The 239,970-nt window shown below is 39.6% G+C and overlaps 1 protein-coding gene and 2 long non-coding RNA genes across 4 annotated transcripts; 2 read left to right on the top strand and 1 right to left on the bottom strand.

Annotated features, from left to right (window-relative positions):
• Nucleotides 1–35,618: 35,618 nt before the first annotated feature.
• LOC141923921 (uncharacterized) lies at nucleotides 35,619–162,790 on the bottom strand. Of its 2 annotated transcripts, XM_074825632.1 has the most exons (10): nucleotides 162,241–162,790; nucleotides 159,835–159,869; nucleotides 158,053–158,200; nucleotides 116,591–116,780; nucleotides 92,275–92,380; nucleotides 76,287–76,399; nucleotides 55,212–55,353; nucleotides 53,059–53,136; nucleotides 40,528–40,738; nucleotides 35,619–35,839 (listed from the first exon to the last, which is right to left on the bottom strand). In XM_074825632.1, the coding sequence occupies exons 1-5, from the start codon at nucleotides 162,245–162,247 to the stop codon at nucleotides 92,356–92,358; spliced, it is 405 nt and encodes a 134-aa protein (XP_074681733.1). In that variant the 5' UTR covers nucleotides 162,248–162,790; the 3' UTR covers nucleotides 35,619–35,839; nucleotides 40,528–40,738; nucleotides 53,059–53,136; nucleotides 55,212–55,353; nucleotides 76,287–76,399; nucleotides 92,275–92,355. The 2 variants fall into 2 exon arrangements, with proteins under 2 accessions (XP_074681733.1, XP_074681732.1); XM_074825631.1 differs by lacking the exons at nucleotides 35,619–35,839; nucleotides 40,528–40,738; nucleotides 53,059–53,136; ... (1 more) ...; nucleotides 76,287–76,399; nucleotides 92,275–92,380 and adding an exon at nucleotides 107,421–107,497 and having other exon boundaries at nucleotides 162,375–162,790.
• On the top strand, nucleotides 139,082–140,767 carry LOC141923923 (uncharacterized). Its single transcript, XR_012623429.1, has 2 exons — nucleotides 139,082–140,214; nucleotides 140,628–140,767. It is a non-coding gene; the product is annotated as an uncharacterized LOC141923923 (long non-coding RNA).
• On the top strand, nucleotides 150,891–153,657 carry LOC141923922 (uncharacterized). Its single transcript, XR_012623428.1, has 2 exons — nucleotides 150,891–151,778; nucleotides 153,007–153,657. It is a non-coding gene; the product is annotated as an uncharacterized LOC141923922 (long non-coding RNA).
• Nucleotides 162,791–239,970: the final 77,180 nt, after the last annotated feature.

Below are 239,970 nucleotides of genomic sequence, written 5' to 3'. Positions count from 1 at the left end.
CTTGTTACTTGCTAGAAATTGAGGGAAGGCTCATCACATGCCAGTAGCAGAAATGCCAGTTTTCTGATTCTGTGGCCTCAAAACATCCCAACACCCAGTTCCACCCTTTTGTCCTCGTGCAATACTACACCACTCCTCAATTTTCCCAACTCCAGCTCTTTGCAGGGCTGTGCTGTGAACCAGATCAGGAGACCTGTTTCACTGAAAGATAATAACAAAAGAGCAGCAGGAAATAAAAATGATTTCCTGATCTAATTCACGGCACAACCCCCACGTCCTGGAGAGGTGGCGTGCTGTGATGAAGGAGCGCTGGGCTGAATTCCTTCCATCTGCATTACCTCTGAAATCAGCCTGGCATCAAACCACAGTCAAACCTGACCAAAGAAACAGAGAAGATGACAGTAGCGAGTGATCTGAGCGATAAGGAAAGGGAGTAAAGGGCTTATTTTAGTTAAAAGGCGGCTATACAGAATTGTGGAAAAGGAGGTGATTTTCAACTGGATCATGAGGAGCAAAGTCCCGGTTGTTTGGACATGAGGAATGTAAGCAGCAGCAGGAGCCGTAACACTGAAAGCTGCTTGAGCTTGGAGAACTGGGGAAGGACGTCGTTTCAGCAACACAAAAGCATCAACTACTAACACTGTATTTATCCAAACCGTAAAGACTAATTTTAAATAAGAAGAGGTTTCGGAGCTGTGTTTAGCTGAAAGATCTGTGTGGGAGAGGGGTGGATACCTTTGGACTTTGTTGATAATTAAGCGGAGGAGTGTGTTAAAGCCTATGGAATGGGTAGCATGGTAGTTAAAAATACCATGACTCACTGAAGTTGGAGGTTAGCAAACAGGCAGAAGTAAACAAAATCACAGATCCTTGTGCAGCTAGACCTGTCTCTCTTTAGTGAAACCATGCCTGAAATGCTCCATCCACTTCTGGAAACCTCACGGAAATAATTTGATACTGAACCCACAAGAAATAAAAATTGTTGTGTTCAGAGCTGGATGCAAATTCCAGCATGTTTTTCAAAACTTTCCTATAATATCTGCAATATTCAGTGTATTTTCCAAACTTTTTTTTTTCCCCATAATAATCCCTGAGCTAACGTCTTGCCAGTTAAAAAAAAAATACACAAAGAAACCTTCTTTTCTCAGATCATTTCACTCACTCCAAATGCAGCGAGAGCCAGAATAAAAATCTGGATATACGGTTTAAAAAAGGCAACAGCAAGGGCTTCTATAAGCAGCAGGCCTTTGAAGTCTGCTTTTCTGCATACTAGTGTCACCAGATGTTTAGTTTTTAATGGAGTTATTTTAAAGGGCTTCCCCCATTTAAAAAAAAATGTTACTAACTCTTGCATATATGAATATAATTCTCTTCCTTTCTCTCTTTTTACCCCCTGTTTATGGCTTGAGGTACATTTGTCTCTAGAAATCGGCAGACAAAATTCATAATGTTTGAACATAAAGCAGCAAATACTCAAAAGCCGGTCCCTGGCCAGCTGCCGACCCCTCAGGGTTCACATGCACTTGTTGTCTGGGTTCCCTGTTTCGACAGCCACAGCTGGAGACCCCAAAGGTTCCCAAGCCGCTGGGAAGCACCGATGACAGGACAGGCAAACACACCAGGTGGATCACCAGTGCCGTTCCAGAAGAATCTGACTACAAGAAGCATTGTACAAGAGTGTTTAGTTAGAGCTGTATCAGAGAGTTTTGCATCCATTTTGAGTCATGCTACCCGATTCCAGTTTCTTTGATTACCTAACTCATCTGTGTGTAACTCTGCAAATATTTGCTAAAGAACACAAAATATTTGCTGTTTATCCTGGGGTCAGCATTACAAATGATTGTTTAATGTCCAGACTGGGATTTTCAAATGTATCTGGTAGCTCAGTGTATCTCCAATTTATTTCTATTTAATCTAGAAAGAAAAAAAATCTTGTCTGTATACCTACCCTATATATCTCATCTTGAAATATTTACATTCTGGGAGTTTACCTGTTGAAGCTACGTAGAAGAAAAGTGCCCTGTCACTCTCCCGCGTGTCAGCAGGTTTGTCATCACACACACACACACACACACACACACACACAAAAAGCTTTTAATGCAACATACACAGAGTGAACTACCTGTGCCACTGAAAAAATGGGGTGAAGGCAAGGCACTGTTATGTTATTATAGGGTAAATGAGGCTAGATTAACCAAGGGTGTGAGTGTGCTGACATCACCTAATTACCTGGTGGTAGAATTACAAGTGCTGTCTCTCCACTTCAGATTTTACAGTTAGATTAACTATTACATATTACTGTGCTCGAAGACAAGCGCTTTGGTGTAAGTAAAACCAAACCTAAGCCGCCTTCTTTGACCCAGTAAATCTCTAATTACAACACAAAGTGAAAATGCGTCTTTTTCCTTATTAAGGGTAATGCCATAGGTTAATTTTAGGACTGGAAGCTGAGTCAGTTAGAAATCCTCAAACCAAGGTGTTGCAGGCTACAGAGCTGTATTTTATGGTGTTCTGGCAGCAGAGTGGTCTTTTGGGATAATGTCCACGTAGCTGCTCAGCATCGCTGAAAACAGAAAATCCCATTCCCTCCTCCTACCCCCGCCTTCAGGCACAGCCTCCACCATTTATCTTCTCGGGGCTTTGGTATTTTTCAGACCTCTTAGTGAGTCAAAATTTCACTCGCTAACCTAAGACTGGATAGTTTTCTGTAGGTTAGTGGGTTGAGCTGAGCTGACTCAGTCGGGAGCCACTGAACACCATAGCAGGCACAAGGGCGAGGAGACGACCTCAGAAGAGGGCAGGAGGAAGTGAGATCCTCCCCCTTGCAACTCTAAGGTATTACATCAGTTCAGTTGTTTGTTAAACCACACCTTGGAAGAAGGTGGTAAAGGCCACTCACTATGGATATGTAAAAGTATATCAAGGAGTGGCTGAAATCACTATTGGATCATTTGGTTTCCCATAGCACCAATATTAGTTTTATTCCTCTTTTCTTCTCCCCTATCTTCAAAATCCTTGACTGGGGCAATGATCCTCTTCACAAGCACCCACTGTCTCTTCCTGTCATTGTTGTATCAGTCCTTAAAGCCCTATTTGTTTTGCAAACCTTTTTTTTTTTTCTTTTTTAAAATTAGTCAACTCTTCATTGACTGCTATCAAATAATTATACTAGAATTGTTGCTCCTGTTTACCCGAGTATTCAGTTCTCTGGGCCCAAATCTTATAATTTCACTTAATTTTGTAGAGTCCTCTTTGCCTATACATAGCTAAAGATCCTAAGACAGTTTAATGACTTTCTTTTGCTCTTAGAGAAAAGACAAAGACTAGAATCGGTCATTATCCCACTCTCAATCCCATGAACTATATATACAGGAAAACATGTATTATTAAGTAAATAAAGGTGAACTATACATCTAAAAAAATCAGAGTGGAATACTGGATTCATAATGTACTTAATCCAAACCCAATCAATCTCTGATTAAAATATTTTCACAATGTTGATTTTTTTAAAAAAGTCTGTAATTCCTAGGAGAGCCCAGTTGGAAGAACTAACCCTTTTCCATTATTTTTTCTGTTTCTAGCTCTTACATTGTTTTTTTCACTCCAGAAACAGAAAATTTACAGCTGGTATATATATTACACTAATGATGCTTTACTTTAGAAATATACCTACAGATGTTAAATTAATCTAGTTAGATTTTAGTTACCTTTGAGACCTAACTACAGTGTTTTCTTCTGGAAGGTATTCACATTTTATTTGTCCCCATGGTTCTTGAAAGTCAGGCTGTCTTTGGATAAATTATAGTTGATTTCATGTTTTTCTTAGATATCCACTCGTATCCATAAATTTGAAAGGTGTGTATTGTACTACTGGAGAATGTACTTTGAAATCAGTTTTAGATTTGGTTGCTAATCTGGTGACCCTGCTTTTCTCTTCTGTAAACAATGTTAAATAGTGTGCAATGGGCCCGAGTCCAGCAAGGCTGTTCACTAAATAGCCTCCAGGTAGAGTTACTCGGCAGTGAAGGACAAACCCTGCAATAAAAGAGGAGTTTGATAATACAAACGTATGAAAATCTATACTGAATGCTTCTAGCAATATACATCTGTTTGCAGCTTTCTGAACTGGGATATCTGAACTGGATACCATTCCAGTGAGAAACAGGCTGTACTCAGAGCAGCCTGTACCTGATACGAGGTTTCTGATAAGCTCCTGGATACCAAAAAGATTATTGAGCAAATATGTTTGATACAGTAGTCTACTATTTTATATTGTTTTTCCATTCCTGATCACCAGTCATCATAGGGCTCACAAAATTTAGGTGATTCAATTCTAAGGCTTTGTCGCTCCAGCAGAATTAAAAACTTACTTTTAAAAAACGTTCATGTGCCTTAGGGAAAAAACACCATCTTTATTCGCTGGATTAATCACTTGGAGCAATGTGCTAAATACACTGAGCCGTTCTTTTTGTGGATCAAGCCTTCGTTCTTGGCAGCCACATCCTTCATGCCGTGCATACTGTAACCCACCGTTGTTATTTTTTTATTTATCATGGGAAAGCAGAGTGCTTTACAGCAAATAAAGGGATAGCTTCTCCCAGAGGGGCTTATGCTACAGCCAGAGATACACCCAGAAAGAGCGGGGAAACACAGGGATCACAATAAAGGTCACGATGAAAGCTTGACATGGCTCATATGTTTTGTTAACGCCACTTTGGATTTAGCGTGCTTCATCAATTTTTATGGGTGGTATTCAGATTGAGGCTGGGGAGTGGGGAGCTGGTATAAGAAAAAGGAAATTAATGTACTGCTGAGATGTACCAGATGCAGAGGCGTTGTGGAGGAAAGAAACGGAGACCTTCAAATTGCACATTGTTGACAGTGAAGAACTTTCAGTGGAGCCTACAGGCAGGGTGGCTATCGACACTTCTGCCCTTTAGTCTCTCTTCGTGCAACCTGTCCATCCCATACCCTGTGAGCACTTGAGCAAAGGGACTAGGTTTTATCTCTTTCTCCAGGGCTTCTGTGAGATAAAAGTGTTGTGATTTTTTTTTGCCTTTCCAAATTCACCAGTGTAGAATAGAGACAAAACCAGAGAGTTACTTAAAAAACCTGCAACAAACAGCAAAATTACATTCTTGTTTTCCTTCCATTTCATTAGCAAAGCGTATCAGTGGTCAGCACAGCAAAACTAAAGCCTATAAGACAGCTGATGGGAGGTCAGTTCTCATGCAGACCCGTAACAAAGACAAAGTTATAATCCCTGTCTCAGGGGTAACATGTATGGATGCATATATTTCTTGTATATATTCAGCTTTTACCAACATACCTCCAAAAAACTGTGCCAGAACTTACAGAGAGACGGAGGCAGAAGCAGAAAACACATTGCTTTATCCTAACCTTTCCAGCATCAAGTGGATTAAAAAAGCATTGCTTTTCAGAAAAGAAGAATAATAGTAACTATCTGCAGTGGCTTAGCTTTACAAAGTGCAATCATCTAGTGTTAACAAAGTTATTCTCCCTATTTGCCAGCACGCACAGAAACCTTGCACTGCTCGCACTCCAAAGTGTATTGTCAGTGTGTAGTCATCATCATAAAATTGTTTTCAAGAATTCAGCCCTGCAGAAAACAGCAGAGCTCACCGAAAACCCTGACAGGTCGCACTCAGGAGTTGTTCAAGCCATCCCTCTAAACATTACTCAAAGTGAATTTAGCTACTGCAGGTTTTACAAGGACTGTATGTATGGAATAAAAACACTGTTTGTGTTCACCTCGGGCAAAGCACATCCTCAGACCCCACATGAGACAGTGCACCCCGAAACCCGGATGGATCCATAAGCACATTCGGCCCTACAACACGACTGGAAATGACACCAAACGCACCAAAAAACCTGTATTGTAACATACTGCAGTAAGCACATTGCCGTACCCTCCACAACACCTAGCAGCTGCCCAAAACAGGAGCTACAAATGCTCTATTAATTAGGATATATAGCTTCTCTTTACCTGGTATTCACCTTCTGCTGCTTTTCAGAAACTCACAGCTTTGCCTCTTTACAGTTGAATTTCTCGTGCTTACCTATCGCATGAACTGGGTTTCACTGCAGTGTAACAACTGCATTTTTTTCATATTCCTCTCTGTGTTATTACTATTTTCCTTGTCTTGGCACCATAAATGAGGTAGCTTTTTGCCAAGATCATACTACAGAAACAACAGTGACTCTCTCTTACTGCTCTTCTGCTTGGATAAAAGATGTTGTTACTGTTAAGAAACAAACAGGAAAGTTGTCCATGAGGATAAGCCTTTCTTGCTGTAACAGTTCAGGATATACCAAGGTGCTTCTGAAGCTAGGAAAATTTATCATTTAAAAAAAAAATCTGTAAAGCCCATGCACAGTATGTTTTGTAGAGATGTCAGGCCCGATGACAAACTAGTGGGAGTTTGATGCAACAGGTGATATTTTAGAATGACTTTTTAACATTCAACATGCTTACATGACTTTTCCACAAGCACCACCTGCATGAAATAAAGATGAGTGCCTACCTACTGAAATTATATTCAGATTTGCTGGAAAGCACACCATGACTTTTAGATTTAATAGAACCCATTTTTCTCATTTAAAAATATTTCTCCTTGGATTTGTCTTACAGCATTACAAGAACACAAATAGAAGATTTCCCTTAAACTAATATTTTTTTATTCCTAATAAAATGTTGTCTCTACAAATAACAAATACTCCCCCTGGAAATTATTCAAACCTAAAAAAGAAACATTTTCTGTTTAAACTACTCTTTGATAGGATCAAAACAATGTAGTCCCTCTTCTGAGGACATTCTCAGAAGCAGACAAAGCTTTATGGCACAGACAGCAGAATCTGAGCAATTTAGCCATCAAAACCACTAATGTAAATGCTAAATCCAGTTTTAGCAAACCATAAAGTAGTATCCTACAGTACTCTGTGAATAGTTTTGTATTACCAGCAGCTGACTTAAAATAGTAACAGGACAATTATGCCATCTTTTAAAATAATGATTCTATCATAACAAAAATATTTGCATGAAGTAAACGGACATTGAGTAAGTGTGGACTTTTGTACTGGTGATTACGTTGCATCAAGCCATGTTGAAAACAAGGTGGAGAGACTAGAAAAAAACCTGGACATTAAAGAGCTTCCACCCTTTTTCTATTCCTCTGCTTGCAAGAATATCCATGTGTCCTTTGAACAAGGATGAAAAGACTTACTTCTGCTACGAAAAAAATCCCCCAAACCCAACCCTCCAAAAATCCAAATAAACACAGTTCTTCCCTATTCCTTAATCCATCTGACTGATACTTCAAGCTTTGTGATTTCTATTCTTTCTGCTGAAATCATCAAAGAGACTTTTGTAGCAGAAAAAGCAACAACCCGTCTCTGATGTTGTTTGCAGTTTTTCATAGTGGGCCAGATCCTGAAAGATGTTCTGATGTTCTATGGTGCACCTTCCTCAATCATAACCCCCAGAAGAAAATATTTACCATACCTGTCTCTAGAAAAAAGGGTAGACTAATATGCTCCAACACAAAGAAATTTAGGATACAGTCTCACCATGTTTAGACCCTGAAGTTGGAGCCATGTGAATTTGATGTGTTGATTCAGTTTCTGCAATTTAAAAATCACTCTTACATTCCTTTCTGGGACTGTACGTCCAGGAAATTGCCATCTCCAGGTGGCTTTTTTTTTTTTTTTTTTTCTTTTTAAATGAAAAAGGCTTAAAATCTCTAACAAAATTCACAATTCACCTGTGAATATGGTGGATTTTACAGCTGTCTCTAAAGGTCACTGATTGCAGACATTTGCTGATTATCAAGGCTCTCTGAATAGTCACTATGTTGTTTCTTTTAAGAGTGCAGTTCCATTTAAAGTTCAAAAAGAAAAGCCAGACTTCCTTATAGAAGCAGTATTGAATCAATTAAGCATGGTGGACCCTATCTCTTTGTAGAGCCATGCTCTTACAATGCTTTTTTCCTCAGTGTAAAACACTAATGAATTTTCAAGAATCCTTTTACCGAGTGAAAAGCATGTTTTAAAATATAATCAGGTAACTCAGAAGAGACTTAAGCCATCGAGGGAATTGGACTCCTGCTTCTGTATGTTCCCTTGTGCCATGGTGGCTAACAGCACGATTACAGGTTTACCTTTTAACTACTAGTAACCTGAATGATGTATCACAGAGCTCCCCTGAGGTCTAGAGCAGCCCTGAGGTTAGTCAGGTGCTGGGATGAAGATTTAAAAAAACCAAACCAAAACAAAAAAGAGATAATGGGTTTACAAATAGATTCTGAAGTGGCCTGCATTTCTGAGATGAAAAATGCGATTTTTGGAATTATGGTCTTCAAAATGATAAAGGTTTGTTTTAATTTCTGGCCTATGAATTTCCATAGTAATTTCAGTATGTCTCTCACTGTTCTGGAGCTTGATTCTCTATTAATCAAAGTGAACACAAATCAGGAGAAAGTCTAGGAAAGAGGGTTACTGCCTTGAGAAGAGAGTAAGGCTCTTTAAAAGGTGGCTGTTTAATCAATTATTGTGTTTATCTAATTGATAATAAAGTTGAATCTCTTCAAAATTCGGAATTGGCACGCTTTGAGTTTTTAGAACCTGTCAGGGTTCTAAAACATTGGACTGAGGGTCCCCTGCAATTTTTTATGGAGGTACAGAGTGCATCACAAATTCAAATTATGTATTTCAAACACACCTGGAAAATATTTTTAAAACGTAGTGATGACAATGAATAAAAGACTGCGCTCTGGGACATATATAATGATTGCTGTTCCCATCACAGAAATCTTCGTAAGAGAATTTATGCATTCTGAAAGAGGTAGTGAAGGAAAGAGTAAGCTTTGAAGACTGTCTCTGTGCAGTTTACACAAGATATTCTGCATATCAGGTGGAATACCTTTTAAAGGGATGCTGGATTCTCTCCAGATTTTCCTGGGGAAACGTGTCTCCAGTGAAAAACCAGCAAAACCAGAAGTTTAAAGTGCTGAAATGGCAGCGATGCTTGGGGCTGATGAGCACACATCCAAAGGGCTGCATCCAGATAGCCTAGAGCTCTTCTTTTTACTACTGAATGGTTTCTGACAAAATATTGAACCCAACTGTTTTATTTAACAAAGAAAGGACAGCAAAGATTTTTTTTTTATCTCTTCTATAAAAAGCAAAAAAACCGACCTTCTCTTGCTTAGACCTGTGGAACAGGGGCATGTCATGAGAATAGCTTTGTGAAAGAGCAGGCTGTGGGGAGTTTCTTTCCTTCTGCTGAGCTGTTTTGGTCCTTTAAGAAACACCATTAAACAGCTGGATGTAGCCTGCATGTGTTTTCAAGTGACTGTAAGGCTGCCTACTAAATACCTGTTGTACAGGCTATCGATGGCACAACCATAAGATGGTTTAATGAGTATTCCTGTGGAGATGTGGTGTTGGGAGTGCAACAGCATAGGTGGAGTTCTGCAGAGCTAGATACAATTGCAGTGATGTCACTGCCTTGTGCTGTTTTAGTTAATCGATCTAAATAACAACTTATTTTATTGAAATTCTTGATTTTTCTTAGGCACTTCTGAGCAAATCATTATATTATGATCCTTATGATATAAGTATTCGTGATTTGTGAAACGATTATATATGTGGGCCTGGAATGATTGTTCTATTCGTGTTAGTCTGAATGAATATTCACTGCGTTCATTGGAAAACACCAAACCCAATAAACTTTTTACATTCTTCATATTTTTACACAAGGTAGTATTACCGATTGTCTAGTTAATAAAGTGCCTGTGAACAAGCTGAAAAAATGAAGGACTTACTTTAGTGGAACTATTTCTATACATACACACATTGTAGGTGTGCTGGAAAATGAACAAAGCCTGATTTCCCACACATTTTGTGTGATGGGAACACCAGCTGGTCGCCTCCTCTCCCCCAATTCCTTTAGCTCTGTGGCCTTTGTTTTCAGCCCTACATTGAACAGTAACTCTCCAGCAACCCTCATCTGAGGGCAAAGCAGCTGGTTTGTGCTCTGTTGGTGGTGCCTGCCCAGCTGGCTACTCACTTTTGCAGTGGTAGGAGACCACATCACTAGGCAAACACTAATCTGTGTTGCTTATGACTATTCAATTTCCAATTTCTACGTCATTTGTGGGGACTTGATTTCTTTGAAAGTAATATCCCTCTGGCGATTTTGGTTTAAGTCAGACTGTGGGGTCTACGTTGCTGGGTCCACATCACAGAATCACAGAATCATCTGGGTTGGAAAAGCCCTTGAAGATCCTCCAATCCAACCATTAACCTCACACTGACCGTTCTCAACTCCACCAGATCCCTCAGCGCTGGGTCAACCCGACTCTTCAACCCCTCCAGGGATGGGGACTCCCCCCCTGCCCTGGGCAGCCCATTCCAACACCCAACAACCCCTTCTGGAAAGAAATCCTTCCTAAGAGCCAGTCTGACCCTGCCCTGGTGCAGCTTGAGGCCATTCCCTCTTGTCCTGGCGCTTGTTCCTTGGCTCAAGAGACTCATCCCCCCTCTCTGCACCCTCCTTTCAGGGAGTTGTAGAGGGCCATGAGGTCTCCCCTCAGCCTCCTCTTCTCCAGACTAAACCCCCCCAGTTCCCTCAGCCGCTCCCCATCAGACCTGTGCTCCAGACCCTGCACCAGCTCCGTTGCCCTTCTCTGGACACGCTCGAGTCATTCAATGGCCTTTTTGGAGTGAGGGGCCCAAAACTGAACCCAGTCATCGAGGGGCGGCCTCACCAGTGCCGAGTCCAGGGGTAAGATCCCTTCCCTGTCCCTGCTGGCCACGCTAGTGCTGACACAAGCCAGGTTACCATACATCATCTCACTGTTCACCTACCAGAACCCAGTCTAAATGCAAGGGACAGGAGTATCCATCATCAAATGAGAAGCATATTCATCTACTTTGGGCTGGTACAAATTACTGTAAAAAACTGCTGCACATGATTCAAAAAGTGCAAGTACTGCATCTAAGAATTATTTTCATCACCGTTACTAATGCGCAAGCTATAGCTTCTCTATTATTTTTGGTACAGCAATAACTCAAATCAATGAATGTTTCTTTGTGCGTTGGGAAATTTCATCTCTGTACATAGCACACTAAAAACTACAAATTCTTTACACGGAATTCTAACTGAATTTTAAGTGTTCTGATTTTTAAAGAGCACATAAGCTCGGTGTGAATTCATAACTCATCTTTGCTCTGATTTCTAAGTTGTATTTATATCTACGTATAAATAAGTAAAGAGAATAATTTTAGGCAGTTTGCAGTGCTGTGATTTTTAAACTGCACAGCACGAATGGTTATTAATGACACTAAAGAGAATGATAAACATCTGACCTCTAGCGGCAGCTATCTCACAAGTAACTAAAGCATCCATTCCATGTGGGAGAAGTGAGGGAGGTGGAAAGGGCGAAAAAAAGTGGTTATAGAGTAAGCTGGAATTGTGGAGTGAAGCCTGAGCTTTCATTAGTTGCTTTGTTAGGTTTTGTTTAATTATCTTTTCCATCGAGATCCCAGTCCAGAATCCAGGATCGTTTTGTTTCTGAAACTTTTATTCATGAACCTTCAGTGTTTATTACTATGTTTAAGAAGTGTGTGCATGGTCTTCCAAAAGGAGGTTTTCCAAAAGAAATACAGCAAGATTCTAACGGGTTTTATAGCTTCACATAGGAAGATTTTGGTAAGTTTGTCGCTTTGGTTGTTTCCCCTCCATGCACACACAGTTATTCAACAAGCACGTCTGGATCCTCATTAGACTCCATTCCTTCTCCTCAACTGACACAGAACATTTCCCCAGTGAAAAGACATACTTCACTATCAGCACTCTGTACATCAAAGCTTTCATTCCTATTGGGCTAAAAATACAGAAGCTATTCCATAAACAAAGGTCACAACCTTTCTAATCAAATGGTTAATCCAAATATTAAATCCCCTCCATGAGAAACAACAGTCTTGTTTTTAACCCCGGTAGGATTAAATTTCAAAGTGCTGGTTTACACAAACTTTCTCCTAAGCCAAAAACATTATCTGCAAGCAAGCTAAGGTTAAACCTACTTTTCATTACAGCTTTGTGAAGCCTTCAGACCACTGATAGAGTCTTTTTAACATGATGGTGGCAAATCTGCAGGAGGACTGAAGCAATATCAGTTTCAAAGGGTCATTATTTTTTGAGTTGGAGTTAGAATAAGTTACGCTTATTTCCTGAAGCCAGAATGAAAGTGAAATTACATACATCTCAAAGAATTCTGTACATTAAAAACAAGTCGATACAGCTATATGAAGATATGATTTCTGCAACAACATCTGTGATAGCAAATATTTTAGCCCATTGAAATGATCAGATTAATTGGGACATAATAAGGGTAAATTTGTGTTTTCCTCATGGCTGACAAGTGCTGATTTGAGAAGGGCACAGACCAAGTACTACATCATTTAATGTTTCTCATAAAACCCGCTTAAATTATCATAGTTATATTTAAACATCCTTTTATATTTGAGCCATTTGTTTTCTATTTAACAGAAAAATTTCTGTAATATTTTTCATCTAAAAGCCTCTGAGAATCACATCTTTCTCCTGTCTGTTGAGACTAGTTCAAAATCTCCTCCCTTATCTTCAAGGTGCTTTGGCACAAGCCCAAGATACCCATCGTGTCCTACACAAGGTGTCAAAGTGAGTTAACAAAAAAAGATGTGAATTTAGAGTGAATATAACTCGAGCATATATAATTTCTCTATGGACACTCATTTAGGAGTCAGCTGGCCATAATTACCTTAATTTAATTCACACTCAAAGGGAATTAAACTGAAGTGAACTAATGGTTTGTCAACATGGAGAGACACTGTACAATAAGCTCGGTGTAAATTCACAACTCATCAGCTACCTTGCTCTCACTTCCCTTGTGGAAATACAGCGTGCCCTCAAGGTGCCTTTGTATGAGGTAACTTAAGTTTTTTTGGGAAAAAAAAAGCTATATATGGAAGTGTAGGCTGATTGATAGCAGGTGCAGAAGTGATTGTATTTCAGTGGTGCTACGTGTAGAAAGAAGGTCAGCGTATATCATTCGTGCAGTTGAAGTTTCTCTACTGTTTTGTGACCATGATGCCACTTTCTATGCTACAGGGTCTACTTTGAACTGGAGAAAGCCAAATGGCATTTTTGGTGTTTCTGTAGCAGGGGAACAGGCAGCACATTAGTACTGAGTACCCGGTGTACCATCATTTCATATTTTTATTGAGTAACTTCACCATGTAGGAGTGTAGAGAAGCCTTAACTATTTCTGAATGAAAACATCCAAAAGCAGTTACATATTCTAAATTTACACTGTTACGCATCTTGGTTTAACTTTACCGAGTATCTCAGTATTAATTTTCCACTAACTGATTTCCCACATTTCTTTATTCATTAGATTTAACAGCATTTTCTGTTAGCATAAACAAAGCAATGCAATAAGAAGTACGGCGAAATATCCCTACTTGCAATACTCCCTTTAAATTTAATCAGCACGGTCAGGCAGAGTCTGACATTATTATCCAGTTATGAAAACATCCCCAGCTCTATTCATTCAGCCATTTCTGCTCATTTTTCCAGGCACAGAAAGTTTGCGCTGTAGCGTGCCTTGTCAGATTTGGAGCCCTTCCAGTACCTGATGAGCATATTAACAGTGCTCCCATTCATAGACGAGAGCCTGCCAGTTCTATCTAATTTTAGTGAAGTTGCTATTTATAGTTAGATCACTGCGTTTTCTCTTGTGAAAGCCTCGCAACTGCTAGGCGCGGAGGGAATATATTTTTGTGCTGTTTTAGTTGGCACACAAAAAGTTCGCGGTTGTAATTTACCTAAGTCCAAAATACTCTGCAGTCCTCCCAAAGTAACAGCAACGCCCCGCGTAACAATTTACAACCAAAAATATTGTGGCACCGTTGGCTATTTGTTCCCGAGTCCACTGAGATGCCTACTGTGTCAAGAGTATAGGCGACCCAGAAATCAGATGATAGTACAAAATCATAGTCTTTGCTAAATATTACTCTACGCAGAAAGGTTTCAAGGTCCAAAGGATGGGGGATAGGGGGAGAATTTTGGGTCGGATCTCTCTATGCCTTAACACCTGTACTACAGGTCAATTGAACTGAATTCTTTCTGCCTTGTTTCACCATAGAAGAAAAAGCATATTAATAGCAGTAGTAATAATACCTTCCTTTTCACCACAGTATTTTTTGAATATTTATTCCCCAACTTTGCAAGTAGTGTTAAATGTCAAGAAATGTTATGGGGAAAAGGTTCTCTGCTGTAGACTTGGTGGTTAAATTTACATATATAGGTTGTTACAACTGAGACATTTCATTAATGTACCAAGAATTTATGCTCCACTATGTATATATGTACATGTGTGTGTATATATATAATCTATATGGGAAATTAAGAGACAGCTGAGAGGAAATCAACATTACAGTTCATTTTATCTTGCAGCAAAACATACACATGAAAAGCGAGCACTCTGAAACAATTTCATTTAGAAATGCAGTTTTTGAATCATATATATTCTAGTGCTGCAAAGTTGTATAATGATCCTTGGGCAAACACAAGCTGGCATCTTCCAGTTAGAAAAACACTTTGTTACATGTTTTAGTAATTGATAATTTGTTCCCAGTTTTGTTGACATGACTGGATGGTGGTTGAAAAATTAAATTTCTTTTTTGTAAGTTGAAGTTGGAGTTCATCTCATCTTGGAATTTCAAAACGAATTCTGACCTCAGTAGAGGGAGGTTCGAGTCACAGAGTTTCAGTCCAGATTGGGTTGTTTTGGCTTCAAAACACCCGAAGTTGGTAGTGTCTAGTCTTGTTTTGTCTCTGTATAGGCCTCTGATATTGGTAATGTGCATCTCCCATATATGTAAGTGGTGCTTGCAGGGGTTCTTTAGTGTCTTTCTGATGTCGTATCTTGCTTGCATAGAATACATATTCTGATCATCCCTCAGTCTTACTCCAGCAGCCATGAAGACAGAGGTTGGAACAAATACAACCATGAGAATCACGAAAAGTCAGAAAATAATCTTTGTACTCATCAATCTTAATTTCATTCTGATTTCTAGATATTATGTGTATCACAACAAGAAAGGGCATTGAACCAGCAGAGATTTTCTTTCAACTGAAATTTATATCCAGCCTGGCTGGGTTTATGCCGAGGCAGAGTTGAACTGGAACTGAATCAGAAAAGTAGCTGAAGAACAAAAAAATGGTGTAAGTCTGTGGATAATGTGGTTCACAGGACAAAACCCATTTTTTTCTCTATTAATTTGTAGCTGACTGCTCCACGTGATAAAGTCCATACCCACTAATCACAGGCTGGCAGAGGACTCTCATTTCTCTAACTTTCAGAGGCAGAAACATGCTTTAGCTGCATGGTTCTGTCAGTAAGACTGTATGTCTCCCTCCCACCTCCTCCAGCTGAACAGAGATGTTCCAGAAAAACGACTGGTTTAGATGTTATTGCAGTGTTGCCTAATCAGAATTACAGGTAAAGCTGTAACACAGCTTTAAAAGGGCCCTAGATTACCAAATATTTATATTAGCTTGAGCATGATTTATGGCGGATGAGGATGCTCCTTGTGTGTTACTGGCAGGGTAACACTGAGAAACCCTTGCAGCTGCAGGCATATTTGGTTCTATTTTTTTAGGGGATGTAGAAAGAGAGGCGACGCAGCACGCAGAGGTGACAGCCGTCGGCTGAGGGCTGGGAGTCCAGAGGGTTTCAAGCTCTTGTGTCACCGGCAGACCCAGACATCTGCATGGCGGGTAGAGCACATACACGTGTGCTTGGCCAGCCTGTGGTTGGCATCATACTGACATCCTCAAAATCTTAAATAGGACCAAGCGCCTCTGCCAGGTGCCCACACCACAGGTTTTCCCTGGCAAAACACCCATCCCCTCACACCTCGGCCAGACCATGGCCACGGGTCCTCTGGCAGAACCCCTCCCCTCCTCGCAGCCTGCATGCTCTTCTGAATGCTGATTCCTGGGCACATACGTTGCTTTTCCCCTGCTCTACCTCATTGCAATAGATTACTAACCCTGTTCTATAAACATAAAGCAAGATATTTTTTTAACACACTTATTTCCTAATGCTTCGATTTAGCCACTTCTGAAAATGTCCTTCAAGCATAGTTTTTCACAACAAAAACCACAGTTTGAAAGATTCATTCTTACTTCACAGGCTGTCAAATCTCCCTCCTTGCACCACGTCAGGCTATCTTGTTTGCTTAGCTTGTCTTGCTTTGTGGTGTCTATTAAGCAAATGAATTACACTGTCCTTGTTTTCATTACTGTATTTTATGAGCTTTTGCAGCCTTCCCAGAACAACCTGACACGTTATTTGCTGCTCCCACAAATTGTGCTTTCTTCCATGTTTTCTTGCAACCTATGGAGACATTATGCACTTTTTCACTGTTAGATTTAGGCCCAATGTGATTTCTCTTCAGAAATGCCTCTAAAGAAACCTACTACATCATCACCTGTTGCTCTACACCCTGTAAGAGAGAGTAAAAAGCTTGTACATGGTGACCAGCCACAGAAGCTTCTCCTGCCACCACCTGGTGGGTTGGGGCTGGGTTTTGCAAGCACAGAAATGCAGTATCTCCATCCTTCTTGGATTTTATCTGGCGCTGGTACTCCTGCTCATCCCAGGCATTTAGAGCATTGATGGGCTTAATTACAGTGGCTTTATGGAACGATTTTGAAATAAACACCCGATATAAAATTGGTGATGGTTTTCATATGCCTGTGGTACTCGAACTGCTGGTGAGTTTTGCTTTATGGAGAAGATCTGGCTGATAGCGAGGCAGCGATTATAACTTCAGGGAAGCTTTTTACTTATGTGCTGAAATAAGACATTTTCCTCTACAGTTAATATTTGCCTTTTCTAGTTACTTAAGGTAAAGCAATCCCAGAATCATCTAGGTTGGAAAAGACCTTGAAGATCATCCAGTCCAACCATTAACCTCACACTAACAGTTCCCAATCGCTTCCATCCTTCCTATCCCCACCTCAACTCTTTATGTTTTAGGTCTGTTCTAGTTTATTGTTCCCAAACCAAGAGCAGCAGAATCATTCTACAGAGACTGATGCTGTGTCCCTAGGAAATTTAGACTTACAGTAATAACCTTCCACTCTCTCTTATAGCACTCATTTTTGGGTTTATAAATGCTCGCATCTGTATCCAAAGTCAGTGAAAATTTGAAATACTGGAAGGACCCATGGCTCCGTGTCAAGGAATCTTGACAGCTTTTGATTTCTTGACAATCATTTAATTTCCTTTTGCAAGATCTTTGCTGCTGCAGTTTCTCTCTGCTATTATGAGCCAAAGCAGTGGAGTTTTTCTGTTGTTCCATACTTTTTAGGACATTTTCTATCACTTGCAGCCAGCTGGCTGGTGGCTTTATCTATCCATCTTGTTTTCTGAACTGGCAGCATTGCAGCTGGGCTTCCTAATTTGCCCAGACACTGTTTACTTGCCCCAAAGGTTTTATCTCCTCAGTTCTATGTCACCTGTAAACTCATCTTGGGAAGCTACCTGCTGTTACTTTAAATATTTTTAGAAAACATCCAGCTCATTTAAGATTATTTTGCTCTTTTTGATTTTTGTGAGACTGTCTTTAGCCCCAGAATTCTCTTTAGCCCCAGAAGTTAATCAGCTTTCAAAATCTTGCATTTTATTTCCATTGAGAAGACCAACTGATAAATATATAACCTGTATTATTTTTTTTTTTAATATATAATCCTATTTATTTACAAAGAATGTACTCAAAGTCCTGGTTTCCAAAAAAACCCACCTTTCTGCTTGCATTTCTGCTTCTGGCTTTTATCTTGGACACACTCACCTCCACCAAAACAAGGACCTGGCTCCCACATCTGCTTTCAGAGCCAGGAGGTCTGGTTTTGAGGCTTCAGCTCACAACCTACCCCAGTATTGCCATGCTGATTTGCAGCTGTCATGGTAGCATCTGCCACTTCAGCTTTCACTAAAACAAATGGATGAAAAGAGCTCTGATGTCTACAAGTTTCAGTGAGGTTTGTGGCTTCCTAAGGATCAAAGACGCGCTACTTGTAGGAGCTACCCAGCCTCAAGCATAACAATTTATTACTGCCCTAAAATATGATGCACACTGTTGGTACTAAACAAATGACCACAGAGAGGTAAAAGATATGAAAAAAATTAACTGTAATGCTTACAAGGTATTCAGTATCGTGCTACTGTGCAGAGCATTGCTAAAGCCAAAAGCAAGGCGGCCGGTTCAGCAGACTACGCTCTGGATGTTCTATTTTGGAAATCAGGAATTTTTGTTCTCCCAATGCAGCATTTCTCACCCCAGTCTGCACATGTAGTTCACCTAACGAGGCACATCAACAGCCCCTTCCTTGTCGGTATCCAAGCCTGTCTTTTCCATCTTGCCCACTCTCCCTCCATGAAAGCATGTTGTCTTTTTAGACGAGGAGAACATCAGTTCTTTAACATTTTTCCCAACCAAACTTGTTATGCATTTTTTTCCATGAGCATCTAACTACAGCTTTCAAGATTTCATGCTGTGTAATTCATTTGTGAATAAACTCTTCCCCTGACAAGTTAAAATTAAACCACGCAGCTCACTGCTTACATCAAAGCCAATACAAATAGGCCTGCACCGGGGACTGAAGGAAGCAGCTTTGCAACTCAGATCTTGGGGGGAAAGGAGCACAAAGTTGAAACAGAAATATTTAGAAGTGCCAAAAGGGAAAGTAACTCTTCTTTCAAAGAGCAGCTTTCTATTAAGTCAGTAACAGTTGCTGCAAGAAAGTTGAAACTTTGTATAAAGGCACTATTGTACATGGAAAACATGTTAAATAAGTAGGAAGCAAGGAAGGGAGATGTTAAGACAGATTCATATTGGGGGTTTGTAAGCCATAACTAAAGTTTCAGTGCTTTTCTTTCTAATTTCTACCGCTTTTTAATGCATTTTCTTAAATAAAATTTCCTTGTATTTTCAGGTGTCTCAGCTTCTGTCTTTTGCCAGGGAGCTTCACGTGCATCTCCCAGAACCTCAGACGAGTCTGGCAGCTGAGGCTCTAACCCAGAATCACAGTGTTTGGAAGTTGAAGTCCTCGTTGGTATTTCTAATGCATCTGTAGATAGAATACTTCCACATCCCTGCTGCGATCACTGGTGCCCCACTCTGATCTTTCTCCAGCCTCTCTTCAGATCCAGTTTATTTCAACTTGATGTGTTATATTAACCCAGCATTTCATTTTTTATTCTTGCCATTTTTAATACATGTCCCGACAATTTTGACAGTGTTGAAACATTATCTTTCGCGGCAGCTTCCGTGTTTCTCTCCGTGTCCTCTCTGCCAGTTCCCTGTACTTACGTCAGTCCTCAGTGGACATTTACACCTGCAAGTCAATAACAGTGCTTCAGAAATCTCTTGTCCCCTGACTCTTTTTTCCATGACTCCCTCTTGCACATTAGGAACTTAAAAGCTGCAACAGCTGCTGAATATTGAATTGCAGGAGATCCTTCTGGCTCTTGCTTGGCTTGCAGAATCTCACACACTCGAGAGTTCAGATATTGAGACAAACTCAGTTTGAAGACCAATTCAAATGGAGTTATTCTGAGGTAGTGTATGCTCTGTTCACTAGATGATGGCCTGTTGAGTGGGATAAATTTGCATTTTGAAAAACTCAAATCAGATTGATCAGACTCAGCTTTAGACTCTCTCCAGCGTCAGATTTCTATCTACTGGCTAAGCCAACTTCCTCCACTACAGGTTCATTTTGCCATCTTCCCAGCTCAACTAATTATTTTTCCAACCTGATCATGTTGCACATATGCAATTGCAGTTGGATTTTCGTCACCTGCTGAGTCACTCCCTACGTCCTCCCTTCCTCCTGCTTCTAATTTTCCATTTTCGGGATTCCCTCCTCCTTTAGGAGAAAATGGACAAGTATTGTCACCATGGCTTTCAGCCTTATCTTGGCTTGCAGTACTTTTAGTCCACTAAACATTTGATTTAGCATCAGGCTGGACACATTTCAGGGCATTAATTACAAACACCAATCCATTAGTGCATATCCAGACCTTATTCTGCTTTTCATTCCTGTTATGTAGTTAGTCTATGTTAGATAATACAAACTTAAAAATAAATAAGTAAAAGACTTTAGTATATTGACTCTCTTGTTCAGTCAGAAGGAATGTAAGAAGAGACAGGTAGAATTTTCTCCCCAAAATTTCCATTAACTTTTGCATTTTACAGCATATTACTAAGCTTTGAATATTGGGAATTCTTATTATATGATTTGAATTAATTTCCCCCTGCTTTACTCTCCCTGTGAGCCTGCTCATAGCAGGACAACTGCCACAAATAAGATGAAATAGGCAAAATAAGTAAGATGAAAAAGGCAAAATTTGCTTTAAGGCCTATGTTTTGATGAAGTAACTGCTATTCAGGTTTTTTGTTTTGTTTTGGGTTTTTTGAGGTCTCATCTTTTTATTAGTATCTTGCAACAATATTGAGTTAATCTACAATTCTGAACTTGGTTTGATACAGAAATAAATTCATTCTATATTTCCAAGCTGAGTTTTAGGTGCTTTAAGATGAAGTCCTTTATACTTTTATTCCACACATTTGAAATTTTACTATTCCATATGAAGACAAACTTGAGGCACAGGTAAAGATCAATCTTTTAACTGTGGGCTGTATCTTTGGTTGCTTTGATTTGTGTGATCGTTACTGCGGTAAACGATCCTCAGTTAATGAACAGATATTCTAGTGGTTTTGTTTTGTGGTGGCTTTTTTAATTTTTGTTTTAAAAACCTCCCCTTAATACAAAATGCAGTTATCTCTTTTGGCTTAATAATAGCTGATTAGGATATCCCTAATTCAATAATCTTCTGGAGGTCTCCTAATACATCTATGAATATAAGACTTATTTTTTTTTGATCTAGCCAGCTGCACACTGGCTACAGATACATTACTGTGGTTCCTCAAGAAAGCAAGAAAAGTTTTGGCTATGAAGACTCCATAGTTCACTCTCATTCAGCAATGCATCACTAGATTGCATAATAGCCAAAACACCACGTGGATGTAAATCAACAAAGACCACTATAAATAAAATGAGGTTAATAGATTAATTTTTGCTCGAAGATAAGGCATTGTGATTTGGTCCCACATATACATGACCTCTAATTTTTGAAAGCTAGTTAGAACCGTTTACTTCATATTGTGTCAGAAGCTGTTTTGCCTCTCAAATATGACTTTAATATATGTTATGCCAGAACTCGTTAGTGCCACATACACTTTTTACATATTTTTATTTTCTGAGGAAAAAGTATTTTTATTTATATGAAAGCAAAACCAACTATGCCTTGTATTATTCCCAAGTCCCATAACAGTCATCATCCTCCTCTTTTTCCAGGTTCAGAAAAATCAGCATCAAAATGTTGTTGGTCCAAAGTCACACAAAGTGCCAGTGTCTGCGTGAACATACTAATTAGGCCAGCCAGTGTATATGCAACTCTATTCAGGACTTGTTAGGCTACACTTGGAATTTAATGTTCACTTTTGGCCCCTGAGCTCAAGACACTGAAAGACACTGAAAAACTGGAGAGGGTCCACTGGAGGGCCACCAAGATGATTAGAGGGTTGGAGAACCTGGTATATGAAGAAAGGCTAAAGGAAGTGGATTTGTTCAGTCTAGAGAAGAAAAGGCTCAGGATGGGTCTAGTCAGTGTCTCTAACACCCAGAGAAGGTAGTTGTGGAGAAGATAGAGATACTCTCTTCAAACGGATTCCCGGTGCCAGGACAAGAGGCTGTGGGCACAAGATGCTGTAGGGGAAACTCCTTCTGGATATAAGAAAAAATTAATCCTTCAGCCAGAGAACAACTGAGCATTGCAATAGGCTTCCCAGAGGAGTACTGGGTGGGACCTTTCTTGATGGAAATATTCAAGACTTTGCTTGACAATGCCCTGGATAACCTAATCTAAGGTGCTGGTTTCAACAGCAGTTTGGACGAGATGATCTCCAGAGGTACTATCTAACCCAGACTTTCCTGTGAATCAATGACGGGGCTTACAGCATCGTGTCCAGCAAACAGCTACAGTGCACAGAGGTACAGAGGGAGAAGGGGTGAGTTCAGGCTGAAGTGTGTAGTGCTAGGATAGACTTAGGACACAAATCAACAAGAAACTGCGTTTCATTAAATGTTTATAGAACAGCTTGTCAAACGTTGCTAACATGAGCAGAGCTTGTCTGGTGCTAAAGCATCAGCGAGACAGTTCCTCAAAGTTGCCAAATTTACTTAAAGCCAAATTATAATCTATTGCACTAGTGCTGTCATACCCATTAACTGCCAGATGTAGTTCCTCCTAAAAGTTCAGCGATGACTGGCTATTTAGAGCACAGGAAAATGTTGCTGAAACTCTTAAATTAGGCAAATAACAGCTGATACACTAGGCATCTAAAGCCATGGGAGATCAATGCATGTGTTAACAGAAAGTCTTTATGCAGTGTGCGCACAGACACTCGCTGGATAGTATTAGTTGAGAGGCTTCTTAAGTGAAATTGAAGTCTAAATCATCCAGTGTCTCCAAGAAGAAGCCTATATATATTTCAGATGCAAGAGTGAGAGACTGCGTCAGCAGATTTATATATATCAGTTTGCTTTTAATTAAACTTTCTGCTTGGCTCTAGAGTCTGCAGCATTTATTGCAGCTAGGGAATTGTGGTTTACTACAGCCCCTGGTTGAGATTAAGTATGCTGTAGAGCCAGAAGAGTGTTTACAGGCCTTCATTATTGATTCATGGGTATTTTCTGCTTGTAGCTATGAAGTAGAAAACTAAAGCTGTTTTAAATAGTTTTTGTTTTTTCCACATATGGAAGCTGGATCTAGATTTGCCACCAAAAGAATGAACGCTTGCAAAGTTTAGAACTGATCAGTAATTTCTCTTATTACTTTTTCAGCAACTCGGTCTGGTTTTGAGTCTTCGGTTGTGTGGGAAACAAGAGGCCGTGTTCACCTGAAACTGTTAAGTGTAAAGCAACAGCAAGTGTAAAAGGTTCAGGCCCCTCAGCTACCGTTTGACAGTTAACCAGTATCTGACAGTTGTTACAACATATCCCAGCCACACCAAATAAAAACTTTAGGTTTTGTGCTCTTAAACTTGCAGTAAGTCTTGATATATAAGCATTATCCCTGTTCTACAGATAAAGACATCATGTGTCTCTTTCTATGGTGGTGCAGTAATTTGACCTTTCTTTATTTAAATATGCATAACACAGCCCAGCAAGAAGTACTATACAGTTTAAGCTATGACTTTATACTTTCATTCTATCATAAAATCCGAGTTATGTGTCCCACCGGAATGGTTATAATTGAGCTCACAAATCAAGCGCAAGGGCAAGAGGCTCCTGACAGGAAGAACAGAATCTGAGGAACATCTTCATGACTCTCACATTGACCAAGTACATTATATTATAAAAGTAGTGAAACATAATGCAAAAATGACTAATTAGCAGGCTAACTAATTACCCCTAGCAAAGTCTGCTACCAACTCAAGAGTGCTTTCAGCTGGAAGTCTATCCCTGGCCAAGTGGGGGACTCACACAAATACAGCAGCTTTGAGATTTATCTTCACTGTGTTTATCTCCACAATATTCTTTTCAAGCCAAGTCACTACTGCAAAGCAAGCAGAGCAAAGAGAAAACCATCTAAATGAACGCAAGTTTAGTACTGTGGCAGCTGCCTGCTGAAACTCTTTCAAGCCAGTGCTCCTACTGCAAGAAAAGCCTTTTGCAACTTTAAACTTAAGTGAAAAAGTCCCTTCGTAAAATTAAGACTCTGTCCTTCCAAGGATCCATCCTTTGCTGAGACAGGAGTGCTACATCTGCTGTGCTCATCCACATATGCCTCTCACTCTTACTGCTCTTTGAGCTGCCAAGGGCACCATGGTACACTCAACAGAAAAGATCTCCACTGTTTAACCGAAACAGCTTGGGAAAAAGCATCACTTTTTGATCATTTGGAATCTGCCATTCCCTAGGTCTCTTACTGCATGAGGCAGGATGCAGTTGTTCCCTGCTCACCTTCTCCACATCATCAATAATCAAAGACTAAGCTGACGACAACCACTTAGCAAATACATGGGATCTTCTGATGAGGTAAGTCATCAAAACAGGATTGAAAAAAAAATGGAAGTAGCATGTTCATACTGTACGAGGTCTTGCTCTATGTCATTACTGATACAGCAAAATACACAAGGACTGATTTAGATATTACACTGAAACACATACTGTACTGTTTCAAAAAGAGATTGGTTTTGATGTCATCACAAACAGCACATACTGTGAGGAAACAAGCACGAGAAATTTGGTAATCGGTTGGAAAACAGAGAGCTGGGGAACACGAGGATCTCAAGGTTAGTGGGTGAGCACACATCTCCCCTTCCAGCAAAGTTACGTCACTCACCCTTCTTTGGATGCCATTTCGGAGGAGACCATGTATCTCAGGAGAAGATCCACAGCTGCAACCTTCTAGGGCAAAGCCCCAGGCTTTGAGGCACTACACCTGGGGAAGAAACAGCAGCGGCAGTGGGTAACTGAGCAGCATGACAAACCTCATGCAAATTATTTCTGATAACTGGTTTATTTACTTGTCTTTAGAGACATTCTGTGCTGAAAACTAGAGGTGCTGCTAACTTTATAAACTTGAATCACCTCTGGACTCAGGTCAACAAATTTGTTTGCCGAAGAACCCAGGGAGGCAGTTTTGTGATGAACATCAGTTCTGATGTCTATCTTCCAAAGAAAAGGTGCTTCAGATGTGGACTAGTGGCCAGTGAAATTACCAAAGAGTAATTCAAGGCACGACCTGTTTTAACTTTCTTTGCTTTAGAAAGGGCTTGCAGCGTGATGAGCATTAAGCAGCTGGAGAATTGGCGAGTGTGTTGCTCTAGAAGCTTAGAAGAGCAGGCAGACTATTATTTGGACTGTTGGGTGCCTTTCAAGAAAAAGAAACCAAAAAAAAACCCCAGCTAAAAACACATGCCATGAGAGCCCTGCCATAGCTCTAGGCTGTAACCAGAAGGGAGACAAATGTCTTTCCTCAGATAGAGAAATAATGATAATAAATCTGAGTGAAAGGGAGCCCACTGGAGCTTGTCTTATTAATGAAGGGAATGATACTGTAGCTGGAGGGGATTACAGCACTCACCTAGGAGGGAAAAAGTTCCTGTTCCTGACTTCTGTTTCAAGACCAGGGCCTTAGCAGTAGGTGTTGGCTCAGGAGTCATTTGTTGGCTGTAATTACAGCTTTCCTCCCTCTTGCCAGCTGTTTTGCTTTGCATCTTGACGCAGTGTTTAACGCAGGCTGTGGTGCTGCAGGTGACTCCGTGCAGCTCTGCCCTTGTGCTCAGGTCATCCTGCATGTGCTGCAAGGTCTCACATTACCCAGCTGCAGAGTAAGGGCAGAGCCTGTATTTTTCCTATGTGCTACAGTTTTGGAATAATCACAGAATCCCAGAATCATCTCGGTTGGAAAAGCCCTTGAAGATCATCCAGTCCAACCATTAACCTCACACTGACCGTTCCCAACTCCACCAGATCCCTCAGCGCTGGCTCAACCCGACTCTTCAACCCCTCCAGGGATGGGGACTCCCCCCCCGCCCTGGGCAGCCCATTCCAACGCCCAACAACCCCTTCTGCAAAGAAATACTTCCTAAGAGCCAGTCTGACCCTGCCCTGGCACAGCTTGAGGCCATTCCCTCTTGTCCTGGTGCTGGTTCCTTGGTTCAAGACACTCATCCCCCCTCTCTGCACCCTCCTTTCAACCTCCTATAATCGATGAATATATGTAAATAATGCTATAAAGTAGAATGAATTACAGCATTTCTTTCCTCATCACACCATCATATCACTGAAATCAGGCATTTTTTTGCTCCTCTTCCCTATGAAAGGCTATCACAAATTATTCTCCTCCAGCACCAGAAGCAGAGGGCTCTGCAGGACATCATTAACCCAGACAAGCACAGGTCGGGGCCACAGTGTGAGATGGCACGAGATGGAAAGCCTGTTCAGATGAACGTGGGATTCCTACCTACCCTGATGCTATGCATCTTTCCGGCACTCTATGTCTGAAATGAATTTAATTCACCAGTGGTATTTTGGGATTTCCTACGTGTGCCGAATTGTAATAAAAGACATCCGCTGATGGCGAAGTGTCTCAGCTCAGTGGATCACTGACTCCTCCCCAGCCCCTGGGTAGGGCCGCCTGAGACAGACGAAATCCACTTGAGATTGAAAAGGTGTGAGCAGTAAATAAAAGGAAATCCTGGTATAGTCTTCAGCTCCCACACTTTGACCTCCTTTGGTCCCTTCTATATTTTGTTAAGATTATATTTCTTTATGTGCTGCCTGGCTTAAAAGCCGTCATAAATCTGTGGCGTGCAGTAAGAATAACAGAGAAGGCACCGTGTAATACAAGGGGCTATAACTCTATCCCAGGCACTCAGAGAGAGTCGTAAATCAGCTGGGTGAAGCTTTAGCCAGGAGAAGCGGGGGCTGAGGCGGGGAGGGCGGCAGCAGCCTGGCCCCTGCCCGCCGCACGGCAGCCGCCGGACCTCGGCCTCCCTCGGGCTGAGGCGAGGAACCCACCTGCCTCGGAGCTTCTGCTGCCTCCGTGGATTAAAAGCATGGTCTTCAATTAACTCAAAGCACACAAAAACCCCCCCAAACTAGAGTTCCTAAGGTTTTCCAGGCTTGGACAGTGATAAAAAGGCTTTAAATATTTTTACCTTACTACCTTTGGGGGAAATAACCTGCTGAATGCGACACACAGCTGCAGGTTTGTGCCTCAGCAGGTTGAAGCAAACCCCGGACGCTGCTCCCGTGGTGTGTGCCCGGGTGTTTACCTCCTCTTGGCATCCCCTGTAGGAACGAAGTCACGGCGTGTTTCGGCTCACATCTGGCCAAACCACACCTCGTCTTCCAGCTGCAGACGCTGAGCGTGGCTCAAGGAGCTGGAGGCGGGAACACGCCATCATCTGCTGAGGGCCGTTTCCTTCTGTAGCTGTTCCAGCTTTATGTGAGCAACAACCATTTATTATTGTGTGTTCACATACTTACCCAAACTAATGTAGATGTAGCTCCTCCGTTAGAAATTTGGAAATAGCCTGAGTTACAAATATACTACCATATACTGGATAATACAAATCTTTTTCTTTGCTCTAGTGTGAAAAATCTTTCAAGTGAGGAAACCTTCTGAGAGAGATTTTCCTAATTCTCATTTTGCTCAGATTTTAATAAAAATTGGGGATGATTACTTTTTCTTTTTTCCGTCAGCTAGCACAATATGATGAATGTCTGAAATGTAAGGTATTTATAAGGTTTCTTTTTGCTATGGCTAAGGTTTTAAAACTTCTTAAGCTTTGGAAAATCTGCTGAATTGCAAAAAGGAATGAAATGGAAACTAATTTGTCCATTCAAACTCCCAAGGCAACTCTTGAGTTTTGATAAGATGGGGAAATAAATGGTAAATCATTCAATCCTGGACCATCGATCATTTTATTTTACTCATGGTAAATAGCAGAAAAGGGAGAGAAAAAGAAAATATAACCAAAGTTTTGGACATGTTGGAAGTTTAGGAGAAAAAAAAAAGTTTTTATATTGTAACCACGGGTATCATATGCCTAACCTCAGCGGAGGTCACTGGAAGGAGCCAGCAAGCTAAGCCTAAATAAAAACAGGACCTATCGGATTCCCCATCTGATTTTCAAATAGTCACTGCTGCCACACCATTTGTCAAGCTCGCAGGGTAGCTTTTAACAAATGTAGGAGAGACAGTACCAAATTCAGGTTAAACCCAGAGAGAAGAGCCTGTACGTGTCCACATGGGAATCATCTGCTCAGGAAGGACTGTAAAGACTGAGATTAGGTTGAAACCTCCCAGACCTTGCAGTGCTGCACACTGTGTTTTACCAGTTCCATGAAAAGTGAGATGTTTTCATCACCAAAAGTGAGATGTTCGAAAGACCTGTCTTGCTGTAAAGGAAGGATTAAGCTGCCATTTTTCACAAAAGGTAAATGACAGTTTACCTTATCAGGAATGATTTTATTTTCAGCTTAGATGTTTACATTGAGAAACACGTAAGAAAGGCACTTTTATTTGTGTTAGTTCTAAGTGCATCAAGTGTTTCTAGCTCTCTTCCAAGTGTTAATTAAAACCACATACTAATATGTAAACTACTGCACACTTTCAGCTGATTGAGAGACCTTTCTAACACACTAATGCCTTTGTTTGCATTATAAAATCTCACTTGGGCTCCTCAAGGATGGAAATATTATTGTTTACATTTGCATATGCAAGCTGGACAGGGAAAACCTCCAGTGAGAGCCTCAGGCCCTGGCTGGAATACAAACATAAGCCACATCAGGGAAACTTAGTTAGAACTTGGTTGTCTCTTAACCTGGTTACTCATATGGTTTTGATTTGTGTTGGAGACTAGGCATGAACTGTATTCCACAACCAGACAAAAGCCTTTATACCATCAAATGCTTAGCATGACTGGTAATCATTACTGTTAATTGTAAAACAATTAAAAGTGCCAAAGTGACTTTAGGAACACAGATCTATTTGAAAATCAGTGGGTATTTTGGCCTAGGTTTTTTGATGTCTTTGTCTCACTCTCTTAAGCAGTGCTGGCACTGATTTTTATGGTGAGATCTGGGCATCCAAGTCACTGAATCCCAGATCCTCACAGACATCTTCAAAGGCTCCCAGCTCCCATAGTTTTTGTAACAGAAGTTAATACCTGGATAATTTAATGGATGGTTTTGAGCCACACACATCAGAGCCACGCCAATATAGCTTTAAAATGTTTTGTTAATACTCCTGTCATTCAAGCCTGGTGTGCTCCTCTTAGAACTGGGCTAAGTTTTACTCTTTCCCCACCGATTCCACTTCTTGCATCTGTATTGCAGCAACAAAGATGTCTGCAGCTCTCCCAGTTCTGCAAAGCCCACCATGCTGGAGGCTTTCTAGCAGGAGCCCAGATTTGCTTCCTTGATGTTGCCCCAGTGAAACTCCAGCGAGGCACAAGGAGAATAAGCCAGGCAGACACGACCATGTGCTGCTGCGGGCGGGTATATAATAAAGGAGCTGGGCTGTGCTACAGCCCAAACCCGAGTACAACTTTGGGTTCAAGCACTATGGAAGACAGAATCACAGAATCATCTAAGTTGGAAAAGCCCTTGAAGCTCCTCCAATCCAACCATTAACCTCACACTGACCATTCCCAACTCCACCAGATCCCTCAGCGCTGGCTCAACCCGACTCTTCAACCCCTCCAGGGATGGGGACTCCCCCCCTGCCCTGGGCAGCCCATTCCAACGCCCAACAACCCCTTCTGCAAAGAAATCCTTCCTAAGAGCCAGTCTGACCCTGCCCTGGCGCAGCTTGAGGCCATTCCCGCTTGTCCTGGCGCTTGTTCCTTGGTTCAAGAGACTCATCCCCCCTCTCTGCACCCTCCTTTCAGGGAGTTGGAGAGGGCCATGAGGTCTCCCCTCAGCTGATGTTGTATTTAATCAGGTCTAAAGGCTGTGCTTGAAGACCCTGAAGCATATCCTGGCTGTTCCTAGGGGAAATCCCTCTCTGCCAAGGAGAGAAATGCCCACCTAGATGTCAGTGTGACTGTACCAAAGGCCTGGCTGGGCTGGGAGCTCTACGAGAAGGGTTATGAGCAGATACGCTCCTCCTCTCACCTGTAGTTCAACAGGTTTTCAGTGCAGCCTACATCCCCCTGCTGTGTAAAGTCAATGGCACCAGCAGGATCTCCCGGGTGCAACCAGGTAGGTTGTTGCATTCTTAAAGCTAACATCCTTGTGAAGTCTCTGAATCTCAAGAGCGCATTGTTTGGGTTTTTTCCTAGTAAATTTTTGTATAGTGCCATTCTTCTTGCTTCAAAAGTTTTCCAAACGCTATCAGCAAGTGGGGCACAACTTGGTGCATCCTCTTAACAACTGGCCCCTGTACGCACCTTGGTGGGCTTCTGCTCTCGCGCTTCAAGTGTATTAATTCATGTAGTAACTCAGGCCAACGCAGAGAGCTACAGGGGAAAAGCCAAGCAGAGCAAACACCTCGTGCTCAGAGACAGACTTGGACACAAACACTTCTCGCTGTGACTCCCGCAGCGCTCTGACGTCGCTCCGCTCCGCCTGCAGCAACGCTACGTCCCACGCTCCCGCCACGCTGAAGCTCTTGGTGGACCCACAGCTGGAGTGCTCCTTCCCACCCGCCCGCCTGGTGGAAAAGTCAATTCAGCGCAACAGGCAGCACCTTCCTGCTTGCATGAGCGTTTGCTCGTATTCCTTTTTTATTTTTTTTCTAAACATATGTAGTTTAACCGTGGAGCTCTGGTCAAATTCCAGTTTGTATAACCACCACCCTGCTTTTCCTGGTCCCTTTTGCAGTTTTAATCCAATTCTGTACCCTCCCTCCCTTCTCACCTTCAATTCGCTGTTGTATTTCATGACAGAAATGACTTTATTTCATCAATAATCCTGGCAACCGTTATTCCCGGAACTGATACGCATTCGTACTGTGAGAACTGCGTAGTGTTAGTTACAAAAACCCCTCCAAGCCCCAGGAGGTTTCAGCCAGCCATCGTCAGGTAACTGCTGTGCACAAACACATTCATGGCAATTAGCAACATGCTCAGACCTCGATTCTCTGAACGGTGCACGTTGTTTTACCACAGATGACATGTGCTAATGTTTTATTTTGTTCTCATTTAATATTTGTCTCCCAGTACAAAACACAACCCTGGGACCAGGCCCTGTGTGGGGAGCCTTTCCGAGCACAAGGGTGGGCAGGCATTTTTTTCTTTCCTGAGGAGCACCAGCTCTCTCTCTGCACCCACAAGCACCACTCCTGTTTAGCAAGATGCGGTGTGTCATGTTGAATCTGTACCAGCACGGACTGGCGTGCCAGCTACAGTCTTGCTGCATTTTTTGGATTCTCTCCCAGTATAATCCCGCTTTGTAATTTGCGCTTCCAGTGGCGCGCCCGGGAACTACTTCTGTGTTCAAGGTCTTTGCCCTCTCAAGAGCAGCCACGGAGGAACAGCCCCACGGTACCTACACACAGTCGCAGTGCTGGATTTTCACAAGTGGGGCTGGTAGCACAGCCTGTTACTAGGATTGTCTAAAAACATTTACCTTTGCTTTAGCATTTTGCCAAACGAAGTAAAAATTTTCACTGGGGGCATCTAGTTTTAGAGAATATGGAGGTTAGCTCACATTAAAAAAACCCCAACAGGAACATAACAGGATCACGGAAGAAGAGGTATAACGCTTCACACATCCATGCAGCTGAGATCTAAAATTCAGCAACAGTGGTTTTAATGTCAGGGATCTGCTCACCTTTTTTTTTCATACCTTGTCTCAAAACACCACATATTTTCTCCAGGGCACAGACGGGAAACTAACAACTGAAATCTGGCCTCACAGAAAGTCCTTCACCCACCAATTTTCATCTGGTCTGTTAGACACAAACACACAGGCTTTGTTCCAGCAAGATGTATTAAGCTTCTGCACACCGATCAATACGGCTGTTACACTAAAAAAAGAAAGATGTTTAAGCAGACACAGATTTGAGTGTGTTATGATATACACTTATCACATATTATGCACGCTCATGATGATGCTTTTTCCTCACACCTAATGCGAGCACCACCACAGCGCATGACCTCAAGAAGAAGTAATGTTGACTTGAGCTTTAAAAAACTAGCTTGTTTTTCACCAAGATTCCAGCAGCTCAAGCTACTACTTACAATTTTCATACAAACATTTTGAGTATACAGTGCTGGAAAATATTTGGTACCACAGAGTTGTGCTTTAAAGTTTCTATTGGAGTTCCCATTAGCTGTAATGACACCTACTGCTAAGGACAGACCTGATTAACTGCAGGCTTGCACACTGCTAAATATAGGCACATGTTTTTGCATTTACTGTAGATCCTAGCGAAGAGAACGCTATGGATTTCTTTGGCCCTTTGTTTTAATGGGATTGCCAGAATGACTAGAATCTGAAAACTCACAGCTCATTACCAAGAACAAAATGCTGACCCAGGCAGAGCCAAAAGATTTTAAAACTACTTCAGAGACGAGATCTAACAGGCTGCTGTAGAACGTGGAGAGCATTTTCCCTCTGTTCACCCCTTTCTCCCATGCAGAACATTTGCTATAAATTTACTGAATGTAAGGCTAAGCTAGAAATTTCCAGCCAATTTTGCATCCTGGAGAGGAGCGGGATGTTTTAAGCTACACACAATGCAATCACTACTCACACTCATCTAAGATGTTTACACTGCAGCTGTGAGTCTGCATTTTCAGCAGAAGAAAGAGAGTTCAGAATCTGCAATGCATGTCCCGCAGCCCTTGAACATGGCCAGCATGGTAAGTATCCTTACAGCAGTTTTAAATTAAGAGATCCTCTTTAAACAGCAAGAAGAAAAGAGAAGATTAAAACCAGCCACAGTATCGCCTATTCCCCTATGTTTTTCAGACACACAGCAATTTTTCCTCTTGTACCAACGGCCTTTATCCCTCTCTATGAACAGAGTCAAATAACATTTCTAACCTTTCATTAAAGGTATTAACAAAAGACCCTGTTTTGAGGTGTTGAATGACCTCAAATACCACCCGAGTTCAGACACGTGATATTTCTGGACCAGAGAAGCAATAAAATACCCAGTTTTGCTGTCGAACATAACATCAGTTTTTTCATTTGCTCTCACCGTGGATGTCACAGCTTGCCTAGCTACAGAGATGAGGGTAATGCTTTTTAGGTGAACAAGGCTTTCTTTTGTGTAGCATGTGAGATAGGAATAGAGGATTATGACTAACTTAAATTTCCAGTTCAGTCTACAGTAATGAGATGCTGTATAATCAAAACAGATACAAATGGTTATACAAAACCAGTCTGATACCTCTGCTCTGAAGGTACCTTAAGGCTTACAGGATTTCTATTTCCTGGCGTATTTTGCATGTGGGAGAACGATTTCTATGTCTACAACCAAAACCAGCACCTTGTTGTTTTATTCCCCTTCTTTCAAAGTTTTTTGGTGTGAGCCTCTATAGTTTGTATTCTCAAAATGTCTATAAGGGACCTAAGATCTTCCCTCCATGGTTTTCCAGATGCAATTTGTGCCTTTTTGATAGCAGCAAATTCTCTTTTGGGGGCACTTAAATGTCATGAAATGAGCCTGCTTATGGGAAACTGAGGGACCAAATCAATGTCTGGTTTTGTTTTTTTTAAATCTGGTCCTTCATTTTCATTGTTACAGCTTTTTATCTGTAATATAAAGCTGACCTGCTGAAGAACATTGCGTGACTTAATCTGGTATTATCTGTAAAACACCGGAAGATTCCTGAGGGGGAGGTAAGGTTGAACAAAATCAGTGCATTGCCAGTAAAATTTGTTGCACTCAAACTTAGATGTCAAGGAAGTAAGAACATCTTGAATGCAAGTTCACAGCACTTTTGGAATAATTTCCCACGATAACTTCGTTCCACTCAGATGAACCAGAAACAAAACAGATCAAGAGCAGACAAACTTCAAAATAAACAAAACTTCTTTAATTCAAATTTTCACGATAAAGATTTTTAAAAATATAATTGTTTTGCAGGCAGTTATTAAAAATAAGGCGAGACACTAAATTTAGAGCTATTAGGGACAGGATGACAACAACTCTATCCAAACTTACTTTGCTGGTCTCAGAAGTATGTTTTAGCTCTTGTTTTTCTGTGAATTAAGACACTGATGTTGTTATGCTGCTTATCAGGGAAGGCAGTAGGTTGTATAGTTATCTCCTGATTGGGGCAAAATCACTACCCTGAAACCACACAACCTACTACCTCATCCTGTTAGAGCATCAAGCGCATCTTCTGAAGGAAACTAACATTTCACCATTTGCAAGCAAGATTTCCTTAGCACTTTCTAGCCCACACATTTCTTAGCCTTAAAAAGACCATAATTACGTCCTGTCGGCCCCTCCCCACAGTTCTACCTGGAAGTCAGTCAGAATTGGTGGGGTGACTCCAGAGACATACGAACCACAGCGGCAGTACACTGTCTCTCCAAATTAGCATTATGTAATAAAAGAACAAGTTAAATCAGCGTACAAAAACTGACTAAAGAAACCTCTTTACCTAGGGCTCAAGCATTTACCAGTTCCAGGGCAGAACATGAGCGACTGGAAGATGCCCTCTTTGTTTTCTGTCCAACTCATCACTTCATAGTTTCTCAAACAGCCTGTGCACAGTGGATTTAAATAGCTGCTGAATCAAAAGTGGGATTTTCTATTGAATATGAACACAAATGCCACAAAGTAATAGAGAAATGAGTTGGCTGTTTCCAAATGGCCACTGAGCATGAGCACGCCCTGCTGCAGACTGGGTTGTACCTCCGTGCCCTGTGACTTACACCCCGTTTTCTCTGAGAAAATGACAAAAAGGAAATTGCTTTTGAACCTGAATGGGAATACAGGAATCTAAACACTAGAAGGACATTTGTGTTCTTTCATAACCCTTCTACAAGAATCAAATCCAACATGTGGACAGAGCCAGAGAATGCTAATGTTTAAAGATATTTGCTTTGTCTTTTGAAGACATATCCAGCGATGATATCACAGCCACTTCAGGAAAGACAGTAGATTGTATAGTTATCTGACAGGCAGGGCATAACCCTAAAACTATACAACCTACTACCTCACCCCAAAGGACAGTCAGACTCTGATCAGATGAAATGCAAGTTGTATTCCCAGACAGCTGGATTGCTTGGCGACAACCTAGAAGAGAAAAAAAAATCTGGAGACAAATATTAACAGTCTTGACTCTGAAATGGTTTGCTATATACCGGTCGACATTTTGCTTAATGAGCTCTAGTTTCACGTTTGAAACGTTTAATAGATTTGCAACTTGTGAAGTCATGTCACTGACAAGATACACGAGGGGAAAGAGGATACAGCATTCATTTTTAATAAATGCACTTTTGTACTTCCAGTTCTGACATGACTGCGTCTTATCAAACCAGTTTTGTCGCTTCAGGAAAGGCTTCGCTACAATTTAGAGTGGATGCTGACTTTGAGGGACTGTTTAACATGCTTCTAGATATTCCTCTATTAATCTGGTGGGTAAGAGCTGAGTTTCTCTAACTGAATTTCCCAAGGTCTGCATGGGTAAATCCATAAGACTGAACAAAGAATTTGTCAAGACTGTGAGGAAATGCTGTGGCCTGCTTAAACAATACGCTACTCCTCAAGGAACAGTAACCCAGCTCTGAATCAATGGCCAAACCAAACATACCCTACCATACTACCCAGACTTTGGTTAATATGACTAGCAGAATTGCCACTATAGTATAATCTACTCCAACCTCACACTTATGTTACAGTTTGTTATGCCCTATCACCTGGTTTGATGGACCACAGCACTTCTCATTCAGGGCAGATATAAAGAAGTGGAAATCACTGAGATACTAGTCCATACTGGTAATATAAATATTGCTTTAATAAATAAGCTTAATCAGCTAACTTGCTTTTTGTTAACAGTTAACTAAAGAAAACAATAAATGATACACACATCAGCCACACACAGATAAACTAAAGCCATGTTTCACTATAAAGCAGATCTCACCCCAAAGGCAGAAGGTCCCATACTCGGAACTGAAGCGATCTGCCACCGCTTTCAGAATAATTGATATGGGGATCTAAAAAGAGAGGAGCAAGAGAAAACACATACATATCAATTTCATTTCACTGCATACTGAAACAATTATGAGGTGAGTGAGAGCACGTGTGAAAACAGAGAACAGCTTCTCTGAACATCATTTCCTCAAGGAGAACCATGCACAGCACCAGCTTTCTCGTTCAGTAGTTACTACCACAATTATACCACGGTCTGTGGGGACACCCAATTTGAAACAGAGGGGCAAGAGACAAAGTACAGTTGAAAAACAGAAAAGGTATTTTTTTAGATCTGACTTAAATGTTAAGAGCATTGCAGAGACAGGCAGACAGAGGTATCAGCTACTTCACCTTCAAGGAACAAACACTTTGAAACAAAGCAGAGAAGGAAGGAGAATGCAGAATTAGGTATCAATGTGTTAATCCATAGAAGGCAATGTTATACCCTCAACTTCAAAGATCTTTTCACTGTAGTGGACTGAGACCACGTGTAGAAAGAAGTTAGTGGTTGCTGTGAGCTGTACGTGGTGCCTATTTGTTGCACAAAACAGAAATGGTGCAACTGTGTCCGTTCTGAGACCACTGTACTGGAGGGAATACTGTACAACCCCAGATTTCACCTCTTGTCACATCAGTGCCCTTGTAGGCCAAGAAGGATATACATTAAAATATTCTTTGTATACTATGCAGAAGGAATAGCCTGAGAGATTTCAACATCTCATTAACGTACACTGGTGAAAACTGGTTGCAGAAGCCGCTCTCTAACCACTATCAAAGAAACTCATTTGGAAAGCTCTGCAGCAGAGAGCATGACAATTTTCTCTAAGTAAATGTTAAATATCTGCATTTTCTGACCAGCTTTTTGGCAAGGTCAATTGCTCTCTGCATAATCCTCTGAAAAAACCCTACCCTGTACCTCTGTTTTTTACATAAAATATTTTAAAACAAACGTCTTCGTCATGCGTGTGGTCAGAGATCTCAGTATTTTTCCTAAGAGCCAAGAATTTGCATTGGAGCTTTGGCTCAAATGCCGGGCAGACGTCAGTCAGTTTTAGGAACACTGGGTGGGTACCTGTGTATTTGTGCAGTCACCTCACAGAAAGTGCCTTCAGCATAAAATAAACCCTACGTTATATAAATATAACAGCGTAACATAACATAATTGGAGGAAAGCTGTGTATTGTGTGATTGACTTCAAAGCGAGACTTTTGTATAAGCATCAGCTTTATAGTGGCAGAATAAAAACAACGTAACCTTTCAGCGTAGCAACTCTTTATGCTGGATGGGCCAGCCAGTGAAACCAGTTCAAAGGACCCATCTGGAATTGAAAGGACGCTTTCGCAGTAGTGAAAAGCCCAAACTACCCCACAGGCCCAAACACCTCCTACAACTGGAAATTTTGGATGAAGAAGCTACGCTTAACAGCTGATTCCAGTGACTCTAAGAAACAGAACTGAAAATACAGATTCAAACAATGGCAACATTTTGGAAAGCCTGAATATGTTCTAGGGATTTACATTGCCTGCCTATCTTTAATGTATCTTGAGCCTATCTTTAATATATCTTGACTTCACTTTCACTCTTAGGTGCAATGCTAGATAGGAGACTGGAAAATGTTCAGCTTTCTTGAAAAAATGGTGAGCTTTTATTAACCATTTCAAAAGGATTCTCTTATTTTTTACAATGATAATGATGCTAAATATTCTTTTCTTTATGCGCAGTTCTGATATAATGTTGCCTTAATGTATATTTTTCCCACAAAAATAGGAGTAGTTTCAAAGACATGGAGATAATTATTTGTAGAGTACCATAAACTTTGTGTAATACTATTTTCTGTAAGATCTGCTATTATGGGCATTAGTAGTACTCATTAGCAGACAAAAATGGAAGAGAATGTGCTTTATCCAACATCTAAAATTAACGAGTCTTCTGCTCTCACAAGCTGCTCATAAACTTCTTTTAATTGACTAGATCACCAAACAAGGATGAACTTTAAAATACTTAATGAAAGAAAAATGCATGTTCATTTCCTTTCTATGAAGAAGACATGCATACAAAATAACTATCTGGCAAGAGTGATGTTTCTAGTTTAACAACTGTTTAATACCAGCAAAAATATGACATTTCCATATTCCAACTCTCACTGCTCACCGAAAAATGTCTGGGAACTGATGTTAATAAATACCTCAGCAGTCACTTTTTAGAAGGCACAGGGCCAAGTCTGCCATTTCTATGATGTAATAGGAAAGAGTTTTAAAGTAGGGTTGCTATATAATTAACAGCCTTACTAATTAACAGACTCTGGGACAACACAGAAGAGGCATTTTGCAATTTCAGAGCACCTTCCACCCAAAATGTCAGGATGATTTAAAAACACAGAACGTCACTGGGCTCCCAGGAGGAAAGTACATGCCCTGGGTGTGTGCTCCAGGTAGTCCACTGTGATTATACCAGGGAAAAAGATGGCTTGGAGGCTAGTGACAAGGTAGGGATACTCCTCAGCAAGGCTGAGGGTCTGGATGCAGGCCAGATCAGTGGTTTCCAACATCTCTCCATATAATGATTATCTCCTGGCTTCCAAAGCACTGTACAGTCACCACTCTGCTCCTACAGACTATCCATTCACTATTAAAAATGTCACAAACATTTGCTGGCAAGAGCGGTTGTGGGGTAAATGGCTGAGGATCTGCTACGGTGGATGCTGCAGCCAAGGGAATCTTTCTGACCGGATTCAACAGGACCTGGATCAGTATATTTTTAACTAAATATAACAAAAATGACACAACGCCTCCATACAGCTTGCATCCTTCAAGAAGTAAAAAGTATTCTACCGACACAGATTTTGTGACTCCTATGAAGTACAACATACATCATGATCTTACTCATTACTTGAAGACAGCTGCTTCTAAAATGGCAAACGACAGCTCTTTCCCCAGTTGTGAAACTTTACTGTAATTTAATAATACAGGACAGATTCTGCCAGAACTGCGGGCAGGCACAATGGGAAATACTCGCAGGACTGAGCCTCCATAGCCGCCTCCTACTTCACTGGAGAGGCATAAGTTTTTCTAAAATTGGATTCAGTTAGGCTCCTGCTCTAGACACTTCTCTGCACAAGTGTCTATCTTCCTCAGCTGGCTGCAGAAGAACATTGGCCTGCGTGCACTAACCTTTTAATATCTTTAACTAGGCATTAGTATAGCCAGGCTGTAAGTAGATCAAACTTATCAGCCTCTACCTTTGTGCTGACGTCCAAATGGGTGATGAACTTTGGTTGTGATGTTTGCTCATCAGTGAGGTGACTTGGTGCTGTAACATTCAGGTGTGCTGTTCTGGTTTTACAAACCCTATTCACAGTTTTGCATGGAAACATTTTCCTCAAAGTCATTCAGGAGACTTCTTTTAAGAAGGGGAGCAATTCACATGCTATTGAAACCAACAGTAAACCTTCACTTGGCCTCAGTGGCTTTGAAGAAGGTGCTGATGATCCAATACAGCAAAAATTATGAGAGACAGAAGTTAAATGCAACACTTCTGTATCATTAGCAAGCTTACATATCAGAAAAGAATTTAGGCGCCAATGACTATTTGCATTTAGCAGTGATTCTATTAAAATCAGTTATACAATTTTTGTTCACCTTTGTCTACTTTCTTTATTACATAGAACAGCATAGCTACCGTGACATGGTACTATTTAATAAATAATTCTATGTATTCCCTGAAACCATTGTCATTATCTAACTGTTTGCAAATATCTGGGAAAGACGAGCACCTGTGAAATGAGTCAGAACTCTGGCTAAATGTCTCTGAGCTCTGCAATATTTATGTATGTTCCTAAAATCTGAACATTTTATGTATGGGAAAAAAAAAAAGGCAACAGAATGCAAAAACATACCAATACATTAGCTTAAATAATTCAGTCTCACATACTGTAGCCTGACTACCAGCCCAGACCTGCACAGGAGCTTCCTTATCCTCATGTGGACCCATGCTGAGTTCAAGGAAATGCCTCCATAGAAATGACCACTCATGTAGCATGTTTCAGAAAAGGTTTACAATGGTATCAAAAAATGGGACATGCTTAATGATAGCTGCTTTAACCTACTGAATGGGTATATAGAGATCTGACTAGCAGTAAAGACAAGGAGCTTGGGCTGGGTATACATCAAAGGCGTTTGTATATGTATAGAACCTTCACAAACATGTTCTATACATGTATGTTAGGCAGTTCATAGCCTTGCTGCTATAAAACGCCTTGAAAGTTAAACAGATGCTTCAAAATGACAGTTTTCCATCAAAACACCACCTCATTTTTCTTGGATGTGGGATCATGTCTTCCGCTTATGCAAACTGCAATACCTACACTGACAAAATTTTTATTTTTCTGTTGCATTTATTTCTGAGCTTTGCTTATGTAATACTCTGAACACTAAAAAGCCCTAAAAGCTAGTATTCAAGAGAATGATGAAAACACTCAGAATCTCTCAAAGCTTCCACAAAAGGGGAAATTAAACCAGGGGTATCACTGGCTGCTCTGTACGTTGCACTTGTATTCTTAAGCAAATAAATATTTAAGGAGATACATTTTTTTTAAAAAAAATAAACTCCAAAAGGAACGCAGAACTGTTCAATGCATTACGAGCTATTTGTTTTGCAGGACTTAAATATTTATCTTCCGTGTTTTCCTAGCATAATCTTTCCGTCTACTTACTTCCCAGGCGAGTTGTTGTGTTCACCCCGATGGGCTTTCTGCCCAGGTCTAAGATGACTGCCAGGCGTGACACGGACGGCTGAGAAAGCAGCAGCAGCAGCAAGGGACTCATGCTGGGCTGCCTTTCGGAGCTCTCCATGGCAGAAATGACGATTACCAGATCCTAATGCCCAGAAATCAGGGTGAGGCCAGCGTCCAGGGGAGATGAAACCTGTGTGGAAATGGCAAATCCACCGGGGGCAAGTGAGGGACGTCTTACGAAAAGCAAATGTTACAGGTACTCTTGATATCTTACCATGCCTGAAAGCAAAAAAGCAAGGCTGGATTATCTGGGAGATGAGTGTCTGCAGTAAGAGGAGATGAAGCTGTGACAAATTAGGGATTGTTTCTTGTTAAGAAAAGAGCTAAGAAAATGTGTCAGTTTTATTTTCTCTTGTCAGAGGTAGCTAAGAATAAAAGAGGCATATAACACCCTTCTTACAGTAAGCATTTCCTAAATATTCATAATTTATCTCCACGCTCTAATGCAGACTGTATTCATGCAGATGACACAAAAATGAAATATTAATGACACCCCCCCAAATATTGCCTTATTTTACAATGTTGAACATCAGACCTTATTTTTGGAAGAGCTGAACTCACGTAACTCAGCTGACATTACCTGGATTTGCTTAACATCTCTGAACACAATATTGGACATTTAAATTGAGCACTCTTATCTTTGATTTGATACACGATGTCTAACTCTCAAAACTGTGTCTTTCTTGCTTCCCCTCGAGCCCCGTGAAAATAAAAAATGCAACTCAGCACACTCATTGATGCAGAGAACAGTCAGGATCAGAGTCTTCCAGCCTCTCTAGCTAAGTACTCAGCCATCCCACAAGAACTTATTTGCGTAATGTTTTTAAGCATTTTTGGATGGAAAAATCTCTTACTACACAGAGAATCTTAAATAAGCCACTTGACTTTTAAGTCATCCAGATTTGGCTTTTTTGTAGCTGCAATTCATACAGCGTCACACCCAACCTATGTGATAACACTGATAGGAAGTGTTATTTATTTCAGTTCCTTATGTAAGCTAGGAAAATAACATTAACCAGAGTCACAAGATTGTGAAAACAGTATTCATCTGACATCATCTTAAAAACCGCCATCTCCAATCTCAACCCACAAATTCCTTTTTTGGAAAACTGAATTTTCACTCTGAAATGGATTTAAATCTTTGCAAATTGTTTTTTCTTTTAAAAAGAAATGCAATAAACCAGTATGTGCAGGTCCTAACTTAATTAAGCACCAAGAGGGAATGTCTGTCAGGGTATGTTCTAAGTTTCAACAAGAAACTAAAATTCATTTTGCAGAAATGCAGCTGTGCCAATAATTCTAGTTGGTAGAAAAATGTCTTCTGCCCTTTGCCCCATAAGGCTTCCATTTAAAATTTTAGCCTTTAGTGAGACCAAGCAGCTGACAAGTAAGAGTGAGGAAATTAGCAGTCTGGGACCCAGAGTTAGATCAAGGGTCTGAATAACCCAGTGTTACATGGATTGAGCCTAAAATTCTGTATTTACATCAATGAACACTTACATTTGCCAACACCACAAACAGGATAAAGTTACTCGAGTGCTAAGGAAGAATAAGCTTTGTATTATGGCAGACGAGCAAAACCCATCCTTTAGAAACTGTTACATTTGTCATGTTCGCTTTCGATCCGTAGCATCTGAAATTGTTCATAGCATTATATGAAAAGCTGGCATAAAATCACCAGTCTATGTAGGATGCTCATTTTAAAATAGTGTTAAGAGCTTAAAATTCATTTCTATTTTAGAACGATGTTCTGAGGTCTGGACTGTATTTTGGCTCAAGCCACTGGGCTTGGTTCAACCTGACAGTCAAGAAGCAAAAGCCTGGAAGTTCACATACATTAACACAGGGAAAATACTGCTACAGGCCTTGCAAACCAAAACTGCAGCGGGCTGTTTACTTCTGGCTACTTTTTTGTGGAGGGGAGGGTAGAGACCTGCTCAAAAATCCCTTTTGCAAGAGCAAGTATTCTCATTGACCCTGTTAGACATTTTCACGTCCACGTTAGGGCATGGCTTTCCCATGGCACGCCCGATGACAGTGAGAGATCTGGGGCCACCCGGCAGGGAAGGCCCCTGCCATGCCTCCTGCCTTGCGTCCCCTTCCTCTGCCATCCTTCTGGAGCCTGAGCCAGGCCCTGCCTCGTGCACGCCTCTAACTCTCAGGGACCTCCACGAATTTGCTGCTAACACCACTGCTAATTATCGAGTTCCCTTTCTCCTTTTAGTTACTGTTTTTCTTTGGTAACCAGCAGATGATCTCTGTGTACACTAACAGCCCTTTGATATTCTCTCAAGTTGTGTTATGATTAAAAAAATACACACGTGCTTTTGTCACGATTACTTTGCTCCGCGCTGGTCGGTTATTTTCCATTCGGAGTATTCCACGCTGCGGGCGCAACAAAGAGACCGAAATGAAGGCTTACACACACGCTCGCTGCGCCAGCTAATGAGATTACCAGCCTCATTAGCCATCCAACGCAAAGCCCAGTCTGAGACCCAGACCAGGTTTACGCAGCGCAAGTATTAAAAAGAGAGGGGAGAACCACCAAAAATTGCTGGTTTTACCGCAAGGGTCCGATTTGACCATTTGCACCCACGTTTTGAGGGGGGCGAAGGCTTTGGGAGTGCTGGGGGTGACCAGGGCAGTGCCAGCGATACGGCGCTCGCTGGCACAGGGAGCCCTCTGTGAATCACAGGTGAGGAGCTCGGGTGGCCGGACACACAGCTGCCTGTTTCAGCTCCCTCTGTACAACCTTTGGTTTTCTCAGGTGACCGGCGCTCTCCATAGATTTACTCTAGTGTAAGTCTTTTTACCTGACACGAAAGCTTTCACTGGTTAAACATTCATTAACGGCTTTAAAGCAGGGCTTCAGGTGGTAGAGAGCGAGCAGCTCTTTGCCAGAGCTCGGCGGTGTGTTAGACTCTTTGTGTCCATTATTCATGATGCTGTTGCTACAGGCCCTAATTTTACATAAATGAAAGTCACAAGAGAACTGTTAGGATGAGCAACTAGGAAGAGCACAGGAAAAGAGCGCCTCGTCAGTCGGTATTAAAGACACAGTTTAGTATTACATTTTCTGATTTTGAAGCCTCTTGGGAGTGGAAATATGCAACACATTTTCTCTGAAGAGTGACAAGCTGAAACCTAAAATGTTGAAGACGGTCTTTAAAATCAATTTCTTCATGTCCTCTGCACAACTCCATTCCAATTCCCCGCATATGAAAAATACATAACCTCTTATCTCCAAATTCATGCGCCTTACAGTTCCTTTTACCTCCTATTTAAAAACTACTAAAATCTTATCTTAGCTATCATGTAAGCTATTGTTCTGCGCCTGCTCTGGGATGCCGGAAGATTTCAGAATTTGAAATCTGTTGGGCAAGGAGCATATTATACTTTCTCTGAAGATAGAAACGTGCACACTAATAGTTACCAAGCCAGCAATACAGGAAGCAGACTTGATGCAACTGAAATAATTAATTCCCCTCCCTTTAACAACATAAAAAATAGTCATATAAAAATAGCTACTTTTCTGTCTCACAGCATTTATAGCAAACATACTGGACGGTATTTCAACATTTTCCTGCGGGACAAATGGCTTTGAAATAAGCTTCAGGCACAGAATCCATGACATGTAAATTAAGATACACTTCACAAGATATATCTTAGTTGTGAAAGTAGGTCATGCATTTAAGGCATTTCTAGACTCTTGTTTCTTGATGTAAATATTTTGAAAACATTTTTCGTGTATAGAATAATATTTTAATTATTTATCAGATTTCATTCTTTAAGAACACTAAAGGAACGGCTATTTCTAAACGCCCTCATAGGGTAATAAGTATAACTACTTCCTTGCAACCTTTTATAACTTTATGTAGTGTTTATTCAAACCCTAAGGGAACTGCATCTTTGAAACACACCACAGAAAAGTTGATACAGTAGAAAAAATTAATGTGTGAAGATCACACGCTGTAGGGATCCTGACTAAACAGCATCACGAAATTTTCAAACGTTTACTACCTTGTATTATTTTGGGACTCTTGGAATTTCCTCAAGACTGGTTTTGGGTATTTGTTCACCTGGCTATGAGCAAGTTATTCCATGAGCAAAGTTAAGGAGGAAAAAAAAAGGAGAGAGAGAAAGTAAGAAAGCAAGAGAGTCTATGTGTTTGTAACGTGAATTGAGTTTCGAGGCCAGAATGTCTATCAAGAGAATCTAAAAAAACCAAGGAAATTCAAATCGGCACTACTATCAATTTATCCACTAGGTGTCACAAAATAATCATACAACCAGATGAAAAGCAATTACACGTAAAATGTGTCAGTGTACTACATCACTGAAGTGCTGCTTTGAAACGAAATCTGTTATAAGAGCAGATGCAGGAAAATGTCATGAATCTCATGAATATACATACTGTCAGGAGTGTATGAGAACCTGAGCCATGATACACAAAAGCTGTTGCTAACCACGGTGTATGTCATGTAATGGATTCACATACAAGCATATAAATGTTCCATTAAAAAAAAAAATCTTCCTAAATCCTAGAAGTGGTATTACCAGTTCTCTGAATCACAAGTCTTATGTTTCTTGCTTTTTAATGCTCAGCTACTGGACTAATGTAAAAATCCCTCATGACTATAGGGTAAATGCCACAAAGAAAACAAGTTCTGAAGGCTAAAATGTATGAGGAGAAGAAACAAAAATACATTATTAATATTACTATAAAATCAAAACAAATGCCAAGCATTGGAATTGGCAGTAACATGCTGACAGACACTCCTTAGATCTAGACTGTGCTTATGTAAGGGTATATTATGAAGGTCAGGGCAGAAATTACTGAATTGTTCTGTGGCCATTATTCATGAGAAATTAACCTCTATATTGGAGGTGGTTTTGTTCTTCAATGTTCCTGGGCCATTCTAAATTCCTAATTACATGTACACCTGCACTCGTCCAAAACACTGACTGCATTAAAGGATCAAGGCTCTGCTGTTGAAACAGGCACTCTGGTTTCCAAAATGGTTCTTTAACAACAGTAACTTTTCCTCAGAGTTGCATAAAATTTTTACGGGCCAAGCAGACTCCAGTGTGAATTTATCATTATCTGTACTCACACATAATCCACACAATTAAAAATGTTGTAATCAACAGTATATGCAGCGTTATAAAGTAGAACAGGCCAGTTAGAAAAGAGAAGGAAACATACCCTGGACATTTTTTATCACATAAATGTAACAGTAACAGGGCTATATACACTCTGCTGACAAGTGCCATTTCATAAAGCCAGCCTAAGCAATGTTAAAAACCCTTCCCCCATTTCAGAAATGCAGTGAAGGAACATATGACCTAATACTGCACTATATGTTTATACTGCATTTTATATGTTTTATCACAGTTGTAAAAAGCAAGCGTTTTCAGGGCGTAATTAAGCTCACATAATAAGATTTGGACTTTTTACATAGTCTTTCTTTTTAAGATGTGCTTTCTAAATGTCAGAGCTGGCCAACAGTTTCCAAAGCTTTGAAATACTTTCTAGCTTGGAGATCACAGGAAGGAAGCTTTTTTCCCCTCCAATTTTCCCTCTTTTTTTGAGCAACAAAATTAAATACTTGTGCTTACAGGAACAGCGTACAAATCTGAGAGAGTTATTACTGGGCTTTTGTTTCCAATACTAGCATAACTTTATCCATATATGCTAAAGGAATCTGGTGGTTGTGAAATATACTTTCAGAAAAACTGAAAACTACTCTCTGAAGTTCTCCCCACGTTAAAACCATTATCTGACTTTAAAGAACCCTCCTATGATCTCCATTTAAGCTGAGAGAATTCAGAGCCTCGTGAAATCAATGAGAAGTTTGTTATCTGACTTCAATGAAGCTGTGATTTCACTTTAGGCAGAATCATACAGAAGAAATGCTGAGGTAACTATTCATTACATAAACCCCTGACTCTTTTGATGCCAGGTGTATTGATCTGATGTACAATATTATTAATTCCAACCTGATTTTCAGCAAGTTGTTCCTATTTGATCTTCCCGTGGTCCAAGTCTGCAATATTGTCCTTGTTTTAGTCCTTGTTATGACAGAATCAAACAACCACAGAATAATTCAGGTTGGAAGGGACCTCTGGAAGCATCTAGTCCAACCTCCTGCTCAAAGCAGGTCTAATTAGATCAGGTTGCTCAGGCATGTATCCAGTTGAGTCTTGGACACCTCCAAGGATGGAGAACCCACAACCTCTCTGGGCACCTGTCCCAGTGCTTGACTGTTCTTTGGTAAAAAGATTTTCCTTATATCACACTGGAATTTCTCATGCTTCAACTTGTGGCTGTTGGCTCTCGTTCTATTGCTGTGCACCTCTCAGAGGAGTTGGGCTCCATCTTCTCCTTACCCTGCGATCAGGTAGTTGCAGACAGCAATAAGGTCTCCCCTTTGCCTTTCTTTTTCCAGCCTGGACAGACCCAGCTCTCTCAGCTTCTCCTTGGTTACCATGGGCTCCAGCCCTGATGAGATTGGTGGCCCTCCACTGCGCTCATGCCAGCATGGCAGTGTCTTTCTTGTACTAGGGTGCCCAAAACTGGACACAATACTCTAAACGCAGTCTCACAAGTATTATAAGGAGGGGAGGAGCAGTTGGCTGTAGTTTTGCTAATGCAGCCCTGGATGCAGTTGGCTAGTTGGCTCTTCACCAGAAAGGCACATGGCTGGCTGACATCAACTTGTACACCAGGACCTCCAGATCCTTTTCTACAGAGCTGCTTCCTACACAGCTGCCCCCCAGCCTGTTTCATTATCATCTCACTGATGGCAGTATATACACCATTTCTCAATTTATCAATATTAAAACTTTTCTTTTTTTTTTTTTTTTTTAAATTTGAAAGCTCATCTATCCTAGGCCTCACATGGCCTTGAAGCGCCATGAGTAAAACAGCTTAGGAATGTCAATGTACAGCAAATGTACTTCCTATTAGCTCTTAATGCCATAAATCTAAAATCCTTGATACTACTGCTAGAGCAGTGCTTCCACTCAAATCTTAAAGAAGCTTTAGACAAGATAGAAAGTCTCAACAGCAGCATACAAGACACTTACTTTTGCGTAGGAGCGACTTGTAAATGCATGTAGTTCAGAGGTCCTGCCCTTGCTCATCAGTACTTCACTTACAATGGAATAATTTTAAATTACATTAAGAACTATAATCATATTCTACTATCATTTGCTTTTTCATATCCTCTGCCACTAGAAATAAGCTTGAAGAAAGACATCCAGCCCCAAGTGCACTATTCTGGGAAAGTTTAGATTTAGATGAGAACATTTATGTTCATAACTACATGATTTTTTTTAAGCCTAATTCAACATGAATAACTGGTTCAACTTGGTTTCTGCTCATTAGTGAGCAGTTGGAAGGAACTGGTTAATCATTGTTTGCCATCTGCTTTGGAGAATCAACACTGTACAGACCCTTTTCTGCAGCCAGTGTAAAACCACAATGCACAAAGAGCACTAAAGGAAAATCCTGTTTTCAGCTATGGGTTGGTTTTTTTTTTTTTCAGTGCACACTAAAATGGTAAATATTTTGTGGTTAACCCCCTCTCACTTTCCTCTGGACAGTGGTCTCTGTGGTACATACCACATCATTTAGCAGTCCCTATAAAGGTAGAGCAATAGTGCTGTGGAGAAGCGTTAGTGGTCTGCTCAGTAACAACTTACTCATGGAGAGCCAACCTATCCAGCCACAAGGGCACCTTTCAGAAGAAGGTCAGAAGGCTTCCGGCCACGTACAAGATGCCACCTGTGGACTTTGCTGTAATTTACTTTGGTAGAACACAAATGTAGAGAAATATTAGTGACATTATTAGCTTCAGCTTCCCCCCTGCCCCATCTTTCTTCACGTATGAACAGTAAACTTCTCCTATGCACTCCCCATCGAATTTCCTGGCCAAAAACGAAGGCAGCCCCTTTCAGATATTTGCAGTTCTCTCAGGAAGGCTCTGAATTCTCTGAAACTCTCCAGGCTGTTTTATTAAAACCAACTCTAAGTTCTTCTAAACATACATGTCAGGATTGACTCAAAAAAAGCGTTTACCTCCTCACACAAAAAGTGAAAATGAAAGAATAAAATTGGTTGACTATCCATGCTACTTTCTGGCTCATCTTCCCCATCTGGTGGGACTGACAAGAGCTGTGTCATAATTAAGAGAGGGAAGGAAGTTTCCATTTTTAGATTAGTTTCGGAATCCAGAATCTTCCTCAAAAAATGAGGAAAAACGTATGTGAATGATGTAAAAACATTCCACTTAAATATAGAAAGATTGCTGGGAAAAGGCACTTCATGAACTGAGGTTTTATTAAAATATACATTGTTAAGTGGCAAAAATATTGGAAGAAATGCTGAGCACGAGAAAATCAATACTGCTAGGCTCACTCTCCTATCAAAGATCTAGCACTGGGGGCCATAATTCAGGTTATTAAAGTCTTTTTTCAGGATTGATTAAAGTTCATTTTAGTAACATCAGCAGGGAACCCTGGCTCCAATGATCTTAATATTGAGAGTGCTAAAGACTGCAGTCTTCCAGCAGAAAATAAAAGTGTGTTCCTCTAGGCCTTCTTGCAAATACAGAACTCACAGTGTATTCAATCATTACAAAGGCCTGTCAGTGAAAAATATTTTTCCTTTAAAAAACCTCATAAAAAGAACACTGGGAAATGTTCCCTCTGACTTCTTCTTGCTCAAGCCATAAACTTTAATCATCCTCCTTTTCTTTGCAGATTTCCTGGGATATATAACAACTGGGGAGACCTACTCTTTCAGATTTCTGAAACCTGCCAGTGGTTTGTAATTTGAGATAACTGGTACCAACAGAGGTCTTAGAAGGAGATCATCCAGTAAGCCTTTGGAGACTTTAGGGTTCAGGACCCACCACTGTCTAATGTGCACTCCGGGACTTTGTGAGAGTACTGCAGGGAGTCCCCTCTCTTACAGCTTGCAGCAAGAGAAAGAAAGATTTAATGAGAACAGTTCACAGAAGAGCTGCACTGTCTTCCAAAAACTCAGCAAAAGAAGTCTTTGGAACAGAGAAGAGAGTAAGCTGGATTCATTTCACAACTGTACCATGTATTTCCATCATGACCTTGGGCAAATACTTGGGTCAGGTTTTCAGAAAAACAAGTTCATTTCTGCTGGCTTCTTCAGATGCTAAAATAACTAGTCAGACTCTCAAAGGCAAACTGCAACCCAGCTGTTGGTCTCCCTGAAAAATTTTCGAGATGAGTTGACCTACGCCAAATGCTTATAAATATCTGGCTTCAACTGTTGAGGCATCTAAAGTATTCACATCTGTGCTTCACTTCCACCTGTAAAATATTATGTTCCTACCTCTATAAGATGAGGAGAACAAACTTGTAATGTCCATGGACCAGCTTTGAGAATCTTCAGTGATAAGATCATTTAAGTATCTAGACTGATACAGGGAACCTGTTTCCTGGGAACCCATCTCCTACTTCTGGCTTTGACAAGAAGGGAACTGTGATTCTGCAAACCCCGAACTCATGATCGTGAGATGCCACAGGTCCAGGGTAGGTTGCTCTACACTCTGCGGAGAGTCTGACCTTCAGGTCAACCATGGGAACGAGGAGGGCACTTTTCACTCCTTTCTTTAACTGAGACAAGTGCCCCCTCCAACGTGTCTGTGTTGAGTTCAAATGTTGGCTGTGCAGGTTATTATTATACAGTATCTCATTATAAAGCAGAGATATTTAGATCAAGATTTGACTTCCCTTCCTAAACTCAGCAATGTTCTTTGACAGGAACAGGATACTTAATCAAACAATTCAGATCCTGGTTTTGAGAGATTAAGACTATGTCAATACGGACATCTTACTCTATCTTCAAATTCCTAAAGGTGTCTTTAAATATGCTGCATCTACCATAAAGATCACTAGCTTGCTTAAAATTTAACTGAAACATTTGGACTTGGACATGTCAGGATTAATGGACCCACTCTCAAGACCAAACCCCTGGCTTCCAGATCACCCTTGCAGCATTCCCTCAGAAGGAACACAGTGTTTCTTGAACTTATTTTTCCAGAACAATTTAGAAGCACTTTAATTCACTGCTCAATAGGGTGAGATTGACACAGGTAATGAGATGAAATAGCGGCAAAAGTTCTCTCTTTCATCCCTCAGCTGGGTCTGGCGGAAGCCGCAAGCCAAAGGCCTTGGTAGCAGGAATTTCACACCAATTGACTCCGCATTCTGCAGTCATTTTTTCTAAGAAATTGTTACATTTGGTAAGTTAGATTTAAAAGACCCATCGGGAAGGTATATCAATAGTTTTCTGCAGACATGCAAGAGTAGAGGGAAAGCAGATTATTAATGCTAGAGTATCATCCTTAAGCTGGGCAGGAATCAGGCACAATAAAACATAAGGTGTGGGCAAGGACCTTCAGTCTTTATCTATGCCAAGACACAGCTATAGAGGCCTGTGCTCTGGTAGACAATACCCAAGGCAGACATAAGAAGTCTATATTCTGATTTTTTCCTATGGATATAACCACATGAATGTCTTTGCTTGAGGATCATGTATGTTTTACATCTATATACATACTCCATAAAAATCACCAGCCTTTCACTAGCATTCAACTCATTATCTACACTCCCCACATTACCACATCAACGTTTTATTTGAAGTATCAGTGATAGCATCCCATCAAAATTTAACAGCCACTTTCTATAATTGAAGCGTATTAACTCTTGGTTTCACCTATGCTAAGGTTTATCCTTCTCCTTCTTTTAAAATTCTAATGATATTAAAAATAAAATACCTTTCTACAGCATGACTCAGAAATGCATAATACTCCTTTCTTCAACTCATGGTAAAGGAAACAGATACAAGCAAAAGAATTCTCTATTCCAGTCTTATAGCTTTATACTGAATCTTGAGTGTCAAACGAACAGGGCTTTTAAGGAAAATGTCAACAACTGTAACAGTTACGTAAGATATAGTTAGAAAAATATTTTGCAAGGAAAAATGACAGTTTCTGTCACTTGAGAAGATGATTTGTACTTCAGTTTTAGAACGCAAGCAGCCAACATGTGACCTGACATTTACTAAAGGAAATCAAAGAGATGTTCAGCAAGGTTACAAAGGAAAAGCACTAATCGTCCTACACCAGCAGTTCCTCTCTGTACTACAGAAAGGTCTGCATAGTCTTCCTCTCAACATTATGCCGAAAAACAGAAAGAGAGGTCACAATAACAGATCTCCCTTTTGGCATTTTGTGCTAACTCGCTCAATTTACGAAGGCCATCTGGTGCTGTTTACGCTGGCCTTTTTGCATTGTGTCTCATGTTGTTCTTGTGGACGAGCATGATTCACGGCTCACATTAACTATGTGCTTCAAGTTACTTTGCAAGAGAATCTGATGGTTAAAACTGCGCCTAAAGAATGTATAGCTGTTGATGTACACATTCCACACATGACAGAACATAGTGAGAAGGATACCAAAGGCAGGGATGTTCAAATAGGAAGGGTGGCAGGTCAGGTGAGCTGGCTTTCAGTGCTGGGTCTATTATATACTTCCTGTATGACTTGAAATGATTACATGAGCCCTTTGGGGCTCAGTTTTATCACTTGTTAAATGGAGATCATAATTCCCTATCTCACAGTGATACTGTGAGGCTTATTCATTAATGAGTTCAATGCTGGGCAGATGGTCAATACAAATTTTATGCATCGCTGAAGTAACATTTAACCTCAGAGCTTAAGTGGCATATAGCCTTGTGCCAGCCTCTTAGCAGTCACTGTATAAATATTGTACATCCACATTACAGAAAACATCTGAGAGATCTGACTTGCTAGTAGAGCTGATTTTGCATTCCTCAAGTTCCAAATCTACAGGATGACAGACGTAAAAGAATGTAAAAAAAAATGTAAAAACAAACAAACAAAAAATATTCTTTAAATGCAGTGCAAAACAGGTACTAGCACATCTCCTTGTAATGGTTATAAATGACCAAAAAAAAGAGAAAATGGTACAACTCGTGCACGGAGTATACAGCGATTTAAGTGAATCCATGAAACTATTATTTTAAAGTCTCAAGAATGACCATTGATAGCATCTGGAGGGATTTCAGTTTAGTGGTGGGAGAAGGGTTGTTTTTACTGGCCTCTGACAAAAAAACAATTCATGAATGTGACTGCCATTTACCTGTAGAAATACAGCTACAATTCAGCATAGTAACGAGTTTAAAGGTATGTTTTAAGGATATTTATAAAGATATAAATACTTACTTTACTTACTCTGGCAATCAAACAGAAGAAGAAAGTTCTTTTCAAAACACCTTTTTCAAGGTTTCTGAGGACTATTTTTAAACTTTATTGCCAGAAGTAATCTACCATGAAGACCTAAGCACCAGCAAGAAATGAATCTCCAGTGTGGTTGCTATGCATACCTTGTCATTTCCTCTGCACAGATGACCAATCTTCACTTCTTTCATCTTCTAACTTGGTTCCCCAGTAAGTCATTCTTTCTGTTTCAAAAAAGAAAGAAAAAAAAAATAATGAAATGTACATGTTATCATTATGAGGGGAAAAAATGAGGAACAGACATACAGATACTAAATGCAGGCCTTCCAGTCTTTTCTGCAGGTGAGGAATATGCTTCAGTAGAAGGCCAGTGTCCCACTTCAAACTTATATTGAAAGCCTTAATTGAGGTTAAGTGGGGCCAAGCAATTTTTAAGAAAAGTTAACAGATAAAAATATTTAAAACCTTTACTCCTGAATATCAGCCTTGTTTTCAGTCCTTCAAAATTACTCTACCGATTGGTAGTAGAAAGATTAACTGTGTTCAGACTAATCAGCCAAGTGTGGACATCGATACATCTGGTATAAATTATTCATAAAATGTAGTATTCAGCAGTTTAGTCTCAGTAGCCAGTGATACTAACATTTTTTGATAATGTATTTGTGTCAGTCATACCTTTGCATACGCTTTGTGATCATAGCCAAATACAGAAAGCACAGTTTTTGTTTTCTTGTATTGTGCCAGTGGTAGAACCATGGGGAACGTGAAACAACACTCTAGAAAAATTACTCTGGGTCATCCCCAAGAAGTGATGCTATGACTGTTCTTTGTGTACTCATCAGACCGCATGCTAAATCTATTCACTTCTTATTGCTTCTAGTTTTCTCCAGTTAATTCTGCTGCTTTTTCTTGAAGAAAGGTTACTTTTCTCCACAACATCCTTAAAATTTGTATATATGCAACAGCCCATCGAATCTCCTTGGAATACTGTTTTCCTCCAACAAAATTCACTTCCCATTTTGGCATTCTCAATCTGTGACCACCATAATATGCAAGTGCTTCACAACTCCTGTTGAATGCTACCCTCACAGCAGAAAAATTATTGCCTTCATTTATAGAATAGGAAGATAAAGAGACACAGAGAGGATACAGCTCTCTTTGTCTAAATTAAGATGAGAGAACCATATATAGTGCCAGTAGATAAAGGGTTCTTCAGAGAGAAATCTGCAGTACATATCTAACATAGGTACACTGCACCAACCCCTTAGGGGCTTCTCTCTTCTTCTCTCTCTATAGTAGCACCTTAGAAATAACAATTACATATACATGCACCTAAATTAAAGTACAAGTGAATATTCTCTTCACTGCCAAGTCTAAGATCAAAGCCCTATAAAGCATCCTAAAAATTAGGTTTGGGTTACCCACTGTGAGATACCTGGCCTTGGAATGAAATACAGTAAGGCATCAGAGTTCCCCATACAATCTACAAGGAGAACTAAAGGCTTCAGACTGGTATTCCCATGCCTGGATATCAGACAGGTCTTCATACCAATGCCTATCCACTCCTCGTGCCAATTCTCTCTTTCTGTGAAGACATCAATTATGTTAATGTTATGGTTTTTATAAGTTGGTTCCCCTGCCCCCCCTGCCCTTTGTTTGCTTTATGTCCCAAACTGATTTTCTATTTTTTCCCACCTGTTTCAGTATTGCATTTTCACTCCACAGTATACCTTTACACTTTTCCCACTTTTTTCCTTTGGTAGCATTTTTCTCTCTTGTTGCTGCTTCCATAGTTCACCCAAGTACTAGAATAGTCTGGCTTATTTTTCTCAAAGCCACCGTCTTAGCACTGCTTTATTTTGCTTTAGTGGTCAGAGACCAGCTCCTCTTCTTCTGCTCCTTTGGTGACATAATATTTTGTTCTCTATTTAACTTCGAAATGTGCCAGTACATCTGTGTACCATTCTGAACAGCTGAGAGAATTTATTTTAAACTGTCACTCAGTTTATTAATAAAGAAGAAAAATGCATGTGTATATTTTTCCTTAAAATGGAATATAGGTACTGTACAAAAATGTACACGAAAATAATCTTCAGCCTCAGTCAGACATGTGGCTAATGGGAACCCACAGGCAGAAAAAAGCCCAGACACAAGATGGGATAGAAATGCTACAGATAAAGAAACTCTTCAAACTTGACTGCCTTAAAGCTGTGTAAAGAGTATGTGTTGATACAGTGCCATATTGAGATTTTATAGACATGGTTTTCAGACTATTCCATTATTACAGTAGGCTACAAACCTGCAGATGTTTAGACATGAAGAACTTTACTCAGTCGTGTCAGTGTTTTCATGACTGGGTCTTAAATTCCTTCTCCTGAGAGCTAGTAAGAAAACCCTCACTCTTAGATGTATCATAGAAGAGCAGCAGTTGCCAGATATTTCTGTTGAAACATGAGAATGAGAAACAAGAAACACCATATTAAACCTGTGTCTGTTTTCTGAACTGCACCGTGCCCATGCTTCAAGGACTTACTTAAATATGGAATTCAAATTAAAGATGTGTTTATGTATTGCTCTGAATTGGGACATTATTGAACATCAGATATATTGTTCCCCAATATGACCTTCTTCAGCAAGAACTGTATTTTAATACTGTGAGTAAATGCAAAGAGAGAAGGCAAACAGCAGGACTGTGTTAACTACAGCAGTTGAGACAGCAAAGTGATACAGTCTGAGAGCCAGAGAACTAACAATAATGCATCTCTGGAACAGAGAGTAAAGTTGTCCTTTGTATTTAATATCTACACACTGAAACAGTTAAGCAACTCTACATCTAGCTTTAGCCGAAGTCACAGAGCTGGTGGTTCCTCACTAATCCAACGCACCAAAAAAGAGTGCTAAAGATAACCTCAAGGATTAATGGCTGACAGTGGAAATCAGTGTACCTGTTTTAGCTTAACCTGAGTATATATTTTTGAAGGCCTATGGGATAAACCACCCTTTTACCGTGGCAGGTTTCAATACAACAGGATTGTTGTTTTAACTCACGCTTTTAAAAATGTAATTCCTATACATAATTCTTATGCATAATGACAGTAGTGCAATGCAAAATGCCAAACACTGTACAACTGACACGTAATGTCCACTAAAATGGAAAAGCCACAGTTCGTTGGATAGCAATGCAAGATGTTTACTTTATGGAAAGAAAGGAGAAATTATCCTTCTGATTGATTAAAAACCCCCAAAACAACATGACTGACTGGAACCCCATTGCTGGGTTTTTTTTGACTACTTGAACAATAGCATGCAAGTAAATTTTTGAGCGCTTGTCACCAAGAGCAGTAGGTTTGAACCTACATTACCTCTTAGCTGACTTCCAGAAAGTGGAACTCCATTGCCCCACTTCTACATGAATTATTCCTTCATGCAGCAAAATATTAGTGAGCTGTAATTTACAGTGAGCCTTAACTAGACTGCTGTGCTAATTTTCACAACTTTTACGGATTCTCCTTCCCTCCTCCTCCTCCGTGATTGCTGACTAATCTTTCTTGAGGAGTTTTAACATTTTTCCTCTCCGATATTCAAAGATCCCTGTGTACGCCACCTGATTCATGGACTGAAAATATTTGCTTTGCTTAATTCAATAATCTGAGATCTGAAACTAGCAGAAAATTCCTATGAAGAATTAAAAGCACTTGCTCCGAGTGGCTCTCTTTAGGGAAATACTTCCTTTCAAAATCATACTCACAATACTAACCCAGCTTATAGCAACTAGGTTTCAATAATCTATCACATGACACTTTCAAAAAATCACTTTTTTGTTGTCTTCCCATAGAAATAGTCTTGCTCCAACTAACTACTACTAAGAATACTAAAAGAAGTTCCTGAACTTACCCAACTAAGAGCATTCATGTACAAAAAATCAAATGCTCATTTCTGTTTCACATGGACTAAAGCATTTGTTCACTGAGACATGCTCTTAAAAAGCAACCTAACCATTCTTGAAGTAGGAATCCGAGGTAACAAAAACTGATTTGAGCTCTAAATGGTCCTTGAACAACCTAGTGTCCTCAGTGGTAGCTTGTTGGGTTTGATACTTTTTTTAACTTTATGGAACTTTATTCAACTTTCAAGAAAATAAGTGAGTATCTCCTAAATATATCTTGGAAAACTAACTCATTTCTGCTGCACCTGTTCAAAGATAATCTTGGTGGAAGTAAGAGAACATATGAAAAGCATAAAATAGCATTTGTGGTCAAACGCAGTTACATGACTGACACGTCAGAGATGAACCCCACTAAAATGCAATGGATAAGGTGTTTATCCTCACAGTAGGATCTCCACGAAGTGACACCACTAATTCCATTTTAGGAAAATGTTGGCTATGAATCCTTTTTGGAACAATTTCTTATTTGCCAAAAGACATCCTAGGTGTGGTAACTACAGCTGTTTCCTATGCCCATAAGCTCCACAGCCTGACTGTGCAACTTCACTAAAACACTTCTGTGCAAAATGCAAATTTTTGTGGCACGATGACACTTCAACCAACAATAGAAAATTGCTTCTACAGTCAAAGTCTTCAAAACACCTGCAAAGACCAAAATAATAGGATTTATGCTGAAGTAATACGGAAACAATCAAGGCAAATCAAAACCATTATGTAAAGAAGCAGGTTACTAAAAATAATTAAGACTGAGTTAGTTATTGATTGCATTTGAACAACCTTGTGTTTACTGTCACTGACGATGAATGCTCGTACAATCAGATCACTTGCAAACAGCTGGAATACATGGACTTAACCCCAGACTTGTCTGGTGTTTGACACGATGCACTGTGCAGGCCCATATGCTAAAATATGTTATTGTGAATCCAATCATACAAATTGCAGGTTTTAGTGTAAGAATGCTCCAGCCTACAGCAACTGTAGTCCAGAGTGATTTCCCACCTGCAGTATAACTAACTTGAATAACCACAGCACTTCTGCCTATTTATTCCATACACATACCACTTGTATTTTTTTCATAACTACAGTCTACTAATCACTTCTGGAAACAAGACAGTAGGACAGACAGACCCTTGGTCTGGTTCAGACTGTTAATTCTTAAATTCTTAGGATTTCTAACTGAGGAGACTGTGTTTCTCAAAGTTTTGTTTAATATACATGCATATTGAAATTGCCACGACTTCTCAGGCTGTAATAATTCACAATCAAATTCTGTAACATCGTATAAGCAGGAAGAACATCCCTGAAGATGGAGAAGTGGTGAAACAGAAGAACAGCTAATTCAGTTCCTCCAGTGTCTGATTCACTGCAGCACGTTTCACAGCAGAACTAGGCTACCTCAGCCATCAATATCTAGTGCTCAGATTCATACCTTACTGAAAATTTCCATGAAAAAAGCCTTGGAAACAAAAATAAGACAAAGACATTATCAACTGTGTATTGTGAAAACAATTCTGAAAATTGTGAATGTGACAGCAGATGTGCCTGCTTACAGATTATTTCGTTCCACGCGTGATGTACCAGGAGTCACACAACTCCCGGCCCGGTGTCTCACAGGACTGACCGCCGAGCCTCAGAACATCACCACTTCAGAGCATCTTTGGGTCTGCTTGGGGGAACAGTGTACTTTCCTCGACAGCTATGTGAAGCAAACTTACTGCTCTTTTATGCAAAATAGGGCAAGGGCCTAGAAGAAGTTCTGACACACATGATTCCCAACACGTTGGTCAGGAAAACCAAGCTAGGTAGCCAGAAAGTACAGGTCCCTGCAGGTATGCTAAGGTGATGCTCCTGTGCTGAAGCAGAAGTTGTATCTGATACTGCTTTTGATCCTTTTTTTGTCTTTAGCAAAGAAGATACGTCACTTTTGAGGTAAACCCATATTCTGGAATGTGCTGAACAAATCACAGAATCACAGAATCCTCTAGGTTGGAAAAGACCTTGAAGATCCTCCAGTCCAACCATTAACCTCACACTGACCATTCTCAACTCCACCAGATCCCTCAGCGCTGGGTCAACCCGACTCTTCAACCCCTCCAGGGATGGGGACTCCCCCCCTGCCCTGGGCAGCCCATTCCAACGCCCAACAACCCCTTCTGCAAAGAAATACTTCCTAAGAGCCAGTCTGACCCTGCCCTGGCGCAGCTTGAGGCCATTCCTTCTTGTCCTGGCGCTTGTTCCTTGGTTCAAGAGACTCATCCCCATCTTTATTTCATAATATTTCATAACAGGGGGAAAGTTTGTCTTAAGAGTCATTTTGCTGTTAAATGATTTATTATAACTCGGAGCCAAGGCAGGTAAAAGCACTAAGGAAGTGCTGTATCTTCCAAATAATTCAACTCCAAGTGGAGTTAAACTCTATACGTGAACAGGAGGGTTGAAGTTTGGGAGGAAGGTGAGGAGCAGAGTTTTGCCAATCAAAAAAATATTTCCCACACATACGTCAATGCAGTTCTCTGCACCACTACCTGAAAAATGAGCAGGCGTTAAAGAAATGCACACTTAAAGAGACTACTAATGAGGTTACTTCTGCTATCACAAAGTCTGGATTAGCCAATGAATCTTTCAAAGTATCTAACTTGAAAAATAGTGTTTGGCAAAGTCCACTGACATCTGCCACAACTTTATTTAGCCTTCTACATTCCCTGGAGGTACTGCATAGGAGCTGCTCTGCAGTACCACACTAGAGCAACTGCAGACAGAAGGGAATGTAGACAGACATGCAAAGTGTTTAAAATAGGAAACACAGCCTCTGTGCTGGGGGCTAGTATAACAGGTGTATATATATTGGGAGCTTATATTAATGAGGCTTCTGTTACACATGTACGAGGCTGCCGGCAGCCTTTTCAGTAGTAGATGGGTATTTTGGTTAAAGTCAGACAGAGTAACCTCATAGTAACCTCTAGTCTGGCTCACAGCCACTAGGGAGAACTCTGAAGGACTGTCCCTTGGTGCTGCATTGATTAGATTTCTTCCCATAATACATGCAGTGTTTTTGCTCAGTAAACCTTACTAACAATTGAATCAAGAATAAAGAGTGAGAGGGGAAATAAAAGCTGATCTCCATGTGAAAATGGGCCATAAAATTAACAAGGTTCTCAACATCAAGTAATTCTGTCTGCTCTACTGTGGCCAGAAAATCAGAGCCTGTAAAATACGTAAGCAAGCAAGGAGAAAAAAAACAAACAAAAATTTTTCCAGAATTTATACAACATCAAAGTTGAATATTTAAACACACAACACCTAAGAAATCTAAAAGCTTAACTTTCCCTACTAACATTTAAATATTTCCTTGTCCATATATTGTACATGCATCATTTTTGGACACTAGTTATGTTGGCAAATGCACATTTTCCACAATCTTTTATGGTGCTGTGGAAATGTTAATATACAAGTTTCCTAATTTCCATGTCTTGCAGCATCAACAATGCATAGAAAGCACCTTTATAAAAAACAAACAAAAAAGCCACATGCTCTTAAATAAAATGTGGATGATATACTGGGATGTAACAACTCTTCAGTGGAGTAATTCTGCTTCTAAGAACTTTAGCATCAATGCACCGGGGTACTATAATCCCGGAACACACTCTAATCTAGTTGCTGGATACTGGAAGTGCACTGTTGTCAATTAGACTGTGTGGCTGATTTATTATTTCAGTGAAGGCAGACTGAGCCTGTCCAGTAGGAGACATTCTGAATGTACAATACTTTAATTACAGTTGTAAACAAACTTTCACGGAAAATTTTCATGTGAATGAGAATTTGCAAATGCAAAGATTTAGCACAAAAGTCTCTCAGACTTGCTGAATTCTTTAATGAAATTTCAGTCCTTTGCCTTTTGCAGCATGCTAATCTGCCTCCTCCAAAGATAGCTGGTATTTGCAGCATGCTAATCTGCTTCCTCCAAAGATAGCCCAACAAAAGGTTGGCCTGGTAGAAAACCAGGTATCTGCAAGGTTTGGTGGTAATTACCAATATTTTTTTTGCTAGAATGATCCTCAGTTGCTAAAGAAGAAATCAAACCCCAAATCATGTCATTGGAAAGACAACTGCAACACTGAACGTTCCAGATAAACAGCCCATTCATTTAAGAAAGGAACACCATTTTCTATCAATAATGAATCACCTAAGTTCTGAATATCAATTATAACACTCACCTACCTGGTAATTCATGTAAGAAAAACTATGATCTTTCTAATGTAAACATAACCTATTACCAAGTATTAAAGTAGAAAGGATGAATAGGATTGTCATGACTTCAACTATCCACACCGCATGAAAAATGATAAAGTAAGTAAACTAAGTATTTTGCAATATCCAGAGTAAGATGGGAACATAATACACAGGATTGCCTTAATAAAGCATATGAGAATATACAAATAATTTATTTATATCTTCCCTAACAACACAAGTGCTCTCAGAATGGTCTGTTATCCAAAAATGATCAATATGGATAGGAAGACTGGTATAGCATGCAATGGAATTTTTAAAGGTTTATAGCTGTATCTGGATACCAGACTAGATCTTAAGCTACACATGTTATCATAACTGGGACCTGACAAAGTAGAAGCAAAAAAAGCTTCTTGCTACATGAAAACAGGTGTCTAATATCAAAGGGAAACAATGGTAATGACCTTTAAATACTGGCATTTGTTTGAGGTCTTCTCCCCGAGATCTTTTAAATGAGCGACTGGTAAAGCAATGTCAAGAAGCAATAATCAGACAAAAAATACCCAAGTAAAAAGTCATCACTACAAGAAGCTGATGCTGAATATTAACAACCCTTTTCACTTCTGGAAACACGGGCACTGTAATTTTTACAATTTTGTTTAAAAAAACCAATCTGATCATTTCTGACCCTTTGATATTAACTATGGGAAATGAATGAAAACTGGCCATTCACCTGGCACTAGCCTACATTCCTAGCCACTGCTGATCTCTAAAGTCCTTCTGAGTGTCCAAACACTAATGCAAACTAATTGTTGGCAAACTACTTGCAAGAACATGCAATCTAAATTCAGAGGAGAAAGATCTTACTTAAAAATTAAAAAAATAATAATTACAAAATAAGCCAAAGCATCTTCATGAAAGAAAATGAGATTTTTCATAGATGTTCTTTATGTGTTTTGGAGCTTAAACCGTGTGGTAAATGCATGATATATTTTGCACAAATGGCACTTTAAATATTCAAATACGACTTAAGTTTTTGAGTGTCATGCCCTTCCTATGTCCAACATCTCCTTTTCAGAAAAAGCTCAGAAAAGAATCAGATGCTTGATATACTCCACCATGATAGTCTGTCCTCTACCATTCAAACAAGTAACACACTGACCTGTAGGGTGAATTACAAAACACACAGAAACAACACACCCTATTAAGAGGCCTATTAAGTCTTTCATTTATGCCACAGGTACTAAGTATGATGAACTAAACCCATATATGCATAAGTATTAAAACCAAGCTGCTTCCGCAAACCTCCAAGAAAGGCAGTTTTGTACAGAAATGGAGACCGCAAAATTTTGCAGGGAGCCTACACAGTTTTTCACGCTCTCCACTGCCCCAGCGTTCAGGGAAACTCGAGGCCTTTCCATGGCATTGGGCAGAACAAGTCAACAGCCCTTCTTGGAATTACTGGAAAGCTGCAGACCTCATCTGAGAGATCCCAAAAGAGAGTTATTAATCTATTCGGTTGTAGGATGCATTGTTCATATGTCTGCTCCGCTGCTGGAGTACATCATGTCTACTACCTGGAGTATTCTGGCCAGCACTGTCCTCCAAAGTTCACTGTATGCTCCCATGTGCCATGAGGATAACAGAAAGGACAGTGCAAGCCCCACTTTCAGTTTCTGTCAACTCTGAATACAGTCTGTGACATTATACTAATGAGACAGAGGCAGGACATGAAAGATACACACAGATAACTCACCCCCAAGTACTTTAACTACCACACAGAGAAGTCTTCCTTTCTTCTTGGAGCGTCTGTCTACAAGGCACACTCTTGTGGCTCACGCACTGTAATGTGATGTAGAAGAGTTCAACTAAAAAAGGATGGCAATAAAGTTCTGACAAAAGAGATGTCTGCTCTGGATCATTCCACCAGCAAATGGTGTTTCCAAAAACTATGTGTGAAACCCCATATAGCTGTTTTCCAGATGTCAGCAATGCAGATGCATCTCAAGGAAGCAGCAGAACATGCCTGCTGCCTGTTAAAATCAAGTATGTAATGGGAAAGGACCTAGCAGAGCAGACAAACACAAAATACAAGCCCTCGTTATTGCTACTTTAAAAAAAATCCTTTGAGATATTGCCTAAGATAGGGCTTATCAAATAGGGTGGTAAACATTTTAAAGTTGTCTCGGCATGAACGTTTGTATTCTGCTTGCTGAGGCAGCTGTCCCTAGGAAGGATGTATTTATACGTAAAAATCACAAAAATATGCTATTACAGTTATGAATGCATAAGGCTAGGGAGTACTATCATAAGCTGCCTTGTAGTTCCAAGGTGGTTATTTTGAATTAATGGAAAAACACTTATTAATCCCCCAAGGAACCTAGATTTCAGACACTGAGTAAAAAACGCTCTTCTGTAAGAGGAAAGCAAACCTTATTAACTCCTCGTTACACCTTCAGAGAATTGACTGGAAATCCAGGTGTCTTATCTCTGTAACCTATGATCTGAGTCCAGATCATTTGCGTCTTTGTCTCCAATTGCACCTCCACTAAACTTGCTCTGCACTGAGTTATTTTGTGTTACATACTAAATAATTTGTGGAGGCTACTGTTCAACTGAAACTGAAAATCTCTTTCAGAACTTCCCCCTTTATTTATTGTTGGGGCAACAAGAATGTTTGAAATTAATTCATAACTCATGTCAGATGATTTGGGGCATTCTTGGTCCAATGCGATGGTCCTACCAGTTTGATGACTGAAAACATCACTGTTTCTTGCTGATCCTTTAATAAAAGCAAAGCCTTTGATCAATACAATGGGTGAGGGTCAGTCTCAGAAAATGAGTGACCCAAGAAAAAGCTCACTCATGAGAAAATCCACGTGGAGGTGAAAATATAGGTAATATAGAGGTATGCTCTCACTGTAGTCAGTTATTTGCTGGAATAAGGTGCTGATACTTTTATACTCAAGATGTGTTAAAAATCCTCCCAGTTAATACACCGTTAACAGGACTGAGTCATGTAGTTCACATTTTTATCACTAACAACAGTGATAGATATATTTGCAGCATATTGGAGGAACTTCGAAGTAATTTATAAGCACTAATGATAAGGAAGCATTAATCCTTATTTTGCAGGTGAAGAACATATGTACAAGACACCTCTGTGCTTTTGTGTGAATCACTGCAGCAGAGGCAGAAACTGAACTTGAATTACCTACAACCTCTATTACATCTATATGAACAGCTTTCTGAAAGACTGTGGTAGACATAGGAAGATGTCCTGAGAAGAAAACAGAAAGAAGCAATTTTCAGTGTAATCCTCTCAAAAGAAAGTCTAGCATCGGTATGGAGCTCCCACCTCAAAAGCCAAAACCAAAACCCAACAAAACCCAAGAACAAAACAGCCCATGCTGTATTTCTACAGAGAACTTTAGTCAAGTGTGGCAATTTCTGTGTCCCTCCTCACTCGGTCCGTAACAGCCATCCCCACCTGGCAATCAGTCTTGTTTGGAGGACTTACTCCCTGACATGTAATTCCAGATTTTTCTTGCAGCTTTGAGATATTGCTGTACATGTACGGGTGAGAAAGAAAGGAAGAATGACTCTACAGAAGGAGTTTCAGATGCTTTATTTTTACTGCTGTACACACCGTTTTCTGAGGTGTTTGGCACTAAGGGCGCAATGTATTAAAATGATTGACTGATTGCATTTTAAAAATAGAAGTACTGTTCTGATACTGGGATTAACTATTATCATTAAGATATGGCAGAATTTTAAACAGCTTTGAAGCTGCACCCTACTGTGAATGTAAAGCGTCCTTCCCCATCCCCCCTTGCCCACGTTATACACACAAAACAGAGTTTTTCATAAAGGAAGCGAGTAAAAGCCACTAACTTCGCTCCTCACACAGTGAGTACTGTATCCATAGGACCACAGTAACAACTCCACAGTGTCCTTTCAATTCCCATCGTGCATTTTTCATTTGCTTTCAGCAAACTTGTGGCCTCCCCCCCTTTTTTTTCTTAACGTTATGTGTTGCTGTATGGGAGAAGCTTAATCATCGCTATTTTGAAGGTTCTTATTTTTAAATATCCTATATATTCTGGATCAAATCTTGGTTATCGAAGGGGCTGCAAATAATATTTGGAATACATGGTGTAATCTGGTGGCCTATTACAGTGTAAGCAGGTTCTGATTCAGAGCTGGGTGAGCGACTGCAGCTACAGGGAGACCCTGCCAGCAGCACATTCGTGCCAATAGAAAAGAACAGTTGATGGCATCTACCCAAGGTCAGCTCCTCAAATTCGGGAGCTGGTTTTCTTCCAGACACTGTAAAGTCGCTTGTTTAAATGCAGCCAGTCGGCAACAATTAAGCGTCTAAATAAAACATGCAGATTTTGTACTCCTTTTGAAATCTCCTCCATGCCATGCTGTTTATTTTCTATTTCTCACAGTCTTCATTATCCAACAATCAGGCTACAAAATGGCGGTCAGAGTGAGGCAGACATTTTGTAACTGTCTCATTAGAAGCCTAACAGAACAATGAAAATGCACCGAATGAAAAGCAGCAATCTGAGGAGCCAAAAGGAGCACTACGACGACCGAGCTTTTAAGCAAACCCTTTATCTTATTTTCTAGCAAAGTTAAAACAAAGCCACGCTGAGAAGCAACCTGACAGTATTTTACCCCCATGCAGGCAAAATATAGTCTAGGGTGGCCCTTTTCAAACACTTTCACTTCAGCGAGTGCAGCTCGTCACCTATGTGAGCAAAGACTCTTCTGTGCCCCTGTCTACTGTGTGCCATATGGACTCAAGACCACCCATTGACAGTGACTCAGTCGCTATAATCTTAACCACATTCTTCCCTTGAAAGTCCAGACACTAATGTTTTCTATTACAGCTCCAGGAGCTTTACAGTCTTCAGCACAGCTTTTAAAGCACTTGCAACAAAATCAGCAAACGAACATTTAAAGAATGGAGCCTACCTCCATCTCTGCAAATAGCTTTTCATTCAGACTTAACTATCTAATGTGTAATAAGCTAGGGACAGCAAAAGCAGAACAAAGTAATACCATATCTGATAAAAGCAAAAAGCCCCAAGAATTAATAAGCACGTTCCTTTTTTTAAATTGTGTGCCCACCAAACTGCTCGTAGAAGTAGTAGCAACTGATGTATCCTCAGAAGCAAATATGCAAATCTTTAGGAAAAAACTGCAAAGCACATGCTACTCATTAAAGATTCAGGTACCTGCCAACTTCAGGTTCAGAAATTCAGACATTTTTAGACTGTTCCCTGAGAAAAAAACAAAAACAAAACCACCAACCTACAACAACTTTGAACACAGAAAAACTATGTTTTTGTCACCCTCCTATAAATAAAAAATGGCTGAGGGGATTTTGCTTACATTTTTTAATGATATAAAATGAGAAAAGCGGCCGGGCTGATGTTATATTTGAAAAGGGGGATACAGGTTTAAAAAAACCACTCTGAAATTATATAATGAAAAATATAATCATTATAAATTTTAATGCAGCTTTGATTTTGAGGGACTTGAAATATAGAACTTAACAAAACAGGTAAGGAATAATTACATAGGCATGCTGAAAACACAGGCATTAGACAGCTACACTGGCATTAGAAGAGATTAGGCTAAAGCAGTGCGTCTCTGTTCCCTCTTTTCTTACAAAGATTCACACTCCAGTGTGGTGCTGCTACCTGATAGCCAATGAACCACGTCATGAAACAGGCAACTGAACGGGAAGAAACGGCTGGCCCTCGAAAGCCAAAGTTAGGGAACCCTTCCTGGGGTGCAGGTCGCAGAGTGAACCCGCTACCTGGAAAATCAGCCTGGAGAAGCTTAGTTTGAAACTCTATCTCTTGGTGGTAAATGGAAGAAAGCTGGCGTGCCCGACTGTGTTGAGAGAAAGCCCCCAGAGAGAACAGGGTAAAATGTTCTTAGAAAAGGGAAAGATTTAGCCTATAGTTTACATACGACTATGACACATTTGCCATGTGAGAAGTTTCCAGGCTACACACTGACCCTTCCCTTACAAGCAAGTAAGAGATAACAGCAAGTGAAAGGTGATTTTTTGGGGGCCACCTAGACTTGTAGTATATATAAAAGGAGAGGAGGATAATTATTACCACAGCTCGTACCCTCGGCAGAGCCTGAGCTGCCCGGGACAGGCACATGTGTGATGCTCTCAACATATGGTGGAGGTCCCACTCCAGACTGTGCTACGGCGAGCCCTGAGAGAGACGTGTCTGAAGAGTCCAGCTGCTGAACGACCCCCTCCAGCGCTCGCGTGAGGCTGTCTCTCACAATACAATATAGCCCTCTGTGGTTTAGGGGAGATGTTATTTCTCCGAGACATATTTTGCAGTGTCCCGTATCTTTGTGGTGGGGCTAGCAATCTGCCGCACTGCTGTGACAACAGGTGGGATGGCTCTTTCAAAACTTGAACAAACCTGCCCAAATCCGGATGTCTGCCAAGCTTACCACACAGACGCTACGTTCAAAGGTTACGACCCATCTCTAAAACCACCGATTTAAAAGCGCCAATTGTAGATGTCCTTTGCTTTTGTTACAAAACCCCCAAATCTGGAAAGAATTCTGAGTTTTGTTACAAACTTGAAAACAGGCCAAATTTCATGAAGAAGTTCCCTAAGGGTCGTGATCCTTCAGAGTTAGGCTAACTCCAATCTGAGCTGGGAGAAAAAAGCTCTGAGTTAACGCAAGGTTTCACACGGGAAGTGTGGGAAACTCGTGGTTTGACAAGATTTCCCTGCAAAGCCAGGTGAAGTTCAGTGGTTTCTGTGATATTTCACGAAGAGTGTCTGGGTGCCTTTGAACTTGAAACTCAAAGCAGAATCCAGCAGCTGCAAACTTAAACACAGCAAGACGAAGATTAAGAAAAAAATGTTTGCATCAGCTCCTGGGAAGAATATATTGTGTTTCACCTGCTGACATTTGAAAAAGCAAAGTCTACACACCCTACTGTTCAATTTAAATAAGAACATTAGGGAGGTACAGTAGAGGCACAGATGCTTAGACTTAAGTAGACTTTAGACTTAAGTAAGGTACCTGTGGGTGGACTGCAGAGTCCCTGTCTACATTGCTGCCCACTGCTGTTCTTGCAACTACTCACATTGATTTCTAGAAATTATACGATGCCATCCCCACAGGCTGTATCACAGCCTCTTTTCTAGAACCACCAAAGCTACCAAGGCTTCCTTTCAACAATCAGGAGGAAACAAAAGAGAAGTTGGTTCTAGCCCTTAAATTCGGAGAATTGGAATTAAAAAGACAAAAGGACCACATGGGTTTAAGGTTTGAAGCAGTATTTTTCTTCAAACAGCACTATTCAGACATCTCCTCTACAACTGCAAGCTTTCAAGGCTGATGAAACAAACAGCTTGGAGTTTATATTATATATGGTGTATGTATGTTATATATATAATAAATATATATGTTATATCATATATATTATATATGATATATATTATGGTATTATATTAGTTCACAACAGTGGGAATCTCTGTGGTATTTGCAGTCTGTTAGCGAGCTGATGCAGAATACTTTGAGCATCTTCTGGTCACAATAAAGAGCAGCTTGTAAGCAAGAGAGGGAAACCAGTGTGTAAGAATGCCATTCGTGTGGGCACCAGTGGTCTACAGCCATGTAACTTATCAGCTTTGGTTTGCTATGTTAGAATAGGAATAATCATACCCTGTTGGGAATTCATAATATTTTCTATTTTGAAAGGGCTTTTCTTAATAGCACTGAAAACAGGAGAATCTACATGGAGCGCTTACAGCTGTAAGGGAAAAAGGGAAAACTGATTTTGGGATGCAGGAAACAAAAGAAGAATAAAGGACTGTAGGAGGATAAAAGAGAAAGGTAAAACAGGAAAGGAAAAGCGAGATGATTACAGACAATAGAGAGTGAAAAACAACTGGCAAAATTTGGGAGAAAGGTTTAGAAATCATACTGAAAAACAGGCAACGGGGATAAAAAAGACTAAGCATGTTAATTATGAGACACATTTCTTCGACACATTTTTTTAAGGAGAGTAAACTTTTTGTGCAGTAAAGTAATATTAGTATTGCTTAATTTTGATTCTACTGCTAAATCATTAGAGAAAGGAAAAAATTTGAAATTTTGTCAGCACAGTTTTGGTCTTTGGGGTTCCAATTCTTTGGTGAACTATTCCTTAATCACTTGTAAATGCTGGAAATTATATATGCTGATCCTAGAATAATATCCCTTGCTCCCCCCAAGTCTCCAATTATCCTTTAATACAGAAAATTAACCATTTATATTAAATAGTTAACCAGATCACCTCAGGGTCATTGCAGTATTCTCCCTAATGATGTAGCTTCTGCTTATGACTGAGTGAAGTTTTGGAAAAGCAGAAAAATATTTTGCAGAGACTCACAAAGTATCACATCTGGCTTTTTATATATACTTCTGCATCTGTTTTTTGAGGTCTATTTCCTAATGGAGGACCTTAATAGTTATATAGACAAGAGAGAGTCAAACTGATACAGCTGTGAGCATATAAATGCTGTGGTTTTCGATTGTGACCCTGGATAATACTAAAGTTGTAGAAATCATCTGGAATAAAAGGAACTACAGCAGCAACAAACCCCAGAGTGCTTTCTTGCTAGTTTAAAAAGCACTGGATTTATCATTATGACCTAGCGCATCTCTTTATATACATTCCTCTTCTCTTTATCATTTATGTAAGACCAGTTGCCGTGACAACTAAAAGAATTGTTTTAATAAAGCAATGTCCCCCTATATTTTAAATACTGCAGGTTCCCGAGACAAAGAAATCCACCCCACAACTTCAAAGATACAAAAATAATACACAACACAAAAAGAAGCTGAGAAAGAAAAAGAAGAACCGGCATACCAAATGAATTTGGCATGGAAATAGTATTTCTGGTCCACAAGTCCAAGCACACGCTTACTGCTTATTATAAGCTTTATTACCGATACCTCCTACACCCCTAACTTCTTCTGCGTCCCCATGGCAAACCAATCAAAACCTGTGCCTCTTAATTGGACTCCAATCAAATAAGCATAACACAATGCAAGTATTGCGAGGATACGGCCTTAAATGCGAAGAGCTCTATACCTACTGAGACCAAGGCATCAGTTAAAATCTGATGTGAGGTAGTGATGAAAGGCTCGTGGATTGCCAAGGGAAAGCAGATCCCGTGCATCTGAGCAAACAGTCTTCAAACAAGACTACACAGATGGCCCAAAGGAGGTTTGTCTTTGCTGGATCAGGTCCTTGCAGTGTAAGTAGCAATCCGAAAGTTTACTCTTAATTACAGAGACATGCGGGTGTACTGGTCAGCACAAATGACCAGAGCCTGGTGGGAAATTCTGGGAAGGAAAACGTGAACATCTTGGTTCACTGGAGTGAAATGCTAATTCTAAATTCTCCCTGTGTGTTGCTGTTCTTCAGATAGGGACTTCTGTGTGCTTTGTGCTGGCCTGGGGTGACAGAATTCTACCTATTCCACGAAGTTATTCAGACCACGAATAGTTAACAGAAAATGTACAAAAGAGAACAATCACACATTGTCAAGGGAGATGAAATTAAATATCCCAACAGACATTCCTGTTCATAAGACATTCTGGCCAACAGGCTTCCTCAGATACTACAGTGATAACAATATAATTAGTTTCATTATTAATGCTAATTCAATGGGAATTTAACAGAATAAATAGTTCAAATTAGCAATTTCTTTTAGGAGTTCTGGGCTGGCAACAGTAAGATCTGTCTCTGTGTAAAGCGACAACAGACAGCTTAAACTTCAGGTTTGCAACCTCTGCAACATTAGGCATCGCATTACTAACCCAGAGCTAGGGTAATGATTCTCCTGCCAACCTTAATGAGCTTTCAGCTACCTAAGCGGGCTTCAAACTTAACGAGCACAGGTAGTATTAGCAGCAGCGTAGCCGCTGCAGCGCGGGGTTCGCAAGGGACGGGTTTATCTGCCTTAGAAGCTGATCTCTTGTGCTGTCACATCCAGCCAGCTCCTGGGACCCAGACCGGTCAGCCAGAAGCTGGTTCCTGCTAAGACGCCGTTCCGGCTCGGGCTTCAACCTAGTTCTTACTTGTGTGACAGTGACTACACCGAAACCCAGCGCTTGGACTACCAGGATGATTTGATTAGCAGCACAGCATGACTGGATTAGCAGCTGATGCACTGTGTTAACTCAAGTTTGAAGTCTCTCGCCACTTCTCTATTTTATTACCAATTTAAACATCGGTAGCACTTGTTCTTTAAAACAGGCTCCCAAGGGACTAGCTGACTCAAGTAAAAAGCACCACGCCACAAAACTAGAGGTTTTTGTGGGTGAATGAAGTTAAGGTCCCAGTAACACTTGAGTTGGGTCTGTAGTTAACACTTCAGTGAAGACAGATCCTTATTTTACACATGCACACTCAGAGTTTATAAGATTTTTATGCTTTTTTTGCCCCATAAATTATTTATTTTCTGAAATACTTTTAGAACTGTGTAATTAACACCATGTTTCTGATTTTACATGGGAGGCTGCTTTTTAAAGATATTTTGAAGCATAAATTCTGCACAAACTATTCCATATACTTTTTTTACCTTTAAAAGCTTCCCTCTGCCACAGCACATATTTTTGAATAGGAATCACAGATTACGTAGTTTAGAACCGTTGTTTACAGGAGTTTTACATTCCAAGTTTCCATCTTTTATTCCTCTGCAACTGTGAAAGAGTTAATCTCACATCTTAATGGGAGTTTGTCCTTAATAAGAAAGCATAAAGCAAGCCAACAATAATAAGCTAAATGAAGGCTATTCTTTTGCCTTTTGTCAATATTTTCATAGCGACAAATAGATCAAACACAAGATATTTTTTAAGGCTTTTATTTTTTCCCTCTTTGTAAATCATAAATGCTTTGGTATATTTAATTTCAAAATGAGTTCCCTGTGGATTAGGCTAACACGATGGATTAAAAAAACCTTCCCAAACCCTGCTGTATCTTAGATGGAACACAAAATGTTCTTTTGCTATTTCCCCCTGCTCATTTTCTAGCGGCTGCTTTTTCCCCTATACCTAAAGACCAAGCTGTCTGCGTTAATCAAAAAAGTTTCATAGTCCTATTCAGAGACTTCAAAACACTGTAACACATATTATTCAGAGGAAAATATTCAAGTACCTAAATATTTGCTACGCCACACAGGTATAGCTGGCATATTCATGTGGGAAGAGGTAGAAAATTCCCCCCTGCAACACAAACTCAGCCCTTGAAAAGCAGAGGGAATACCTGCATTCTGCCACAGTCTGCGCAAGGCACTACTTGGTGTCTTTTTGTGGGAGAAGGGTTTGAAATGTGTGCGAAGATCCAATGGACAACAGTCCTTCTCAATCTGTACAAGTTTTAAACCTTCCTAAGCAAGGTCAGAAGACACTTCTGTCCAGTGAGAGGTGTTTGTAAGACCTGACTAACTTTTCCATGCAAGGGCATTGGCCAGACTCTGAAAATATTCCTCTGCAATGCTTGCTTGCCAGAGGGGATTTAATTTGTGGACTTGAATGTCCTTTCTCCTGACTTTCTGTCCTTACTGGTTATATGTGACCAAGGGCTCCTCAGTGAAACGTAGAGTACAGCTGTTAACAACTGCTGTAACATATGGACACAAGCCTTTCGTTAATGCAATAGGCTGGGGTTTGGTTCCCCGCCCCCATTAAATCTGTTTGATGGTAAATCCTTTTCCTGGAAAAAGCTTTTGTAGAAACGGTGAACTCTGGTCCAGCTGCGGACGGACGTGAAGGCAGCAGCGGTGGCAACGAGACAGACCATGGCCTCAACGCAGAGGGAACGTCCAAGGCTGGACTGCCTCCTCCTTCACGCAGCTGAACCAGAGAACAGAGTCTGAAAACCAGAAGCAAAAGTGACAGAACCAACTTTCTGTTTGATAATCCTCAACTCTTCCAGCTGGTCCCGGGCAGCTGGGATGTCTACCAGCACAAAAAGAGCCCATCAGAACACCATGAAAACAGCCTTCATGGCTTCCTTACGTGTTTGGTGGCCTGCCCGGCCCTCGTCCAAAGTGAAAGTGTCCCCTCTAAACATTTCACAAGAGTGGTAAAAGTACTGACAAGTTACTTACAAATAGCATCCTAAGTTTTAACAAATTTCTTTGGAGAGAGAGGCAGGCATGCAGCGTGAACAAAAAATAATGAATGCTAACTCTCAGAAAAACAAAAGTCCCAGTTGCGGCTCCAAAAGATCATGAATTTCAGCTTTAGCATGGATGCAATTTTGGTTACTTACCATGTATTTGAAACAATTGAAGTGGTTTTTTTCTGTGTTTATTTTGGAGCCAGCTATTTTTAAGGTCACAGTCCCTGCTAAGGGAGGAAACTGTGTCTCTAGGGTACTGGGAATTAAACAGAGGAAAGAAAAAAGCACAGAGAAAGTAGCTGCCTTACAGAGAGAATTCAAATGTTTTGTTTCCTTCCTTGTTCAGTCTGTAGTCAAAGAAGAACTTTACAGTAAACATTAACTCGTGGTTTTTTTTAAAAAACAAATGTAATTCTGAATTTCACAGGAATTCTTTTTTAACTTTTTCCCTCCTGGAATTCCTTCTGATAAACTGCAATATAAAGGGACACCGCCACTTGTCGATCATCTTTTACAACCTCAGAGGTTAGGCTTATCACTCTCCCGTCTGCGGTGACTTATTTAACAGCACCTACGTCAAGCGAAGTATTTTGTGCAGGCAGCGTTCAGACTCGGAGATACAAATGAGGAGGTGCAGGGAAGGCAGCAAATGTTTTGAGAGCCTTGGAAAAGCCAATTGAGATAGAAATCAGCTACTGCAGAGGGCACATAGGAGTGCTGAGACCACAGACTCCTGTGCCAGGAACCAGAGGAAACCAGTGCTGAAGGAATGGTGCAGGAAAGGACGGGAGCGAGTGAACAGAGAGGCTGCACAGACAACCGAGGCAACTCCACCCCAGAGGAGTGCAGAACTGACGGCTGTCAGCCCGCAGTCTGCTCTGTCCCTGCTCGAGGAGGTCACACAAGATGATACCACTCTGTATCTGACACAAGGGATTCACTCTGGAGTCTTAGGTGTTAAGTAATGCAGAGAAGGATCAAAGCCAGCAGCTATATGGAAAGAGGCTTCTTTCACAACTTAATTGCTCATTTGCAAAATACCAGTGTTATTTATTTAAGTGGCTATGACCTTTTCTGATGCACTGGTCATGTGAATGCTCATGTGTGGGTGTCAGAAGAACATCATGATAATAAAATACTAATATTTTAGATCAGGAGATGCCCAATTTATTTTGCTGGGATAGCATCCCTACAGAAGCAGAGCTGCACCTCACTGAGGCAGGGGTTACAGCTGTTTCCAACTCTGCCCCAGGCTCTACATCTGCAGAAGAGAAATGCATTTGCATGCATTTTTCAGGTATCTTTTACTCATGGGCATACCAAGATCTTTGGAATCCCTCCTTTCAGCTAGCCTCTGCTCTTCTTGTCATATCCCAGATTACGGTACATGTCAGGTATGTTCCTCCAACTGCAGTGCCAAGAAGCATTATTTTGAGGTGCACAAGGTGACTTCCATGGCTCTAACTAAACACATAAAGCACATAGAGGCAGAGAATGGCACTGGCACACCAGTCCACAGGACATGCAGTGTCAACTAGAATTGGTTAGGGAACAGCGTGACTAGAATAATATCAAGAAGGCTAGCTGGTAAAGGAGGACACTCCCATGCCTTAACAGTGGTACAACGCTAGACATGATCTGTTCCTTGCTTACAAAGATGTCAGCAGTAAGACATAATGATTAAGGGAAAGTCTTTAATCTCTGCTTATTCCTTGGGCGCAACTTGGATAAAGAACACCAATAAAGTGCAGCAATTATCGAAACAGCAGGTTATAAGAAACTTAGGGGGGAAAAAAGAGGGGGTGTGATACAAGAGTTCCATGAGTGGAAAAATAAGGAAAAATTTATCCAAATTATTCTTAGACTATTATTTTGCTTCAGAAAGGGCGTGCTCTGTCTCATACCCAGGCACCATAGTAAGAAACTATTATTTTGTTTCAGTTAGGATGCTCAAATTTGGGACATTAATAAAAATGGGACAGGACCCCATGGCAATATAAAATAATTTTCTCTTCAGACATTGTCTTGTAGATGTATATGCAACTTATCTTCAGGTGATATCTGTGTGTTCATATGCAGCCTGACCTGAGTAGGGTACATACCTGTACCCTACTTTCCAGTGACACAAAAGAGCTACACAGCTTTTTCTTTTAACCACCTGCACAGATACTCTGTCATATACATTAATGTAAGTATCTAAAAATACAGATCAGAACTGACTGCTACTGGTGTGAAGGGAAACTGTGTGACCTCTCCATCCCATTTAAACACATTAGCAGGCTTTAATAAAGTCAAGCAATATTGTTAGCTATATTAGCACAACTAAACAGTCCTTGAGGTATAAAAGAACTGTGCATGCTCAAATGAGAGTATCAATAAATTTAAGAACTAATAGTATTCAAGCCATATGGTTACCACATTAAAACTAAGCTTTTAAGAGTTCAGGAAGGAGATTAAAAGCCTGTAAAGCATATTTAGATAGTGAATACACAAGAATTAGGTGTGTGTTTTGAGACTTGTTTTATTTAAATTCTGTTGTAATCAATACATATTTTGGAAGGCCACGAGAAACTCCTCAAGCAGATGATGTTATTCAATGAAGTTTGAATACGAGAATACTCCTTCTGACAGGCTGAGGGAATGTAGGCTTACCAAGAAAGATGTTCTAACTGAAACATGTGAATAATTAAGTCTGAAAGAACGTGGTAGCTGCATAGATAGGAAGAGCACTGTGTTACACTTGACCAAGACCAGAATACAACGCTGAGGGACTGTGAATTTTTCCAGAAGTTCAGGCTGTGGCAGGGTGTTCTAACTAAGTATACCTTGCAGGAAGGTACTGCTTTAGATTTGCTAGCCTTCTGAAAGAATATACACTTTCCAAAACGTGAACAGTGGAATGTGTTTTTAGCAATGTTTCTTAAAAGCATACTTCAACTACAAAGGAGCAGAAAAAAAAAATCTGTTCAAGTGAAAGATCACTCTCTCAACTTCTTAATGCACATTAGGTGACTTACCAAAATATTTCTTTTTTGAGTCACACTACTTCTAAGTCTCCCTTGCTTGCTTTGACATCGTATCTGGAACAGACAATGGTAAGCAGAGTCTGGTTTGCATGTTATCAGTGAATCTGAAATAAAGAAAATAATTTTGTTCAGAATTACTTTTATTCTCCATGCCTCAAGGAACACAAGCACCATCAAACTTCAGTACCAACATACCTGAAAATCCCACTGAGCTGTCAAAGACAACATCCCAACTCATCAGAACCCAGCACCAAATGATTCCATACAAGATGGATCTAAGCGAAGGCAGTTTTTAAATAAGATCTCATGTACAACAGCTTCTTACCCGTAACACTTATTATTCAGCTGATGTCCAAGAGCAAGTCTGAAGCTCACTAATTTTCCCTTGCTAGGTCTGTTTTCAGTGGCATGCTGTTCAAAATATGACCATTGCTTGAACAAACTCGAATATTTTCTATTTCTGAGTCTCAGATTTTCACTGTGACCATTTCCGAAACTCTCCCTTATGAAAGAATGACACATTTGTATTTATGAACAGCATGGCTCATGAACTTTCATACCGACTGGAATATTTTAATAAAAGCAGAAAGCTTTAGCTTTTTGTAGCTGAATCTCATGAGCATGCAACTCAGCAACCCAAAGTATCAATCTCATTAAGCCTCATGGCCTTGATTTTACACATTAATAATCTGATCACTATTTTTATCAAAATCAAGAAAGAGTCCATATGAGTTGATAATGGAATCATGAATCTCCGTCACTGCACGGCAACGTCAGACCATGTAAAAAGAATACAGTACTCTGATTATCTCTGCAACAATTATGTAACTTATACCTTCTGGTTTTCATCACTGACTGTCTTCTCAGTTGCCGTAATATCCAGCAAAAGTACGTGAAGCAAAGAAATCCTGTTGTGTTGAATGCGAGAAACTAACTGGTGGAAAAAAATCATCTATCTTTTACACTGTGCTTTGAAATCTAGGAACAATCCCAAATTGCCCCTCAGGACTGTTCAAAGGTTCCACCAGAGCTGTTCAGTGCATTTTACATTACATCACTGGGCTGCAAAATCCAATCAGGGAGATAATAATGTTTGCTATTTTTGTAATTACTCCAAGCATCTGTTGTGGATGAAGGTATGTCACATGGTTATGATTTAATAGCAATTAAAGATTTATTAATAGTGTGAGGTAGATCAAAGGTTAAATTTTAGCAGCACTTAATGGTTGATTGATTTAAAGATTAACAAAATGATTTGGCAAAATACGTTATGATTAAAATAGTGGCTTGATTACAGATTCGAGAATTACAAGATTCACACTAACTTACTACAAGGTATTCTGATTCAAAGTTTACATCTATATATGTATGTAAAACACAAGACAAACACACAAATAGCGGGGAAATATTTGGATAACCAGTGAAATATATACCATCCACACTTGTGAAGGTAAATGTGCATAGTTAAACACATAGATAGGTAAAGAGGTGAATGGAAGACGCCAGCCTAGAGTTAAAACTTTCCTCTTCTTGAGTTTGGAGTAAATGCTCGCAATGTATCAGTCTTTCTCAATGGATGGTAACTGAGAGTTGAGAAGTCTGACTTCACCCTGGCCTTCTGTTGGTTTTGTGGGCAGATAATCTTCAAAATTCAAGAAGTCTGTGCCTGAGAGATGTCCCAGCCCAGGGGAGAAGCTGGTCACAGCCTGCTGTGATCCAGGAGAGCTCACAGGGTCTCACTTAGGGCCGCTATTTATAGGGTCCAAGATAATTGACTTTCATCAGGTAATTTTCCATTTCAGCCCAACTCGGAGGAGGAAATACTTTCTACGAGTTGCGCAGGCCCAGAACTTGCTAGATTTCAAAGGTCTGCTATCACCCCCTTTGGCCACGACCCAGGTACAGATGTACCAGGCCGTCAGGAGGTGATTGATTGTCATTATCGTTCCCAAGCGATAGGGAAAGCAGCAATCAGGTACGTTAAGGGGGTGCCTTGATGCTCTGGTCTGCTGCCTTTCGCCATCCATCTTGGGTTGGTCTGCGGCCCAGGAACGGGGGAATCGCACCAAGCACCGAGCAGTCCACGAGCGGGGACTTACACCACCACAGCATCCTGGTACCAAAAGCAAAAAAAACTGTCTTCCTCTGTTAAAAAGTTGTTGAGAAGGTAGTTTTAACTTCAGGAAATTAGGAGCATTCTTGTTACATAGGACACATTATAATCATAGTCTTTTCTATCATCAGGTCTGTGAAACTTGTTAGGAAAAAAACCCCTCCACAAACCTTGCTTTAAGGAAGACCTGGTGCCAAAATCTACACTGAAAAATTCTAACCATCTTCTGTACAGATTAAGTTATATTCAGGACATGATACCTTCCGTTTTCAGTGGCTGAACTCTCACTTTATACCTCTTCAGAACATTATGCAGAAATATGTTTCTTCATTCTTCCTGTGTGAGCTGTGCAAAAATCTACTGCTGACACAAGCAGCAGCATATCCAACAGTGAAAAAGCCTGTAAATGTCACTGGCAAAATATCTTTTCATTAAGAAGGAAAGCACACCCGTGATGGAATCTGATTTGTGTTTTACCGCTTTTAAAACTTCACAACTTACTAATTCCAAGTAGTGCTGGGCCTACCATTTTGGTAAGGAAGTACCAGCTTTTTAACACATCATCAGCCAGTGGTAGTTGCTGTATTATTCACATATTCTTTCACCTTTCCCAAGGTATAGCTCATTAAAAAGAAGTTTTGATGGAGCTTGCTGTCTTGAAGAAGAAGGTTTAAAGAACACTACGGCAACAAAATATAACTTCTCTCATATTTCTGCATTTCTAAAGACATAAAGTAGTATGAATAAAATACTCTTAATAGTAGCTGCTGTAATTATTCACCAAAACAGCAGGGGGAAAAAAAAAAAGTTGCGATACAGCTTAAAATGTATTAAATCCATTCACAATTAGCCTGGTCGCATCCTTCAAGTCAAAGGGAGTAAACCTGGAAGCTGAGTTCTAAGGTATAATTCCTGAGTTTTCATTAAGCACCTGCTGCCATAGGTACTGAATAGGCACAACATTTGTTATTCCTCAAAGCACTGCACTGAAAATGCACATACGAATTAAAGAATCAGACAAAGTTGCATGTGTGCCTAACTAGGCTTGCTCCCACGCAGAGAGAGATTAGGATATTCCTCGCCTGGACTCTGAGAGTTGCCTATGAACAGTTACTGTTTGGCTACAAAGAGCAAAATTCTCTGCAGGGTGCTTTACTGTGATTTTATATCTAAGGGAGGAGTAGTATTTAGTCTTGTTAATGACATTTTCCAGAAACTGCTTTGGATACATTCTTTCCCTCCCCAAAATTATTTTTATGATCGTCAGTACAAATTACTCCCAAGAATAGACTGTCTTCTTACACATGCAATGTCAAATGGAACTGATCAAAATCTAATCTATTTTCTTCACAGGTTTTTTTTCTACAATGGATATGTATGTATTTGTGTAAATCTGTATTCCAAACATTACTCCATTATTTTAAATAATAAATACTATTTTTAAAAGATAAAGTAAAATAAAATAAATAATAACAACTTCTTAAATTATAAATAATAAATCAAAAAGAAAACCAATACTCAGCTTCCACCATCAAACCTATCACTTCAAACTGCTCTGCTTCTATAAGGAAATTAAAGTTTTATGCTGCCAGTACTGAGAATCCAATATGAGCCTTATCCTTTGCACATAAAATGCCTTGCTTTTGCTCCAAACTCTCAAAGCCAGCTATGTTCTGGTTATCTCCTTCACGTGCCATATGTGTCCTGCAGTAAATTAAGTACCACAACTTCTTGCCTCCCTGAGAAAAGGCGGTGCCAGCTGTATTTTGCATGCCTACACGCAGCAAGTGCTAATTTCACAGATTAAACAGGTTTTCTCTAACTGTAACCACAATCTATGTATTACAATGCCACTAGGGATTTCCCCCCGCTTTACTCAATCCAGAGCTTTACTATATCGCTATCCATTATAACTGATGTACATTTACTATGCACATACATATCCATAAAATAAGATAATATGTTCTACGTTTTTATCCTCTGAAATATGAATTAAGGAATTGTCTTTGGTGACAGTCCGCTCTTTTGTCTGTGCATTACCAGCAAAAGAATAACAATGCTCAATGGATTTCAATCAAGAATTAACAAGAGGAATGAAAAATGTTTTATGTAGTTCCCTTTCTTCATATGCACAACTAAATCAGGCGTGTCTTCTCGGTATTCGTGCAGATAGACACTGTTTTCATACAGTTATAAATAATCACTGAGATTATCATCACAGAAAGAAGTTAGCGGGGAACAAACACATAAAAAGCCTTTCTGTTTTTGTTTATTTATACACTGTATTTCACAGCACTTTTTCCTATCGTAAGTCAACCAGTTAGACATTGCTGAAAGAAACCTTGCCCAACAACAGCAGGAAGAGGAAAAAAGCCTTGGAATTATTTTCTCAAAGAAACTAAAACCAAACCAAAACAAGGCACAATATTAGAATGACATTAGAAATTATATACCAGATTCTACCAGCTGGGGGAAAAACGGCAAGCTAAGCATGTCCCTTTAGCTCTCCGATTTCGTTAATTCTTCACCAGTGCACGTACCTACAAAAGACTTCAGCTGAATTCCAGTTTAATTTCTCCCTAGACTATCCTGGAGACATTCTATTTAAATATGTTCTCATTTTCTTCATGTCATGTTATGTGTTTCTTCCCTGGAAGTGCAGTGTGTTGTCCTGAGAGGGTAATACAGGTAACATTTAATACATAATTGTGAAATAATAGTAGCATCTATCAACTCTGAATTCCACTGGCACTATTAATTCTCACAGAATATACCCACATAACTGAGGCCACAAGCTCTGGGACTCCAAAATGCTGTGAACCATTTTTAGCACCAGCAGCAGGGAAAGAGGAAAGTCAAGAAAAGTCAATTTGCATGAGGACCAGTGACTAAACCAAGTCTCTGTCCTGGTTCTGACAGCTGCCCTTAGAACTTTCTCTCACTCTCCCAAAAATACAGTGTTTGTGTAATCACAAGGAAACAAGAAAGATGAACTATCCGTAAAACATACTTGAGTCTCCCTTTCAATGGCATCTAATTTTTCAGTTGCAGTTTTGCACTGAGCATTCATTAATTCAACAGCAAAACAGTGGATGAACCACAAAGTCTAAGAGGAAATCTTTACTTTCAATTTTCTTTGTCTAATCGCTGACAAAAATATCCTCAGAGTAGACACTTCCTAGACAGTAACAGACCCATATCCAGCTCCAAGAATCTAGATGAAATATGCAAACTAAATGATGTACCAACTAATATGTACCACTAATGCATGTATAACCTTAAAAAACACAAATTCTGTCTAAAATCCCAGAAAATTCAGTTTAGAAAAAGATCACCATCTTTGCTTTTTATTAGCTAGGAGTATACACTGCTTTCACCTGAAATACTGCTGCATTTTCCAGAATCCTACATTGAATTAAGTGGCTGCTTTACCACCTGCACTCTAACTAATATTATCTCAGCAAGTGTCACTGGAGTAATGCAATGCAAATAGGACTTGTATTCTCATCTCCACTTCTAAATTGTACTCGTGCCCTGAAAAAGTAGAATGCATGTGACAAATTCAATGCCCTTTATACTTTTCACCAGTAACACAATTCGGGAATGACCTGAGAAGTCAGGCATATGACTAAAATTATGCATGTGAGTGGTTCTCCAGATCTCAGAGAAGCCTACGCTGCCCAGTCACCAAAAAACCACCGAAGCCGAGTTAAGAGAAAAACAAATGTCCCTGCAATGAGCGATTCCGTTGCTCAAATCCAGCTTCCACTTCCAACCCGAAGAAAAGCTAGCTGTGGTGGCTTACGTGCTGCTCTGTATGTAAGACCCTAGAAAGCCACATCCTTTTTGCCTCTGTTTCTCTGCAAGGCTGCGGATCAGCAGCACTCTGCTTAAAAAACCGGGTGGCGTGAGATCTGCCGCTCCCCACCTGCGCTGGGTGGCCCAAGGGGGACGCAGAAGTGAACCCTGTGGCAGGGAGCTCAGAGAGCACGTTCATACATGCTGGACAGAAATCCAACCTTTCTAAAGACCTAGGAGGATCTAAATAACCACTCTTCTTCTGGAATTTGTTTAGCAGTCACAAACTTTAGAAGTCTGAAAAACACTCCTTTACGCCAGAGCTAATCAACTACCACACGCGATAGGACGCTCAGGTTTTGTCACTTCATACTCCCATACTTGAGCCCTGACACCCAAAAAAAGACTTAAGAAAGGCTTCCTATAGTGGGATGCATATTTTCTTCCAATATCAATGTTCTTTCAGAACAGTGCAACATGGATGAACATCTGAAAACAGCATGGCAATGTGGAAACAGTGTCTGCATTTTACTTTTTTTTTTTTTCCTATTTTAATTATCAAAGCAGACAGAAGTTTAAGTATTGAAGGTTCTAAGTTTAAATTCATTAAACTTGCACATTTATTTATCTAAGCAGAGAAAAATCAGCAAGCTGAAAAGTAACTGAAAAATATTTTCAGTAATTGAAATGAAGTAACCAACATTAAGTAGGGGAAGGAAATTTGTACTTTGTTTTAATACGCAATTTTAATATAACACCTACTTAGGATGGCATTTGAGAGTTTGCATAAATATTTCAGCATTCTAAATTCCATCTTTACCAAGCTGTACATAATCACACTTCTTATTATCATTTTCACTGAAACAGAAACTTAGTAAACAAATATTTAATTTCAGTACCTTCAAGCAATAATAACAGAGCTGTACCTTTGCCTGCACTCTATGTCCATCTTCTCTGTGCCCAGGACTATTTTCAACTGTAAATGATTCCAAAAGCTATAAATGCACAGTAAGATACATAACTTGCTGCATGATTGAAATGGCTTCCGGAAGGAGGATGCAAAATCTGAACTGTCACCTCCAACTCTGTTTCTCAGTGACATGGAGGCAGAGTTCCACAAATAGCTGGGAAGTTATATTAAGAGGTTGTGTGATGTCCTGCCAGGATCTTTACTAGGCTTCTAGAGTACAAAGGTTATATATTATTTATTTATAGAGGAGGAGGATACTGTACAAACCATATGAGGTTTTAGGAAGCTTGTACTTCTAACCTGAGTGATTCTGTGAAATAATACAATGTACATCACATTTTGAGAAATGGCATTAAAGTATGCCTGTAATTGAAAGGTGTCCCCATTAACTAGTATATGGTCTTGATTCAAGGAGAAAATCAAGATGCATGCTTAAATCTTGCTCAGCTGGGACACAGCTTACCTTGTTTTATGGTTTAAAAGAAATTTACAGGAGACTTCCATCTCTTTTAGATAGACTGAGCAGTGGCAAGATGAGGATTTCTCTTATTATGTGTTTGTAGAGCACAGCCGTATCTTCTTACTCTACACGTAAAATGAGTTTCTCTTCTGCATTTGCACAGCACACTGTACAACATGTCGTAAGTGTGATGAGTCCATCCTCCCCAGCCATAACATACACCACTTTATGATAAAGGGGTTGGTTAAGATTTGATTCTCACCCCAGTTCTGCCATCTAGTAACTGCAGTCGCTTGGTCAAATCACTCCTGCCTTGCCTCTGCTCTCCTGGGACCAGGTAGTAGAGCACTAATGTTTGCCAGACAGCTGTTGTGTGGCTTAATTATCTCCACAAAGCAAAACAGAATTACTGCAAATTGTTGTTCAAGGACTTGAAATGCATGCCATGCCTGTCAATAGTATCAGCAAATCAATCAGTATTTTGAGTACACACAAATACAGGCTGTTCTCTAACAAATAAACACATTTTTCCCCTTTCCAGTTAAAGAAGGGAATAAAGTAGCCTTCAGGCCTGTAGTGAACCCTGCCTTCCCTCCCACTCTTCACTTATTAACAGGCTGGAAAACTAAAATATATTGTGCCTCTCTCTCTAGACACTGTTTTTATTTTAACATTACTGATTTTCAAACTTGACAGAGCCTTTAATAAGATATAATAGGAAAGCTGAACGTCAGTCCCAAGAGTCAGAAAAACACTCCATTTTAACCTGTCTGAAATGCAGCAAACAGCTTCAAGAAAGAAAATGAACAGACAGAATTACTTAAATATTCTGTGTCAAGATACTTCTATTGTATCAGTATGAACCTGGAGTATACGTGAGACATAGATGCCCTCTGGAAGATGTATGAAGTCACTGATTTTAGAAGTTGCTATTTGAGATTTTTTGCTTAGTCTGCATTTATTTTGATTTTAAATGGTATTCTGCCAATTCAATTTAGAAATAAACTGATTTCCTACCTTATCTGAAAAATACAGCTATTAGCAATCCTCCTAATACAACGAAGCTGGTCGTTGCCAGCCCACACCAATCCCATAATAGTGGGATTTCTAGTGTTCTTTTAAGATGTTTTGATAGGCAGTACCATTTTCTGAATGTATTAATCCTCAGTTTCCTTCTGATTTCTGCTCAACACATTGTGGGAAAATTAATTCCCATTTTTTACCTCTTCGGGCATCTCAAGCTACTTTTGACATTTTTTTTTTTGATGGGTTCAATCTTCCACTGTCAGCAATGTAAAGTCCATGGCATTTTCTTACTTACACCTTCCCTCCTGTTGTCTTTTTCCATCTCCATCATAACAATGCCTCTTAAAAAACCCTACCTCCGCCTCTGAAAAAACCCTACCAAAATGGAGAAACTTGTTTTGTTTAAAACACTGGATTAAAGGTGAGTATCCACGTTTATTTCCTGCAATGAAACAGATTTTCAAAACAGCTTCTCTCTAGTGCTAAAAGCCCACCACTGATGTCAGATTTTCAAGTGAGCTCAGCATCAACTAGTTTCCTGCTTCAATTCTTCTGATCAGGTATTTGAGATAGCTCATGGCCAATAAAGCTGCGTATTTTTCAAAGTCCACCCTTCTGTTCTGCTGTCTAAACAGGACTTCACTATTTTTTACATTCTGGCCCTAATCTTTCTGTGCCCCAGTATGTCATATGAAAAGCAAAAAAAACCCCCAAAAAAGGTATTTGTCTTCTCCCAAGGTTTATCTTTACATAAAAGGAATTTAGGATGTACATGATCAAATACTGTACTGCACACAGCTTGTCTTGAATTTTAACCTGGAACTCCACTATAAGACTCATTTAAGAATACCACTGTTGTGTCACGCAATGTCATGCATTATATTTACTATAATATTTTGCCAAAAAGAAGATTTAAGACACTTAAGCCAGCTCAGTTTCAGTGGACTAAAATTTGCAAAGCCTGTCTGCACTAAGAAGCCCGAAGTGAAATCTAGTAAGGAAAAACTCCCGCAGGCAGCAAGATTTTATGGTGATTTAGTTAAAATCAGTCTCTCAATATCATGATTTTGTATGTTTGTTCGGCTGGTTGTTTGTTTGCAGGAGCAACCTTAGCAGTCTGCAAAACCTGGTGAGTAAATAGTAATTTTAATACTTTGCTCTTTTCATTGCTTTCCATTTGAAACTCTTAATGTGTTCTACAAACACAGCAAAGAGCTCTTCTTTTTATTTAACAAAAGATGCTACAAAGGAGCGACTGTGTCTGAGGATGAAGGGCAGCTCAGGCAGCTGCAATTGCTCATTTCCAACTCTGTGCTAGGCCCAGTCTGAAGGATAAATCCACTCACTCTTTTCATCCCATAACCTGAGGGTTCAGTGGTGGGTAGAGGCTACATGGGACCTATAGTACATTACACGTGTTCTACTGTTAAGCCCAGAAGAGTTTAAGAACACTCTAATCTTAAGCACACCTTGTGACTTCTGGCAACATCCTAACTCATTAACTACAGGTGTGTTTATAAAACACTGGTTCTACCAGGAAAGAAAAGGTACCATCAAACTCTTAGAAGGTGGGAAATTTGACAATTTAACACTTAAAGTCCTTCTGATCTCCTTTGCCTATTTAAGTATTATTTAAGCATTTATTAGCCCATTCTAAGGAGATCATGTGTCTCAATATGTAACTGACTGGTGACTTCTGTTCTTCCTAGCTTGTTTAAATGTCAGGGTTCCTCACGCACCTTTACTCTCCTCTTCCTGCTTCTCTCTACCATTCAAGTCTCTTATCACTGGAAAGCTGAAAATCACTGAACACGTTGATCTCAATATGATCCCGATTAGGATCAGCGCTCTACCCAAAATGAGGGATATCCAACACATATCAAATGATAGCAAAGTCAAAAGCATATGGTGTTCATCAAGCAAATATTTAAAAAACCCACCACCAACAAATGTGTTCCAGCAGCGTTAAGTTTTAGAAACAGGTACCTCAGGAATAACACCCAGACTCAGTAAAGTACCCCAGCATATATTTAGTCTGAAACATGGCAGTTGAGTTAAACACACACTTAAATGCTTTCTTTAACTGGAAACTATCATGAGTTTTTCTGCTGTTACCAAATATGCCCATGCTTATAATTGACGTGGCTGCTGAGACATAATTTCTCTTGAACTACAGACCTTTTAGGTTAGTGGTTACTTCACGTACAAGGCTACCCTGTCCCGGATTACTTAACTGTGTTCTATCTACCACACTAATCTAACTTCCAAAAATATCATCTCAATAATCCTTTACCAGCTTGGCTGTCAGATTCCATAAAGCATCCTTCCATCTCGAACTAGCAGGAGGTAGTTTCAAAACAAACAAAAAGGAAGTGGCTCTTCCTAACACGTGTGTTAAGCTGTGGGACTCCTTGCTACGGAGTTAACGTGGCTGCTCAGAGTTTGCAGGGCTCAGAGGGAGATCACCCAAGTTTAGAGAATAGAAATCCATCGTGGTTACTAAATAGAAAGAAACTATGCCTGGCTGTGTACGTCTCTGGGATGGCTGAACACCAAGAGATTACTTAGTCGAAATATGATATACAATTTCCTTGGTCTTACACACTTCCTTAGGCATTTGGTTTTGGCCAGTGCTGAGGACAGGTGACGGTCCAAGCGGCTGGACAATCCATCTACTGCTGGACGAGTCCTGGGACTAAGCTCACGTGCTCATTCTTATGCTCAGATGTTCCAGCCCTTCCTAGAGGGAGCTCCTACTCCCTGCACACTGCTGTTGAGTGAATGATCAGCAATAGTTAAACAAAACGTAAAATAGTACAGACTGAGGCTTAACCAAATCCTGTTTCAGCCTACTGGTTCAAACTGAGCAAAAATGTTTCAGCATTTTTCAGTTTTTCTGTTTTAAGGAAAAAAACTATCCATTTTTTTCAGTGCCACCCAAAACAGACATGCTTTTAGAATAATAGAGGTTTCATGAATTTTTAATGTAGTTCACTTTTATATTCAAAATTAAATTTCAAGCAAAAAGTTAAAGACATTCAGCAAAATCAAAACTGCTTTACTGATTACCTCAAGTTCTACCCATCAGCTACCAAGTTTAATGAGGTTTAATTCAATCTGACCAGCAACACAGATGTCTCCTAGTATTCTTAGCTAAGACATAGAGCAAAAATGATTGAATCTGTGAGAAACACTCTACTGCCTCTTCCCAATTCCTATCTATTCCTATCAGAATCAGATGTAAGAAGAAATTCCACCAGAAAAGTTTTTCTCATGAGACTGCCAACTGATTCTGCAGATTCAGCTAAATAACAGACTTCTGTGCGCTTCTCTGAACAGATCCTCCTAATCACTCTTTACAGGATACGAGAACAAAATTAGAAAAGGGGAGGGGGACGCGACTAAAGTAACACAGAAACTTCACAGATCTGTATGTGCCATTTAATACTTTGTGAGCAGCCAAGTATTTATTTTCATCTTTTAGGTGGAAATTTTAAGATGCTGAATCTTGAAATGGATTATAATTGTGCCAACTGAAATTTCATTCAAATAGACTTGGCAATCAATTCCACCACTTATAATCCATAAGAAATGCTTTGGCTGCAGTGTAGCACAAAGGATGTAGTTACTTGGAAACATGCTTTCAGTTTCAGCAATGAAAGGCGAATTTTAACGTTTTAAGAAAACTACTGCATTGTGTAGATTGAAGGCGAGAATTTTGTCTCCTGTCTTTATTCTAAGCAGTGCAGCAGTTGCCTTAAAATGCTGAAAATTGCCTTGCATTACCAAAATTGAAAGCATGTTTATGTGATTTTAGCTAGGTGGGATTACCATCAATGTCCATGGTCTCCACATGCTGTTGGAGGCTCACGGTCATCCCAACTGTTGTTTCTTTGCTTTTTGAAGTGCAGGGAGAGAAAAAAAAATCAAGCTCCTCTGAGGTTTGGGATCTGACCCATCTTTATATCATTTTTAATACTAATTTTCCTGTGGCTTAAATCAATCCTCCCACTATCTGCAAGAGGCTACTGGGATCTGCCCTGTGAACCCCCTCCTTTTCCCCTAGCATACTTCTTTGGGATGATCTCATTCTCCACTCATATATCTTCACATTCCATCTGTAGGCCGATAACTCATAAATCTGCCCCTTCTTTCATGGCTTGTCTCATTTCATCTCATCCTGTCTCATGTCTCTTCTTGGGTGTTTTGTTGTCAGTTATGAGTCATTATAACTCAGGCTTAATTCACATCTGAAACCCTCTTCCCTCCCCGCATTACTGTTCAATATATGCCAGTTAGGTCCAATGAATGCCCCGCCTCAAGAAAAAAAAATAAAAAGGAAAAAAAAAAAATCAATTCATGTTTTTGAACATTATCAAGGAAACCAAACTTTCAGGCCACAAGTTCAGGGACTTCCAACAGGATGGCTGTCAACTAAATCATCATGTCTTAATTTTTTATTTTCTTCCTCCTCGGTGTCTTCACTGCATTTAGATTTTATAGCTGACATTCAACTAACCACTGCTACCTAGTCTTCATTTGGCAGCAGGAGCTGCTCACGCCTGGGCTGCATAACAGGTGCAAAGCTGTCATTTTGAAACAAAGGCATCCAACCATCACCATCAACTTAACAGCACCCAGTCACCGCTGTCACCACTCAATGCAGAATCGATGTTCAAAAAAAGTAACCGACACTCCTGCACTTTCTGAAACCATTGCCTTGGTTACAAGATGCAGCAAACAGGAATAGAAGAAGTGGCTAACAATTAACTGGAATAATCCTGTATCGCATTCTTTAGCAGTATTTTGATACTAATTCTTCCTATACTCAACGCAGAGTGTTTTGGAAGGAGAAGGACTAGGGTTTTGAGACTTCCGCAAAGTTTTCCTGTTGGTTTCCTTGCTATCCAACTAGAAAGTCCCATTTCTGCACCGGGGGGAACTGCAAATGCCTTATTTCCTTTCAACTGTGTACAGAACATCCAGTTCCTTTTAAAATGCCATCATCTTCTAGAAATAGACTGTGACAATATACTGATTTCAAGTTTTTCAGGTCCTAAAATTACACAAAATTTGTGAAATAGAAGTACTCCTTCCGTGCAAACCAAAACTAATTAAAATCTTCATCTTGAATACAGCACACTTGTAAGTAGCTTTGTTATATTGTAATTGTAGTTTATTTAGAAAATAGTGTATCGGGGTAGTGTTAGAACCATGAAAGGATTTCAACAAGCATTAAGTGTAATTTCTTCCCCAAAGAAGGAAAAAAAAAATCTTCCTTTCTATAGTAGCTTGTTACTCATCGTTATTCAAATCATATGAGTTTGAAATTTCTAAGAGGAAAATCTGACTTTTAGAATTTTCCTATTTTGAGGGAATTAGAAGTACTGGAATGATCACAACCTGAAATTCTAAAGTAAACTATTTTCTCCATAACTATGAGTTTTTAGAACATTAAGTAAGGTCAGTAATTCATATCTAAAATACTGCATGTCTGATCTGACCACCACCTTTGGGTACAGAATTAGTGCTTAATTTCAGGTTACAGGATGTTCTCAGGCAGTATTCTTCCTATCTATTGTCAATACAATTTGGGTAAGGCTCATTTCTCCTGTCTTAGAGTGTTAACTGTTTTGAAGGAACTGCATAACTAAGTAGTTAAACACTTTTTAATCTCGAGTGTACTTATTCTCAAAAGGCTTAAAAGTTAAAATTATTTAGATACAATTAATCTTCTTACAGAAAAATAGTATCACTCTTCAAAGTTGGAGAGAAACCTTTCCTAAATCTACATTAGGAGATTCTTACAGCGGTTTCCTGTTCTTACAGACAAAACTGTAGCTCCAGAGACCGAGGATGTTTCTGAAGGCAAATGATCTGACTCAGGGTTCAAAACCGCTTGGGAAAAAAGCAAGTTTTCACCACTGACTTCACATTTTGCAATGCCACTGCTAGCAACTACTTGTATCAGAAGACCAATGTTACAAAAAACTAGCCAGTGAAGACAAAATACTGAAATGAAAAGAACTAATAATGCTACACCATCATTCACTGGTCCCATGTGTTACATCTGTATTATGTGTAGCAAAACCTGGTGCTCTGTGATTTAATATCAATTTTGCATACGAGTTATCTGATGTTCACTCAGATGAAGCAAGCTGCACGAAGTCAAAGAAGCAGTTTGGTAGCAAAATTTGAAAGAGTACATCAATACTGTCTACGAACACACTGCCAAAACCACGGGAATGCACACATAATAAAATACGAACTTGAATAAATATCTGGAAGCTGATACAGCGTGTAGTTCAGGAATTAAAATAACATTCAAAGTGACTTTGCTGTTTACACATAGTTGGTTTTCAGACAGTCACATACGGTACAACATTTAACAAGAGTCATTTTCACATATTAGTGACATAACCATTAGACATATACCCTTAGGAGATACCTCTGCTTTTGTGGTTTTGTTTAAAATACTTAATTATAAATAATAGTTTGCAACGTTAATTATAACAATTTAATGATTGTAACGAGATAACGTAGGATTGTAATGACTATACAAGCAAAATGTTTTCTCTGAATGCACTTTGTATTGATGCATTCTGCAAACACAACTCTTACCTTTACGCCTGTTAGCAATCCCATTTGCTTCACTGAATTAATCAGCTATAAAGGGACGTAGCTGTGTACCGCCAATATCTCTACAGTATTATCATAATACCAAAATGTATGTAATTACTTGTTGCTATTATCAGTTTGCACATCTATCGCACGTCTGTCATCACCTGCTCACAAGGAGCTTTGAAAAGTAATCACATAATTGTTCTCCTTGCTTCAGAGACACATAACACAGACTAAACAGACCTGTGCTACTTTTCCCTGTATGTACTCGTAAAACAAAAATCTATTTTCCTGTAATGTAGAAATTTACAACCTTTCTCTAGATTTCCCTTGCTATCCAACTAGAAAGTCCCATTTCTGCACTGGGAGGAACTGCAAATGCCTTATTTCCTTTCAACTGTGTACAGAACATATACACTATTTAAATCTCACTAAAATCCTTGAGGCCTGGCAAGAGGTACACAGGATCTTCTGTCATCTCTGGGAACCAAAATGAATTTCACCCTCACTGCAGGCCTAACCCAGGGCTTACACGGCTGCCAGGATCTAATTCCTGAGGTCACTGGGAGTTTTATAGCGCCTGAGCCCATCAGTAGAGGACAGGCCGTTCACTTTGCTCCAGTGAATGTCAGAAAAGAATCCGCTTTCTCCACCGTTCCTCAGAGGGCCATCAATGCTCTGCGTAGTCATAGATGGTAAAATCCGGCTTAGCTAACTGATGAGATGGAACATCCAGAAGCACCAACGTGCGTTGAACTCTGAGCTGCAACTCTGACACACCACCTTTCCAACTCCAGCTTCATCTTTAAGCTGTGTGGTGGCATTCTGACTAAACAGCTTTAAATCCTTCTTGTGACTTTTTCCTTTCTTTTATGTCATTTTCTCACCACTTTGTGCGAGTTAACAAGAACATTTTCCTTCAAGTGCATGAATTGCAGAGTACCCCACATCATGCACCAATTACTGGTATACGTAACGAAAGCACAAATACCTGAACGCCTTGCAGATTAGTCTCAAATGTCTTCTCTTTGTGCGTTTGGAGTTCATTTTGCCGGATTACTGCTTCATCTTTTTAGGGGCAGCTGGAGACAGATACACTGTAACAGAAGAAGAAAAAGCTATCTGAGTATGAATTTAGTCAGAAACTGCAGAATAAACACAGCAAAAGCCAAAACATCATAAAATAAACATTTAAGTACTGTTACCCCCTACAGTCTGTTTTACTGATAAACGTGACATATCATGCAGAGCAGATAAACAAGAAACAGTAAACAAACCATGTCATTTCATAGAAAAGGATGGAAAATATTTGCACTGTTCCTTTAAGCAGTGGTTTTGAACTTTCTGAACTGAGCCACGCTCAAGACTATTGGCAGTGCTCGACGCTTTGCTGGATTTAGTGGCTCCTTTGCCAACCTCTCTCCTTCTCCCCTTCTTCAGTGGAACCAGAAAAGCTTTTTAGCTCGAGTACAACATCTCTTCTATGATATACAGACACCTCGCTGGCTTGGGACTACTCACCCAGAGTACACACATTATAGCAAAACTACACTCAAAACCTAATGAAAACTTTCCCTCTACTGGTTACTCAGGAATTGGGAGAATGAGAAACAAACCATTTGTTGTACACCAAGACCAAATCATCTGCCACATAAACTAACATAAGCTTGCATTGAGCAGAGTGATGCTATGCCAGTTCATACAAGCAGAGAATTTGGTCGCTGTGTGTGTAAAAGTCTATGTGAAATATCTTTAAATTCGTAAGAATAAAACCCAGAGAATCCTCTTCTCTCCAGGCCACTAAGAAAATGTTTGTTCTATTTTTGTGAGAGAGTCAGTTCACTGACATTAGCATAAAGATAAATCAACACACGCACACAAATACCACAACTTCACACAGATCTGGATGTTACGGAATGCCCAAAGTATACTTGTTTTGTTCTTGTTTTCCTTGATTCTGCTTATCTTTCAAAAACCCAAAGCAAAACCTGCCTTTCCCTCTAACATCCTTAGACCTCAGGCCGCTGTCAGCCTTTCCCTGGCTGAAGCAACTTGGGTATGGACTCCTCAAAACAAAAATTTGAACATCAAATAAAATGCATTCTCCTTCTCACTGCTTCTTCCAGATCCTGCCAGCCTGTGGTACAGAGTACACAGCAGACATAACTGGTGCACTCTCTCTCTGGAGGTCACCTGGCTAGTCCAGTCATCACATGTATCATAACTGCTTCTAGTCTCGTTGCATCAGTTTACCTATGTCAACAGTTACTGTAGACATGCTGTTTCAATTTAAGGTTCACGTTTCTCTTAAAAAATAACAATCAGTATGATCTGAGTTTTAACACTCCTTATTCTCGTATTTACTGCAAGTGATCACTGGAGCACAGGTCTGATGGGGAGCAGCTGAGGGAACTGGGGGGGTTTCGTCTGGAGAAGAGGAGGCTGAGGGGAGACCTCATGGCCCTCTACAACTCCCTGAAAGGAGGGTGCAGAGAGGGGGGATGAGTCTCTTGAGCCAAGGAACAAGCACCAGGACAAGAGGGAATGGCCTCAAGCTGCGCCAGGGCAGGGTCAGACTGGCTCTTAGGAAGGATTTCTTTGCAGAAGGGGTTGTTGGGCGTTGGAATGGGCTGCCCAGGGCAGGGGGGGAGTCCCCATCCCTGGAGGGGTTGAAGAGTTGGGTTGAGCCAGCGCTGAGGGACCTGGTGGAGTTGAGAACGGTCAGTGTGAGGTTCATGGTTGGACTGGAGGAGCTTCAAGGGCTTTTCCAACCGAGACGATTCTGTGATTCTGTGATTGCATCGTAAAAAGAAATTATGTATTTTGAATTACAATTGGTAGTTGTGTACAATACTTAGTTTCTTCTACCTTTAAAAAACATCTGAATGAAAGTTAGAGGTCATTGACAATAAGCCCTAGCAACCAAACACTATCATGGGCCTATAACAGGCACAAGTCCAAGTCTCCACTACCCCCTGCTTCTTCAGCTTCTCTACCTCTCCTTATCATTAGGTACTGACGACAGCACATGGTAAAGTGATGTGTTATGTGGTCAAAGGTCACACAGCAGCATATAGGTCTAATTCAAATCCAGTTCCAGCAGCAGAAGACTGACACATTAGTTCCCAGTTTCAAATGCTTCTGCTTGCTAAGTTTTGCCTTTCTGGGAACATCAGAATCTACACACACATTTCAAATGGGTTCTAAAATGCATCTACTGTGCATGTAAAGTACTTTCCATAAAGGTATTCTTTCATTAAATATCACTGAGCTTGGATCTCTCATGAATATTGATGCAAGCCTGAAATTTTCAAAACTTAGGGCAATGTGACTTTAGAAGATGCAATCTTCCCTAACAGCAGTTTCTGAAGATTCCGGGTCCCTTTGAAGATTCCTGAAGCTGACCACCCAATATCACTATTTTCCAATCTTAAGGCAAGGTATATTGTGAAAAGTGATGGAGTGGCCACTATTTGGAAGACATCAGATGATTTACAGATCAGTAACATCCCATGGAGGTCAAAACCATGTCCTTTCCTGGTAGCCAAATTCTGTCATTATCAGCAAGTACATAATCTCACTAAAGTAAACTGTAAGGCTAGACTGGAAAAGGATAGATAAAGAAAACTCCATACACTGAGTCACTGTAGGGAGTCTAAAGCTGAGTATCTAATAATTAGTCTTATCTCTATCAAGGTGCAACAGAATAAGCTGAGAAGTGCAAGAATGCTTGACAAGGCCCTAGGGCTCTTCACAGCTGCAGAGAAACCTCATTGTTCTGGAGAATTTTAAGGATGGTCTCACGTGGAGAGAACATGAGAGATTTCGTTTTTGTGCCACGCTGCTGATGCGGGTATCTGGAAGGTACATTTATCTACACACTCTTCCCTTCATACAAGCCACAGCGATGCCGAAGGTTCGCTGTTGGGTTCCCCTTCACACGGCTGCTCAGGCACGGTGAGCAGTAGGTACACAAAGAACAGCCTCTGGGGCAGCCAAACTTCTGCTGTCTTGTGAGGAAGCCCAAAGGAAAACTCACTTTAAAGAGAGAGATGGCTTCCTTGAAGTTCTTACATTTCAACCTCTGCTTTACACAAGACTTATTCAGGATGCTTTAGTTAACACAAATCTTTAGATTTAGAGATTTACTGGTGACTGTTACACATTCAAACAGCAGCTGACACTTCACCCTCCAAATTGAAGGAAACACTCAGGAAAACAAGGTGGTTCCTCCTTCCCCGTGCTCTAATACAAACTGGATGATGTGTAAGTGCCTGAGTAACAGGTTTATGGGACTCTTCCTCCAAAACCAGAGCAGTTTCTCTCCAAAACGTACAAATGATATGACACCGAACTGATAGGGATCATGTATCTCTCTAAAATACAAGTTTCATTGTCCTTCTATTTTAAGACATGGTGGTAACTAGAATAGACATGATATGATTGCTTCTTCCTAAGGTTCACAGTTGTTCCCTTTTTCCATCAACATTTTGCTGAATAAGCAGGGCAAATGCTTTAAGCGAGTCCTGACTGCAATGTCCTGTGCAGCCATTAGTCTGGTTTTCTACAGACAGCAAATTCTTGTTTTATGGGCCATCCCTTCAACTGTCTGGAGGAATCGGGGTGTTTCAGCAATCCTTGTTACAGCTATTTCCTGTGACCAACCACTTCCATATTCTCTGAAGAAAATAAAGAATCAGTTATACTAAAACCAAAAGGGAATGTATGCATTTTTCATTTGCATGGTACTGTGGACTCACAGCTTTCTTCTACCCATCATGGGGTTTTTGCAAATTCCCATTGAAAGAAAGTGGAATTTTGCCACTGGCTTCAAGGAGAGCTGAACGGCTTTTGTGTTCACAATATCCTTTTCCTTGGGCAGCACAAAATAGTGCACTTGGGATATAAAAATTTGTTTGAGTATGAAAAAGGACCCAAAGCTTCTGTTTTTAATGCCCCAGCCCTTTCAATGCCTACAGCCCTCCAGTCAGCTGCACTACTTTTACAGAACAGGGGAGGAAGAGAAACTGGAAAAAACACCGTAACTGAAATACAAGCAAATGACCTAATCTACAACATGGATTTGTAGCTAGCCTGATTCCACTGCCAGAGAAGTCCAAGACAAGCTTTATCTTCAGAGAACACTACAGAAGATCTTTACTCAGTATAATAAACTGTGAGCAGTTTGCACTTTCATATAGTTAAAACATATTGACCATAGTTGGGTCAAGTGGGTGGTTACGCCACACGATTTTTTTTTTCAAGTTTTCTAATGCTCTCACAAGGTCCAGAGCCTTCTTTCTGCATTTTCTGAGAGAGACAAAAAAGAAACAGGGTCAGAGGGGAAACAAATGGGAGGTCTGGTTACCCTACACCTTCCTTTCCAAAGCAGATGACAAATTTTATCATTCTTCATGATTAAGTTTTATTACCTGGGTTATTGTTGAGGCTTTCAAGTCTAAGTTAATTCACCCCAACATCAACTGACAGAGGAAAATCAGACCTTTATTTACACTGCCTGCAAAAAAGTATTACTGGCAGGCTGAAGCACACAGACAAAAGCTAATACCTTTATCTGTTTCATGATTTGTACAAACACACTCTTTGCAGCCTCTAGTGCACACCTAGCCATTCCGAAAATCCAACAGCTGCACAGTACCACTGACATTTACACTAGACTGGGTGATTGAATCCACAAGGAATACCATTTCAATAGAAATTCTGCCCCATAAAGTGACTATCATATTCCATAGATCTGTTCTCTGCCAAACGCAACTGGTCCAAGTCTGCCATCATGTGTCCCATCTGCCTCTCCAGTGAGCCTGTACCGGCAACCTCACGCAGATAAATCACCCGAGGAGCTTGTTCCAGGAAGGGCCTCTAACACTGCATGCGGAGAGAGCAGATGGGATTTGTAGCAAGCCACACCTTGATCATCCTGAGAAAATGCCACTCCTTACCCAGCCCCTTGCCTGTAATACAACACATAGAAGGGACTTAACCGTAGCCATTTCTCTCCAGTCCATAAAACAGAGTAACAGCACTGCTCTGCCTCACAGGGTACTTGCAATGCTACAACCAAGAGCCACAGGCACAGTCTTTATTAGTGCTGAATGCCATTATAATGATTTGAAAAAGCCAAACTTAACATTCAGAAACTGACTGAAGTCAGACCTGACTGGAGAGTTTAAGTTAGAAGATGTACCTTACAATAACCTAATCTAGTTCAATGAGACTGTCTATATCCAATCCATATCGCTACTTATTCTTAGAGTGGAACTGCACTACCAAAAATACTGACTTGAGATGGCCACAAAGAAAACGTGCTAGCAAAAATTATTCAGAAATCATTTTAGCCATGTAAAATGCCTATGCTGCTCTGACATGTTCCATCAAGAAATAGTTCACAAGATTCTGCCTCAAAGGTTACACTTATTACTCACATGTACAGAAAACAGGACTTAGGACAAACTGTATTTTAAATACAGGGGACTGAGGCATGGAAGAATAATGTTCACCCTCTCCTAAGAGATAGTGCAAAAGACTATCCAAAGTAAATAAATAATTTGTGAACTATTATGCATAGGATTTTTTTTTTTCCAGTTAAACATTTCTTTCCTAATCCTTTTAGGACTAGAATATCATTAGTCTAATTCAAGACTGTGTGCCTTGTTTCCTCCTTCCCCCTCAGAACAAGACCATACCAATCAGTGTGTGTTAATCTTGCAAATCAGCTTCTCTGAACGGCTTGCTTTTCTCAGCAGCTGTACGCTGGCTTCATCATGGAGCTGAAGTCAGCTGCTCTGGTACTTGCCACTAAAACGCAGAATGTCAATCACTTACACTGCTCATGAGAATTAGCACAACACAAGTCTAATTAGAAACTAAACACTGTGTTATCTGCAATGATTCGGAGATGGAGTAAGTTGATGCATGTTTTAGGAACCTTTCTTGCTGCACAGTAGTTCATGATAACACCCACCTCACAGCTCATTAGCGAATCAAAATATTATACTGTATAAATACTACTTTGCTCTTTTACATTTTACAGAAGCCTCAGGTCTCAGAAGCCTCCATTACAGAGTATATGTGATTTAGTTATATTGGAACATTGTAGGAAATGGAAAGCAGCCCTGACTGTCCAAAAACAGCAAAATGGAAGCCAATATACTGTATACTTTGGTCCTCTCTCTATAGAAATAGTCCCAACCAGCCTCAAGACATTTTAAACTGAAATACATATTGGCAGAACACAAAGAAACTATATACTGTATGACACTGTACATGAATTCTCAGTACTTCTGCGCTGGATTTATTTCTTTCTCTTGCTCTTTTCTGCAAAAAACAATGTAACCCACTATAAATCTAGACGGCACTACTGTGAGCTTCAACCAGAAATCCAAATGCAAGGAGGGGGAAACCTGGCAAAGAACTGGAATCAAAGATGTAAATGTTTAACAGCAAAAGAAGGACATGAAAGGATATGCAGCTGTTTTGCTGCACGGTTTCTCAAAACGGGAATTGGAGAGCACAAACGTAGACCACGTTCTCACTTCTAGTTGAGATAAACATTTACAAGCTATTCATTTTAAACAGGAAGACGTAACATTAGGACACGACCTTTAATTTCACTGAGTCCGTGAAGGCAAACCACCACAGCTCTACTGCAGTGCAGTTAAACATCCAAGAAGAGGTGCATAGTATTCCACTGCTTTGTTATTACAGGTGTACTTGATTTTAGATTCAAGGAGGAAGGTGCAATTTTACGGCTGTGTGGAAAAATCTTTAAAATGCTTGCGGGTGGATGTCTAATGATGCCAGACTGGTGTTGCAAAACATAATATGAAGATAAAGCATCGAAGAAATCGTCTACGTGCCAATGAACAAGCATTTAGGTAAATAATACTAAACCATACACGCACAGATTTGGTGTCATTACGCTACTATTACAGATGCGTACCCTGCTTTTGTTCTTTTAAAAGGGTGCAATTCTGATGTGTTATCATTAGCTTTCTAGCTGGAAGCCGGCGGAACTTGAAATACACCAACAAAAGATAGTGGAAGATTAATTTACAGAGAAAATCTGCAGATCTTGAAAAGCCACAATCTACCTGTAGCTTGAAAGATGAAACACATTTCTTGTTTGTGTAACATTCCCCACGTTTCCCATCTAGAAATATGTGCAGACAATTTTTTACTGTGGGAAACTATTAAATACATAAGATACCGCTTTGTATTAATGGGCAAGTATATATTTATAGCATTTTCTTATAAAAATGAAAGCAGGGCAAAGGCTGAAAGGTGACAAGCTTGGACTTTTGTATCCCAACCTGAGACACCGTATAGGTGGATCTCCTGCACGAAGCTGAATACTTTGAAACCTTTGGAAGGGATATCAGCAAGGTCTCAAGTTTGGTTCTCCAACACTGACACTTCCAGAATTACTAGTAATTTTTAAACCTTGGCTCACAATCTCTAAAATAAAGTTCTGTAGCATCCAAACAATCCATGATAGAATCCGGTAACTCCGTAGGGGAAAAAATATTGTACACGTATATTAAGGGCAAAATTATTCTCCATTGTGCAACTGGCTTCTCATCATTGAGGGCCTTAAATAGACCCTCTGCTTTAGCTTACTAATACTTTCCATCAGAAGAAGACTGAGGATTCCTTCAAGAGGTTTATTTCAGGCTTAGAATACAGTTAGTTCCAACACAGGCTGCAACAGAGTACCCAAAGCTCTGGAACATGCAATTCCGAAAGCTTGAGAATTTTTTTTTTTTTTAAGAAACACTAAATACAACCATGACTTGGAAATATGAACTAACTGTACCGAAGTAGAAAAAGTCCTTTGCACTATTTAATAACCTGGCAAAATGCAGCTAATGCTGTATTTTAATTTTTAAAATTATAAATACTATTTATTGAAAGACAAGTATACTATTTGCTATGATACAAATATACAGTGTTTTGTGAGGTTCTTTAATTTTCGGTTAGGTCACTCATATAAACGTGATTTTTAGCAGAAAGTGTTTTCCATTCTAGAATAAGTTTTTTCCATTCTAGAATACTTTTGGTGCCATTTAGTTTTCTTCAACAATAACATGAGCAAAACAAGTATTTCCTGTGACTCTGGGAACTGTTTTGGACATCAAGACTAGGGTTGCAATCCACATCCATAACACACTGGATTGAAATCTCAGATCCTAAAGCATATGTTAACTTGATGAAAATCAAAACTAGTACTACTGTGTCCTTAGATAAAATGCAAACGGCCTTCTTGCAAATGATTTCTCAATGCATTGCGGGCAGCAAAGAACATTTAGGAATTGTATTTTGTATTTCTGTCATCTTTCACCCGAAACGTCTGCGTGCTCAACAAAGACTAACAAAGAGACCTTCCACAAGGTAGCAGTGCATTACGTGATGGTGAAAGGAAGGTACGGAGAGATAAGTGACCTACAGAGGCCATGCAGGAGGGCTGCGGCACAGCTGAGAGCGGAGCCCTCACCGCCCCGGCCCAAGCCCTCTGCTCTAAGCACGAGCTCAGTTTCCCTGGTTGGAGAAGCACGTAGGAGGTGTGACAGAGAAGTCTTCTACCCCACCTTTTAGGAGGACAACTGTTTGCAATCTTATGAAGAGAAAACCACGTTCAGCTGTTACCAGGTTTGGTGGGCAATCCTGGACATGCCAGTTGAGAATTAGGAACATGTTTTAAAGTACCTGGACAGCACCTCATTGGAAGCTGGGGTACAGATTTCTAACTTCAAATAATACATAATTCTAAGTAGGCACAGGAATTACCTGAAAGCTTCTGCTACTTTTCACTCGACTTCCCATTGAGAACATGTGATAACTGAAATGACCTTGCTTGCCATATCCTACCTACGAACATTTGAAGAGAGTATGTTTCTTTGACTTGGGTCTGTTAAGGGACAAATATGAAGAATCAAAATTTAAAGCAACACTCAAATACTGGTAACCTATTTGTAAGCATTATGACAGCAAACATATCAGCATTAATTTATGATTAAAAATTCAGGAAAAAGTAAGGTGAAGAGAAGGGAAAAGAAGACTTGGGAAACACATAAAAGTCACCAAGTTTGTCCTACTCTAATTAAAGAACAGTCCCAGATGGCATTTCCAGGCTCTGTAATGGCACTGGCATGTCTGATTTTGCTGTAAAATTCTGATTTTATATTTGTTTCATGAAATTTACTGTCCTTGCTCAAAAGTTTTTTTTTTTTTTAATAAGAGATTCACCTTCTATTTATATGCAGATGAAAATGATCTAACTTGAGATGGAGCAGTCTTATGAATCAGGCCCAGAGACATTTAAAAAAGGGGGGGTCTGCTTTGTGCAGAAAAACAAGTACAGCCCATTTGCAGTTTAACAAAACACTAGGATATTGTTGCAAGGTGTATAAAGCTAGATGTTCTTCTCTTAGTTCTAGGACTGGTTTCAGGTTATAAACATTATGAGCTGTTTTTTCTGAAAATTAATTGCTATAGATCCAGGCCAGTGTGGTCAGGTGAAAAGCAGCACAGGGCAAGACTGAGTAATGAAAATTTCAGTTCAGCCTCAAAACACATTAATAAAGGCAACGTCTTAAAAAATATGTATATACATACATAATGTATATATGTATGTTTTAGATAGCTCTGTATTTCTGGTAATAACTGTGGTTATTGCAGAGAACAGTAATTTGTCCAAACCAAACCATAAATAATTAAGGCCAGGATTTCGAAATCGGATCTGTGTGGGTGGATTTTTGCACCCCCGCGGATTCAGTGGCAGGATCAAAGATTAGGAAAGCCAGAAATACACTCAGAATCTGAATATTGCTGAAGTGCAGCACCTGGCATTTCCAGCACGGGTAAAGGTCTGTTTTCACTGCCACCCTCCCACCCAAATGCCTGACGAACAAACATTTTCAAAGCAGCAAACCATCATATTCTTGTCCCACCCTCCCCACAGCAGCCAATTCCTACCTTTGAGCCAATTCCTTCTTTGAGTTATGAGTTAGAGCTAAGGAAACAACAGAGCTGGCATTTTGAGCCTCAATTCTCCTTACTATTCCAATTAAAATAAGTTTAGCTTAAACCCCTCTTCCCAAGCACTGATTTTTTTTTTGACTTTCTAAAAAAATCACAGAATCATCTTGGTTGGAAAAGCCTTTGAAGCTCCTCCAGTCCAACCATTAACCTCACACTGACCATTCTCAACTCCACCAGATCCCTCAGCGCTGGGTCAACCCGACTCTTCAACCCCTCCAGGGATGGGGACTCCCCCCCTGCCCTGGGCAGCCCATTCCAACGCCCAACAACCCCTTCTGCAAAGAAATACTTCCTAAGAGCCAGTCTGACCCTGCCCTGGCGCAGCTTGAGGCCATTCCCTCTTGTCCTGGCGCTTGTTCCTTGGCTCAAGAGACTCATCCCCCCTCTCTGCACCCTCCTTTCAGGGAGTTGGAGAGGGCCATGAGGTCTCCCCTCAGCCTCCTCCAGACAAAACCCCCCCAGTTCCCTCAGCTGCTCCCCATAAGATAAATAAAGTGTTTATTTTTATTTCAGCTGTTCTGAAAGTCATCAGAGAAAAACTACACCCGTTCCTAGTGGTGATAGTATGGAGCAGGGGCAGAACTTCTGGCTCCTGCTGAGGAAGTCGTTGACAGCTGTCACACAAGAAGTCACTTGATGGTGACAACTGGACAATAACTGCCCACAGACTCAACTTCCACTTTTGGACAAAATTACTGAGAATGCTGTCAGGTTCAAGCATATGAACAGAGTAGCCTTATTTACCCAAGTTGATCGAAGGACAGACATGGAGAGATCACAGCGTTTTGTTATTACCCTGGTGTCCTCCTGAGAACTTGCAACGGTCACGTATTAAGTGATTGTAGCACATCTATAAGCTTTTAACACTGGTCATCAGGAGACAGTACAGACACTGTCCTGTCCTCTACAAATCTTAAAGAGTTGCTGACCTACTTTTTCTCTTCTAGAAATCCGGAAAAAAAAAGCCCTGCTATTCACTTCAACAAGTCTTGGTCACATGTTGGTTTTCCTCCTGCTCAGTATGTCTGTAAGGTAACGAGGGAGGTTTATGTCCAACAGGCATTTCCGTAGATGATGTTCAGTCCCTTTCAATTCAAACATGTCTGTCAAATACCCTGGCAGTAACTGGAAGAGAAACAGGCTGTGAATGAAGGCCATAGAGCTGCAACTCAACCTCCCTAAAAATGAGGTATGTTGGTTGTAGAAACTTAAAAGATCATCATGACGATGACTGCAGCTGTCCCTGGGGTTTTTCTGAGTGTATGTTGCCAGGGTGTCAAGCACGTGTGTACATGTCATACTGTTTTTTTGCATTTTTGGTAAACCTGTGTTTCTCTGGATACAAGAGAATTTGTTACAATTACATTCGGGAACCTTGACTTAAATCACCACTGGAATACAGCTCCCATTCATGTAACTCCCAGGTTAAAAGAGAAAATACTAGGCCAACATTAGAAAGAATCAGTCTAGATGATGTCCCCCAGTTGCCTTAATTTGTGGGAGAAATTCAAAGCTGATCAGCAATTCAGCTGATTTCCATGGAAACAGGATTTCAACTCATGAATCAAAATTGCATGAGGGCCAAAAATTCCAAACACAGATTATAAAAATATTTTTCCACATTGGGATTCTCAAAATAAAAGGCAAATAGTTAAGCAGAATAGGAATAATAAAGTCAGAAGGGACTCGTTTTTCATCATCCACGCTATCTTTGCTTTGTATGGTACATATCTACCTTGTATCTACACACTTACATTCTTTGAGTATTTCATTAAATGCCCTAAATATCAACCCATTTTCATGGTTTTAATATCTTTAACAACTTAAAAGCAGAAAGCACCTATATGTGGAGAGGACCCATCAGCATTTAGTTGAGCACCTCACCACAGGTGACCTCAAGATCTGGACTTAAACTTTGCTCAGGGGAACAGCTAAATACGTTATTACTGCGTTTCCCCATGGAAACATTACCAAGAGCATTCTCTGCTTCAGAATTATCACTTCTCTTGAATACCCAACAAAGAATATACGATTATTCCTCTGGAACACATTTGGAGTATATGATTTCTTTAAGCAAACAGGGCTCACTGTTATACTTTTGCCTTGGTAGTAACTGAGGCTCTTGAAATAAAGACTTGCAGTAATATTGAACACTAGCAGTGACAAAGCTATGTAAGAATTAGATTATTTCATAATTGTCAGTATTTCACCAAAAGAGGTTTTAAAGTCCTCTTTCAGTTTACATCATTTCTCATCATCTACAGAATAAATCCAAATGTGCAAATATCCAGTTCAGCTCCAAGGATACAGAACAGCATGTGGTATTCTGCATTATACAAAAACTGCTTAATGTGTTAACATCTTACTGCCTAGGGAGAACTTTTTCAGATCACATAACTTGGAGAAATTTTAAAACCTCTGTAAACATAGTGTAGTGTTAAGGACATGACATAGGTCAGATTTTAAATATATGATTAGCAACTTCAGCTCTTAAAATAATGAACAGATTCCCTTCCAAACTGAAGAGTAGCAACAACAACAACCACCAAGAATTGATTCAATAGCTTTAACTGAAATTACTGGGAGTCCTTCCATTCCATTCAATGAAAATTTTATCTGGCACATAGCTGGTGGTTTGTTCATTTGTTTTTTCTTGCAAATATCTTTATTATTTGGTCAGATCTTTAGGATGGTTGAATATTTTTCCATTAACTTTTCAGTTTTATGCCCAATTTTCTTTTTGAATAAACCACATGTACTGCAGATATATAATGAAACCAAGAGAATACTTCAGAACTGTGTATTTGTTCTGCTATGGTTTATTTATTCTTTCTACATATTCCTGGGTTTAAGAAACCTTCAAAGCACTACCCAAAATAAAACAGCAAAGTTACACGTAACTTTTTAACTCAAGGAATCAGGGTTTCCTAAAGATAGCTTCTAATGAAAGGGCTTTTTTTTTTTTACACCACCTTTACTGATGCAATTATATTTAATCACTATTAACAGTCAAGATTTTTAGCAGCTAGATGAAGTATACTGTATTAGCTTAATAGCTGTATCTTTCTCAGACTTTTCAGATCTTGTTTTTCTTTTCTACTAGAGCAGAGAGCTAGGGGATTGGAAACTTCCAGTGATTCTTCTGTAGACTGAAGTGGTTTAACTGTGTCTGCTCATGTAAGAGGACAACTCTAATTCTCACGGGTCAAGGAAGAGAACAACTGAAAACTACATTACCTTTCCACATTAGCCAGAAGCACATATTTTCAGAAAGCAAACAGGACAGAAAACATTAGCTGCTGTACCAAAAATATACAGGCATAAAATAAAACAACTCAAGAAATCTGAGACTCAGATCTCTTCAAAGTTTTATGAAAGAGCAAGCCCACGCATTTAGAGCTAAACTGGATGAATCCATCACATGACTCAATACCCCAAAGAAAATGTGGCACGTAGTATATTAAGTTAATAAAAAACAAACAAATGTACAGCTAATAAGTCTGAAAATTCAAACCTTAAGTTCCTCATTATAAAAGCCACAAATGACTTTCTAAGCAGAACTACCCAAACCACTATGCCGTGTCCCTTGGGACAATCAGTTTTCCTTCTCATCTTCTTTGCTGCTTTTGTACTGATGCATAAAAGTTTAGTTGTCTGGGGCCCAACCATTTTCAGGCAGCTTTGAGCAGTCACCAGTCTAGCGACGAGATGATCATACGTGATGAAAGGACAAGGTTAACTCACAATTTCCGAGTTAGTGTTAGTGTTTCATGTACCACGTGATGAATAACAACATGAGAGGCCCTTATTCTTCTAAAACATAATTGGCGTTTCTTTAGAGAACAGTGTAGAGAAACACAAAAAATGGGGGTAACATTCAGGTCATGCTCAGATGGATTAACTTCCTGGTGCCTCTTTCAAACATTGTCGTCCTACTTCTCTCTGAACCGCAGATAAGTCACCACAACTTTCCTCTGGATGTGCTTTTCATGCAAACATCTGGTGACTAACCAGAGGCTGCTAACCCAAAGACACATAAAGGCTGGCCTTCCCCGCCCAGCCCACTTGGACCAGCTTGATCTCCTATTCCTTCATACACGTTGAGCTCCAGAACACCCTTTTGGTTCCCGTTCTGCTGAAACAGAACTTGATTTCACCTCACTGAAGCCCCATCATAGTGCCTGTTGGTTTCTTTCTGCCTCCTTTATCTCTGGCCGAGGACGGGAGAGCCCACGAGGCGTCAGCCAGACACACACTGCACCGTCCCGCTGCTCGCTACTGAATTCCACTCCTGTGACTCCGTTCCTACCAGCCCCTAACGTTATTGTGCTTTCGTGCATTGCTCACAGTCTTCATTTCACCCCCGGCTGGCTGCCTCCCCACAACCCGGTCGCCCTCGTCCTGCCCTCTGCCTCCCACCGGTGCCTGGCTAACACTAGCCACAACAGTGCTACCGGCTGCAGATCCACGAGCGCGGCGCAAATACGGTTGTTGCAATCAGGAGCTGCAAACATACGTGGTGACCACTTTCTGCCGTGGACATGTGCTACAAGATGTTGAATTTGGTTAAGTCTTGCTGTAAATTTCCTCCTGCACTGGGGCGATTTCTCCACGACTTCAAGTACAGCTGCTTTTTCACAGAAGAGGCTGCACGCAGCACCGAGACCTCAGTAATGATGATTTCCATGTCCCTTCCGGCACGTGTTCAGAGGAGTGTACCAGCACGCTGCCACAGCAGCATCCTTCACGAGCCCGTCTCTGCCCCGTTTCCTGGATTCATTTTAAGCGAGCCTGTGTATTGCAAGAGCAGGCCTTGTTCTGCTCCTTTCCCTGGACAGTTCAGCTGCTCTTGTTCTTTTGATTCATTCCTTTAGGGTTAGATGTCTTTTTCTCAGCAATTCCTCCTACAAACTGAAATCACATGTCCCACAAATGATCCTGTCTCTAATTAGGAGATCTTTTATGTCTCTGAAGTACACGTGCATGCCAGAATTCTCAGCAACACGATGCAAGCATCTATCCTCTGCTTCTTGCTTTTGGGATTCAGCAAAAAGTGCTCTGCTACCTCCTGTATATTTTCCTCAAACATTTTTCTCAGCTGTTCCAGGGTTTGTGTATTCATTCCTGGCAATTTTATTTCACTCTTTCATTTTGTCCTGTGAAAATGTAAAAAAGCTGCACCTTCATTTTGTCATTTTTATTCCCTTTGTCAGGTTCATATACAGACACAATTCTTCCACCTACGCATGAAATCTTCCTGGCCTGGAATTTTTGCATTCCTAGTGGTCTGGTTCCTTGCAGGGGATTCATTTGCCCATTTCTAGGTGCTGCTAATCAGACTTTTTTCTCTCAGTGGGTCTCAGCCTGCCTGATGCTAACCATGTTTCCATGCACAGTATGCTAGGTAAGTAACATGAGGGCTCCATACTTTTGCAGCCAACTTTAACACAGGTATTTGGAGAGCTTTGCTACATATAATACATGGATATTTCAGTCAAGTACAATGAGAATAAAATACCCAGTTTTTCAAACTCGCAAACTATGCTCCTCTTTCCAAATCCCAGTTAGGTTGCAGAGGAGGTTGTTCTGACAAACTTGGCAGACACTCCAAATTTTCTGAAGTATTCTCCCTCACCTCCCTCCTCCCTAATTGAAGTATTATATTTCTTTTCCTAGACTTCTAATAGCCATGTTTAAGAAAACTACAACATTCTCTAATGGAGAGTTTCCCAAGAAGAAGTGACAGTGTCAGTCAGTCCCCACTGCAGATAAACATTCTTGCTTGAAAATTTCTGGAAGCATCGCTTGAACCTAACAAATCACCTAGCAGAATGATTTTTCTCTTCTGCAGCACAGCTCCTCGACTCCATAGCAGACACAACCTGTCTCCCCACTAATTCATGCCTTTAAGAGCTTCTCAGCTCCATAAGCTGCCGGGAAATTATGTTTTAATCAAGTACCTAAGCTCTGAAATATAGTCGGAAGCTCTGCTTTGGGAAGACGCTAAAACCTGTAGGCCCAGAGCTCCCCTTCGGTCCCTCCTGCTGGGCTGAGCTGCTTTGCAGGTGCAGAGTGCCTTGCTGCCTCGGGTTGAGAAGCTCTACCGAGTCACCATCAAGGGTGCACGTGCCCGAGGCACGGAGTCAAAGTGCTCTCCCACCGTGCACCCTCAATTCGTAGGTGGAGGTGGCCATTAACATTCACACGACAGCCAGCACTTCAAAATGGGTCACACACAACCATCCCAGAGGGACTGACGGTAAAACAGACACAGCATCCTTAGGTCAAGTACACGAGCCAAACAATGCTACACTTCAAAGAAGTAAAAACATTGTTTAATGTACTTTAGGAGAGCAAGTGAAAATACTACAAAGATGTGAGAATTGAAATTGTTTTGTGAGGTTACCGTATGCTTAATTTGACTTGGCCATAGAGAAATATCATCAAGCCACACCACTGAACAATACGTCACATCCAACTGGTCTTCTCTCAGGAGAACAAAGGTGCTGGACTTCATTCTTCTGGTGCCCCCCCTTGGAAGCATAAGTGACAGTAAATTTTAAGGGCTAAGATTTAGGATCGGTGCAGACCTGCCTTTCTGCAAATGTGATTTTAAGGCTCAATGCAACTGTTGCTAAAAATAAGGTAATAGAAGGGTTCCGGTCTTGCAATATAATGAACTGCAGGCTCAATTGTTTGAAGAAGTAAAATTGCATTGATGAGACCGGATCAAAGACAAACGAAAAATCAGATATTTCCTCTTGAGGGTAAAATTTTTTGGAGGGTCATGCTTTCTCAAGCAGCCCTTACTGCGGTTTAAAGGCAGAGAGATCTTGTAATCAGATTTAATATGTTATCAAAACAACAAAAAGAGAAGTGGGCACATGAAAACTCCAGTGTCAGAAAACGCTCAAAGAAAACCAAACGTTAGCAGTTCCTATTACCAAGTGGAACATGCGACCAATCTTGCTTTGTTTTAGAAATTAGCTGCAACACAGACAACAGAATGGCATTAGTAACAGCTACAACTGTCTACCATCCCCAGGCAGTAAACCTCCTGGAAAACTTCAGAGGCGCCACCATTTTTAATTCCTTGCCAACACGTACACTTGTCATGATCGCTGGGATGCCAACCACTTCATGACAGAATCCAAACAGCAAGAATTTTTAATCCAGGGAATACTCAGAGCAACTTATGTCAGTCCCAGCACCTCATTCCAAAGTCTGAGAATAATATATCGCACAGCTGTTACAATTAAATCAAATATGCACTTAAAATTATTTATTCCTTCATGCTTTTTTTAAATAAATAATCGTTTCCTGTGGCCAGTTTACTAAATCTGAATTTTGTGGACATGCAATTTCATTGTCTAATAATACTCAAGAGAACTGAAATGAAAAAGAAGAACAGAGAGGCCAGATAATTGCTTGAACCCAGGTTGTACAAAACCAGTTTTATAGATGTACCTTCTGATTATGTCAACCATCTTAGCAGCCCTGGACTCACTGTCATTTGTGGAGCTCTTCCACAAAGAGCTGACTGGTCAAACGGCATTGATGAATTTCATGTCTAGCTGCTAAACCGTATCTAAAAATGGGAAGAGGACACACTGCACTTTATACGATTATCCTATAATCAGTATTTGTAGTCAGAGCAGTAGTGCTGCACGAACCTGTGAATTCAGAGCAGTCTGTGCACCCGTGACCACAGCAGCTCCACAATTACATTAGAAAGAGCATGCCCCCAAATTTACTTTTCAACAACAGCGTGCACTCTGGACTTCTTGTATAGTAGAAGCGGTTCTGACCCATAAAAGAAGAATTAGTTTAAAAACACCCCAACAAAATATAAGAATCATATCCTGAATATCACATGCTTAGATTTAACCAAAGAATACCAGATATACCTGTAAAAGGGCTCCAATATCTTCAACATACCATCTTCTCCTATTCTGCTACCAATCTCAAGAATTGCTACAGTCCCCTGATAGGCACATCAGGCTGGAACTGTCTAAAGTCTTCAAAAGAGAAATAATGACCTCAAAACTGGCAGGGTTTTACCCAGCATCTAAAGTTGGTTTCTTAAAAGCATACCTGAAATGTCCCTCCTCTCAGGCCACCTGGAGAGAGATATTCTTCATTCAAGGTCCAATGTAAAGGGAAAATTAAAGACTGGCCCCGAAGCAGTTCCTATGGGCCAAACTGAAGCAAGTGGCAGTGCCAGGCACCGACTGGTAAATACAAGCAAAAATAAAAATTCCTAATCAAACATCTCCATGGCTGCAATATAGGCTGTCTGGATGCTATAGCCACGCTCCAACCAGCTCTGAGTGCTAAAGGACTATGAGAGCAATGTTTCAGACCTCTAGGAAGCAGTGAAATCCAGTGGTGAGTTTTAAATCAGTTTTAAGCACAGTTCAGCTGATCTGTGTTCTGCAGCAGTAATACCAATGTTGGGATCTGCTTTCATACCTGTTGCTTGTTCACAGAAAAGAAAACTTGCCATACGACCCAGCCTATAAACTACTGGGGCATGGGTGGAGAAAACGTCAGGAGCCACAAGAATCACTGGGTGAGAAATTAAATGTGGGAAAGAAGCCACAACTAAACTGTTAATGGCAGTTGTGCAGCCCATTCAACTGGATGTACCTGGGGCTGGTTTAGCACCAATGCAATACTACGTCTCAAGTGGCCCGAGGCAGAGTAAAAGTCACTTTGAGATACAAGACAGCATACCCCACAGCATGTCAAACACCTAACAGAGGAATTCCTCACCACAGAGCCACGTCCAGAATCACTGTACTTAAAATTGTGGCTACTTCTTAGGGGAGAAGACAGCAGACGCCTTTAAGATCCATTTACCTATTCTCTGAGGTGCATTTAATTTACTAAAAAAGGCATGCTTCTCAAATCCATTTCCCTGAAAGTACCAAAACCACACAGAAGCCCGAAGACTGAGTAACATAATGTCTGAGACAATAAAAAGACAGAACTGTATGAACAGATTCATCTGTTGCTAATGAACTGCAGTGTCATATTAACATTTCAAACAAGAATACTGGCACCTTTTTCACATCCCCTTTCTACCCCGATTTTGACCACTCTGTAAAGAAATAAATACAGAAACACATATGCATGAAAAATGATGTTAACAAATTATGATGCTTCCTAAAAAGCACAACTGACTTCCAGTTTTAAATCAGACGTTTTAGCAGAAACAATTTTTAAAATAAAAAAATTTTGCAACAGGAGTCGCTCTGTCATTCTGCTATTTCAAGACCTGCTTCCACAGAAATAAGCTGAAATACCGATGTGTCCAATTTAGAAATAATACAGATGTTCATGCTGAAAGAGCTTTAGGTCCCAAAACACAAGAATGACTCCATGCTTTGGATTTATACAGCTCTGCGTCCACTAGTTGGTTGAGAATGCTTTGCCATCAATTGCACACACAGGTACAAAACATTATTAGCAATCACCCAAGTAATTTGATGTCCAGTGTGGCATCTGTCAGGAATAGCCACACAATGCTAATGCTCTTCTGAGCTGTAGTGATGAGGCTGCTGGTGTAAATAAAAATACAAAGCTTCAACATCAAGACTCTTCAAAATTCAGCACTGAATTATGTATCCCAACTATATGATAATTTTATTTTATTTCCTTCAGTGCCAACACTTTTAGTAAAACCTCACGGATAAGGTTTAATTTTTACTTTCTGCTTGTATACATTTAATTTTAATAACTAGGCCATTCTTATTTCTGACAGTGAAATGAGGAAACTTCTTTTTATTAGAAAGAATAATTCCTGTTGCATTTTGCAAAGCAAGACCACAGAAGACACTTCATGCGTGTGACAGAATCCTGCGTGTCACAGTCCTCTGTGTCCTGAATTCTCCTGTTAAAAGCAGCACAACTCTTCCCAGTCAACTTAACAGGCACTAGTGCCCATCCCAAGCAACAGGGGTGTGCGGGTCATCTCCTGTGACTTCAACCTGCCAGACATCGGGTGCCCGGGAGCGGGCACTCACCGTACCTGACAAAGAGGATACAGGCACTTACAGCAACAACCCTTTCACCCAAAGCAGGTTTTTAAGGTAGGTGGGAAAAATCACCCATCTCGTCTCATCCTACAGAGAAATTACGCTCCTAGGGCTTTAAACATAGGAACTATCAACTCATTTCATGTCTATCTGTCTCAAGAGTTTGCACTAGCTGGGTACGTAGCTTCCAATGATGAGAATTCATATATGCTAATTGTTGTTTGTTTAAAAATTCAGTTTCATTGATTACTAATATAAGCAAATTATTGGAAGTACTCAAGTAGTATTATGAGACTATGAAAATGTTTGGTAATTTGTAAAAATATAGTATTTATGGAAAAAAAGACTTATACCAAAATAATAGAAAGATTATGATTTACCCAAAAGACTCTAAAGTAACATTACTGCCTTTCTACCTTTCTCCTGGTTACTCTGCGAATTTAATTACCCTCTTGTGCTATTCCTTGCAAGCTCCTTTTGTTGCTTAAATCTTCAAAATAAAATTTATTTTTTCAATATTAGCTAGAGCTGAGCCACTTTTTCTTACAGGACCTCTTGCACAGGAATTATGTACAGAGAAAGAGAGCCACATACTGAAAACCACTGCCATATTTATTTAAGCCTACAGACATTTTTTTAGAACCTATCAGAAAAAGGTTTGAATTATAAGGAACATATACTCATCTCACCATTACTTGTCAGCTGAAGAGTCAATCAGCCAACTGAGTGTACGAACAAAGATTTATATTTAGAGGGCTGAATAGAAAAAGGTTGCAGTTAAAGCATAAAGTTCTCAAAATCTAGAAAATGCCAAAGCTAAGACTGCCCTCTTCTCAGTTTTGACTGAAATTGCTCTATCGCAGTAAATCTGAACAATATGCTCAGCATTCAGTGATCATCCCAAATATTTTAAGTTTGGCAATATTCTAAGGAACTGGTAACAATGCAAATACAAGGCAATCAGCTTCTCCTACAATTACCTTTCCCTACTTTACTACTATCATTTTAGTTGGATGGAGAAAGTCAAGACCTTTCCAATGTATTAACTAACTTGAGGATATACCTTAATCTTTATGTTACGTGCTGTATTCTATTCCACCACATTCCTTCTCTGAAAAAAAAATAGGATTATCAGTCATTTCCTGTGGACTGGAAAGAAATACAGACTTGAAAGGCTTGCAAGAGCAATTTAATATTGGAGCAACTGCACTGTTCATTTTCTGTATTCATTTCTCACCAGCTGAGTTACGATCTCTTGTGTACAAGGGAATCTGCTTATCACAGGTGGGTCTAAAGCTTTTGGAAGGAAAAGTCCAAATCATTCAATTTCTTGTGGAATTACAAAGAAAAATGCAGCTGAGAAAAAAAACCCCACGCAACCAAACCTCCTTCTTCAAGTGAACACATGTAAATTAACTTTCAAGAAATATAACAAACATCTGGTCAGTCTTTCCCCTCTGCTGGTTTGAGGATTTGAGAACAACATGCTCCTTGGGCCAGAAACTGAGAAATTAGAAATAAGCAAACTTAATTTGGATCTGTGTTTGCAACTGTTTTCGAAATGCCTTGTTTCTCACTTTGCAACAGGTAAGAGAAGGCCAAATTTACTGATTTCTCTTTCTATTCATATCTGGAGCAATGCAGCATAAGCTGACAGAGTCAACTGCACATCTCCAGGACACGGGAAGCATGGGAGAACAGTTTCTCCTCCCTCTGAGGATATCCAGAGCAAGCGTATTTGAAGGAAGGTTTATTGGGCATTAAAAGACTTTTAAGACATGTTCCAAAAAATCCTCCTGTGAATATGTAAGCGAGAACCAACAGAATGAGAAAACAGTAAGAAGATTGAATTTTAGTTAGCCCAAGACAAAATAAACTGAATAAACTAAAGAAAATTTTGAAACAATATAGCAGTAAGAAGAGAGGCTAGTATTTATTGTATACATTGAAGATGTTCTGATTACAAATGTATTTTAATTAACTACTTGTGACAGTATCACGGGACATTACCCAATTTTGTTAGCTGGGTTTCTTCCTCAAAAAAATGAACTTCAAGCTGCGGAGACTTTAACCTTAACAAGACTTCACACATTAGAGTTCTTGGAATAGACCACTTCCTTAAAAATACATGAGAATCAAGTTTTAGAAGACTTTAGCTTAGTCTGTGATCTTGCAATTTATTCTGAGGTCTAGTCCTAAAGAGATATATGTATTACTAGACTTACGTACCTCAGCGGTAGCAATAACAACTCAGTTTTCTTAATAAGAACAAGGACCTTTTAATCAGACTGATTTTTCCTCTCCATTTTTTTATAAGAAGATTCTTATGGTGAGCTATTTGTGTTTTAAATTCAGTGTACAATATATGGACATCCAGATCTCAGCTTTTTAACACCACTGGCACATAATTAAAGACATAAAGCAAGACAAAAATCAGCAAACTTGTGACATTTCTCAAGTCATTACTCTATATAATTATTTTAAGGCCTTGAAACTTATAACCCCCCAGTACCTAGACATGCACAGCTCCAAACACATGTCCCTAGTTGTTGCAGAGATAAATGGGTTTCATAGAATCAAATCATAGACTCAAAGGGTGCTTAGAAAAAGTCTGTTGCTGACAACTCTCTTACACACCAGGACTGAAATTTTAGCTGATCTCAACTGTCTCAGTACTGACACAAAAGATGTACAACCCCTTAAGTTAAAAGATCCATCACATACAGGGCTTCGTCCTCAGACACAGTAAATCCAAAACACTTTATATATTTATACACATGTATGCATGAACACACATACATTCACCCACATGTGTTTTCTATGCAAAACAAAGTCATATCATCCTATGCCAGGATTCCTGTTCAGCTTTATCATGTTCTTGATTTAATCCACACTTGGACCATGCAGGCTACAGATCAGTGCAATGGATTCATCAGCAAAAGGGTAATTTACACTAGCCATTTCTAGAAATAAGACACTGATGTAATGGTTATATAAGTCTTTGCACGTCTTCATTAGTATCTCTGGTGGTCTGGAGTGTGCACAGAATGTGGTACCAGTGTATAACTATCTTTTCTATCTACAGCATTGGAATGATAACAACAAGAAAGCATGCATGCTTTTCCTTTACTGCAGATACACAGACTACAGAAGGATTTCAAAAATAAAAAAATAAATAAAATCTGCATGCTCTTGATTCTCCCACACTTATTACCAACTGCTATGTCTTCTACCACAAATATTCTCTTTGATGTTAACAAGAAAGATGAGCTGCAAAGGCTGCAAGAATGCTTATGCCCATTACTGACTTAATTATAAACTTGTCTGACTATAAACAAAAGAAAAATAAATTGTTTGTATGCCCTGGCCAAATTCCTAAGGCTATAAAGTAAGCATTCCACTATTTGTCATAAGAAGCATTTTATATTGCCATGAATGTAAACACCTGCAATATTAAGAACTGTACCCAATACACATTTAGACAACAAGGTCTTTGGCATGAATTTTAGTTATATAGATGACCTGAAACAGAAGCAGGAGAAAAAGATTCATGTATACAAGAAAGTACTGATAGCCCTTGGAAATGCTCTTTATATGAAATACTATGACTACAGTCACAGAGAAGGTATCCTGATGACACCCCAACTACCTGTACTAAATTGATATAGCAATAAGGAAGTAAACTGGAAGAATTTAATTCATCAAAAGTAAGATAATGGAAACCACTACTGAATACAAAACAAAACCACTAAGAACAAGAAACAACACTAACTATACACAGTGCAAATATTTCAGCTATTTCTCAGGATCTAAGCAAGTCAAAATATATTGTACTACTCATCAATTCATACTTTCCATACTTACACTAAAAACTTATTTTTCGTAGTTAAACATTTCTGTACTTTGACATATATTATCAAAAGAATAAAGAAAACATAATATATGCTTTAATTTTTGAATAGGAAACAATTTCTTCAAATATGTATCTGTTTAATCCTGGTAGTAAGCTTAGGCTTATTGTTGTTTCTGTTTTCATAATTTGAACATATATTGCCTTGAAATTTTCTTACGTGGAATTGCTCCTGTAGACATTTCAGCATAAAAGTCAATGCACAAACAGTATCTTCTCTGCCCTAGAATTACACCTTCACACTTCACATCAGCTTCTACTTTACAACTAAGTTGTTTGTTCTTTTTTTTAAATCTTACCCCAAGTTTCCAAAGAATCTTCTAGGAGTCCTGCAGACAATGTGATCGAAAACTTCTATTTGACTACTTTCATCCTGCAGGCGCTTTGAATGACGGTTCAGATGAGGAAGAGCTTTTTCACTGTTAAAGTGTAATTCTTCGGCTGTAAATTTCACACTCCTTACACGGAGACCACATCCAGGCTGATACACTGAAAAAATAGTTTAAAAAAAAAATATCTTTCACCATGCAGAAACATGTAAATATGCATCAACTGAAGGAGCAAATGTCTGTAATGGTTTTCTTTTTTCTGCTTTTGTAACTCTTGGGCAGGATCATCAATATTAGCTGTAAAAGAAAGGATGCCTGAGCTCTGCGTTCAGATCTCAAACATACAAAGAGGTCTGTACACAGGTGTGAGCCTAGGAATCAAAGTTTTACAGAAACATCCATTTTTTAAAACTGGGCCCTATATCGGAGCGTAGGCAGGGAAGAACAAGTCATTTTTAGCGGACACCTTTTTACTTCACAAGGGTAACAATTCTCAAAACAATTCCCCATACAGTTTTATTCTTTGTGTGTCCTTTTTATCAACATGCTGCTAGACACTTCTCTATCTTAACCCATGAGCTTTGTGATCGCACTGCACAGAACACCACTCTTTGTCAGGAGACTGCACTGTACCACGAGGAAAAAGCAACAGCTCGAGCAGCGTGCACATATATTTCCAACTGCTCTCTATACAGTGAGACAAACTGTAAAAGAAAAGAAGTTATCTGCATTGTAAAGCAGGACAGCAGTATTGTTTTGAACTGTACGCCGCATGCATTTCAGCAACGTGAAAAGGACAGACACCTGCTTTTTGACTTCCAAGTCACGTAGTCTGTAAAATAACAGAGTAAACCTGATCTGATGAATTGTCCAGCATAGGAGTAACATTAACAGTTTCTCAAACATCTTGTGGATTATTTATTATAAAGGTTTTCTGGTATGAAGACTAACCGTGTTACAGAGAGTGGCAATACCTCACTTTGTAACTGTACAGCCTGTAAATTCACACTGGAGATTTCCTACGGACACCGCGCAGTGTTCAGGAAGCCAGAGATGGAATCAACATTACCAAGCTTAAATCTAAGATAAATCTAATTAATGGCTGAAGAATTATCGTGCTTTTTAACTAGAGAAGGGCCTCCTCCATAAAGCTCATCTCGGTAGAAATCCGTTCTGCAGCCTGCGAGAGAGGGGCCAAGCCTGGTGTGCTGTGAGAGACTCATCCCCATCTGCAGTGTGTATGTGGAAACTAGTCATCTCGGATGATTCAAATCTTGCAGAGACAGGAATTCCTGTTGCCCTGCTCACACAGATGCTTGTGGACAGCTCAAAGACTCCCGGAACAGTGTTTGAGTATCTTGGCAATTTAATCTTTAGTGGTTATTACAGTGCAAGATTTACCTTTATAAACGCTTGTCCCAGATAGGTTAAATATGTAAATAAAACCCCACATGTATTTAATACAATTAAATGTATTTTTATATTTAAATTATATGCAATAAAATTAAATATATGAAATATTACATTAACTGTATCCACGTAGAATACACAAACATACAACTTTCTATAGAAACATATATATCTGTTGTACTCAGCAAGCAATTTGTACAGTGGCAGGGTGATTAATTTCTATCCATACTTCCAAACGCGTGTCTTAGAGCATTAACGTATACTTTAATTACTGTGCCAAGCAGATGAGCACATAATAGCAGCTATCATTTTAGAACTTTAGAGACATGGTTCACTATTTGAAAAAACCCTTCTTAGATGAACATTTGCTTTACAAAAGCAACAGACTCTTGATCTTATCAATGTTGCTTAATTTTAAAATCAAATCACAAATTTCATGATATTTAGTATTGTTCTTAAAGCCTTGGCTCCTGCAGTTATGCAATTACAAGGCACTTAACAATTTTTAAGACTAAGTATATCTCTAACCCTCGTGTTTTATGCTTAAAATGTGTATCTCAGCAGCTCAAAAACCACCCAGCAAAGTAAAAGAAACTCTACAGCGTTTTAACATCTTACAGCATTTAAACTATGTCATGATTTTCAAATCCAGGCTAGTATTTTCCTAAATTAATACCTGAAATTAGTAACGCCACACTATTAACCCAGGAATCTGCTGTGAAGGCCAAGGCCAGGCCGGCCAACAGCATCAGCTTCTGGCAGCATTTCTAGCTGACGGTCAGCAAAAATACCCATATAGCTTAGACCAGCTTGGAGAGAGCAGTACGGGCTCACGCGCAGCCATCAAGCCTGTCCTGGCTACAACCATCACGGGGACCTGCACGTGAGAGCCCCAGCGACACCCCGACAGGCCTCCTGTGTCACTCACCGGCTCGCTGAGCATTACCTCAACGCAGACAGAGTAAGGAGGAGGACCCCCAAGATGGTCGGGGGCTGGAGCATTAGCCCTGTGAGAAGAGGCTCAGGGAACGGAGCTTGCTCAGCCTGGAGAAGAGAAGCCTTTGGTGATAGCCTTTCCATACCTGAGGGGAGGTTACTGAGAAGTCAGAGCCAGGTTGTTCACAGTGGGATGTGGTGGGAGAACCAAGAGACAACAGACTTAAGTTGAAATATAAGAGGTTCAGGCTGGAAATAAGAAAAAAAACTTTTCCGCCATGAGGTCAGTCCAGCAGTGGAAGAGGCTGCACAGAGAGGTTGTGCAGTCTCCATGCTCAGAGGATTTCAGGACCCAACGGGATGAAACCCGGAGCAACCTGGTCTGATCTCACAGCTAACCCTCCTTTGAGCAGCAGGTTGGACATCCTGAGGTCCCTTCCAACCTGAATGATGATCCCACCATCATTCTGTGTTGCTGATCACTGCTGCCTAACTTTCATGTTTTCTGGAGCTGGTCTCTTCTCACAAGGTTTTATTTGCTCTGTTCACTCCTTAGAGTCCTTACTCTCAACACCCTTCAGGCCCCAAAAGAGCATCTTATTTGACATCAGTGTTTGTTTTTTCTTGAAGAGCCAACTGTTCTTTCAGGCACTTGAATCCCGAAGTATTTTAGCAAATACTCTGAAATCCGTGAGTTCATTCTGGACTGTATTTGTTATTATCTAATGAGTAACCTTCCTACAGTATCAACATGCAAACCAGAAGGCATGAAACACCTGTAAAAATTTTTCCTCATCATGAACAAAATCCAACTTAGTTCAGGGCTTTTCCCTTATCTTTAAAAACAATACAGCCTTGTATCTGACCTTGACATACCCTTTCTTCACAGGGGTCAAATCAGCTGCTAAAACTGCTGGTATAAATGTATTTCCACTATTTTTTTCCTGCCTATGTTCTACATTTTTAGTTCCCGAAGCATACTGTGGAGACCAAGAACAGCCCTGTGCAGGCAGGCGGCTTTCCACACAAGAAAATCAAAGCACATGCACAGCAAGACCCATGAAGTAGATCTCCACACATGTACCTGTTTTTATGACTACTATAACTGTTACAGAGCGTAACAACATAAACACAATATACAAAGGAACTGGGAAGCAACAGTGCTGAGCCAACTACAACTTCAACTGACATTTGAAAATGCTCGTTTGGCTCTTACATGAGGTCCTGGGTACATATTGATACACAGAGTTTATTATTCAAGTCTAAAAATAGTGAACTCACTGAAAAAAACTTACTAGGAATAGTAAGAAATATACAGTTACAACAGGCCACCCCAAAGCACTTCTAAAACACAGTGAGCACAAACCTGCTAAACTTTTATCAGAAGACCACCTTCCCTAAAGCAACTGATTTTCATCACTTCCTGAAGTGCTTTTGCTTGATTTCTTTTTCTTGTCCAGCTGTGCCCTAACTTCATTTTACTAATGTATATAATTTTCCCTAAGAAAACATTAAGTGGGTAAATCAGGTTCCTGCTCCTGGCACCAAGATATTAGTGAGCTCCATCAGCTATTAAGGGGCTCCAAACTATGGCAAACAAGTCCCCCAAGGCTCATTTAGGAAAAAAATACAAAAAACACAGGTCTACTCTTGCCAGAGTGTCTGCCTCTTACATTCATAGAAACCTGTCTCAGAAGAAAAAAAATAAAATCTTTATTATGTATGAGGTACAGACCATCTGCAGTGGGCTCCAAGAGCCAACTTAAAAGAAGTGGGAGGGAGGGCAGTGTTCCCAGCTGCATTACCAGTGAGCGAAGAGCTTGAGACTCAGAAGCTGTTTGTGAGTAGGAAAGAGATGGTGGGTCAGGATGAAGGAGGATGTACAAGACCTGTCATCATAAAGGATGAAAAAAAAACGTTGTTACGTACATACTGTGTGTAGGGGTATATGGAGAAGGGCAACAAGAACAAAGAAAACCTGGTGAAGACACAAAGATCAGCCCATAAAAAGAGTTTTCTAGGAGTGCTCTCACCCTGTCACCGTGGTGGAAGAAGCACACAGAAGGTAAGAAGGGATGATAATATTATTGCTCCAGTTGTAATATGCACCACTGAGCTCTTCGTGACATGGGAAGTAAGAATGGCAACAGAAGTAAACTGGTAGCAATGAAGAATTTGAGGAGGTTTGCTTTTTTACTCATTCTTTTAAAGCATTAAACACAGCTTTCCACATTAGTCTTACAAATTTTCCTACTTCTCTTGACACCTCTTTTCACTGCTGCCACTACACATACCCATATTAGCTATTTACTATTACGCATACCGTTACAGCTCTATAGTGTTTCATTTCTGAAAATGAAAAAATAACCGTTTTTTAATTTTAACCACTGAAACTCAGTTACATTTAATCTTCCCACCAAAAAAAAACCAAAACCCAACTCACGAGATTCTAACTTCTAGCAGCTTGCCTATGCATTTATGTGTTTGCAGTTCAATAAACAGGTGATAGTTACATGAGCTATAAAGGAACTGTGATTAGGTAAATATGAGTAAACCTTTCGAAGTGACTGTTGCTGACTCTGTCAGGAAGCAAATCTATTTACCTCTCTATTCAAGCCAAGAATCATCACAAGTATTTGTCCTGTTATGTAAAAATTTACTGGCTTTTTAAACACTACAAATTAAACCCTGGTTTCACCGATACCCCTGGCTAAAACCCCGCTCATCTCTCTGGAGGAGGATGGGATTTCACCTGGAATTTGAATCTATATATGGGCTGATGCTGTAAATACTTACCCACGATGGAAGGGGCACGGACATTTGAGCTCTGGTGAACCTTGTCACACACTGAAGACACTTTTCCCAGCGGTCTGCTCCACCTAGCTGCTGGAGATGAGGGCTCTCCATGCTGACTCAGCAAACACAGACCTCAGGCGTACTCCAGCAGCTTAGCAGAAAATGATTCATTGCGAAGGGTTGGAGCTGAACCTGGGGGTTTTGCAATGAAGCAGCTAAAGGTGTGGGCACACGTTCCCTTCTGGAAATTCTGCTAAGGAAGCACTAATCCCCAGTCAAAGGGTGGAGCAGGGAGTTTGGGGCAGTAGCAACTTAAACCACTTCAAGGAGGTTTGCCAGAGCTTGTCTGTCAGCGCTGGAGCTTTACTCCTGTAAAAAGTCCTATCAACTTCAAAGGGACTGCATGCACCACTGCAATTAGTGACATCCACGCTTGCAAAGAAGACTGAAGCCTAATTAAAATGCATATTTTTTAAATGCACACAGTGATATCGCTTTCATTTTGCTGAAGTACTACAAACACCGGGAGAAAGAGTGCAAGATTATTGTGCTTAAATTTGCTTATTTACTTAAAATAAGGTCAATTTTGCCTAAATATGCCAATATGCATAGAAAACTGTACCCCTACAAGTCTATCCTAATCTGTATACACTACCATAGACGAGCCCTTGCTATAAAAATGCCATTTTATCCATGTATCTAGGAATATGCTTATGCCTAAGCAGGGAATTTTAAGTTGTTTCCCAGACTGTTCCTGTATCCAACTGCAACCTGTTTATTTTGACCTCAGTTCTTAGAAACTGTTGATGCCACGGTAGAAATATGCTGTGTGTTCCAACAGGCAACAAACAGTCCTAATGACAGAATACTCCATCTGTGCTGCCAGAGCATACAGCCTCAGTCTATAGCTCGTATATGCTCTAGCTGAGCACAAAGCCTTGAAACATGGGGAGAGAGCAGGAACGTAACCTGCACCCCAGCTCATCTTGCCAGGTGTATACATTCTGATGTGACAAAACTACCCAAAATAGGCCTTTGTAGAGAGTCACAAGTCAGCCAGTTTACACCGATACAATTCAAATGCACCAGCAGCACTTTTATCCTACCCTCCCTGTTCTGATTTTATTAAGTACAGGCTTTTTCAAATCTTTCAAAACTACAAAGTAAAGAAAGCTGACTTAAAATTGTCCAGTGCTATCAAAAGGTAAGAGTTAAAGTGTGCAGAACATATGGCACTATTTACAGCAGGCTAACACACTGAATTCAAGGGAATTTTCCATCAGCCTCGTACTCTGGAAAAGGTATATTACAGAAAAATGCATGTGGGGATCCTTTAATTTTTCTTGCATCTTCTCTTCTTATATGATGCAGCTGTGGAGCAACACCCACTGGTATTGGTAGCATGAAACAGCGATCCTTTCCTTTTACCAAGGTCTGGTACCAATTACCATGGATTTAGAGGCACTATATAAAAGACAGTGCTGATTTGTTTCTAAATTTGTATCTTGATTAAACTGTCAGACTATAGCACAAAAGCAGAGCTTACCTGCCTTTAAAATGCTGCTACAATAAATTATCCAAGAAGTGCAGTACAATTTGAAAATGCTTATAAATGGATCAATACTACGCTTTCTGCTTAGATTTTATATTTTGGTCATGCCAAATCAAATGGAATAGAAGCAGCATTTTATATTCAAACTGTAAACTCAGTATGTTCCAAATAAAAACTGTATGTGAGGAGAGACTGTGAAGCAGGATTCTAAAAATCACCCAAGTTGGCCAAGAGAATAACTGCATTATTATCTTCCAAATTATTTTTTGGTGTATTTTGGTTCACAAAAAAAGCAAATATGAAAGGCCAAAATTCATATTCTCAGGAACACAGATGTAAACCTCCATGGGTCAGAACAGTGTTTTTTCAGCATTTACCCCTGTAAACAGAGCAGAAGTTGGTCTCGCCCTGTTAAAGCGAAGTCATTTCCCCCAGAATAGCTTTAATGATACTGAATATATTTTAACTATCTAGAATTTCAACATCTAGGATTAGTGCTGTAAACATACATAGGGACTGCGGTCTAATGAAAGAAAAAGTCAACATAAACATGGCGAAGCAAAAGCCAGATCAGCCATGCAGAACTTCCAAAAAGTAGCTTAGGAATTAAACTACGGTTATTAAACTACAGTTATTAAAACTTTAACAGTATACTGAACCACTCTGTATAGTGCAAATATTATATATTTTTAAAAAAAGAGATTAATTTTCAATCATGTTTACAAGCCATCGCTTTTCCTAAAGCTTCTGCTTTTTTTGCCAACGTTCTTGTATGTCCTAACACAATTTTTCTACTTACTTTTATTGGGCATCCATGTAAGAAATAGCTATTCTAAAGTAACTAATTAGCATGCACCCTTCCAGAGAGAGAATATATGATAGAAGTATTACATAGTGAAGTTCAGGCATATTTTTATACCCTCAAAAGAGGGTAATTGATCCTCCCCTCTCCCCAGTTTCAAATGTGGAACTTGGCTGCTATGGGTTCTTTCCCACACAAATCAAGCCTTAGCTCTTTTGAATTGAAACAATATGGGATGATTATTGTGGGAAATTTTTTACTGTTACTGTAATTTAAAACTTTCTGTACCCAATTTTGCATTTTCTATAAATCAAAAACCCATTTCACTTAGGGCTACAATTAAACAGAGGAAATCAAAGACTAACTTCTAAGCGAGTCTTGCTATTAATCATAGGATGAACTAGTAGTACAACTACTTTTACTGCAGTTTCTTTCTGCCTGAGAACTACATTTTAATCTAAAGCTTGAGCTCTTTAGAAGAGACTGTGTCACAGACGAGACAAATTAAATAAAGGTATACTAAATGGTATAGCATTGCATGCTATTTAAGATGGAAGAAAAAACCCAAAGCATTCAGACTTCTGTAGTAACTCAAAAAAAAAAAATCACTAGCTACAATGCAATCAATCACGGTTATTTATAGCAGCCTCTCTCACCTTTTGACACAACAGAAGCCTGCTAAAAAGTACAGCGCTGGCAATGTTTGCGCCATTGCAACGCTACTACAGAGACAACTACTCAGGGTCTGATGCTGCAATTACAGAAGCTCTCGTGCTTTTTTCTTTCACCAGAAGCAGCCATGGAGTCACGTCTTTTACTTTACGCATCTGAGCTGAAATATCTTTTTCTCCTTTTTAAAGAATGATTTACAAAAGCAATTGGTTTCAACATCAAAATTTACATTTAAAATACGACACGCAAACACAAAATTAAAATATTAGTGAAAAATAAAACTGTGTGGAATATGTAAACTTTGGGCTTCTGTTTTTTAAAACTGGAAGTCAAAATGATGCATTTCTATTTCCTAAAAAGAAAAAATGCATCTTGATTGCTAGACAAAATAAAATATGAACCCTTAAATCAACAGAAAGACATGTTTCACCCAGCTGCCTATTTTTCTTTTCCTCTGTCTGTTTCTCAAACAAATTCTTTTCATGTCATTACTGTTTTTCAGTGCCCAGATATTTTTAGGGAGAGGTTTAATGCCTCATGGTGTTACTCTGCAAAACTCCTACAGAGGTGCAAGTCACCGCATAATTTTCAGCAGTACGTCCACAGTAAGAACAAGCAATAGTAATTTATTCATAAAATACATACTCAAAATAAAAACTGGCTTCCAGTTCAACACAGTCTGTAATGTGTATATTCCAAGCTAAAGAGGAACTTTTTACTGTTTGCGAGGTAAAATGTATCTTGCAAAGATTCCCATTTTTTTTAAATCAGACACAAAGAAAATAGCTGTGAAGAGTTCTGGGAATTACTGGAAGGGCTTCTTACAAACAAAAATCTTCCCAATGCTGACCTACTATTCAAATACTGTGTTTCAACAAAACACCAACAGAAAAGTTTTCACCTCTGGGAAGAATTTGGTTTTTAAAAGTAAATGACTTACTGAGACTACAGGTTGAAACATTATTTTACTATTGATTTTCTTCCTACTGAAGATTTCTAATGTACTTGGAGATCTCATTATCTCTGCCAATGAACTCCTGAAGCATCAACACCTCTGTTTCTCAAAAAGTGCATTCAAAACATGTCAGTTGGTCTGTGACACAGTGAGATCCCAGGTCTTTGCTTCAGTTTGCTGAAACTTGCTCATCATTTTGAGCGTACCATTTCCCGAGCTGAAGGACAGGGGAACTCTCATTTTGTCTTCCTCTCTGATCTGAGCATCAGCCCAAGGCAGGTACACAGGAGAAGCACAAGCCAAAACAATTCTTGCAACCACACCCCTGTCTACCAGTAATTTTGGAAAGACTGCATGTGAATTGACCTAAAGAGTAAAGAAAGAAAAAGTGGTGAAAACCCAAAAAATCAAGCACAGAAGTTTTGAAATCTTGTGCAAATGGCATGAAAAAAACTGGAGCGCTTACTGAATTTAGATAGTTACAAACCCTGCCCAACTTAACAGTCCGAACTAGAACGTTTGCCCCTTCTCTTTTTCTCCTCAGGTTTATCACACTAATTTCTCCTATTTGATCTCAAACGATACTGTAAACTGAAGAGGGAAACTGCCCACCCTGGCGCGCTTACACTCCTTGGTGTGCAGGACGCCTACACGGAGCTTGCACTGGAAGTGTTCTTGTACCACAGGTAATGAGAATATAAGACCACCAGTTACCAGAAGCACTGATGAGCCAGTCAGAAACACCTAAGTGAAAGGACTACAACATACTCAGGGCCCAGCAGCACTCACCCCAAGATTTTCAGCACCATTAATAATCGGGCTATAAAGCTCTGAAATTGGGCAGAGGATTGCTAGGAAACATTTCAGAAAACTCTGGCTGTAAGTCTCCTGTATTTTCACTTTTGGCTCAAAGCACTGTTTTTCACCCAGCCCTTACCAGCTGCAGATGAGAGGGGAAGCGGTGGTAGGAGGGGGAGAGGACGTGGAAGCAACACAGTCTGGGAAATGTGAGGATAATCCTGTTTATGAACGTCACTCGACTACCAGTGGGTGCAAGGTAAATCCTTTGCATGAGCATCTGCAGGATGTGATGGTCACAGGCACACTTGCTAGAAAAGTAGGGGGAGGGGGAAAAAAAAAATAAGCAAAGCAGTTTTTAGGGTATTTATTAAAAGACAGTTGGCCTTCCACAGTAACTAAGGCAGTCAGCTTTAGCTGGCTTGAAGCTGTCCACATGGTGGAACCAGTGTGGCTCTCTGCGCTCAGCCAAATCCTCGCCTACTTCCCAACTCTGTGCATCACGTGTGTGTCTGGGGCACTCTCCAGTGTAGCTGTGCCCTTGATGAGAATGAAAATTGTAGACAGGGTGACTGAGAAAGCCTGCTCACTTGAGCTGACTGTAATTTGCTACACAATGCCAATGCTGCGCGAACCAGGCACGCCTGCCTGTCTTCTAGAAACTAAACTCTTTTAGGACGAACAGAGGATAGGCTGCTGTAAAAAGAAATAAATCCTAAACTCAACTACATTCAGTCAAGCAGTAGGATAAAAAGAATGGAATTATCAGAGAAAAAAAAAAGTCAGCAAACAAAAACTTTAAAATATGCCAGTGTCTTTATTTTAAAAAGTTCCCTCCCAGTTTTCTATTCTGCAGGGAGCACATAAAATGTTATGATTTGTAAGTGTTAGTTTCCATGGTCATTGTTTAGTATTCTGTAAAGGTTTGGGTTTTTGCCTTTTTTTTTTTTTTTTTTTTAGTCAGTGATCTAATTAATTTCCCTATACAGTTTTAAAATGCTATCAGTACACTGGATTTTAATTACTTGTACAGCAGAATCCTAAACTGGAAGGGCAACAGACCAAGCAATTTCACAGCCTCTTTCTACTGAGCTGCTCTGATCAGCCGTAGACTTTGATTTGGGGTATATCCATGCAGATGCTGTGCGTGCTGCACTCCCTCCCATTACTTATGAATGCATAAAACAGAGCGACTAATTTACAAGATGGTGGTGATGAAAGAAACCTCATGGCAAGTAAGCAAGGGAGCACATAGCCTTCCACTTCAGTGGAGAACACTGCTAAATTTTGGGAGGCAGAGGAGTTGCCTCCTAAAGCTATGGGTGAAAGTCTCCATTCAAAGGAAGTCAAGGACTAGAAGAGCAGCTGCAGCACAGATCTAGACTATGAGATGCTGCCTTGTGCAAAGCAGTATTTAACCCCTCGAATTCTGCAGGCACTGCACTGCAAAACTGCTCACAACTGCTCCCTTCTCAGCTGCGTGTACTCCACGTGTATGCTGTACGTGGTTTATTCAGACAGCTACTGTTTCTCACAGAAGAAATCTCATGGGCAACATCGGAGTTATCTCCAACTTACGAGGGGAGGTGCTGAAGCAGAGAAGGAGGAGGAAACTTGAAGAGGCTCTTACTGTTACACCCAAGGCTGAGTGTAAAAGAATCTCCCAACTTCTTACTCATTTTTCCAGACAAGGGCACCGTGACTCCCACATATGAATACTTCACCAAGGCCTAATTTCTGGACAACAGCATGTCTAAGATGCACATTTTACAAATTAAAGGATAGAAGAGTGACTAGATAAAGCTCTCAGGACTGCAGATTATATTGATCAGAAAGAGTTAACCCCATTGAATGCAACGGCACAATAAAAATTATTCTTTGTACCCAGTATTTCTCCCAGTGGCTTCTGCAGTCGTAGCTCATGGTACATAAAGGATAGAAAAAAAGCTGCGTGCTATCTGAAGTGGTTTGAGTGGGACTTAAACTCTATGCAGGCCTTGAACTAGTCGTCTACAAAGAGGTGAAATTCACTTTGTGAAGAATGGCTTCACTTTTTTTAATTGCCGTTAGAAGTAATACCCACTAGACAGCGATGTGAAACACAGTCACTGATCACCTGGATAAACCTTTCCATTATAAGTGTTTTTCAAAAATACTCATACAGAGCTCTAACGAAGTCTGCAAGTGCACTGCCAAAGTGATTTTTCAGCTTGATCTCTTGATGTTAATTGAATTGTGACACTTTTCTATTTGTTCTTCCACTAATTGCAACTTTAAAACTAATATACGCAGTTAAAGCCTGATTTTTCACAGACTGATCTTCAGGAAAGATTGTTAGCTCTTCCTGCTGGCCCTTCAACTAATGTGTATTTTGGGTTAGATTGTATCTCAGGAGGAACACACCAATGACAAGAAAAGTTACAAAATTCAGGGATTTGCTACTGCCTCACCCACCCCCTCTTTTCCAGGTGAAGTTCAATCCACCCCCAGGCGGGTATGTACTCTTCCATGTACTCAGCTCGGCAGGCATCAAAAGTTAAAAGGCTTGCAGCAATTATTTTGACAATAACGGCATTTTAGTGCTCCTGTGTCCAACCCAGGACCTTATATGGGTGCAAACCAGCCATATCCAACTGACAGTGTAAAGAAATCTATTTTGGGAAGAGAATTATGCTGATACTTTAAGTTCCTTCGAACTTGGTAAAAACTGATTGCAAGATGCGGACTGCGCGTACAGCACCTTCCATAAGCATGGAAGCATCTTCATAAAGTTGCAACTGGTTTGTTGCCACTCCTGACTCCCACACTGGCCTGGCTCTTTACAACAGGCACAACAACCTTTCAGTTTGCTTTTCTTTCCCAAATCAGTCCTCTTTTTCTAGAAACTCTAGACCACCTTGCTCCCTGCTGGCTATATCTGCAGTCAGGTGCTATTCCTTATCCACTTGCCTTAAGCAACACTGTAAGCTTTGACTCCTGAAAGCATTTTGGGGCAAAAAATACAAGCACCTGATGGATACCATTTTTATCCTGTTAAACACAACCCCCTGAGAACATTTTATGTTACAGAGAAGAAAGTAATTGCCACTCTAAATAAAGCACTAAATAGCATCTTAAACGTGTACACGCGAATATTACATGTTCAACTTCATTTTTATTTACACCAGATAGGAGTGCATCTATACAAAAAAATACTCTGATCTCATATGTGAAACGTATATATCGTAGAGTGGGTTATGCTTTAAATGAAATAATTTTATAGACATTCAGAAGGCACCAAGGAGACAGTAGAAATAATTGTTTTAGTATAATTTAAAATGTAAATGTCACGTAATATGTAATTTAAATGTAAATCTGCACCTTAAACCTTCAATCCATCAATGTAAGTCTCCATTTAAGAAACAAAATTTCCATGTGATCATGTTAATTCCTCCTTCTATAATAATTATAGAATGAGAAATGTATAACCTTCCATTAAAAAACTGGTAACTAACTATCTTCATAACAGACTGAGTTGGAAAACTATTTAAAAGGATGGTTACTAATAAAAATAGATTTAAAGATGCAAATGGTTTATTCACATAATAACTAAGCAACAAAAAACCCACTATATTTCACACTGCATTAAAACCAAAACCAAACCCATGATGAACCCCCGCAGCAAAATTTGTATGTGCATACCCTTTGGGCCTGTAATAATTTCCATCCATTTTGAGATAATATGATCAATTCCTTCCCATGCACCCTACAATTCATAAATGCATGCTGGAGTAGGAAGAATACCAATGCTGTGTCCCTTAAAACAAGAAAGCAAGACTCTGACACTCCTTGGTTTAAATTAGACAAAATAAGAAGGGGAAAAAAAGCTAACTGCTTGAGTCCATAAGGTCATGCAGAACGTAGCATTCTTTAAATGTACTTTAAGAGTCATTTGAGTTCAGGCTTCCTGTATCAGGTTTTTAAATTAGTGTTACTATGGTTTGAGAGCACAATCCAAAACTCTCTGATATCTGTGGGAGACTTTCCACTGACTCAGGACTGGATATACTATTTTGTTTCCTACAGACAAATAAGACAATACATCTCATCTGCCAAAGGTAACAAAAATATCATGAGAAGTCTCCTTTCTTAAAAAAAAAAAAAAAAAAAATCTTCAACAAAGAGAAAAATAAATATAAAAAGAAGAGGAAAAAAAAAAGACTTATCAAAGAGTAAAATATTTTGAAAATAATACTTGCTGTATATACAAATGTAGAAGTAAATATACCAGAGCTCTTTGTGTACAGGTAGCAAAACAAATAGTGATCAAAATCTCTTGGATGCAATCAAATAGCTTTCCTACCCTTTTGCACACTGAATTCCAATAAAAAGCAAGACTAGTTCTGAAAAGGTTGCCAATGCATTTAAAACTCCACGTCAAAGCTTTGTGTTCACCAACTCAGTACTTTCTGAACAGAAACAAGTAACTGTCCATCTAAAACACTGTAAGTATTTGTAACTCCTTTACAGTTATTACAACTTGCAGATGAAAATATAAACGAACTCTTCTACAGCTTTACCTTCTGACCAGAACAAAGTCTTTTCTATCACCTATCCTACTGCGATTCTGTAAAACCAGTTACTGTGAGTGAGGTATTAGAAAGAATAATATAACTTGTGTCAAAAAAATCAGTATTAACTGTATCACCTTTACAGAAACCCCAAACTGACCTCTCTCTGATGGATTAACTTCAGTGTGAAGTATCTTGGCCTACCATGGTTGTAAAACACAAAAACGCTGTCACGTCTTTCTCTAAGCTACTCACTGCCACTGCCTGCCCCCCGCCCCAGCATTAAAATAAATAAGACCTGATGGTGCTGCTTCTTGTTTTCTAGCTCCTGAAATGAACTGTTTCCAGTGTAGTTTTCTATTTTTGAAATTACATAGAACAAGAAAAAATAAAATAGGGAAAATAAAGAAAACAAGGCCAGTTTCAAATAATTATTATTTTTTTTTTCTAATTTGGCATTCTAAAAATCTTTGTGTCTGTAGTTATAAAAGCATGTGAACTCTTTTATCATTAAAATTGAAGCTGCCTTCTCCTTCTGGAAATGTCCACTTACACTGACAAAAGAATTTCAGGAGCTGAATGAATGCCACAGTAAACATATCTGTATGCAGGTATCTGAATACATGGGCAACACGCTAAGCGTACCTCAGATTTAAAGTGTTGCTAAATATCAGTCAGCAATTCAAACACCATCAATCAAAGGCTACAGAAAATGATGACTTAATATTTAATAAAGGTATATTGGTTATTATAATAAGAAATTCATTTTTCCTTAGCTCCTCTTCCTTCCCCTTTGCAAAATCTTCAGTCGGTATCCAAAGCAATTTACTTTTCTATTTGTGTTTTAACAAGTTTGAAAAGAGCAAATCACTTCGAAACTCCTGAGAGATTGGACAGGAGCTGAATGTTTTCCTTGGCACATAACAGGATATGACGGTTGAGGTTAATTTAAACTTACGTGTGTAAAAATAAGTAAGTAGTACATTGCCATCTTAAATCTATAGACTCCTTCCAAAAAGACTGCCCTAATTTAAATAAAGAATGCATAAGGTAATGCATCAACTACATACCAAATATGGAACCAACATTTACTCTTTCTTTACTCATAAAACTCTTATTCGGAGCATCAGTGAGAGGAAGCTCTTTGGAGCTTCCCCCCCCCATTTTTAAAACAAAACAACAAAACAAGATCAATGCTTAGACGTATATTTTGGAGTATCATGCCTGGACAATTTTTATGAGAGTTTTGAAAAGTTTTGTGGAACACCCTGAAAACCACCATAGCAGTCAAATCATTAGTGCAAACTATTATGTATATAGGCTTAATCCCAATCTCATTTGAAGTCGATGGAAAAACCCCTGCCACCTTCAGAGGCCTTTGGATCAGATCCTTTGTTTCCAGAGGTACGGCATAACAGATTTCAAACGTGTGCAAGAGGAAAGAGTGTACAACTACTAAACAACTAAACTACTAAATAACTAGTAAAACTAACCTTCTGCGAAAAACGACTGTTTTTACAAAAGGCAACTCAACATGATGAAATCTTATATTTGATGGTATATATTTTGAAAAGACAGGCTGCAAAGGGCCTGATTCTGGTCATTTTATTCCCGCACATCCACCCACAAATCAAGGCATCTTAAACAGAATTATGTTCTGTTTTGGAGATCACAAGGCAAATTTTAATGAAATCCTACTAGTACTGGGGTTATTAGGAGATTTTAAATATTCTACGTGAGAGCAGGAATACCCATGGATAAATTTCTGCATCATTCCTAGCAAAATCACAAATTTGTTTCCTCAGTAGTGAGAAGTTACAGGCCAGATTTATCAGTGATTCCACAAACATGCACACGCACTACGTTAGCGAATATCTGGGTAGAGGGGGATTGCTCCAAAGCCCATCAAACTCAACAGAATTCATCCTATTGCAGATCAGGCACGGAGTCAAATGCATAAACAAGTACAGATTTGCACAGCCAGTACAGTTCAGAGTAGTATAAACTCAGGACTTGGAAAAGTGCGTGTGCATCTGAAAACATCTACCCCGCCATTTTATATCTACTGGGATCACTCTACTTATGAATGTCTATTGTGCTGGCTACAGGGATTTCAACTTTTTGTCTTCTGGCTGCAATCCTAAGTCTAGCTAGCTGCATGCATACTGGATAAACACCTATCTTTGCAAAAATCAAATGCACTGTACAAGCACACACGCTATACGAACACGTATGTAGCTATGAAGAAACATGTTCTACAGTGTGTCTTATTTGAGAAACAAAGACATGCAGTCATATTTCTAATTTTTTTTTTCTTCTTAGACAGGTACGGGCGCCATAAATCAAAATTAAAACTGTATGGCAGTATTGCTTTGTTATATATATTAGACCTCCAGAAAAACCATCGTTGCGCAGGGAGGAGGAGGGAGGGCTGATTACCTGCACCTGTTTCAAGCTGAGAGCGACTGATGCAGTTAGTAAGAAAAAAAAAAAAAAAGCCTAATTAGAGCGCATTTCCATTTTCTGGAGGGAAGGTGTCACGATCACAGGCCTGCCCGTGCCCTGAGCACCCATGTGCACAGGAGATTCTGAACGCTGCCGTATGAGGTACAAGGCCCTGCCGAGGTTTATCACACCACAGGAAAATGTGGCACATGGACGAAGGCCGATTACAGTGAAACCATTCTGCCTGCAAGGGAGCTGCTGAAACACTGAGTGGACTCTCCTCCTCCCCCCGCCCCCCACCAAAGAAATTTTCTTCAAAAGAAAACTGGATGAAACATGGCATTCCTTCCACTCCTCCTTTTATTTCTCCTTAGCTGCTACAAAATGTTTACGAATACTTGGCATGTACAAGGAGAAGGCAGTGCTGTACCAATACAGCCATACAAAAAAAACAATATAATCCAGCCTCACAGTCTTATGTTATCTTCTCTATTCAACAAAGACAAGAACTACGGCCTGCACCCATATCTGAAAGTGGTAACTCCTGCTCCATTCCCTTTCCCTTTCTTCTCTCCACCTCCTCCCTTTTCCCCTCTCCTTTACCCACAATAAAATCTCCCTTAACCTGATCCAAACCTGGCAGCGTTCACCCAGGCAAAATTCCAATTAATTTCAAAAAGTTTAGCCTGAATAAGGATGCCACTCGTCCCATTTCTTATCTCTGAAAGTAACCATCACATCGTAACCCACCTATTTGTGTAAAATGCTGTGGACTATGCTCCTCTTGTTTCATTGCAAGCTGCTCTCTGCCTTGCACGTAACAGTGCTCTCTGTTGAGCACTTCGTATTACTCACAGGCCTAGAACATATGTACCTTTCCCTCGTGTTCCCTGCTTTCTCGGCGTTAGTATCATTCGGTAAAAGCCATATTTTTAGTCAAGATAGTGGGAGTTTAAGAATAGACTGTTCATTTATCAGCATACAGATCACCTTACATATCCTTCTGGAGGATAAAAATCCATGGGAGGCGGGGGGGGGGACACACACACGGAGAGGGGGGGGATGACAGAGTTTGGAGCAAAACCAGTGCATCTTAGATTATTTTCACTGTGTTTCACTCAATTAGTGTCTGACAATATGCAAAACTTCATCCTAGCCAGCTACCAAAAAAAAAAAAAAAATCTTTTAATTAAGCAAAGTACTGTCTATACTTTTAATTTTTCATTCCACGCACCAAATATTTTGTACAAGAATCTTGGCAGTCCAACACAAAACACTTTCAAAATGTAAGTGCTCTAACTCATGTGCATAATTCCTGACGACATTCATCTGAGGGGCTGAATATTTCTATCAGCAGTTATATTTCAAGTTACAGACTAAAAATATTTTTAAATTTAAAACTTGGAATTCACCAATCTAATGAACAGATTTTAATCCTTCAATTAACATACACGTGATCTTTATGCACTATGTTCATTTTCAGCATGCTTATAGAAATCCTCACTGTGAAATAAGGCAATACTGCTTCTTTTACTTTCACAGCGATTATTCCTAGCAAGCCACCACAAAATAATGAACTAATACACCAGAAGCAATTTTATATTCCTTTAAGTGCTCAGCAACAAAACAACCCCAACAAGTATTACAACCTAAGGAAAAAAAAAAAATCCTCTTTAGATAAACAGCATCATTAGAAGCAATATCACTGAGCACTCCAGAATTTCCCAGTGAGGAGTGTTTAGCAGTTTGTGATTTTATAACAAGGACCACAAGTCAAAACCCTCAACTAATATTTTATTTGCATTGTACTATGCAGCACTACAGGCCTCTAAAAAGTACTTTAAAGAAATTAATTTTAGCTATCACCAAGCCATACGTTCCTAAATTCCTTTCTTAATCTACACAGTCCACTAAAACATTCTCTACTTACTTTGAGCTTGATCAGCCAATAAATAGTGCTTTACTACTTAAAGTTATGAGTTGTTTTTCAGTTTATGTTGCCATAAAACAGTTCAAATGCAATGCCAATACGGAGATGGTTTTGATATAATTCTGTCAATGGCTTTGAATTTAAAACAATTTTTTGTACAAGTCACTCGGTATTTTCTAATTATTTTGTGGGGGTTTTGGGGGAGGAAAGAAAAAAAGCTAAACTTATTTGGATTTGTTTTGTCATTTAATCCCTGGATATAAATAAAATTAAAGGGAAAAGATTAAAATATTTTACATAGGCATCCCATTTTTTTCAGTGTAGAGGAAAGCATTTTGTTTTACAAATATATATGAAAGGACTAGTTTCCTCGTGAAGTGTCTTTAAAATATATTTATTTCCAGATACATTAATTTGCACATGCACTTGTCTATATAAAGAATACAAAGTAAGTATTATAATAGGTCTGGCAATTTCATAGTAGTAATAAATCTTAAGTGTATAACCGTCTGCCAAATTGTGCCTAACTCAGTACATCCATATCCACATGCTACTTTGATCTATAAATGGCATTACTCTAATATTTAAGTATTATACTTAAAATAATTCTTCATTAACACCCAAAGAGCAAGAGAAAGAGAGTGGGAGTGTGCGTGAGCATGTGCCCGTGTGCGCACGTAAAAGATAAAGAAGAAAATACACTTACAGCACTTACGGACCTTTAAAGGCCATGAAAAATAGTATTTTAAAAATGTATGATAAAAATGGTAATTATAAACTAATCCTGAACAATTCCAGGTATTACAAAATTTTAAGTACGGACCCTGAAAATAATTACGTCCAAATTCACGTTGCTAAGACAATCAGGAAACGGAACTGTAATGAGATACAATTACTGAAGATCATCACATAGTTACCTTAAAAATATTAGTTGAGAAATGCGAACAGGGACCCTTGTGTATACACACACAAATGGCATAAACCCCTGCGTACTTGTTAGCAGCTGCGTTAGAACTGCTCTGCCTAGGGATGTTTAATAACGTTTCAAACATACTGAAATATTAAATAAATATAAAAACTTGCACCACCCAACTTTGTTTCTTTTCTCGAGCTTCCTTCTATTTTTTTTTATCAAAAAAAAAAAAAAAGGGAAGGGGGGGGAATGCCATTCAAGAAAGAAGCTATATTGTAATCAATGAAGGCAAGACTGGCACAAGTCCTAGAACATTTGCATTCAGAAATAAAAGCTGTGATCGACCTTTGTCTGCTAAGAAAATGAAGCTTGCTGGTTTTAAACAGGCTAGCGAAGGGAGGGGCAGACTTGATAGAGAGGGAGAAGAGAACCTAAAAAATAGCAACAATAGCAAATATTAGTATATCACATCCCTAATAGCCAGCGAGCGATCATCCTGAGTGAGCCTCAACCTCGCCGGGCTGATAACGTCCTACGGGTTAATAATAAATTAATAGGCAGACGCGAGCCAATTCGCCGATACCCACGTAGTTTCTTGAAACTTAAAATTTTCCCCCTTGGTAATTACTCGCCTCTCACGCCACCGTCGCGAGTAGATAACCCCCAAAGGCTGGTGCCGGGGGGAGCCGGGGAAGCAGCTTACCCTGCGCAGGGTGGGGAGCCAGCCTCGGGGAGCCGCCGGCGGTGGGGGGGGGAATGAGGGTGGAGGGGGGGGTTCACCTTGCAGCTCTGCAGTCTCCTGGAAAAGCAGGCAGAAGGCAGTGAGCGAGCTCTGTGGCATTTCTCGCCCTTGCAAGTGCACGCAGGCCCGGGAGAGGAGGGGAAGGCGGTCCTTACCTAGCAACCGGCGCCGGCTTCTCCTCCGCCCGCTCCCCTGCCACAACTGCCCCCGGCTGCCAGCGCCCCGCAGCAACAATGGGCGGCTGCGAGGGGTGGCATGAAGGGAGGGAAGGGAAGGGATGGGAAGCGGAGAAGGGAAAGGGGGAGAGAGAGAGCGAGCGAGAGACGGAGGGAGAGAGGAGGGAGGGGGGGAAAGGAAAAAAAAAAAAAAAAAAGAGAGAGAAGCGTGTTAAGCTTGTCTGGTAGTTAACAAGTCTTGAATGAAGAATGTTAGCAAACAGACAAACAGCATGTCTGATGCATGCTAATAGTCCTGGCTTCACCGCTGACACTATGAATAATTCAGTAGAAAGGAGGGAAGGGGGGGGGGAGAAAAAAAGGCACCCTCCACCCTCCCTTCACGCTTTCAAACGTCTGCAGAGAAGACGAGGATAAAAAACTATGCCGCAACTTTCTCCTTTCCAGCCATCGCTAAGAAAATATTCGGCAAAAAGGCCAGTTAGGCACCATCACTTCTGCCAGCGCTGCCTCTCTCGGAGATTTTCGATTCCTATTTTTGTTGGCTATTAATTTCCCCCCCCCCCCTCCCCTCTTTACCGCCTATTTTACTTCTTTTGTCTAGGAGCTGGCACCTGTCCCAGAGACGGCATTTTACTGCACATCCCCTTTTCCCTCCTCAGCAGAGGAAGGGGGGGGGGGGGGGGGGGGGGGGAGAGGTTTGCAAGGACGAAACAGTCTGTGTACCCCCTACCACACACCCAGCCCCCTGCCTCCTCCTTCCCCCCCCCCCCCCCCCCCCCCCCAATATTTCCATTTCAGCCATAGTCAAATTACAAGGGGTTTGGAGGGATATCATCCGCCCTATTTCACATGGCGCAGATACCTAAAGCTATTAAAAATATATTTCTATTAAAGAGAAAGAGAAAGCTAGCGAGAGGCTCCTTCCATGAGCAGCACTGTGCACTGATACTCGAGGGAGAAAAATGACGAATAAAAAGCCTTCATTCTCCCAGCACACAAACTAGCAAAGCCCGATTCATCGCTCAAAGCAATCCATTTCTTTAACGGAGGGGAAAAAGAAAGAGAGAGGAGAGAAAAAAGGATCAGCGGAGGGGAAAATAGTTGGAGCTTTAACCTCGACATTGCGATATACAGTAGAGCCGAGCACAGCGCAGGAGAGACGGAAAACGAGCCCCGTTCTCAAACGGTGGAAGAGGAAGGTTAAATAAAGCGGAGGCAAAAAGAAGATCCTATTTGCAGCATTTTTAAAAGTTCTGCTCTGGCAAAGGCCGTCTGAAGGGGAGGCCCTTGCAGCAGGAATGCGAGCAGCAGCAACCTTTTTTTTTTTTTTTTTTCCTCTCTCTCAGAGTCCAGCCTCCCCCTTGTGAGCGACTGGAGCAATCTGGCTAAGGAAGAGGAGGAGGAGGACGTGAGCTAGCGAAACGCAGAGGGCTAGAGCTGATGATGAAAGAGGCACGGCCCTGCGTGAGCAGGCTCGTCTTCACCGTACGCAGAGCAGCCACGGAGCCGCGCACCGCGCAACCGGCCGAGCGCCGCGACACGCCGCGACACCCACGGCCACCCCCGGCGCGGTGGGGCTGGGGAGGGAAGGAAGGAGGGAGTGGGGGGGGGGGGGGGGAACACCCGTCGGGGTGGGGGGGACCCAGGGAGAAAAAGAGCAACTGGGAGGAAAGGCGCTGCGCTGGAATGTAAAGGCACCCACGCCACGGCAGTGTGCGTGCAGGGTAGGGCGGCTAATGAAGCTTTTAATTGGGGGGGGGGGGGGGGGCGTCCTACGGGAACATCTTCCGGGATTAAAACGGGGAGGAGAGAGCTCCTCTTTCTATTTACACATACCTAGACGTCTCTCTGTAGCAAAGCAGTCCGCCAGGACCACGAAACTGCAGCGCGCACACACACACCAAAAAAAAAAAACCACCAACAAAAAACCAAACACCAAACCCACCGAGCTGAAAATGGGTATTTGAAAAAGCAAACGCTGTATGTGACAAAAAAACTTCGTGATTTTGTTTTCTCATGCCCTTACTTCTAAACCAGCTGCACAGCCAAGCTCAGGCTGCTTGGCCCTTATAACTATCTTGGCACCGAGTCAAAAGCTGATAAGCATTTGGGCGAGACAGCTCAACTGCTGTGCTGGAAGAAAAACAGCTGCCATGATTGCTGTTTGATTGAGAGCGCTTACACACACGCACAAAAAAACATATCGGACTGCAAAGACGGGCCACAAATGCCTGAGGATTCGGCTTCAGAGGATCAACACACATTTCCTTTAAAAAAAAAATTAAAAATTATATAGTTTCTCCTCCATTTCCCCTCCCCTTTTTTAAAGAAAACGTACTGCGTGGACTTGCTTTTCTTCTTCCCATCCCCCCTCCATAACCTCAAGCAAACTCAAGGAATTGTGCCAAAAGTCCCGTTGCTAGTTACCAAGTGCATTTTTTTAAACGTCCCTTTGATACTTCTTTCCCTCGTGCTTGCCATGGAATATGCAAGTAAGATAATCTTTCCATTACTTACAAGAAGTAATTAAAAAAAGAAAAAGAACTTCTAGCTCAAGGTTCCTTTCTCTTTTTCTCTCTGAAGGGGCAAAAGGAGGGAAACGAGGGGGAGAAGGATGTTTTTTCTCTTTGCCGAGTCCAACATTTGGCTTTTTCCATTTGTGGCAGATCACTGTAACGCTATTGTAAAACAACTTCCTGCCCCTTTTGGCTCACGTTCCAGAAGCTGCTAGGCTAAGTTCATAGCACAAACTTTTTTCCCCCTTGCCGAAGAAGAGAGACAAAAAAAAATGTCCTGCAAATTATTTTCCCCCTTTTCTGGCTAATGGACTCACAAGGTGAATTTATTGCAGCTCTTTAAGAATGTTACACAAGAGACGTCGGTATCCCAGCTGGATAATTCATAAGCTGAAAAGGTGGGGTCATTATAAATATATGTCTGTCTGTGTCTGTGTGCATTTTAATTTTGTAATTTTGAATTGTAAGTCTTAATACCATCAGGTGGATAATGAGCTAAGCTGCTTCATCTGTCATACTAATTTGTGTATCTATCATAGCACAGATCATTGGCTTAGTATATACAGCCTCCTACTTTCCAATTGCTTTTGTACTCTAAGGTGACCTGCACCTCTCTTGTCTTCCTCCCCTCCTCTAAACGCTCAGTCTCATGAAAATACCCACCGAAAGCTTCTGAACCCTCCCTGCTAGAAACGGGAGATGTTGCAGTCTCTCTGCTAGAAGCCAAAAAGGAAAAAATAAGGCCTCCACAACTTGCTCTCTCACGATCTCTCTCTCCCTCTCCCTCTCTCTCCCTCTGTTTCTCTCATAGCAACAGCATTTCTTGGTACGCCTGCTTTGGCATACATCAGCATTTCTACCCGTCCAAGTGTCCTTTTGCGTCACATCTCGCCATTTCACTCAACCAATGAAATCTCCTTGTTGCAATAAAAATATATATACTTTTTCTGTTATTGGTATATTCAAAAAAATGTTTTATGTGCCTTCCTAACAAAAAACGTTGTCAAGCGTTTGATTTGCCCTACATGGGAGGGGGGGCGGGGGGGGGGCGGGGGAAGAGGCTGTACAGGATTCAACCTTGAAGAGTCTTCTCTGAGGAAAATATTTTACCATAAGAAAAAAGGGATTACATGGTTACTTAAGGAAAGTCATAGTTGTCCCTCTCATTTAATATTTATTTTGCTTATGCTATCATTGCTTTCCTGACGTACTTTTAAAACAGCTAGGCAGTTTCAACTAATCGGAAAAGTCAATACCATGTGTTTCTAAGACTTTGTAAAATATTCTTCAGGAAAAAAATATATTAATTGATCTTTGATTCCTCTAAATATTGATCGAGAGGTGACAGAAAAAAATGCAATGGAAAAAGAAAACCGGTAGATTTGAGTTTCAATCCCTTGCAACTCTCAGATCCCATCCAAAGAGGCTGCTCTCCAACCTCCTGCTTAAAAACGCACTATCCTGCAAAATGGAGCAGAGGTCTTGGGAGGCACGGATTTTTTCCAGGATGCATTTCCTTCTTACATAAACACGCATGATTTTTAAAAACGCAGTATTTAAATGATCAGCTGCGGTCATGAGAGTGAGAAAGACTTAATACTGTTTGCAATATATTATAGCTTGTGATGCAGCCATTCCAAGAGCTGTATGTACTCTGCCTAACTGGTAAGACTGGTGAAAGCAAGCCCTACTAAGAACAGTATAATATACTATATTTGACAGAACAGACGTTCTACCTGTACATCACCAAGTATATGAAAACCCATCTCATTGTTTTCAGGCCTGACTTTAATCACAATTGCTCTATTAAAATGCACAGTATTAGCCAAGTCTAGAAAGTACAGGGTGGCACATGTGGGTTTCTCGGAACTAGCTGGCTGTGCCACATCTTCAGTGACTCCTGCAGTGACATATTTAAGGAACCTCTGTTACACATTTTTATTCAGCCTCAAATCTCAAGAAAACGCTCAACCACTGGCATTCTGAGGAGAATAAACATTTCTTTTGTAAGCCAAATATATGTTTTATGGTTTACCCTTACCAACTTTCTTTTTTTTTTTAAATGGTGTGAAACCACAAAGTGTTTTTAATATTTATTTTTAGGGAATTATAGTAAAAGCATACTAGAGATTATCAGGACATAGCTCACAAGATATTTAAACAGTAACTTTCCCACAAATTTTTATTTCGGTAAAATGACACCTAGTAATTCTGACCTCTTCTAATAACTTTGGTATCTACTGCATAGACTGCGGATGCAGAGGATGTGTATGCATAAATTCTGGCTGGTCAAAAAGTAAAAGCAAGCAAAATTTCTGGATAACAGGCTTAGCAGCAGACAGTCATAACGTCCAGCTAAAATTCTTATCATTTTTGTTCAAAAATAATGGCACGACATTCATGATAGTATTTAACAGAACATAGACAGATGAGACTGTTAACCCTACACAGAAAAAAAAAAAATTATATGCGATCGTGCATTCAACAACTTTTAATGCCAATGTAATATAAAAGACAGACCTGTTTTTTAGGGAAGGATCAGGCTCAAGTATATGAACAGCTTAGCTGATAGTGGGTTACTTGCATTTAATCGGTTTTCTGAATGACTTTCCCCTTTTTTCTGAGACACTATTTTTAGCTCCTTACTTATTTTTGTACTTGCTATATAAAAATACATATCTCCTCATTCTTTCCTCTCCATACGTATCCCTTCCTTTCTCACTTTTTGTAGAAATGTGGAAAGAGCTGAGTTTCATCTCTGCTTTTGCCTGTCTCATACCTGGGGTAATTCTGGTGCATTTGGAGAGTTGAAAGTGCATTGCTTTTACACAATTATGGCTCAGGTTCATTCATGGAAAGTGATCCTTCTTCAAGGCGATATATAAATGCATTATATCTGTCACCATAGTTGTAAAATAAGATTGAAAGTCGTCTAACTTTAGCTTACCGCAATACTAAAAAACAAGGATACAGGAAAGAGGAAAACAATTACGTGTTGTAAGCTTCACTTAATAGGAACGGAATTCCAAAAAGGGAAGTGGAGGAATTATTTTAAGACTCATCATGCCTGAATAAGTTCAAATTATGTAAATAGTAGTAAGCCAATATTTTCACACCACAGTTTACACTATTACATAATTTTATAACCTCTCTCTTTCCCCTTATCACAAGTTCTGTCTATTGGAAACTCATTACAGATACTCCTGCTATACACTAATTCATTTGCTTACATTTTAACTCAAGAGTGGTATCTCTTGTTCTTTCATCTCAGTTTTGTGTGATACAGACATCAACCCTAAGGTCTGCTCTAAACAGATCATGATTTTTTTCTCTCTAAACAATACAGCTCATTTTCAATACGGGGTGGTTGCTAATCTAACAGCCTCCAGAAATGTTTAATAAAAAATGATCAGGTACATGATCTTTTAAAAAATAATCCAATCAAACATATTTCTTTTTTAGGATTAAGCTAGCTAGAAAAGTGTAAATTCACATTTTTTGATTTTTTTAATCATATAATTAAAATAATTCCAGTACACATTTTTAAAAAATCACCAAGAATAGCTTTACTTAACATTCAGAGAGCTTTTCTTTTTTAAGACACTCTCCAGGGATTAAAAATAATAATAATTAATATATATATATAAAAAAGCAAAGCAGTCTTGTCCATCATTGCCTAAAGGGACCGAAGGTGCTCTGTGGGACTACAGCTGGTGTACACTTCATAGAAAGGACAGTAATGACACACTGTGCAGGCTACCTGGGAAAGTTCTGTTCTGCTGTTGACTAACTCGCATTAATTCCAATGGATCAATGGCATATTAAATTATGGGGGAAAAAAATACCAAATAAAGACAATTTCGAAGTAGGTGATTCAAACTGTAAAGGCAAGCTGAACACGGATATATTTCCACATTCTTCCCTTCAAAACATAATGAAGCATTTTGCAAAAAACAGTTCCTTCAGTGCACTGTATTTTAACAGTAATGTTTTATAGCAAACTTGGCATTAAACTGGTATCAACATAAATGAAGCTCTGGCAGTAGGACAAGTGTTTTGTTTTTTAATTTATTTTTTTTTTTAAAGAAAGGAGGCATTAAACAGTGCATTGCATTAGCAGTTTTTTAAAGGGTGTTATCGACACAATTTTGTTTATCTTGCGACTATTTTTTTCCCTTTTTTTTTCACTGTACAGAGCTGTATGCTTGAAGCTGATATTAATATTTTGCTTATATACCATGCTTACTGATGCAAATTTACATCATCGGCAGCAAATCAAAGCCCGAGACAGGATTTTATTTACTTGCTTCTACTTATTGAGCATAAAGAGGCTCCAAAGTTCCTGGAGGCTGCAAGTACTTATTCGCAAAGGAGGCGCAAGCTGGGAACTCAGCAGTGCCCCAGTCACGTCTAGTTTGACGGCCGGCTAAGCAGCAACCTCCTCAGCTGTAAAACACCCCCATTTTATTTTATACTGAAAACGTAACTCCACTTCGCAGTACAGCCAGTTTCCCCTAGCAGCCTTAAGTCATGCTCTGACCGACTGTAATTTATTCTTCACGCTGCGAGCAGACAATACGGCCCCGCACTCTGGATCACTGTCTCCTGTGCTTTCCTGACAGCCCAAGACACGCCGCCCCCCCCTCACCCCGGCCCAGCTCAGCTCGGCCCGGCTCAGCTCGGCCCGGCTCAGCCCGCCGCTTCCCCACGGCCCCAGCCAAACCCTCCGGCAGCACCTCCACCACCCCTGCCCAGCGCCGGGGAGGGGGGGGGGGGGGGGCACGTACCCGCGGGAAGCCGGGACTACGGAGGCCAAGCCCAGGAGAGAACGTATTAAAGGGATTTGTGCCGTCCGATATCTCTGTACCTTCAGCAATAACCGAGGTGTCTAGTTTTCCGGCTGTAAAGGCTCGGGCCGGTCACTGCTTTTCTCCTGGTAGCACCAGGAGCACAGAGTTAAAACAAGCTCTTGGATTTTAAAACACAGCCCTCGTGTTTGTTTAAATGGACACATCTGCTTAAAATTGGATGCCTCACAGAAAGAGCTACTGGAGAGGGGGGGGGAGAAAAAAAAAAAGTGAGCTAATTAAAAAAAAAAGTAAATAAGACAGTGTAGAAAAAGAAAATGTAACTTTTCAGAGAATGATAAGCTGCAAAAAGTAAGCAAATGTACATAATGAAACCTGTACTGAAAACTTAAAATTTCTTAGGTCTACAAAGGGGATTAAAACACCTTTATATTGTAAGTTACTTAAAGGCTTTTAAACTAGTCAAAGAGTTGTCCAGTGACCAAATTCTCTGATATTAAGAGTCTCTGTTATAATTACAAAACAGAGTGCTACAATCCTGAACGAAGTGAATTGGAAATGGGAACAAAAATTACACACAATAGAAATTCCTTAGTGGTTTTTGGTAGTGAAATGTTAGTAGAAATGAAAAATTTGTATGAAGTGTAAGAAAATAAAAAGGGATGTCTGTTACAGTAACATATTCATAGCATAGTTGCAATTATTTGGTAAACAGAGACACTTAATCCAAAACGGTTGTAGATACAAAATTCACAGGGACACAATCCGTTTATGAGTGGAATATTAGTATCATATCTATTTTATGTAGCCAACTTCAGTTTTACAGTTCAAGGCAATATTTCTGTTTAACCCATAAAAGCTAAAATATATGGTACATAAGGTGCATCTTAGATTGTCTATTGAGCTTGGCTATCTAAAATATCACTGGAATCTCACACTATAACAAAGTATATTGGCACTGGTAAATTTAAATCCCTCTCCTTGAAAAAAAATAATTCCTAACATGAATGATACTGACACATTATTGTTATTATCATCAAATATAACATTGAGAGAGTAATGAACCTACTGAAAGTGTTGATGTATTTATCTGGACAGATAACACAGGCTTCTACATTCTTTATATCAGTCGCAGGTAGAAATTAACAGTTGTGAAAAAAGAACACCATCTTCAATTCAATACTTCATAGAACTTGTGTTTCATGAACTGTCTTACCAGGAATCATTTGAGGTTTTTCTTCCCATCTGTCATGTTATACTTACTAAAGTTGTCACACTTGCATTATTAAATTTCTTATATTTTGAAGGGGTGCCTAAGTTTTTATGTTTAGCTTTAACAGTATTCTGCTATTTTTCAGTTTCAGTAAACAAAATGTCACACAGACACGATTCTGTATTTCCTTTGTCCAGAAAGATGTATGCCTACAGAGACACATTTAACCATTCCATGATCTATACACACACATTTCACCAAAAAAAAAAAAAAAATGACAGAGTACACAGAAAGGATGTTAGCAAATTTGAAGGGACAACTGCCCCACTCCCAAACGCAGCCTGCGAACAAGGCATGAGGTAGCAGCGTGCATCAGAAGTTCAAACTTGCCCCACTACCAGCAGCTGCAGCAGTGGAGTGACGGCTCTGGGACTCCAAAGCAGACGCAGCAGCAGCAAGGCCTCAACTCAGAGCATCAGGCTCTGAAAGGAACAGTTTCTGTTCCTATCGAAAGAAGAGACCTTTACGTTTTATTACTTTTACATCACATGGCACATAAAAGGTTTTTTTTAAAAAAGAAGGTGATTTCCATGTTGCCAGCAAACCAGAACCTTAGTGCAAAAAAAAAAAATCTTTTTTTATAATCTCCCATTTTGCTTTTTAAAAGATTAATCAGCATCTATGCGGATTAAATGTATGCCATAGTTTAATAAAGGTTATTTTAATTAAGTTTATAACAACCTGACAAAACCAATACAAACACTCCTATAAGGAAAACATTCAATGGAGTTTTTACTCTGCTATCTACACTAATAAAATACAATATGAATGATAACACTGGCATCACACAAAAAAAAAAGGAGGGGGGGGGGGAATTGTGAAAAGCTGCTTCCAGACTTACTCAGTGAACTGTTTTTCAGTTGTTTAAAAACACTTCCTTTTCAGAATACTGAAAGTTCCCAGGGGTATCAGTGACTAATCCATGGAAATTTTAAGTTTCAAATTTAACCATTTTTTCCTAGGGCATAAATGCATTTTACTGGAGATTTTAGACGGATGGTAAAAGCATTGAAATGTTAAAAGGTCAGTTCTTAAATTTCTGTTTCCAGAAAATGCTATCAACAGAAATGTAATGCTATGAATTTTTCTTGGTCCACCAAAAATTTCAAGAAAATTGCAGTGTTTTTTCTAGTGCAAACAAGTAACTTCAGAAAATTGTGCAGGGAGAAAACGACGAGAGAAAGACTTTTTGCCTCTTGGCAACAGGACAGTGAGACTTGGTTCGAAATACAGAACTCTCCCTGACTCACTTAGAAATAAATCTGCTTTTCAAAAACTTTTGAAGCCAAATACCAAAATCAAAGTTGTCATCTAAAGCCCACATTACTTCTGTCATTTATTTGTAAGAAAATTAAGCAATTCCCCCTTCCCCCAACAGCCTTTTTAACAAAATCACATACTTCATCTCTTCTACATGTGTGCCCACACACATACGTGTGTGCTGTGTGCAATATGGTGGACCTATATATGAGAGAGATGTATGTGAATGTATGTATTTATGGTCTCATGTTACAAGAGCCCTGTAAGTATAAATACTATTAGAGTAAGACTGTAAATTAATATTCAGTTTACATAATACTGCTCGATATAAGTCACAGTATTTTAATAATGCAGCCTGAAGACTGCTAACAAAGGGTTAGATTTGAATTATAACAGGAAAATCATAAAGGACATGGTTCAGGACTTTTTAGTTATACAAATAAACATCATTTTAAAAAATGTTAGTATGTCTAAAGTATCGTTTAAGAACTATACAAAAGAAGTTGATCGTAACAGCACTGCACCAGCAGTAATTTCATCCCTTCAGCATTATCGTGACAACTCATGACTACATTCAGAGAACACGTACAGCCAACTGCTCTGTGGCTACCTGAATGTGAGACCTCGCTCCTGTACTAGACCTGAAAGAATCAGGGAGGCTGACACAAAGATCAGGGATTTTGTCTAATAAAGCACTGTACACATAGACCAAAATGTTGTTCCAGCACTCAGCTGGCAGTGCTCTGCGTTTTCAACACAGAGGGAAAGCAAAATAGATACTTAAGATTCATTATGGGGACATACAAAACACAGTTTTGCTTTAATACTGGACTTACACACATGCTGATCTAGAAAATGGGTATCCCACACGTACAGGGAAAGATTTTTATAGGAATATCAGAATTACTGTATCATTTTTCAGCTTTTACTGGCCAGCTAATGGCCAAAACTTTAATCAGTCTAAGAAATTTATTGGAAATCTATTGGAAAAGGCCATTTTGTGCTGGAACTACTCCGTTATTCCAGCTTTCATCTTTGCCCTTCCCTGACAGAACGCCATTTTGAGGCTGTCACGCATTTTTCTTTCCAAAGTGGATAATGCCAGTGGAAAACATAAGGATGGTATCCTCGTACCACAGAAAAATACAGCAATGCAGTTTCACAGAGAAGTAGCATTTTTATTTTTACAGGTGCAACTGAAGTCTGTCTTGTATTTTCTGCTCACCCTAATATTAATTTAAAACCACACACACAAAAATGTATGATATGCAGCTACTTGTATCCATTTAGCATTTTGAAACTTGCACATATTTCTTTTTATTCAAGTATTCAATGGAAAGAGGCAGAAGATATTTCACCAGAAGACAAATCAGGCAAATAAGCATTTACTTCAAATGAATTTTGCCGAGTTACACTGGGCCTAAATATACATATCCAGCAGTCCGGTGTTTAGAAAAATGTTTATCTTCAAAAAGTAAAGAACAGACTCAGTAATTTCCATAGTACATGTGAAGCCTGACCAAACCCATATTACACAAGACTATGTTTTTAATTTTTCATTTTTTCTCTCCTTAGATAAACTGATATATTGCAAATCATTGTCCAAAGGATCGAGGAAATCAACAGGGTAATAAGAAATGGCTTAATATTAAAAGCAGAATAGACAGGTGGACAACAGTTGCTTAACAGAGGAGGCTGTTACATATGAATGGTTCTTACTTAGTTTTCACTGCAGGGGTCACATTTGGAAACAATTTTGATAAAGCAAATTTATAAAAATCATACAGAAGTTCATATTTTGAATTTCAGTAACACCTTTGTCTAGGAAATGAGAAAAGTCTTCACCACCACTAAGCTTTACCAGGTACACTAACTGGAGAAATCACTACCAGAAGTAGTAATGCTGAGGAATCAAGTTCATGCAGTATAATAGACTATTCTCTGCCTGTTCTATTAATCCAAACTTTGCCAGGGAAAAAGCTCTTTTTTAAACAGTAAAACAGAAAAGAAAAAAAAAAAATCCTGAGAGGCTTGAATCAGGAACGTTCAAAGCAAAACATTTCCAAAAGGCTCCACTCAGTAGGAAGCTTTCAGAAGAGGGACTTCTACTATGATGTCTTAGATTATCACATTGCATGTTGAAATACTTAACACACACTAAGAAAAACTAGTTTTTCTTTCGAGCAGGCACTTACTATAGTTATTGTGAGGTTCCAGTATCTTTTTGAGGAAAAAGAACTATTTTAAAATTTGAATATTGGCTGAATTTTTTTTTCCTTTTACTCTAAGCAGCTATCCACATTTTAAAATTCTCCTACAGCTCATTACCTCCAAACAAAGCACAACCATATCCATCCTTTAAGGCAAAAAATACCACAAAAATAAATGCAACTGACATTGCCTCGACACTCTCTTTAGTCTTTAAAATCCTGCAGATAACAGAAAAGCAATACTAGTACTGAAGAACACATGGTGAGAGGGGATGGACCTTATTATTTTCATTTAGTAAGCATATTCATTATAACTAAGTAACAAGTGAGGAATATACCTATGCTAACCTGGTAGGACTATTTTTATTAGATAATGGGTATAATAAATACACCTTTCCACTCTGGCTTCCATTAAAATCTAAAGCTAGTGGATTTTGGGAATTTTAAGCAACGAATAAAGGACACAGAAGGGTTGGTTTCAGTATTGCTGTAGTCAGTGTCACTTGCTGCTCACGTACTAACTCTCTGCTGCTCACGTTTGGCTCAGCTTTGAATGCAACTTTTCATTAGAAGAGCATGATGTTTCGGTTGCTTGGCCACTTCTTTTGTTTGAAGAGCTTATTTTGCTGTATTACAGAATGCACTTTTATATCTAAGAGTAGATTGTGTTTGTTTAAATAATACAACTTCAAGAAAACTAAAGGAAAGACAGAACATTTTACTTGAAATGACTGGAATGCAAAGAAAACAAATTAAAATGAGGAAGGAGAAAGAAACAGAAAATTTTGCTCTTACACAAAAGAGAGTTACAGTATTCTCTATCGGGCAAATCCGTATTACAACACATAATCTGAAGGAGAAAAAAAAAAAAAAGGCTTGGAAGCCTGCAACAATTAAAAAAAGCAGCATGCCCTCTTCTCTGAAGAGAAGAGTCTGGTACAGAGGCAAAATCTGTGTAGCAAAGGCAGCGACACTACCCCAGGTTCTCTGTTGAGCCCTGCCCAGCGCCTTGGAGAAGCCTCTGGAGAAGGATGCTCTGGGCAAGGCAGCAGTGCCGGGGATCTCCTGCCCACACATTCCTCCCAGGCCCCCAGCAGGATTGAGCCCCTCCAGCGTGGTTAAGCCTCCTGCTCCACAACAGTGGACTGAACACGAGAGGTGCCCGCTACTCTACAGAAGACACAGACCAAGAAGCATCTCTTGGATGCCTTACTGCTTGTTCCTAAAGCAGCCCAAAAGGAGTCAAGAGAAACACAGCTGCAAACAGCACAGCATGTGCAGGATTGTACCCTAAACCAGCAGTAACATCAGGTGAACCCACCCTGCACTCCATTATGCCAATACAGTAGAGTCTTCTAGGGATTTATAGTGGTATAAAGCATGAAAAAAAACCACAAGAAAACCCCACCAGTAAGCCCAGAAATACCCAAGTTGGAGAGCTAAAAATTTACTGTCGTATACATTTTTATCTCCATTCTATTCATGTCAACTGCCACGGAAGCCTCAAAGCTTATTATCGTAGTATTACTTATTTTTGTGATGGCAACATTCGAAGCTGCCCCCAATACACACACATCCCTTGTGCTCAGTTTTAACCCTGCTGTGTTTTACACAACTTGGCTGTCATCAGCAATTAAGGGCTGTTTTTTTTTTTTTTTTTTTGATACAAGGAAGGAATGTGGGAAAGCAGTATTTTGACTGAGGATACGTGTTTACAGTTTAATTATTTTATAGTCTAGCATTGTATTTCACAGATTTCACTGCTCAGCAAAGAACAGCTTATAGATGAAAAATAATAAACATCTTTCACTGAAAAGTGATGGTTTTCTATACGTGAGTCTTCCAGATAATTCATCCCAGATTCCACGTTAATGTATGTTCCCAAGTCACAGCAACTAAAAATGAGATACAATGCATTCTGCCACAAAAAGCCAAAAAAAAAGAAAATCAGCAGCATTTTTGCATATAATTAGTGATAAACATGAGGAAGTCCTCGTTCACTTTGGCTTAGTACCCCATGCTTACTATGCTCGGCTTCACAGGGCTCTGTGCGTGTATTTACTTGGTGCAACACAAAGAAAATGTTATGAAAAAGGTGATGAATACAATCTGCTGGGACACAGCATCACATTTCCTTACAGACCGAGAAACAATGCTTATTTTGAGACCTCAGAGGCCCAAGTTCAATGCTGCAATTGCCATGCGGTTTCTCTCTTTTAAGAGAAAAATTCTCTAATTTTCACTAGTCTAACGCTTCTTCATTTGGAACAGTCCAGTGAGAAGGGAAAAGAAAAAAAAAAAAAAAAAGAAGTTTAAAGGCTGAAAACAGAGAAATTGAATTATTGGCAGCAAGGGGGGAAGACCCAAGCAATAAATTTGGTTCAACAAGGGATTAAGCGCCACAGCCATCGGTAAGTAAAGAGCTAATACGTCCTCTTTGAAATAGTTTGACTCCTACTCTCGCTGTGACTGCTGCACGCTCGGAGGTTCGGGTGAAGCAAACCTGATACTCTGCCATTCTCCGCCAGCACGTGCCTAAATTAGTTCTCCATTTTGTGGTGGCCCTCTGAGAGCAATTCCCATTGAGAAGTGAACAAAGGCCGCGACCCCAGGGTCAGAGTGTAATGCAGGAAGCATGACCTCCCCTTTGTTCAGAACAGCACTGTTTACTCTGCCTAAGTAAAGATCACCAATACATTAACTAAAGAGGATTAAAAAGGTCATATCCCTAGGGATGGAGCTCACGCAAGTGGCAACTCTCTTCAGTCACTAAATCATCTGACTTCCCCCCTAACCCCCCTTCAAAATAGAGACACCTTAAGCTGCCAAGGCTCAATGGCACATTAATTCCAGAGAAGTATGTATGAACTTCATGTGGTCTTCCTTCTAAAACCAGGTTAATTTCTGCACAGCTAGCCAGCTGGGTTTTTTTAGTGGTTTTTTTAGTTATAAAAACATTTTAAGTGAAAACTATCACCTCAATACAATTTTTTTTTCTTTTATATCTCCTTTTGAAGCGTTCTGAGTTTATTTATTAAATTGTTTGGGTCTTCAAATAGTTATTAAAAAGTGTAATCTTTTGTAGCTATTACAAATGCGAATCTTAAAATATCCTGTAGTATGTGGACAGGCAGAAAAGTTGCCTGATGCTGTAGATAATTGCAAACTCCAAGGATGGCTCATCGCAAAAAAGAAACCAAGGAAAATAAAGTGAAAACAAGCTGCCTGTAAGAATTCACATGTGCTGATAGCTAGGCTTAATCAGGCTAAATAAGCACCTCCTTTGTCTGCTAAGCTTTCTGTTATACACTATCGTATCTGAGAACATCATTATTAATATGAAATATAACAACAGAAGCATCTCTTGAAACGGCTAAATTAATGCCGCACTGGTGACATACGGGAGGCAACGTGGCCAATTCGACAGCATGCTGGATTGTCTCCTTTCCATTCTCACCTCTAATCCTCTGGCCTGCTGGATGATCCCAACTTTTGCTTTGTGTCTCCGCTTCCTCATCTGTGGTGATATTGCTCACCGGGATGCAGATGTTACCATCAGTTACTCAGCCAGGATGGGAGAAAAAGAGCATGTGGAAGGGAGTGGTCTAGACTAAGACATTTTCCCCTCTCTACCCTCAGGCAGAAGCACTTCTGATGAAGCTGAACATTGCTAGAGGTTCCAGAAGAAAGTAATAGGAATAAGGCCAGGCAGGGGGCCCAAGCTGATCAAAGTCCTTGGCGCAGGGAGCTCAGCACCACAGACAAACCTCACGGCGGCTAAATGCAGTTGAAATCAGCCCTGGATCACCCACCATGCCAGCTGACTTTGAAAGGAGACTCCAAAAACCGAGGTCTTAGAGCAGCACAGTACAGGAGTTCACTGCATGGATTGTATGGGGGGAGGAGGGAGAGGGTGTCCTTCAATTCTCAGATACTTTGTGCAAAATAGCTATTTTCGAATCCACAAGAACACACGCAGTTTTCTAGTCTCTAGCAACGTGAATTAATGCATAAAGCGTGGCAAGCTGGGGTCTCGTTATACCCAGCCTGCACTCACACTGGTACGCTCTGCCCCTTCCTGCCTCTCCCGCTAGCCCTGCATCCTCAAGTATCAGGCAAGACGAGGAAGGAAGATTCTTTGCACTCCTCTTCAGGACATTTGAGAAGTCACTCTTCCCATTTGCAGTCTTCTTCATAGCCAGGAACCCATGCATTTCAAATGTTTTTAAAAGGATCTGAACAGATACATGAAATCAAGAATCCAATAAAAATAACATCATGTTTTCCTTATTACGTTCTCTCTGTGAAAAGAATAATTTCCTTCTTCACCCACCACTGCTGTTCCTCGTTCCTATGGTTTCTGATCTTTCCTCACCCCAGTAGGAAGAGAGGGAAACTTACTGTCATCAGGAAAACCAAAAGGAGGAAGTCTTCTCAGCATACACGTCCCACTGGGGAGCACAGGGTTTAGCCCAGATGGCTCACAACAGATTCTAACATGGCCAAGCGTAAAGAAGAAACTTCCAAACCATGTGTTTGCACCGTGATGGGCGGTATTCCCACTGCAGGTGGGTGAAAGACTGGCACTCAGTATAACTCTCTTCTGCATTTTCTCACCTGTCCACTTCTGTGCCTGGAACAATCAAATCTAATCATATTGCTTCCAGTGATTGCTCTTCTCTGACATCTGATCTAAAAGTATTGGCCTTTTTATTATATACCAGGAGTCAAAGAAAGAACAGTGGAGTCAGAAAGCCTTGACAGACAAGTTTAGAAAAGCCTGTGTCCAGAGCAAAACAAGCACCTAGTGAAAACCAAAAACGTACAGCAGGTATTTAAAATACAGTACCAAATTGCCACGTTTTACGTTTATCAGATCTTCCCATTGACTTCAATGGGAACACTCTGCTTTTCTGCATGGAAGATTATGCAGGCATAGCATATCAGTCAGGGGAAAAAAAAAAAAAAAAAAAAGAGTTAACAAAAATCTCTAGACACAGAAGAAGTAGGTGGACAAGGGCAATCTGAATACTGAGAAAAGCTGTGCAATAGATTGAGGCAAAGAGGTATCTTTTCTGAAAAACAAAAGCCCTAAACTGAAACAACTAGAACAAAGAATATACTTAGAAAGTAATATTTAAAAATGGAGATTAGGAGCATAAGGACTGAACCAAAGACATAAGGACAATTTATTGACATACATTAGAAGCAGGAAGACTGCACAACAGTTGTCTGGCAAGTCTGAAATAGTACTGGGAAACAAAGGGAGTGAATAAAGAGGAGGAAAAACACTGCAGAAAAGATAACCGCTGATTATGACCTTGAGATACTCAGTCATGCAAAAGGGTAAACTCGCCCTTTCTCACCCTGTATGACCATATTAGCATTTCTTGTTAGCTGGGCTCCTGGTCTGGGGTATTAAAAAAAAAAAAAAGCAAAGCTGTATACCCACTACTTCCAGTGAAAGCTCAAGATTATACCTCCTAGTCTTTCATTTCCCAGTTCTCTTTCACACCAGCCAACAGCACTCTCCTTCCAAGATGGGAAGTAAAAACCACACTCTGGAAAGCTATGGAATAAGACGTCCCTTCTCTTGAACAGGAAAAGGGAGGAAACATGACTTTGCAACACAAAATTCTTGCACAGTCCATTTTTTTGGGGCACGGAGCAATATTGACCCTACCCCATATTCCTGGATACACCTGTATCTCCTGATGCCCAGAAATCCAGACAGACCCAAAGGTACCTTTTAGCTTAAAAGAGAAGTTATCAGGCTTAACACAAGTGGAAAAATCTATGATATTCAAGTGATCAAATTGTCTCCTCTGGTCCCTCCAGACAACAAATCCCATTAATCAATTCTTTTGCAAGTAAAGGGTGAAAGAGCAGCAAATACCAAAACAGAAAGTGCTGAAATAACTGGATAAATGAAAAGGCAAGCCATTCTGAGGACTAGATACACACACAGGAGTTCTGAAGCTGCTCAAGGTTGGAGGCAGGGTTTCCAACAAAAACGTGCTCTCTCCTATCAGGAACGAAAGGGTAGCACTCCTTAAAAATAGCCACAAATGATGATCCAGATTACATGCCAATGAATTCTTGCATTTAGTAGACCTTCTGGAAGGCTACTTTAACAGATTATAACTTTAATGCCTAAGCAGCGATTACATAATGGAGAGAAAAACAACATTGCTAACATAATGAAAAATAGGTCTTTTTTAACTTGGAGTGCATCCGCAGAAGAAATTACTGTTTATCAAAGCCCATTTGAAAGGCCAAATAATGTGACTCATAAAGACCATAAAGAAAACAGAGTAATCATGACTGAAAGTTGGAGTCATGATTAAAAATGAGCTAAGCAGCCAAAATTAAAATGTAGGAAGAAAAAGAAAGACGTTTTAAGAAGAAATAGGTTAACAGTTGTTGCGTGCAGAGGCCATGCTGGTTATCAGCTTTTAACTTCAGTTAGCAGTCTGGAAAGATCAGCTGTAAAACGAGAGTGGCAAAGCTGACAAGTGAGGGGAGTGTATTTGGGTTACTGAAGGGTTTAACGAAGTCGAGTGAATCTGAAACACTTCAAATATTTTTTTTTTTTATCATCGCTAAGGAAATCATATTGCAACATTCTCGGCGAAGGGGAAAGACCAGGGTGCCATCATAACAAGTCGACGAAAGCTTTCATGTATACGCAGCGATGTCAAATAAGCCAAGTTTTACAATGCACGTGAGAAAGCACAACATTACCCTCCTAATATATACCTGCCAGGGAAATGCCTTCACAGAGAATGCCATCTACAGTTCTTTTTACCTCACCTCATTAAAGCTACAGAGGTAACAGGAGTGCAAGGACAGGTGACTAAAATGATTTGACTTACAAAAAGACTGCCATATACGAAACCATGAGGTGATGAAACCATTTATGTTAGCGAGCATGTGAGCAACAGGGAGCACAACAGAGATACATACTTTGAAAGTCAGGAATTGTAGTCTGACTTTCTCGCCTACTTCCAGCCTTGAATGGGAGATTATTCAGTTAAATGAAATAAGCAGTAAATTCAAACTGTGGGAATACATTACTTTTACAAAGTGCAGGCTGAGCATGCGAAAATCGGCACTGCAGTCATCATTAGGGGACATCAGTGGGATTCTGAAAGAATACGGTTCTATTCATAGCCCACAAAAATATAGTGTTAAATGGGATTGTTTGCTGGAAAGACCATAAAGACCTTTGCGCAAAGCCATGATAAAGCCATTGGCCAAGGGATCTAGCTGGCCCACTTTCTGACAAGGACAGGGTATTCCAAAAGGATCAAATGTTGGTCGTCTTCGCCCTCCGTTCTCTTACCAATCAACCCTTTGTAAGAACTGTCAGGGTAGACTTAGCATTAATTAGACTGTGGATCTGATCCAATGCAGTAATTTCTACTTTTGTTTCCTATGGCCAAAAGCAATGGCAAAAAAAAAATAGACAAGTTCACTTTAACTAAAGCGAAGTCATTCATCCTCTAAGCTAGCTGCTTAGCCTGATACAATGCTATCAATGCATCACTCAAACTTCACAAAAATACTTTAAAACATCTATGTTTGCTTTGCCACCTGCTCTTCCCCTTCCCGCAAATAATTAGCGAGAACCTACTATACAAATGTGTTTCCTTCTTTATTTTATTATCTTTTTCCCCATCCCCACATCTTTATTTGCAAAAACCATTTAATAATTATAAGAGATTCCAAGATGTGTGTCAGATCCTGGGATATTGCCACTTGTATGGTGGTTTGCTACACTTAGCCTTCAGTCTTGTGGCTAACAATTCACCCAAACTGTGATAATACCTCACCACAACCCACACGCTGCTGCTCTTCAAAGGAAAACAAGGGTACATAATTAAGAGATGATGAGCTCAAATGTAAGACAGGAGATGAGGGAGCAGATTCTGAAACCACACCTGTGAGTGGTTATACTACTGAAGAAGTTTCTTCAGCTCCATCTTCACTCACAGTATCAGTAAGAGTCATGCATTTTCAAAACACATTTGCAGCAGCAGAGGAGAAAAAAAAAAAGTGTGATAAAATCATGCCACTGCAGAACAATAGCTTTAATATCAATTATACAGAATTCAGATTATAAATAAGCATTATTAAGAAACAGCCCTTGTAGCGAGCATGAACTACATCTTAAAAAAAAAATATATATATACACACACATATAGTTTTACTGGAAATACTGTCAAAATCTCATCCCACAAGAACTGTTACCTGAAAATATTCTCAAAGTCTCATTCCAAGCTTTTGTGATTCTGTAATTGCCATCATAATATAAAGAACTATAGACAAAAACATCTGTGTGTATACGTGCCAGTTCAGTGGCTAATGGTGCAGCATACTGCATGGAAATAAAAACTAGGAAGTGGATACAGATACATTCTAGAGCCTACAGGATCAATCCCTTGTTGGATATTCAGAATAAAAAGAAATACCAAACCACTTTCCTTATTACTCTGTAAAGTTGGAACTAGTTTTTGTTGGTTTTGTCATGGTTAGTGAAGGAGTTGAGAAATCTGGGGCAGAACAAGATGTGAATAAAGCTACCGAACTCAAGTGAGGACAACCGACCACTCTTCAGAAATATGCATTAGGAAATAATAGGATTACCTGATTTCTGATTTTTAAAAAGTATTTTTGTTTTACCTGAAAGAAGTCTGTGTTTTGTCACGATGAAGGACCACATCTCCACAAGCGAGTGCCCGTCTGCAGGGCCAGATCCTCTAAGTGGCAGCCACACCCTCTTCTTCCTCATTTTTTTCCACTGACCATGAAATACTTTCAAAGCCAGGCCCTGAAAAAAAAAAATAAATACATTTTTAATGGACACCAGATACCACATTGCTGATTTAATTAGTCAGATTAGAAACAAATAAATATATTTGCACACATACATTTGTATTTTCTGTTCCATTTCAAACAAATTTGGTAGGCCTGATTTGACACTCTATTCAAATCACAGGAAATATAATTAAAAAGTGCTCTATGTTGATGGCAGAATCAAGACCTCTATCTCTTTTTAGAATTGAATATAACATGTTTTCCATTGGTACTGGAAAAATTCACAAATCAGAGGCTTTTCAGAGTATCTTCAGACAAGCCTATGTATTTTGAATTGTAATAGATGCCAACACAAGGCAAGCTTAGAAAGATGTTCCAGAGGTTGTCTCTTCAGTCTGTGGGGTTCTATGGACTTGAAACTCAGTCAGATCTCTAACTCTGACTTGATTTTAAAAATAGAATTTTTTTTAAAGAAAATATTTGAGTAAAACTTTCTCAGCTTATGTATCGCTCATAACCTCACCCAGATTATCAGGTGATTTGGATTAGGGTATCTACAGGACAGTTAATAATGATACTGCATAGCAAGTATCATCCAACATGTCCTTACTCTCACTATATTTCATACAATTTATTTTATCAATAATTTTGCAGCACATCGGACTATATGGAAATTGATTGTTGCTATAAACTGTTCTGCATATTGTATCATCTGCTGGCTTTAATTCATTATTTAAATGACACTGTAATTATACTACATTTCATATTCTATTTAACCAGAGAATATTGACTATGAATACAAAGTGATAAAAAACAACTTTTTCTAGTATCTCAAAACACACCCCCTTATTTTCCAATAACCAGCTCCAGCATTCAACAACAAAGCAAAAATACAGTATATTTAGGGTTCAGCAACCTAAAGCTCAATTTTTTGCAAACAACTGCCCAAAGATATTACTGTTCAGCTATCATTAGGACTATGAAATTAATAGTAAAATAAACTGCTTGTTTATTGAAATTTAGAACTAAATATGTAACCTGAATCCACAGCTTCATGCTATTCTGTTTGCTGAAGGAGCAAATTGATATTAAAATAAAAACATTAAGGTTATACTGAGATGTGTGTTAGGGGATGACAACATATATTACAGGCAGTATATTAAGTAATGCCAAATCCAAAATAATTTTGTAATCCCAGCACCTACTACGTATTTATTCATGTATGATTGCATACCCCCTTATAAACAAGTGATCCACTTGCACTATTAGTAGAGGTGTTGTGTTCACAGTTTCACACTGTCCTACATCCTAATAGGTTTCCAGTATACAATTTTGAAATCTCAAAGCCTGCATGATGCTGTATTCTGCACATATAGTAAATTACAATTAACTTGCAGAATAGTATCAGTACTATAGTATTTGTAGACATGTTTATTCACACAGAAGCCTTTTTTCTTTAAGCAGCAGAGTATTAGGTGATACATGTACCTCTCATCATACTGGAGTGCTCTGATGCAGAACGCTAACTTTTAAATCCAAATACATAGGAGGGGAAAATGTTAGCACGTTACTGTTCTACTGGTCTATAAAGATTCACCCCGCAAAGCCCTCCCATCCATGTATTCCATATCAGAAAAGCAGACTTACTCCAGGCTGTTTGTGTTCATATTTACGAAGGTGCTCTGCAAAAAAGGGAGCAAACAGAAATCCAAGGGTTAACAGAAGAAAAAAACCAAACCAAACCAACAAACCACACCACCAAAATCCCCGGCCATGCTGAAGACCTCGCAAGAAAAGGAAAGTGTTCAGCAGATAACAGCCTAATAAAAAGCAAACAGAGAATTTAGTGTCTCGGTATTGCCTGGACACCAGTTTGGGATTTAGGCAGCCTTGGATTACAAGGACTATTCCCTTGAAAATCTAGCCCACAGTTCCTGCGCTGTTTTCTACCAATACCACATCCAAACTGTGACTAAACACCTCATTATGCTTCGCTGGCACTATCTGAAGCAAACATACTGTACAATTTTATGTGGCACCTAGAAACGGAGGGAAAAAAGAGGCTATTTTTTCTACCGAACGGTAATGAAATGACAAACAGCAAGTTCCGTGCAAAACCTTGCACGATCAGTAAATGTTTCCCCCCCGCCCCGTTTTCTTTCTGTGGCAGGCAACAGGTGACAAAATACAGCCCCCAATATTCAGCTTTAAAAATAAGAAAATTTAGTCTACAAGACATCTATAATATAGTCCTTTTTTTAAATTAAAATTGAATAAAGAGGTTTAACTGGGCCTCTACACTGGCTTCAGAAAGCAAATGCCTTTCTTAACATTCATTTGTAGATGTTTCATTTAAAGAAAATACAGCTCTCCCAGTTACAAACAACAACCAGTGGTTTTACGTAACAAACTAGTATTGACAGATCTTAAAAGATAAAACCCAAACTGCATTTTCAAAGGAACTGCACGCCTCAAATACTTCACTACAATCTCTTTTTCCAATAACTTCTACATGGTCTTAAATACGTCGATGAATTATGAGGTAATAAACTCCAATTTTCTTAGCTCTTTCTCCAGACAAACATTATATTGTGATTTATGAATACCTGAAGTACTTAGTTTGCTGTTCACAGCACTTCAACAGTTAATCGAATTTATGAGAAGTGAGAATATCACGTTAAAGATTCCTTCTGTTTTCTCCTTTAAGCTTCACCACCTCAAAAGCATTTTTCCCATGGATATTATTTAGAAATATTCTTCCTTTGTGCACTGGACATATTACTACAGCTCAGGAGGCCGTACCCTGTGCCAGTCTCCATGCCACTCATTAAATAATTTTACTCCCATACGTACACACGCAGCTGGTCAAGTGCAAGAAAAGGACTTTGCTGCGTTCAGCTGCATCTCCCGCACTTCCACAGCGAGCCTTGGAAAGCAATCACAAGGCTACAAAAATTATCAGCCTCTCTCCACTGTCCATTTCTTGAGTTTGATAGTGCCCAGACTACATTTCTAAAGCAGTGGTATGCTGTGCTGTGGCGGTACACCTGTGTCCCTTTTAGCACAAGACCGCATCACAATAGGCTAAAAACGTTTCAATTCTGTTAATACCCATGCCTCAATTCGCAATTAAAAAGAATCCTTCTTTAAAGACACTTTTTCCTGAAATATTGAAATGCTTAAAAAGTAGTTTTCTATTTGGAAAGCTTGTGTAATTTCTTCCCTTTACAAAAACACAGCTTTGTAGCACCAGCAAAGAGGACCCGGTACAGCAGATGGTTAAAATTCTGCATCATTTCTAATAGCCTTAAGAGAAAGCACTGCCTTTTTTCGGGGGAGGGCGGGGGGGGGGGGGGGGGGGGGGGGGGAGGAGAGGAGAGGAAAAAAAAAAGCTGAGAACAGCAATTTGCAGCCCCCTTTTTTTTTTTCCTTGACAGCAGCTAGCCACGCCTCAGTCTGGCCCTTCCTCCAACCTCTGCTAACCTAAAAACCAGCGCCAACCTGGCAGCAGGCCATATATTCAAAAGTAAACATTATTCTCCTGCCATTTTTCAGTGGTGTTTATCATATCCTGATCTTTTTTTTTTTTTTTCCTTGCCTCCCCCCCACCCCCGCCTCGCTGAGGCTGAAATCCCTATCCTTGCCCCGGTTTGTTTCGCTTTGCAACTACATCAAGACATCAAAGTCACGCTCTTATCTAACATGGCAAACTTGCAAAAAACGCGTTAGAGGGATTTTACCTTCACCCTGTGAAGCAGCGGACTATTTTGGAGCGGGAAAAAAACCAAAGTCAGACGTATCTTTACGTATTGCTGTCCCACAGCCCGGGGTGGTACGTCCTTCTCCATCCCTACAGGAACGGGCTCTTCCTGACACAGCGCAAACGCTCCTTTCAAAGCCTGCAGCTGCCGTGAGGAACCCGGCTTTGGCTTCCACAGCTTTTCCGTTTTCTTATTTAATTGCCACAGGAGCGTTTAAAAAAATAAATCGCTCTCTTAAGCACCCGTGAGGACGCACGTAGAGCCCTGCACCTGACTCTTTGTTATCCCTCACCATTCATTCCCTGTCCCTTCCGCTCCTCGCTTCCTCCTCCCACCTTGGACTGCTCCTCATTTATAAAGGCTCTAAAAAAAAAAAAAAAAAAAAAAAAAGACTAATTAAACTAGTTGCCCGTTACTGCTTTTTACCTAGTCGTGCACTGCATTGGATGGGTAGTTGACATACCGGCAGAAAAAGGGAAGATTTAAAAAAAAAAAAATAAAAAGGAGGGGGTGTATAAATAAATAAATAAATAAATAAAGAGGGATGCTGCCGCTTGAATCCTCTGAGCCCCCCCCTCCGGCTGGGTGCTGGCGAGGAGAGAAGGAGAGGAGGGAAGGGGAGAGGCGTCAGCTCCGTCCCGCCGCGGGCCGGGGCGCGGAGGCTGCACATCGGCCATGTTGTCCGCGCCGCCTCCTGCCCCGTCTTATCGGGTGAAGGAGCTGGCAGCGTGCCAGGCCGCCTGCCGCAAGGCGGGTGTCAGGCCGGGGCAAAGTTTATTGTTCGCCGCTGCTATCTGTACCTCAGAGGTGGCGGGGGGGGATTGGGATTTTTATTTTTCTCCTCAGTAAAAGACGCCCCCCCCCCCCCCCCTCTCTCCCACCTTCCGCCCCCGGCCCACCAGCAGCCTGGCGCGGCGGCTGAGGGGAGACCGCACCGGCGCAGGTAGCGCGGGCTCGAGGACTTCGCCCCTCACCGCCGCCTCCTCCTCCTCTCCCCCTCCACACTTCCCCCCCCCCCCCCTCGCTTTTTCTCTCTAGGCACTGTAAAGTACAAATAACGTGGAGTGGTTTAGTCAAAACAGTCATGTGCAAGTAGCCTGGCAAACAAAAGCCTTTATTTATTTATTTAGCTCGCGCATAGATAAGGAGGAGCCTTTTGTGCACATAAATTTCACACACATCAGAAAGGAGATGCCATGCTGCTTTCCGCGGGCTGACACAGCTTGTCTGGAAACGCCACAGGACAGCCTGCAGGCTCATTAATAATTGCGAATGGCTCGCCATTTCCATATTTAAATTGTGAAGCAGCGTATGATTAATTAAGAAGGAGAAAGCAAAAAAAAAAAAAAAAAAAAATTAAAAAAAAAAAAAAAGAGGCGAGAGAGGCAAGGCCTGCCCGGGCTGCCTGGCCAGGCTGCCCGCTTTAACTCCTTCTTTCCCACGCGCGTCGGGGTCCGCAGGATGCCTCCCCCCGGCTGGTGCCTGGCAACTCGGAGTGAATATCAATTCTGCTATTTTTGTGTAGTTAGGCAACCACGTGAGTGCTTTTGCGAGGCTCTGAATAGCCACGAACTAATGAAGAGAATTTGCTGCAATCCACTCATCATTAGCTTTTCATTTGGGGGAAAAGAAAAAAAAAAATCGCTTATAAATTTTAGCGTGATTGTAAATTAATGTATTTTCATGCAGCGAGGTTAAAAGAGTATTTACAAAGTTATTTATATAAAGAAATATTGCAATTAAAATCCAGTAAAATGTGTAATTTAAACTCATCTGAGTGCTCCAAACTATGAAAATATTTCACATTGAAATGCTGTGATTAACTTGCGCACAGAATCTCAGATCCTCCAACATCAATGAAGACAAGTAATAAATACGCTCTATACCCTAATCAAAATATTTAACAATAATTTATCAGAGATCTTAAACTTCAGATTATTCTGTTTCTCCCAAGTACTGAGTTTTCAGATCTTAACTGTCACAGATGCTGCATTTTTGGGGGGAGGGTCTGTATTTCTGACTAGTTGAGTCACTGAAATACCCCGCGAGATTGACTCCGCGGACGCTCACGCTGTGAAACCCCACGCGTGAGGATGGGGGGGGGGGGGGTGTCAACTCGGGCATCCGCTACTCGGGTTCTTTGGCTTCGAGCGGCGGCCGAGGGGGGGGGGGGGCGCGGGTGGGCGCGGAGCGGGCGCGGGTGGGCGCGGAGCGGGCGCGGGTGGGCGCGGGGCGGGCACACGCAGCCGCCGGGCCCGGCCCCGGCTCACGTGACCGGTGTGATTCAGCAGTCTGCAGTCATCATGGAAAAAAAAAAAAAAAAAAAGGAAAGGGAAAAAAAAAAAAAAAAAAGAGGGAAAAAAAATAATCTCGCCTCTCCGCCTGCTCTCGAGATGCGGTGGCTGCCCTTGTGTTCACTGTCCTGCCCGGCCCAAGCGGGCGCTTTTAACCCTTTTCTTTTTGCAACCCTTCCCTTGTCTTAAATCCAGTTGTTCCAGAATTTCATCTGTAACTGTCTGGTTATTTATCCTCCTTTAATCTTCACTTTCCACGGTTAATATTTAGTATTACACAGCAGAAGCAAAGATGTACAGTTTTTTTCCGCAGATGAGCACTTTATGTGACTGGGGGATGTGCAAAATAGATGGACCGTGTGCTAAACTAAAGCTATCTTTCTTGTTAAGCCAAGGACATACTCATTTGACTTATTAAAAGCCTTTTTTTGCAGAGTATGAATTCTGGATATGACTTGTCAGGTGGCTGCAACAAGCTGAGTTTATCCAGGTATGACTGAGGCTAGTTAGGCTTTATCTCCTTAGTATGGTCAGTTCACAACCTGGTACCAAGTTTGCCCTGATGAGCTGTTATCACGTTGGGATTATTCAGCATTTTAATTAATGTTCTGAGCAAGGACAGAAAGGAAAGGCTGCAAAATGAAACAAATTCATTTACAGGGCCCCAGTTTTAGGACCCCAATACCATCTACTAGATGCTTGGTATTAGAAATACATTTCCCCCATCTACCTATTAATACGTGCACGTCTACCAGAGTCCCTCAGCTTCCTCTAAAGCATTTCGTAACTTCTCCGATGACAGAGCTGAGGGAGAGAGCTGAAACACCAGTGGTCTGATCAGAGATGACAAATTGTTGAGTTTTCCTTCCTGCTACCAACATTCTGTAAAAGTTTCTACTGGGTGTAATCTGTTTATGTAATATGTGAAGCCCCACAGGGCAATTTACCAAAATCATTCTACAGCTACCACCATCAAGAAAATTTTCACCCCCTTTACAGATCACAATAAAGTATATTCTGCCGTGCAGTATGAAGACTAACTTGTTACACCCAAATGTTTTGCATCTGAAAGTAAACAAACAAACAGCATACCGAGCAAATTCTAGCCCATAAAGGCTTATGAAGTCAGGCCTAAACTATTTATTTATTTGGTTTTAGAGGCTATAGAATTGCTTGGAGGATACAATCATTTAGCTATAAAAATGTTAATACTTGCTTTAAAATGAATAAAAAGCTTGCTGTTCTCTCTTACAAGGTTTGCTAAGTGTAGTCACAAATACCAAATATTTTGTTAAAACAAGTGTAAGTTGCGTATGCCAAAATGTTCTCTATGATCATTGTTCTTGTGTACTTACTGCTTTTCTCTTGTTTAAAAGAGCATGACACTGTCAGAGCTAATACTGACCAGTCAAAACACCCACGGATGAAACGTATCAGTAAGACTTTAATTTCTCATTTCTAAAATAATTTTTAGAACATGCGAAAATATGTTTTTAAAATAATTAAAGGTATACTGAGGGTGCTAAAACCGGAAAAGTCAGTAACAATTTTAGTATATTTTTTCTCATTTCTTACACACATATTCAGTTACAGACCTCCCAGTATTATGAAGCTTATGGGAGTTGGCTGGTGATTCCAAACTCAACATGCTTGCTTAAAGTGATCTCTCTATGCTTTGTAGCTCAGCGGAGTATGAGGAAGCTGCACAGTTGCATCTCACTAAATTCTAATGGAAAAAATACTCACTTAAAAATCTTCACTACATTATTAAATGATCCAAAAATATTATAGGTGGGGCTAGCACGACTGCCAACTGCTGTGATTGCCAGATACCTCCTATTATAAGACGGCATTTTCAAAGTTGCTTAAAAACTTTGCCAAACTTAAACTGTTTGGCTGAAAATTTCCCTCACCAGGTGTGTGCCTCAGGGATAACTTATTTGAAAATCTGCAGCCAAACGGCTTAGACCTTTCCAAGAACGAGCCTATCGAAGCATCAATTGTTTGGTCCATGCTGCCAAATTACAGAAACCTTTTATTTGAGAAGCTCCTGCATCCCCACGTTTGGAGTAGAGGTTAAGACGGGAGGTAGCCTGTTAAGGAAGTGGATTTTGCCGCTTCATTCTAGCCAGGCTGTAAACGTTTGGAAACTTCAGTTTGTGTACACTTGCTAGGGACTCGCTGAAGTTTAATAGGAAAAATTCCCAAAGATCTCACTTTTGCTAAACATGCTGATTCTTCTCACAGCTGTCCAGGTTGATGAGATGGCAAATAAACCCACCACAGGCTCTACACCAGAACTATGTAATGCAGCCCTGTAATGGCTGAACTAGGCTTAATCAGAAGCACCCATCTGGGTGCCACGAAACAAGCGTCTCTGGCTCTTAATATTTCTCCTGCTTGCATCCAGACAGCCTGGTGGAAGTTGTTTGATTTCAGTATGGAAGAACTAAAGAGATCAAACCAGAATAGGAAAAAAAAAGAAAGGAGAAGGACATCAGTAAACTGGTAGAGCCCAGCAGAGCAAGGGAGGCCGGTTGGGTGCAGAAGGCGAGAGTACACTCTTAGTCTGAGCAGGGAAGCTACAACTATTTGCAAAGAGAAACTGGACTTCTTGGCTGGGGAAGCAAACGGGAGCAGGTAGAAAAGAGACAGTGCTGAGAAGCCAGGACACTGTCAAGAGAGGGAATCACCAACAACTCTGTTGTTCCTCTACGGAGGTGGTTTAAATAGAGAATTATCTTATTGCCATCAGTTGGCCCAAGTAGCCGGGCACTGTGGGATGGCTCAGAATATTCCACTCCTCCTGATGACTCATTTGGATGTTAGTAGACTGCTACAAGATAAAATCTCTGCTTATGCAATTTGCTTTTAAACCCCCCCTAACTTGCAAAAAATGACATGCACAAGCATGTGCATTCACACACACATACACATGCATACACGTGTTAAAACTGTATTGAAACAAGGGTTAATCTTGTTCAGACAGGATTAAAGGGTGCAGAATCAAACATAAAAAATAAGAATAAAATCTACTGTGCAGCAACACTTCTTGTATAGAGCCCTTGGATGAAACAGTTCTCACTCAGAGGCCTGTATCCCTCTTTTCTGCTGGGTCCCAGTTCATTTAATGGACAGAACAAAACAATGCCAATATTAGCAGCTACTCAGTATTTTGTAGTTTCCTCACTGAACAATGTGCAGCCCCATGTCTTATTTACTGGATGTTTCTCAAACTACCCACCAGAGACTGAATGACAAGGTTTCCCTGTGGTACTTATCATTGTGGTCCTTGAATGCTTCTCAGAGACCCACTCATTTATCTTCATGAAAATCCCGTGAGCTGAAGGAGAGATACTACCCACATTTTAAAGAGTAAGAATTTGGCACAAGTATCAATGCATTCTGGGTGCCCAAACTGGGAGATGAAGAACCTGCCTTTTCAGGTTACTCGGCTTTATAAAGCACCACATGTCTTGGCATTGTATGTTGAAAGCACCTTTCCCCTAGATTTCACTGGCACACGCTTGCCATAGTTCACAACCAAACGAGAATATGAGGTACCAAAATTAACAGATTTATAATTTGAGTGTGATAAAAAACAAAAGTAAAATACCTGGCCTAATGTATTTCTGCCAAATAAACACACCTCCTTTACAAGGCAAAGTTTTAAAGCAAGTACTACCATGCGTTAGGGGGTTATGTAACATTTCCCATTATCCCAGTTTAATAAAACTTGTTTTCTTAGCCCTACAGTGTCGGGAGATGGCATAAAATAAAATCAGTTTTTAAAACTATTTTCTATCCTTTAATATCTTTGTTTTAAGTAAATATTAAGACAGGGCGGGGAGTTGACTCCAAAGTTTTGAACTGTGGAGTTGGCAATACCCAGGAATGCCTTAGGGGGAGGTGTATTTTCTTGCTGAGCCTTCCCTTTTTCGGGTTATGATTTTGGGTTGTGATTCACAGTTGCTGTAACTGATGCCTGCTCAGTGGTCCACATGGACTGACTCAGGTGTTCTGAACCGAGGGCAAGTGCTCACACTACCACACAACCATCAGAAATACCAGGCCAAAGCGCCATCAACTTGTAATTTCTCCCCAAAGGAAGACTGAAAGACCACAGAGAATGCACACTTCTTTTACACTACCAGAGGTGGGAGGACACGTGGTCAAGGCAGCAGAGGGAAGGTCATAGTGCTCTTCCTGGAAAGTCTGTCCGTATCAGAGTTTTTTATTTTGGATTACTATTATTCTAGTAGCACTTTGTTCAATTTGTTCTGCATCTTCTGAATTTTCATCCTTGTTTCTTGAATATTTTAAGTGTTTTGAAGAGTGCCTAGAGCTGAAAATCATTACTCAAAGAAACCTGTATTAACATGAATGCCAACATTAGCTTTTACAAGCATCTTTGAGACACTCCAATTGCATTACAGCTTTAACCTAGCTATGGAAGCAAAACTCAACGTGGGATAAATCAAAAAATCACAGGAAACGCGAGCTGTGAAGTTAAATGTGAGGGTATTTGAAAAGAAAATTGGTTTTCAAGGTGAATGATTTGTAAGAATTCAGTGCAAAGAGATCTAACCATAAATATCTTTTCCAGGTAGGCTGGGTTTTTGGAAGAATAAGCTTCTACATCATAGCGTAATGATGCAAACAGCAAAGATCTTGAACTAAAGTGTGGACAGATGACAGCTTCCAACAGGAGATGCAGTATGCTTTAGTGAAGCAGCAAACAGTTGCCTGAAGATATGCTAGACATAAATTATTCTCAAACTATGATGATAATGGGCAAAATGTTGATAACATGGTTTCCAATACAAGGACCACCATCTTCTCAATGGAATAGTGATGTCTGGGTACAGTGCTTTAATCTGAAACCAACCTTGCTCAGGGCAAGCTTGACGAGGCTGAAAAAATGATTCCAGGAGAGAAACAGTTCAAATAGTCCAAACAGAATTTGTAAAGCATGATTTTGAAGGCACTCTTCTGATCTGGAGAAATGAAAATTCAAGTTTTTCCCTATAAAATATTTTTTTCATTCTTGCCTCATCTCAGGACTCCTACACAACTTCTCAAGAAATACACTCATAAAAAACTATGCTAAAATCACATTCTGGAATCCTAGATGATCTACGTGGAAGAAATGTCCCAATCCAACTCAAATTGTTGGCTAGTGTGTGAACATTTTCACCTGAATGTGAAAGTCACTTTTTCATTTTTTACAGAATGTTAGGTTACTTCTGATAAAACTTTTTCATTTTTAAAAAACTGCTTCTTTAGAAAAGGTACAACTCACCTCCCTGCACTCTGTCATAAGTAGGGAAAAATTAATCTGGTAAGTGATCTAATGAAGAAAAAGCAGGAAAACCAAGAGTTAAAGTTGCTGTGTTTACAATGCACACTGTTAATTTTGAATGGTGAAACGGCAAGTGGAAAACAAGTGTGTAGGGGATGAGAAAGTACTGGAGCTTCCTTCTTAATGTGGTTCCCAAACAGTCAACTGTGGTTTATACTCTGAATAAAAGTCATATTATTCTTATCTAAACCATCTAAGAGCAGCATTCGCATATTCTGGAATAGAACACACACTCCTGGGAAGAAAGGCTGATACCTAAGAAGAAAAACAGTGGAAGAAGTGGAAAAAAAACCCCAAACAGTTCTCTGTTCAATTAATTTAAAAAGTCAAAATCAGCCAACCAGAAATTTAAACTGATCTAGCTAAGTGTTAACTTATTTCCAAGCTCTTGTTTATTTTTCTCACAACATTCATTATTACTGAAACATGGCTTTTTGTTTATGAATTTACTTCTAGCATAGGACTGCTTGACAAGCAATGTTTATGCATTTTGTCATATGTCATTAGTTCTTCCACATAACTATGCATGCTGACACTAAAAGATACCTTCCACATTTTTTTTCAGTCTAAATAGATTAATTCTTGAATTATTTTAAAACAGAATAAATAATGAACAATGGAGTAGTGAAATCAGTGTTAATTCAATTGCATTTTTAAGGTTATTCTGACATTTGAAAAAGTGGCCAAGCACATTCTGCCTGCTTGTTTTTATACAGATACATCTGTCAGAAATTCATGCACAAGCTTGTATGGGACTCCTAGTATTGTGTGTGTTGTAAAATAAATCTGTATTGGTCTGCTCCCAATCTAAATATACTCGTGACTAAAGCTCTTACATGCAGATATCAATCTAGCAAATCAAAATCTGTTTCCAGGCACTGCAACTTACTGAATTTATATACAAAACTTAACAGGTGATGAAAAAAAAATACATCAAAGATTACTTTAACTCTGCTGTAATACACTTCTACCATTAGATCTTATTTTATTGAATGATTCATGCCTTATTGGCTTTTCTGGATTTGCTTTTATATTTCTGCCTCGCTATTTTAAGATGTATTATCTTTAATCCAAAAACTGCCATCCTACCTAAACCTACTTAGAATTTTCTATGATGAAATCTCATTGAATGAAGATTAGTGAGAATTACAGATCTTTCACGGTGCAGTTTGAGGGAACATACCAACCACAGCACAGCATAACCCAAAAAAGGTCTTATCCACATTTAGATTTTATATCACCACGATTGAAAGCTACAAAATATGTGGGATTTTTTTCTTCACTGAGCAAAAATAATAGAAGACACACTGATCTGTGTTCAGCTTGTACTTCATAGCAGAAAGCTTCATAGCTTTCATATATTCATGTGTCATTTGTATGATGGGCAGAACCTATGAAATGGTGTGTTGTTTCTGTAGAAAGATGCTAACAGGGATTCAAATCCCAGAGTGGAAGGGAGCTTAAAACAGGACAAAACTCATCTGGAACTTGACTGCTTTGTAGGAAATTCTCCTATTTAGAGCCACCACAGATGTTTTGCCTGAATCTGTCTGCACATGCAATTAGCAGAAAATGAACGGAAAATTGCAATTATTTGGGAAAGACCAGGGCGGTAAGTTGAAGCTTTTCTATCCAGTACTTTCTGTTCACTTAAGATACAACATCACTCTCCAGTTAAAAACTCTTAAGAAGTTATTTCCCTTGTCATTTAAAGGAAACTGATATACTGTGCACTTTGAAGTTATCAGAATTACTGAACATTTCTATTGCAGTAGTGTACAGGGACTATAACTTTGGGCCCAACTGTGTTGAGTGCTGAGCAAAGACAAAGAGTTTGATTCTCAAGCCTTTAGGGCAATGGCCCTTTTTACAGAATAAGGAACAGAGCAATCTTACATATTTGTAATATGCAGTCTCAATTTTTAGTTGAAGGAATAACACTTTAAGGGTATTCCTCCACAGTTCAGAGTAGGTAACAGCATCTACAAACAATTAAGTATTAATTAAAAAAACCCTCTCTAACTTCAGCACCTTACTGACTAAATTAAAATTTTCCTTTTTAAAAATATTTGTAATAGTTTACTCTGAATTTTTCCCCAAAAATTCTGGCTGATTTAGTGCATGATTATTTTCTAATGGAAAATCTCAACATGCCTCTTCTGCAATAAAAATGTCTAAAAGAGAACCCTTAAAGTATGTTTTCTTACATTGGTAACTGCAGAAAATAAAAAAAAGAACAAGATACTTTAGTCTGGTGCTTGTATTTTGTGTTCTCACACTCACCATATTGAGTTCAGCATTTTTTAAATAGACAGATTTCAGATTAAAAAAAATTCACGTGTGAGGTTTGTTTGCAAAAAATAATCCAGTTATTGCTCAGTTATTCTTTATATGTGTAGATGGGGAGCAAGTTCACGTTGCTTTTAAACAATAGCTTTTGTTCTTGAGATATATTTCAGAGGCAGCAAAATACTAGTTGCTGCAGCACTAGGAGTTCTTGATACATTGAACAGTTGAGGAAACAGTCTCAGAAACTATGTAAACTGCTTCCAGCCTGAACTTAGCAGGCTGCTTTTTTGCCAGTATTTCAAAACATGTTTAGCTGAATAAGCATATTTGCAACATTACAACAGGGTGTAATCACTTTTTCATCTGATCTGCTCTTCATGTACGCTTTATTACAAAAAGGTGGAAAGTTATACGTGGAGAAAAAACAGGCATAAAGAAATTTAAAATTAAAAAGTCTCTAAAACATTTTCCATCCCCCCCTGCCCCCCCCAGCACCCTCCCCAGTAAAATGCATGAAAAACCCTCATGCAGATGATGAGTGCATGACTCACATGGCAGTTTCATACAGCTTCCTCTTCTAGCGTAAGCCTCACTGGGATTCTCTCTCTCCCTGGTACTAGCTACCGCATGGTGTATGGATGTTGTTTAAGATGTTTTCTTTCACCTGAAGTGAGCTAAATGGTTCCAGCAGCATTTGAGAAATCGCTGCTTTCCCTCCGCCACGGCACTCCAGCGCCAGAGAGCGGGGGTGTGAAAGCTCGGGCTTCCCAGCAGAGAGGAGAGAGAGGTGCTGGCACCGAGCTCTCCGGGAGGAGGCCTCCTGCCAAAACAGCCCAAACCCTCAGCCAGAAGTAGCTAACCTTAGAGGACACCGCGCAGACCGTTCGTCCGCTGAGGCTCCGAAGAATAGCGAAGGTTGCGAACGGGATGCAAAGCAAACGTAGGTCAGTGTGTAACTGCCACAGGACTACAGGTCTGATTCTCCTCTCCGGTTAATGGCCTTACCCCTTAGGACTTGAAAGGACTCAGGATTTCACACAGTGAAACACTTGTTCAGCTGCCAAGAGCAAGGCTACTAAAATGACAAAGCAGAACCCACGTCTGTATGAAGCAAACTACAGAAAACAGCTTCCCCACTCTTCTCTTTCCAGACTTCAGAGGAGACCCCTCGCTTGGCTGGTGTGAACACCTGTAACTCAACTCGAGTAAGACTGTTTCACATCAGCCTGGCAGCCAGGCTGTGCATGGACAAGGCTGGAGGCAAATATTACTGTGAGGGAGGTTTGATGGAGTTTGGTTACCTGGCTGGAGAAAGACACTGTCTGGGCTCGAGATGGCATTCGGTTTAGTCATCTGGTGTGGAAGAGCAGAGCATGTGGTTCAGGAATGCAAGCTCATACTTGTTTCTAAGTCATCTCTGGCATAATACCTAGATTCAAGCTCTGTGGTAAATATTTGAACGCTTACACAGACTTTGTGCAAAGGAAAGGGAACTGTTTAATGAAAAAATGGCTGCGTGTACCAACTGTGGGCTAAAAGTTTTCAGATTGTGTCACTATTTATAAACAAAAACCTGCCAAAGATAGTGGTCAAGGTATGAAAGAGAGGGCTGCAACATGCAGTACATTAGAGAGCTTTTCAACTTCTACTTTTTTTTTTTAAAAAATGAGTTTAGTTGGCATTAATTATATGTTACCTGTTCTCCAGAATTTACTGTTCATACTAATTAGCACTACAGGAGTACTTCAGATCCCTTAATATTAGGGCACTGCTGTGGTAGGGTATGCTTTGGAATATTGACAAGATTAATTAGATATTAATGATGAAAAATATAATGCAGGGAAAGTTTGGGAGGAAGAACAGTGGTTTGGGGATGTGTTGCAGTTCACGCCGGGTCCCGGGATGCCCTAACAGCCGCACGAGGGACTAGAACCCTGTATCTGGGGAGTACGGGGCAGGGGGTGAAAAGAGGAGGGGGAAACTGGATTGTTGTTGTGTACCAGGGTCAAAGAAAGAAATCTGTTCATTCTCAGAGGAGGTCTCATGTAAAAGCTGTTCACGTAGATACTAAAAAACACAGTCGTCATTTGCTGTGACTTTACCACCTCTGCGTAGGAGCTGTTGGGAAGGTGGGAGAGCCGTATGTCCTACGTTAGAGATTTAAACATACAGGTGTAGCACAAACTGGAAAACTTCCCCATATGTCATCAGTAATTACGTTTGTGAGATCAAGAACATGGTCATCCAGTGCAAAGATGACTTTGCAGGCAGCTAGTCATCTTCTCTCTTGTTTTCTCAGAACATATTTAGTGCCAACAAACATAACAGGGCAGAGGGGTACAACTGCCTTCGCTCTGATGGAGTGATACCTGTCCAGTTGGGTTGATGTTCATACATAAATTCAATTTATTGTATCTATTTGTCTGTGTTACTGCAGCTGTTCTGCATCCCTATTTTTTCATGCTCACACTAGTAAATACCAGGGACGACAGCCTGATTAATGATGACAAGACTGAATTAGGGATGTAACTAAGGGCTGTGTGATCGTACAGATTCAATCGTTTTGCATGAGTAAAATGGGGAAGAAGGAGAAACTAAGGAGTAAACAAATTAAAGTGCTGTCTTTAAAATAAGCTCAGCAGTGCAGCAACGCAATATGGAAATAAAGTGGTATCTGTGACTTCAGAGGTCCCTTTAATTCCAGAGCTGTATGTTACAATTTAGTGTCATCTGTTGTTATTTCAACCTTAAGGTATCCAAATATGGGTAAATATAAATAAAATTGGGGAAGGGAGGAAAACAGAGCTATAAAAACATGCAGCTCCCCTAAAATATGGAGCCTTTTCTTTATAAAATTTAAGTCAAAACTAATCATGAGACCATGACATATGGCACTTTCAGCACAGTTGGGCAAATAATGCCCTTTTATGTTGATTGTGTGAGGCCAGGGGATATCAATGTTGAGATTTGCAACCATCACCACAACAATTGAGTCTGCCTGGGATGATCGGGAGCAACTGAAAATGCTTCCTTTGAAAGAAAACTCATGCAACTCTTTATTTATTATTTAACTAATGGGAGGGGCTGTTCATCTATAAATGTTCATCTATTATTTAGAAAGGAAAATGCAGTACAGTGTTTTCCTCCATGTATCAGACCATTTCCTTATCTTTAAGGGCTGAACGTAACAATTTATAAATGGACAAAAGTAGCTTTTGAAAGGTACTACAGTATTTTCCAAGTGACAGAATGTCTCTGAAAAAACGCATCATGCCTCAAACATCCCCTCTTCAAAATACAAGACAGTAAATAAATAACACGGTTTCACACAAGGATGTCATGATGTTGAACCTGCAAACACCTCCATCTTCTGCCTATAAATACGCTGAACCTTTCCCAGCCTCCTTGGGACCATGACGGCTCAGGAGGCCTTGCCTAAGTGTATCTTCAGCCAGAAGAACTAGACTGTCAGTATAAAATGCTTTACCCTGATAATAATGTTATATGATGTCTGCTCTGGAAAAGTCTGATTTTCTCCTACACCACCTGGCTACTAATTAAGCTTTCCTCCCATCTCACCTTTTGGTCAATTGAGACTCACTCTCTTTGCTCTCTGATGCAAACAAAATTATAGAACCAAAGTCAATTTTTATGCTGGTCCTTCTGTTCAAATACTGTCACCCATTACCTTAACATGTGTTATATCTTGTCTAGGTTACAACTTATCTACAGTATCGATTTGCGTAATTTTACAGCAGAAGTACCCCTGCTTAGACAGCTCCACAAAACAGAGCTCTGCAAGTCTCAGGTGTCTTTAACTTATTTGGAGGCTGAACCAAGGGTGATGTCTCTATAGTCAAGCCATTTTAAACTCATTTTCCACTTGTCCTTTGCTAAGCAGAACTCAAACGTACTGAAGGATGATGACCTGCGTACCCGATTCACCCAGAGTTTTTGCAGAGCAGCCTGCTAGTGAAGTATCCATCAAGTATTCCCTCTGAAGAGGCTTGGCAGCTGTGAGTCCTCCCTGCCAATTAGTGGTTGAAAGGCAGAAATTACAGAATCACAGAATCATCTCGGTTGGAAAAGCCCTCAAAGACCATCCAGTCCAACCATGAACCTCACACTGACCGTTCTCAACTCCACCAGATCCCTCAGCGCTGGGTCAACCCGACTCTTCAACCCCTCCAGGGATGGGGACTCCCCCCCTGCCCTGGGCAGCCCATTCCAACGCCCAACAACCCCTTCTGCAAAGAAATACTTCCTAAGAGCCAGTCTGACCCTGCCCTGGCGCAGCTTGAGGCCATTCCCTCTTGTCCTGGCGCTGGTTCCTTGGCTCAAGAGACTCATCCCCCCTCTCTGCACCCTCCTTTCAGGGAGTTGTAGAGGGCCATGAGGTCTCCCCTCAGCCTCCTCTTCTCCAGACTAAACACCCCCAGTTCCCTCAGCCACTCCTCATAAGACATGTGCTCCAAATTAGCCAAGATATAGAAGTTTTAAGGCACACCGCAAGGCTAAAAGCATACTGTGTATTTATAACTTTTCAGTCGGATGGTTGATTTACCGATTTTGAAGTGCCAAAGGATGTTTTATTGCATGCATTGTCTATAAAATGACATACTACAGCATCTTCTGCCTTTGGAAGGCTGCAAAGGCCAGTACACACCATCAAGAGTCCAGCCTACTTCTATAAAGATTACCTTTATAAATCCATAAAGATTTATAGTACAAACATTTCCAATACATACGTTGGTGATTTTGCCTGAACTCCAATATATTATTATATGCAAAGACAGTAGCCAGCAGCTATTCAGAATCGCTCAGGGACTGTGTTAGCAGTAAGTGAATTCATTTTTCTGTTTTAAAATCCTTTCAAGAAACGAATAAACTACGATAACAATAGAATCTTTAACAATATTACTCAGACAAATGTTTGGACATCTGACACGCTAGAGTGAAGTGTGATAGCATCTATCATCAGCCGATGCTGTACAGTTATACAGCATTTCCCTGCAATCAGGAACTGCGTCAGATTAAAACGCTGTGCTTTAGAGGCAGGCAAAGAACTTCCTTGCAGAAACAGAACCACACAGTCCGTACAGTTCTCCCCTTCTGACACCAGGAATGCACATTAAACAGCAGAATTTCAGGTGTGTAACTGGGGGGCACCAGACAGCTGGCCCTCACCGACTATCAGGGGGAGTTATACCTGTGAAATAATCTTTCAGATACTTAAAACCACAGTATATTTAATGAAGACATTTGTGGCATAACCAAATTTATGGATATGAGTCTCCTTAGGAGTCATGCAATGCTGACAGAAATGCTGATACAAACTAAGATAAAAACCTATCTTCTTAATATGCAGAAAGAAACCTATTTTAAGAATCCATTTGGGCATTCAGCATTTTTACTGGGTACTACTTTAGTCTCTGCATTTTAAAACCCCTTACTTTGGTTACCAAAAGTTTTGCTGTGCAAAGATCAGAGTGCTAGTAAGTGTAAAACTCCCTAAAAATATTTTAAAAGTTTCTTACGCAATGCAATGCTACAATTTTCCAAAGTCTGGTATCTCCAAGACTTTTATAGGCTTGAAGTCATAATTTGCACTCGAGTGAATGCCACTTGAGCAATAAAACTCCCTGTTTCTATTCCACCAAATTATCGTATCCTAAAACTGTCCCACTGATCTGAGACTACTGCAACTACTATAATTCTTTATTTAGGTACCTTCTTTATCCAGGTAATAAAACGTATTTGTGGTAGATGTTGATTTTGCTGTTAGATTTCTGCCTTTCTGAGGTAACACAAAATTTTGCATGCTAAAGAAAGCCACGAAGGAGCTGGATTAATGATAAAAATGCATGAAAAGCAGTTTATCCAGTCAGTATCACCATACTGCTAGACAGGATAGTACCACAATAAATCTATGGTATGCATGTAACATCAATATGTATACCTTGAAGCTTATACCATTTATACATTAAAAAATCATGTTCAGCAGGAAAGAGCTAACTACATCTGGTTCTGGGTTTTTTTGGTCATTTTTCGCTTTGTTTAGGAGTACGCTTTTTTAGGTGAAGCATTATAAAATGCCTTTGAGAGTAGACTGCTCACCTATATCTTTCGTGCATTTTAAAATTTTCTAGCAATGCATGGATACACAGAAAGAAAGAAAATGGCTGCAGAATTAGACTCACCGTCATTAAAGTAATTAAAACGCAATATTAATCTTTAATGGTAATTATTCTTTTAATAGCCCCTCCAAATTATAAGCAGAGAGCTACAGCTTCCCCTCCAGCAACAGCACTCTAACCCCACCAAGGGAAGAAAAGCACTCCTTGCCAGGCGTGCCAGAAGGAGCCCCAACCAAGCATTGCATCTTCCCTGTCACAGACACCCAAAATTTACACAAAGCGGTCAGAACTGGCCACGTTCCAGGCCAACATTCCCTGTAAAGTGAAAATCCTTTGGTTATGTCAAACAAAATCCCAGAGGTACTATATACAATACCGAACTCAGTTTCATGTCTGGCAAATACAAGTCTGCTAAATGCAACAAGTGCAAATCCCTCTTTTAGTAAGAAGAAGAAATGAAATTTATATGGCTGGTAATGCCCTCGCTGACTTTTCAGCCTACTTCTACACCACGTTGTTATTTATACATTCTCAGCCTGCACTTGCACCTTCTCACAGGCTGAAGCTGGTATTAATGTGGTTACAACAGGTAGGACAACAAGGAGTCAGGCTGATATAGACCTTGATACAAGGAAAGCAACAACTTTCCTCCTCTGCCCTCACCAGTTCCTACTCTGGGTCCTCCTCCAGGCCTTAGGGTTGACTAAGCCTCCACGACGCCATCCCATCTATTCCCCAGAGGCTTCCAGCTCTCGCTCACAGTCCTGCCCCCATTCAGATCTGAGTGCCACAAAACAGTGCACTGGGACAGGAGGACCACATTCACAAGTAAAACTCATTTAACGTGTTGTTGTTGTTAAGTATACAACACATTTTTTTTATTACAGGAGGAAATTTGGTGTGAAATACTGCACAGCAGTAGTATTAACAAGGGAGGAATTGCTTAGATGGGACAGGCTCAGGGCTCCCGTGCTCCCTTTCATTACCTCTGTCGTGGCCAAATAATTCAAGATGTCCTTTTTCAAATGTAACTGTTATTGTATACCCTTTAGACTTGAACTTCATCACTATGGACAGACAAATGGAGGTCTCCCATATGGGCAGTCAAAAGGAGAGTGTTCTCCACACCAATTCCTCAAAGAACCCTTGCATTTAATTTCTTGTGTCTACACAAGAAACATCCTTAAACTTCTGTATGTAGCAGAAATAAAAAAGGATGAGCAAGCAGTGCCACAATTATTGCTTTAATATAATTAGACATATTTAAAGCAGTGCTCCGTTGTGTAGAGTACCCTATCTACTTAGAGGTTGCATTTCATTATGCAAGTGGGCCACATAGACATGTACCAAACAGTAAAGTACTATGAAAAATTCTACAAAAATTTAGGTTTTAGATTGCTAAAAACTGAGATTAATCCTTACTAAAAATAATTTGATTTTTAACGTAATTATGCTCTTAAAAACTTTAATTGCGAAGAACTAAAATCAGTATCCAATTTCTTGAGCATTTCAATTCAATGAGAGTGACTGTTAAGAAGTATTTCCTATTTTAATAATCAATGAAAAAATACTGAAATAGCATGGGGATAAGATGAGGAGTAAAACTATGCTTATTTTGTGCTTAGGCCCACATGCACAGAAAGTATAACCAAAACTTTTCATAATGAAAAATGGTCACCATTAAAACTAGAATCTTCATTAAGTTCAGGCATGTTCCTTGCTTATTCAACATAATATCCCCAGTATGAGTGAAGAGGATTACTTTCAGTGTGTCCCAAAGCAGGGGATATAAGAGGGTACACTAAAGTTAATCAGAGCAGGAGGTTTTTTTGATCTTTCAAAGATTTGACAGGAGGAGAGTATGTCTCCTTTGCAGGGATCCAAGTTCTGTTTGTCAACTGAATTTGTTCTTTAAGTTTCCCACTGTGACTTGGTCATAGCAAGAGGTGAACGGAGAAGATGAGATTTCCTGATAATTCTTCTAAGAATTGACAGCTCAAATCTGTCATTAGCTCCTCCACCATCCACCACAGAAAAATTCTAGCGATGACCAGCCTTTGCAAACTCTAGCTCCTGGTCATGACCCATACTGTTCAGTTTGGGATTTGAGTTGGGGAGGTAACGTGAAGAAAACAGGAGTAAAAAAGAGATCTGGGGATCCGTCAGCATCCATGTGAGCAAATTGCCACTGCAATATCCAGAGAGGCAGACAATGACAGGCTGTCACAGCTCTATAGGGGACACTGGGGAGGGCTCGCACACACAGCTGAGGAAGAAGGACAAGCTGTGGTGGGGATGAGTGCCTCTCCTGAGACACGGGGAGCACGCCTGGAGAAAATGAAGCTCAGTAGGCTCTTGGCAGCATCAGGGCATGTAAATACTTGTCATGTTCGCTGGCTTTTCCTAATGTCTATAAATTGCATAATGACACAATGAGGAAAATAGCCATTTGTTCTAATGGTAAAATATCAAAAGCAGCCTACCTCTTCAAAGGAAGGGTATGCATATTTCTGGAGTGTGAACACAGCCATCAATCCTGTTGCAGAGCTAACAGGAGAAAAAAAACACAAGGTGAGAGATTCCCAGAGAAGAAATCACTATTAAAAAGAAAAAAAAATAAAAAAAACAAGTAGAAGAAAACTGAAGAACCAGATAAGAAAATTCCATCGCCTCTTCTTTTCCCACCTTGAAGTAAAACAACTCTCAAAGCTTGATTTATTAAGGTTTTTTTTTTAATTTTCCTCTCTGGAAAACTGAAAGCTCATAACAACCTTAACTATGGGATCTCTGCAGATTCCTCACACTGCACACACCTAATTAAAGGATTTGTCTTCATCCAAATTATTGCGATATGTCAGTAGTCTTCTCGATCCTTTTCTGTGGCACAGAAATCTCAGTAAGCAATTTCTGTCTTTTCTCTCTCCTATTCAGAACCAATTCCATAAAAACAAACAAACAAAAAAATCCCTCTACTGGTCAGGGCTGCAGACCTCAAGGAATCCACTACAGGGCAGGATACCCAACAGCATCCAAACTGTGTCTGCAACTTTTGCTTTCACTTACGAGTAATCCAGGGGGTTTAGGAGCTGATAGAACCCACCTGAATAACAGCATGAACTAATGTAACAGCTGCTTTTCCTACTTTAGGATTTGTACAAATAAAGTATCTTTCACACTAGGTCAGAAAGCAGTGTGTATTTTGATAAAAATAAATCTCTGTTCAATAGTGAGTGAACCATTACAGAATATAAAACTATTCAGTCTGTGTGCTTCTCGCCTTCTTAAAATTCCAGAAACAATAAAAGAGCATATATGTATGTAACACACACACACACACACAAATTAAAAGAATAATACCCAGAATTTATTAATTTGGTAAATCTGATGCACTATGAAAGAATTACTGAGTTTCAAGAGTAAAATAACTGCCAAAAAAGCAAGCTGTTCTGGAAGTGTATACTGTACCGGTACACGCAACAGGATTTAAGAGAAAAATATATAAGAGAAATTTCTCTTAATCTAAAATCAGCATATATTTACATGTTTGTAATGTAGTCTAGATGTTTTGTTGATCTCCATCTGTTTTCAGAGCTAGCTACAAGGAGCTTCCCATGTGCTCAATTGCATCCATGATTATGAAAAGATTTTAAACCGCAGAATGGCTCTATGACTGTGCAGACATGCTTTCTGACTTATCAAATTACCTTTTGATTACGCTGAATGCTTTACAGATAGGTCACTACTTGCATGCATCCAGAAGTTAACGCTAAATGAAATAATTAGTGAATGAAAGAACTGCTTTGTCACATGCAAAGTGCTTTATGCCTTGCAAATTGTTGGGAAAAAACCAGGTAAGCGTAGGAACAAAAAAAAAAAAAATCATCATTGTAATTGCAACATGATTTAATACAGCTACTAATAAAGATTATCTGTGTATCCAGTAGAGTCATAACTGAGATGCCTGTAAGTATGAAGCATATGAGCAAGTTCAAAAAAACATTTGATCAGGATAAAAGGCTGCAGATAACTTCAGAATTGCATTTATTTGCTTCTTTGTCCATACCCAAACGTTAGCAGTGACTGGAGTTGGTGGGATTCAGCCTGTGCTTTCACTGTGTGGATGGCAGTCACCCACATCGCTGCATTAAATGTTTATTTGTCCATTTTGAAGCTAAGATTCAAATTTGATTTCAGAGCATGACTACATCTGCAGCGAGCTTATTATTGCTTCTTTACTAAATATTAAAGCCACGAAGCAATATGTATCTAATTGCTGAAAACATTCTTAATAAATGAATCATGGTTGTGTTTTAAAAATTAATTTCTATGTGTGGTAAAATATTTTGCCTATTAAAATAGTCAAAACTGACTGAAATATTTATTTACTAAAGCAATCTTGTGAGAGAACTGATTTTTTAAGATGTAAAAATAAAAAAACCAAATAATGAAATCTTCTTACGATGAATCTCCAAATCCTGACGATTTTATGCTGTTTGCAGCAGATTAGTAGTTGTGTAGGCTAAGAAGGGACGTTCCTAAACAACATTTATTTTGATGCTTATTGGTATTATTCTGTGGAATCTTTTTCAATGTTTCAACTGTTAAACCCTGTATCTTTCTATTAATACATTACACGATTTTTTTAAATGCTTATTTTATGAGATGCTTTTTCACAGTAAGGTTTAGTATTTGTAAACATTTCCATTTAAAACATGCTTTTGCTATTTACATGTGTCTTACCCAATATGGCATTTTAAAATAACGTTCTCAACTGTATTTCTAAGGGTCATATGCAACTTGGCATGGGTAAGACAATGAACCGATTATACCTAAGCATTTGTTTTGGGGTAATTGTTTGCAGCTAGTGCAGCTGAAGAGTTAAAGCCATGTGCTGAATTTAAATCTATAAACATGAAAGATGGTGCCAACTTGGCAGCGAATCGTGCATTCAAAAGTAAACGGGTCTCCCTGGCTGCTTCAAATGGAGGCATCAATATGAGGTTTAGCTGCTGCCTCTCTAGTTCACAGATGCAACCTTCCTTGCCTATGTCGCCTTTTACTCAAAACAGTCCATATTTTGCAGAAAGTCTCTTTAAAACAGACCAAGAAAGGTCACAGTTTGCAATTCAATGAGCATATTAAAAGGAGATCTGGCATATTTTATTACTTCTATAAGAAAAACCTCAGATCTCAAGATACAAGTATAAAGACAAACACTTTTTGTAACTGAGTTTTAAATAAATCAAACTCAAGAAGGGCTTACTGGTTTCAGAGTAATGGAGCTACAGTAAGCCAGCCTGGAAATGAGATGCCAGCTCCTAACAAACCTGCAATAGTATCCCTCACAATGTATTCAGACACACCATTTAAAATTCAAAATGTAATTTGGAAGGAATCAAATTACAGTGGATAAATCTATATTTCATTTTAAGAACTGCAAAAAGCCAAACCTCTTCTAAAACTGGAAGATGAAAAACAAAGCTCAGGAAATGCTTTCTTTGGGGAAGACATTCTTTTTTTAGATGTGTTTTAAGCTTCACATGCAAGTTGTCAAAAGATCAGGTTATCGGTGATATACCAAGATGGTTTTCCTTAGATATCTTTAAGTGTGACCATTAAAGCTATATGAATGGCTTCTGAAGTCTTGAATTCTAAAAGATGCCTATTCTTTGTCAGTCCATGCATAAATGAAGATCTCCACATAGTCTTTGCATGTAGCTAAGGAGGAAACATTTCAGGATGTAACCCAAATGTGTCTAAATAAAAACAGGAAAAAAAGAAAACCCAAACCCAAACCAGAAGGGAGATTAAGCTAATGCAATGTTTTCTATGAAAGGACAAATGTCATCTTTTATTCAGCTGGACTCTTTTTCATAGAAGAGGCAAAAATAGCAGCAATACAGTGCACTGGTGAGCACTGCCCTCTCACTGCCTCCAGATGTACTGACATTTGATTTGCTGCTGATTAGTATGGGCAAAAGAAGAGGGGGGGAAAAAAAAGCTGGCATCAAGTCACGTCCTCCATCTTAGTCCCAGCTGGTACCAAGCTCCAAAGAAACAAAGCGACTTCAGACTGTGCTATCATATATTCATGACCAAGAAGAAATATAAAAACCAGCACGTTTGAATTCCTGACAACCATAGAAGAATAGTGCATTGGCATGTTGAATTTTTCCAGCCAGCCTTTGCTGACCTATAAACCTTTGTGACTGGAACAAATGCAAATAGAGCTGACTTGCCTCACAAACTACTGAAGGGTATTCAAACCGAGTTGTGTCTAACAGGCTAACAATAACCCACTGTCCCACCCATGCAAAACACACAGTCTGGGAAAAACAGCTTTAGAAAAGCACTTGACGGAGACATAAAATGCAGACCACGCCAGGAAAAAAAGCCATCTTTCTTCATACTTCTTCACCTAAAATGTCATCATAACAGAGTAATCGGGAGTAAAATTATCTAACTATTAAAAGGAATTTTGCATAATTTTAAAAACAGGCTGGGAATTAGCAACTGAAAAAATCAGGGACTGCATCATCTGAAGTCAGATCGGGCTTCAGCCATCAAATTTCATGCCCTAAAAGCAAACCTACAGTGAACAACAAAGTCTAAAAAACGGTTGTGTGCTAACAAATTACATACTAGCACTGAAATAAATTCCACTTTGGGAAAGAGTATATCTAGAGTAAAAGGTCTGCTCAACTACAAAAATCCCTGGATGACATTTCTCTTTGAATTATCATTATTCTTGTATTTTTACTTGAGGAAGGGAGATATCTGAAGGTATTGACCTCTCCAGCTTTCCTATGGCCCCCAAAATAGCTACAAGATGAGGAAGATCAAATTCATACAGTAATTCAGCAAAATCCTTTTCCATCAGAGAAAGGAAAGAAGGCACCGCTGTAGGGCATTTCTTCAGTGAAACAAGTAATTTCTTTTTGTGAGGGAGTTAAAATAGGAAAGTGGATGGCTCTTTTCTTGAGTATCTGCATGCTCTCGCTATCTTTTTATTTGACTCTGCATAGGTCTGTGATTGAATGGGCCCAAGTAGCCATCCCTTGGTCTGCTTCCATCAAAGGCTAATTAAAGCAGCCTCACTCCCTGTGCAGAAAGAAAGGGATGAACAAGAGCAAAGGAACGTAGGGGAAAATGTGGTCCTATCTCAGTGCTCCTGCTGTTTGCTAGGTAGAGTCATTAGTGATTAAGTCTGACCCCAGACTTCATCCTGTGCTTGCACTGCTTGAACATTCATTAGGTAAGTCATATCATTGTCATCTTAACACTCAGATAAATTCAGGTATCTAATTTATCCCCCCTAAATTCAGGTGTCCAGACATCTAATTTTCTGAAGCTGCGTACGTAAGCAAAGAAGAAAAAGGGGCACCTCCTGATGAGCATTCAGATCACCGACTGACTGTGCTGGAAGCCTAGTCTGAGCAAACTCCTAATCTGGTACATTTAATTTAGTCCCCAGATCTAATCTCCCTAAAGCAGAAAGAATCCAGGCCAGAGCACTAGTCCTACAAGCAGCTGCCATTAGTCTTTTTGCATTCAGCAAACTACTTGCGGGTATAAAATTGATTGTGTGTAAGTCCTTAGATTCTGAGCATGGCAGATACATTTTTGAAACCTTTTCAACATCCGGCCTTTAAGAACAGAGCGTTAAGGAAAGTTGAGAAGATTTGTCTCAAGTTTCCATTGAAGCGCCTATGATATACAACCATTTCATAAACATTCCCCCGTGTTCATAAAAAATGCAGAGGCAGCTAGCACCCGGAATAGCTTGAAAGAGAGTGCAAAAAGAGGAGTTTGCATTTCTATCACCTAATAGCAAAAGGTAAGGCGTAACCCTTGTAAGAAGCTACTGAATTTGAACAGGAAGGGGGAAGTCCCTTCTGGACCAAACTGCTATGTAAGCATATGCTAGGAGGTTTAAAATGGAGTTTAGCTACATGTGGAATCACTTCAGAAAAACTGATTTATATGCAGTGACAAATGCCCCAAAAAAGTAACATATCTGTGAGGAATTCCCAGCGATGAACTAAAAATCTGCCATTATGCCATGTTCTTTAAGAAAGGAGATATGGATCCTCAACTCTCTTGGACATTTGGGAGATTTGGGCCTGTACGGGGTATTTAGGCTGGAATTCATCCCTCGAGTCGCAGCTGCCTGTGTTAGGTACCAAGTGTGACTTGCCTTTTGGGCTGCCTGTACCGCCAGCAGAACAAGGCAAGATGATTGGAGTTGTCTTCTGAGGTGACAGAAGGCATTCTCTACCTCTCCTGTTGTTACAAGAGGATCCTTAATGACCTCAAGTGACAAGTCATTTAACATCCAGAGGCTGAAGTTTTCTATACTTAGTCTTCTGTTCCAAAGCAACAATGCATCCCAAAAATAAACTGAATTCCACTATGCTGAAATTACAAATGCTTAAATAAAAGCAGGTATTTCATTAAAACTCACCGACATTCACCTCTTCATTGCACTTCTGCATAAATTTTGTATTGTCTAATTTTATTTTGTTTTTAGATACTTTTTCAGTGGCATTAGTATTGATTCTAATTTGTCTGGATTTGCAGTGTTTATAGTCATTGCAGGGCTAAAGCATATAGAAAGGCAAACAAGAGGATAGGAAAGACACTATCTTCCTTTGGCTCTTCTAGGTAAACGTTCGCTAAAGGTGTTAGTGTTGCAACGGGTTGGCAGTATTCTGCCATGTGATGAAATCAAGGATGAAGAATGAAGCCAAATTACCAATATTCTAGTTTAGAAATAACTAGCAGATAGTTCTGCAGAACCACAAAGGTGTGTAAAAGGTCTCTTTTAGATTTAATGTAGTGTAGCAAATTTATTCTACGGATTAAAAGAAGTTTACCTTTAAAGTGTACATTAAAATGCACAGAGATAAATTTTATGGCCTTGTTTCAATGTGAAAAACAACAGTGGGGTTTTTTTTAAGTCTTTTCCTGCTAAAATTCCAGAACTTAAAGGGTCAGATGTGTTTTTAAAGCATGTAACTCCTCTAAAAGTTTCATTTTATCCTTGTTAAACTCTGAAAATACTAGAGCAGGCAAAACATGTACATAACTGAAAGCTGAGCTCCCAACTCTGGTCTCTAGCTATAATATTGCCCTGGTACACAGGGCTGGAGGATGTCTCACACGTTTGTTAAATGCCTATCGTAAATACAGAGACCCTGTCTATCCAAAACAGTCAAGTCAGATGCAGAAAAGCCTGCCTTAGTCTTCCTTGGTTCAGGGTACTGCTCAATTAATGTAACATACAGCCTACTGGTTTTAAGCTCACATAACCTCCAGATATTTACTCCTATTATAGTTTACTATAAACTGTAGCATACAATGTATTTTCCAAAAGGTCTCCTACATTTAACAGCTCCATCAGCCAGCTAATTACAACTAAACCTCCTAATCTGGTAGTGGTAAATAACACAATTCTCTTCACTCTGTTTTTCCCGTCCTCGTTTTTTTTAAAAAGCACTGAAAATTCTTACTGCTGGCAAAGAAAGATACGACACATCCATTTAGGCTTTCATGAATGGTGATAAAATAGGCTTGTGTGCCCACCGTGGATGCTAAGAACACCCAGCCGGAGTATAACTTACATGACACTTCACACATATGTCACCTCTTACGTGAAGAGAGGGGAAAAAAGTTTCAGAGCATTTTTGGAAACAGCAGATTTTTTCAGTGATCCCATTTACCCTTCTGCCAGAATAATACTTGAGTAGGTGTTTCAGTCAATTTAACTTTGAATCCAGACTAAACGGCCTTTTCAGTCCAAGCGTTCTTTAAATAACTTTCTTCATATCAGATGGGGAAATCATCAACAGCAGAGATTAGATACAATATCAAAAGGTATTAATCAGAATGCTTTCAATGCTATTAAAACCTCACCAAGCTAAGAAGGCCAGATGAGACATAAGCAAAAATAGAGCACTTGCAGAAGGACACCCACGTAGACGGTGAGCTTACGGACCCTGTAAGCTTAAGAAAAAACTCAGAAAGCCTACCTTTTTGGTCCGCTGTCCTGAAATTCTTGGCCAGTGGTTTTCTATTTTGAGCAGGCTGTTGCCTTTTTTAATCACAAAAGCAGCACAGATTTTACACCCATAGCTATATGAAAATGGCACAGGGCTTGCTTCAGCCAGCTCCCTAGCGCAGAGTTCCCCAAGGCTGAAACAGGGCACAGACTCATTAGACCAGCATCAGCTGCTGCTTTCCTGATAAACACTTCATATTAGAAATGCTAAAAAAGACAGAGGCTTGAGAAAGAAAATTTCTGGAGAATGAATGTTGTTGTCAAGGGAAGACTGATGGGGACTAATACACCAACAGTTAAGAGGGGAAAAAAATCAAAACCACAGGTTTTTTGGCATGTAAGCTCTTTTCCTGGCCTCACAGCTACAACAGTACTACCATTTCTTGATGAAAGACAATAGAACGGGCCCTAACACCTTAATTCCGTTCCCAGTCTTGATTCAGGTCGAGTACATGATCCTTGAAAACTGAGATGACTGTTCCTAAGATCTAAAATGGGGATGATGCTGCTTCCACTTTCCAATTCATTGACACTGACTCCAGCCCATGACAGTCTCTCAGTACATCGATAGCTGAACCTCCCAAAACGGGTCCTGACGAGAGTTGGCCTTGCTGTTACACAATTAGAGCTGAAACGATGTTCCCATGTAGCCAGATACACCAGTTAAACACCCATTTGTCAACCGAGTTGGAGGGCATGACCTACAAACTCTACCGCCAAGCGGGAGAGGTTCTTCAGATCTTCTGAAGCAAGAGGAGCACGTGCATGGCTAAACATCTCCGGGGGCTGCCAGCCCTGATGTGCCTGTACATCTCGATGGCTCCACAGCCTTCAACCTCTTGTAGGCGATCATGATCCCTATCAGTAAGGCTGGAGAATGCTGTGTGATCTCTGTTGCCAAGGCAGATTTCACATAAACAATACAACGGCAAAAAGCTTCTCTATAATTTCCATAAAATAGCCAGGCACAATTTAGCCCTTATTATGCAGTTTTTTGATCACTAGGTTTTTGTACCTTAGTATAATCAGAATTAGGACAGATTGTGTGTAAACTTGCTTTTAAACCACCTACCTCCTCATCCCCTCCTTTGTATTTTACTATCTTGCCTTTCTTACACCATTAAGGTAATACGTAATACCTGGTAGGTATGCACTATTTCCTTTTAGAATTTTCTGTGCTGTGGGTTTAGAAGTATAACCTTTCCTTACAAAGAAAGTTATCACTGCTAGGCAATTTAAGTGTGTCTGATTAGATAATGTGAGAAGATATCCCTGTTCTTGTGTTCCTGTGAGCTGGCAAATTTTCTCATGCGCTGTTGCGCTGGTTTTGGGTGGGAGAGAGTTAGTTTTCTTCAGAGCTGCTAGTACGGGGCTGTGTTTTGGATTTGTGCTGGGAACAGCGTTGGTAACACGGGGATGTTTTGGTTATCGCTGGGCAGCGCTTACACAGAGCCAAGGCCTTTGCTGCTCCTCACAGCACCCGCAGCGAGTGGCTGGGGGGGCACAAGGAGCTGGGAGGGGACACAGCCGGGACAGCTGACCCCAACTGACCCCAGGGACATCCCAGACCACAGGACATTGTGCTCAGCACGTAAAGCTGGGGGAAGGCAGAGGAAGGGGGGGATGTAGGGAGCGATGGCGTTTGTCCTCCCAAGTCACCGCTATGTGTGACAGAGCCCTGCTGTCCTGGGGATGGCCGAGCACCTGCCTGCGAGGGGGAGTGGTGGATGAATTCCTGATTTTGCTTTGCTTGCGTGCACAGCTTTTGCTTTCCTGATTAAACTGTCTTTTTCTCAATCCATGATTTTTCTGACTTTCACCCTTCCAATTCTCTTCTGCATCCCACCCAGGGAGAGCGAGCAAGCAGCTGGGTGGTGCTTAGCTGCTGGCTGGGCTTAAACCAGAACAACTATTCAGTTTTAGTTTAACTCATCCTTATTTGAACAGAGGAGCATTACCCCACATTGGGACAGAACGAGCAAATCTTGCTCTCAACACAATATTTTGTTCCAGGATAAAAAGTTCAAATAAGTTCAAACAAGATTCCAATCCTGCATCTAAGTCTATGCAGACAGGTTTGTTGAGACAAGGTGTAGAGAACAAGTAAAACAAATAAACAAGGACTGTAGAGAGGACTTCATCCAAACTCAGCCCCAGAAATTCACCCAGAATTTGGAGAGAATGCTTTTGATTGGGTTGTTAGCACTAACATGGTTTGGTTTCATTTCCCAATCTAAAAACCATTGGCTATTTGTACAAATTCATCCTGGAGAGTGCTCTTCTCCCCATATAAAATTGTATAGGTTTGGTAAATCTTTTGCATAAAAGGGACAACTCATACTGACACTATGTTTCTCAGGATATTATAAACAAACAACTGATAGAAGAAGTGACTAATCAATTTTAAAAGGACAGTGAGAGAAGGTATGCTTTCAGGATGAGTGCCGTGGAAGGCTTTTGCCGCAGGATTTGGGATGTGCCGGCATTCTGGAGCAAGCAGTGTCAGTGAAGTTCTGTCAGATCAAGTCACATGGTTATAGACATAAAAACATGGATCTAGATATAAAAAAAATAGATGTTTATCAGGTGCAGCAGACTTAAAAGCAATCATTTCCCATGAATCCAAACAATAAAACTTAGGGGGAAAACAATCATGTTAACAATCCTGATCAGATCATCAAAATTTAAACCTTTGATAGTTCTAACACGTTTTAGTGAAAAGTCTGGTTTGGACTTCGTTTTGGTTTGCATTTGACGTAACTTCTATGGCTTTTGCTGTGTCATAGTCAGTATTTTCCTTGAAGAAAAATTAAATTGGTCAATTTTTATTTTAGCTTTGTGTATTAATTTCCAGGAAATGCCTTTCCCAGTTACATTCGCTAATATTTTTCTAAGAATATGTTTATTCTTCATAGTATTATACACAGTGTTTCCCTTGGGCTGTTTGCCTTTATTTTGTAAGGCAAAGGGGACAATATAATTATTTGGAAAAACAGATTGCTGCATCTCCCCAGAACAAATTTACAGTTCATCTTCTGATTTTCAGCACAGCAGCATGGGCAGCAGCACAGAAATCCTGTGCCCCTTCAGTCAGGTCACAAAAAATCTAAAGAATCTTCCTCTTGACTATACTTTCTTCCACTCCAAATATAACATAAGCATCCTTCATTAGTCAACCCAAAGGCCAATTCTGGGAGTGGGGCTGCAGCCTAGAGTTGTGAGGGCTGGATCTAGGATCCCTGCAGGCCCCAGACCTATTACCATAACTTACCAAAATGTATTTAACTATTAATATTACACTGGTACCACCACTGCTACAGTTCACTACTTGAATCACATGATGTTGGCAGAGAAGATATGAAAAACTGTTTACGCTGAAAATACTGATGGATCTTGAGGAATAACGTCTTGTCCTACTACAGTGAAGTTGGTTCAAGTTTTGCCATTGCCTTCGATGAAAGTAGTATCCATCCTCTTAATTTCTGGTCTTTGCTGTAAGTCAGGTTGTTGTCATGAATTATAGATCAGAGCTTTAGGAACTTACGGGTAAATGTAAAGAGATTTGCAGAATTAGCATGAGACTCACATATGTGTGACTAGGGAGCCGAGTCTTTCTGATTATTCATTCTGTTCATTTAAGATGCTTTCTTGTGTTCAGCTACTTTCTCTAATATTCCCATAAGTAAGTTCATGATTGATGTAAAAGACTGCTCCCTCTTATTTTTAGAAATACAGTCAAAACCAGCGTAACAAAAATACTATCTGTAATACCACAAAATGGGAAGCAACCCAGGGTTGTATACCTAGTTGTACAAAAGGGTTGCCTGGCCAAAACATTTGGAATGGATCATTAGAAAGTCTCCAAACGCTGAACTGAACAGCCAAGCAATACAATTACATCAATTGTTCTGCACTGAGGCAGTTTGTAGCGTGCCTGTGAAGTGGGAGGCATTTCCCACGCCTGCTTTAGGCTGCAGTAAATCACCTGGGTTGTTCCACATCCTTGCGAGCTTACAGTTTGTCACTGTGTACTGTAGATGTCATGACGGGAGAGGGGGGAGGGAGCGTGCATTTGATATGCCTCATTTCCCTGACAGAGATGGCCATTAACAAAATACTGTAAATTAATCTCACATTTAAGAGAAGCATTTTCATTTTTAGGCTGTTCACTCACAGATGATAATATAGAATAAATGTAAGTTACTTTCTCTGAGATTGTGGCAGACCATGCTAGAAACAACTGAATCAGGAGAAAAGAAAAAGAATTCACATACTGTCTCAAATTGAATCTCAGAGTAAATACATGGATTTACACCCTTACTTATTCCAAGAATGATTTTATCTAGTTATTGCCATCACTGGGAAAAGCTAGCACAAAAATATGCTCATGCTCCAGACAATCTTCTTGACTGTTTTACATCCAGACTTGCAGACATTCATACACTTCTTTATTCCAAAAATGACTCTACCTACGTATTTCCTTTATTTGTGAAACTAAAACAATGGGGTACTCTTGCTGTAGGCAATCTTCTGGATGGTTTTAACTGCTGACTTCTACCTGCCTTTTAAATTAATATTTCTGAATGCTGCACTAAGACCATTTTAAAAGAGGCATTAGCTAAACTGGGAACTATAGAAGATCAGAGATCTTCTATGTTAAATACTCCAGTACTCTCAGAAACTACAGTAGTCTCAAAAATCACTCCACGTTGATGTGAACATATCCTCGTCAACAACTTTCTGTTCTAGAAAGCTCGTTCATCCTTTATTTATTTTTTGTATAACAAAATAGCAACGGGGTGTTGCCTTCTCTCTGAGGCCTGATTATTTTAGTTTAACTATCCATTCTGCTATTTTAGTTTAACTATCCATTCTGCTTTTTGTGAGTTGATTCCATACTACTACGTTTCTGTTTTGTCATGTTTTCATTTCTAGCACAAACCACATGGATATGTGAGACAATTCAAAGTTGTGCTTCAGGAACATCAAAATGGGCTTTGGACCAGACTCTGTTTATATATCTGAAATCGCTGCATATGGATATCAGGTCTATGCATGCTGGTGAGAGTTTTCCAGACGTAGTCTCTTTCCCTTTCCTAGACTGCATACCAGATACCTGGATAACAGTAGTTTAATAGTGAAAGTCTACAGAAATAAAAATTAATTGTGTTCACTGTGAAAATAAGAGTGTTTATAATAAACTGCCACAATATTCTACCTTCATTCATGCATAGCGATATCCTTTGTGTTGGAATGTTCATGGTATTGATCTGAGAGAAAGGACAGTTAACTTCACCTCATATAAGAATATTAAAGAAATATGATTTCATTATATTCTATTCGTGAACAGCAGGTTCAATCTGAAGACATTACAATAGCCCTATATTCCATATATATATTTCTTAAGCTACTTCTGAACTTCATTCTTTGGTCTAAAACAGATGAGAAAAAGCAACACAAACAAGGTAAATGTCTAACAGCCTTTTACAGTGTGATTTCTTCCAGCAAAAAACAGTGTTAATTTATGCTAGAAATATTTCTATCTGCCTTTTTTTGGATCGTGGAATGCACTTTATTTTTATTATCTCAATGCTCTTTTTGTCAGGCCACACTCCCTTGGGTAGGAGGGGCTCTTTCCCAACACAAGAACAGACAACTCAAGAATTTGGAGCTCTACGCTAAAAGTGGAATAGATATTGCCAAGCCCTTTAGGGTCACATTTTTTGAAGGAGATCATCTTTCTTAGTCAAGGCCTGCTTTGCAGAAGCACCCAGCTCTCACACGCATGAAATAGAGTGGCCAAATCTTTAAAAGCGCTGAGCTTCTGGGTGTTGATCTGTTTTGCAAATCTTGCTCCAGCTCCAGGTTTGGAATACTGTAGATACTTAGCTCTAGGTTTTTTGGCTTTAGCATACAAATGCCATCAAATTTCAGAAAGCTGTAATGTAGGTGAGGACCAATCATGTGGGACTAAACACTAGTGGAGAAAAACTGAGGAACTGAGCCCATGGTGAGCTAAAGTGTCAAGAGTATAGCCATTACTATCAGATAAGCATACATCCTAAATTTATTTAAAGAATACAGATATATCACCTTGAAAGACACAAACTAACATGCTACACGAACTATATTTGTAATGGCACAAATTATTTACAAGTTTTGTAAAATCCTCCAAGGACAACTTCTGCCTTGCCTGATGCAAAGAGAAATACTGTATCAAATATAACAGCCGCCTTAGCCACACGTTTCTTTGTATTTATTACTCTCATACAAAAATATATTTTTTTAGTAAGTCATAAAGCAGATTTCAAGGATCTGTATTAATCTGTGACTTCTGTTCCAGTTTTCCTAAGCAGCCACAACAAATACCTGCACTATATTTAAGTAACATGCACTAACGTATTTAACAGACTGTCGTCGGAACTCACTGAAATTTGTTTTGACTTGGAGAAGAAATATCATAACTGAAACACTTTTAACATTTAAAATGTTTTCTAAAAGACACCATCAAATGCCAAAAACATTTGACTCATGGTGGGTTATCAGTACTTACATGGAATTCCCGTTCAGGCCAAGAGTTAAGAAAGCGTAAGAAAATTTAGATAGTACAAGTACTTGTGGGGTCTTGGAAAAAGAAAGAAGATGTAGTCTCACGAGAAGAGAAAAATTCTTCATATCTATTCCTCTGAAATTGCCTGTTATAAAATAAGTAATATATAAAACAAAAAGTATTGCAGTTCATCTAGCACAGTATATGTACTCAAGTGTCTATATCACAATATTTGCATTCTGATACTTGAGCAGCCACTTCTTAAACGTCGCTGTATGAGTGTCCCTTTACTTCACTTACACTTCTGGGGTTTTTCACTCAGTTTTAAACCACAGACATCTGAGGATGGGGGAAAACACTGTTTCCCATTATCTTTAATGAAGAGTTAAGTTTCACAGACTTCCTAGTTTAATGCAGGATTTAATACAGGATTATTTCACTACAGGCAGGGTTCGCTAAATAGAATGAAATGACAAGATCGTTATTTCTCTAGTGGCAGTTCCATTCCTATAGATCACCTTCGTGCAGCCCTTGTGCTGTATGATTGTAATTTCAAGGTAGAGACTTCAGAGTGTTTTACTGTCCGTTAAAACTTTGGGACAGCTTCCAGTGCCTTTCTAAAAAGAGTTCCATAGGCCAAAATCCTCTGCTGTGTAGCACAAAGAAAAGCTGCTACAAGACACAGGCACTTACAAGAAAAGCCTTCTCATTCCTGCCTTCTTAGTATAAAACTCCACATACAATTGACTTCTTAGTTAAGGCATTTAGGAAAACAATCACCATCTGCACTGGATTGTCATCCATATTTCAATTATTAATTTTTATCCCTTTACTTCCAATTAAGTGGGTAAAGAAGCTGCCTCCATGAAAAATGTGCATATTTATAATCCAGTTTATAAATAAATCTTTTTCATTGCTCTTTGTGCTTAAAGATGGAAGAGATGTCATTTGTACAGTAAGTTCTATCCACACACTGTAAATATACTACAGAAGTTACACAGAATGGAAAGGCTGTGGTATAGCAGCTTTATCTCTATTATCCCGCTAACCACAAGACCCCTGAACTGTAAAGCCAAGAGCAATAAAGATCATCAGAAATGAATGCCAATAAAACGTTAACACTGCACACGACATCATTATGTCTTCTGCATATACAATGAAAATATCACGTGTTGTAATTTTTTTCTCTCTGTTTTCCTACAATATGGTATGTCTGCCTCTAAATACGTCAGAGGTGAAAGGAAATTATTTTAAAAAATCACTAACTACAACCCAGTGTATGTGTCAAACTCATGATTTTAAGAGACTTTCTCTAGAGAGTACTAGCAACAAGTGCCATGTGTCCCCAAAACTGTGACTTTCCAACAGCATAAAGACTTGTTTCATGCAGATCTTAAACATGCCGCCGAGCCATTGACTGTTGTGGACTCCTGGGCATCAGGCCAAAATAATTTGGGGGAGAAATTCCACATATACAAGGGGGAAAAAAATGAAATAGCTCCCTGGCAGAGAGATGTGTGTGTGTGTGTGCATTCATGTCTCATTAAGAGTAGCTTTAAGTTACTAAAGAGATTACAAAAGCTCCTCCAGAGATCATGTATTGATGAACCAGCTACACAGTCAAATGTCCCTGACCAGTAATGGCTTATTTATGGATATTGTCCAAAGATGTGTACATATGTACATGAGAACATTACATGCCCACATAGGGGAATAAACTGTCATTCCAGAACTGCTGAGAAAAACAGATGATCCCCTTACTGTGGCTCAGGAAATAAGCACTTCCTTCTCCTGCCAGTGAAAGCCTTAACTTCAGGACAAAGCAAGCCTGATGATACTCAGGAAAAGAGTTATCCTTCAAGAGCCTTCGCTGATAAAAAGCAGCAGTGCTGAGACTGAAAAATGTAGGCAACGTTCCGAGATGTAGTTGGTCAGTCTCACACACCCTGTCCATACTGAGGGACAGCCCTAGTTTCCTCATCATCCAAGCCCGAGGAACGTTGCTGATGTGCTCTGCAGCTCCCGTTCCACTTGTTTTCATCATTGAAAACAGGGTTTTCATCAGAAGGAAAGCAGGGTCTGCCAGGATTATGGTCATGACAAGCAATAAGCTTGCAAGATATGCAACTGGGAACTGAGATTCTGTGATATAAAGCAAGGGACATCTGCCCTTAAATAGATAACCTGCAAAGATCTGTGGGCAGCAGCTGACAACAGACTCAGTTGCAGTGGTGCTAGACATCTCCAGTGCCTATATCTTAATGAACTCCTACCATCTCCATGCCCGTACCATCCCCTTCCATGCAGGACTGAGTGAGATAGTCAGACAAACCTGTTTAGTTTCTTCTCCTACACACATAAGAGGAAGATTCAGTCAAAGTTGTGATCACAGGGGAATACCACGTGAGTTTGCCATAAGCATCTTTTCAATCACAAAACTTAGACAAGTACCAGAGGGGAAAAAAAGATGTAAAAGCTGTAAAGCAGTGATCATCTTTTTTTCCTGTTTGTACACTACCTAGCACAATAAAATAATGACAAATATAGAAATAGCTCTGAAATCTCTACTGGACTAAGATGGAAAATTCTGCTTCTGAACATTGGGCTGCATTATCATGGGAGTAGCAAAACCAGAATACACATAACATTATGAATGCTTTTGTTTCCCATGTTTCTTTAGAAATGTTTAAATTAGAAAAACGTAAGGGAAATGGAGAAGTAATAATTTTGAGAATTCATTTTTCATTTTAACTTTCTAAAAGTCTACAATATAGTATTACTCTCACACCTGATTTTCAAAGGCAATCTAACAAGTGATGTCATAGGTGATATAATTAAATTAGTCATCAACAACACTGTCAGGGATGGCAGTTTTCTGTTAGATGAGCAGAAGATCATACCGTGCTAATACCTACTCCAAGTGGGTCTCAGAAAACACATCTCTCTCTCCTAATACTCTGCAAGGCTAACCAAATTCTTCTATTATTACGAAAAGTTTACAGATTTTGCAGAAGTTATACCCTTCGACTCCAGTCTGAGGTTGGAAAAGTTTACATACTAAGAACAGAGAGTGAGAAAAAGCTGCCTTCATGTATTGATTCTTGTCTGTGTCTGAGTAGTGTGGTTGATCAAAGTGTCCTGCCCCTAGCACTTACACTCTCAGGACAGTGGAAAACAGCTTTAAGAGGGGCCAAAAGCGTCTGAACGCACATATCTGATATTGTCTGAGTCAGAAAATGCAGGCCTTTGACATTCAAATATAAGAAAATATCAATGTTCTACACAAGACAGTGGGTGAGAGAGAAAAAATTAACAAAATACTCAAGTTGAGTAAAATGACTAACGTATTTGCTATGTTTTCTCAGCTCCACATACCCTTAGGACCACATATTTAATCTGAATAGTCTTCACTGTTATGGAAAAAGGAAAATGCCAGAAAAGACCTATGAAATCTGTTACAGAAAGAATTATATACACAGAAAGGGGAAATCGAATGTCTGAACACACAAAAGAAGTGTGAGCTACTGAATTCAAATCTACCACTTCAAAAACTTTACTTCCAGTGTACTAGGAATAATGACAATCCCATTTGTGTCTTCCTGTCTTGTGTTTGTTATATGCTTGTGCACAGCTTGCTTTATTTCTGGAAGACATCAGACCTAGTAAAAAGTCAATGCTTTGATTTCCTGACTTGCATGATACTGTGGTAAAGTGTTCTCCTGTCCTGATCAAATTCAAAAATATTTCCTAATACTGAAAAAATATGTTGACTCTTTCTGATTATCATAACAATGGAAATCATGTTCTGAAAAGGTTAAGTATGTGCCAAATACAAAATATGTATATTAGCTATGTATAAGTTGAAAAAAGAGGAGCTCTTCTAATCTCTTCTTTAGTTTAAATAGGTTCCTAAAATAGATTTTGTTTGTCAAAGTCCTATAGAATATACTTAACTTTAAAAATAGCAATAAAAAGTAATTTGCCATTGGTGAAAGTTTTTTCTTACATGATTAGTCTTATTAACTTCAGTTCAATTCACTCACACAAGAAAGGCTTTGCCAGACTGGGTCTGCCTATATTTGGCACAGAATATTGTACCGAAGAATCCAAAAGATGGAAAGCGTAGAAACACCAGGAGGGAGATTAACTAAAACTAAAGATTTTTCAGTTGGAACTCTGGTTGATGAATAAATATATTTTCTGTGAGTCAGAAGCACCCTTTGAGAGCTCCCGACATCTCTTGGTAGTTTGTTGCAGGAGGAGCTAAGAAAAGGGAGGATGATGACTGGGAGGCAAGGGTACAGGAGAGAAGGAAAGTTTAAGCCTGTTTATTCTGGCAGGTACTAAACAAGGGCAGAAGTCATGCAGGTATGTTTGGAGAGCTCAGTATTTCTGTGCACAAGTGACAGGGCAGTTGTGCCAATGCACTGCTGTGACTTCGGACTTAGTGGTTTTTATAATACACTGACACATTATCGTCATGTTTTGAAAACGGTTGAATCTCATACAGATTAAATAAAGAAACCAGATTTCTTCAAATGTACGCTAAAAGCCAATTGTCAGGTCTCAACCTTTTGCTCAGAAAGATGTATTTTCTCAAGCGAGTCAGAAAAGTCTATTTTAAATGTTGATTTAATGACATTAATGTCAGATAAAAGCAGTTCTGTTTGTGCAGCGCTCCAAACATGCCATATTCCAAAGACGGGCATGGGTCACTTGGGAGTCTTGTTCATTCAGGTCAAGGAGGTGCAGGTGTACGCACTGGGATGTGAGAGCTACATCTTCACTCTGAGGAGGGAGAAGCACCTCTGCTCCTCTGCAAGCACCCTCCTTATTGCCACTGTGCTGCATGTTGTCAAATGCCCAGTGGGAAGAGGTCTCTCTGGAAAACTGAAAGTGCTGCCTCACAGCTCAGCCTTTGTAAGATGAACTATATTCAACAGTACCATGTTTGCACCAAACACAAGGAGGTTCAAACAGGAATTATTTAAAAAAAAAAAAAAATCCAGTGTAGCTACAAATATGATTTCCCTCTTAGCTAAAACATAAGACACTCAAATTAAAAGGTCATGAGTCCTGCTAGCTCTTCTTCATATCCCTCTTGCAGAACAGAAGAGTTATGAAGTGGCCTCAGGCTTTGGCCAGAACTTGAGGGGAGAGGCAGAAAGGGGGAAAGAGACTTATTTGTTCAAATGCACCATTTATCATGCTTTAATTAAATATAGCTCAGGAATTTCCCCAGAGTTGCAGAGGGAGGACCACAGAGCTTGTGACAGACATTTAGGACTTGTAGCCTGTCTCTTCCTACCAGCACGACATTCTCTAAAGAGGCCACTCTAAATTAAGCCAGGTGCTGACCACAACTGTTGTTTCACCCAGGTGTAGAGCATCCTGCTCTGTGCCGCCTAATGGTCTCAGTCTATAAAATTATATGTGCTCTGCCCTGGACTTTTTAGTAGTTTAAGTTGTCCTCAAGCTGCTTATTGCCTAAATTTTCATCTCTGTGAAACACAGAGAAAACATTCTCTGTCAAGAAGACTTGTAAACCCTGCAAATTACTACTTTGAAATCCTCACATGCTAAGGTCATGTACAGTTGCAAAGACTCAGTTGATGCTCATTCATGTTTAATTGTACCCAGCAGCACAACAGGACTGCTCCTATGCGTAAAGTGAGGCAGGAGTAAGAGTTGGCAAGATCAAAGGCCTGTGAAACTATTCTCTTCTTTCTAGTTTATAGTAAAGGCAGACTGGCTTCTAACAATCAGTGAGATCTTTTCCTGAAGAGACAGATTAATCATATTCTATCCAACAAATGCCACCAGGAAAGTTGAGAGCTGTGGCTGCTGCAAACTCCGCTTATTTTCTCAGACTCTGCTCCTCAAGCTGTCCATGCTTACTTCTGTTGGCTTACATTTGCCTGGACCTTTTTCATGTACCAGCTGGTATTTACCCCCAGTGTGACACATTGTAGATAAACTGACACAGACTATGCCCTCTCCCCAGTTTTACACAGATTACAGACACTTATTACAAATAAACAAACACAACCATGCTATGCAACTGATGTTCATCTTTTTTAAGGACTGCATTTGCAGGGAAAAGGACTGTTGTAAAAAAAAAAAAATGGGGAGTATTTTAAAAAAAAATATTTTTCAGTAGTTACTAAATTTATTCAATAATATTTTTTTAATATGCTTTTTTACATACTGAATTGTGACATAATTTCAGTTTCTGTCTCAGTAATATTCTGTGTCCATAGTTCAGGTTAAATTTCTCTCGAAGTTAACAGGAGTCTTTCCTTAACAACAAAGTGAGGATTGGCCTAAGTCCCCTGTGCTCCTGAGTGATATGAATAGCAGTATTCAGTGACCTCCAGTTTTGCCTCAGCACCTTATTCTTACTGCCTTCTGCAATCTTCTCCTCCCTTTAGCAAGAATGTTTTTAAACTTGAGCTCTTCATTTCCAGTTCCAGTGTCGAGAGACTAAATTTGAAAGAGCTTTGGCTTTCATTAGCAAATCATCAGTACCAACAAAACCACAAGCAACAAAAAAAGCACATCAGCATGCTTTTCAGCACTGTCGCTAACTGACATCTTCTCCTTCCCTGAGCTTTTTGTGTTTTGGGGGATTTTTTGTTGTTGGTTCTTTAATCAGTGAAACTAGACTATTGAGCTTTGAGCAGGAAAAGAGAGCCGGTCCTTTCATTTTATAATTAGTGGAAATTCAGTAGTAGCATTAACAGCTGTCTCTTTCAAAGAAGCGCTTAGCATCATCTATGCACAAGTTATAGCACAGATTGGGAAGAAATACTAGCAACAACATGTTTCACATCCATACTGGGGACACACTAGCAATTGGTTTTGACTAAAGGATGGTCCAAACCCGTTGTTTGGGCAGGCTAATGGCTTTGTTTGGTTCTTTTCGAAAACGTAACTTTTCATTTTTTTACTTTTTGCTTAACAATGTGGACGAAAGAACGCACAAGAGAAGCAGACAGAAAGACAGACAGAGTGTCCCACATGATGAGATCAATTAGGCAATCATTTTGGACATGTTCAGACAAAGAAGGTGGTCTCCTTGGAAACTGCAATCACATGCACACACACTCAGAATAACTTCTCCCACATTCTATTCTCTGCTCGGTACAACAAACTTGGATGTAAGCTCCGAGGGACAATCACACATCCAGTGTCGACAGACTTGTCAGCATTTCAAATTCCACAAAACAGGCCCCCTAGTCTCCTCTTCAACAAATTTACCACAGATCAGAGTATTAAAAGGTGTATCAGGAGGGTGACAAGGAGGGAGCAGGCATAGCTTCCAGTGTTTAAAGATGAAAATTACGACTTTCTGGAAAGCAAGATGGTGTAAAAATACCTCTTAAAACTTTGAAAGGCTTCAGAAAACTCTCAGACATAAAATAAAACCATTGGAAAATGTTACAGTCCTAAAATTAAATAACAAGTTTGCTACTGGGACAAGCAAAACTCCCAGATACTTAGTGGATAATTTTTTTTTTAACTTGAAAAACAAGGGAAACAACATTTTATATCCACATTTGCAAAAAATTCTTCAGACCACAGTGTTCTTTCTTACAAAAGTATTTTACTACTAAAACAAAAAACCCTACTCCCTTCTTCAAGACTGTGATGTAATCTTTAATGTTATGAGCGATAAAGTCAGACATTACAAAAATTGGCATTAACTCTATTAACTATTATACTGACAAAAGGTGGCCATTTAAAACAGATGAGAGCAAGATTAAAATCTTTTTTCAAGAAAGTACAATTACATGAGGTAAGACTCCTTAAAAATAAAATGTTTCTGAGTCTTCTATAACATTAGCATACATACTGGAATTTTTACCATATTTAATAGCCTTCCTTGTATTAATTTCTTTGTACTAAAAATATATTTCACAGGAGTATAGTATAGTTTCATTAATATAAGAGAGACATGGTACACGGTGCTCAGACGAAACACAAACTGGAACACAGTTTTATGTAACAATAGGTGAAATATCTGCCTTAGCAATCCATATATAGGCTTCAATTAACCTTAAAATGAACTTCTCTTTCAGGCAAAAAGACAAAATTTTCTAATTGGAAGGTTTTATATCCAAACAGTGCCAACATAAGCACTGAAAGAGCCAACTAAGCCTGGAAGAAAAAAGATAATTTACCAGAGCTCCCATTTCACCCTGTACAAAAGTTCCATACTGCAACTCCCTGGAACTCCTACGACAGCAACCTGAAAGTTAATGTAAAGTAACGTGGTATGACACACATATAGCCATCAGTGGAGCCCAGACCTCCAGTTTTGTACTGCCTGAGTAACTGTGAACCCTTCAGCTGTTCAATGACAAAGGCATTATTAGTACTGGGACTGAAAAATAAAGGAAGATGAATTAGTCCCACATACTACACCAGTAATTAGAGTGGTAAGGACATTCCTTTTTCAAATGGACCTCCAGATGCCGTAGTGTTTCTCCTTTGCCATCTGAAAGCAGATGCAAATCGGAGCACAGAATAAATCATCACAAATGCTTAAAAAAGGATAAAATTTGATTTTTATCAGACAAATTTGATTTATCAGACAAATCTGATCCAAATTTAAATTTTGAGCTAAACCTGTGTTTTGCAATAAGTAGGTCTAATGGAAAGGTTTACTAGGATTCTCTTCCTATTTTGCTTCCCAAAGTAAGCATTAAAAAGGAAGGAGCACACTTGTCCTCTCCTTCCGCCAAACAGCTTTTTCGCAAAAGGTACATGTTGCAATGTAGTGTTTAAACTTAGCCTAAAATTCCTAACAAGTACATTTTTCTTGTAAAAAACTGAATCAAACAGCAAAAGCTCTACTCCTCTAAAGATTCAGCTTCGTGACTTCATCTATTTAGTTTTGTAACTACAACACATCCTGCCTCTAAACTGTACGGGATTAAAAGCATAAATTCCTAAATTCATAAAACTACAGAGAAAGCATTTTCATTAAAGTAAAAAAGGCCAAAGATACAGAGCTCCTGCCAACTTCAACGTGAGCCTTACGGGCTTCTGAGATACCCCATTTCTGCAACAGTCCCTGAGCCAGCCTTTGTGTACACTCAGTACATGTTATTTGTAATCTCAGATTAAGACAGGGCATTGCTGTGTAAGGATACACAGAAGGGGATTCTTGGACCAGTTTTCAAAGGTATGTAGCTAGCCCTGCCAGCAGAAGGTAAAATTGATTTGTGGATCTTGCAAATCAGATCTCCGTGTGCTTTTAATACTAAAAACTTCAGAAGGTGAACTACTAAATTCTTATTTTCAAAATTCTGATTTTTGGCATTTGATTCTTTTGTCCTGATTTCATTGAAACATTTTTCATGCAGAATGGTGGAAATAAAATCTAAAAATTAAAGCAGTTCCCCTTAAATCTCTCCAGTGCAACTGGTCATATGAAGTATCTGAAGTTTTGCACAAGGGTGACCCACCCATTTTAGAGATTCTTCAGTTCAATCTACTGCTTAGAAATGCTCCCAAGCTGAGTCACACAGACAGTCAAAAGTATCTAGGGCATTTTAAGAGTTTGTCTTGGCAATCTGCTACTTTACATTAACACAGGATGTTAACGTTTTGATTCTAACACATTTAAAGTGTCTCTTTTTCAGCGACTGATGTAGACCCAGGACAGTTTTCTCTTCCACTGCCTGTTACATGGAAGTCTGTGCTGCCAGGCTTTCTTGGGGAGATCTGCTGGCCAGGTGAAACAGTAAAATTACAACAAGCTGGTTGAGTGCCTGCAGAAGTCGGGCATCCTTCCACAGAGCTCGGCTTTGCCCCATCACAGACTCGCAGAGCTGGAGTGCTGGGAGAGCAAGGGAAGGAGGTGGGCTGGTGAGAAGGAAGAATTCCTTGCCAGTTCCTTTGTCCTCACCCTTTCTATCATCGCTTCCCAAGGCATCCTGTGTTTTGACTTTTCCCTGTCAAAATCTCACCATCCCAATCCATTTCAAGAGGGATATGTTTGTTGTTGTCAATGCCTTGAAGTATCAAAAATACTTCCAATTTGAATACAATTTTTTTTAATGTTTAATGTGTTAAATAATCAAGCTACATTCATTTCTACTTCGAATTACTAGAAAGGGCACATCATACACTGTCTGCAAAATACTACCCAGTCTCTTTTTAAACATGAATATGGTTTTCTTTTCAGAACTAGTTACTGACCTCAAATCCAAGAACTCCATAAATATCTTGTGACACAACTGGTTTACCATGTGCAGCCAGGAGAGACTGTCACTTCCTAATCCAAGATGCAAAGTCCCACAACAAAAAAAAAATTACTTCTGCCTGATAATAGTATTTGACAGGTAGTCTGACAAGTTTTTTATTTATCAAAGACTTAGAAATATCATGTTTTAAATTTTTCTTCTGTACCATAAAAAGCCACGGTTTTGGAAATAGTGACAAAGAGCAGACTGGCACTTGCAGTAGCATGGACAGTACTTCTGTCCACCCTTAAGTCTTCCTTGCTGGTTACCATCAAAGCCCTGCCTATGCTCAACAGTGTTCCTTTGGAGGAATTATTTACCAAAACACATAATCCTCTGTGCCCTTCTGTCAAAAGCAGATGTAGCCCCACTCTGAGTAGGAGAGAACACACATGGGACAGCATAAACCACACTGGGGAGTGTTGATGGAGAGTTCTCCAAGCTCCAGCACTCCTGATCAGTCTTGGGCAGTTCACAGGGCTTTCCCCAGGCAGATTCCAGGAACAGGCTTTAATTCTGCACCAGAACACTGATATGCTTTACAAAGGGCTTCGTACGTGTTTTACAGATTAGGAAAGTGAGCTACAGATAAGTAATTTCATCGGTGTTATGCACACGGAGGTCTGTGACAAAGCTGGGAATGCAGTTATTTCCTCTTGCTGCCTTAAACTCCAGTCCTTCAGTCATCACAGTCTCACAAAGACCGGCGTTAGGCCCTATCTAAATGTGTGCAACTCCTTCAAAATGCACCCTCAGGTATGATTTGGTGCATTTCTGCTCACAGACGTAGCATTAAAAAAAAATTTTAGGAATACCATTCTGTCTACTACAAAAGCCAAACTTTTAATACAATTAGTGAAGATGTCAGAAATTCACCCTCAATATTCCTGGCTCAAAGAATTAATTAGGTAGGTAGGCAAGAACATGTAGTATTATGTTTTCAATGAGGTAAGCACAGTCACCTAGAAGCTTTCACAGAACCAGTAATCCTATGATAGATCAACACAGAAAAAAAGGTTCAATAAAAAGGCGAAAATTGCTCCTTCTTTACAACTTCATGTGTGTCTTCCGTACTGACTTATTCAGAAAAGCTCTTAAGCAAAGGAAATCAGACCAAAACCAAACTACAAGCAACTGGCATAATGTAAGCTTTACTGTAAATTCAGTAAAAGCAATGAAAAAATCCATCGGTCAAATCATATTATTAACAACTTCATGTCTACTAGCCAGGAAGTTACAATATATCACATATTCTTTCATGACCCAGTGCCCATGTGTTTAGGTACTCTAGTTCTGTACATATGGAAAAAATAAAGAACACCTTTTTTACTGTCACAAATTTCTACACACCTTCCATTCTCTTCGAAATGGTTGATTCACACAGATGAAAAGATGACCTAAGATTCTGTGATGGGATCACTGCTTTTTCTAACCACATCACAGACACATGGAGAAATCGTAAATGGGGTTTAACAGTCTCTTGGTGTTGCCAGAGTCGATCAGACGCTTTCTTGGAGAACCACCTATAGCGTCTGTGATGAGTCATCTGGACATGGTTCCACTCCCATCTTCTAGCATAAACCTGCTAAGAATTTAGCAATACTGGCCTGAGTAACCTGGCCGGGTTGTTTTCTACTACTTTCATTTGCTTGGATAGAAAAAATTAAGACTATCCTGATTTATGACTGAAAAATATTTTGTGTTTCTTCCCACAGAAGAAAAATTGAAGGTGCTTCATTCTGGATTGTTGAGCTTGTGTTCACTGAAGTCAATGAAAAAAAAACAAATTCCAGAGGTTTCAGTGAGCCTTGGATGAGGCACTAGAGGCCTTCCAATGTGGCATATCAAATCAGAAACATGAGGTGGTGTATCTCTTGTAAAAAAGATAAACTGTGAATTAAATAACACACTGGCAATAAAGCCACTTAACAACGCACTTGAACAAATAAAAAGGTGGAAGCTGAACCCCAGAAGAGCTGTGTGTACCTTTCATTTAAAACAGATACTGAAAAAAAATACACCTAAAATTAAGGAAACTACATCTGGACTAAAACAAATTTTATACACATTACTAAATTTTAGAATCATCACAGTAATGTCACATGCCAAACATGCTGTCACTTTCCATTTTATACTGGCAAAAGGGCATTTTTTGCTGCATTTTTCTAGCCCTCAAAACATATATATGAATTTCTAAATTTAGAAATATTCAACATTATTAAAAGAGGCCTATTTTGAAAAAGAAGCACAAGTCAAAATATACAAATCAGGAGAGCAATTCAGGTGTCAAAACAGAGACAGGAAATGGCTTAAAAGCTGACATGCTCTTTGACCCAGCTCCATAAGACCCTATCACAACATGGTAGCATATACCCAAGAGATAAAAGTGCAACAGTAGCTGGTGCTCTTCAGTGTCAGCTGCCCTTCATGCACGGGAATTTGGGACTCTTGTTCAAAAAGCCCATCTCTTTGGCCCAACATCAGGCATTGTACAGTGTCCTGAGGACAGATGGAATAGCTGAGGACAGACTGGGTCACTGTGGTTTTACTGGAAGGAAGGATGCTCTTTGGCTTCATGGTAAGGTGGGCTCAATTTTTCTCCCTGGTGAGAAAATTGCTGAAGTTGTGCCCAAGGCATGGATTTGTATTGAACTTGCAATGTGGTATGGAACTAGGCTCCAGGTTTTAACTCTCTACCATATTTAATCTCTTTGTTAAGGCATTTTTAGTAAGCTTGTATATTAAGCAACAACTCAGAAGGCTGCAGAAGCAACATGTCACCAGCACAGGGAAGAATGATAAAGTAGAATTCCTCTCCAGCTGTGTACAGCTGTGCATATTTCAACCAGTTATTACAGAATCAAAGAATAATTGAGTTTGGAAGGGACCTTATGAGGTCTCAAGTCCCACTTCCTGCTCAATGTAGGGACAACTATTAGGTTACACCAGGTTGCTCAAGGCTTCATCCAGCTGGGTCTTGAAATCCCCCAAATGTGGGGACTCCACAACTGCTCTGGGCAACCTGTCCTACTGCTTGACTGACCTCATGGTGAAAAAGTTTTTCGTTATATCCAGTCTGAAGCTCTCATTTCAATTTATGTTCACTGCCTCTGTATCCTCTCATCATTCACTGCTGGGACTCCATCATCTCAACAGCCTCCCTGTGGATACTGGAAGGCTGTTATTTGATCCCCCTGTCTCCCAAAGCTTTTCTCAGCCTCCCCCTTCTAGGACAAAAGCTGTAGCCCGCTGACCATCATGGTGGCCCTTCGCTGAACTCTTTACAGTCTATCAGTGCCTGGATGGAGTCTTCTAGATTAGCTGTAAAGAACGGTATGTAATCTCTTCCCTCAACCTACTGCCTGTGGTCCTGTTCATACAGCCAAGGATGCCATTAGCTGTCATCGCTGCCAGGGCACAGGGCTGGCTCACGCCCAGCTCACTGCCTGCCAAGAGCTGCTCCCCAGCCTCTATCACTGCAGCGGGAGTCTTCCCTCCCAAGTACGGAACTTTGTATTTATTCCTGTTGAATTCTATAGAGTTCCTGTTGGCCCACGCCTCCAGCCTGTCTAGGTCATTCTGGATGATATTTCTGTCCTCAGGATTGCTCCTTACAATTTGGTGTCATCTGCAAACTTCACAAACATGCAATCCATTGCTTCCTCCAGGTCACTGCTGAAAGTGTTGAACAGGACAAGTCCCAGAAGAAACCCCTGAGGTGCTCCCCTTGTCACTGACCTCCTGCTAGAGTTCAACCCATTAATCACTACCCTCTAAGCCTGACCATCCAACCATTTCTTAGGCATTTATTTGTCCACCCATCCAGGTCATAACATTCTAAATTGGACACAAGAATATTTGGAGGCATCGTCCAGAAAGTCTTGCTGAAGTTAAGATAAATGACTGCTGTCCCTCATCCACAGCCTCATCCAGCTGTTTTATCATAGAAGGCAACCAGTATAACTTGGATAAATCCATGTTGATTGTTTCCAGCCATCTCTTTCTCACTCTAAATGATGTATATGTTTATTTACTCAGTGCCCCGAAGTACTATGCATAAGCTGTATGTATGTAGAAGATACCAGCCCACAGGCTTTGTCACTGAAACTAGCAGCTCAGAGTTTGCTTCAAGAAATATTATCACTCCTGTACACACTGTGAACAAAGACTCTTCATTTGCACCATATAAAGCTCTGCTGCACAGCATTTGCTACAGCATTCAACTTCAGTTATGAAGAAGAGTGCGTATGCACACGTATGTATGTATATGCACGTATTTGTAGATGTATATAGAAAGATAAACCAGTGATTTTTCATCCTCAGTTGTCAAAATTCAGTATTCACTCAAGTGCCTTTTAGACTGCTGATCAATTCTGATTAGCTGAGGTATTTTAAAAACACTACTGAACTATGAAATGTAACTGAAAAAAGTAAGACAAACAGACCGTTTCTTATTGCTTCCAAAATAATTAATAACCGAGTCTAAGACTTATCTACTACATACTACAATACATACTGCAACTCTTATAAAAAATATTCCACGGCATTTAATATGTTGTTAACAACCAACAGCTAAATGTGGTGGTCCTGCTACAGAATTACAGATGATTAATTAAATCTCTCAAAAATAAAAAGCATTGTAATGAAATGTATATGCTTTTAGAATAATTTCTATAGAAAACCATACATTTATTTAATCCCAATTAATTTCTACAGCCCTTTTCCACAGCGGGATATTGCCTGAGATGAAAAATAACACATTCAACCTTCTTTTAGCAAGTCTCATACCTGCATGCTCTTGAGACTACATTCTTGTTTCTGCTGGTAGGTGTTATATAAATTTGTAATACGGACCATCTGATAAGCATTTTCCAAGACTGCCTCTTCCGCATGAACAGAAATAAATTCTCAGCACCTGGATGTCACAGCATAAAGATGGTAATTGAAAACCATGCTTAGAAGTACAGTGAAGTATCTAGAAGCAGCAGAAACATAATGGAAATCTTAGACAGAAGCATAAAACTCTATAGGACCCTATACCACATCTGACTAGGATAAGAATTGCTGCCAAAAGTGATAAACTGACCGTACTATAAGAAATGTAGTATAAAGCAAGAGAAAGCTGACCTTACTAAATACACAAAGTTTTTCCAAATGTTTGGCACTATCAGTAGGGTTTGAGTTGCCTTTTTTTTCACTTTACATTTGTAAAATCACTGTTGCGTTGATAAACAAATAATTAAGATAATTCATTCTCCTAACTGTACCACAACTGCTAAAATCCAAGATTTTGCACAATACTGGGGGAATCAGAAGCACTACTTTTTGAGACATTCACCACGGCTTCTGCTCTACTGACCTGAAGGAAAATATACCTGAGAGTGAATTGTCTTAAAGTCCAATTTTAAATTACAGTCATAGTAATGCAATTATTGATAAACAGATAAATGTTAGTTACCTTTAATGCTGCAAACCTATAAAAGACTGAGTTGAAATTTATTCTATCTTTCTACTTTATTTACCTTTTCTACTATCTGTTACCTTATTTAAAATACACTGGTGACATTGGCTGCATCCTGATTAATGGCTATGGTTTGATTTTAAAATTTTAGATTGCCTTTGCACTCAAAAAAAAATATAGTCCCCTGTTGATATATAACATAAAGGAGTTTTTATGAAGTGATTGAAAGAGTTAATACAGATTCTGAATGAGATATAGCAGTATAAACTGGTTTTTGCTCAGTTTTTCCAGAAGCTTTTTTTTGGTAAAAAAAAAAAGTTATTAAATTCCACTTCTATCACTCAGAACTCAATTTCAGGCAAAGTTATATTTAGAAAAACATGTATTATTTGAACATGTTGTATTATCAGAAGCCCTCCTCTTCTGTGTAGTGTAAGTACATTTAACTTCAGAGAAATTTCTGATAGGAGGATCTGGAAAAAACTACATGAGGTAGTATTTTCTGTCTATAACTTTAAGCAAAACTTCTAATACTGGAATTTGACAAGAATGCCTTTCAGAAGTTTGATTGTTAACAGACCCCAGTAAAGTTTTATTTAAAAATGACATCAAGTATTTCAGTTCGTAAGCTCTGAAAACATCTATTTAATGTTTGAGAAACTTCAAAATGGGAAAGGAAAACAGGAAATAAAAGCAACTGATAGATAAAGAATGGTGGTATTTATGGGTTTTTTTAAAAGTACAGTTCAAATAACACAAGAACAAAACCAATATAGCAGAAGCCCTTCTATTTTCATTAAATAATACAATTTCAACAACCAGTATTTTTTTGTTAGTTTCCTACATCCTCAAAAAACAGCCATCCATTCCAATGTGGAGGAAGTTTCCGAGATCCTGAATTGGTAAAGTATCTCCATGGATAGCCTTTCTGATCAAAATTTCACAGAAACCTGCAGTAACATCTCCCGACCTTTGCTGAGAATAAGGGAGAAGATCTAAAACAGACTATAAAAGACCATCTTCCAAAGCAACCTATCACACTAAAGTTAGTTGCATATCCCAGAGCACCCTCAATTTTAAAAGCATGTGGCACAGCCAAGGGCTTATTACATAAAATATTTCTTTTCTGAAGTCAAACATCTCTTCAAAAATAAACCTCTGTTTGTAGGCACACCTCCTACTTGCAGCATGGTTTTTGAGTAACTGGTATTTTTACTCCTTTCTAAAGTTAAAAGTAATCTGGTCAGAAGACATAAATCTGCAAAACAGGTAAGTGAAAGGCACAATCTAAACTTTATTCCAGTTGCACAAAGAGCTGGAAGGAAGGATTAAGCAATAGTATCATAACAATGCATAAGAGCAGTGCGTAGGAAGAACAGAGAGAAGGCTGGAAATGATACTGTAGGTAGCTACAACAGCATCAAACCGGTATCATTAAGTAACTACAATTACGTAGCACAAGGTTAATAAATATGTTGTCAGTCTCTCAGGACCATCATTTCTCCTTCTGATTTACTGATCTTTGTTTCTACTTACTGGCATGCAGCAGGATTCTTCAGTTAAATAGCGCTACTCAATTTACAGCCACAATTATGCCCCTTCCCTGTGAAACCTCAACCCCATTTCAGTGACTCTGCATGACCAGATTCATAACAGGACCATCAAGAAGGAAACACACTTAAGTGAGTTTTCAAAGCTTCTACCCATGGCTATATGGAATCTCTCTCACACACCAGGAAAGCCAAGATACTGTTTAACTCCTGGGACACTGCAGAAGCCTCTGCCTGTCCTGACAAGACCACATTTTTTTCAGAAAACAGTATGAGGCTATTGAATGGATTCTGGTTTCAGATTGGTAGTGATTTTGGATTAAGAATTGGCTTTAGCCTCACACAAGAGGTTAATAAGGTTGACAAATCACAATTTATACATAGCCTTAAGATACCACATTTAACTGTAGGATGCTTACAACCCAAAGTAGACTCCATAGTCACTCTCAATTAGAAGCCCTATTCTTCTTAGTCATCTACAGTAAAAAGAGGACCATCCAGGCCATGTTTACTTCAACTGAATGTAGGCAGTATCCTCACAATTCCAGATGCTGCACCCTTTCATCCCTTTCATGTTTTTCACAAGCAGTAATTTGCTTTCTCTCTTTATTCATTACCAGTGCTGCTTAAAAACCTTATTCTAACACCTCATAGTCCTCTACTCTTCCAACTACATCGTATCCTGAAGTGAATTCATATGGTTTATTTTCTAACGTAACAATGACTGTCAGAGTTTCCCCTCAAGTGCTAATACATGCTTTAGCACAAAAGATGTGGACCCAGGTTCCAGATTAAAATGACATACAGGATTAAGCAGTTTACAAACAGGAGTTAAATTCATTTGAAAATCCTGATAACTGCCTGCATATACGTAGAAACACTTACAAGAGTAAATGTTGAAGAGAGTGCGGGTCTAGAAAAAGTCCTTTTTGTTCATGGGGAATTCAAACAAGACATGTCAAGTCAGACATAGCACCATCATGTAATACTGCAACTTCATCCTAAACTGCATGAGAACTTCTAGCCACAAGATTGAAAGGGATATAAACTAGTTATTAAAAGATCCTCTCCCCTTTTGAGACGGCTCAAATAGTGGCTTCACTTAGTGCCTCTCACCTGGAAATGGCCACCACAAAGAACTGATTGGTATTTTTGAGAACTGGAACTGTAAATTTTTGAATTTGGGAGAAAAAGTGTGTAAGTATAGAGAGGAGAGACTGACTGCAGATCAACTAACTTCTCACTGATCAGAATTCAGGTCTGCTCTGAGTGTAGACATGTATCAGCTAACGACATACAGCCTGAATATGAAACCGCAGAACATTCTAAAACACATATTTACAATTGCAGCATTTAAAAGTACAGAATAGCTGGAAATATCATAGCTCTTAGTTCAACTTAAAATTTCCAGTGCTGGTTTCCAGCATATGCTGCATAAATAGATAGTTAAACATGTATCTATTTTAATAAATAAACCCTGCCAGCCGGCTTCTACATCTCTTAGAACTAGAAATGCTAACCACAGAGATTTGTCCCAAGCAAACAGGGGAACTCTAAGTGCCCTTTGCAGAAAATTTTCACTAGCAAGTTTTGGCAGTACATATCTAGCTACTCACATATTTCCAAGAGATACGGTGTTCCATTCTGCCAGGATGCAATTATCTAGGAGGAAGGGGCTATGTGATTCAGTGAGGTACACGTCCCACTGAAGGTAACGGTGCCTTTTAACTCTACACCAGACTTCTGGCCGCTTGGTTCCTCTTAATATCACTTCCTCAGTAACACGAAGGACTGTTTCAAAGAGTAAGTGAAGAAGCTTTACCTTTGTCTTTTCAGAGGTGAGTGTTTTTCTTCTACATTTCTATATTTATTCAAACATAGTCAGGCAGCCAATGTAAGAAACTCCAGCCATAAATATTAGATCTAAAACCTCAGTTATAGTATGTATTTTGAATGCTAACCCGTACTGGAAGCAATTTTCTGTCTCAGAGATTCATCCTAATTTTCTGTAAGTATTACAGAAACACGTATACCTACAAAAGAGTAGAATTGAACAATTTTTTCCTTCACCCTTTATTATCATACCTTTACTATGTTTTCCTCACATCTTTATGAGTAAGTTAAATTGATTCCAGAAAGAGCACTCAGGATGCAAGGTTCCTTTTTGGTATTATTTAGAGGTTCTAGTCTAGGAGTAGAATTTAAAAAAACTATGCTTACATCTTAGTATCAATGGTCCCATAAGCACCTTCTTTTCTGCCTGTTTAATTATTTCTATTTCTGGATTTTTTTATTCTTCCCAGAATCACCACCACTGTGGCTGAGGAAAGCCTCTTAGCTCTTATCTCATGTTTAAAGCAGGAATCCATGAGGCAGCCAATTCCTGCAGCAGTGTTTGCTGCACACATTGAGCTCAGCACGTAACACAACAGCCTCACTTATTATCACTAATAAACACGATCTGTGGTGCCACACATCTTTACGCAGTATGTTAGCACCTAACTATGTGCACACCAAGTGGGAAAGCAGCTTCTGCTGGCTCCTGAGCTTTACCTGGGCTACATTGTACCTCACAGTACAGCAACTTTAACCAGGAGAATACCAGGATACCAGCAAGGTTGTTGAAGTCATTCTACTATTCAGAAAGAGATGCGAGATTAATGGAGAAATGCATAAAGAGATTACTATGAAAACATGAAACTGCTGACCAGTGAATAAGAAAATTCTTCTAAGAGTTCTTGCCCTCATTCCTTACCTTAAGTCCTCTCTACATATGTAGGCATTTAATTCTATCATTCAAGGACTTATCAGAGAAATGAAATAGGAAACAGTTTGGGGATCACAGAATGTACAGAATATGAATGAGTCCTAGAACTCTTCAACAAACATGAACTATAAGACTACCTTTTCATTTCCTGCACTAAACATATTATATGCTGGCAAAAAAAAAAAAATAAAATCACAGTATAAATGAAAGACATTTTGTTTTTAAAATCACAGCCCACTTGATAAGGTATTGCAAAATCACAACCCATTTTTGTCTTGTCCTTAAATACGGCATTTAACTGCGTAATTATTCAAGTCCCATAGACAGCATCCAGACAAGGAGCTGGATAGACTTTTGTGTTGGTTAAATCATAAATTTCCCCATACAAACTGCTTTATTAGAGCAATAGAAGTATAAGCTCCACTTCTGAGAAGAAAAAAAAAAAAAAAAGGCAAAAAAGGCAAATTCTTGTTTCCTGTTATGTTTCATGTTATCTTTCAAAAGTTCAGCAGCTAAAAGCTACCATGAAACAAGCCAGAGTATTTAATGAGACAGAAACTGGCAAATAACGCTTTTCATGGGACCAAGTTGTACTTTTTCTTCAAGCTAGTCAATAAATTGTATTTAATGCAAGAAAAGTACTGCCTATAGCTCTTTAAATAAATATTAAAGGCCTGGTAAAAAGCAGGAACGTATTCATTTGGGAGAAACCTTTACTGCTTATGCCTCAGAAATTACTTTAGAAACTAAACTAGTTGGAACAAAGAGTCTCTGCACTTCAGCTGAAAAGTAAGGGCAATTTGATGAACTAGTATCGATATGAAATATAACCTACAATGTTTTATGTAACTGCTATTGCAGTTTGGTTTTAAATAAAGCCAATAAAAATCGGTTCCTATCATTTAAAAATTGCTTATTTGGTATCCGAGAGATTTTTCATTTGGATGTCTAAAGAGATTGTTCTCCCTGTATTTCTGCATCAAACTCTCTCTTCTGATAATGGTGTCATTGAACAGCATCCTTAGCTTCATTCTCCTTCTTTATACCTCAGCAAACACATCTACTGCCCCAATTGCTGTTAATCTTTATATTACTGGTTCACAAACTGTAGCTTTCCATACCTTCCCCCTACAGTCTTCATTCAGTTCTGTGTTACTGATATAGTCTGTTACTTAATGCCCTCCCACCGTATCACTCTGGATGCTCGTGTAACATCTCCATGGTAAAAAACAACTCAATGTGGGGAGTTCACCTGCATCAATATTCTTCTTTTCCAGTGATGCCACCAATCTGCCATTTCAGTCCCACATTTGACTCCTTCATCCTCACCCTGCATGTAATGGATCTCAGTAATTTGGCTTCTTTTCTAGTCTTTTCCATGTATTTCCAGTTCTACTTTTCTGTCTTACAAGCTAAAACGCATGCTTGTGTTTTATCAAGTTGCTCTTTAGGAAATCATGACACAGTGTCTCACTTCCTGCACTGCAGCCCCTTTGCACACAGCAGCAAAAAAGGATTTTTTTCCCTTTCCCTCCCTCAACTTAGATTTCAGTTCTTTCTATGCAATCTTTTGGCCCAACATACATTTAGTCTTGAGTTCAAGCCACTGGGTAAGTTCACCATAGGGTAAAGTAAAGGGCATCTCTTTAATCAAAGTCTTAATTCTTAAAACTACCTTGAAATTTTTGCTGGTGTTTTATTATGATATCCATGTAAAATGGAAAACAACACTATGTATCTTTTTTCAACAGATGTTCCTGTTATTATATTCAGATGTAATGTATTTTCTTATTGGCATTTCGACTTGCAACTCTAACAAACACTTCGCTACATGCATCTCTACAAGACCACTAAGGTTTATCTAGAAAGAAATACACTTTTAAAAATAAAAGCAAATATTGTATTATCTCTGCTCAGACTGATAAGCAGTCGTCCACTCTAATCTATTAGCATTTTACCATCATTTTTAACCAAATCAATAGTATTGTATCTAAGAGAAAAGAGGGACTAGAAGTCATCCATAGAAGAAGGCTGTAGACTAATAATTCTGTTAAGCCATCCAGAGTCCTGGACTATTAGTTACACAGTTAGTGCTGAAAACAGAGGAGAATGCTGTCCAGGAAGACTAAAACTGAACAACTGTGTAGCTCTCTGTGCACAGTGAAGATCCTCAAGGAAGAAAGTACATGTGCAAAATGATTTTTCTCACAAAAGAGATTTTAGGGGCACTCATACAAGCTAACCCTTCTTGCACAGATGTTTTACCACTGATCACCAGGGAAGTGTTCCACAGAAGTTCCGAAGTCTCCGCTTCTGTACAACATCACCTGCAATGATTCAAGAAAAGCAAATCCCGAATAGCCTCTAGGTCACACAGCAGTATATAAACTTACAGTTTTGGAGGAGAAGAAAAGAAATGCTGCACAGGCAAGTATCTTGTAATGCAGAAGAAAGGGTAAGAGAAGCACCTTTTTCACAAGCCTCTTAGGTTTGGTTTTGTTTTCATTCTTCTGTAGTTTTATGGCTTGAGGTTGGGGTTTTTTTCATTTTTATGTACTTTTTCATTTTTCTAAATACTGAACCTCCTAGATTCTCTTGCTCTTCAAGCCAAACACTGCAAAAATCTGTCAAACAAGAGTGAACCTGTCCCTGGACAAATTATTCTTGCAACTTTAGAGGTTGTATCCAGAAACTTTTCCCTTTAGCCACTGAAAGCTGAGTGAGTGATTCTGCCCCTGGGAAGGTGTGGTCATCGGCAGTCACATAATATTAGCATTCAACATATCCATGAGTGATCTCATCTTTCTACAACCCCAGGGTATCATTGTTTCTCCACTTTTCCAGCTCTCTTCTCTGTCTGAATTGGCATTGTAGTCATTACCAGTGTTCGCCAAGAAGTTAAACCTTCAGAAATCTTGTACATATATAAAGAAAGAATTGCCCATACAGCCTCTATGGGAAAGCAGTCACAGAAGTCTTCTGTCTCTAGACATCTCATGTATACATAGCAGAGCTCAAACAGACAATTTGATAGAATCTGTGTCTGGTTTGGTTGGTTTTGAAAATATGAACAAGCAGTTTTAGGTTTACTGAAGAAACACTTACCATGGACTCCCTGTTACAAATTTGTTTCGCTCAAACATCTGCACTGACTGTTGAAAACCACTAACAAATGTCCAACTAAGATCAAAGGAAAACTTTTAAACGAGATCTGAAGAAACCCTAATTTTCAAAGTTAGTGCACACGCACGTGAGACATGCTCATACAGTCACACCAGCTGCATGAGCATCTATAGTCTTTCTTACCATCATTTGTGTTACAAGTAGGTGTGAGTTTAGGACTCATAATTTATGCTGTTAACTTCCACAGTGGAATGTCACATTTGCTTTGGCATTAGACAGTTTGTCACAGAAACCATTCAAGTCTGACTGTAACGAAAAGCAGAAAGACGGAAGTTAGATGATGATTACTGCAATAGCAAGTCTTGCTTTTATAGCTTTGCTTATCCACATGCTATCGAGCTGCAGAAATAGCAAGGAGTTCCACATACAACAAGGTGCCCCATCACCATGTTTATGTGATACAGAATCACAGAAAATGAGATTCTGTGATTCTGTGAGTTCCACATAAAACAAGGTGCCCCATCACCATGTTTATGTGATACAGCACCATCGATATGGTTAAAAATAACGGTAAAATGATCATCAACATAGCAAAAAACATGCTGATGTATGTAGAGATCCTCCATTCAATCACTGGCCCAAGCATAATATGCCCATCTTGTGCTATCTAACAGGTTCACAATACAAAGATGAATGTGTGAATGATATGTGAATACTGAAAAATGAACACCTTTGCTTTCAAAATATCAATATGGGGTTTCTTCTTCAGTTACTTGATTAATAGCAATTGGTCATAGGTTCTTGCATTTTTCTCAATTAAGAACTGGGCCATGATCATCTGAATTTTAGTTTTACTTGTATTTTCTAGCAGAGCCTTTACAACCATTCCACACACTGGCTGGAATACTGTTTTGTTTCATTAATAGCATATATTCCAGTTTGGACAGGATTTTGAAACCAGTTCCCAGAGATGTGAAACTAACACTGCAAAGTGCTGCAGGAAGCTGTATTTCACACATCTATCTATGGGGATGTGTGTCTTATAAGAGTTTTATTTGTCTGATTTGCATTTATACTGCTGAATTTTATTGGCCCTCTGATGTCCTTTATTAGATTTAACCTGATTTCAACATGTTTAGCATTGAGGGGATTTCTCAGGTCCAACCTGTGGACAATTCCTGCCAGGTTTGTTTTTACTATTCCCAGTGTAGCGTATAAGAAAAAGGAAGAGGAGGATAAAGACTAGGACATCTGAAAAGCACATGTTATAATTTGTTGCGCTGCCATTTACATTAATACCTTTTAAATCCAGTTGTAGCACTGGAAAACACAAACTGAAGCTTTATTGCTGCTAAGTTGTGAAGGCAGTCATACAGAAACTGTGCGCTGCCTCGCCAAAAATGCTCATTTCTCCCAAAGTTTCTACAAATAAAGTGATTTACTTCCCTAAAGTGACCTAGACTAAATGTAAACTAAAGGAAAACATACAGGAAAACTTACAAGCCTTCAACAAAGAACAAATTTTTAAATTTTAAGAGAGACAAACACCAAGAGCACAACAGATGGCCAGGAAATACAGATATAATTAACAGTCCCACAAACTTTTTCTTTTCCCCAAAGACATTAGATGAAAAGCATGCCTAAGGAGTCAGTTCGACTCAACAGAAGCCTGTACTAACGTAGTACAAAAGCAAAGTAAGGTTCAGTGACTAATCCTAGTCCTTAGCTGTACAATTTATGGTGCTTTTCCTCATTATGACCTCCTTATAAAAGCATTACCCGAATCACCTGACCATACATGCAGCCATGCTGTTCTGATATGGGCTGAAATAACAGAACTGCAAGAAATGTAAAAAAATGCTAATTTAATAAAGTCACCCTGAGTTTTAGTTACCTCACCTACAAGAAAGGAAGTATGAGACCTTACCATTCCTGTTCTTATTTTATAGGCTAAGCCAATGCACTATAACTGATTTGAGCAAATCGAAATACTTTGCTTATAGAGACAATGAAAAAACCCACCAAATTTAATAAAGCAACAGTCCCGCAGGATGAAAATAAGCAACATTCATTTTCATCCCTATAAATTTTATAATACTTTAAAAATAAAAGAGGCAGGCAACAGCAAAGTCCCTCAATGTTGTCAGGTCGCACACCTGCTACGGACTCCTTATTAGACACAGGTACCACTGCTGCTTGCTGACTGAACTATCTCTACTGGGAGACTTGCCAAGCATGTATTGAAGATGCAGAGTTTTCTAAACTCGGAAATAACACTAGAGCGTACAGTTGGTTCTTGGGGGCTAGTTCTTGAGGACAAACGCAGCATATACCAGACAACTTCAGTATACCCCAAATTCTTTCCAAGGTCTCAAAAGAAAGTCAACAACAAAACCAACAAAGTTAAAACTGTTAATTCGTACTGGGCAAGCAGAGCTGAATAAAAAGCAAGTAGGCAGAAATTCTCCCCTTTCTTTTGTTACTAAAAAGATAAGTAGCATAACTATACGCAAAATACTTAAACAGTATTGATTTTTTTCTTAAACATAAGTTTTGCAATTAGTAAATTAGACAGCAATTAGACTGGCATAACATACCAGTGGTGGGAGGAACAGCCCCTTCCCAACACCACCTTCCACTGGGTTTATAATTCAGAGAAAAGTAGCCTCAGAACTATACCAAGAGGGGCAGCTGGATGAGGAAAATGAGGTTGCCCTTCAGATCTGAACTCTGTAAAACAGTCAGCAGAAGAGCTCCAGCGAGCTCCTGCATACAGGCCAGATGGTTTTAAAGCCCACAGATTGAACTTTGGAAGGATAAATATTCTCTCAAGCGTTGTTTAGGAGAGAGATTGCAAGGACTAAAACTGCCAGGGAGCACACTTAACATTTAAAAACATGGGATGAATATCCAGTGTCTGAGTCACCCACATCTTGGCCCCATTTAGTTTGCTAGGACAGACGTGAGCGTTGTTTTCCAGACGCATTGGGATGCTGGTGCCTGGCCCCTCAGCACAGGGGAGGAAGCTGGTGGTGGAGAACCAGCAGTGTTGGAGCGCAGTGTCTGCAGCCCAGCAGAACACTAACAGGCACCTCAGAAAATTGTACAGTCATCTGTACTAAGATCTGCTGGAGGTCACAGGGCCCATGAAGTCTGAGAGGGGAAGCGGGAAAAGAAAAGCGAAGTATTTCTTTAGGCAATCCCAAGGTAATTCAAGGGACAATGTATGTTTGTACACCTAGTTTCAAGAGAAAATGACTTCTTGGGTATGGTTGCTCCCCTGTTCTTGCCTGAGTTATATATTCCAAGATGCACAAGACACCCCACGGGTTTTCTCAGCTGAAAACAGAGTTTTTCTTGCTCAGAAAGTGAAGGGCTTACAGGGGATGTAGAAGTGCCTTGCACAGGGCAAGTAGCATCTCTCTTCAGAACCATGAAGATGGAAGGAAGGTAAGTAAGGCAGGTTATCAAAGCAAAACCAGACCTTTGGAGAAGTCACCTGTGCAACTTCCTAGAAACTGAGACAGTCCAATGCCATCTAATATTGTAAACTGATGTCCTTCTATCTGTATTAAAAAGGTTATTTGAATGGGTGCTTGATAAGAACTTAGGACTTCTATCATCTCCAAGAAAAGCCTCACAGATACTCCTGCTTAGCTGAGCAGTAAAGAAGAGCCTCCTATCTTCCTATAAAGTATCTACCTATAGATGTGATGACTGAGTATATAAATATTGATATCTTTGTTTTCAGCCCTTCAGATCCTAAAGCATTTCTGTGTCACAGCTGCTTATTTTATAACTAAAAAAAAAATCCTGAAGTGTCATTAGTTACCACAGTATCAACAGTAAGACTGTGAAAGCACTTGAATTGTATTCTGCTGTGTGCATTAGCCACAAGCAGTCAGCTAAATTCCAACTGGGGAATCTTACTCTTAGTCAATGCAGCACTGAAAGCGCACAGAGTGGTTCTCAAATTGAACCCTTCTCTGACCTGCAAGAAAATGAATCTGTAAGTCATTGAGAGAAAGAAACAAAGATAGACACAGGGAAAGGAATGAATTAAACACAAAATTCCCAGGATGCCACGTTTAGTCATTCTTCCAACTATTAACACACTTTGGAAAGAATTAGTACTCTCATGCATGGTAGAGAAATAGCCTTGTAGTTACCGCCTTTCTGCAGAACAACAACTCACTGGAGTCTCACAGAAAAAGGAATATGCCTCAACTCTTGAGCTGATGCTTTACTAAAAGAAAAAATAATTACTGAGACAAAATGTGAAGTATTACAGGGACTGCACTGTAAAAACGACTAATTACCAAATTGCTGAATCTACTTCAGATTTCTAAGTATACCAAAAAGTACAGAGGTTGCCCATAAGACTAAGTTTAAAGTAAAATGCTACATATCCATATTGATTTTAGAATGGGAAATTCTAAAGCCAAGGAATAACCTGACTGGAAATTTTACCCAGGAAACAAAACAAAACAAAACAAAAAAAATCAATGATAGACTGTGGGGAAAGTTGTGGTTTACAATTTATCTGGCAGTAGTACTTAGCTGCCATGACTAGGGATCAGAGCCAGGCAGCTTTGGGTGTAACAGACAGTACCTGTAATCACAGGTTACTACAGTCTTCAGCAGCTTGAGAGTCACTAGACTCTCTAAACCCAGCGGAGAGAGAGAGGCTTTGCCATGGTTCTTACTGCTCTCCTTTGAATACAGAAAATTTTTGCCTATGGAAAATAAAAATATCCATACTAGTTGAGATTTTTTTTTTCCTTTTGGTCCTTTTCAAAGAGATATAAACAGGTGGAGTTCTCTCTCCCTCTCTTTCAAAAAGAAAAAAAAAAAAACAAACACAAAAGAATTTAGTGCTGAATTTAGTGAGCAGAACTCGAACCTCAGTTCTAGTCTTAAACCATTTAAAATGTGAGCAATACTAGATCTGACATTCTGTTCACGTATTTTGCCTTACATTTATTAAACCTGACCTGTGGGAAGCATCTCTCAACCCATCCAGAAGTATGGAACTCATTGCTTAATACTGCAAAGTTGTTTATATAAGTTTATATAATCTCCGTATCTGCTCAGCTGCTGTACGGCTGCCAACAAATGGACCAAGTCATACTGATTTTTGTGAGGATTTTTGCAATCCAGATGCTTGTGCAGAAGAAACAGGATGTATACAATCCATTCACTAAAACTCTTTAGTTATTTTGATTCCCCCAAAAGCTATTATAAACAAGACAGAAGATTAGAAGTAGTGACTTCTAAAATGAAAATCTGTAGCCATATTACCTGCTCCCAGCTTTTCCTTTGCATCCAATATCTGGTGTCTCTAAAAGATACATCTACTTCTTAATCATTTCCCCTACTAATTCATTTCCTTTATTAGTACTGAACTATGTATCTCATGCAATGATGCTTTTAAAGAGAAGTATAAATCAAAAGAATGTACATAGACATTACATTCAGGCCAACATCATAAAAATTAAACATTCTCTTTTCCAGTTTGCCTATTCACTTAGCTAAATGTTTTAAAGAATGCTGACAGTTCTCCTTTCCACTTCCCTTCTTGTCTTTTTGGTGGCTTACCACAGATGACTATCATTTGACCTATAACGAAACTATTTGATAATGCATTGTCATAAAATTATTCAACTACATTACATGATGTAAGCGCTTTTGTAATTTTCACAATCTCTGTCTAATTTCAACAGGTTCCTGTTTCTTTTTAAGGAAAGTGCCAAAAGATGCAGGTGGTTCTCCTAAGAATGGGCTAATTTCTTCAATACGAAACAAAGTATTCATTGCAGTTCAAGGCTGTAAATATAGTAAATACAAGCACAGGAAAACAGAATGTAACACAGACATGAGATCTAACTCAAATCTAGGAGACAGTGTCCTGCCCAGCATACATACACCTTCTTTGTCAGTTCTTCACTGTTACATTACAATCCATATTTAGTAAACTCAGAGAAAATCAGTGTTAGCATACAGAAAGATCAGGGAGCTTGAAACAATTAGCTATGATGGGTTTTTTTAAATCCACGTACTTTGATTTGTTAAATTTAAATGACAGAAACATAACCATTTGTTAAATTTAAATGACAGAAACATGACCAAAATGGGATGCTCTCAGTGTATACAATGTAAAACCCAACCCAGCTCCTGTTGACGTTAGCAGATGATTTGCCTTTCTGCTCATGGGGACTAGAATGAAAGCAAGAAGGCTAGTCTATGCTCCCAGTTCTAGCAACTACTTAAGGTGTGTTCTGAACAATGTTAGTACAACTCCTGCAAATGTCTGTCTGGATAGTCTTGTTTTAGTTAAAATTATGTTTAGATTATATCAAATAAATGAACTAAGCTGTACTAGAAGAAAGTCCCCATTATTCTAAGAGTGATCACACAGAACATTAAACTATTTGGTTTGTATTGCCATATAATTTTACTGGTATAGCAATTCTGGCAAATACCCTTTTGTGGACAAGACTCATCTTTAGAATCATATTTAGACCAAACCAAGAGGTTAGTCTGAAATTGAAAGAGCAGTGTCTCCCAGCACTAGATGAAGTCTGACCAAACCAGTTCCATGTCGGTGCAACAGTTACTTCTGAAAAGCCATACTATAAAGCTATAATGGCTCAACAAATTAGAAGTTGTTTGAAAATGAAGACCACAAGAATTACTAGCTAACACTAGCACAGCACTTTATTATATCTAGTACAAAGGATCTGATTCTCGCACAAGTTCCCCCTGAAGAAGAAGAATGGAAATGGAAGAAAGTACCTTGAAACCTTCTCCAGTTTCCCGAAGGAAAAATTCTTCTCGTGGAACAGCATATAGTATAATAGAGCAATTACATTTCAAAAGAAATGCTGCTAGTCTGTAAGTAACTTAAATACGTGACTACCTAGCCAGTATCTTCAAGTGTCTGTCTCGCTGCAGTAGTGCCTCGGAAAGAAAAGCCAAGGTGTGAAAGGAACAGAAGCCAATAATTTATTTACAAAGCTTATCTGACTTCTCAAGTTTAATGTTCAAAAAAGGCAAAAAACCCTCCTCTTTGTGCAGAAATGCTTTATTGCTTTGTGGCTTTTACTATCCTTGTACATACACATAAATATTTAATCAAGACCCAGGACTTCACTCAGCACTCTTGAAAACCAGGATTAATACTCTGAAAAGCTGTCACATGGAGTAGGCTAAAATCAGGATTTAAGAGCCTAAATGCTTCGAAAATTTTTCCCCATTCAAATATTGTTCAGCTTCCTGCTATTCCTTACTCCCTCTGTAACAGTACATACATGGCGCAAGTCCACTGAAATGAAATTTTAAACCCAAATAAAAAATCTGAAATAACAGGCACTGGATTAAGGCACAGACAGTACTACTGCTATTTCTCTTCTAATGCTGGTATACTTCTTACTTACAGATTTGTAAGCAGGTCATTTTGGTATTAGTTATCAGTAAAGAAAACCCCCAAACTATTTTCAGGAACATGAACCAAAAATTCTTGAGCAGATGCTCAACTTCTTCCTCTTGAGTCAGACAAACAAATCTGTTTGTCCTCTCCTGACTTCTGCTTTCTACAAAGCAAATGCAAAAACTCACAAACTCACTGAATTACTGTAATTGTTCAGGAGTTAGACAGTTTAGCTATTTAGTGGTCTGGTGATCTATTTTACCATCAGAATCACTGAATGCCTTCATTTTGTCCCATCTTTTGCTTATCATACAAATAGGCCTTCTGTCTACCAAGTAGCATTAGATATACCATGTGATGCTGATGTCCAGTTTACTGCTCTCATAACCTCTCTTTCACAATGACCTCACAGTAATAGCAGCTTTTGTTTTCACATGAGATAAGCTGACATAAAATGACTCCAGCAAAGCATTTATTTGCTTGTTTGTTTTTTAAATAATAAAATTAATTACAAGTGGTATGTTTTTAGGGACTTCAATTACAGAAGACTTGGAATTACCTGTTATTTTGGATGGGGTGGGGGGAGAGCACATCAGTAAATTAGTTCTGACAAAACCTTTGATGAATGTTGAATCAGATAATACACATTCAGATTTATAATGTCTCTCACTTAAACCAGGGTAAAGGTGCACCAAGATTTTCAACGTGACAAGCTATATGGAGACGCCCATTTTACACACTACTATCATACACCTCTCCAGTCTTAAATCCCCCTAATTCTTTGCCCTTTTTCTCTTTCTCCTTCACCATTCCTATCTACCAAAGCCAATATCAGCTAAAGAGTATAGCGCCCGTTCTCCACACACGTACAGTTCCAAGAGTAAAACTAGTCCTTGCAAGCTACTGAAGGCTATTTCCAATTTTCTATTTCTCATTTCCATTTTCTTTTTCTTCTTGTCTTCTTGGGCAGGAGGAAGGAAGAAAGTTTCAATTGACTGGTAGGTATTTCAGCTTTGGCTCTTACCGTGAAAGATTAGGTAAGTACTATCCCTCTCCCTCTGACTGGCAACAAGGAGGGTTAAAGGGATATCAGCAGCTGCTGGGGTGAAAAGAAAGAAAATGCATGATATGTTTCATCAGAGAAGTGCATCTGGAACCTAATACCCAGGCATAACACTCTGGAGGTACGCAAAGGAGAAGGAAAGGAGACGTGCACCTAATGAATCTGTGATAAACAGTGGCACAGGGTATCAACCAGCAGCTCAAGACTCTTAGTCTTATAGTTCATAGTTGTAAACAGTAAGATTACAGTTGCAAAATAAAAGCTGGAAACCCAGAAATATCATCCATTAAAACCAAATTTGCCTTAAAAAATGAATCAGTTTTACCAAGTGAATCCATAAACACATGTGACCATTCACTGAATGTCTTCCTTCTTCCTTATTTGCACTCTCCTGTTACCATTACTCCACCAATCATTCCACATTTCACATAACAGGTTTCTGCATTACCAGAGATTTTAATGTTGTCTGACATCCACCTTCAAAATCGTCTTTTATATTTCAACACTGAGAGTGGCAGCATGTGTTGACACAAGGAAACACATTAGATACAAAGAGAATAGTATCTGACTGAACAATCAAATTTTTGTGAAACTAAATACTGTTACAACAGCCACATATTAACATCTTAGCCTCTAGGTGATTCTCTGCAACCTGAACGTCTGTCAGCAGTACCTGTTATTAACAATATATGGTATTGCATGTATTCTTTATATGTTCTTTAATTTCTTCCCTATTTAATTTGGGACAACCAGGAAGGGTTTTGATGTTTTTCTGGTTTTGTTTGATTTTGTTTGTTTGTTGTTTTGTTCCTAGGTGTCTGAGACATTTCCAATTCGGGTCCAGGGCCACAATTATCTAGCAAAACTAACCTGACATTCAGGTCTGGACTCCTGACTCTGGTCCACTACTCGCTCTTTTGTTGCTATCCTTAAGTGAGAAGCACATTGATTAGAAACACAGCTTTCCATGGGGAGATATTTTACCTCTATTTTCTGTGAGATACCACAAGTACTATTGGACATTAAGTATTCTTGGAGTACACAGCCCACTATTTTAAAACATAAATCGCACCACTTTTTTTTTTTTTACTGAAAACTGCACGACCTGTGGAGAGTTACCACTGAGTTGCTACCAGTTTCTTTCAGCTTTCCCTGCAGCTCATCAGCTGAAGTTACAAAATCCCTCCAGCACTAAACATAGAATCACAGAATGGTTTGGGTTGGAAGGGACCTTAAAGATCTTCCAGTCCCACTCCCCTGCCCTGGGCAGGGCCACCTTCCACTAGCCCAGGTTGCCCAAAGCCCCGTCCAGCCTGGCCTTGAACCCTTCCAGGGAGGGGGCAGCCACAGCTTCTCTGGGCAACCTGTGCCAGGGCCTCAACCACCCTCACAGGGAAGAATTTCTTCCTTATATCTAATCTAAATCTCCCCTCTGTCAGTTTAAACCTGTTACCCCTCATCCTATCCCTACTCCTCTGATCAAGAGTCCCTCCCCCCTTTCCTGTAGCCCCTTTCAGTCCTGGAAGGCTGCTCTAAGGTCTCCCCGGAGCCTTCTCTTCTCCAGCTGAACCCCCCCAACTCTCTCAGCCTGTCCTCACAGGGGAGGTGCTCCAGCCCCTTGAGCATCTTCATGTCGTCCTCTGGCCCCACTCAAGCAGCTCCATGTCCTTCTGATGTTGGGAATGATCCACTCAGAGTCTGACTTCCAAGTCAATATTGTTCTTCCTGTTCTAGTTCAGTTCAGTTAGCCAAGAAGTTAGGTGACCTCATACATATTAAATGAAATGTTTAAGCCTGGCTCCACACAAAACTGTGCAAAATGTCACGTGGGTTTACACAAATCCTGCATACTCAAACTATCCAAGAAATCTGTCCTTTCACACCCGTAGTATTCCTTGCAGACCCACTGCCATAAATAAATACTGACCGTTTCTCATTTCCACAGCACCCAACAGGCCAGGCAATTCTGGTACTCTGACAAATGAAAAACGGTGACTTTGCAATTCCCTTCCCTGTATTCCTTGGACAACCTTTGCCTTATTCTACTGGGATGATCAAAGTCTTTATCTACATATGGATTCCTTCTCTCCAATATAAACATTAGAAACACCAAAACTCTTCCAAGGGCAAATCTAGAACATGAAGTAGAAAATAATCTCATTCAATTAGGATTTGCTAGATCACTTCTACTTGATGTTTTTTAGTATATTTCAAATTATTTCTGGTAACAGTTCACAATAACCAACACGTTTATATATGTAGGAGTATGAACAAGTGATTGTGACCTCCAGGTAGTACAGTGATATTGTACAATACATCAATCCTGCGCTTAGTCTGACAAATGTGAGTCACTGACACTTTATATTTCCTTTAAGAAGATGATGGAAGAGGGTGAAACAAGCTGAAGCTCGTTTCACCTGCAAGCTAACATAATGACTCATTGTTCATTTCAAATCTCTTCCTGAAGCACTCCATAAATCTAAAGTTGGTGGTCCAATCTTTATCATATCAAGTTTTTAAACTAGTATCTTCCCTGTCTCTGAAAGACTGATGTCATTTTACATGAATTACACACAAAGTAGCATTATTAATTGTCTTTTCCTCATATTGAGAAATTACTTCCCAAGAAAATCTTTTGACTTCACAGAACGCACATTGACACGATGTAGCACTACATCAATATACAGGAAAGCATAGATGAAAATTACCTTTTTTTGCATCTTGAATGAATTCCAGTCCACCTTAATTTTAACCAATCTTTCAAGGTTCATGTATACTCAGAGTCAGGAAGACAGATCATTGACAACATAACCCTGATTACAATTATGTAATTAGGATTGATTAATAGATAAGTGACTTTATTGAATACTTTGTTGCTAGTGCATTTTCTTTATCAAAGATCTCATCGGTGATTTTACTAAATGCTTCCTCCCTTCAAAGGAGATGTCTTGCACAACATGCATTATCATAGTCTAACAGTAAAAGTTTTCATGCAAAATTGTGCAACTTTTGTAACAGAAGTTACTTCAAACTTCATTATGGGAAAAATCTGAAAAATTTTGGGGGAAGGAGGAGAAAGGAAGAGAAAGAAAGTAAGTGGGAGTGACAAGGAGAGAGACTATTTCTTAGTCAGGAAACCATGATCCCTGAATACAAGAAAAGAAGCAGGCAGGGAAATCCATTTCAAAATTTTTCATGTGATGCATTATTTGAACTGATCAACAAATTATTGCTAAACTCACTAAATAATCTTCAGGCAGAATCTCCTGCACAGAAAAGGCCTTTCCCTCCTCTGTTCCTGATCACAAAAGGCAAGTGATGGTACCCACTGGAGTGAATAAGACTTTTTCCCTGCACTTTCTCTCAGTGCACAAGCCAGCAGACTTGCCAAGGAACTCAAAGTGTTCCACTCTTTTGTAACCATCTCCCTCTCTAAATCCAAAAAAAATGTGGAATGGTACTAAGTGAAATAACTGAGTCCTAGTACATGCAAAGTATTTCATATAAAAGTATAATCAGACTGTATAATGGACCTTACCTTGAAGACTGTGCTCTCCTTAAATTTTGTAGTTTCTAAGGTAAAGTGACTTAAAGAGAACTCAGCACGAACAAGGACTTTAAGGATTAGACCTAATATAATAATAGATTATAGTATCTTATACTGCATACAATTTATTTTATTATGAAGGCTCTCAGGGTATGTGCATCCACGTAATTCAGAAATCTGCAAGACTGGGAATTTTCTGGTGACGTTATTTCATTCAGAAATACCAGGTCACTGTGAAGGGTTTTCATGTACCAGGTAAAATTTGTAGCTAGAGAGAATAATTCCCAAGACCAGAAAATACCTCAGTCATTAGGGCACTCATCTGCACTGTGGGAGATGTGGCTTCAAAATGCTTCAACTTCTGCCTGATATTTGTTTCTATTTATGTTACAGTTTGCATACTTAATCACATGTTCGTTGGCCTGCATTTCCACAGTCTGATGATTTGGACACTTGTCTAGGAAGTAGAAGACCCAGGTGAAAGTCCCCATTCTGTGCAATTCTTTGTAAAGACTTCAAGCTGGCTGAATACCTGAGTGAATGCATTGGACAACAAGCTCATTATGGGTAAATCCTACTTTCTTTTCTCTTCCTCCACAAAATTCCTTCTTACATGCAGATACTCAGACAATCCAAATGCCCAAACTCAAAGCTTATTTTGGACAGAAGGCTGCTCTGAAGTCTAGTGCCATATGAAATGCTGCACGGCACCACCACCTTGGAACAGCAAAGCCACATGCAATCTCACTTTCAGGGACCTAATTCAAGACAGGACACAAATGATTAAGGAGTCTTCAGTCCATCATGCATTTGGTCTAACAAACTTCCACGGCTCTACAAACCCACTTAGAACAACAGGGACACATGGTTTTCTTTCTCCTTCCACCTAGTAAATACAATGGCCTCTTGTAGCTCTTCAAGGTTGAGGCCAGAAATTCCCCACTTTCCTTGTTTTTTTCCCATCCTTGAAAAGGAAAAGTAAGAGAGATCTTTGGGTTCCCATGTTCTTCAAGGACTAGATGGGCTAAGGCACTTTGCTTTTAATACGTGCCCCATGGTTTTAAACTCCATTTTGGTGCATCTGTAAGTTCATGACTCTCTGAATTTCTGTTTCATGGCCGTCAGCAGATATGGGGGAAGCACTGTTGCATTTTTAAAAATTATTTTTACCTGGCTTATGTTTTCAATTCTCTTTTAAATAGAGAATAAGAAACATCATATACAGGTATTTCTAATGAAAATAGAGAACAATGTATTCATCACATGAATCCAGACACCGGTTATACAAGTACATACCTATATTATCAATGTTTAATTTGGCCTTTATTATACAGTATAAAGTTAGTGTAAAATAGATGAGAATTTTGTCTGGGAAATGAATTGAAAACTCAGGCATCTGAGGGTCCTTGCAATCCAGGAGTCAAATAGAGACATAAAAATATTAACATGTTTCTTTCTAGCAGCTTGTATCTTCTTTTCTTTTTCACTTCTGCAGAATTGTGTGTGTCTAAAGCTGTTTGTCAACATGTATTAATTATTAGCACCCAACTAACACATATATTCACAGTTTGAACTTTAAGTTGTATTTTCATTTATAAACATTTTCCATATTTTTCAGAACACTTAGGAAGCTCTCTTTGGTGGTGGATTTTCCCCCATGTATATTTTGAATTTTTACCATATTACTGTATTGTACTAAAAATACTTCATGAATGCAGTTAGAAGTTGAACTCAAAAAGGCATGTATTGCATATTTAGATCTCTTCTTATGCTAAACAGAGGGGAGAACTGTAAAATTCATATAGCAAAATAGTATTTTGCTACAAACAAGGGAAAGACTTTTGCTAGATGAGGCTCCAGTTGAAGAAAACTAAAAGAAATATTTTATGTGTATCAGTTATGGTACCATTAAGAAAGTTGCTTCAAGACTAAATCCCTGTAAGATAAGTTAAAGGCAGACAAGTAGATATTCTTAGCAGACACAGCATTGGACAGGGTAACTTTGGTTCTGTTCCTATATGCTGCTGTCTTGCTGAATGACCTTGCTTCAGCTGTTTCAATTCCACGTTTCATTTTTGCCTTTGCAAAATGAAACTCAGAATACGGGCTACTTCTAGAAAATACTACAACATTTATGAATATGAGCTGCATAGATAAGGTATTTTACAAGCATTTAAATAAACAAGTACCTTGTTTTGTATTACTAGTCATCTTCACATCTGTGCATAGATATGGGATTGATCTCTCATAGGAAGGAGGAAAAAACCCAACAAACAAACACAACAAACCACCCTTCTGTGTAGAACAAACTTCTACATCCACAGCTCTCCCGCTGCTTTGTTTGGCAGGGGGATGCAATGGAAAGAGACTTTCACATCACCAGAAGAGCCCTGCATAATGTAGCAACGAAAAGAATTTCCACTCTCTGCTGAATGAAGTGCCAAAACTCACTAAGGTTAGTTAGAGGAGTACTTATGTCCCATTTCTCATGCAACTCTGATCAATATAATTCATCTGAGACATATGAATTTTAATGGACAATCACTTACACAAAAAGCATTTTCACCAAGACATCCAGCTCTCATTTACTTCTCTAAAATCAGAGGGGATGCCTCAGGAACAAGATTTACAGATCAATATAAATGTACAGATTGCTTGACATACTTGTCAGTCATTTTTGCCCCAATGGAAGAACAACTTCAGAAACTCCAGTTTTATACATTTACAAGTATAGTACCTTCACAGAGTTCACGTTCTAGAACCACCTTGGATATTAAAAACCTGTAATTTACAGGAAGGAAATCTAGGATTAAGAATTGCAACCGGATGAGATTCCTCTAGAAAAGGCAGTTATATATGGTGCCTAATTTCAGAGGATTTGATCACTCCTGATTCTAGCAGAATGTTTCAGTATTTATACAGATAAGAACCTGTATTTTAAAAGAACTGCACTGAAAACAGAAACAAGATAGCATAGGAAAGATATGATACCTATTTAAACCTACCACCTTAAAGAGAAACCAACTAAATTATTTTCCATTAAGTCAGGCAAGTTTAGCAAGTAACAATTGAAGTTAAATCAGTTCCTTCTGTCTAAGACACTGTTCTCATATGTGGTTTTAAGACTCAAATGGAAGCAAGTTAACCTTAATTGTTCCTTGTTTAGCTTGCACCATTTAAATAACTAACACATCTGGTTTTATAGATAGAACATCTTTATACGTTCTCCCCTGCCCCCACATTGGAAGGAAGAAGGGCATTTGTCTACTAATTTTGCTCTGTACATGGGAAATGTTATTCATCACGTAGAACATGGATGCAATTAAGTAACCATATTGAGAGCTGCTGTTCTGCTTCTTAAAGCACAAAGTTAACTTGAGATGACTTGGTCCTTATCAACGTGGGATGGTTCCTTCAACCAAGCTGGCAAAGTTCAACTGAAATGCTGTGCCTGGTAACACACACAACGACAGACAGATTTAGACAAATGAGAGAAGCCAGAAGATGAGAAGAATGATCAGCACTTGACAAAACAGGACTTATGAACTGAAGTTCAGTGAACTGGGCGTCTTTATTCTAAGAAGAAAAGATTGAGGAGACATTATCACAACTGCATATACATTTGAAGATGAGTATTAAGACAGCAGTTGTCCAATTTTGCCATGTCCACGTGGCAGGATATGGTGGAGTTCTACCCCATGGGGTTAACGGGACTGATTTAAGAAAGGAAATGTTTAGTTGGTTAGGTCTAATGAAAGCTTGCTAAGTATAAAGATAGATATGCACTAAAACAGGTTACCTAGTAAGACTGTGGAATTCACCTTATTGGAATTTTTAAAAAACAGGATAAATAAGCATCTCTCAGGAACAAGGTATGTGTTGTGTTCTTAATGTCCAGTCAGAGGAAGGCAGAAGTCACGATGGTCAAGTATGGCTGTTAATGTTTCTAGGTATTTTATTTCCTTCTAAAGGGTTGGGGTTTTTTTCCTTTCCCTGGTGCACCTGGGTTTTTTTACAGTTCAGGAATTTAAAAATACCTACTGTGGCTAAATTAAATTTCCCTCTTAGAATAGGAAAGTAATACGCATGTCCCCAGGCCATTTATTTTTTCCCCTCTCAGAAGTAAATTAATTTGTCTACAAACTAAAGGAAATGTAAAATTGGTCCTTGAAGAAAGCCAACACTTTTATTCCTAAGACCCTTGGCAGAACAAAGCAGGCTCATTAGACTTATTGTGAAGTTAAAACTCATTGAAATCTTATATACAAGCTTTACTCAAATTGTATGTGTAGGCTTTGTGGGTTTTGATACTATTCTTTAAAAATAACTGCCTTTTTTCTCATTCAGCTGAACAGTTCTTCTCTAGAGACTTTCCTTTAAAATTGTCAGCTACTGAAATGGCTGTTACTTCTATGGACTTCCAGGATATCAAGACATTAACTTCATTTATTTTTCTAAAAAGCAAAGTTCCCTAGTCACAACAGAAATGGGGTGCAAACTGACCATAAACAAGCACAATCACTTGTCCCTTTCTGTGTCCCTCTCCACCTCACAAGTTGATCTCCACAGACATTTTAGAGTTAATGTTTGTAGGAAAAACTGCAGGGATTGATTATTTCAAGGATTTCATTCTATGCAAAGGCAAACTCCAGCATTGTTGCCACGGAGGACAACAGAAAACCTCCTGAAAGAAGCACTTCCTATGAAGAAAATGCAGTGGACAAAAAGCATCTTGAAAAAATTCCAGTTAAGAGAAAAAAATAATGGAAAATTATAATCATCAAGACAAATTAACTCTGATCCCGTGTTCTTTAATGAGAAAAGCAATTTTTCAAACATATAACCACCTACTACTGAAAAGAATAAAAGAGAAGATGATATGGCCAACAGGTGGAACAATAATCCATGCTACAGAGAAAAGAACATTGAGAGATGTCAAGAAAAGTGGGAGGATAAAGGTTCTGAAGTATGTCTACCGTGAAACTTATGTGCAGTGTTCAGAAGAACATGTACAGAACAATATGAGATAGAGGAGGCTATCTCACCGACTTTTATCTATCTTTCGTTTTGCTCAGATTTCTTAAGAGCTTCACTGCAATTCTAAAATCCCCCAGTTTTGTAAATCCTGCTCATTGGGGTACTTAAAATAGTTCTGTAATGCTTTGTGGCCTGGAGTCATTGGTATCTATTCTCAACTTTAATTCTCTTTTCATGCCAATTTTGCCAAGAATATACGCCAGCACATTAGAAAACTGTTAAACAAATCACTTCAGGGGAAGTTACTTCTTAAAACACAGTGCTTGGCCTCAGGTAATCACAAGGTGCTGCGGCTGTCATGGCTACAGACTATTAAGGATCTAACACTGGATCAACTGTTTTCATTCTTGGAGAGGTCCCAAAAGGTGGTATTAGGCAATAGCTTTTCTATCTAGAAAACTCATATGCTGGATAATGCAGACTACTCCAATCCTCTTTGATCCAGTGTGTATATGAGTCACTGTGGAGCTGCGGCCAAGTACCAGTGTAAAGTCCCCCAACCCTTCCCCTGCAATTTTGGTTGGATATTGCACTCCTCGCTTTCTGTCCCAGAGAGTGCAGTTTGTGCAGATTGGCTGTGTGATTTTAAACAGCTGCTGCACATCACTGTAGATTCATTGTATTTCAGTGGCAGGTGAAAGGAATTGCGCATTTCAATCTAATTGTATGTACAAGTGGTATACTGCAGCTTTTTAAAGACATGACAAGAGGTTTTTAAAGTACTCTAAGGATCTTCTGAGCAAAGAGAAAAAGGTACTGTAGAAGTAATTCTTTATTAATATTGCATGTTCTATATCCTTATAATATCCTTGCCATGAATTTGAAATAATAGGCATACTGTGCAAAGTCACACAGCCACTTGAAAATTTTTGAAAAGGCATTCTCAGAGTCCTACACTGTACTACTGAAATCCCAGTGTTAATGGTTTGTAGCCAATGTACAATTTAAAGAAGAAAATCAAGCAATACTTTTTCTATTAAATCATCTACTTCTGCTCAACTTTGCTGAGTTGAGTTATAAAAGCCTGTTAGAAAAGACTGAGTTGCTTCCTGGATTATAATGTTGCACAAGTAAGCAGTGTATCTCAAACATACTGTAAACCTGCTAGATAATAGAAAAATTCACCAAACCAAAAATTGCTTCACAAATTTTCGAACTCACAGCTGTTGAATTATATCCCACCAGTGTTTTGTGGTATAGAGCAGACAATCACATCTTTAGATGTTCAGAAGATAGTAAAATTCATGCAAGTCAGGAAGACTGAGAAAAAACCAGAATATGACACCGTTAATTTTTCTTCTCTGCACCACTCTGATGAATTTAATGGCATTAGTTTGTGTTTAATCCATACTAATAGAGCAGAGAGTAGTTTACTAAGATATGGTTTGGATTAGCTCACTTTATTTAAAAGCAAACACAGTCCTAAAATTGCTGATATTTTGTCTCTTAAACTATCATATACAGTCTCTATGGATCAGCACAAAATTAAAACAGGAAAAAAAATTAATTCATGTTTCCATAAGGACATATTACAAACTTCTGTTAGTTTCTTTTCTGTGTTCAATCAGTATCTTAATAGGAGAGAGAGGGAGAGCCTGCAGAAATAAACTGGTGCCTTTATAATAACACGTTTATACTAGAAAAAAGGATGCTTTTTAATAACACGTTATCCAGTGCATTAGAATCCAGCATGAACAAGACAGTCCACTTCTAAGAAGTCTTAATGGGCAGAGAACAAATCTTGGACCCCACAATCATCCCACCTAAAGAAGGCCTCTTTAAGAGCATACTTCCCAGTGGGTTCCCTATAATTCCCTGTAGTCAAGAGCCATAATCTTCTAATAGCTGAATAACCTCCTGGTAGTGCTTACTCCTCTTTGTTGACGATACAAGCGAGTTCTAGCTTAGGTGCCTCAATCTAGGTAGGATGTATCCTACCTTCTACCTAACTTCTAATTCAATTTCATCTTCACCAACTACACGTATTTAAATGACAACATGCCCCATCTGCACCAGAATTTGAAAACGTGCTAACTGGCATGTCCACATGGATACATACTGCACCGAGCAGTTCCTTCCTTTCCCCAACTACACTTCTAATGTGCTCACGTGCCTGTACACACAGAAGGTGAGGGTAAGAAGAAGGAGAGAAAAAAAAACTCTAACAAAACTTTTCTATTTCCTAAGGAAGCTGTCATTTTCCTGGGAATGTTAGAACCTTTTGGCTTAATCAGGTTTTCACAGATTGCCATATTTGGAGGAAAACAGAGCATTATCATCAGAGACTCACCGTCTCAGCTCATCCAGCTGAGTCACAGTACATCATTAAATACTACCTCTCTAGAAATGAGGCATTAGGAAGAAAAGACACTGTTGTGGTGCCATGCAAGTCTTCCTGGCATGAGACTAGGCTTTCCATATTACCCACAAGTGATAAAATCATAGATAGTCCTACAGGTTATTTCAAACCACTGTAGATAAAATCTTGACGTATCATCATGTCTTTCTGCACCAGAACCATGCCATAAAACAGAAGGTACATTCTATCATGGGAAAATCTCTATCTCAGAATGACTGTTCTTGCCCTCAGTAGTCCTTTCACTCCATGTCTGATACAACTCTAATTTCTGCTGTTCTTCCATAAGGAGAAGGCAGTGATTACCTCTGTCTTTGCAAAAGCAAATTTTCACCAACCTCCCCCCGCCAAACTACGCACATCCATTCCCCCCCGGATACACAAAACACAACTCTTTAATATTTTTAGAGGTACTTTTAAATTAGTTAATTATTTTCCTCTTAAGGCATTAAAAAAACAATTTTCTCTAAAGAGGGGATGGCAGGTATCAATCTCGGTATCTTGTCCTCAATATTTCTGTAAAATAGGTAATTTATTGCATTATTTGCATGGAAACTTTCTCTGCATTACTCGTTTCTTTTGACCAAAGATGGTATCTTACCAGTTCCATACTGCCTTTTTCTTTAGAACACTACAGATCTCATACACTAACATGAAACAGTCAAGTCGAGCGAACCAAAAATTAATTCCCTATATATAACAAGGTCTTGACAGTATGGTAAGAGACTAAGATAGAGGTCTTCAAACTACTGCTACCTTGAAACAGTTAATGCAGCTCAGAATTTTACTGCTTTAAGAAAGTACAAAGCATAACACAATTTTTCAGTGTCCCACACCTGGCTGATCTTTGCAACCTTGACGAATCTGTGAGAAAGCTGAGTAGATTTTGCAATGTGGCTATTAAAGCATGAAAGGGCTGACTGAATATTGCATTGAGACACCTCCCAAATTTTGGCAAGATTTCTGATTCGTGTTTAGGAGTCGTGTCCACAGGCATGAACTACTTAAGCAACATAAGCCTGAAGTTAGTATTTACGCCTTTGCCTGTTAATTCTGACAGCCCACAGCCCACGTCCACCTTTTTGAGTTCTATCAAGATCTAAAGAAATACAGAATGCTGATCCCTCCCTTAATGTTCCTTTCAGTGTCCCTTTATGCTGACATTTCTTTGAAATACATACTCAACAGATAGCATTTCACTAATAGTCTATCACTGCAGTCCATCATTCTCCAGTATGCTCAAACTGTTTCAGGATTTCCCAACTGCTTTGCACCAGACTGAAATGATCATTTCTGGGGGTGAGCAAAGTCAAGAGAATAGGGATACTCGCCAGCATGCCTATCCCATGCCTTTCTTCCTGGCCATGCTGTCTGTGGTAACTGTAATACATCTGCTCCAAAGTTTAAAAGTGTTTCTAGAACAGCAAGTTCCAGGTCATGAATCACTATCTGAATAGGGGAGAATAGAAGACAGTATGACTAGGGTCCATCTCTCGTCCTTAATATCTATTAGCTGTCTCACAACAAGATCAGATGCTTTACTTTGAAATATCTTGATCTTAAAGTAAATCCTGAATAGGGCAAAGAGGGCACAGGTGCATTCTGAGCAGTTCTCTGTTCAAATGATCTCCCACTCCTTTCCTCTGTAAAAACATACCCTGTACTACGTTGCACTGTTATGGATCTATAGCATTTGTTTCTCCCATGTGGTAAAAGTGAATGGTTATTAAAAAATTACCTTCATATGACTAGACTATGAAGCAGCAGGCGTACTGTTTATGTTGCGGAGTTCTGTGTCAAAAATCGTATAAGCCTGTTGACTGACGTCAATACTGACTATTCAGCCACTGAAAAGACTGTTCTTGGGAAAGAGATTTGCCTTTCTGAAACTGCAGTTACTAGTTACTCAAGTCACTAGTTATTGAAGTTACTAGTTACTCAAGACACTGACCACTCAGAGCTACACTCCAGCATGTCAAAACCCCTATTGCCAGTAACATTCAGAAAGATTAGATGGCTCAGGAAACAGAAGCATAATCCCCAGAAAGTAAAGGAAAACACAGAGGCTCCGTCTATAAGCTTGACAGCTGACATAAGTGCAATCCAAAGGTCCCTTGACAAAATGCAGAACACATTGCAAAATATTTCCATAGGGGTATGCCAACGTAGCAGTGGCAATGAAGTGCATTTAGCACTGATATTGATGCCATGCAAGTCAACCAGTGGATCTGGACTGCACTCGACCAATAATTTGATTACATCATTGAGGACACAGATGGATGAGGACACGATGTACAGTTTATCCCTCCTCTGGAGACTTCAAGTGCAAATGAGATCACTGATTACATCCAGACTAGAGACACTGAGGCAGAAGCGCAGCGTAAACATCTGTAGACTGAAAAGCTCCAGGCAAAAAATTTCTATGTCTGAAACTAGGGCCCATCACCCAAAATCTTATTTAGTAGGCAAATGAAACGGGCTGCCAGGTGACCAGATGCATGTCCTTAAACAAGGTTTTACAAAGAGTGTTTTTCCTGTGTTTTGACTTCTTGCGTTCTCAAATCTTTTGTTTTGAAAGACTACAAATTCTTTAATAAATCTTTATATAGGGGTATTTCATTCATACACTCAGTATAGGAAGTCATTATCATTATGCCCATTACAAGGAAGGGGAAAAGGAAGCAGAGAGAAGTGACTTGATGTTTCCCCAACAAGGTAGCGACAATGCCAGGAACAGAACCAGG

The sequence above is a fragment of the Strix aluco genome, chromosome 5 (genome assembly GCF_031877795.1).
Source record: "Strix aluco isolate bStrAlu1 chromosome 5, bStrAlu1.hap1, whole genome shotgun sequence".
Classification (NCBI taxonomy): domain Eukaryota; kingdom Metazoa; phylum Chordata; class Aves; order Strigiformes; family Strigidae; genus Strix; species Strix aluco.
The sequence above is the reverse complement of the archived record's forward strand: the minus strand, read 5'-3'. Positions and strand labels throughout refer to the sequence as shown.

What these genes read in the sequence shown, in the direction of transcription:
- LOC141923921 (XM_074825631.1), bottom strand. Translation starts at nt 162,618, where the DNA reads ATGTGCAGCCTCCGCGCCCCGGCCCGCGGCGGGACGGAGCTGACGCCT. An exon ending in CCAATGCAGTGCACGACTAG is followed by an intron (nt 159,870 to 162,374) that starts GTAAAAAGCAGT and finishes CCTTTTTTGCAG; the next exon opens with AGCACCTTCGTAAATATGAA. An exon ending in AAAACACAGACTTCTTTCAG is followed by an intron (nt 116,781 to 158,052) that starts GTAAAACAAAAA and finishes CTATTTTTTCAG; the next exon opens with TGTATCAGCCTGGATGTGGT.